Genomic DNA, 280,440 nt, shown 5'->3' with positions numbered 1-280,440 from the left:
CAGGCCAACACCACGAAAATAGACTTCATGTTCATAAGCCTTTTTTGCTCCTTTGGTTCCTTGTCCATGGGATGCAATCTGGGCAATGATACGCCTTCCAAAAGCAGGTTATTTTATAACGACGTAAGTAGGTAGTCAGAGCAACATCTTTCTATTCCAAACAGCTCAAATAATGGTTTATTATTTAATATTTGGCTAGAAAACAATTTGGTTTATATATCTTAAAGAATACTAATTTAAAATACTAAATACATTTAAAAAACCGTCGAAGCACAAGAGAGAAGCAACCAATCTATATGGGATAAAACAATTTATCAATCCTTAAATTAACCAACTAATCTATAATGGGACATAACAATTTATTAAACACTAAATGAATGGTTTTTCGCTGCTCGAAGACATCGACTTCGGTGAATAATCCTAAACATTATTGATATTTTGTTAGCGCAAACAAAATAAAAATAAGTATTCGTTTTTTAATTATGTTTTGATCAGTATAATATCAAAGCAAGTAGTTTTTCTCGGTGACACGGTCGGTTTTTAACAAACTTCTATTGAAAGGTAAAAAACCTTTTTCTCGTGAGAATCGCTAAGAAAACTCAAAACCCTTCAGTATAGACAGCTTGAGTACAGTACGACGTTCACTAGAAAGGACTGAGCGGCTAGTAAACGTTGAAGGAAAACCCCTACGAACAAGTTGATTAATTTTTCGCAAAACGACTCCCAAACACACAAAAAGGCTTGTCATAATAGTGTTTGTTTTCAGTATATCTTTATTTAGGGCGGAATCTTTTTTTGTTAATTGAAGTAAATACGTATTCAGAGCAACATCATTCTATTCCAAACAGCTCATCTAAATTATTATTATTAATTGTTTGGTTTAAACATCTTAAAAACAACCGAAAAGAAAAACTGATCAAAATTAATATTATTTATTTGAGTTTCACGAGTAGATAAAATCGCCATAAATCGTCCTTGTCTTACGAGGGTAGCTCTAAATAGTCAGTGGCTAACATTAACAAACCTGTGGCACTTGTGGAATTTAAAAGTCGAAATGAGAATTTCACTAAGAATTTTAAATAACAGTATTTGTTTGAAAACAATTTAATTGAGCAAAACTAATTTTAATTAATCCAATAAGTGTTTGTGCGTGCTAAAGTTAAATGTATCAGTTGCTAGGAACGCGCGTGTTACGAAGGGAGAATTAATTGCGCGCGCTATTTTTTTTTTTTTTTTTTTGTCTATTAAGATACGCTATATGATCTTAATTGCCTATCAAGCTACGATAGCTATCAGGCAATGTTCTTCCACTGTCTCTATTAAAGAGAGCATGTGATTCATTAGCAATCTTCCATGCCTCCAGCCATTTCCTCTGGTGCCATCGTTCTTCTTTATAAACTACAAAACTACCAAGCCAGTTAATGCTGTGGCCAGTCTTCATGGCGTGCTATGCTAGAGCTGACTTATCCGGATGGTTCAGTCTTAGAGCACGCGCACATTGTTATGTTGCGTGTTTTCTTGTAAAATTGTCACAACCGTTTGCCCTGATGAAGAGCAAGAAGCTCGAAAGCTTGGCTTGATTTATAATTAAAAAGCTGATATATCATAACTATCATTAATTTTAATTAGTTTAAAAACGTCTCATTCAAACATCTATCATTTATTTTTTTGCAAAAGGGCACAGAAGAATACTTTGTCTTACCCTACCGAATTGTGTTAGCCTTGATCGATTTAATTTAAGGTTGACTCAATGGGTTTCCCCTCGGCTCGGTACCTTTGAACTCCAAAAGTTTAGAACAGAGCAGAAAATATAGGGATTTGTAATGATAATGATTTATGAATTTATGTAGCGCCTTTTCTATATGAACATAATCAAAGGCGCTTTACATTGAGAAGTGAATGACAGATTGTTTTTATGCAATTTACAAGCATGAGAGATGGTTAGTATGAATTGTAGACGCTGAGGGTGGTCACTGCCAGGGTTTCTTTACTTCCTCAGTGGTTCTTTTACGTCCCTCCTATGTTGGTTAGTAATGATGAGTGTGGAGAGACGGGACCACCATTTAAAGTGGTCATATCCGAGCCACGTGAAAGTCTAACCATTTGTAGATATAATTACAACGGCAGCACTTTCTCCTCATTTATTTTAATAATTAAAATAAAACCTTTTGAATTATTTTGCGAATAGAAGGGATTTCGGCATAAACAGTTATTTACTGAAGTTGCCGTAATAAAAATATAATACAAACAAACAGGTTTATTCAATTTATTTTTCTTGACAATATTTATCTTGGATGAAAATATAGCTTTTTACACTTAACGATTATTCTCTGAAGGCGAAGTGAATATCGGGGAATATTTACCGAGATGCGAATTTTTTTTTTTCTAACACAAGTGATTTTAACTAACGGTGAGAGAGTTTTGTTTTTTTTTTCTATTTATTTATTTTTTGTCTTTTCAATTATTTTACTATTTTATTATTTTTTATCTTTTCAAATTTTATTTATCTCTGCAAGCGGCAAACATCGACAAACGAGCGTGCGCGAGTTATATTCACTTGTAGGCGAATACACGTAGTACGAGTATTTTTGTAGGGAGGAGATGACGCAGTTTAGAAATCATTCCTATACCACGTTTTATTTTGCTACCAATATAAGAATTATAACGTGATGCTTCTAGTTTAAATTTTCATCAAAGAAGACCCCTAGATATTTAATATTAGTTACTTGTTTGAGGAGGTTGTTGCACAACTCAACAACTTTAACTTGAAAGAAATTTTCTTTTGAGGAAGATGGAAAATAACGAAGTTTGGTTTTTCGACATTTAATTAAGAGAGTCTATTTAATTGTAACCAGCTTTGTATATGTATGAGTTCATTATTAAGGGTAAACTCAAGGACATCAAGTTTTCTGTTCGAGTAGAAAAGGTATGCATCATCAGCGAATAAGTGGAAGTTTAGTCAATACACAGCAAGAATGGAGCGTTCCTTATGGATAGCGGCAGATCGTTCCACAATATAGGCGCACATATGGAAAAAGCGCGAGATCCGTAGTTCTTAGTTCTGAACTTTGGTCTTGATAGACGTAAGTGGTCGTTAGTATTAGATCGTAGGACTCTGTTTGGCTTGAGTAGGGTGTCAGCAAATCAACCAGGTATCCAGGTGCCACTGCCATCATCTAAACGATTCTAAGCGATTATTTCTAAGAATTTTCAAACTTCATGCAGAGATAAATTGTTTTGGTTAACTATTTATGATTCAGCTAGTCGAGCAGTACCATAGTTAACAGAGAGGTTAGCGTATAAATACACGATTTTTAGCGTCATTCAAAGCGGTTCAAACTCGAATTCAATACCTACACTATCAAATGGTTGTATGCATTATTCTTCGAAATCTTCTTCGTTCTCCAAAATGCCTAATATAGCTTAAAAATCGTCTCCAACAAAAATATCTCATTCACGTCCGCCATATTTGTTTTTCTTTGTGCAGGGTCATTGTCACGTGACAGTCCATTCCAACCTCAAGCGTGAAGTTTGCCGGATTTCCTAACCGTTCCCCTCTATTAACTATGTCTGCACGAATTAACAAGTGAAGATCGGTAAGGAGAATCAGGGTTTCAAGAAACAGATTTACGATAAGCGATTGTAAACAAATTCATTCAACGTGACTCGTTATTCACGAAGTGCCAATATAGATTTTCTTATAGCCTATATTTATGTACTTATATTAACTGTTTTGGCTCTAAAGTCTACTACAAAGGAACATGAGGTACAACTAGCAACAATTATTTTAAGATTCTGTTTGATTAAGGAAGAAAAATATATAATTTGCTACACACATTCCAGGGTTTCATCTTTGTCTTTCGAAGCGTTATGATCTCCTTTAATTCTCTTCAGAACTAATGGCGATTCATTAAATGTAAAAAAGGTAAAGGATGAATTTATATAGCGCCATTTCCAGGAGCTCGATGGCGCTTTACAATATCAGTGGAGGACTTTACGGGCTGCATATTATAAGGCACTATTGGCAGATTGGGATTGGGATAGGCAGTTGAACCGGGAGACAATCCCCTACTCTTAACGAATAATTCAACAGGTTCTTTTATATCCCCCATTTTTACTGCAGGTTAGGAAGGGTTGGGAGACGGAGCCTACGGTTTTAAGTCCTTATTCAAGAAGTCTTGAAGGTCTAACCATTTGCAGATTTAATTACAAAGGCAGCACCTTCTCCTCAGTTATTTGAAGACCCTGAGTGTTGGTCCGGCCGAGGCTTGAACCACGACCTCCCGCACAACAGACCGATGCTCTTACCAACTGAGCTACAGGGTGGCGGGAAAAAATATTGACAAATTATAAGATCAAGAAATGCGGTAAAGCAATTCTGAGAGAGGTCTTGATCAAATATTAGCCTGTATTTACGTTTTAAATGAAGCATTTCAAATTTAAAGCAAATAATAAAATGTTCGTGCGATCATGCATGTTCGTGAAACCTCGTCGCCACAGCCTAATTACGTATGCCAAAATCTGCACCGGAATTGGAATTGGAGTTTGGAGTTCCAGATGAAGTTATTCGAGGACCGAACAGCATGGCATAAACGCTCTGCCCTTTTTGCAACTTATTTCCTAAGAGACTCACATACTATTAAACCTTCCCAACCAGGTAACCCGGTCTACCCTGCCACCAGGGTTTTGTTTTTATACAAGTCAATGAAGGACTGCATGATGGGAGGCTTTGCACCATCACGTGATTGAAGCCATGGCAAAAGGCACAACAATAGTCTTTTTTCCCCAGGGAAACTGAATTCTTGTAAATCAGATTAGACCAGATTCAATTGTTCCTGCCTCCTGTCATGGCTGCCATCACGTGATGGTGCAAAGCCTCTATTTCTAAATGTATTTACGTAAGCAACAAAAACGGTTTCAGTAAGGATTAAATTCTTAACTTTTATTGATCTGATATTGTTTTAAGCAAAGTAACCATAAACATCAACACAAACGCGACCAACATTATCGGTATCGTGGTAATTCAACAGATCTTCACCGTACCAAATCTTAAGGTGGGATTTGGGACCGAGGTAGTAAGGAGCGTTGAAGCTGTGTAGGAGGACGAGAGATTCGGACCTAGAGTCGAATCCTTGAACGCTGTACCACTTGCCGTTCTTATGGACGCCTTGAGTAAAGCTGTGGAAGGAGGGAAAAAATATATTCATTAGTAGCAGTAGGAGGAGGAAGAGGAAGAAAAAAAAAGAAAGAAAAAAGAATGGAATGAAGGAAGGAAGGAAAGAAGGAAGGAAGGAAGGAAGAAAGAAAGAAAGAAAGAAAGGAAGGAAGGAAGGAAGGAAAAAAGGAAGGAAGAAAGAAAGAAAGGAAGGAAGGAAGGAAGGAAGAAACAACAACTTAATGGCATCATGCAGCTTACGTTGCTCCAGTCTTAGGAAAGATGACATCATTGTGTTCATTGGTAACCAGGATGTTCAAAGGGCTGTTTTTGAGGTCTGGCCAAGCGTGACATCCCCAGTTACTAGTATGAGAACCCGCCAATTGTCCGCAGACAATGTTACCACTACGGTGAACAAGTTTTATAGCGGCGAGAAATCCATCAAGACAAGGTTGGAAGATGCCCGGTTTGTTGTTTCTGCCCTCGAAACACACAGGTATGTCGTTTAGCTTTGACCAGACGACTGAAAAGTAAACCGACACTGGGATGGTGAGTCAGGTTTTAAATTATAAACTAAGTATGTGAGCTCTTGTTTAGCAGGCAGCACATTAACTAACCAAGCCACACTTGCTCATTTAAAATAAGTGTGTGAGGTCACTGAAGATCAAACTATGTACCTCTTTCTTAGCAGGCAGCACACTAACCAACCAAGCCACACTTGCTCTTAAAACAAGTGTGTGAGGTCACTGAAGATCAAACTATGTACCTCTTTCTTAGCAGGCAGCACACTAACCAACCAAGCCACACTTGCTCCTTAAAATAAGTGTGTGAGGTCACTGAAGATCAAACTATGTACCTCTTCCTTAGCAGGCAGCACACTAACCAACCAAGCCACACTTGCTCTTAAAACAAGTGTGTGAGGTCACTGAGGATCAAACTATGGATCTCTTGTTTTGAGGCAGCACACTAACCAACCAAGCCACACTTGCTCTTAAAACAAGTGTGTGAGGTCACTGAGGATCAAACTATGGATCTCTTGCTTTGAGGCAGCACACTAACCAACCAAGCCAAACTTACTCCTTAAAACGAGTGTGTGAGGTCACTAAGGATCAAGCTATGGATCTCTTGCTTAGCAGGTAGCACACTAACCAACCAAGCCACACTTGCTCCTTAAAACGAGTGTGTGAAGTCAATGAAGATTAAACTATGCACCCAAAACTTGCTTAGCAGGCAGCACACTAACCAATCAAGCTAGTACACTTTCTCCGTAAAGAATGAAAGTGTGTGTGAAGTCAGTGAGGAACAAAAAAATTCATTAACTTACGGCATGTTCCTTGCTGATGGCAGGCAAGTGAAGACGACACCAAGCAGGCCAACACCACGAAAATAGACTTCATGTTCATAAACCTTTTTTGCTCATTTGGTTCCTTGTCCATGGGATGCAATCTGGGCAATGATACGCCTTCCAAAAGCAGGTTATTTTATAACGACGTAAGTAGGTAGTCAGAGCAACATCTTTCTATTCCAAACAGCTCAAATAATGGTTTATTATTCAATATTTGGCTAGAAAACAATATGGTTTATATATCTTAAAGAATACCAATTTAAAATACTAAATACATTTAAAAAACCGTCGAAGCACAGGAGAGAACTAATCTATGTAGGATATAACAATTTATTAATCTTTAAATTAACGGTTTTTCGCTGCTCGAAGACTCGCGTGTCGGTAAATATTCTCTTATATATAATCACCTCGCCTTCGGCGAATAACTATTAAGAGCGGATGTCCACTAATATTTTGAGCATAAACTAGTATGTCAATTTAACTTTATTTTTCATATAATGTGCTTGGATTATCCTAGATTCTAACAGTGTATTTCATTTTAAGATTTTTTAAATGTTTAGCCTATTACGGCAGAAAATCAATTTATATTTATATATTTTGTTTTTGTTTTTGTCTCCACATCCTCAGGTACGATTTTTCTGAAATTTTCAGAATCTTATCATCTAGTGCTATTGCAGCCTGTGTATAAATTTGGATAGTGGAAAGTCTTGGGCAGAAAAAAAGTTATAACGCCGCTTGAAAACTCGATCCAAAATTTGAAGCATATGAAACATCGCGCTGTAGAAACATTATTACCATTGAATGGATTGCCTTGATGTTTTCACATATCTATTTTCAAGCATTGCGGTTGAGCCTTACGAAAAATCAGCATCAAATCTTAAAAACTCATCGAATAAATGTTTTTATTATATAAACTCCAATGAAATATCTATTTTTCTCCTTTTCGAAAAATTGATATCTTCACACGTGAAAATAACATGTTATTTTCACGTGTGAAAATAACACCATTGCGATAACTATTCAAAAATACACGGAAAGAATGGCCTGAAAAAGCCAAAACATACTTCATTGATAATTATATAATAAACAGAATATTACATGGGCGCTTGGAGATACGAAATTTATCTTCTCGTGTTGAAAATCTCTCACTCGTTCGCTGCGCTCACTCGTGAGAGATCTTTTCAACACTCGAAGATAAATTTCGTATCTTCGCGCGCCCATGTAATATCCTCTATTTTTCACTATAATTGTCGTCATAAACCTCAAAAATGAGAGTTTTGCTAAAAATCACATTTTCGCTGTTTTCTTCAAAACGGCTCCAAGTTTTTTCTTTACACTTCCTACATCAATAGACCAGAGCTTTATCTAGATGGTAGTGAAATTTCTACAGCTCGTCCTATCCAAATTTTGGAGAAAACATTTTTTAAAGTGAGGTGTACCTAAAGAGCTCACCTCGAGGCTAACCCTGTGCAAATGAGTCTGTAATCAAGAAACACAGCGGTAATTTGGAATTCGAAACTGGTCTATTGCGAACAACACTTCATTTTACAGTTCCGTTCAATGACCATGAATAATAGTTCCAAAACGAGGTTGGAGTTGCCGCGCATGATAAAAAGTATAGTTTTGCTATGCGCGGAAACTCCAGCCTCGACTTACAACTATTATTCGTGGTCACTGAACGGAACTGTAAAATGGAGTATTCGTACGGGAGTGAAAAATGTTGGTAAATATTTGCTGAACCGACTCCCGTACCAATAACAATTGCGAATAAATTCGTACGGGAGTGAAAAATGTTGGTAAATATTTGCTGAACCGACTCCCGTACGAATAACAATCGCGAATAATTCGTACGGGAGTCGTCAGAAATTGTCTATTGCGTGACACTTCCCGCCGTGACACTGACATCAGACTACACGAAAAAATTCTAAATGTCGCGAAAGTAAGTTTCTCGCTGCTGAGTACAGATTCGTCAAATAAGTTTTTGAATCAAAATAACATCAGTGTCATGAATCGACTAACTGGTCTAAACAAAAATATCGTTATTAGGTTGGCAAAGAATACAGAGTTCCCAAGAAAATCGACGAATAGCCACTCGGTTATAAGTAACGTATTTTACACCAAGCGGGGTACTGAATAGTCTCCCCCCACAGCCGCTTTCAGTGTCGTCACGCAACGCTTTCTCCCCTGAGTAGCGGCTGCTTACCCGAGCACAACATTCCTTTCCTATGAATTAACCAATCACGGCTTAGTTCTCGAAATCCAGGAACCATTCGCGCCATATGGAAAACAAGATGCGTCGTTAAAGGGCCACTTGGACGAAAATCGCTCCAAAATTAAAACTCTTTCATTCGAGCTGGAACTTTGCTGAAATAATCTAGAATACAGTAAGAACCACCCACTGGAATATCTTTTTGATATTCGAAAGGAAAGGGCCAAAATTTTACGATTTATTTTCGTCCGCCATTAATTTCTTTGAATCACAGAATTCGACTCAAGAAGACTGGCACGAGTACTTATGACGTCATTTACTCAACCCAAACCAAAACATTGGTGGGTAATGTATGTGCCATGTTCGTAAAACTCGGTTTATTTGGTTTATTCAGAAAATATATAATGTTTCATTCGGTTTCCTAACTACTATATGACCAAATAATGTCTAGGCGCTGAAATTTTTCAGTTTCAATAATACTGACGATCATAATTCGAAAATTGAAATACATCTCGGCACGCCAAGAATCACAACAAAGTAGGACGCATGGACGAGATTCTAGCGGTTCCATCGCGCGAAGTGACTGAGATATTCGGGATTTATTCGAATCATTTTAAGGATAACAATTTTTCAAGGCATATTTACATACGAGGGCAAAGAGCAACCCCACAATTTGTGTCCGCGAGACATCCGACACAATGAAAGAAAAATCTACGAGCTGAGTGACAGACGCCGCTGTCGCGCGAGTAATAAATAAGAAACCTTTGACATGTTCTATTACAAAGATGATATTAGATAATCGTATGTTTGTACCTATTCAATGCATAATAAAAATAACCGTTCTGTAGTAAATCAGCTAGGAGAATTACGAGCTCACATTCTAAATTATTCGGCACGTAGATCTAAGTATATTGTCACAAATCTTTATATCACAACGCAGAATTCAAAAGGCAATCGGTTGTTTTCATAACATCAATCACTATTAGATTACATTGAAACTTCAAATTTAAGATCTTTATATCATGGACAGTACGTAGCAAATACAAATAATGAAATGAACGTAAGGAATTTTTATGAAAACCTCTTCCCAAGCATTGCTTCTTCTTCTAGTTCGGCTTCATCTCCATACATTATAACTTATGGTTCTAACTCTTCAGGATTGACAAAGCGAGCGTCCAAAGGAGTTTCCATCATATTTGAAGAGGTATCAAAGGTTTAAAAAAAGTCTGTTTAGAGATTCTTTTCACGATAACGCGTTTAAAACATCAAATAAACTTCAGGTAATCTAACAAGAAATGTATAGTCAAAACGACGCTAACATGACGGTGTTGAGTAAATGACGTCACAGCGTAAAACTGCTGTACATAATGACTCGTTGGCCGTGACACAAAGAAATTAATGGCGGACGAAAATAAATCGTAAAATTTTGGCCCTTCCCTTTCGAATATTAGAAAAATATTTCAGTGAGAGGTTCTTAATGTGTTCAAGATTACTTCAGCAAAGTTCCAGCTCGAATGAAAGAGTTTTAATTTTGGAACGATTTTCGTCCAAGTGGCCCTTTAGAGAAAGGCTTCGAGATAGCAGCTAAGAAATTTCGCATCAAACAGTTTAATGATCACCAGAAAGACGCTATACGAAAGATTTTACAAGAAAAACAAGATTTCTTTGAAAATCTGCCTACTGGATATGGGAAATCGCTCAAAGGAATAAAATATTGGCGCTCTAGAGCATAGCCCAGTAATTTCTTTCGAGACAAGCTCGAGGACTTTTTGAATAACAGGAGTTCTAAGTTCTTGGCATTTCATATAAACTGCTAACGCGACGTTAGAACTTGGCCATAAGATAACGCTTTAGCTGACGATTCGTGTTCACTTTTCACGACTTTTCTAACAGTGTGAACAAAACAAAACAAAACAACTTTTCTAACAGTGTCAAATTTGAGCTAATACTCGCAGTATACGTGAAGTAAATACCAGAACTGTGAGCGTTACCCAGAAGTTTACAATGAATACCCGTAGAAGTCAACGGTGTGACAGTGTCAGATTTAAAAGTTATCTAGTCTTTTTGCGATTTTCTTTAGCTTTACACTGCATTCGTTGTTTAAAATAAGTGATCTGCGCGGCTCATCTTCTTCGTTTATTAAAATTCAGACTTTATTTTCGAATTCAATGTCTTAAATCTTGAGTCGTCTCGTTTAACTTCCATGAGTCTAGATTACGCTTTTTAAAAAAGTTTTCCAGTTTCTTTTTGCTTCTAATATTTTGGTACGAGCTCGATAGCAAGTACAAACTCGAATTCACTATCGGCCGATAAAACAATGTCGATAGCTAAACTTATTAAAATATAAATCTTTTCTTTCTTTATGAACAAAGAAAACACTTAGTTCCGTCTCCAATAACTTTTTTTTTTGGGGCATTAAACATTTAACAAGAACGAATTCAATTTTAATTTCTCAAAGATTTCCAACTTCCACTCAAATGCGTCTTAGAATTATTTCTCTCATGAATGTTTACAAGTTGTCAAATTCGAAACAATTGGTTCTTGAAACACAATGAGACTTATCTGATTGGTTGAACACAAACAATAGGAAAGGAATGTTGTGCTCGGGTAAGCAGCCGCTACTCAGGGGAGAAAGCGTTGCGTGACGACACTGAAAGCGGCTGTGGGGGAGACTAGGTACTGAAGGACCTGAAGCATGTTCATTTATAGCTTTTAGTGCGATTTTTAAAATTTACAGCATCCATGACTATATTTACTTGATTATCTGGACAATCGATGAGGTTTTCAAGTTCAGAATCTTGCAATAGATGTCCGAATCAGACTGACAACTTGACAATTTACTATCTACCGGGCATCGTGTTACTCATCTGCTTCGTTTTCTTGATAAACTACGGCATATAATCAAGGTGTTTGAGATAAAAACTGCGATTTTCCGAAGGAAAAATGCTCAACAATCCTTTCCTTGTCCGCCATTTTGTCAGAGCGCCTGCGATAAATTCAGCATTAAACCACATTGCGCACTCTCAGTTGATATTTAAATTAGCCAATCAGCGGTTTTTTAGCCACGTCAACGTCCTATATAACCAGTGGAGGACTTTACGGGCTGCATATTAAGGCGCCATTGGCAGCTTACATGCAGCTTACGTACAGACTCCCGTACGAATAACAATCGCGAATAATTCGTACGGGAGTGAAAAATGTTGGTAAATATTTGCAGCTTACAATCATGAGTATGAATTGTTAGTACATTAGCGTTATGTCTCCAGACAGGGATAGGCTGTTGAACCGGGAGACAATCCCCTACTCTTATACGAATAATTCAACAGATTCTTTTATGTCCCCAATTTTACTGTAGGTTAGGAAAGGTTGGGAGGGTTACGAATTCGGAAAAGGTCTTTTTGATGTAGTGTCGTACGAGACTACTTTTTCAAGAGAATGTCTCTGGTGATTGAGTCATCATACATGCCTACGTAATCCACGTAATTGTCACTGACAGCGAGAAGAAATTTCTAAATGATGGTATTAAATATAATTGCGCATCTTTTGTTGAAGCTCAACACCTTACAAGTTTATTACCGTAAATATCTTCACTAAAGGTGGTGTTACACGGAACAACTTGCAACACCGATTTTTCGTGCAAGGCTATTGCGCCATTTGTGTGTCAATTTTTTTCGACATGTTACACGGGAATTAACAACTTTTCGCGCAACATTTACTTTAGTATTCAGTCCACGCGCTGCCAACTCACTCACGGCTATCTTTTTTCTTCTTTTCTTGCTTTTATCATCTTTTATCAACTACAAAAGTTTTATCATATCCGTTTCATTAGGTTTAGACAATTGTTGCACTTGCTGTACTGTTTAAACTTACTTCTTCTACAGTCGGCGCCATTTTATTGCGCGTCAAATCGGCGATGGACATGTTACACACATCGATTTGCTGAAAATTCGTTATCTTGCGTTGCAAGTTGTTGAAGCCAGATCAAAAACTTGCAACGTGCTGCAGAGTGGAATTTGCGCGAAAAATTGTCCTCGGCGCTATGTTACAAGACAACGATTTTTCGTGCTACAGTGTTGTGCAAAAAATCGGCGTTGTAAGTTGGTCCATGTATCACCACCTTAATGAGAGAGCAGAGCAGAGCAGAGCAGAGCAGAGCAGAGCAGAGCAGAGCAGAGCAGAGCAGAGCAGAGCAGAGCAGAGCAGAGCAGAGCAGAGCAGAGCAGAGCAGAGCAGAGCAGAGCAGAACAAAAGAGAAGAGAGCGCGCGGAGGAAGTCAGTCAGAGAGCATAAAAAGTAAAGAATACGAAAGCAAAGCAAAGGAACTAGCAAAAATTAATACGAATCTAATTTTGGACGAAATTAAGCGAGAATAATTGTCATTCACATCAAATGCCATACAACATTGGTTGTCACTTGTTTAATGTAAACAGCTGCTTGAAGTAGATTCTCTCAAGTCATAAGGAATTATGTATATATTGTATTAACTTAAGGCCGAAAGCTAAGCAAGAGACGTTGAATTCGATATCCATAAAAAAGACTTCATTTGACTACTATTGATAGTTTAATGGAATAAACTTAGTTTGGGCTTTGTACGTCCTGGTTATTTGGCTTATTGTCAAATATGATATACTTTATGCTCAGTTTTATGATAGAAACAAAAATGTACGTCCAAAAAGTAATTCATTTATCGATATGTCATGCCTTAAAGCAGGTGTAATGCCAAGATAATTGATGTCTAGGCGTTATAAAATGGCAAAAAAAGCTGGCATTGTACGCTACTTGTGAACCACTGAAGTCGCTATTCCTCGCTTTATAAGTATAGTTATCTTAGTGAAAATATGAAGAAAACTGTGACATTTGCTCTGCTTCTAGCTGTAGTTGTGTCATGTCTTGTGGTAGAAATCGTTGAAGGATTTCCAGATCCTTTCACACCTAATCAACCAAGACCAGGAAAAAAATCTTTTAGGAAAGAGGTAAGACTTTAAAAAATCATAAAAAGTAAGTAGCAAATATTTTCAATAGTAATACAACTAGATTCAAGTCCCAACCCCAGAGACTTTATCATGAAATGGTGTTCAACTTCAAAGCTTATTTTATGTCAAAAAGATTATTTTTGGGTCCGTAGCCTGCCCACACTGCAGATCATTAAGGCAGGACTACTGTTAGCTATGAGCTTATTTTTTAATGTATTATTGTCGTCTAGCAATTACTGTCAATGTCATTAACGTTGTCCACCGAAAAAAGACATTTACACATTTAGACATTTATAGACATTTAGACTAAAAGAAATATCACGTGTTTCCTTATGTATTCTTTGCCTCGTGTGCGTCAGCCTGAACTTTAAATGTAAAGTTCAACTCGTGAATCGAAAATCCAGAATGCCCTGACCATTTAGAGTGGATTTAAGATGGAGAATGGTATTCCAGCATTTGTTTTATGCCAGAACCATCGAGGAAACACGTGATATTTCTTTTAGTCTAAATGTGTGAATGTGTAAATGTGTAAATGTGCGAATGTCTTTTTTCGGTGGACAACGTTAATGACATGCATTGACTGTATGTTGTTGTTGAAGTGTTTATGTGATGTTTACCACTTCTTCCTTTACCATTAACACCGAATAAGTACATCAATATTGGTATCATTTAAAAGGACATGCTCTTTTAAAGCGAATAGATTATTCATAAAGTAAATATATGCTTTCATGTTAATTTTTTTAACATAAATATTTTTTTGTTATTCGTAGAGAAGAGGAGATCTTTGCAATCGAGCAGGGCTCTCATGTAAAGACGAACCAGACCAGAGAACCTGGGAAGACGACGATAAATAAGTCATCATCCAAACATCAAAACTCCCGGCTCTCCAGTGTGATAAATATTCAAAACTTGAAAATCGGAAATAAATACAGCAAATCAATTCCTAAAGTTTAAAATGTTTAAAATGATAAATAATCTCTGAAATAAAGGTCTGTTTTAGGCGACGAAACAGCCGCCATCTTGGAAATATGCAGATGACGTCCTCTAATACATCCCCACAATGCACTGCAAAACCAACTTGACGAAGTATTTTCCTCAGACTTATTTATCTTTCAGAATTTGTCTACAAGCTTTTTCAGTGTTTTAATGAAAACGTAACGTAAAACCTCTGTTAAACGACCAAATCTCAAAGTCCGAGAAAGGATTTTTCACTACAGTAATTTTGATTTTAGTGCAGTTTTCGTATGACTGTGACAAGTTCACGACACGAACACGGTCGTGACACAGCAAGGGATACGCCAGACAAATCACATTGCACGAGAAATTACTCTCCATCCAATCAAATACCCGGAACATGGCATAAACACGGCGCGGACACGGCCACGTCAAGAGCACGGCACTTTTAGACCAATCATATTGCGCGTGAAAAAAATCAGCCAATTAAAATTCTAGAAAGTATCACGGTCACGCCACGTCACGCTTACGGCACTGAGCTTTTCACAGTCATACGAAAACTGCTCTATCAAGCGCCAACTCTATTATAACTATTCGGCTACTAAAGCCGAAGTTCGAATGTTTGGCTATAAAATGATTTTAGGGGAGATTTCTTTAATAGGGTATTTTTACTTTTATTAATTATAAAAATGTTCTTTCAAAGCAATTACACTCGAATTTGAAACAGTAGTAAGTTCAGATATTAGGCAGATTAAGATTCCCGTTTTTCCTTCCCGCAAACTTCATACGTGACCACGTTTTTATCGTTTCCCTACATTTCACTTTACCTTTTGTAAACCTTCTCGACAAAGACAAGTATTCTTTTGTTTATCTACTACTTGGAGATTTTTGCGATTCCTTTTCACTAATTTTAAAGAAATTTTTAATGGTCAACCGACGTTTCACGTTTGCCGTAAACGAGAAACTTAAGCTCTCCAATAACCTGAAAAAACTAGAAGTCTTCACGGTTCGAGTGTCCCTACGCATATCGGTAAATATATTCATTCGAAAAAGTATAATTTGCACGAGTCAATCGAAGTCAAAGCCAGAATCTTTTTTCAACCGTTATTCACAGAGAGGTCTTTCTCCTTGCTTTTCTTTGATTGGCTGATGCTCGTATATTAACTTTCAATAAGCCTTTTCATAGTTTAAGAATCGATTCCACTGCGCATGCGATTTTATTCCGAATTTCTCACCTTCTTTTGTCTAAACCTTTTGTTCTTAATTAAACAAAAGGTGAGAATTCGGGATAAAATCGCATGCACATTGGAATCGATTCTTAAACTATGAAAAGGCTTATTGTGCAAATCACAAATGAGAAGCTCTTTGACTTCCGACAAATAATTTTACTCCGATATTTTGCGGTACAGATATAGTTTAAAACTCGATTTTATGAGATAACTACCACTGAATAGTTTAGTGTATAAATAATCGACTTGGTCGTGCATTTACGCCGGAAGTGTACGAGTCATTTGATGACTACTTCCGGCTTAGAAGTGAACATAGGACAAAAAATAAGACTAATAAAGATTGGAAAAGATGCTACAAATAATTTTAACCAGAACTCGCAATAGAAACAGTTGGCCGGGGACTGGGACGAGTTGGGGAGACTAAAGACGAAACACGGCCGCAAAGTATGACGCATATGGAATTCAAAAGTCCGTACCATTTTAACTTATCTCCTAGATCTATTCTTACAGTAATGTACGAAGATGCCTTGCTTGGGCTTCCTGTGGGAAAACATAAAATATCGGGAGCCAAAATCTTTGCACTATGTCTTCACAGCGCATGCACACTCTTCTACACAGACCAGTACTGATTTCACGGAGATCTCCGGCTCTAGGAAATCCTAAGAACTGAAAGCCAACTCATGTAATGAGGTGAACACAGCGCTTGCTCAGCTGACTCGACCCAGTCTCTTTCCTTCCATAAACTCTTTTCAAAAATTTAAAAGCCTAAGATATATTAATATTCATAATTTCGGTCTATTCAATATTTTATAGATCATGCGCAGATAGAAGAATTTTGTGATCGCCCTGATAAAAAATCTTCACCTTACGCATGCACAAACATTTGACACCGCTATGCCGGGAATTAGCGTATCGCAGTTGCAAACAACATATCATTAGTACCCCAGTTTCGCATTCGATGCAAACCGCTGTTTTTGAAGACCACAGACTCATTTGCACAGGTTTTGCCTCGTTTTGAAGTCAGCTATTCACAGATATCATTAAATAACCGTGTGATTTCAAAGCATTGGTATTGTTCAAGCTGTACATACTTTACATTAAAGTTGACTTTTATAAATGATTTGCTCTTAAACGAGGCTAAGCCTGTACAGACGAGTCTTCAGTAATAAAAATAAAGAGGTATTTATCTAATAAGTAAGGGGAATTTTATCCACTAACAGGCTGAATGGCTTTGGTTTTGCGCCATATATAACGTCTATAAGCATCCTGAATCACTTCAACAGCACTTGTAACTTGTCGAATGCGCCTCGCTCTCTCCATCTGTTGCTTCCGGGCACTAATAACAGTAGGGGGCACGAGACGTTGAACCATAAGTTCCCTCTTAGGCTCATTGTCATTAAGGAGCTTTTGTGGAGTGTCGGATTCCGTTCCTTTAAGAAATTCCTTTTCTGGAGCTTTTTCGGAATCCATTTGAGTTCTTTGACTTTGCAAATGTGACTCCGTTGTTTTTTCCTCGTCTTTTGCTTCTTCAGAAACAATAGGAGGCAACCTCTCCCTATCATGTGATATAGAAATGACGTCACCTTCCTGTTCTAGAGCCAGATCCCTTTTAGGACTGACAGGAGAAGTGCCTCGTGACGACTGTTGACCAACATTTCCTTTAATGTCAAGAAACTGGACACCTAGGTCATCTTGGACGGGCTGTCGAAAGTTCGAAGCGCGATACACGTCTTCGTTTGTGCGGACAATGAAGCCCTTGCTGTGATCAAGCTGATAATGAAGACTGCTTGAACCAGGTCGAGGAGATCTTTTCATTGGTCGCTTGTTCGTCACGAGGGCGGGAGAGCACGTGGCAGGGCGGCGAGTCCGTAAACACCCAGGCCCAATAACAGTTGCTCCGTCAATTCTTTGTACGGCGTCTGGATTTCCAACTGGTCTCAACAGCCGTGAGCGATCCACAGGATTCCCGTAGGCTTGATTTCCTCCAGATGGAGAAGTGCTTTGGCTGTTGCTAGGAGATACCCGGAACTGCCGACTAAACCTTCCGTTGCTAGGTAACACATAGGATTGTCGACTGGTTCTCCCGTTGCTAGGCGACGCATGGGATTGTTGACTGGTTCTCCCGTTGCTAGGCGACGCATAGGACTGCCTGTTAGAATTCATGTGTGATTTCCTGGCAGATCTTTGGGAATTTACTTGTAGTCCTCTGGGTTGCCTGTTTGATCCAGATCTAAAATTCAAAACACCAAATTTGCTTTTTCGCTTATTTTCCGTCGTTGTTGTTGCCTTTGTGCTCATGGAAGACTGGGCCCGAGCACTAGGGAGTCTTCCACGTGACCTAAAGGACGGACGTCTTTCATTCCTGGACGTGACGTCGATCACTTTGGCAGATACAGATTCATCCGATGAGTTCAAGGGGCTTGTTTCCCTCGTGTTTCTTTCGCCTCCACATGACTCAGATGGATTGGATTCTGTCTCTTTTGAAACTGTTTGTGGGCTTCCTGTGGATATGAGCCCACGATCGAGTTTTTGCCTACAGGTCAGCAGCCGAAGCCTCGTAGAATGTTCTTTAAGCTCTAACTTGCGACGTTGGTAAACTTGCGGATCAATCTGAGATCAATAGCAAAGCTAGCGCATTAAAATACCTTTAAAGGTCTTCTGTGAACTGAATGATTAATTTTCGTTAAAACTGACGTAAAAATCACCATGAAAAATAAGAGGCACGAGCCGCCCAATTCCACCCTTGAAAACTTTAATCTAATTTAAAAATAGGCAAAATTATTTCTCTTGAGGGAGGGGTAAGGGGAAACGCTTGTATTACCTCAGAACTTTGACCTTGAATCCCCGATCCATCGATATCCTGGTCAGCGGTAACACCATTAGCGGTATTGATGGCTTTAGTATCAAGAATGTTCTTCATAATATTTGACAATAATTTTTCAACTTCAGCCTGAGAAGAAAAAAACATATACTTTATGGGATACCTGTGTTTTCTTAGAGCGCATCGCAAACTCATTTGAAGAGTTAAACTTTTTACAAAAAATAGAATCTCGCATTTGTAGAATATTATTTACTTATTAACAAAATGCTTTTCTTGAAAATTTTCTTGCCCTTGCACAATCATTGGTTCCTTGGGATCACTTCTATACTGCTCAAGATACTGGTTGGTTTACCTTTGTCATATGATTTAAAATACTGGTTGGATTACCTGTGTCATATGATTTAAAATACTGGTTGGGTTACCTGTGTCATATGATTTAAAATACTAGTTGGGTTACCTGTGGCATATTATTTAAAACACTAGTTGGGTTACCTGTGTCATATGATATGAAATACTAGTTGGGTTACCTGTGTCATATGATTTAAAATATTGGTTGGGTTACCTGTGTCATATGATTTAAAATACTAGTTGGGTTACCTGTTTCCTTCTCAGTTGCTGCTCTGCAAGTCTCTCATTATCAAGTTCATCCATCGGGCAGCCCTGTTTCTCCATGATGACAACGCGTGCCTTCTGATTTGCAAGTGCTGTATTCAGTAACTTACTCTTTTGACTGAAAAAAAAGACATTCGTCATTTTTGGCACAGAGGATTTTCATTGGTTGAGAAGAAAGCCATGCAAGTATCACACTGTCTGCCAAATGGCTTTCATATGCACCCGGAGTAGTCAATCGATAAAAATCGATATCGATTTTGCCAATCGATAAATCGATACCAATCGATACCGCTGATTTGATTGCATCACTGGGAAGCCAGGCAACAACAATGCAAACCACGTTCGAATCCCGCCTTGCTAGGTGTCATATTTGAGAAGAGTTGTTCCTTGATTCTCTACTGTGCTTCAAGACTTTCCTGGAAATACCAGTAAATTGGAGAGGACCAACTTGGCCCCAGAGAGCGATTTTGGCTTTTTCAAAGTAGTGCTATTTTAGCCCAGGCTCGAGCCAAAATAGAACCATGCCATTTTGGCCCCACAGAAGCCATTTTGGTATAGGTCTATCGGTACTGTTTTTGCCCCCTCAACTAGGACAAATCAGGGGGGAAATCCATATAAGAGGCTAAAACAGTCCCAAAATCAGAGCTTAAAAAATGGCCCCTACCAGTAGTGCCAAAATAGCCCTACTTTAAGGAGGCCACTATAGGGTCAAAATGTTGGCCCCATTTTTGGGGCCAAAACAACCCTATTTTTTTTGCACTGTTAAATCCTGCTAAATCATATTGGGAGTATAAACTTTGATATCATGTATGAAGATGCATCACTCAAATCATATAAGAATATTTAACCATTCAACTATTCACTTCATATAGAATCAATATTGGAAATATTGAGTTAAGACAAGATGACACTTACATCAAGTTCTCTTTCTCGATCTCTAGCTCCAAAAGAATCAATTGTTTGTCTGTTTCCCTCAGCGTGTTAACACTACGACTTCCCTTTTCTGTGTTTTCATTTATTTTCTGTTCAGGGGAACAACTTGTGGTCTCGGTGCTGATCGTCGGAAAGAATTTTTGAGGGGGTTTGAAAGAGGGGGTATTTAGCTGGGCATCTCTGCGCTGCTTCATGACAACCTCAGTTTGGGTGACAGGAAGGGGACTGGGGATTGATTCTTCACTTGTTCCTCTATTAAGTGACAAAGAGAAGGAATGTTCTTTATTATAAAATATAAAAACATCTAAAAATAAGGAAATGCTTAAAAGAAAAATGGTTTCAACAATAGGGATCATCATCATCATCACCATTCATCATTGCCATCAATTCATCACCATCATAATTATTATCATCATCCCCACCATCATTATCACCATCATCATCACCATCATTATCACCATCATCATCACAATTCATCACCACAGTCAACATCATTACCATCATCATCATCACCATCATCATCACCATTCATCACCACCATCAACATCATCACCATCATCATTACCATCATCATCACCATCATCATTATCATCATCACCATCCATCATCACCATCATCATCACCAACACCATCATCCCCACCACCATCATTATCATCATCACCACCACCATCACCACCACCATAATCATCACTATCATTATTACACTTACCCACTATCAGTTCCTATCATTGTAGGACTACTCGGCTCTTCTTCAGTATTATCATTACTGACTGCTATTAAAGGTTCATTATAGCTCATTCCTACACCGCTGTCTTTTTCATCAGAGCTTGTGGGATCCTCAGATAGTCTTGGTGTTCTACGTACAAGCAGGTTCTTGAGGTACGCCAGGCAAGCACGAACTTTGTGAGGGCTGTCTATACCTATAGGAAGATAAATAATGAGTAGGTCGTGTTAAACAAAGAAATGATACTCAAGGGAATGACACGTGGCCTTGAGAATAAGATTCTTTGAGTTGTATCCATATTCATGTGTCTTCTCATGTGCAACTGTTAAACAAAGAAATGATACTCAAGGGAATGACACATGGTCTTGAGAATAAGATTCCTTGTTTGAGTTGTATCCATATTCATGTGTCTTCTCATGCACAACTGTTAAAGAAAGAAGTGATACTCTAGGGAACTACACATGGTCTGTAATGAGAAAATATATTCCTTTTGACACATACCACAAGCAGTTGGATCGACAATCCTTCCTTCGATATACCCATCAATGACTTGAATCAATTCTTTCTCAGTCTCTTGTTGAGGTGACTTGGCTTGGCCATTCTGCTATGGGATATGAAAATGGGCAGTATTGAGGGAAATATGGATGGATGGATGGCTGGCTGGCTGGCTGAATGGATGGGTGGGTGGGTGGGCGGACGGACAGATGGACAGACAGATGGATGGATGGATGGATGGTTGGACGGATAAAGGGATGGATAGAGGGCTGGAAATCAGTATACTTACATTTTGTCTAACATTAGCCAAGTCTTTTGCTAGTTTTGCGACTTGACTTCTCAACTTCTTGATTAAAACTGCTTCACTGATTTCCTTGTTTTGGCTGAAATATAAAACAAAATATCAAAAAATTGGTCTCTGATCTCAATTTCAGAATCAAACATGACAAAACAATGAGTAATAGGAATTTCTATAATTCACAATTCACAGTTGTCTAAATGTCCCCCACTTATAGATTTGGAAAAATTGGTACTTATTCAAGAAGACTTGAAGGTCTAACCATTTGCCGATGTAAAGACAAAGGCAGCACCTTCTCCTCAGTTATTTGAAGACCCTGAGTGTTGGTCCGGCTGATGCTTGAACCACCCACACAAGAGAGCGATGCTCTTACCAACTGAGATAACTCGGAAGCTACTCATCAGTATCTTGACAAGTGTGTTCATTTTAATTATAATAATGTTCACTATAGATAGGTGACATGTAATAAATAAATAAATAAATAAATAAATAAATAAATGAATGAATGAATGAATAAATGAATAAATGAATAAATGAATAAATGAATAAATGAATAAATGAATAAATGAATAAATGACTGATACATACACTGGGTTGTTGGTTACCCTAGCAACCCTTTGTGCAAAGCGACATGTTGAAATAGTTTCATTCAGGTCGTTGGTATCCAGAGATAGTGTTGCAATCATTGTTGTATTGCAGTTGCCTCCTGATAGCAAAGCAAAAATGAGTGTTACTAAAAAATCCATTGCGTGCTCTTTAGCTTTTGTTTTATTTGTTACAGTCAAGGCACGGGTTCAAATCCTGTTCAAGACTCAGAATTTTTTCTGAGTCTTTCAATTTGCAGCTGCATAAGTTGCTTCATATACTGCGAGGATCAGCTCAATCTGATACAGTCAAGTATTTTGTCACTGTTAGTCTAGTTCCCTACGCATTTTGTATGCCTTTATATACGCCTTTTATGTTAATCCTTAGTCAGTTGGTGTTCGCAGTCAGTCCCGTCACACACAAAATGTAAGTTCTTTGTTTTTCCTTATTTCTTGATCGATTTTGCAGTTTTTTTGTAGCTTTTATTTTTGTTATTTCACTTTGCACATATCTACTAAGCGACTTGTAGTCTTTTGCCTTACACTATGCGTATGAGTTTAGATATCATTAAGTATGGGACATGTAGTACTAACAGAGAGGTTAATATATTCATGGATGAATCAACTAGACATAATTTAAAATAAACAAATAAACAGACAGAAAATTAAGGAAAAGCAACAGACTAAACATATATATTAAACCATCAACCAAAAAATAAACAGACAGACAGACAAACAGACAGACATACAGACAGACAGAGAGACAAACAGACAGACAGACAAATAGACAGACAGACAGACAATTACATAGAGACAGACAGACAGACAGACAGAGAGACAAACAGACAGACAGACAAATAGACAGACAGACAGACAATTACATAGAGACAGACAGACAGACAGACAGAGAGACAAACAGACAGACAGACAAACAGACAGACAAACAGACAGACAGACAGACAATTACATAGAGACAGATAGACAAAAAAATGCCCAACAAAGCTTACCAAGACTGTCTTGTAGAATCATTGTCAAGAGTGAGTTTCTGTACGGAACATATGAACTGACACTGCTGAGAGAGATGCCTCTGCGCTTTACTTCAGCTATGCTGAGCGTGCTTTGTGCACTCTTTAGACCACTCCACCCTGATAAACATCAAATTCAAAATAAGGTAAGATAAACAAAGTTTGGTAGTTACAAGTTGCATGCCAAAAGTAGACCTTTCTTTTTAGCTTGCAATTGGGTGTAATGTTTTCTCATTTCAGACCACGTGTCATTCTCTAGAGTATTATTTCTTAGTTTAATGGTTGTATACGAGAAGACACATGAATATGGATACAACTCAAACAAAGAATCTTATTCTCAAGACCATGTGTCATTCCCTAGAGTATCATTTCTTTGTTTAACAACTGCACATGAGAAGACACATGAATATGGATACAACTCAAACAAGGAATCTTATTCTCAAGACCATGTGTCATTCCCTAGAGTATCATTTCTTTGTTTAACAACTGCACATACATACACAGTGTACATACAATCATGTACATGTATAAACTTTATCTTATTCTCAAGACCATGTGTCATTCCCTAGAGTATCATTTCTTTGTTTAACAACTGCACATACATACACAGTGTACATACAATCATGTATAAACTTTATTTATTCTTAAATTAACAGGGTAGCTCAATACCTTTGAGATAAATGAGACAACAATTGAATATGGAATCAATACAACTTAAAGAATCTTATTCTCATGAGAATAACATGACCAGAAATGGGAAAGCATAACTGATTAAGAAATAAATAATACTCAAGGGAATGACATGCAGTCGGAGATGGGAAAACATTACACTCCATTATTCCTTGAATGCTCCAAGGTTGATAGCATTTTTTTTAAAACGGTTACTGAAAATAGATATCGCAAAGCCTCATAGAATCGAAACGCTGACAAACATTGCAAATAAAGGCTCTGATTACATGGAAAAGAAGATTTGTCAGTCAAAAAACCATAGTTCTTCCATGAGATGGAAACAACAACAAGACTATTAAGCATCGTTGCAGCACATTAGCATGTGCGCCGGGCCTTGCTTGTCCGCATTTCAATCCCATGATGCACAATAATAATAATAATAATAATAATAATTTGTAATAATAAGGATTTATTGAAGCATATCGATCTACAGAGTAGCTCTCCATCTTCAATACTAAGAAAATAATAATTTAATATCATAGTGAAGTAAATAGAAAAAAGATAAATCTAGGTAAAGCTAAAATATATTAAGTAAAGGAATATATACTGTATTCTATATACACAAAAACATATACGCACATACATACACACACATGTCACATATGTTCATTGTGACGTCATCCATGGAAAACGTTATTACCAACCTGAAGAACCGAACGAGCTGTTAAGTCTCTCATGTTCAGGAATAAAAGCACTTTTACATCGTTTTGGTTTTAATTCTTCTCTACTCAGACTCTTTGACAGAGAGTTTTGTGTGCCTCGTACATGGAGTCTCTGCAGGGCCAAAATGACCATCTCCAGATGATGGAGTGAAAGATTAATGCGTTTGGTTTCGTAGAGTGTTTGTCCCTCGGAAGAGTTTGATAATCTTTCAGAACCAGCAAGATCAACCAGATTAAGTTTGGATCTGAAAACAAAATAATAAAGAATGAAATAAAGTTTTGTTAAAGTGTTCAGATTTTGTGGATTTTGCATGCATGACAGCCTAGGTTTGTCTCAGGGTTTTTCTGATTTGTAATTTAGCTGTGCCCTGACTTAGATCAGCCCAGAGGTTGTTTCAGGGTTCAATCTGTGAGTTAGCCGTGCCCTGACTTAGATCAGCCCAAAGGTTGTTTCAGAGTTCAATCTGTGAGTTAGCCATGCCCTGACTTAGATCAGCCCAGAGGTTGTTTCAGGGTTCAATCTGTGAGTTAACCATGCCCTGACTTAGATCTGCCCAGAGGTTGTTTCAGGGTTCCATCTGTGAGTTAGCCATGCCCTGACTTATATCAGCCCAAAGGTTGTTTCAATGTTGAAGCTGTGAGTTAGCCATAGCCTGATATATATCAGCCCATAGGCTGCTCTAGGTTAGATCTATAAGTTAGCTATATAGCCTTACTTAGATCAGCCCAAAGGTTGTTTTGAGGTTGATCTGTGAGTGAGTTAGCTATGCCCTAACTTACTAAATCAGCACAGAGGTTGTTTCAGGGTATTGATATATACATTGTAACTTACTTAACCACAACTTCTGAGCCTTGCTTTTGTCTGGTAAGAAGAACCATAAAAACAGCATGGGATCGTGAGGACCTTTCATTACTTATTGTCCAAGCCATCGTTCTGTTGCACCTTCCCTTCAGATGAAGCCGACGAGCCTCATGTTCGGAGCATACGTCATGTACAGAAAGACCATGCATTATACATGATCCACTTGTGCCATTGGTCACAAGAACCTAAAGGGAGAAAGATTGTCTAACTTCTTCCTAGCATGATATAATAGAGATCTTTAGATACAACAAAGAGTATGAGAACGAGAACAAGAACAAGTGTGAGTACGAGTTTTTAACTTTTAATGAGAGGCACTATCGTCATAGTCTTGATCGTGTACATAGATTGAAACTTTAGATTGTAAAAGATCAGAAATTGACTACAATTAAGTGTTAACCATGTGTACAGGACCAATTTAAAAGCTTGCACTCATACTCGATCTCGTACTTGTCCTCATACCTAAAGGTCTCTAATATCTACATCGTTGTGGATAACAACCGCATTACACAATGGGATTGGTTGAGGCTGGCTATCAATTCCTTTTATTGCTTATTATGGCATCCTCACCAAAAATGTCACAACAGACCATTTAGGAGTTCCAAATAACCAGTGTCTCTTGATTATAGACTCATTTACTCAGGGTTAGCCTTGAATCAGTGTCTAAATATTCACAAATACCAACGGTAAAGTAAAGACTGCACAACTTCAACATTACAAACACTTTGAAATTCCACAGACCTTCACTGGAACACATGAATATTCTATAAAATTGAGGCTAACCCTGAACTACAGAGTACATGCATTATTTTTTTCCGGTCCGGTATCCTACAACATCGTGCGTTCTGATTGGCTGTTTGAGTGGGCGGTATTTTGTAAGTATCTGCCCGCGCTCGCGGTCCGGTATCCTTTGCCGCTAAACAACAAAACAAAATGATTACAAAAACAAGTAAAAAAAATACGGGAAAATATAAATAAGTTATTTACCGTCCTATAGTCGGTCCGGATAGGGAAAAACTGTGCCCTCGGTCTTGAAAACGTATATTCAAGACCTTGGGCACAGTTGTTCCCTATCCGGACCTCCTGGCTGGTAAATTAAATGACATATATATATCCAAATGTGTACTTACTCTGGGTAAATCTTTCCTGTTGTTACTACCATACATTAATGGGCCAAGAAGATCGTATGCCATCTCGTTATACATCTCAATGAAAGATATCTGCACAGTAACACATTCATCATCCATCTTCTCTATCTCATTAAAAATCATGGCTAGAGTTTGCGGGATAAGGCCATGCCTGGAAGATCTGTCACCAAAGAAAAATATTAAATAAATATTTGTGAAGGCATCTTTGAGCTGCAAGGTAAATATTCACCATAAAGAGGCTTTGCACCATCTTGTGCCCCTCTTGTGAAATAAGAAAACACTACAGTCAAGGTAAATTTATTCAATATAAGCAGGTTGATTATGGCAAATAATGTGGGTTTTTTGCAATAGGAAAATCGAGCTCCAACAGATATCATTATGATATTAGTCTTTTTATTTAGACAATAGAAATAAGTTAAGATTGATGATATTATCAACAAAGTTAACGAAACAACAGCTTAGAAGTACTTTTTGGATAATTTTTATGCTCAATTTAATACCTACTTTAATATTTCAAAGACTAGTTGGTTCATTTATGACAATAGCTAAATTTCGTTGCCAAAAAAGTTAAAACATGAGCTTACGTGTCCAAGTTGAGATCTTCCCCTTCGATAGTGTAAGTTTTTCCAGTCCCCGTTTGTCCATAAGCGAATATCGTCCCATTATAACCTTCTAAAAACTTTCCAACCACATCTTTGGCGATCCTATCAAACACTTCACTCTGAGAGGCATCCTGATCGAAGATTTCACTGAACTTAAAACCAATTTCTACAGCATTTTTCTGGCTGTTTCGTCGTCCAAGCTTTGATGTGATAAGACGATCTCCCTCGATCTCAACGAGGCTGGATACAATTGAACATGGAGTTATTCTTCCATAAACTTTGATCGTTGCCATCAAATAAAACTCTGAGCGATCATCGTGGAACTTTACTGGAAATTTTCAAACGTTTGGAATTCGAACGATGGACACCAAAGGTTACAAAAACTCTGAACTTTCCTAAGAAAACCGTAAAAAAATAGCCCTGGATTTCACGGCCCAGGTTTTTAAGGACCCGGTGATGGTTAATTTGGTTCAAGACATGGCTATTAAGTTGTAATGACAGCAATTATTTGCTTTGTTGTCGTTCCTTTGTGTATAATTTTTCAAAACACGAGATACTTTGATTATTGACCGCAAGCTGTTTGATAGACCATGACGACGGGGACCTATATATGTGAGGGTCTCAGGTATCGTTCATAATAATGCACCCTAACCCTACCCTGCTCATTATATGAACCTTATGAAATAGTTTAATGTTAGATTAATAAATATCATTTATTATTATTTTTAGATCAATATGTGACACGCTAAGACTTCAAATTATTTGAAAACGAAACTCCCAATATATAATATTAAATTATGTAATAATTAGCTTAGTAGTAGATAAGATCGAGAGAATGAGAGAGAGAGAGAGAGAGAGAGAGAGAGAGAGAGAGAGAGAGAGAGAGAGAAAGAGAGAGAGAGAATGTGTGTGGGTGAGAGTGAGAGGACTAGTATAGCTTAGGACCTAGGATTAGAACACGACCACATCAGCTACGCTGTATATAACTTATCGTGTATAAATAAATGTTATTATTATTATTATTATTATTATTATTGTTATTATTATTATTATTATTATTGTTATTATTATTGTTATTATTATTATTATAACTATATTCGTGGGGGACTCATGTATCCTTCTTCATAATGCACCCAACACATACTCGGCTCTATTTATGAACCTTAGGAAATAGTTTGATATTAGATTGATAATTATCAATAATTAAAATAATTTTTTTGGAACAATGTATGAAACACAAGGATTTCAATTTTTTTGAAAATGTAACCCCGTCACCAGTGGCGGACCTAGGCAGTAGTGCGAAGTGGTCCTCTTCACCCGTTTTTTTTTTTTTTTTTTTTTTTTTCACCGTGTTTTTTGTTTGTAAGGTTTGAATTTTTGGATATCGAAAAAATATCTTTTGAAGATTTTAATTAAAAAGATTACAGAAGTTTTGGGTTGTGTCCTGTTGTTATATAGCTTGTTTTTGGCGTCGTACTGGTAATTTGCCATCGCCATTCCCCGACCAACTGCATGGACTACCTGTGTCGAAATGCACGCATGCGCAGTCTAGGTCTTGTCAGAAGAAGCAAAGAAGTGAATCAAAATCTGGACCCCGTTTTGAAAAATCCTGCATCTGCCACTCTATGCTTTATACATTTTCTACGTGTTTGCCCCTCTCGGAATCCCATAATTCAAGATGGCCGCCGAATCAGTAAAAACGTATGCCCAGAGGTTCAATACACTCCGGGAAAAAAGTACCGGGGATGTTCGTCGTATCTCTTAGGGGTAAAGATTCGCGATTCGCTATCTTTTAGGGTGTTAAGTGCAAATTTTTGAAAATCAGCATTTTCTGGTATCTTTTAGGGTGTTGGAAAAGGAGAGAAGCGCGCATCGATATGGCTTATCGTAGGCGCTTTTTATATAAAATTGAATATTATTTGTTGTGGTATCTCTTAGAGGTTAAAAATCATTCAGCCACGCCATTTTTTAAAGACTTCCGTTATCTCTTAGGAGTCTTTTTGAAAATTTCCGACGAGCATCCCCGATACTTTTTTCCCGGAGTCCCCCCCGGGCTTTTTGACAGTTCCGTTTTTCAGTCACCACGAACAATAGTGCCAAGTTGAGGTTAAGTTTTCGCATCGATAGTGTGACAGAGTCAAAAGACACTATTTCGGACAGTAATTATTTAGTCATAAATCTATATTTTTAATTAGGAATGCCTCGTGTACACATAGGAATGTAATTCTTTAGTTAACTGTTTGCGTGGAAAATGCGTAAGCAAGAAATAATTTCCGTACGTAATTACATTACAGTGAGTCATGCCTAGGTTTGGCGCTTGTTTACGTAAGTTCGTGTTTGGGACATCCTGTTTGCGCCTAGGGCGTGCAACATTGCATAGGATGTGTAAGGTCTTAAGAATGCAGGTTTTTCCATAAAAATAGGCCCAAACTAAGCTTAAATCAGTGTAGTAAAAGTTCTTGAAGACGTTGCACATATCAAGACAAGGAATTCTCTACGATGTAAAGAGATATCCTGTAATCTCGTTCCCGTTTTTTTTCATGTATTGTAAAGTTGTGTGAATTTTTCAATAAATTCTTTTGTCAAAACCACTTGCAATCTGATTCATAGCTGAGCGCCTTGCCGCCGGTTACATTTTTGGTGTCAGAAGTGGGATTGCAAGAAAGTTGACATTAGTAGTTACTGATTATTTACCAACGGGAACGAGACTGAAATCATGGCAGAAGAAGCTGTGGCTGCACTCACAGAGCAATTGGCTGCACTCAAGGCACAGCTGGATGGCATGCAGGCTGAAGGAGGACCCCCTGCCCAACCTGTTCCTGCACCAGTGGTAAAAGTGACAGTGCCAAGGGAGAAGAAGCTGAGGAAGTATGCTGGTGGCAGAGACGACAAAGTGCTTGAAGACTGGATAGCGGATGCACAGAGGTCTGTGGCTGCCCAGAAGTTAACTGGTCAAGAGGCGGTGGATTTCCTGTACCATAGCTTAGAAGGTGCGGCTCGAGATGAAGTTCGACTAAGGCCTGTGGATGACTGGACAGACCCGGATGGCTTCTTCAGGATTCTAAGAGACGTCTTCGGGGAGAAGCTCACCAAGACCCAGCTTCTCCAGAGGTTTTTCGCCAGAAAACAAGGTGACAGAGAGCCCATCCAGGACTTTGCCCATGCCCTGATGTCAATGGCGGAGCACATAACCAGAGTACACGTAGGAGCCCTGGAAAACAAGGACCAGAACCTCAGAGACACATTCGTTGAGAACTTGCGTGACAACCTGTTGCGCAGGGATCTCAAGCGCTATATCAGAGAACATCCCGAGAAGACCTTCAACGAGGTGAGGCAAGAGGCCTATCGTAGCTCGGAAGACACAGATAGAGGAGCACATCGCCATGCAGCGGCCAAGGAGGTGTTGGTGGAGAGCAACCAAGTAAATGCCATCCAAGAGCTTACAGCAGGACAGAAGGCCCTGGTGGAGAGGCTCATGCAGCAACAAAAATTGCTGGATGAGCAGCAGAAGCTGCTAACCCAACTTACCATGAAGTTAGCAAGCCCATCACCACCACGAAGTCCCCCACGTGGTCCGAGGAGATGTTACAACTGCCACGAGCTTGGACATCTTCGGCCGAACTGCCCAAAGCCCCTGAAAGACAAGGCACCAGCAGCACCACAGAAGGAGTCAAACTCCAGCTCTCCACGGCAGTGAGCCACGCCGTGGAGAGGAACTGTAGTGGCTCTAATTCTCTTTTTCAGAACGAAAAGTTTGTCGGGACAAGTCCCACAGTGGTGGCGAGGATTGGCGGAGTACCTGTGAAAAGCTTAGTGGATACGGGCTCCATGGTTACCCTCATCACCGAGTCGTTCTACAGGGAAAAGCTACAGCCAACCCTAGGAGACCTACACCCTGAAACAAGATTACTGCAGCTGCGAGGAGCTAACGGTTTGGACATCCCTTACATTGGATATATCGTCGCTACAGTAGAGATCGGAGGAGTGGTGGTCCCTGGGTGCGGCATCTTCATCACGAAGGACACAGCAGCCACTACAGTAATGCAGAGGAGGGTACCTGGCCTACTGGGAACCAACGTTCTTGGGCAGGTGCCCCAATACCAACAGATCCTGCAAGATGAAGAGAAGAAGAGTAAACGTAAAACTGGGTTCGTGAAAGTAGCCGGCTCAGACAAAGTCTGGGTCCCTGCTTTCACAGAATCTGATATCTTGGTCACAGGCCCATCATGGGGCACTGATGCTGTGATCGAACCCCTTGGTGTACCAGTAGAAGGAAACCTCACCGTGGCCAGTACTCTCGTGGATACTACCAAGACGTGTTACTATGTCAGAGTTGCCAACCAGACGGCAAAGGACATATGGCTAAAGCCGAAGACGCGGATTGGAATTGTGCGAGAGGGAGAGATGGTCAAGAGAGGAGAGCAGTTGGAGTTCCTGCACGAAAATAACATGGTGACAGTGTGCTGTAACCTTAGTGCTGACCCTCAGATGCCACCCCAACGGGAAGCTGTGGGCAAAGTACGTTGGCAAAGGATACAGACACCCCCTCACGGGATTACCCTGGAACATTTCCCCGGGACGGAACTTCAGAGGGAGAAAGCTCTCCAGATGTTCGAAAGAAATGAAGAGGTGTTTGCTTCATGTAAGGAGGACCTTGGCTGTACAAAGACAACATATCATCGCATCTACACAGACGATGATGTGCCTGTCACAGAGCGTTACAGAAGGATTCCTCCAAACCAATACCAGGAGGTGCAACAGCATCTACAAGACTTGCTAGAAAAAGGAGTGATATGTCCAAGTGAGAGTAACTATGCCTCCCCAATAGTGCTTGTACGAAAGAAGTCTGGAGCCTTGAGGATGTGCGTCGACTACCGGAAGCTGAACCAGAAAACCAAGCGTGATCAGTACCCCCTACCAAGGATAGAGGAATCACTGGAGGCACTGCGTGGCGCAAAGTACTTTTCCACCATAGATCTGGCATCAGCCTACAATCAAGTTGAAGTCCATCCTGATGATCAGCACAAGACTGCGTTCACAACGCCCATGGGTTTGTTTCAGTACACTCGGATGCCGTTTGGACTACAGAATGCCCCAGCGACCTTCCAAAGGTTGATGCAAGGAGTCTTCCGAGAGGACATACTTCGCACCCTGATGGTCTACCTGGACGACATCACAGTCTTCTCATCCACCATTGAAGAACATCTTGAGCGGTTGGAAACGGTATTCAGTAAGCTGAAGCATCATGGATTAAAGGTTGAACCAACCAAGTGTCAACTCTTCAGAGATCGGGTGTCCTACCTGGGGCACGTGGTCTCTGCTGACGGTGTCGAGACAGACCCTGAAAAGACAAAGGCAGTTAACGAGTGGCCAGTTCCCCAGACAGTGCGCGATGTGCGATCATTCCTTGGTTTCGCGTCATACTACAGAAGATTTGTCCCCAAGTTCGCTCAAATGGCAGGCCCGCTGCACAAGTTAGTTGCTGAGCTCGGGAGCGGAGGAAGTAACAAGACCACCCGGAAGCAGATTGGCGTACTGTGGACAGAAGAGTGCCAAAAGAGCTTCAACAAGTTAAAGAATCTACTAACCTCAGCACCAGTGCTGGCCTACCCGGACTACACCAAGCCCTTCATCCTAGAGACGGATGCGTCCAACGAAGGATTGGGAGCCGTGCTGTCCCAAGAACAGGACGGAAGAGTCAAAGTGATCGCTTATGCCAGCCGAGGCCTGAGAGGTGGAGAGCGAAACATGGAGAACTACTCATCGAGGAAGCTGGAACTACTAGCCTTGAAGTGGGCTGTATGTGAGAAGTTCAGGGAGTACCTGCTGGGATCGAAGTTTGTCGTCTACACAGACAACAACCCGCTGACATACCTACAGTCAAAGAGTAAGCTGAAAGCTGTGGAGCAGAGGTGGGCTGCAGAGTTAGCAAACTTCAACTTCACCATCAAGTATCGCCCTGGACGTCACAACCAGAATGCAGATGCTCTAAGTCGCATCAACCGAGATGAGGAACCAACCACAGTTGAAGTAAGAAGTACACTAGCCTACTCTACCAATACTACAGACCTACCAGAAGAGGTACGTCAACATTTGATGGTATCAGCAGCGTTCATAAGCAACACAGAGACAAGTGCACTGGAGGAGCAAGCAACCTCATTCCCAACCATACCTCTCACAGAGATCCAACGACTACAGCAGGAGGACCCATGTATCAGTCGTCTCCTCCACTACCGAAACCTTGGACGTCGGCCAAGTAAAAGGCAAAGCCAACAAGAGACAAGGGATACAAGGAAGTTGCTTAGTCACTGGAACAGGATTGAGGAAAGCCATGGAGTTCTCTACCGCCGTACAGGAGTCGGACAGGGAAGTGAGCTTCAGTTACTGCTACTCCCCACATCAATGAAATCACAAGTACTGAAGGGTGCGCACAATCAATGTGGACATCAAGGACAAGACAGGACAGAACAGCTCTTGAGGAAAAGATGTTGGTGGCCCGGTATGCAAGGAGATGTGAAGCAATGGATCTCAAATTGTGAAAGATGTGTCATTGCCAAAGGATCCTACCTTCCAGTCAAGACGCCGATGGGCAGCCTACTAGCTACTAGGCCATTGGAAGTGCTAGCGATGGATTTTACCTTGCTTGAGCCTGCAACAGATGGAAGAGAAAATGTCCTCGTGTTAACAGATGTGTTCACAAAGTTTACAATTGCTGTACCTACCCGTGATCAGAAAGCTACAACCGTAGTCAAGACCCTGATTAAAGAATGGTTCCTTGTGTATGGAATCCCCCAAAGAATACACTCTGACCAAGGCAAGTCATTTGAGGCAGAACTAGTCAAGGAGTTGTGTGCAGTGTATGGAATTAAGAAGTCAAGGACAACCCCCTATCATCCTCAAGGAAATGGGCAGTGCGAAAGATTCAACCGTACACTACATGAGCTTCTAAGAACTCTACCAGCAGAAAAGAAAAGAAGGTGGCCTGAACACCTGAAAGAGTTATGTTACGCCTATAATGCTACGCCACATGCAACGACTAGATACTCACCCTTCTACCTGATGTTTGGTAGAGATGCAAAGCTACCTTTGGACATTCTACTTCCTGATGATGACAGACAAGTGACAGTAGACAACCAGCAATGGATTACCAAGCACCAGACTCGTCTACGAGAAGCTTATACCACTGTGACACAAAACTTGAAGGAAGCTGCTACCGTCAGAAAGAAGATCCATGACCAGAAGGGCAGAGCACTGGCCGAACCACTACAAGTTGGAGAGCGAGTACTCCTTCGCAACCGTAAAGTCAGAGGAAGAAACAAGATTCAAGATAAATGGGACAACCAAGTGTACAAAATCGTTGAACAAAGAGACAACAATACATATGTCGTTGAAAGAGCTGATGGACATGGAGGAGATAAAGTTGTTAGTCAAGGAGAAATGCAAGTGTGTCCAAGACCAATGCTGGAGATACGAGGACGACACAAGCAAGCTGACAGGTCTAGACAAACATGTACTGCATCGCCAGAATCATCAGATGAAGAAGATGACATTGGAGGAATGACAATCGCCTTTCAACCAATGACAGAACCAGCTGAACCTGATGATGATGATGATAGTGACGATGCGTCTGAGGAAGAACTGGCTGCACCTGTACTCCGACGTTCCACAAGGACAACGGCAGGCCAACACAGCAACCTCTATAATCTTCCAAGATCCGCACTTCAGCACTGACGAGTCCACCTGCGTATCATTGTTCCTGAATTTGCTCGAGGACGAAGCAAACAAAAAGGAGGGGCAAGTGTGACAGAGTCAAAAGACACTATTTCGGACAGTAATTATTTAGTCATAAATCTATATTTTTAATTAGGAATGCCTCGTGTACACATAGGAATGTAATTCTTTAGTTAACTGTTTGCGTGGAAAATGCGTAAGCAAGAAATAATTTCCGTACGTAATTACATTACAGTGAGTCATGCCTAGGTTTGGCGCTTGTTTACGTAAGTTCGTGTTTGGGACATCCTGTTTGCGCCTAGGGCGTGCAACATTGCATAGGATGTGTAAGGTCTTAAGAATGCAGGTTTTTCCATAAAAATAGGCCCAAACTAAGCTTAAATCAGTGTAGTAAAAGTTCTTGAAGACGTTGCACATATCAAGACAAGGAATTCTCTACGATGTAAAGAGATATCCTGTAATCTCGTTCCCGTTTTTTTTCATGTATTGTAAAGTTGTGTGAATTTTTCAATAAATTCTTTTGTCAAAACCACTTGCAATCTGATTCATAGCTGAGCGCCTTGCCGCCGGTTACAATAGCAAAGCCATATAGTTTAGTGCGCAGTGTGGAACTGATATTCGTGGTCACTGAACGGTACTGCAAAAACGATCGAAGGAGTATTGGTAAACTTCAATAACAGAAGAGCGCCGAAAAAAATAGTGAAATAAATTGTCTTCCAGTTCGTGCTCCAGACAAATACTTTCAGCAATCCTGATGAATCAGGTAAGTGATACTCCAAAACCAAGTGAAGGGATACTCTTAAATCAGGTGAATGGATACTCTTAAATCAGGTGAATGGATACTCTTAAATCAGGTGAATGGATACTCTTAAATCAGGTGAATGGATACTCTTAAATCACGTGAATGGATACTCTTAAATCAGGTGAATGGATACTCTTAAATCAGGTGAATGGATACTCTTAAATCAGGTGAATGGATACTCTTAAATCAGGTTAAGGGAAACTCCTAAATCAAGTGAAGGGATACTCCTAAATCAGGTGAAGGGATACTCCTAAATCAGGTGAATGGATACTCTTAAACTCAGGTGAATGGATACTCTTAAATCAGGTGAATGGATACTCCTAAATCAGGTGAAGGGATACTCTTAAATCAGGTGAATAGATACTCTTAAATCAGGTGAATGGATACTCTAGATCTTAAATCAGGTGAATGGATACTCTTAAATCAGGTTAAGGGAAACTCCTAAATCAAGTGAAGGGATACTCCTAAATCAGGTGAATGGATACTCCTAAATCAGGTGAATGGATACTCCTAAATCAGGTGAATGGATACTCCTAAATCAGGTGAATGAATACTCCTAAATCAGGTGAATGGATACTCCTAAATCAGGTGAATGGATACTCCTAAATCAGGTGAATGGATACTCCTAAATCAGGTGAAGGGATACTCTTAAATCAGGTGAATGGGTACTCTTAAATCAGGTGAATGGATACTCTTAAATCAGGTGAATGGATACTCTTAAATCAGGTGAATGGGTACTCTTAAATCAGGTGAATGGATACTCTTAAATCAGGTGAATGGATACTCTTAAATCAGGTGAATGGATACTCTTAAATCAGGTGAATGGATACTCTTAAATCAGGTGAAGGGATACTCCTAAATCGCGAGTTTCTTTAAGTGGCACTTATAGGAAAAATTGCATGTTCATGATTATGGACTAACGCACATGTATTAAATAGCCGGCATTCTTTATTTTTCGACAATTTCTCAACCTAAAGATAAAAAACGGATTTGGATCGCTTGAAAGTTACGGGGGAAAAAAATCTAGCTAAAGAATTTTCATTAGGCATAAGTATCTGGTCACCCATCCAGGTACTAACTTCGCTCAACCGGACTTGACTTAGAGCCATTATATGAAAGCCCACGTTTTTTCCACTGGACCACGGTTCCAGGTGAATCAGCATAACAATAGCCGTGAAAACAATGCACCGAATAGACAAGACTTTTTGACATTATACTTTCAACCGATTCCGTGCGTGGCAGAGATGCAAGGGATTAGCCGATATGGTCTGGGGGCCGGCTGGTCTCTCCCCTGATGCTTCGGCTAGAACATTTTCTTGCGTAATTCGTACACCCAAGGGCAGAAGGATTTAATTGCCGTCAGGTCCGAAGTCCATACGCCGCCTCAGCTCTGCGGATGTCTCGGGGGTATGGCAAAGTAGAATGGTTTTTTTTTTTTAAATTATTATTTATGTCTAGGGGTTCGAACCCCATCGTATCCAAATAATATATTTTTAAATGCATATTATATTATCAATTTGGCAATGCCTTTTTACGGACGTATATAGGAAGAGTGAACTACCCTATATTCTCTTTTACCAATAATCAGAATGAATAGTTTATGCTGCGTTCATAATGTATAACAGAGGAGGGGGTGGAGGGTGGGGGGTGGGGGGCAGGTGAAAATTTGAAACGTCCAGAATAATTCTTAACACCCCCCTTAAAGTCATGCAAAAAAATACGATCCTCCCGAAGCAAGGCTTGTTGTTTCTTCCAACAATTGTGCATCTCCCCTATTTTTCTGATAAAAAATTGCCCATTTCCCCTTTTCCTACCAAAATTTTCTCGATCCCCCTCAATTTCACCTGACAACCCCCCCCCCCCCCCCCCTTGCCATATATTATGAACGCAGTCTTAGTAAGCCAATCTCGATCAGAAAAAAAAACGTGTATTTTCCTGCAGATTTAATTAGATGCCTTCTGGGAACGGTCTACTGAAAAGAGCTTAAATACTCCAGTTAGGTTTCAGTTCATTCTCGGTATTTTCTGTCATTTTGATTTGCAGCAACGTCCTTATGGGCTTCCATGATACATTTTTGTATTTTTATTTGCATATTTTTCTTTCGGAAATAATAGAAAAAGTCCTTGCTGGATGTAAACTATTTCACATCCACTTAAAGGTCCTTTCGCTGGGTGTGAACTCCATTAGACACGACAACTATTTCACATCCATTGAAAGGGCCTTTTCCATAGTCGTAAAGGTCCTTTCAATAAATGTGAACTCCATCAGACCATGACTATTTCACATCCACTAAAAGGAAATTTTTCATAATCAAAAAGGTCCTTTCGCTGTATGTGAACTCCATTAGACCATGACTATTTCACATCCAGTGAAAGGACCTTTTTCATTATCAAAAAGGTCCTTTCGCTGTATGTGAACTCCATTAGACCATGACTATTTCACATCCAGTGAAAGGACCTTTTTCATTATCAAAAAGGTCCCTTTCGCTGGATGTGAACTCCATTAGACTATGACTATTTCACATCCATTGAAAGGACCTTTTCATAATCGTAAAGGTCCTTTCACTGGATGTGGAATAGTCATGGTCTAATGGAGTTCACAACCATTGAAAGGACCTTTTACACTTAGTAAGGAAGGATAAATTTGCATCGACCAAAACCAAGAGTCCATAAAGTCCTTCATCTTCATGATCTCTTGCCAAAACATATAACTTTTCGATTATGAAATGGTCATGGTCTAGAGGAGTTCACATCCAGCGAAAGGACCTTTTATATTAGCAAAGGATTGAGTCGACAAAAACTGATTGACCAGTTTTTTTGATTTTTTGTTTTTTTGTTTTTTTGTTTTTTTTTTTGAGGGAGGGGCTGGCTGGGGGAGTGTTTTGCTTCATCAGCTGTTTCGTTACCAGTTTCCATCACTTTTTACTCCTACGCATGCGTAGTAAGTTATTATTACAAATTCAAGATGGCGGACGTCTTCGTGTCAAAAATGATTCTCGACTCAAACAGGAATTTTGATCAAATAATATGAACTAAACACTACAAATTTAACCAAATTGAAGCCACTCAGCCTTAAACAATATCTTCTAGATACACTATACGCAAAATTAGGTTGGTCATCGTTGAATAAGGTATTCTTTTGAGACAATGGAAAAATATACTGGTGCTATGTTTGACAAGCTGGATAAACTTAAGAGTGCTGCAATGAATGCTACAGTCACGGCTTATTGTGCTACTAAAAGTGCTGTAGGAGCTGTAGGAGCCTTGATAGGGAATCCTTTGACCAAGGACTATGAAGTTGGCAAGCATGTGGCGAGCTTTGGACCCAATTTGTGTTGGAAGATTTTCGATGGGAAAAGGAAATCTACCGGACAGGTACCGTGTAATCTTTAGCTTTTCGATTTGAAGGCCAATTAAAAAAGTAACCAAATATACTTGATAGTATTATATGAGAATATATATATTTCATAATTCAATATTTTTACCGCATTTTCTAATTTACTCTCATTTACTCTTAATCTACGATATATAACTCTCAGTGTGAGAATGCACCATCAACACAATCTCTTGAAAAAGACTTTCTAAGTTTATATTTATTCATACTATGTAATCACAGCATTGCTTCAGGGTTCCATAAAATTTGAAGGGTATTTTTTGTTTTATTTTTAACTCTAGGAAGTGTCACTCGTAGTCTTTGAGAAAAAGACTCTGGATTCCATCGATAAGCATGACCGACCAGCTGTTCTGGAGGTGATGAAGAAGGGAGCTGTGCAACTGACCAGGCTGCGTCATCCAAGAATACTTATGATACAACATCCTCTTGAGGAATCAAAGTATGGATTACTTTATGGTTATATCTATTTGGACTTGTACTCGTTAAATCTCTGGTGCATCAGAATGATAATATTGATGATTAATGTGGATGATGATGATGATGAAATTGCTGATGGTGTTATTGGGAAAGATGATGATGATGACATATAATTTTGATGTTGATGATATATGGGTGATGTTGACTGATGATGATGATGATGATGACAATGATGGTGATTGTGATGTTGGTGATGATGATGATGGGGATGATGATGATGATGGCGATGATGACAATGATGGTGATTGTAATGTTGGTGATGATGATGATGGGGATGATGATGATGATGGCGATGATGACAATGATGGTGATTGTGATGTTGGTGATGATGATGATGGCGATGATGATGATGGCGATGATGACAATGATGGTGATTATAATATTGGTGATTATGATAGTGATGGTGATGGTGGTGGTGATGAGGATAATATTGATGATGATGATGATGATGATGATAATTTCTTTGCAGGCTAATAAAACCATTTATCCTTGTTTACTATGAGTGACAACTATCAGTACACTAAGAATAATCTTATTCTAATTCTGTATTCATGACTAAAATCTAAATTCTCTTTTCTTACAGAGATTGTTTAGCATTCGCAACAGAACCAATTTTTGCGAGTTTGGCCAATGTTCTTGGACGACATGAGAATATGCCCAACCCTCCTAATCCAGATTTTGCTGTAAGTTATAACCAATCTCATGTAAAAATACTCCACCCGCAAAGGCATAAAAATGTGTTTATAATAGCCCACTTCCGAGATATGCTTTGCTTGTCATCCACAAAGGTTTCAGTATGAGGCTACGTGCTAATAAATTCAATTTATTCTTACCACCTGTCACGAATGACTGAGCATTTAGCACGTACCCTTATACTGAAACCTTTGTGCGTGACAAGGGAAGCGTATCTCGGAAGTGGGCTATTCAGGAGGCATTTGGTATAGTCAATATAAAAAACACCACTTGAGCAGTTGTTTTTTGTTACAAATCTGGATCACATCAGCACTATTCTTCTTGCACTTATACAATACACCTACTTTAATTTGTTTACAGACATTTGAAATGTATGATGTAGAAAGAGTTTATGGCTTATATCAGGTATGTCTGTCTGTCTGTCTGTCTGTCAACAATCTTCAAATTTTATCAATACTTTGAAACAACCTCTGGGCTGATCTAAGTCAGGGCATGACTAACTCACAGATCAAACCCTGAAACAACCTCTGGGCTGATCTAAGTCAGGGCATGGCTAACTCACAGATTGAACCCTGAAACAACCTCTGGGCTGATCTAAGTCAGGGCATGGCTAACTCACAGATTGAACCCTGAAACAACCTCTGGGCTGATCTAAGTCAGAGCATGGCTAACTCACAGATTGAACCCTGAAACAACCTCTGGGATGATCTAAGTCAGAGCATGGGTAACTCACAGATTGAACCCTGAAACAACCTCTGGGCTTAACTAAGTCAGAGCATGGCTAACTCACAGATTGAACCCTGAAACAACATCATGGCCAATAGCCCACTTCTGAGATATGCTTTACTTGTCTCCCTGAAGATTTCAATGTGAGGCTTTGTGCATGATCCTCAGTGATTTGTGACATGAGAAAAGAATAAATTTAATTTCAAGCATACTGTAGCCCCGTACTCAAAACTCTACAGTATGTGTGACAAGCAAAGCTACAGACTATCTTGGAAGTAGACTATTGACTAAAATCAGATCCTAGTTTTGATGCTTGCTTCTGATTGGCCAAGGCCGTCACATAATACTTTGTTTCAATTGGATCCTTCCTTATGATGTGTCAATATTGTAAAACTGGGACTGGATATTTGATATTGTGATTTCAGTAATGATAAAAGGGTAAATCTTACACCGTGAAAAGATGAAAATATGAACAATCTACTACTAATGGAGTAAAAGAGGGGGATGCTAGTCCTTCGTTGGCCTAAAAGAGGAGCTCATTTATTTTGATGATAAGTTTTTTCATTTTTTTTATCTTTTCATGGTGTACACGCAAAATTTACCCTTTTATCATTACTGTTTCATTAGAAACACTGACACAGCTTCCTGTGATATTGTGATTTCAGCTGGTAGAAGGACTCACATTTCTACACAATGATGCAAAGATACTTCAAGGATCTCTGAACCCAGAACACGTCGTCATCACCAAAAATGGACAATGGAAGATTAGCGGCCTCTTCTTTAGCTCCACCCCCACTATTATTGATGGACAGGTAATGATACTACTGTATATTATTAGAGATAAAGGCAAAGGAATGTTATTGGTTAATTAAACAATAAGATTCCTTTGGCACCTGGGCCCGGTTGTACTAAGCCTGGATAGCGCTATCAGACGGATAAATCTTATCCAGTAGATAAATTTATTATTATTTATAACAGCATCCACTTATGCACTGGATAAGATTTACATGTACTGTATTTGTCGGATAGCACTTTCCAGGCTTCGTACAACCGGGCCCAGATATTGTTGATATCAGCAAGTAGTATACCTCCTCGAAATACTTTATACTGGATGTCTGCTGCAATAAGAGGACAGACACATAAAAAACTATATAATAATAATAATAATAACAACTTTATTTAATGAGGGTGGCACTAAATAGTGTACTACACTAATAAACTTGTTGCCCTCAAACTGATGTCTATTTGTTTTTTACAATAACAAAAACGATAAAAACTTCTCTTTTTAATGATCAAAACAACCTAAAGAAAGAGCGCGAGCTCATTGACGTCAGCTTTATCTGTCTGTCCTCTTATTGATGATAAAATGTTATTATAAAAAAATAAACACATTCTACTGCATAACTAGCAACTGACAGTCAACATGACCAGTGACTTACCGGCCATTATTTTAAGCCCTGTATTGGACTAATTTTGTTTTTTTTTGTTGTAGTCGACCTACAGTGGGTGCCAATGGGAGCCACGCCTATTCCCCTACGCTCAACCAGACCTTAATTACTGTGCTCCTGAGTACATCCTCTCCAGGTCATGTGATGTGTCGAGTGATATGTATTCATTAGGAGTCTTGATATATGCGCTGTTTAATGGAGGAAAGACGCCGTACAGTTGCGATAACAATATGACAGCTTTTAAAAGAAATGTTGAATTGGTATGTTTTACATGTGCCTTGAGAGGGTTTGTATATAATTATTGTGTATTACAGAACTCCCCCATGGAGGGGGATTGATATTTCCAAGGGGTAGGGGGTGGGGGTATTGTGTAGTACCAGAAAATATCCATACCTCCCCAACGAGGATGGAATTTCCAAGGGGTGGGGAGGGTCTGAGGAGAGTATATTGTGTAGTTCCATAAAATATCCATACCTCCCTCATGGAGGGGGATTGGAATTTCCAAGGAGTGGGGAGGGTGTGAGGAAGGTACACATTGTATAGTTCTAGAAAATATCCATACCTCCCCCATGGAGGGGGATTGATATTTCAAAGGGGTGGGGAGGGTCTGAGGAAGGTACATTGTGTAGTTCCATAAAATATCCATACCTCCCTCATTGAGGGGGATTGGAATTTGCAAGGGGTGGGGAGGGTGTGAGGAAGGTACACATTGTATAGTTCTAGAAAATATCCATACCTCCCCCATGGAGGGGGATTGGAATTTCCAAGGGGTGGGGAAGGTCTGAGGAGGGTATATTGCATAGTTCCATAAAATATCCATACCTCCCCCATGGAGGGGGCTTGGAATTTCTAAGGGGTGGGGAGGGTCTGAGGAGGGTATTTTGTGTAGTACAAGAAAATATCCATAGCTCCCCCTTGGAAGGGATTGGAATTTCTAAGGGGTGGGGAGGGTCTGAGGAGGGTATATTGTATAGTTCCAGAAAATATCCATACCTCCCCCATGGAGGGGGATTGGAATTTCCAAGGGGTGGGGATGGGGCTAAATTGTGTATAATACCTATATCTCTGACTAAAAATATTTGACTACTAACAGCACTTCTTTTATTACTAGATGTCTAGAGAGAGTTTACCGGGGTTAGGTGGTATCCCCCCTGAGCTCAAAAGTCATGTCACAAGCCTTTTGAGTTTGACGTGTGCTCTAAGACCTGATGTGCATCAAATGGCAAAGGTAAAGAAAAAAACAAAATGATAACTATGTCTTATAACCCGCACAGATCCAGATTTTTTAATAGGAGGTGATCATTACAGGGTAACTCTTGCCAATGCAACAGGAAACCAAAGAAAGGCATGAAAGTCTTGTTTCTGGGCTTAATATCCCTAGCACAGGGTTCGTGCTACTTCTTAAACTCCTTGAAAACTCAATGAATTTAATTCACGTTTTCAAGGGCACTTGAAAAGCTCTGAATTTTATGATTTTAGCGAAACTCCTTGAAAACTCCTTGAATTTTTGCTTTGACCATTACTTACATGGTTCTGAAATAGATCTAGTCAGAAAGATTGGAAAATCTAAAAGTTGGACTTGTGCAACCACCGTGTAAAACCTTGACATAGTTAGCTGAACATACTCCTTGCAATTTCATTTTTGGGTCCTTGTATACTCCTTGAATAGTCCTTGAATTCTAAGTGGCTACCTCAGCACAAACCCTGCTAGCTGTTAACATAAACTGGGTTTCTAATATACATGAAGCTATGTTTCATTAATAATGCTTTTGCTCTTTTCTTGTGTAGATTTCATATTTTGAGAATGTCGCAGCCTTAACCCTCCAGTACCTGGACTCTCTCATGCAAAGAGATGACATGGCTAAAGCACAGTTCTTTAAAAGTCTCTACAAGATAATGTCAAAACTTCCAAAGGTAACAATCTATTATTATTCATTTAGATTACTGTCATACAATTGGTAATAGTAACAAGAAGAGATAACTAGCTAAAAATTAGTGTGAGCTGCGTCAGTGTTTCTAATGAAACAGAAATGATAAGAAGGTAAATTATACTCCGTGAAAAGATGACTGACATTTTGGACGCTAGTCCTTATCCTCTTTTACTCGACGACGAAGGACTAGCGTCTGAAACGTCAGTCATCTTTTCACGGAGTATAATTTACCTTCTTATCATTTCTGTTTCATTATCTTGTTTTTTCATCTTTTCACGGTGTATAATTTACCTTTTTATCATTACTGGTAATATTAACAGTTAATTTGTGTTTTATTTATCAGCGTGTTATCATACAGAGAGTATTACCCCAGCTTTGTCTTCAGTTCAGTAACCATAAACTAGTCCCTTTTGTCTTGCCGAATGTGTTGTTGATTACTGAAGACTGTACTACTGATGAGTATGTCAGGCTCATCCTCCCTGAACTGAAACCAGTATTCAAGATACAGGACCCTATACAGGTTAGTTGATGTTGATGCCGCCCTTCCCTCATGATGATGATACATGATGATTATACATGATGATGATGATACATGTTGATGATAATACATGACGATCAATAATGATGGTCATGATACATGATGATGATGATACTAATGATGATAACAGATGACGATTGATAATGATGGTCATGATACATGATGATGATGGTCATACATGATAATGATGATGATACATGATTATGATACATGATGATAATACATGATGATGATACTAATGATGATACATGATGATAATACATGATGATCAATGATGATGGTCATGATACAGTACATGATGATAATGGTAATACATGATGATATATGTTGATGATGATGATACATTATAATGATGATGGTCATGATACAGTACATGATGATGATGATGATACATGATGATGATGATGATGAAACATGATGATGATGATGATACATGATGATGATACATGATGATGATACATGATGATTGGTGATGATGGTCATGATACACGATGATGATGGTAATACATGATGATGATGGATGATACGTGATGATAATGATACATGATGTCGATGATACATGAATATGATGGTTATGATGGTTTACCCATAATGATGATGTTGATGATGATGGTGATGTTGATACATGGTGATGAAACATGATTGCAATCATAGTCAGATGATGATGGTGATGACGGTGATGATATATGAAGATGATACATTATCATGAGAATTATGATGATGATGTCACATGATGACAATAATGTTATTGGTGGTGATAATACATGTTGATGATGCCATTGATGACTACGATACATTGATAATGATAGTGATGAAATATCCTTTCTTTTTCTTACCTAACTCTCTTACATTTTTTTAACCTGAATTACTCAATATCCTTTTCCAGGTTACAATAATTTTTCTTAAAAAACTTGAACTTCTTCTGAGCAAAACACCAAGTGATTCAATCAGAGATGATGTGTTACCAATGGTCTTCAGAGCACTAGAAGCACCTTCCACTGATATTCAGGTTTGTAGAACTGTGAATATTATTATGAACACTTGAGTTTAAAATTATCTGTTGTTCTGGATTAGCCTCAACTTTATGCAGAACATTCATGTGTTCCATCGTTGAAGTTCTGCATTCTTTACTTTACCATTAGTCAGTAGCGTAGCGGGTGGGGCACAAATTTTTAAACAACTTTTTGGAAAAAAACAAAAAGCACGAACAAAACATAATTAAACCAAAACGAAAGAGGAAAATAAATTATTGCAACCTAGGAAAGTGGGTACCTTTTTTGGGTAGACAGTCATACATGTAAGTTCCAGTAACACATGAACAGAAAAAATACCTGTAGTAAAATAGAGAAAAAATGAGCAGCAAGAAATTAAGTATATTTTTAAAAGTAGTTTTTCCAAGAAAGTATTATCACAGTGGTATAGCTGGGGGCAGGGGTCGAGGGCCCACCCCCCTCCCATCATCAAGCTGTAGAAGCCTAAACTAAGTAGTTATGTGATTAAATGTGTTCTGAAAATGGGTTTTGCTACCCCCCCCCCAGGCAATGTCGAGGAATGGAACAATGTTGGAGATGAAAACAAATAAAAGAAAGAAATCTATCTTATGCATGGCCATTTGTTTCTCTTAATGTAGGAGATGGTTCTGAATATCGTACCCAACTTCGCTCCTTTGGTGGATTACACTTTAATGAAGAACTCTGTAATTCCAAGGATCAAGACTCTTTGCCTTCAGACCTCTTCTCTTGCAGTAAGAAGCATCAACACTACCCCACCCCCCAGTAAATTATGCCCCCTACCCACCCACCCACAGGATTCCCTGGCCATGCCTTCAGATCTCTTCTTTTGCTGTAAGAACCATCAACACTACCCCTTCCCTCCCCCCACTTATTTATACTCCTCCCCACCCACTGCAAGGTTCCTCTCTACCATTCCTTCAAACCTATTCTTTTGCTGTAAGTACTATCATTACAAAGCCCACCCCTCCCCCACTCAAGTATGCCCGTCCTAATGCTGATTCCTCTTGTTGTCTATTGATTATTTTTAAATGATGTAGGTCAGAGTGAACTCCTTAGTGTGTATTGGTAAAATCTTGGAACACCTGGACAAGTATGTTGTGATGGAAGACATCCTGCCGTTCTTGGCTCAGATCCCTTCAAGAGAGGCGCCTACTCTGATGGCCATGCTGGGTAATACTGACTTCAATCTATTAACAGGATTAATCATTTGATGATGATGGTGATGATGATGATGGTGATGATGGTGATGGTGATGATGATGGTGATGGTAATGATGATGGTGATGATGATGGTGATGGCGTTGATGATGATGATGATGATGACTGATGTGGTGATGATGGTGATGATGATGATGGTGATGTTGATGATGGTGGTGATGATGGTGGTGATGTTGATGATGGCAATGATGATGGTGATGATGATGGTGGTGGTGATGATGGTGGTGATGTTGATGATGGCAATGATGATGGTGATGTTGATGATGGTGGTGATGATGGTGGTGATGTTGATGATGGCAATGGTGATGATGATGGTGGTGATGATGTTGGTGGTGATGCTGATGGTAATGATGTTGATGGTGGTGATGATGCATGATCATGATAACAATGAGGAGCATTTTGATAGCCATGTTAGTGATGATGGTGGTGGTAATGATGATAATATAATAAAAATAAGGGTCGTATAAGTATATTGCCAAGCGTTAGCGTAAACAAAGATATCATATACAAAGCATACCAAAACTAATAGATTTTTATTCCATTTTCCCCCCAGGAATCTACAAACAAACGATGATTCACAAGAAACTAGGCATGGATAAAGACTACCTGGCGATGAAAGCCATTCCATTCTTATTTCCTTTATCGATCGAGCCTTCTCTTAATCTTAAGCAGGTTTGTCCAGTGCCTCTTTGCTTAATTTATTGATATCTCTATTAAAAAGACACCCTTCATCAAATGGGCAGCTAGTTGTCCTAGACATTAATGAAGAAATAGAAAACACGATCGCGTGCTGTGTACAGTTATAAAGCACGCGGGGGTTGGCAGAACACGAGAGAAGGTTAGGAGAAGCACGACGCGTAGTGATCTGATCTGCCAATCCCTAAGTGCTTTATAACTCCACACAGCACAGCAAGCAAGTTTGTTAGTTCTTTTATAAAATACAAATTACAGGAATGACGAAACTGAAAGTACGCGAGCGTGCTGTGGGTTCTCATAAAGCACGCGCTCCCAACCAATCAGAACGCGAGATTTAAAACAGTTATTTTATGATATATATATTTTTTCTTCTAGTTTTCTCAGTTTATGGATATTCTGAATGACATGGTGAAGCGAGTAGGTGTTGAGCACAAAGCTAAGTTAGAACAACTCGGTAAAATGCAAGAACAAACACAGTAAGTCATCGATAGTAGGTCGTGGATTTTCATTAAAGAAAGAAGGATAGGAAGGTTATGGAGAGGATAGTAAGAAAAGGAACTGACAAAAAGGAAAGGAAAGGGAAGGAAAGGAAAGGGAAGGGAAGGAAAGGAAAGGAAAGGAAGGAAAGGAAAGAAAAGGGAAGGAAGGAAAGGAAGGAAAGGAAAGGAAAGGAAGGAAAGGAGGATTCCTCCTTTCCTTCCAAGGCTTTCCTCGGAAGGAAGGGGCTTTCCCTTGAAACCCCCCTTCCTTCGAAAAGAAAGGAAAAAGAAAGAACAGGTCAGGTCAGGAGAGGAAAGCAAAGAAATGGAAAGGAAAGCTAAGTAAGGGAATGGAAGAAAAGGGAAGGAAAAGAAGGGAAGTGGAGGTAAAGCAAAAAAAGTACTAGTAGGGAAATGAAGGACAGGATGTTAAGAAAAGAAAACGAAAGAAAACAAACAAACAACAAAAAAAAAAAAAAAAAAAAGAAAGAAAGAAAAGAAAAGAAAAGGTTAAGGAAGGACAGAAAAAGAAATTAAAGAAAAAGGAAGCGAAGAAAAGGGAAAAGAATAAGTAGAGAACTGAAAAAATTAACAAAGTAGCGAGAATGAAAGAATGGATGCAAAGTAAATAACTTATAAAGCGAGGGATAGAATGATTCGTTGTGATAAATAAACTGAATTAAAGGAGAATAAATAATTACAAGAGTAAATGAAGTAAGAGAGCACATCTACCTGCCCTATGAAAGTTTTTTAAAAATCTATTTTTAGCTCCGCGTGCAAGCCTGAGCTATTTTTAGCATGAGCTTCCTGATTGGTCAGATTGTAGTGACGTCATGGGTAGACGTATTCTCTTGATAATTATTATTAATTATCGATTTATTGTTTTCAGATCCTCACTTAAATTTGCAGAGGAGGTCCAAGAGGCTAAAGCAATGGATGACTTGGTTTCTAAGATTGACAAAGCATTTTCTGAAAAACCAGCTTTTTCTCCAAGTAAGTTTCGTTTTTTTTTCCCCGCGGTTCCCCCTCAGACAATTGCGACTTCAAGATTTGCAAGATCTACGACGGCGACGTCAACCAGAAGTGTAAATCATTTCTCTTTGGGGTTCTGTTCATTGGAGATTTCATTCAAAACATTGTAAGTAAAGTCAACTCATCCACAGGGAAGACAGACTTTGAAAGCGCGAAACCCCAAAGTGAAGTTATTTACACTTCCAGTAGACGTTGTCATTGCAGATTTTGCAAATCTTAAAGTCCCTAAAAGAGACCTTTAGCACCACGTTCTTGCTGGGTACCGCAAACCTCAAACTGCAGTTCGACGTCGGGCGTTTTCCTTCAAACTTTCGACATTAGAGACCTTTAGCAGACGTTCTTGCTGGGTACCGCAAACCTCAAACTGCAGTTCGACGTTAGGCGTTTTCCGTCAAACTGTCGACATTTATCAAGGCCTCATAACCAAGGTGTTGCAGGAAGAGCCGCCATGTTGAATTTTATTGATTCTGAGTGTCGTCTCCTGTCAGTTGAGCTGCGCCACTGCTGTACTGCTGTACTTGCGGTATTGAATCGCAATAAGTGTTTTGGTTATTTTTGCAGTTTTATAGCTATTTTTGTCTTTAAATAGGTGAAAATGATAAAAAGCCGCCTGGAGGAACTGGAAACATCGGTAGCTCAACTGGAAATACTGAGGTATTATGAGAAATAAAAATGTGTTTGTACTCTATATTTTGTTTAAAAAAAAAGACCTTTCTTTCCTTCTTCCTTCCTTCTTTGCTTCCTTCCTTCCTTCTTTGCTTCCTTCTTGCTTCCTTCCTTCCTTCCTTGCTTGCTTGCTTCCTTCCTTGCTTCCTTGCTTCCTTACTTCCTTGCTTCCTTGCTTCCTTGCTTCCTTGCTTCCTTGCTTCCTTGCTTGCTTGCTTGCTTGCTTGCTTGCTTCCTTGCTTCCTTGCTTCCTTGCTTCCTTGCTTCCTTGCTTCCTTGCTTCCTTGCTTCCTTGCTTCCTTGCTTCCTTGCTTCCTTGCTTCCTTCCTTGCTTCCTTGCTTGCTTCCTTGCTTCCTTGCTTCCTTGCTTGCTTGCTTGCTTGCTTCCTTGTTTCCTTGCTTGCTTGCCTCCTTGCTTCCTTGCTTCCTTGCTTCCTTGCTTCCTTCCTTGCTTCCTTGCTTCCTTGCTTCCTTGCTTCCTTGCTTCCTTGCTTCCTTGCTTCCTTGCTTCCTTGCTTCCTTGCTTCCTTGCTTCCTTGCGTCCTTGCCTCCTTGCCTCCTTGCCTCCTTGCCTCCTTGCTTCCTTTGCTTCCTTGCTTCCTTCCTTGCTTCCTTGCTTCCTTGCTTCCTTGCTTCCTTGCTTCCTTGCTTCCTTGCTTCCTTGCTTCCTTGCTTGCTTGCTTGCTTGCTTGCTTGCTTGCTTGCTTCCTTGCTTCCTTGTTTCCTTGCTTCCTTGCCTCCTTGCTTCCTTGCTTCCTTGCTTCCTTGCTTCCTTGCTTCCTTGCTTCCTTCCTTCCTTCCTTGCTTCCTTGCTTCCTTGCTTCCTTGCTTCCTTGCTTGCTTGCTTGCTTGCTTGCTTGCTTCCTTGCTTCCTTGTTTCCTTGCTTCCTTGCTTCCTTGCCTCCTTGCCTCCTTGCCTCCTTGCTTCCTTGCTTCCTTGCTTCCTTGCTTCCTTGCTTCCTTGCTTCCTTGCTTCCTTGCTTCCTTGCTTCCTTCCTTGCTTCCTTGCTTCCTTGCTTCCTTGCTTCCTTGCTTCCTTGCCTCCTTGCCTCCTTGCCTCCTTGCTTCCTTGCTTCCTTGCTTCCTTGCTTCCTTGCTTCCTTGCTTCCTTCCTTGCTTCCTTGCTTCCTTGCTTCCTTGCTTCCTTGCTTCCTTGCTTCCTTGCTTCCTTGCTTGCTTCCTTCCTTGCTTGCTTCCTTCCTTGCTTACTTCCTTCCCTCCTTCTCTCCTTCCCATCCATCAATCCACCCATCCCTCCATTATTCCTTCCTTCTACATCTATTCATTTATTTCTATATTTGTTTGCAGTTCAATAAACTGTTTGGATTCTCGGATGATTCTAGTAAAAATGGATCATTAAGCGGAGACCTGCTTGATATGTTCGATCTGGACTCTTTTTCATCCCCTAAAACTCAAGTAAGTAGATATTCCCCTAATTCCCAGTCATTATTTAAGTTGGGATGGGGGGGGGGGGAGGGGAGAAAATGTTTTTGATGCAAAAATTTTTCCAGACCCCTACATAATAGCATTCATGTTTTTCGGATACCCCCCTTAAATCATTTTAAAAATCTTCCCAATCCTCCTTTTGACCTTTCAAGGCCCCCATATTCCCCCATTTTCTCCTCCAACCCCCCTCCCTTCTCCTTTCCCCCTCCTACTGGTCCCTAACAGTCAGTCTCCTCCGCAACCGTCATTAATCTTGTCCCAAATCCTCACGGGCCAGGAGGGGTGAGGATCTGGGACCAAAACAAATAATGGCTGCAAAGGGACTGGAAATAGGGAGGCATAATACATAAAAACACGTCCTTATGTACGCTGGGAAAATTATTTTCCCTGTTTGAGGAGTGTAACACTTTTAAATAGCCAGTGGCGGCTAAGAAACCTGTGGTGCTTGGTCCATGATTAAACTACAATATAGAATTTGATTTTTGCGGAGGGAGGAAAACCGGAGAACCCGGAGAAATAACCTCTATGCACAGGAAAGAATAAACTAGGAACTCGACTCACATACGACACTGAGCCCAGAGAGACTCGAACCCGGGTCGCATTTGTGAGAGGTGCTCTCAATGCTACAACACCCCTGCTTCCTGTAAAGCAGAAGAATTTAAGACTGGGAGGGGGGGGGGGGGAGTTGACAGTAATCTGCCCCTCTTAATTAATATTTTACCACTTACAGTCGCCTGCAAAATCAAGCCCATCCCACTCTGCCAAACCCCAAATAACGTCATCATCCAGTTTATCCAATCAGAGCCCTAGAACTCAAAAGTCCTCGTCAAGTCTGTCGATGTCCGGAAGTCGCTCAATGATGACATCATCGCCTACTTTAGGGGGCTCCATTGGTGGTACGCCCATGGTCGGTGCTAAAAACACCGGGTCAATGTCCGGGAGTACGGGTTCCAAACAAGTAGGATCAAGCACTTTTGGCTCAATGCCGTCGAATCTAACTGGAATGGGCTCATTATCAGGAACTAATATGGGCTCTGGAAAGCATAGTAATATGGGCCCTGGGAACTATTCCAATATGGGCTCAACGAGTCACAGCAATATGGGTCCAGGGACCTACAATAATATGAGCTCGGCGAGCTATAACAATGTGGGTCCGGGGTCCATGAGCTCTAGTTCAATGAATTCAAGAAGTATGGGAGCTCCTTCAGGTACTTGGTCTATGGCAGGAGCTGGGGGAATGGGAACTACTACGTCACAAAGTTTTGGCGCAATGTCTTCTGGGCATAGTATGTGGAATCCTTCGAGTACAACTAGTAGGACTGATCAGAACAAAAGTGCTAGTGCATTAGATTCGCTATATTCGCCTGAGATGAGTCATCTACAGAACAAGAATAAGCCCTCGTTGAGTGTTCTACAGGCCCAAAAACAAAGCTCTGTGGCACCCCAGATGAATACTGGAATGGGTAAGCATATAAATGAGAGATGGTGCACATTTTTGTTCTGCTTTACTGATTTAAACTTACCTGATAAAAGCTCATGCTTACGAACAATATGTATATGTTTATTGTGTAGGAATGATGGGAGCTCGACCGCCCTACGCCACAGCACCTATGACGTCAACAGGAATGTTTCCAATGCAATCACAAAGCATGATGGGTAACAACCCAAGACCTCCAAACCAATATCAAGCCCACTCCTCACAACCTGGAATTGGCTCCTCAAATGACTTGAAAGACATATTTGGCTAATGTATATATATATAGGTTTACAAATGACAGTCCACAAGTTGGGAATGGAGGCTTTGCATCATCACGTGATGGCAGCCATGACAGGAGGCAGGAACAATTGAATCTGGTCTAATCTGATTTACATATAAAGAATTGATATAAAAGACTCCATTGTTGTGCCTCCTGTCATGGCTGCCATCATGGATGGTGCAAAGCCTCTATAGTAGGGTAGTGGATAGCCTCGTTTCCAGGGCCCACTCTCCCCTTCTCCGGAGATTGGGCCCTGGCACTAAACGAGGTTGGGAGTGTGAAGGGTTCTTAAACCGCCACAGTTTAGCCTTATGAAGTCAACATAGTTATAGGCTAGTATAACTGATAGGCAGAAACACATATATTATCGCCACCGGGGTAGGGTGGGGTCAGTCTCCAAAAATTTAAACAGTGGGGTTGTGTGAGATAACAGGAGCTGAAGTGTCAATAGAGAAATTATATAAAATCAATGTCAGTTTATTTAATAGCATAGTAGTATTAGATAATCATTAGATTCTTATTATTTTATTACTTTAAGCAAGACTCAAACGGGATTGATCTTAATCCTACGGTCAATACAGTGAAAAAAATTGTGCAGTTACGTTTTCAGTCATTCTGATTAACAGCACGCAATCTCGTACCAAGAGCCTTATTTCTTACTGCGCATGCGCGATTCGCCATTATTTCTTACTGCGCATACTCGAAGGGCTCTGTGTACAAAATTGAATAGCACTAGAATCTTACAATAGAGGTTTTACACCACCATGTGACGGCAGCCATGTTAGATGGCAGGAACAATACAATCGTTTTACATGAGAAAGAATTCAATTCCCAAGAGCATAGGGATTTTATTGTTCTGCCATCTAACCACAGGCAGCCCAAGCTGGATTATGGCGCCGGCGCGTGATGGTGCAAAACCTCTATTTGTTTTCCTGACAAAATAGAATAAATAAAATAAATAAATAAAGGGCACGTGCCTATGGATTGTCATGGAAACACCTTGATTGACGTGCACCAAAATCTACTCCGTCGAGACGGCGATTTCGTCAGGAAACTAATTGTCATGCAAACAAACCTACTAACAGAAAATAAATAAAAATGAAACGAATGAATAACAAAATAATGATTCCGTCTTAAAACTAACTAGTTTATAAAACACTTATGTTTTGAGGTCTATAGTACGGTACAGTCAAAAAAGACCGACAATCCTCAAGAGGCACGGAAATATTGATTGGGAAAAAATGGCAAAAGAAAAAAAACTTTGCTTGCTTGTTGAGTGTATTATACTTGAGGAATATAAAACGCGCACGTATGTCTCTGTACAGTGATATAAACACGCTGGGAGCTGTAGAGCATTCCGAGAGAAGCAAGCTTAAAAACACGAGGCTTAGTCAAATTTCACATTTTTTTGAAAAGAAAACAAACATCAGGTCGCATTGTATGCACATAATGACAAACTCATAATATAGTTTGCACGGGGTCCCTGTGTTTTTCAACCTTTTGGTCTTTCTTCAGCTGGTCTTCCTTTGTCAAAAGCGAGGTTTCTAAGGTAAGTCTAAATCAAGTGGACAAAGTATTCATGCATCGCTATGATACCTCCAAGTTGTGATTCATCTTTTCCACCTTTAAAAGCTTTAAAGAGCGGGAAAATCACCAAAGTGGAATCCATTTTCATTTCCAAATGAGGTAAGCATTTTCGTTCCCAGTGCCTGCCAAATACGGATAAACAGGCGAATGACTTATTTTCAAAGACTTGCTTTTCCTTTAATACATCACTTAAAATGATTACCAGCTCAGACCTTCGTAAACTTGATGAATGACAACCAACCAAACGTCTAGACTTGAGTTTATCAATTGACATACGCATTTAAAAGTTTCACATTGTAAATTATGAATTTACAACTTTAAATTATGATTATGCAGAAAGTCAGGCTCGGATTACCTCTTTTTAAAAATGGCGGAGTCCCATCTTTTCACACTTATTCACTATGAACCAAAATAAATAAATAATAAAAAGAAATAAAAAACTTGCTTGCTGTGCTGTGTGAAGTATAAAGCACTTGGGGATTGGCAGAACACTCGAGAAGTGTCGAGAAGCACTCATGCTTGTCCTAACACTTCTCTCGTGTAGTTCCAACCCCCTCGTGCACGCACTTCACTTTGGCACTTTGACGATAAAAGCAGATCAGTTTTTTTACCAGCGTAATTAGTAGCAATTAATTCATTTCTAAAATTAACTCGTTTTAAGAAGCAGACTAAAAGCATTCCAAGAGATTTTCAAGTTTGTATAAAACTCTTTAGAGACTCTTAAGTTATTATTTTTTTTACGATATCTAACTGCGTTGCTGATTGGCCTTCCCGAGGCTGTGCGGAAACCTGGTAACCAATATTACGCGCGCTGAACCATGGGTCTGTTTTAGGAGTCACCATTTTGCCTTGTTTTTGGTGCAAAAAATTTTCCAGACCCCAACCTACCTAACAGCATTTATGTTTTTCGGGTACCCCCTCCCATCGGAAATGTGGGAATGTGCGGAAATGTGGGAATTTGAAAATGTGGTAATGGCGAATAGCCAGCAAACATTGTAACTTAAGAATACCTTTTGTAATTGGCATCCAGCTTTGCCATAAAGTTGTTCACGATTTCCATGGCTTCTGTATGTGGCATCTTTTCCGTGTTCCAATGGCCACCGCTCTTAGCGATCTTGTTTTCATCGGGGTAGACACTTGTTGCTTTGAAAAGCCCATACACCACCTGGTACTTTTCACTAATGTTCCTGTGCTGACTAATATAGCTTTTATTTCCTAAATCAACAACTGGTAAAACTTGTTTGAATTCATCATGTTCTGCGTACGTGAGATGACGTCGAAGCAAAAAAGGATTTTCTGTTGTCAAGTTCTTGCAGCTTTCAGCCTCGGGAATCAAAACATCGTAGTGAAAAATGTCAAAATTAGTATCCGAATCTTCTGTAAAATAGGGGGATAAATATTCTAGTGGTATATCAGAAAAGTTTGCATTAACAGAGTCTTTCCACTGGACAACAAGATGCTCGTCAAGACCAAATTGTACATGGATGATGTCGATGAAGTATTTCTTGCCCGCTATGAGTTCTATTTCATTGGATATTTGAGTAGAATATTTCCAGTAATCATATTTGTATGTCCAGGCGTTTTTTTTCTTTTCTCCAAATTTGGCGATAAGAACTGAATTCTCACTTTTCTCATCGGAACTGAGCCAAATCTCCGACGAATCATCCGATGAAATAGAAAACCTATACGAAGCGGTTTTCGGAGGCCGAAGAAAACCAAAGATTCTCTCCGCGTATCTTTTATTTCCGGGCCAAGAGAATTCTGTTCCATTGATGATTGTTCTTTTGTTTGGAGCTTTAGGAAAAAGTGGAACGTTACAAAGAGAATCCACGCATGAGCAGCACACTTTCAGCCACATATGTTGACTTAGTCCACGGAGTTCACTTTTCTGGCCAACATCATCTATCGTACCTTCCCATACAATACGAGTCTCAATTAAATTCAACAAGTTGTATTTTGAAATACTAACTCTAGTTTTAGAAACTGTTAACAAAAATGTGTTGTTAAAAATAATTGTTAGTAAACCGAGAAAAATAATAGACATCTTCACAAAACGTGCAGATAAAGGAAACATTTTGTAGGTGTCTGAGTTGAGTTGCTCAACAGAGATACTTCAAGTGAAAATGAGAAAGTCGTGTTGATTTGACAACCTTTTAGTTGTCAGTCAAGAGAAGCGCCAATTTTTTCAAATCTTAGTGACATTCCTAGCAACGACAACAAGGTTAACACTCTTTTAAAAATACATTCATTTTTGGTGGCAAACGTCATTCACTTTTAACTCGTTTCAGTTTCTTCAATGCTCAACTCAAAACTATAACCATTCAAAAATATTATTTTAAAATAGAAAAGTAATGAAGTTGGTTGTTTTTAAAAAAAATTTGTATGATATTTAATTATCTTTCGAGGAAGAAGATTTACTTGAAGGGCGGGAAAGCCGTTATCTAGAAATTAATTTAATTATAAATACTTAGAAACCATAATGTAGGCGTGTATATTGAGGTGATGAATGGTGCTATTTTCTAATTGTTACTATAGATTGAAAGCTTAAAACTGTCTGAGAATTCGAATTAACATATAAACTGATATAAGGAAGGAATTGGGAAAAAAAGATGATTTTCTAGTTAAAGATCGAGATGAGAGTCAAAAAACGATTGATGTATATTGAAAGTTTTTCGGTTCGTAGAACGAGGAAATTATTTCTAAAACGTTTCTTATAAAAAAATTATTAAAAAAAAGAAATGTTGAAGTATCTTTTTCAGAAGAGGAGGTGGAGGAATCGTTTTGTTAATAATCCTCTATTGTTTTATATGATTAAATAAAGAAATTAATATATTTATGACGTTTGTACTCTGTGACGTGTTCTTTAAATCACCAAAGACAAACAGATTCAAAATCTATGTTCTCATGTTACTAAAAATAGGAAGTCGGATTTTGTAGTGAAAAAACTGAAATTGTGCAACGGGATTGAATAAGATTTAGAAACATTTAGAGTATTAAAATACAAATATAACGTGATTTGAATCAAACCGAACTTTAAGAATCTGTTAGTTCAACAAGTATCTCTATCACCAATTATATATATGTATATATATATATATATATATATATATATATAGCCATTTGCAAAAATTATGGCCGTTTCAAATATAAATACAAGTATATCGAAAGTATATCAGACAGGGCGGGATATCTTTCTTGATTTTTTTTTTTTTTTTTTTTTTTTTCAGAAAGCCCTAGTGATAGACAACGTCCTAACACTTCTCTCGTGTTCTGCCAACCCCCTCCTGCTTTATAACTGCACAACGCACGCACGCAAGTTTTTAATTTCTTTAAGATTCACTTTGGCCCGATAATGACGATAACAGCAAATGAGTGTATTAATTTCTAATATTATCTCGTTTTAAGAGGACGACTAAAAGCATTCCAAGAGATTTTCAACTTTTTACTGAAAACTCTTTAATGAATCTGGAGTTGTTTTTTTTTGTTGTTGTTTTTTTTTTTTGTTTTTGTTTGTTTTGTTTTGTTTTTTTTGCTTGCATCAAGAACATTCGTTTTCCAGATTATTTTCCATTTTATATCTAACTGCGTTGCTGATTGGCCTTTCCGAGGCTGCGCAGAAACCTGGTAACGAATATTACGCGCGCTGAATCACGGGGCTGTTTTAGGGGCCGCCATTTTGTCTTTTTCGTTTTTGAAGAGAGTTTGTTTTTGAAGAGAATTGAGTTTCCTTAGCTTTTCGCCGCTTCAGCTTTTCCGGAAACCGCAAACCTCGAACTGCAATTTGACTTCACAGCTGAAAAAAGCGCGCGAAAAGACATCATTCACTTTGTAACATTTGATGTGATTGGTTTAGTTCTGACCAATCAGATTATCGCTTATATGGCCTGCTTGCAAGAACAGTTTATGAGGAATGTTTTGATTTTGTTAGCGATGTAAAATAACACAAACAACATAAAATAATTGGAATTTTATGGTTGTGAAAGTCGAGTCTCACAAGAAATGGTCAGCTTCGGGGATTATCCAGGAGATTTGAGACTCTAATCTGGAGACCGGGAGATACGGTCCAAAATCTGGAGACTCCCGGTTTATCCGGGAGAGTTGACAGCCCTGCAAGCGTCATCCGAAGTTGTTGCTGGAAAAGCTGCCATATTGAATTTCATTTTTGCTAAGTGTTTCTCCGTGTTTGCGGGTGTGTATCTGGTACTTAAGGTAAAAAAAAACTAGCTAGCTGAAAAGAATCAAGAATTTAAAATAAATTTTGAAAAATTTTGATCACCAGTACATGACAGCGGATGAAACGGAACGTTAACTACAAAGGGCCTATTATAAGAAAATCCTGTAAATTTGGCCCTGGATGCCTCGTTTTCAATCGGCCAAGCGCCATTTTGGACTCAGGTGTATTGTTTATCCAATCAAAATGCTCAGACATGTTTCCGTCAAGATCACGGTACGACACATGCGTATTGAGTTTTTCACGCTCATACAATTTTTTCCTCGATCATACAAAGGAACTCCACGTCACAGTTGCAATTTCACCTTTATTTATTTCAACTTAGACCCAAACAAAATATTACACATTAAACACCAACATATGGCTGCCATGCCTCTATTCTTGGTTAGCATGTGACATCATCACTATCATGTTGATGCACCGTTAACCAAAGATTTCTAGTTAGCTTCTCTTGTTATGTATACCAACATGGCTGCCATGCCTCTATTCTTGGTTAGCATGTGACATCATCACCATCATGTTGATGTACCGTTAACCAAAGATTTCTCGTTAGTTTCTCTTGTTATGTACGCCAACATGGCTGCCATGCCTCTATTCTTGGTTAGCATGTGACATCATCACCGCCATGTTGGTGTACCGTTAACCAAAGATTTCTCGTTAGCTTCTCTTGTTGTGTACACCAAAATGGCTGTCATGACTGCCTTTTGATTATATTCCCAGTGAAACTAATAAAAGCCAATAATGAAAACAGCTTATTAACAAGCGAACTTAGATGGCAACGCTGTTAGGAACTCTTTCGGGCAACAGATAGATGTATGGCCATTCTAGCGTTTCATTGCGAGATTTGATGGAATCTGATATCTTTTGAAGCTTCTCCTGGAAGTTGGAGATCGCCTTGAGTGCATCCTGGTCAACAAACAAACCACCCGAATAATCTCCAAGAAATTTCTGTAGAAAAAAAATCAAATTAGTAATTGGTTCCAGAAAGACTTGCGTGCAATCTTCGGACGGTCGGTCTTTCAGTTGGTCGGTCGGTCGGTTGGTCGGTCAGTTGGTTAGACGGTCTATTGGTTAGTTGGTCGACCAGATGGTCCGGCGGTCGATTGCTCGATAAATCGGTCTGTAGGTCAGTTGCTCGGTCGGTTGGTTTGGTCAGTTGGTCCGACGGTCCATCGGTCAGTCGCTTGATTAGTTAGTCAATATCGTCGGAACGACCGACCGACCGATATCAGTCGGTCGGTCGGTCCAACGGTCAGTCGGTCGGCCAGTAACTCGGTCAGTTAGTGAGAACATATTTAAGGGAGAAAGAGTTTGAAGATAGATACCTCGTCGTCTGCGAAGCGGGTCAGAGTATGTATCGTTCCAATATGCCATGCTGTCTGCCACTTGGAAGGTAAGGTACTCATGATCCTTTTCATATTTGTCTCTCCCTTTTTCGTTGGTGGAGGAAGCTGCATTGTTGGAGGCGCATTAGGAATGAAAGAATAAACTTCAAGTTGGCCAAAGTTGACAGCTGCATGCTGACATGAACAGGTAAAGACTACGCATGTCAGCACTTTAATGACGTCATCACGTGTTTCCAACCTCTGAGGAAACTGGTGATCAACATCATCTTCGACTGAGGGGAAGCCGTTGTCATGGATATCCTTGATCCATGCTTGGAGCTCTTTATCTTCGAGTACATCATTATCACTGTGATAATATACACCCATGATCTCTCGTATGAAGTCAAAAATCGTTTCCCATAATACCAAAGCATCTTCTCTGTTAAAAAATAAATAAAAACGCACTAAAAGTTGAAAACCGTTTAATGCTGTTGTGCCCTTGTTGCTTAAGGTAGCGATACACACTTGTAATTGTAGGCCGATTGCAAGATGGCTTTACCAATTTTTTTTTTTTTTTTCTCTCGCTGATAAATGTTTCCGCTAGAGAATTGTAAGTCAATTGGTGCTAATTAACTGAACAAAAGAAAGTGTGCAAGGGATTCTGGTAGTGGTAGTATTCCTTGAGACATTCGGTGTGAATGAGACGGGAAGTTTTCAAGTCGTTGATGACAGACTTCCAACAGTGCAACTGTTTAGTTTTTACATCTTTTGATGATGTCATTGTTACTATTGATGCAACGCATCAGGTTGATAAAAAGATAAAACAAAAAATTGTTAGAGTCTCACAAGGCCTAAATCTTTTACTCCGACAAAGGACTAGCGTCCGAATCGTCAGTAAGTTTTTTCATCTTTTCACGGTGTATAATTTACCCTTTTATCATTACTGTTTCATTAGAAACACCGACGCAGCTCACACTAGCTTTTAGCTAGTTATCTCTTCTTAAGGCCTAAATCAGCTTGTTGTCTCACCTGTAGAGAAAGTTTGGCAGTTTTTCTTTGTTAGTCAGTCCTCTCCTCTCAAGATCCTTTGGAACATCCAACATATCCCAAGTGAACTTCTTGTAGAATTTCTGAATGAGCTGAATATGGCCACCTCCACCGATACTCAGGGTGACATCAGAGATTCCTCCCTTGTTTATCAGATCCTTTCTGCCCAAAGTGTTTATAGCCATGACTGATCGAATGTGAGGAAACAGTAGTTTGAAGACTGGGTGGATGGAAGGAAGGTTTCGCCACGAGGAAACAGCAAAGCACTCCATGGTGAGATGTGTCCGAAGCAAGTGAGATATCATCTACATTAAAGAATATGATTAGCTCAGATCATTAATTAAGGCATGGCTCTCAGATGAAAAGATGATTAGCTATATCATAGCCAGTTTTCTACGAATCTTCCCCAAACTTGGCAAGTTAATGTCTTTTGTGAAAAGAAGGAACCTTAGGGCCTTGGTTACCATGGAAACTAAGTCACGTGACCACAAGGCCGCCATCTTGGATTTTTAAACAAGCCGTTTGTAAACGTACCGAAACATCTTTAAAAGTCATGAAAATGCAGATTACTATTCATATTTACAATGCCTATATGGATCTAATTGGATATCTTGGAAATTATTTTAACTTTAATTTTTAGAATATTTTCTATTTTTTCCAAAAAATTAAAAATATTCTAAAAATTAAACTTAATATATTTTCCAAGATATCCAATTAGATCCATATAGGTATTGCAAATATCAAAAGGAATATGGATTTTCAGGACTTTTGAAGTAGTTTCAATACGATTACAAACGATTTAAAAAAAAAATCCAAGATGGCGGTCACGTGACCTGGTTTCCATGGTAACAGATATGCGGTAATTGCTTGCCTTGAAGAATTACTACTACGAGCCAAATTTGGGAAAGATTCATAGCAAACTGTCAAAGATATGAATAAATAATAATAATAATATAAATAATATCCATCCATCCATCATCCATCCATCCATCCATCCATCCATCCATCCATCCATCCGTCCGTCCGTCCGTCCGTCCGTCCGTCCGTCCGTCCGTCCGTCCGTCCGTCCGTCCGTCCATCCATCCATCTTTTAATATTTACTCACCTGGTGAACCTGGAGATCCGCAGCTTTTGCCCACATTTTGACAAACATCCAGTCCAGTTTAGAGTCATTTGGCGTCCATATTGGATTGGTTTCACTGGTCTTAGTGTGCAGCTGTATTGCGATGGGTACAAGATCCCCTGCACTGTTCACGTACAACAAAACCAAAGGTTCTGTGACGTAACGTACCTTGTCTGTACCCTCTCCATTACGTCTAATTCCTTCTAGGATTGAATAATCAGCCAGATAAACGTGACCTGCCTTTGAAAACAGAACATGATAGAAGCATTTCATTTACGTACGAATGGGCTAGTATTGGGCTCGTGATCTGGGAATATGCTGGCTCAGAGACCCAGTGTGGGAGATGGATGCTCCTAGTAATGGGCTCCTGATCTGGGAATATGTTGGCTCACAGACCCAGTAAGGGACATGGATGCTCCTAGTAATGGGATCCTGATCTGCTTGGAATATGCTGGCTCACAGACCCGGTATGGGATATTGGATACTCCTATCACATACTTGTAATTCCTGTTCTAAGGTAAGTCCACGATCTAGCAGATTGGCCACAAGAGCATGAGTGACAGGAAAGCCTTCAGGCAGCTTGTCGCATCTTTGAATCATCATTGGATTGACTCCATTCAAGTACTGCATCCCAAAAACACGATCTTCAAGCCAAACATCATTTTCAGCATACTTAGGTCTGTCTTCAACAACCCAACCTGTAACAAAAAACCTGAAACTTGTACAAAATATCGAAATGTGAAAGGCTTACAAGATCACAAGAATTGACCAATCACTGCTCTCTAAATCACTCTGCTCATCCAATTACAACAAGTTTTAATGTATGCGCGCTATTTGCTTCGCTCTAATGAAGGTGTCTTTCTAAAACGTCCATCAGGAAAAATAAAAAAGTCTTTTGGAGTCTTTTGGTCTTTTAGTGTTGCTGCGCCCACTTTATGGGATGCTCTTCCCGCTAGCCTTCGTGATATCAAGTGCATTTAAGACTCGGGTTTTTAAATCAGCAATTATATTTCATAGATTATAAAACAATATAATGTATTGTCATTTCTGAATTTTATTGTATATACAGTCAATGTCATTAACGTTGTCCACCGAAAAAAGACATTTACACATTTAGACATTTAGACTAAAAGAAATATGACGTGTTTCATTATGTATTCTTTGCCTCGTGTGCGTCAGATTGAACTTTAAATGTAAAGTTCGACTCGTGAAACGAAAATCCAGAATGCCCGAACATTTAGTGAGGATTTAAGATGGAGAATAGTATTTCAGCATTTGTTTTATGCCAGAACCACCTTCGAGGTAACACGTGATATATCTAAATGTGTAAATGTGTAAATGTGTAAATGTGTAAATGTGTAAATGTGTAAATGTGTAAATGTGTAAATGTGTAAATGTGTAAATGTGTAAATGTGTAAATGTGTAAATGTGTAAATGTGTAAATGTGTAAATGTGTAAATGTGTAAATGTGTAAATGTGTAAATGTGTAAATGTGTAAATGTGTAAATGTGTAAATGTGTAAATGTCTTTTTTTGGTGGACAACGCTAATGACATTGAGTGTATATATATATTTGTATATTGTATATTTATTGTTGTAATGCGCTTTTGATCATTACATGTTAAAAAGCGCAATATAAATCAATAAATTATTATTATTATTATTATTATTATTATTATTATTATTATTAATGTAGCTGTATCGAAGCACCTTGATATCTTACGAGTTGTGTCTTGTATAATAGCGAGTACCTGTATACATGTCCTTGAAGTCATCCAGTTCATCCCAGTTCTCAAAAAGAGTCATCAGATAAGTAATACCAAGGTTTATCCCAGCATGAATGCGCCCTGTGTTAAAGGACTTGATTGAGGGGTCAGAAAACTGTGAGTCTTTGGGAATCTCATCGTGTTCTGCTGCGTTGATGCATCCAGGGAAATGAGAGAAAGTTTCTCTGCTCATCCAGTGATATTCTTGTTGGCGTTGTTGGGTTTGTAGTTCACGAGTGATACGCACGATTTCTGGTTGATCTTGTTGGGGTAACAAACCTGTTTGAGGTATTTAAAAAAGACGAAGATAAAATAAAGAAAGTTAGAGAAAGTTTATGAAAAAAATAAAATATAATAAAATAAAAAAGACGATAATTTGAAGCTGGTATGTAACAGGTTATAATGGTTATATTCAAAAAAAGTTACAGGTTATAATAAATATATACTCTCTCCTTTCTTTTTTTCTTTCTTCCTTCTCTCCTCCCTCCCTTTCTTCCTTCCCTTCTCTTTCTTTCTTTTTCTTTTTCTTTTTTTTTTTTAAACGCTTGTTACTTTTCTCGTTTTCTTCCGTTTCCTTTTTTTCCTTTTCTCTTTTTTTCTCGATCCCATTTTCCTTTCCATTTTATTTATGACATTTTCCATTCACGCATTACGGGCTTGGTGCAATGTTTACCCAATTCAGTCCACGTGTCATTCTCTTGAAAATAAGATTCTTGGTTTTGAGTCGTATTCATATTCATGTGTCTTCTCATGTGCAACCGTTAAACAAAGAAATGATACTCTAGGGAATGACACATGGTCTTAAAAATAAGATTTTTTGTTTGAGTTGTATCCATATTCATGTGTCTTTTCATGCGCAACCGTTAAATAAAGAAATGATACTCTAGGGAAAGACACGTGCTCTTGAGAATAAGATTCTTTGTTTGAGTTGTATTCATATTCATGTGTCTTCTCATGTGCTACCGTTAAACAAAGAAATGATACTCCAAGGAATGACACGTGCTCTTGAGAATAAGATTCTGTGTTTAAGTTGTATTCCTATTTACGTGTCTTCTTATGTACAACTGTTACAGCGCAACACGCAAACGTTTGACCACATTTAATATATTCAAGGTCTAATAATAAATTCTTAGAGAATGACACGTGGTCTGAAATGGGAAAACATTGCACCAAGAAGAATAAGGTCTCTTCATCAATTACAATAATTGCAAGAGCTCAACAACAAAATATCTATGGACCACTTCTTTCGTACCTGAGCCATTAAAAACTGTCAGATCCTTCAACACCCAACAGTAACACGGGAACTCGTAAGGTGTCTCACTTCCTTCTTTCAAAACAGTCACCTTGTTAACGAACCAATCAGGATTCTTGAAAAGTGATCCTCCCCCGTCGTTATGGATACGGATGACGTAGAGGTCACCTACATCCATGGCTTTCACTTGGTACTCTTCATAGTCACTCTCGAAATCGTCATGGAATGTCTTGTCGAGGACTATGGCGTCGGTTCGACCCTTTGATCCTAAAAAAAAACAAGAAATTCAAATCAAAATTTGCCCACTTCTGATTGGTTAAAGCAATAATCACACACCGGCAGTCGTCGCTCTTTTTTTGGAGTCACGGGTTTGATTCCTGAACTACTCGAGATGTTGTTCAAGGGTTGTTCCAGGGTTTGATCTGTGAGTTAGCTGTGCCCTGATTAAGATCAGCCCGAAAGTTGTTCTAGGGTTTGACCTGTGAGTTAGCCATGCCCTGACTTAGATCAGCCCAGATGCTGTTTCAGGGTTCAATCTGTGAGTTATTCATGCCCTAACTTAGATCAGCCCAGAGGTTGTTTCAGGGTTCAATCTGTGAGTTAGCCAAGCCCTGACTTACATTAGCCCAGAGATTGTTTCAGGGTTCAATCTTTGATTTAGCCATGCCCTGACTTAGATCAGCCCAGAGGTTGTTTCAGGGTTTGATCTGCGAGTTAACCGTGCCCTGACTTAGATCAGCCCAAACGTTGTCCTAGAGCTTGATCTGTGCTCTGGCATTTATCAGCACAGACGTTTCAGGGTAGATAAAAGTGATGTGTTTTGAAGGAGAACAAAGTTAACAAAAAGAGACAAGAAAGAAATGTTTTTAAAGATAATGATTCGATTAGTAATACCAGTCATTGTAATGGAGATGGTTGCATTTGTCCCCGCGTGCTTGACGTCACCAGTTTCCACGGTGATCAAATACGTCACCATCCCGCCTTCATTCTCATCAGGACTCGTGAGAAGCCTCATCTTCTGACTCCTTTTGTAAATTCTTTTTCTAATATAATTGATGCATGTAAAGTCATACATGGACTTAGGAGACCCTATAATGCCAAGGGATGGCGGACAATTAGCAACGTTATACTTAGTGCGTTCTACTTCGTCATCAGGGAGCATTGTTGTAATAGTGACGTCAGCCAAGTCCATCCATGGATGCGTGTCGTCATTCCATTGCTTGGCGGCACTCAGTATTTGCTGGGAGTCGCTTGGAGAGACTTCATGCAATTGGAGTTGTAATTTGTACTTAATAGGTCCTTTGGAAAGTCGTTGGATGTATTCCTCGCGAAGATAGCGTTTCGAACGTTTTTCATCGGGATACCTTTCGCGATCCCTGTAAAATGACGCTCTATAGTTACTTTGATCAAGCGAGAGGTTGTTTCAGGGTTTGATCTGTGAGTTAGCCATGCCCTGACTTGGATCAGCCCAGAGATTGTTTCAGGGTTCAATCTGTGAGTTAGCCAAGCCCTGACTTAGATCAGCCCAGAGGTTGTTTCAGGGTTCAATCTGTAAGTTAACCGTGCGCTGACTTAGATCAGCCCAGAGGTTGTTTCAGGGTTCAATCTGTAAGTTAACCGTGCGCTGACTTAGATCAGCCCAGAGGTTGTTTCAGGGTTCAATCTGTGAGTTAGTCATGCCCTGACTTAGATCAGCCCAGAGGTTGTTTCAGGGTTCAATCTGTGCGTTAGCCGTGCCCTGACTTAGATCAGCCCAGAGGTTGTTTCAGGGTTCAATCTGTGAGTTAGCCTTGCCCTGACTTAGATCAGCCCAGAGGTTGTTTCAGGGTTCAATCTGTGAGCTAGCCGTGCCCTGACTTAGATCAGCCCAGAGGTTAGTTCATGATTCTATCTGTGAGTTAGCCTTGCCCTGACATTCCAGGATTTGTTCCATAGTTAAAGATTAGATTTCAAAATTTCAAGGTGTAATGTTTCACTGGGAAATTTTTCAAACGAACATGACTAGTTAACTCACCAGACTTTTCTTTGCTCCTGCTGCGTCAGAAGGCCCGTCTCCGGGCTACCATCAGCGTTGATCATTCGATACTTGACGTATCTTGGTTTTCCATCCTTTGCTTTAAAGTAGGACGGCATTTGTGAATAGTAGACCTGATCTGTGCACGAGTCGGGGGGTCGTCGAATTCCATCGATATTGGTAAACAAACTAGGAAAAAATATTAAGCTAAGTGGGGTTCATTAATTAGCACAGTATTTTTCTATCGTGGTGAGCTAGTGATAAGATTCATTCAGCTGATCGATTGATACCAAGCAATAGAATACTCTCTGGTTGATAGCACATGACGGGCAGTGTTTGCTTGTCATTTTAGGCTGGTAATGAAATTCATGAGATTCATTCAGCTGATTGATACCAAGCAATAGAATACTCTCTGGTTGATAGCACATGACGGGCAGTGTTTGCCTGTCATCGTAGGCTGGTAGCGAGATTCATTTAGGTGATTGATACCAAGCAATAGAATACTCTCTGGTTGATAGCACATGACGGGCAGTGTTTGCCTGTCATTGTAGGCTGGTAACGAGATTCATGAGATTCATTCTGCTGATTGATACTAACTTATCCATTACTTACTGTTGAGGTGATGTAAGCAGATATCCTTTGAAGTCTCCACTGATTTTGGAATTAAGTGCATCGTAAATTGCATTCACATCCCAAAGCACTGCCGAGCGACCGGTTGACATGATGATGTCGAGAGGAGACTGGTCGTCACTGTCAGCCAATTTCAAGGCGGCTCCTCTGAAGTCGCACTTCGCATCGTCATCAAAAGATAAATTAGAATGACGAAGACGAACCGGAAATGTCTTACCAGAAGTAAAGAACTCGTGCTCTGGAAACTGAGGGCTGTTGACGATTTGTATTTTTCCAAACGCCCCAAAGCCATTGGCATGTGTGCCGCGCTTTTGCGTTTTCAATGCTGCCAAACCGAAAAGGGTCTTAATCTTAGTCACGTGAAACTGTAGTTGTGCTTGACTGAAGATTCCTGGGGCAGGTGGATCCTATGAAAAGGAATTTCAATTCACAATCTGATTGACTCCCTCTGTCCGTCTGTCCGTCTGTCCGTCTGTCCGTCTGTCCGTCTGTCCGTCTGTCCGTCTGTCCGTCTGTCCGTCTGTCCGTCTGTCCGTCTGTCCGTCTGTCCGTCTATCCGTCTGTCCGTCAGTCCGTCAGTCCGTCAGTCCGTCAGTCCGTCTGTCGGTCAGTCCGTCAGTCCGTCAGTCCGTCAGTCCGTCAGTCCGTCAGTCCGTCAGTCCGTCAGTCAGTCCGTCTGTCCGTCTGTCCGTCAGTCCGTCAGTCCGTCAGTCCGTCAGTCCGTCAGTCCGTCAGTCCGTCAGTCCGTCTGTCCGTCAGTCCGTCAGTCCGTCAGTCCGTCCGTCTGTCCGTCTGTCCGTCTGTCCGTCTGTCCGTCTGTCCGTCTGTCCGTCTGTCCGTCTGTCCGTCTGTCCGTCTGTCCGTCTGTCCGTCTGTCCGTCTGTCCGTCTGTCCGTCTGTCCGTCTGTCCGTCTGTCCGTCTGTCCTTCTTTCAATCCGTCTTTCCATTCGTCCGTCTGTCTGTCCGTCTCTCCGTAAGTGTTTTTTTTTTTTGCGTCTGTCCCTTAACGTCTACAAGCCCACTCACTCAAGATTTGACTATAACCTTATTCAACTGCTCCATTTTTGCATTAAAATCGTCTTCTCCTTTCCACTCCTTGTAGAGCTCGTATCCAAGATTCTTCCCTAGAAAGAGAAATACCTCAGCTATCATGTACTTGGCCAAGGGCGTCTTGATAAAGCCGTTGTGTATATTAGAATATTACGTGCTTCTAACAGATTTTTAAAATCGGTGGTACGACCATTTGTCCGTATTCGGTTGATCGTGGAAAAACTTACAAAAATCCGACCACTTTTAGGTAATGTTCTAGTGCCCTTGGTCAAGGAGAGCAGGGGCTTGCGTGTATCTTCAAATTCAGTGCCAATGTGCCTTTGTAGTAAAGAAATATCATTCCATCTGACTGTGTCGTTTCTAGCTCTGTTCTAGCTTTTATAAAGCGTTCTCTACCGAATACGGGATAACACTAAAATTCTAAACTTAACTCTACTTTTGATGTCAATGCGCACGTGGAAATCCTTTTGTTCGAATTAGTGTCGCTCGTATAATCCAAATTGTTGTTCTTAACTTTGTAAATTATATTGTTATATTTGCTTTACTGTTACTTTTTTCTTTTAGTGTGTATTTTAGTTAGGTTGGTCTTTACATGGGACTCTTGTCCTGTTGGCCATGCCCTCAATTAGATTTAATTATCTAGTTTTAGTAAAAATACGCAGGTGATTATAGAAAATCTCGCGCGCTAATTGGTCAAGAAACTCACACTATCACACGATAATCACATCAAGCGAAAATCCAAAATGGCGGCCAGCCGCTTTGTTGCTGTTTACGGGGAAAAAATGCCTTTTATCTTCTTTTTTTTTTTAAAGAATCACCTGTGTATTTATACTAAAACAATTAATTGCCTCAGGCTCAGTGATTATTGGGGAATATTTACCTCGCCGCTTACAGACTCGCGTCTCGGTAAATATTCCCCGATAATCACTTCGCCTTCGGCGAATAATTGTTAAATAAAGTTGATAAATAAATAAACACAAAAAAACGAATAACACAGAAAAAGGTTATCTGTGATGTGAAGTTTACTTACATTCAGATTTTTGAGCCATTTTATGGTGTCTTGAACTGCAAAAAAAGGTTTATTTCAAAGGTGATGGAGATTTTTCTCACTTATCCTCGACTTTGTAACAATGTTTGCAGACTCCTGTACGGCTTTTGAGGTTTCTTTAATAATAAAATAATAATAATAATGATAATAATAATAATAATAATAATAATAATAATAATAACTTTATTGACAATAATAATTAACTAATAATTCATTATAATATGAGACGTGATAAGAATATTGCTATAATTATAAAACAAAAAAGAAAAGATTATGAATATAAAATAACAAATCTATATAATATATACTTATTTATCTATGAAAACATATTTGTAAAATAAATTAATAGCTCAAAACACGAGTCCAGCTCTTCAAACTGATATAATACTATATTAAAACTATACATTTATAATTAAAATCTAAATATTTCTAAATTTCCGCTACATTGGCGTTAAGATTAAAGTCATTCAAGAATTCATTAATATAATAATAATAATAATAATAATATAATAATAATAATAATAATAATAATAATAATAATAATAATAATAATAATAATAGTACACCTTTTGCTGTTCATTAACCGCAAAGGAATATTCATTGAAGCGAAGAAGCATTGTCATTAGAGCGAACAGGCATACAATAAGGCGAACGGAGTCTCAATAGTGCGATGGAACGTTCATTAAGAAATTTAGCATTGAATTTGACAATCGTGAATATGTTTGCGTAAGTTCATTAACCTTTTCAAACTTTTATTAGCGTTTTGGTGCAGACAATAAACCACAACACGCATTCAATACAGTGTTTTGGACATTTATTTACGCAATACAATATAAGTATATTATGCTTTTACGATTGTACATTTTCAAAAACAAAAAAGTGAATTTATCCTTGAATGTGTTCTCTTTTTAAACATCTTTAAACATCATCGTGGTTGTACCATTTTATGCATTTCTGTGGATCTTCATAGGCCCTCAAAAGACGCTAGTCTGACTCATTTGGAAGTTGGTTTATTTGTTGAACCATTGCAATATCCAAAAAAGAGGGATTAAAAAACTCAGAACTGACTGATATTTATACCTAACGGCGCTTTGTTTGTACGAAGTCATATTCACGGCTTGTAAAAAAAATGAAAAGACAGTTAAAACCCTAAAATTCCTAGTGGAAAATATACTTATATTGTATTGCGTAAATAAATGTCCAAAACACTGTATTGAATGCGTGTTGTGGTTTATTGTCTGCACCAAAACGCTAATGAAAGTGTTATGAGAGAGAAAATTAATGTTTTTACAGACTAAGCTAGACATCAGTTTTTGATTAGTTATTGAAAATATCGATATAAGATTTCAGTAAGGCTGCCATCACGCACGTTTAGATGATGGTATGCTTTGAATTTACAAGTAAACCACTTAGCTCCTCCCATTAGCATGTACACCTATGGTTACACCCTGAATACTCTTTACCCCTTTGCTTAGTTATTTTAGCACTATTCTTTTAAATCTTATGAAATAATTATTCCTCGTAGACCTTTCCATACATTTACCATATATTCACATATTATCTTTAGTTTAAGCTATGTTTAGTTCTATGATTTTCAGTCGTATTACTCTTTAATAAGATATCACACTTAGGAATTTACTATTTCCATTAGCCAATCAAGGCACAGCGATAATATCATATTGATTGTAGAATGACACCTGTCATGAAGTTATTATAAATAGAGCTCATGTAATTAGTTTAAGTCAGAAGAGTAGAGATAGAGTATAGAAGAAGAGATAGTAGAATAAAGATCCCGTAGCTCTACCGAGAGCGGTCCATCCCATAACAAAAGTTTGAAAACGTTAATGAACTTACGCAAACATATTCACGATTGTCAAATTCAATGCTAAATTTCTTAATGAACGTTCCATCGCACTATTGAGACTCCGTTCGCCTTATTGTATGCCTGTTCGCTCTAATGACAATGCTTCTTCGCTTCAATGAAAATTCCTTTGCGGTTAATGAACAGCAAAAGGTGTAATAATAATAATAATAATAATAATAATAATAATAATAATAATAATAATAATAATAATAATAATAATAGAACATTGCAAGAACATTCAAATTAATCACATCTTAAGGACATTTCAAACATTCCAAGTATTTAAACTGCATCTTAAGAACATTAATAATTGGTTTTAAGTGATTGTATATATTATTAATCCTGTCATGCTGGTAGGTTACGAAATTACGCCCTATCTAGCTTACCTAATTAGCATTCAAACGTGTTTACTGCTGATAATAATAATAATTTGGAGAAGATGGAGAAGATGCAGAAAGCCATCATCTCTTACTCGCTCCACATAGCACGAACTTATAGAATAGAATAGAATAGAATACCTTTATTTAAACACGATAAAATTTAAAGCTATAAGCTTGTGGGGTCGTGCATAAAATAAATTAAATAAATAAAATATAATATAAGTATGAATCTGTAAAAATAGCTAATTAACTTAGATAACTTTAAATATCTTATATATAATTCTCACACACATTCACATACGCAAACTGCGCAAGCTATTAGACCCGCCAGGGGCAGAAAACACAGACAAATGCGGTGAACACCGTGTCAATAGGCATTCACCTCATCTGAACAGCACCCGCCACCCATAGCGAGTCCAACAGCCCGCGCAGTTACATTCACTCCATAATAAAATAATGTTACATATATACAAAGTCCTTTTTTCTAAAGCGAGACGTCGAGGCAGTAGAGTCAAAATTGAAATTTATAAAATAGTCCTTGGCACTGAGCTGTACTTTGATGTCCTTAAAATTTGAATGTGTTACCTTATCAATATTACAAATTATTAGATTCCATAGAACTGAGCCTCGATACACCAATGAGTCCTTTAAAAATCTGCTTTCAAACCTTGGAATTGCGAGAGTTTCATTTCCGCGTAAAGAATATTTACTATTGCGCTTTATAAAAATACTTTCTGATAAAGATTCTGGTAGACTACGATTGCTTGCTTTATGAAAGATCTTAAATATTTCTAATTTATAATCTAACTTAATTGTTGTCCATTTGTCAAATGCAAGTACATCAGATGACGCCATATCTTTGGGTAAATTGAAGATAATCCTAGCTGCCCTACAATGTAATCTCTCAATGGAATTGAAAATTTCTGAATTACAGCACGAACCCCATAAAACTAAGCCATATTTTACAGAGGGCAAAATTACTCTAAAGTAGAAGTTCCGTAAGATATCCTTAGGTAGAAATCTTGAACGTTTTAGCAGTTCTAATTTGTTGACAAAGTTCTTCTTTAGTTCCAACGCATGTGGTACCCAACTAAGCTTGTCGTCCACAGTCATACCCAGAAGACGCGTTTCTGAAACGTATCGTAAAACTGAGTTGCCCAGAAGCACAGGAGCTAACGGTCCAGTAATGGTCTTCCTGCTAATTATCATAACTTCGCTTTTTCCTGGATGTGGTGTTAAACGGTTGACCAAGCACCAGCTATAAACTTCTCGTAAGGCTTTATTGAGATGAGAGACAGCAATATCTGCAGATTCGCCGATACAGAAAATTGTTGTGTCATCTGCATACATATACGACGATCCTGAGACAACAACAGATGGTAAATCGTTAGCAAATAGTGTAAAGAGTGTTGGACCTAACACGGATCCTTGAGGAATTCCGGTAGACACTGGCAGCAGTTCAGATGTAACTCCATTCAACACAGTAAATTGCTGTCTTCCTTCTAGATAACTCTTCATCCACTCTAATAGGCCACCTTTGATGCCGAAATTATTTTCCAGTTTACGCCCCAAGATGTCGTGCGAAACGCTATCGAACGCCTTTTTGAAATCGATAAAGGCTACTGCCACGACCTTACCCGAGTCTACGGCCTTTCTCCACATCTCCGTCAAATGAACCAACAACAGTTCTGTTGAATATCCAGCACGATATGCCCATTGCCTTTCTGAGATTAGATTATTGTTCTTAAAGACATGCTGCACCAGTCTGTCGTTAACCTCATTTCCAAGATCTTACTCGGGACACTAAGTAAAGAGACGGGCCGATAGTTACCACAGTCAGTATCATCGTCCTTTTTAAAGATTGGTGTCAGCCTTGCGGTCTTCCAAGCCGTGAAAACTGTCGTGTGGTCAATGCTATATCTGTAAATGTCAACAAGTGATGGAACTATGGCGTTTCCCGCAAGTTTAGGAATCTTGGGTGAGATACCATCAGGTCCGGTTGACTTGTTAGCTTTAAGTTTACTGATCTTTTCATGGACTGTGCGGTGAGAAATTAATGTCATCGCTAATGGTGATGGTTGATGCTGCAGTACTACGTCATCATGTTGACAGTTATCTTCAGATGCTGGTAGCGTATTTACTAAGTTTTCCCCAATCGTAGCAAAATAAGAATTCATCAGCTGAGCTTTCTCCTTGTCTGTCAATACGAGAGTACCATCATCTTTTTTGAGAGGGCCAATTTTACTTTTGCAGACTGTGCGATTTGTGGCCTTATTAATTATATTCCAGTAAGCACTTGATTTTTTGACTTTATTGAACATCTGATTAAAATAGGTTGCTTTGGCTTTCCTTAAGGCTGAAGTAACTTCGTTCCGAGCCTTCCTGTACTCCTTCCACAACTCAGGAGATCTCGTAGATATAGCCGCTTTAAACAGCTTGTATCTTCGGTTGATTTTAAAACGAATGTCATTCGTTATCCACGGTGCAGACTTGCTTCTAATCTTTACCTCTTTCCAAGGAGTGTGTTCATCACAAATATTAGTAAACAGTTTCTGCCATATATATATATATATATATATATATATATATATATATATATATATATATATATATATACACTCGAACATAGCACGTACATTTAAAGCAACTATTATATAAGCTTGAACTTATATATATATATATTTGTTTGAGAAGAAAAAGTCAAGACAACATTTTTCCCGACAAGCCTGTTTCGTGAATTGCTTCACTCTTCAGGGGATTTAATGATAAGAATATTCGTTACTATCATTTATATAGAAAAAGTATACATAATTAATTAGTGGATGTAGTTTAGCTGTTGCGTAATAATGCTTTGTTTCTGTGGCGGCATGAAGATACAAGTTCGTTGCGCTTATTTAATGATGAGAGTTCCGGTCGATAAATTATTAGAAACTTTTCTTTAAGACAAAGGTTACATCTTTTGCTGGAGCTGTTGTATACCAAGCCACCGTCACAAGAAAGGACAACAACACTACCGCAACATACATAAAAAGGTTTTGGCGTCATAGCTTTTTAAGCACAGCTGGATAGATTGTAAGAACACACCTACCTCATTCAAGTATTCATATCATTCTTGTACACTAATTAGGCGTTTGCAAGACAGGTTTTATTCAGATATACATTAAGTGGACTTAAACTGGCAGTTATTGGTTAGCATTATGGCGGGCGGCATGTTCCTGACTTGCTCTCGTAAAATTATGATTTTTATGGTCATATATTTGCTTATGACCCAGCTCAAACCACATTTTCGAGCTAATAACTATCTTGGTCACATTCTTGTTGGATCTAACTTAGATGTGAGGCCGATTTACAATAGAAATTCTGGCCCAAGACATGTGTACTCGAAACTAGACAAGTTGCCTTCGTCATGCAAATTACTAAAGCTGCTCAATTTGACCGAGTCATCTCTACTGGCTTTATCGTTTATCTTATTGGCTGGTGATATAAATTCTCAACCTGGTCCTGGCAATGTTTCTGGCGTACCAACTCTTAATTTCAAAGCTAGAGGGCTTTCGGTTATTCATTTGAATGTTCGAAGCCTTCTCGGAAAGATGGATCAATTAAAATTACTGATGTGTGATTCCAAAGGCGCGGATATTATAACGTTATCTGAAACCTGGCTAAATAAAGACATAGATGACAGTGAAGTGGAGTTACCAGGATATTCTATTATTCGAAGGAATCGCAGTGAAAGAACTGGAGGTGGAGTAACTATTTATATTCGTGAGGGTTTGATATTTACTGAGAGAAAAGACCTTCTTAATAACAACGAGGCAATCTGGATACAAGTGAATCGGACTCGCTGTAAGCCTTTAATTGTTGGTTGCATTTACCGACCCCCAAGTCAACAAGTGGATAAATTTCTTGAAGATTTTAATAATTCTTTGGACGGAATTGAATCCCACTTTAACAAAATTATACTTGGCAATTTCAACATTGATTATTCAAGTAAAAAGAAAAGAAATGTAAATCAGTCAGATAGACGAAAACTCAAGGGAATAGTAGACCTTCACGATCTTAAACAAATAATTGACTCTCCAACACGCATCACTGAAAATTCTGAAAGTCAAATTGATTTAATATTCACTGACAATGCTCACAAAATTGTTGATTCTGGAGTAAAGGATTTTGGTATCAGTGATCACTCAATGGTGCATTGTGTTTTCAAAAGTGGTCTTATACAGGTTCCGCCAAAAACACTTGAATACCGAAGTTTTAAGTCATACAACAAATCATCTTTCAGACAAGATCTCAATAATGTCCCATGGCACGTTGCTCTTAATAACCCTGAAGACTTAGAAGGCTGTGTTCAAACTTGGAACAAATTATTTCTAGAAGTTGCGGAAGAGCATGCGCCAACTAAAACACGTAGAGTAAGAGGATCTCGGACTCCTTGGATGACTTCTGAAATTGCAACCTTGATGAGAAATCGCAATTACCATCTCAAAAAGGCTAAAGGTAAAAAAACTAATTCTCATTGGACAAAATATCGTGCTTTAAGAAATAAGGTCCAACGTAAAATCAAAAAGTCTAAATCGGAGTATTACTGCAATCTTATTAAAGACTCTCGAAATAATTCTAGTGATCTATGGAAATCTATCAAGGAAGTCATACCTGGAAGTAATTCACACAAACACAGTATAACCAGCTTAATATCAGATGGGATTACTCATACCAACCCTACATCAATGTCATCAATCTTCAACAAGTTTTTTGCAACTATTGGCTTAAAGCTTGCTGAGAAATTCTCAATGAGGAACACTTTGACAGCTAATGGCGTTAAACAAGCCTCCAGCATTTTTGAATTTCAAGCGATCAATTATGAGTCTGTTGTAAAAATGATAAATGAACTTAAACCTAACAAAGCAGTTGGTTTAGACAAAATAAGTTCTCGTTTGTTAAAGGATGCTGCTGATATTATTGCACCAAGTCTCACATCGTTATTTAACATCTCCATAGACACTGGCTGTTTTCCGTCTACATGGAAATTGGAAAAGGTATCTCCTCTTTTTAAAAAGGGTAGTAAGCAAGATCCTTCTAATTATAGACCGATATCGGTACTGCCCACTATTAGCAAACTTTTAGAGAAAGTCGTACACATGCAACTTTACTCTTATCTCCGTAATAATAACCTGCTTTCTCAAAAACAATTTGGCTTCAGACTAAACTCTTCTACTGTCACTGCTTCGGCTATGTTTACAGACAAAATTCTCTCATCCATGGATAAAGGAAAGCTTACTGGTGCTGTGTTTATTGACTTGACTAAGGCCTTTGACACGATAAATCATTCTATCCTACTATCTAAGTTATGCAGTCTTGGTGTTCTGAATACTTCTCCTGCTTACAACTGGTTTGAATCCTACCTATCCAATAGATGCCAAGTGACGGTCTGCAATGACACAAAATCTGGTCCAGAATTAGTCCAAATTGGTGTACCTCAGGGCTCCATTTTGGGTCCCTTACTGTTTTCGTTGTATATCAATGATTTACCAGATCACTTGGAACACTGTGACGTAACTCTTTACGCAGATGATACTGTTCTCTTCATTTCTGATAAATCTCTGCACAATATCAAGTCCTACATGAACTCAGACTTGGAAAAACTGAACAAATGGCTAAAGTTAAATCACTTGACACTTAGTACAAGTAAATCTAAGTTTATGATCATTGGTAGCAGTCAACGACTGATTAAGATAGACTCTATTACATTTAATATTGATAATACAGACCTTGATGAAGTTACTTCATTTAAGTATTTAGGTATTGTTATCAACAGTCGCTTAAATTGGCAAGATCATGTTGATCAAATGTTCTCCAAGATAAATAAGAAGCTAGGTCTACTTAAACGTATTCGTTATTGTCTACCTTTAGATGCTAGATTGCTGTATTTTAACAGCTATGTATTACCATTATTTGATTACGCAGACATTGTATGGGGTGATAGGGGCAATTCCACTCTAATGTTGCAGCTTCAAACTTTACACAACAAAGCTGCAAAAATAATTCTAGACTTACCTATGAGATCATCTTCTAATGAGGCCCTGAATAAACTGAAATGGAAAACTCTTGCAAGACGTAGGGCCGAGCATAGGGCAACTTTTCTTTATAAATGTTTAAATGATTTATTTTCACATCGTTTTAACTTAGTATTTAATAAAGACATACACAATTATAACACTAGATCTAAGAACAATATCCGTAAGAGTGCTTCTACTAGAAACTGGGGTTACTGGACATCGACAAATTTTGCCTCAAACGACTGGAATGAATTAGACTTATCAATTAGACAAAGCCCATCATTAGCTAGTTTTAAAAGAGCTTTAAGAAATTTAAATAGTTTTTAATATCGACACTAATAATTTTTAATTAATCCTATTCATATCTCATATATAATATCTATTTTTAATATTTGACTATTTGATATGCGGACACTGAATGTGTGCAACACTCTGCTCTATTGCTACTGAGCATTGTAAAGTTCAGTGGTAATATGCCTAGCTTCTGTGTTGCACACATTTAGTGTCTGCATTCTAACATTGTCATTATTTGTAAATTTACATTTTTGTTATTTTTTATATATTTATATTTTAGTCTTCATTTTTCTTTTTTGTTATATATTTATTTTAGAGGTCTCTCTTGTAAATCACCTTATGGTGACAGCGATAACCTCAATAAAGATTATTTATTATTATTATACATAGGACTCACAGAAAACGACTTCAAAACAAGATACAGAAACCACACCGCCTCATTCCGCCACGAACAACATAAAAACTCGACTGAACTCAGCAAATACATCTGGACTCTCAAGAACGGTAATATCAGGTACTCCATTTTATGGCGCGTCCTATCTTCAAGCTCCGCCTACAACAGCGAGACAAGAGTCGAGTTCGCAAAGATGAACGAAAACAGTGCTGCCGGTTGACCGTCGTTTTGTTCAGTAAAGTTTTCAGCGTCATTCTTAGTTTTCAATATTATAATATTAGCTAGTAGGTTTATGCTAAAACAATTAGACTACTCGTTCTCGTTTTCTATGAGTGAAACAGTCTATCTATTGACGCATAGAAAACTCGACCTCTTAGTCTAATTGTTAATTAATCTTTATATCTTTATCACGGATTTGGTGACTTCACTCTATAAAGTATCGTAGCTAGCTAGGTTTTTTTCTTAATCTAACCTAATTCTTACCTTGTATAACGTGTGCTGCTTCGTAAAATTATGATATAATTCGCTGGTTTCTTACAACATAAAGTATTTCGATTTGGCTCAGTGAAGAAGGTAACAAGGTATTGTATTTATGCGCAATGCCCATCAAAGTCAAGACAACTAAAGAGCTGTTAAACACTACTGTCAATCACTGACCACCATGTGCTGTCAGCCAGAAAGAATACTATTGAAAACTTGTGATTCAGCTGATGATTAACATTCCCCACAAGAGTTCTTCAATAATCTTTTAAGGCCCCGTCCACACGGCTATGCCGGATAAATTTGAATCCGAATTTTTATTCATTTCGGTTAGGCCTACCGTCCACACTAGTCCGGGCGAATCCGGAACAATTCTTCACCGAAAACGAATTTTTCGGAATACGGTCTCCAGAGTGGAACAATTTGAAAACGCCGGCTAGCCGTATTATTAGTGTGGACGAAGAACATTTCGTATCCGAAATTTTTCGAATAAGATGACGTCATGATTGTCATGGGAACATGGCGGGAAGGCTAAAAATTCACCGCGGGCTCGATTTCAGCTTCGATGCACATGTTCAATAAAGCGTTTTTGCCGCCTCTGATCGGACTAGTGTAGACGCGAAACATTTTATCCGTTTTCATGTGTGGACGAAAAATTTTTTTTCGGTGTGAAAGTTGCGGATTCAAATTTATCCGGCATAGTGTGGACAGGGCCTAAGATTGACGGGACTCTTTGTAGAACGACTCATACAACATAGAAGTCATGGTCGTTTATCGAAGTATTGTGATCATTTAATATTGGTATACTATGGTCTCGTTATTAGCCTTTTCTGAAGTTGATTATACCCATATGGAAAAGAGAGCTGTAGAAAAATAGAGGATATTAGAAAGGTGCGTGGAGATACGACAATTATCTTCGAGTGTTGAAAAGATCTTGAGAGATTTTCAACACAAGATAAATTTCGTATCCAAGCGCTCATGTAATATTCTGTTTATTATATAATTATCCATAAAATCAACTTTTTTATTTTATAAAATCAGGTTTTTATAATTTTATTATTTCATATTATGAAAAGTCTTTATTATAGTCTTTATCAATCAAATATATCAGTTTTTCGAAAAGGAAAAATATAGGTATTTTATGGATAATTACACCAACTTGCAAGAACGTTGACATACGAAAATAGAACATTAGTGATTTAGTGGGACAGGAATTATATTAAAAAACAAAAGAAGATCACTGAAGCTGAACTTTTTCTTTTCTCTTTTAATGTATTCCTTTCTCACTAAATTACTAATGTTCTATTTTCGTATGTCAACGTACTTGCAAGTAGGTGTATATGATAAAGGGAATTTGAAACACACTGTCAGTCGGACTTGATACAGCTCTACCACCATTGATTGCACAGAGACGCATCAGTACTCCTGTCAGGCCCTCACCCCACCCCCTCCCCCACCCCCTCAAGTATTTTCTACACATTCATTATATGTAATCACTTTATTGAATTTAATTCTTAATTTTTAAATTTCTTGATTGTCTATTTACATACTTACAAGAGAAATGTAATGTTTTAAGATCTTTATCGATTTCATGCTCACCGATATAATCTTTGGTCGCTATTTTTGTCAAAAACTTACGAATAGCCGTTTTCGAAATCATACACTATTAGCAAACCCAAGGCCGAAGAAAAAACTGGGCCAGGTTGGCATTGCAATGCATTATGGGGTCGTCCCACAATGCAATGCAATGCCAACTCAGCCCAGTACTTTCCTAACCTTCGGAAAGGCTAATACCGCTGTGTTCCTTGATTGCAGACTCATTTACTCACGGTTTGTCTCATTTCAGTATCAAAATACTAAAAAAATGAATACCAAAGGTAAAGTAAAGAATGCACAACATCAACAATATACAGTTTAAAATTCCACGGAATTTCACTCGAACACATGAATCTTCTGCACAAAATGGAGGCTTACTTTGAGATACAGAGAACTCGAAACTGGAGCATATTTGGCCAGAAACAAAAGGTAAGCCTTCATTTATGAGGAATATTCTTGAATTTCCCCTCCCCCCCCCAAAAAAGATTGATCAACGGTATACTTAATTGACATAATAATTTATCCGGAGTCGGACTCTCTCTGTAGTTTTGCCAAGAGAGTTAAACGACAAAGACATGGCGGCCATGTTGGTGGTATTTTACCATGGATACTAATGAAAAATATTTTGTTAAATGCCATCAATATTGCAGTGCTGACGTTACGTGCAATCGAAGAATAATACACTGGGAATACAGTAAAAACCCGCGTATAAGAACCTAAAATTTAAGAACCTGTTAGGCTAAAATTTCATTTTTAAGCACCCTTCACATAAGAACCATTTTAGGCTAAAATCCTAAAACAGGTTCTTATTTTTTAAAAAGAAAAAAAAAAAAAGAATCAATCTTTTCAAAAATATATTTATAACGCAGTCTGTACACTATAATGCTATAAACACTATAACTGTACATGGTTACTGTAAAGAACATGTTCTCATTGAATAAAAATATCCAACTTATAATGAAACTTTATTTTATTTCTTGAACAAAAGTTAAGAACCTAATTAAGAACCTAGTTAGCCTAATTTAACACTAAATACGATTTATATAAGAACCTGTTTAGGCTAACTTGAAAAAACCTAGGTTCTTATACGCGGGTTTTTACTGTAGTGTAAATCTGCTTTTCTTGATGTTTCCAAAAATTATTCACATATTCTTTACAAATTGTAGTCATAAGTCTCTGTGGCGCAATCGGTTAGCGCGTTCGGCTGTTAACCGAAAGGTTGGTGGTTCGAGCCCACCCAGGGACGTTTGTTATTATCTTTTTTTTTTTTTTTTTTCTTTTTTTTATTTTTTAGTGTCTTCTATTTTGGAATATATTTTTAATATTTCAAAAGAAAATTACAAAGTATTGGACCGACGTTTCGACGACTTCCATTACTTTTGTCACTAAGTTTCCTTTTAAAATGTTTTACAAAAGCACTACAATTTAAGTCTACTAAGTCTAAAAGCAAGACTGACGAAAACAAATTGGAAATCTGTTAACAGTTCTTGAAAACTATTGGCGTCGACCGACTGTGGATGTTCGCGGCATTAGATAAGCTAGTGATGGATAATTTGGACTCAAAGTCCTGTTACACTGCTATTTTCTCAGCAACTTGTCTCGCAATGGTTGAAAATTTGGCGTTGGAAGTTGCAACGCGATCTCAGAAAGTTGCAACATTTTTTGGCTCCTCGGAAAGAAATGAGAAATGTACGCATGCGCTCTTTGAAAATATGCTTAGAGAAAAAGATAGATCCATGCCTACAACATGACTTCCTGGACTTTCCGTAGCTGGTAATTTTCTGTTCGGCCCCAAATAACATTTACTAGCAATGAAGAAGTCTCTTAACTGATCTCATTCAAGGTACATGAATTCCCAGACCAACTTCTTATCGCAAGTCTATCCATCTTATTGTTACAGATCCATGACCACCTCCTTTCCGTTTCTGGTATCATACGTTTGTTCGGCACCATATACCATTTACTGGTGATGAAGAAGTCTTTAACTGATCTCATTCAAGGTACATGAATTCCCAGAACCAACTTCTTGTCGCAAGTCTATCCATCTTATTGTTACAGATCCATAACCCCTCCCTTTCCGTTTCTGGTATCATAAGTTTGTTCGACCCCAAATAACATTTACTAACGATGACAAAGTCTTTCATCTCCTTTGTACAAGAAGTCCATGACCAAGTTAAGTGTCTAACGATGATAAGTCATGTTCACAGATCCATAATCATAGCTGCTTGGTCATTCAGTCTTCGTATGATGTCATACTTTTGTTCAGGCCATAATAACATATTGTGGTTCATCCATGGTGGTAAAGACTTCATGTTCAATTTTTGATCCATTTTGATGCAGATTATTTTCGACGTTGAACACGATTCCGAGTAGATATCGGTGATACGTTTGATCTCGTAACGCACGCGCACTAGATCTTCCTTATTAATGTGATTTAGCTTGTCGTCTTGAACATTGGTTGCTAATGTTTGCCAGAGCTTTAAGTAGCCAGGGGAGCAAAATACGATATATTTTTTAGCCTCGAGGATTTGCTTCTCAACCCATAAGTTGAATCCCATACTGTTAAGCTCAACGGAGTCTACTTGGTCGAATATGACGCGGTAACCATGCGCGCGCAGCATGCTTGCGATGGTCGCAACCTCATTGGCGTATTTCTCGCTTTCAGGAAGATACGATCCAAAGTAGATGTCGACGTTTTTTGGTTTGGAATCTGTGAATGGAAATGTGTTAATTATGATAAATTTAATCTATACCCTAATAGCTCTGAGCGGATCTAAGTCAGGGCATGGCTAACTCACGGATCAAACCCTGAAATAACCTCTGGGTTGATCAAAGTCAGAGCATGGCTTACTCACAGAAATAGACCCGAGACCCCAGAGGAAAGAGGTGAGGGCACTCCCGCAACATCATCGTTTATTCCCGTTAACAAAATGAACAAAAAGCAAACAAATGAAAAACAATACAACATTTCTCGTGCACTTACCATTTAAGATCTTTGGAAGTCCTACAAACAAAGAAACAAAAATAATGGTTAATTATAGCATATTTTGAACAGCTATTTCTTTGAGAGAAGTGAAATTCCTTCTAATACAAATTTTTCGCCCAAATCTTTAACTTACCATCAGCGTTATTTGCAAATGGAATTGTGATGCCAACTATTAAGATAAGATCAAAAATAGTAACAACATGAGAGAGATGCATGGATAGATGGGGTGGTTCAACGGACTGTGGTGTGGATGGAAGGATGGTGGAAGGAAGGAAGGAATGGATGGAGAGGTAGATGGATGGATGGATTGATGGACGGACCGACGGATGGATGAATGGATGGATGGATGGATGGATGAATGGATGGGTGGATGGATGCGTAGATGGATGGATGGATGGACGGATGGACGGATGGAGGGAGTGAGGGAGGGAGGGATGGATGGATGGATGGATGGATGGATGGATGAATGGATGGAAGGAAGAAAAAAATAGATGATTGACGTATATATTTTAAGATCAATGACTGGAAGGATGTGATACTTACTTTCGTTATCAGGGGTTTCTGAATGTACACATTTCCTACGATACAGTAGGACGAACAGGACAGTAATGAAGGCAACTCCTGCTATGACACCTCCAGCTATTGATCCTGTTTGTAGAGTAACATCTGTTTCAAACAACCAACATCATCTTTATTACCGGGTTACCGGTGGTTTGAATTTAAGAAACAATGCAACTTTCTGGGCTTCATTGAAGAAATAGAAAAACGTGCGCGTGGTATTTGCAGTTATAAAGCACGCCGAAATTGCCACTACGTGTAGCGGGGTACTTCTCAACACTTCACAAGAGTTCTGCCAATTCCCAAGTGCTTTACAACTTCACAAAGTACAGCAAGCAAGTTTTTAAAAAATAAAATACAAATAATTGTAGCATATATTTGGGATACGAATGACGAAATAGAAATTGCACTTTCTACTTTCACAATGCACGCGCGTCCCGCCAATCAGAGCGCGAGATTAATAACAGTTATTTCATAAACGGCAATACCAAATCAAGAAATGAAAAAACGCACGAAAGGAGCGATCCTTTTTTTGAGTGAAAACTTCTTCTCGTGTAATATGGTGCAAGTTTACGATTTTTAACAACATTGTTTTGGGGCAACATGTTGCAGCTTTTTGAACACGAACTTCACATGAAACTCAAAACATCGTTGCAATCAAGTTGCGCTAAAAATTGTCCCGCGTATGACATTACCAATACAGGAAAGTTATCGACCAATAAGAGCGTGCTTCTTATCTAAGCTATATAATACAGATAACACCCAGATAAGGCATGATAAAACGAAAGATATTTGTACCCAATTTAGACCAGAGTGCACCATACTCGCTCATTTCGCTCTCTCCTTCGCTTTAGAATAAATAAAATGACTCTCAGGACTGAATTTTGCGGGTTTTTTTAATCTCAACCAAAAAATACTTACCTTTCCCATATTTCTTTGGAGGAACGGGAACAATGATGGGATTACCTATAAGACAACTACAGTAAGCCATCGATTTTTCAAAGTCAGGGCGTCGATATCTCACAGATGCCGGGGGAGGGGAGAGTGGGGATGATTTGTTGAGGTTAGTGGGTAATTTATAACCAAATGAAAGAGAGTTAGATACTTCCTCAAAAAATTCAAATTTTATCGAAACTGAAACAACCTCTGGGCTGATCTAAGTCAGGGCATGACTAGCTCACAGATCAAACCCTGAAACAACCTCTGGGCTGATCTAAGTCAGGACACGGCTAACTCACAGATTGAACCCTGCAACAACCTCTGCATGGGCTGATCTAAGTCAGGACACGGCTAACTCACAGATTGAACCCTGAAACAACCTCTGGGCTGATCTAAGTCAGGGCACGGCTAACTCACAGATTGAACCCTGAAACAACCTCTGGGTTGATCTAAGTCAGGGCATGGCTAACTCACAGATTAAACCCTGAAACAACCTCTGGGCTGATCTAAGTCAGGACACGACTAACTGACAGATTGAACCCTGAAACAACCTCTGGGCTGATCTAAGTCAGGACACGGCTAACTCACAGATTGGACCCTGAAACAACCTCTGGACTCTATTGACTTAAATAAAAATAAATAAATAAACTGATAGTGTTATATATACCCATTGGATTGAAGGTTTGTAAGTCGATAAGCGATCCATATAGACCTTGTGGAATCGTTACAACCTGTGAAAACAAGAAACTTGTCAGATTTAAGAAGAAGGAGGAGGAGGAGAAGAAGGAGAAGGAGAAGGAGAAGAAAAAGAAGAAGAAGAAGAAGAAGGAGAAGGAGAAGGAGAAGGAGAAGGAGAAGGAGAAGGAGAAGGAGAAGGAGAAGAAGAAGAAGAAGGAGAAGGAGAAGGAGAAGGAGAAGGAGAAGGAGAAGGAGAAGGAGAAGGAGAAGGAGAAGGAGAAGGAGAAGGAGAAGGAGAAGGAGAAGAAGAAGAAGAAGATTAGTTTTAAAAGAAGATAAATTAGAAGTATCTCTAAGTGAAGACGGTAAAGAGTTCCAAAGTTGAGGAGCAGCAACACAGAAAGAACGTAGACCATAGGATTTGACATTGTATTTTGCGAACTCAGACTATTCAACGGCTTGTATGTTGTGAATTTTTTTTTTTTTTTTTTCGGTGAGGTCAGCCAAAACAATCAGAATGCACTTTTTATATTTTTTGACTACTGGCAGTGAACAACTAAATTCCAACGAGCAACAAGCGACGTAGACTCTTCCACAGTCTCTCGCTCGTCCGCTCCGTCTCCACGCTTAGAGACTGTAATGGTACAATGACCGAAAACTTGGACCCGGCGTGCTTTGGGAACCAAAATACTCGTCCACAGTATCTCTCGTTTCAATATTTTTTCAAGAAGGCGGCTAAAACGAGAGAGACTGTGGACGAGCATTTTGGTTCCCAAAGCACGCCGGGTCCAAGTTTTCGGGACCCATACGTTCTTTCTGTCATTGTACCGTTACAGTCTCTAAGCGTGGAGACGGAACGGACGAGCAAGAGATTGTGGAAGAGTCTACAAGCGACGGTTTGGAGAAGGATGAGGGTCATACGCGCTTCACACATTTCCATCATCGTTCACTATTTTCCATACATTGGATCTCTGGTCAAACACAAAGCGCTCAAGCGAGGCGCCAAGGTACTTTCAAAGGATTATTCAAATTTGAACCTTGCAACCTCGATGAATGCTTTGTGTTTGACCAGTGAACCGATGTAAGGGAAATGGTTAATTCTGATGTAGGCTATCACTAGTTATAGCCGAAATGTCGTGTTCTTAAACAATCTACGAGTTTTATCCGTAATCTTAAGGCCCGTTTATACGGGCTATTTTTTCGTCGATTTGCAGCGCGATTTCCACTGCGATTCTTGTAGAAAAAATCGCCCGAAAATCGCACTGATTCGAACATGTACATCAAAATAGTGGCGATAGCGGCGACGTGAATTTATCGCCTCAAAATCGCCGTTAGTTTATGATCGCACGAGAATCGCCGCAAGAATCGCAGTGGAAATCGCCGAAAAAAATCGCCTGTGTAAACTGGCCGTTATATTTAATAATTCTATTGAAAACCAATCAGTCAAGATCAAGGTAATGAAACGTGTTCTAAAATCAGAAAACTGTGTTTGTTTGACTTACGGTAAGATAGAGTTTTTGGGGGTATTCCCAGCCAGTATTTTCTTGGATAATAGCAAAGCTTTGATTCTAAGAAGGGAAAAAAAGAAAAACAATGAAACACGAACGATAGATAAAGATACGTTTGACGCCTTTCAATGCGCTCATTTGCGCATGCGTTAGGGGAACGGAGGGGAGGTTGGGGATAATTTGATGAGATTATTGAAGGGTGTGTAATCCCTTTTCCTTTTGGCAATTTATGACAAAAAGACAAAGAAACATTTATATTTTCTTCAAAATTTTAAAATTTATCGATGCTCAGAAACAACCTCTGGGCTGATCTAAGTCAGGGCACGGCTAACTCACAGATTGAACCCTGAAACAACCTCTGGGCTGATCTAAGTCAGGGCACGGCTAACTCACAGATTGAACCCTGAAACAACCTCTGGGCTGATCTAAGTCAGGGCACGGCTAACTCACAGATAGAACCCTGAAACAACCTCTGGGCTGATCTAAGTCAGGGCATGGCTAACTCACAGATCAAACCCTGAAACAACCTCTGGGCTGCATGATCAAAGTCAGGGCACGGCTAACTCACAGATAGAACCCTGAAACAACCTCTGGGCTGATCTAAGTCAGGGCATGGCTAACTCACAGATCAAACCCTGAAACAACCTCTGGGCTGCATGATCAAAGTCAGGGCACGGCTAACTCACAGATAGAACCCTGAAACAACCTCTGGGCTGATCTAAGTCAGGGCATGGCTAACTCACAGATTGAACCCTGAAACAAGGTCTGGAATTTCTACTCAGGGGAAAAAGCGTTGCGTGACGACACTGAAAGCGGCTGTGGGGAAGACTAGTGATTTTGCGGAAGAACAAAAGATACATGTTCTCAGTTCTTACCTTGGGAACTGCCTTGCAGTGTACGAAGTTCTTATCAAAGTCTGGTAATTCGTTAGGTTTTGGTTGGCTGTTCCACAAGACCAGAAAATCAGTAACGTTATCAAGATCTGCTTTAAGATATGAATATGAAAAAAACACATATATTAATTCACCTTTTCGGCACTTGCCGTCAAGCGTCATGAAGTTCGGACAACGTTCTCGGATTCCCATACAAATAACGCAGCGCACTGATTCTAAAAATAGCTTAAAGATTCAGACAAGCATTGCATTCTGTTTAACCGCTACGAGGATTATACGAACCGATTTTATTATTTTTACTTAAAGTTACAATAATAACCCATGTAAACTAAGATCAACTGTGATCGGCTGTGAAAATAATCTGCTGAAAGTAAACTTGTCCGAATTTCGCCTTTGTCTTCATTTTTATGACGTTACGGTTGCGCTGCGCTATTCACAGACTTTAAAAAGAAAATTCAGATCGATTGATTTAGTTAGCTCTCTAAACAGCAGCAAGAAAAGCTTCAATCAAGTTAGAAAATCATATTTTGCTCGTATTTAGAAAACTAGCTAATTAAACCAAGTACATAGTTCCTAAGGGGTATACTCGTGAGGAAACCCGAGAGCAATGTCCGAACTTCTTGGTGACTGTACTGAACATAATGCAACAGTTACTGTACTACGTGATGGCTAGGTCAATTCGACACATCTCGGATGTTTGACGATCTAGGATCAGGTGGGAGTGTGAAACTAGGCAGATTAAGATTCACGTTTTTCCTTCCCGCAAACGGCAAACGTGACCACGTTTTCATCGTTTCCCTACATTTCACTTTACCTTTTGCAAACCTTCTCGACAAAGACAAGTATTCTTTTGTTTATCTACTACTTGGAGATTTTTGCGATTCCTTTGAACTATTTTTAAAGAACTTTTTAATGGTCAACTGACGTTTCACGTTTGCCGTAAACGAGAATCTTAAATTCACTGTGAAAGTGTGTACGGATGACACGTACGGGCTTGCTAATGTAATGTGAAAACGAAAGAAAATTCAAAGAATGGAGTCAATTAAGGTACGCTACTAACAGAACCTATTTTTCTTTGGTATAAGAATTAAGCGGTTGGCGAGCTAGAATATACGAATGAAAAGCGTCTGCGCATGCTCTTAGTCCGTATGCAAATTATTAATCGAAACGATTTCTGGTATCGTAAAGATATGCAAATTGGACAAAATGCCAAAATTTAGTGTCCATAGACCAAATTCAAAACTCGCACCAATGTGAGGCTTAAGTTGTGAACAAAGGGATCTGGCGTGACTCAAAGCAATCTGGCGTGATTCAAAAGTCACGAATCACGCCAGATTCCTTTGTTCACAACTTAAGCCTCACATCGGTGCGAGTTTTGAATTTGGTCTTTGTTTGAAACTTAAGGCTAATTCTTTCATATTGTCTTTATTAATACAGTATCACTAAAGTATATTCGTGAGTATTTTTTTGTATACTCAATCATTTATTTTCTCACTCAAACTCTTCTAAATTCTTAGAAAACGTGCTGAAATGCACGCATGAGCAAACGTTTTTCTCCAGTGTCGAGCTGAAATAGACCCCTTGCAGCACGTCGGAATGCAGAGGGGAAAACAATAGGTTTCCAATTCTCAGGAGATTGAATTTTTTTTGTTCTGTTCTCCAAATTGAGCTGCTGTAACATCACATCCAAGGGGTGGATCTATAGACCTTCGGACGGTATATCTGTCGTGGTGGTTACTTAGCGACGCTGTCAAAATTCACAGCGTCCAGCGTCAAATTACATTTTCGCATGCGCATAATTCATTTGTATTCGACTGCAAACCGGTTTTAAAACTGGCTATTATCAAAGGAAATGAACCTAAAATAGCGAAAGCAAGGGGAGAGAATTTTCTCGAAGAGAACAAAGAATGTTCAACTTTATTTTTCTTCACCGACCTTTAGGAGGCTCCCAAGAGACATTGAAGGAACCTTGAGCATGATCTGTAAAAGCCACGTCAATAGATTTTATATATTTTGTTTTCCTTTTGTTTTGACCTTCTCGTACGGTGTAATTACAGTAAGCTAGAATTAAAAACAACAAATAATGTTAATGAGAAAATGTGGTAACGTTTTTTCATGTCCTTTGCGTTACTTGATTTGCTGATTTTTTGAAGGTTTCGATTGGTAAAAATTGGGAAAACTATCGTTAGGCGTAATTTGCTATGAATTACTGGAGAAGAGTCCACTTCACAGTTCCCTGCGCCATCTTGAAAGTTAGCCGTGCCCTTGCTTCGAAGCGAGACGAACTGCGAGCTTGCAATGATAGAGGTATGTGAATAATTGAGCAAGATGTTAAAAAAAGCCTCACTATTCGTCTCGCTTCGATGCAAAGGCACGGCTCCCTTTCAAGATTGCACCGGGAACTGTGAAGGTAACTATTGAGCTATTCCCCAAAATTTCGTTCGTTCGTTCGTTCGTTCGTTCGTTCGTTCGTTCGTTCGTTCGTTCGTTCGTTCGTTCGTTCGGACTTTTAGGAACGAATGGAACGTCTACAAATCAACTAGTTTGTATCATTTGCATTATTGTTCATTTTATTACAGGTTTGTGTCAGTAATTAATAAAATTAATAACATGTTTATACCAGTTATTGCAAACAAGTAAACCGGTTTTTCGTTAAAGATTATTAGCATCGCAAACAACTGTAAAATGCTATTAAAATAATATTAATAAGTCATTAAGATATTAGTAAAATAATAATAATAATAAGACTGCATGAGATTAGTAAAGGTAACTATAATTAGCTGCTAATTAGCCATTCCAAGGTTGAGTAAAAGACTGGGATTGTTCTAGTGGACAAAAACGACGCCATCTTGAAAATATGTCCGTACGTCATTCCTAAGATATTTATATACTGGAAAATGAGGTGGTTTTTTGATAAAAATCTTCTGGCCGATGCTAAAAGATTTTCAGTGCTCTTCTCATGGGCTTCGTTTAGTTTAATTTGAAGAGTTTCAATAATGTGAACAGGAAAAAATGACTCTTTCAACTTGGTTTTACTTTCTTAAATTTTATGAACGCCACCTTCGTGTCAAGAACACGGTAAGACCCAGGTCAGACGTCGAACTTTTTAGTACCGCGTCGAATCTAACAGTTATTCTACGAGTGTCTCCATGGCTTGAAATATTGCATGATTGGCTCCCGTAACACTATTTCAAATTTCTTTTTTTACACATTACGCTTATGTTTCGGCTACAATTTTTGACACTATTAGCCCTGGGTCTCTAATAGTTAACGTCTTCTGTCTTCTGACCATTTCGTGCTGGATAGACGGAGTTAAAAGGTGGTAAAGTAAGGGTGAGTAACATCGCTTTATTTCAAATTTACTGATTTTGCTAACAATAGTAACCTTAAGTTCAAACAAAAAAAACATACTGATAAATCATTAAAAATATTTAATTGAATATGTTAGAATTACAAAAAAAAATTTCACTTTTAGAACCAAGTTAGTTTTAATTTAATAACTAAAGAATCCTTATTTTTAGGAGTATTTTGAGCTTAAACTCTCGAAAGCTCAAAGTTAATCTATTACTGTTAATTTCTTAAAGATTTGAGTTTTTAAGCGTTTGACTTTAGTATATTAATTGCGTACTGAACTGTTAAATTTTATGTTTAAATCAGACCGCTATCAAACGTCTGCGCATGCGTTAAATTCACTCGAGTTCTTTTTGCTGAAGATATCACTGGATACTGATGGCCAACACTCTTTTTTACTCTTGGTGCCGACCATGACAAGTTTTGAGAAAATTTAAATTTAAAGCAGTTTCGATACCGAAAATATGGTCTCGTATCTTCGTTAAGGCGGGAAAGCAGACACGCGCGTTTAATCCATGTCCAACGCATGCGCAGACGAATTAAGTCAGTGAGAATTGATAATTTTATTGAAACAATTAAAAACGACATCCCGTTGGCCACAGGGAGCCCAACCTTTTTAATGATTAACTTACTGGTTGCTTTGAATATCTTAGGAAACATATGCTTTAGAAGTGGTCTGGGCAATGGTGCAAAATTTGTCGTTTTCTTGAAAGTGTAATTGCTAAGATCCACTGTAGTGATATGAAGATTAAAATGACAATGAAATCATGAGATTTAAAGTGTTTATATAATGACATTTATCACAATAAGTATTGAACCAAATTAGCTGGCACCAGATCTCTCTCGGCCAAACCCTGATTGCTGAAATAGTCCAGTTTCGAGTTCCAAGTTACCGCTGTGTTTCTTGATTACAGACTCATATACTCAGGCTTAGCTTCGAATCAGTGTCTAATTACTCGCAAATACCAACGGTAAAGTAAAGAATGCACAACTTCAACAATACGAATACTTTGAAACTTGACGGACCTTGACTGAGACAAGCGAATATTCTTCACAAAATCGAGGCTAAGCCTGAGTAAATGAGTCTGTAATCAAGAAACACAGCGGTAATTTGGACTCGAAAAGGGTCTATTTAATGGAAAAATTCCTTAATATATTTGAAACACTCAAAATGGCGTAAGACCATATTTGTATACAAGGAATCACCCCTTGATTTGCCGACGTTATGCCAAGTGACGTCAGATCAATTTTAGCCAATCATCTTCTTCCCAATCAAGACCAGAAGACGCCATTTTGAATATTACAAGAGTTGATTAAGAATTGTCGACCCAGGCTCCCAACAGGAGAAGCGGAGAGGGATCTGAGTAACCGAGAGTTTAATTTAAAATATGAAATTTAGTAAATATATATATATTTTTAAGCAATAATAGTTAACAATATTGCTTTATCATGTTTAATGGTAGTTTAAAATGGCGCATTTTGGATAACCTTATGACGGCCATGCATTGATAGTGCAGTACAATATATATTGTTTAACATGGGTTATAGATAGCTGTTTTTTGGTAAAAAAAACAACGATGCATGCAAGAGTATTTTTCTTGTGAAAGATTCAATTGACCACTTTAGAAACGAGCAAATAATTAGGGCGAGTTTTGAATTTTAATCTTATTGGGTCATTTGAGAAAGCATCTCAAGATTACTAAGTCTGGCAAATTTGAACATGATTGGATGAAAAGAACCAGCTAGGATCAATGGCTTTCAAAAGTGTCGAAAATTTACAAAGAATGTATGGTTACAGGGGACACTTACTTGCATACCATACATTCTTTGTAATTTTTTCACACTTTTTTTAAGGCTTGTAACTCTGGTTCTTTTTAACGAAAAACATTCAAATTTCACAGACTTACTATCATAAACATGCTTTATGAGATGACAAAATTCTTTTGCTTTCTTTTGCTGAATGAGTTGAGGTTCAAAACTCGCCCCAGTCTCTTGCTCGTTTCTAAAGTGGCCAATACTTTCATGACCTTAGGTACCGTCCTTTTATAGTAATTGTGCGTCGTAATGTTAGCCTTTTCCATCACAACTTTATCTACCTTAGTACAATGCGACATGTTTATAACTATTTCGTGATTTGAAGTACGTATATATATTTTGCGATAAGTTTTATTTTGTGAGTTTTCGAAAAGTATAGATTTTTTGTCTAAAAAGTCAAAGTATAAGAAATAAGGAAGCCAAGCTTATGTAGTCTCAAACTGAAAATAACTTTTTGCGGATTTTTGTGACAAAAATTAACGTGTTAAAAAACATGATTATTCACATTGTCAGTCTTGACCTTATTCGTATTACATGGATTATCTGTTAATCCGAGACCCTGGGTAAGTGGTTTATCGCTTTAGGATCTTAGTACATGCTAATACGTATCAAGAAACGAAGTGTTTTTGGACGCAACTACAACGATATATCCACTAAGGTATAACAAAAATAACACAACACATGAAGAAGGCAAAGACGAATCGGGGGTTTAATTGTTGTCTAAGCTCGAGTATATAGCTTATGCTTCAGATTTTACATTACTCTTTATTCTTTTAAAATAGTAACCAAATCCCCCGACCTCTGAATTCCCCCTTGCAAGGATTTCAATTTTAAAAAGAAATTAAAAGAATTTTGATTGAATAGCCAGATTATTTAGAGCAAGCTGACTAGTTGACTTTTGAAGTCCACCCGGATTCAAACCTTTTTCGCCCAAGAATGCTTCAAAATACAGAATAATGTTGGGGGAGGGTGGTGGGGAGGGGAAGAGGCGGGCATGCCTTAAGACGCTTTGAACTCACACCTTTTGGCACGTTTGCTTCTGAAGTGAAAGTCCTAGCTATATTCCTTGATTTGAAACCAAAACCTAACAATTTTCTCGCCATGCAAATCCTAAGAATGCGAACCCGCTCTCACTAATATTGAGCTGCTCGTTCCGCTCGTTTTTTTAAAAAAAGGGGATAGGGTCACGTGACTTGGGTGGCTGCCATAAAGGCCACCAAAACAAAACAATAGATTCCTGAAATGTTACGTCACTGTCTCAAACGACTTCCGGGCAAAAACGAAAAACAGTTGTAATTTTAACATTATCTTAAATCTCTTAACAATGTAAAAGTTAGTTCCAAAATTCTGATCACCCAAAGTCAAAGAATAAATTTTAGCTAACGTTTTTGTCTTTATTTTAAATTGTTTACTTCATATACGGAAATACGTCACTGTAAAACTAGTTGATCAAGTTCTTGATTCTCCTTAGTAAACCAAACCTTTCAGTCAAAGTTCAAAGAGACATGCAGGCTCAAAAATGTCGAATTTTCGCTTTTATTTGACGGTTTTTTAAAGCATTAAACAGGACGTTTTGACACATTATTGGATACCTAAGTCAATAATTGCTGAAAGGGAAGTCGTAAGAGCCGTTTTCACTTGGAAAAATTAATTCCAAAAGATGTGAAAGATTTAGTACTTATTGTACTTGACCTTGTCAAAGTTCTAAATGGCAGACTGTCTTTCTTTGAATGAATGGGAAACGCAAAAGTAGTGGTGCTAAAAATACTTTTGCTGAAGGTAAGTGAGTTTATATCAATCTTAATATTAAAGTTTAAAGCTTGAAGTGTAAACATTGTCAAATATGTTAGTCAAAAGTCTCTTAAAAACTCTTAATGTGGGCAAAAGTTCTCAAATGTATTTTAGCCTTTCATACAAATCTTTATAGGTCTTTTTATCCTTGTTTCTGTTACTTAAAATCATTGATTAATGAATGTATAACAATAGATGTTTATTTATGGATTAAGGAATATATATTTTTTAGCTTTGTAAATGTAGTAACCTCTAGCTATCCCACAATGCAAAGTTGGGTAAATACACGATATAATAAATAAATAAATAAATAAATAAATAAATAAATAAGCGAACAAATAAATAAATAATAGTAATAATAAAAACAACAACAATGATTGTTGCTTTCATAGACTGCTTTAGCCTTTCCCATTTCAGTTACACATCATTCCCTTGAGTATTATTTCTCTCTTCATCACTAATGGTTAACCATATCAGACCATGTGTCATTCCCTTGAGTATTATTTCTTTCTTCATCAGTAATGTTTACCATCTCAGACCACATGTCATTCCCTTGAGTATTATTTCTTTCTTCATCAGTAATGTTTTCCCATTCTCAGACCACATGTCATTCCCTTGAGCATTATTTCTTAGTTAATTGCAGTGCATGAGAAGACACATGAATTTGGATGCAACAAAGATTCTTATAATATTCTCAAGAGAATGGCAGGTGAAAACATTACAGGCCTATTAAATTAAACTATATGAATAATGGAAATAGGTTTATCCAATTACTTTAATTTATAATCTGTAAATGATCTATCTCAATAAATCTTTTAGGATTAAAATCATCTTGTTTGAAATAATATTAAATATCTGATAAAAGTACTTACGTGAAGGATTCACAAACTTAATGCCTTTGTTGGGACTGAATCCAGGTATTTCACCTTGGTCTTTGTCATTGTTCTCTGTGACATTGTTCTGCAGAGAAAAAGTGGAAAAAAAAGTTATATACTTCTTTTATCTATTGATTTTTATCAACCTTTAGAGTAAACTATTAAGTGGTAGTACACACTAATTCATTCCCCTGATTTCATTACTCAAATGTAACACAAAAAGCAGAATAAAGAGTTATAATGTTTAAAAAGTAAAACTATTTGCTCAATCAATCATTCTTTAATGTTGAAATAACGTAATTGACCATTTTCGAATTCCAAATTACCGCTGTGTTTCTTGATTACAGACTCATTTACTCAGGCTTAGCCTCAAATCAGAGTCTAAATATTCACAAATACCAAAAGAAAATTAAAGAATGCACAACTTCAACAATACAAACACTTTGAAATTCCAAGGACCTTCACTGGAACAGTGAATATTCTGCATCGCAAAGTTAAGGCTATATCCCTGAGTAAAAATTAATAGAGAACTCACAACTGGAGTATTGAAAGTAAGGCATATGAACGAAGCCTTTTCAAGCTTACCTTTTCGTTAGCACTATTTTCATTTGTTTGGTTCCCAATTGATATCGTTGGTTTTGGTACGCTGCTTGTAGCAACAGACCTCCTCTTTCTCTTTAAGTCTAGAAAAAAGTACAAAAACCAATACAATATTAATTAATAGACCATTTATGAATTAGTCAAATACTGCTGGGGAAGCATGGGTGGCGTAGTGGTGATCAGCGTTCGCCTCTCGCCGATGCAACCCGGGTTCAAGTCCCACCAGGCCACTTGATGTTGTATGTGAGTAGAGTTGTTTGTTGGTTCGCTCCTGTGTAGTATGTGAGTAGAGTTGTTTGTTGGTTCTCTCCTATGCTTCAAGGGTTTTTCTCTGGTTCCTCCCTCCAAAAATATCAAGCCCTAAATTCCCAATCGATCTTGGAACAAGGGCCACAGGTTTGTTAGCCACTGACTATTGAAGTGCTACCATCATAAAACCAGACTCATCACAGACTCATTTATATAGGGTTAAGTTGTCGAGTTTTTCTCCCTTCTCACAACCTCAAACTATATACTATTTGAAAATCATAATGAATATTAATTTCTGGGGGTAAGAAGAGGGGGGGGGGGGGGGTATGGATAATTTCTGGAACTAGCTACCCAATCTAAAAAACAGTATCTATGATCTACAGTCTTAGGTCTAATTCTTAGTAAATCACAAAATAATGATAATCAAGCCGTATTTATAGAAAAATACCTGATTTATTGATGTTACTGCAGTCGCACTTTTTTTCTACCAAGCTGTCTTGTAAAATCTATAAATGCATTGTATAATAAATTAAGAAGGTATTGTTATTTAGCAGACCTCAAGATCACATTTCTGTAACTTATAGGAAGAGTAGAATTGTTTCTGCAATGTTATCACGTAACCCTTCTAGGGGATAGACCATTAAATAATTGAGTGGGGTGTTTGTGGGGGGGGGGGGGGGGGGGGAGGGGGGGAGGGGGGAGGGAGGGGGGTTCAGGAATTTATGTTGCACAATATTTATTCTTTTATAACAAAGCTTGAATGTAAATGTTTTTGTATTTTCTCAATATTTCTTCACTGAAAGCTAGAAGTAGCTTGGTATTATTTTCATGCCCTCTCAATTGCCCTATTTCACTATGACGTCACATCAAAACAATCTTTTGTTTAAACACAAAGGATCATGGTCGTCGGAGGGGAAAATTGTGCTAAAACCTTTATCAATCCACGATAGAATAGCCAGTAAACGCTCAGAATACTTTTTAGTACATATTAACACATATTATATCTGAAAACCAGGCCATTTTAGATTAAACTGTTTGGCTAGGAGCAAATTTTGTTGAATTTTCTATTGGATTTGGTGATTCTATCCCCCACATAAACAAGCAGTGATGTCATAGTGAAATAGGGCAATTATCTAATGATCCATCCCTAAGTAAAGACCACCAACCTTGGGGTCAAAGCAAAACAATATTTTATGGTGTTAAATTTTTTTCATTCCTTTGGCCCCCAGGTTGAGATTAGTGCAGGGAGCCAAGGTATGTATCTATTCAATTCATTTGTTTAATATTAATCTTAATAATAATAATCTTTAATTGCACTCTTACAGTGCAAATGAACCCTTTAACAATACTTTCAGTACTGATTCTACATGAAGTAAATAGTTGAATGGTAAAATATTTCTTGATTATTGAGTGATGCGTTTCTAAGTTATGAAGGTTTACACTTCCAATATGCTTTAATATACCTTACAATACAAAATAGATGATAAAGTTACAAGTTTCAACTAATAAAGAAAGTAAAAATAGTTAGAGAGAAAAAATAATTGTGAGGTGCTGGGGAGATTGTGGAACAAAAATTTTCAAAGCCAGCTCCCCATCATTCAGTTAGAAAGAAAAATATTAAATATGATCTACATCTATGTTTTTTTAGGAATCAGGACATTTAGAAGGTAAGACAGCAAGATGATAATGCTTTCACATGCTGAAAGCTGAGTTGAGTAGTTGCCAAACCAAGAGAGGTTTTAGGCTGCGTTCATAATGTATTGCTGAAGGGGGGAGGGGGGGCAGGTGAATTTGAGGGGGTATTGGGAAAATTTTGGTAGGAAAAAGGGGGGGATGGGCAAATTTTCATCAGAAATATGGGGGGGGGGGGGGGGGATGCACAATTTTTGGAAGAAGCTGCACAACTTTAAGGGGGGTGTTAAGAATTATTCTGGACATTTCAAATTTTCACCTGCCCCCCCCCCCCCTCCCTCTGCCATATAATATGAACGCAGCCTTAAGGGGTTTTCATTCATTTGATATGACAATGCTCTATGACCTCTGGAAACTTAAACCATGAAAAAATGAACAATTCCTTGGGCATCTAATGTGAATGGATTTTCAATCATCATTATTGTGCAGTTCCAGAAATCATCCATACCCACCCCACAGAGGAATTTGGAATTTCTGAAGAGTAGGGGGGTCAGAGAAAGAACAAAAATTACAGAGTTTGTATGGAAGAAAATTGGAATTTCCGGGGGTAGGGGGTGTCTTAAAAAAATTCCTCCGTGAGGGGGGTATGGATAGTTTTTGTGTATTTTAATCTAAGTGTACCAATATTAATTGATCTACTGATAATTTTAGACCAAACGGCATTTTTGTCAATATACAGCAGCCATCTTGAATTATGGGATACCAAGGGGGGAAATAGAGAAAATTTATGAAGCAGTATGTTTACGAAGTCAATAGTCCAGTTTCGAGTTTCAAATTACCACTGTGTTTCTTGATTACAGACTCATTTACTCAGGGTTAGCCTCGTATCAGTGTCTAAATATTCACAAATACCAACGGTAAAGTAAAGAAGGCACAACTTCAACAATACAAACACTTTGAAACTTGACGGACCTTGACTGGAACACATGAATATTCATAATAGTTTGTTTTATCAACCGTAAATTTAATAAATATGATCCGAGCTTTTGGCCTACTCAGCCATCGTCAGGGAAATGAAAAAACGTTACAATTGACAAAGAAAAATGCGATCAAACCATGGCATATGTGAATATGAATATATGGCACATGAATATTCTTCACAAAATCGAGGCTAAGCCTGAGTAAACGAGTCTGTAATCAAGAAACTCAGCGGTAATTTAGAACTGGAAAAGGGTCTATTAAGAAACTAAAAAAGAGTAACCATTTTAAACAACTCAAAAAATCATAAAGAAAAAGCAATTTAAGGAAAGGAATTTAACAAAGAAATGAGCCTGAAGCGAGATGACATTTTACCCCCAACTCTATACCACAATAGTTTTTTAAATTCTTTCATATTAAAATTTTTGATTCTTTAGAGAATACAGGAACAATAGTCATAATTAAAGAACAAAAGCAATGTGAAAAGGATTATGGTCTAAAGACGGGGGTAAAATATCATCTCGCTTCAGGCTTATTGTGATGATGATAATAATGATGATGATGATTATTGTTATCATCATAATCACCAGAAGATATCTATTACAACATCAGCTCGTAAAAATTTCAACAACTTTTTAATTCATAACATAGTACAAAAAGCTTTAGCCAGAAGAACATTAATATTCTTACTAAGAGATCTGATATTTCTTAATTAATGAATAGTAAGTTCGTTGCTATTAAAATTTTGTCATCTTTGTCTCATATTTCAATAGACATTTCTGACAAGTATTTGTATTCTTAAAAGGCTGTTGTTATCTCAAAGTACTGTTGCTAAGACAACAGCTTTAACTTTAAAAAATTCCTCAAAAAAAAATCGATCTCTTATTATGAAAGATTGATCTGACCTTTTTTCTTTTTCTTTTTCTTTTCTTTTTTTTCCCCTAGTAACTTCTGTTTTTATAACTTGGCTAGATTTAGTTTATAAATTTATGGAAGTTGCCACTTTATATATTTACTTTATATTCAAACACTTCGAGACATATGTTCAATATAAATATTCATATTCTTGATCAAGTATTTATTAAGGCTTTTAATTAAGTTCAAGATATATTATTTCAAAAAATAAAAAAATAAAAAATTCAACTAAATATATTTAGTTTTTTACCTGATAAGCGTTTTAGCAAAATAGATGATTAAGTTGTTTATAATATCAATATTATTATGCATATAAGAGAGACAAAATACATTATGTGTTAAATGGAGATATATCTATCATTTGAAAATACTGCCTCGGGGTGTTAAATCTAACCAATATTACTATTCAAAAGATAGAGTCAGTGTGTGACATAAGAAAACTAATGGCCATTAAAGATGTAGATTGAAGATAATTGAGGAAGTTTTTCATTAAAATATAGTTACACCCAAAAGAAAAATTACTATTTTTGTTAACTATTAAGGAAAAAAAGTAATAAAAAAAAAAAAATGAAAAGAAAAGAAAAGAAAAATATTAAGAACTGATAATAAATACTGTATGAATCAATTGAATAGTGGAAAATATATTGAAATGTCATGTTGTGTACACCCAACAGAAAAATTACTATTTTTGTTAACTATTAAGAAAGAGAAGTAAAAAAAGAAAAAGAAAAAGAAAAAAAGAAAAGAAAAATATTAAGAAAAATACTAAGAACTGATGATGAATATGAATCAATTGAATAGTGGAAAATATATTAAAATGTCATGTCATGTACACCCAACAGAAAAATTACTATTTTTGTTAACTATTAAGAAAAAGAAGTAAAAAAAGAAAAAGAAAAAGAAAAAAAGAAAAAAGAAAAGAAAAATATTAAGAAAAATACTAAGAACTGATGATGAATATGAATCAATTGAATAGTGGAAAATATATTGAAATGTCATGTCATGTACACCCAACAGAAAAATTACTATTTTTGTTAAAAAAAAAAAAGAAAGAAAAAAAGAAAAAAGAAAAGAAAAATATTAAGAAAAATACTAAGAACTGATATTAAATATGAATCAATTGAATAGTGGAAAATATATTGAGATGTCAATGGAATTCTAGACATTAATGCTAGGTGTCGTTTTCTTTTAAATACAACATTTTAAATACAATATTTAAAAAAATGGAACTTCTAGGTTAAAATATAAACCAACAGAGCTAAAAAAGGCAAATAATAATAATAATAATAATAAAAATAATGATCATAATCATAATTTTAAAACCTAAGAACTAATAAAAATAGTTAAATAATGATAAAAATATATAAAATACTATTTTATAAAAACAACATCAAAGACAAAATGCACTTATATAAAGAGGATATAACAATAATAAAATTTCTTTTTAAGCATTTGTATATTTTTTAGAAAAACATGGGTTTCCTCTTTCAAAATTAATTTAAAAATTTCAAATGATATTTTGAAAAATGATATAGCTTTCTCACGTTTTTAAAATGTTAGAATGATCAAATCTTTCAGAATCATCTTATTCCCTTATTTTAAATATCAATTTATTGAAGAAGTATTGATTTAAAAAGACATTATTTTGCCATCTTGTAAGTCAATTTTCCAAAAAAGGAGTTGTTTTTCAGACCAGGTTTCAAAATCACAAAAAAATTAATAAAAAAATATTGGCCAATATTGGGATATTTTTTTCTTTGAACTACTTATGATTGTCAAAAATTCAAATGAATAGAAGAATGTTCCTATTTTGAAATGTCAGATAAAAACTTCTTGTTTCGAGAAATATTTTTCATAATATGTTTTCATTGTCATTCATGGTTTTTAGAAAAGGAAGAGCTGAAACTCAAGCATATTATTCCCACAACACCAATAGAACTCTCACAACGCGTCAGGAAGTTGCCGTATTCTTCGTGAAGGCCTTCGCCGACAGTGAAGTGCGAAATCTGATCTAATAGAAATATTTAAGACTTTTTGAATTGAGCTTGAAGACACTAATTATTGTCCTAAATGTTCATTATTCTCTTGAAATTTTGAGGAAGAGCGTAATGAAATGAAATTTCATTTTGCTGAAATCGTTGACGTACACACGATTGCACACAATATGTCATGTAACTTTAGGTTGTAAATGCAAGATTAGTGAACCGCGGATTCAACAATAACTTGTCGAAGTAACGTTTTCAAAGTCATAGTAAAGGGTTATACAAACGTGTAAGCGATGTTCTTTTCAAGAGAACATAATTTGGAATTAATTATGTTGTAGTTATGACCGTTCTTGCTACCTCGTTGTTTGTCATTAACCGACTAAAGATTAAAACACCGAGGTATAAAGAGATCTTAATGATTATCCATTCATTCTGTTATCCTGAATTCTAAAAAAATAAATACTTTAAGGTGCTTAATGCTTTCATTTGGAACCCGAAAAGCGAATTTACGAGATCCTATCACGAGTAATTCATTAGATATGTGTTTCATTTTTGGTCGGCAAAAAAAAAAAACCAAAACCGATTTAACACAGAAACCCATCTACGTGCTGTTTTTGCCAAAAATTATATAAAGACTAAGTTTTTATATATTTGATCAGCTGTGGAAATAAACCATTATTAATAACAGTATTTTTCGTTGCCGACCCACTAAACCACGATAATTGTAGCTTTTCTTAAAATCTTACCTTGTTTAGGTCTGAATTTTTAGGACTTTCCTCTGGGAAACCATTGGAAAGATCTGAGCACAGAGACGCGCATAAGTCTGGTTCATCATTGACGTTCATGGCGGATTCAAACCCGCAAAAGGCAAGCACGATGACATAAAATCCCAAAATATTCTTCATTCTTTTGCCTTTCAATGAAAAACCATTTATAAAGTCATAAAATCTTCGTCCTATGGAGGAAATTGTTAAAGAAACGATGGATTTGGACGAGTGAATTTCTAACTTGTCGAGGCAGAGCAGAACGTGAGAGATAAAAATGTGGGTGTCTTATTACGTAGCATGCGTCATCGGACAAGCACTATACTTACATCCATCAGTATACACTAATGCTCATCTATGTACAGGAATTAGAAGTCCAATCCGATAGACAATACGGCTGTTTCGTTTCTTATTTCTGACTTAAGGTTTCCTTCACAGCTTATTGATTCTTTCTAGGTCTTTTTTGAAGGGTGTAGTACTTGCTTCAGCGTGTTTATTCCGATTGACCAAAGGTCTAAGTCACGTGTTCATAACAGAGTTCCATGCAGGGAGGCACTACCTTCACAAACTCGCCAACCTTGAAGATCAGTCCTTTGAAAGCCAATCTTTTTCTGGATCCCGAATATTTTCCATATTCTTTTCTCTGTCTTGAAGAGTTTTTTTTGGACGTAACATTTGTAAGGTGTATAAAAAATCTGTACTTGAATTGCGTGACATCAATAGTGGCTCAAAGCCAAGACATGTGGCCTAAGCGATAACAATGTATTTTAAACTCTGCAATGAGGAACCACTATCTCAGCGTCTTCTTCCTGTTGTGGAAAAGAGGGGGGGAGGGGGAGGGGGAGGGGGAGGGGGAGGGGGAGGGGGAATTAGAAGAGGAAAGGATAGGAATTTTAAAAGAAAATATTCATATCCGCATAATATAAAAATATAAATTTCGAATTTGAGGTACTCTAAAGATTGAAATTTCTCACTCAACGAAATTACTTGATTCTGATTTGACAAAAGGAGTACAATTAAATCCTAAATTGTACTTTGTAGAATCCCAATTAAGTTGCTCAATTTCCTGAGGCATTATATATAATTAAAAAAAAAAAAAAAAAAAAACCCGCAAAATCTTCTCGTACAATTCGGAATTTATAGATACGCGTAATATTTTGAAAGTTTTCAAATTGGACTTATAAGGCTCGATCCAATTTTGAAAATTTTCAAAACATCACCCGTACCTTTATATTTCAATTGATACTCGAGATCGTGCGATTTCCTATACAAAACGATCCAATAAAGGTCGGTTGTGCTATAGAATTATAAAATGCATATAGTATGAAGCTCATCCCTTGAACTAATCGATTGGAAATAAGATTTACTTTGATCAATCTATCGTGTATTTGAACCGAATGCTTCACTTTAGAGCGAGAGTTTGAAAAAGTTAAAAATTCAGGAAATAATAAATAAAAAAAACTCGGATTGTTCACGGTTCGAATATTCGCCCTCAGCAGCGAAAGGGATTCCCTACCTATAAATAGATTAGGCCGGATATGTTCGGATTAATGAAATGAAATGAAATAAAATGAAATAAAGTAAAATGAAATGAAATAAGATAAGTTAGAATAAAATGGAATAAAATGGAATAAAATGGAATAAAATATATATAAAATATATACCCTAGATTAAGAAGTATAAGATTATATTAATTATAGTGAATTTCAAAGGAATATCAAGATATTAGAAACTCGACCTAATATTATATATCCAAAAAATATATATAAGATATATAAAATATATACCCTAGATTGAGAAGTATAAGATTGTATTAATTATAGTGAATTTCAAAGGAATAAAAAAATATTAGAAACCCGACCTAATATTATATGTCCAAAAATATATAAGATATATAAAATATATACCCTAGATTAAGAAGTATAAGATTATATTAATTATAGTGAATTTCGAAGGAATAAAAAAATATTAGAAACTCGACCTAATATTATATACCCAAAAATATATAAGATCTATAAAATATATACCCTAGATTAAGAAGTATAAGATTACTATTAATTGAAGTGAATTTCAAAGGAATATCAAGATATTAGAAACCCGACCTAATATTATATATCCAAAAATATATAAGATATATAAAATATATACCCTAGATTAAGAAGTATAAGATTACTATTAATTGAAGTGAATTTCAAAGGAATATCAAGATATTAGAAACCCGACCTAATATTATATACCCAAAAATATATAAGATATATATAACAAAGTATGTAATGTGGTCTATACTGTTGAAACAGTGCTCGATGCGTAGGGATGCAGAGCAATAGATATATAGTAAAGATTGGATTAAAGACGGGACCAGCCATTATACATCAACACAAAGTCGAATCATCCGCCCAACATAATCAAACAACTACCAGACGCCATCAACCGTAGAATATCCAACATATCCTGCAACAAGACCGAATTCGACAAAGCCAAACCCATCTATGAACACGCCCTGAAATCCAGCGGATATACCAAAACCCTGACCTACAACAACCATAAACCATCTACACATTCAAAAAGAAACAGACAACGGAACATCATCTGGTACAACCCTCCATACAGCAAGAATGTACAAACCAACGTCGGAAGCATCTTCCTGAAGCTGATACACAAACACTTTCCCAAGCACCACAGATTTCACCGGATCTTCAATAAGAATAATATCAAAGTGAGCTACAGCTGCATGGAAAACATGAAAACCACCATTACCAAACACAACAAGAAAATCTTCAACACCGATACCGATCCCGCCACCACCTCTGAGAAAACATGCAACTGCCGTAAAAAAGATCAATGCCCTCTAAACAACAACTGCCTCTCCTCCAGCATCATCTACAACGCTCATGCCACAACAAACGAGGACACTACTGGGAAAAACTACATTGGCCTGACAGAAGGAACATTCAAACAACGATACACTCAGCACAAACTATCTCTGCGAAATAGAAAATACGCTAACAGCACCGAACTTTCTAAACACATCTGGGACCTTAAAGATAACAACAAAGACTACAACATAGAATGGACAATCATCACTTCAGCCAGACCATACAGCAACATTTCTAAGAGGTGTGACCTGTGCTTAACAGAAAAGCTACTTATCATCAAAACAAACAGCGACACTCTTTTAAACAAGCGATCCGAATTGATCTCCAAATGCCGACATGAAAACAAGTTCTATCTGATGAACAATAGAAATCCAGGCCTAGCTAATTAACTCCTTTCCGAACAATACTTCTTTTGTAAATAATCATTACACCTCTTGTATATAAATATCACAGTAATAGGAATATGTTTCATTAAAGTCTGTCTGATGAGTGCGTAAGTACGAAACTCGGAGTTACAGTGAACATGTCTCGTCTTTAATCCAATCTTTACTATATAAGATCTATAAAATATATACCCTAGATTAAGAAGTATAAGATTACTATTAATTGAAGTGAATTTCAAAGGAATATCAAGATATTAGAAACCCGACCTAATATTATATATCCAAAAATATATAAGATATATAAAATATATACCCTAGATTAAGAAGTATAAGATTATATTAATTATAGTGAATTTCGGAGGAATATCAAAATATTAGAAACCCGACCTAATATTATATATCCAAAAATATATAAGATATATAAAATATATACCCTAGATTAAGAAGTATAAGATTACATTAATTATAGTGAATTTCAAAGGAGTATCAAGATATTAGAAACTCGACCTAATATTATATATCCAAAAATATATAAGATATATAAAATATATACCCTAGATTAAGAAGTATAAGATTACATTAATTATAGTGAATTTCAAAGGAGTATCAAGATATTAGAAACTCGACCTAATATTATATATCCAAAAATATATAAGATATATAAAATATATATCCTAGATTAAGAAGTATAAGACTATATCAATTACAGGGAATATCAAAATATTAGAAACCAAACCTAATATTATATATCATAAAGAAAAAATATGATATCTATCCAGAAGATAAATAAGATTGCATTAATTGAAGTGTATTATTTCAAAGGAATATCGAAATATTAGAAACCAGAAGTTACTGCTTTATCTGACAGCCACATTAATTAAAGATTGATATGGAAACCAATGAAGACAGCTGTTAGCGATTGAGGAAGTAGTAGCTGGTCACATGATCGTGACAGGTCACGTCACATCAGTCTTTTTGACATAAAACGGGAAGAGTTTATACGCTTTTCCATATGTGTTGGACTTGTTTATTGACATTACAAAACGAGTTCCGGTCAAAATTTGCCGAGGTCTCTTGGTGAGCTATCAGGCTTGGGGTGAACTACGATCACTATGAGAGAAATTTTTTTCTCCCTCAAATTTTTCAAGAAAAATGAATAAACCTGATAGGGACATTATGAAATTTCCATGAATAAAATAGCCGTTGGGATAACTAAGGCTCAGGTCAAACGTTGAACTTCACATGAGCCGAACCTTATCACATCAAAGAAGACCGCCTTGTTTTCCATTGTTTCAATCAGGTATGACTCATGTCAAGTTCGACGTTTGACCTGATCCTAATAGGCCGATATTAATTTACATTTTTTCCTCATTATAATAAAAAAAATTTCAAGCTACAAGCAAACCAATTCTACAGAAAACTGCTGAAAATTTGAGACTGATATGTTCAATATTTTGGGAGTAAAATTTTTTTGAAAGCGGTATGGTTTACAAATGTATGGTCGTGTGACTTACCACACGACCATACATTTCTTTGTAATTTATAGTGTTTTCAAAAACTGGTACTAGCCAGCTGTAGTGGCCATAGAAGTATTCTCTATTTCCACATCCCCATAATGCCTTGCGTCTTTGGGGGGTAACCAATCAAAACACTGTCCCAAATTGAAAGGTTTCTTAATTGAATTTATATTATACCTGCTTTTATCAGTACAATACTGATTATCAGTTTATTCCAAGTTATTTTTGCGTGTACAGATCATCAAGAGTTTTGGTCTTACAGAAAATGTATTGACTTACGAAAAAATTTTTAATATTTACCTTAACGTCTTCAAGCTTCTATCTTTTTCTGTTTTTTACTTCTTCATTTTATTTTTGGATACCAAACAAGGTATTGTCAACACTGTCTGATCAGCCTTCAGCAAAATAAGTGGGTTTTTACCCTCTTGTTACCCCCCAAAGACGCGAAGTATTATGGGGTTGTGAAAGTAGAGAATACACCCAATAGTCCCCTTCACAGTTCTCTGCGCCATCTTGAAAGGTAGCTGTGCCTTTGCATTGAAGCGGAACAAACAGTGATCTTGCAATGATAGAGACACGCGAATAATTGTTCAAGGTGTTAAAAAAGGTCTCTATCATTGCAAGCTCACCGTTCGTCTCGCTTGGATACAAAGGCACTACTCTATACAAAAACCCCAACCCAGAACAGAACCAAAGAACCATCATGATGAGTGTCGAATATGTTGGGGGCCGAGGGGAGAAAAATTTTTTTTTTTTTAAACGTAATAATATGTTAGCGGAAGGTGGGTATTTTATAAGTAGCCTTATAAAATAACTGCTCTAAATCTCGCGTTCTGATTGGTTGGGAGCGCGTGCTTCATGAGAACACACAGCACGCGCGCGCCTTTTCAGTTTCGTCATTTCTGTATTTTGTATTTTATAAAAGAAATTTAAAAACTTGCTTGCTGTGCTGTGTGCAGTTATAAAGCACTTGGGGATTGGCAGAACACTCGAGAAGTGTCCAGAAGCACTCCGCTACGCGTCGTGCTTCTCCTAACACTTCTCTCGTGTTCTGCCAACCCCGCGTGCTTTATAAGTGCACACAGCACGCGCGCGCGTTTTCTATTTCTCTAATAAGGACATTGTTTTTAGCATGAAGTATCGATTCATTATTTAAATTAGTTTATTGATTTCTATAAAATAAGAAAATTTTTTCCATGGCTTCGCACATTTTGTTTTGTTTTAATTTGTAACTTCTATTTTACCTGCAGATCTCACGATGTCTTTCGAAGCTTGGACGAAAAAAAATAAATCGGCTTTTCTTGGAGTCACTCATTAAACAAGTAAGTCAGCCTATATTTTTTCACGCTGTTCCACCAGAAGCTCGGGGAAAATTCAACCCAACTTGTGCAACTCATTGACTTGAATTAATTAATTAGTTATCGATTTAAGTGAATAAATGAATAAATGAACCGAACGAACGATCGAACGAACGAACGAATGGATGGAACGGACGGACGGACAGACGGACGGACGGAATGACATGATGTATTTTTTGAATCAATTCTTTTGGGTATCAAAACTGCGTCATTGATGAGAGGTGTAAGCTAATCAAAAATAAAATGGGAATTAGGGTTGTTTAAATTATTTTTTCGGAATGGACGGACGGACGGATGGATGGATGGATGAATTGATGGATGAATGGATAAAGAAAAAAGAAAAAAATAATATAAATAACTAATATAAATAAATAATACAAAAAAATGATATAAATTAATTAATCGAGTAATATGAATGAATCAATCAATAAAAATGATATATCAATAAAATATATTAAGAAAGTAGATTAAATTAAAAAACTGGAAATTTCCATCCCAACGCAAACCAATTCAAACGCAACCTATACCTACTCTTCAAATTCCATTCTGTACCAACAGCGTGTCGTCGGGGTTTCCATCCTGAATGATAGAAAATCAACTAACAGCTGCAGTGAAATAGTTAAAACTTTATTTAAGAAGGATGACATGTTAAAGTTTTCACCGACAACTCTGTGGTCCTCCACAGTAAAAAAAGTCGATCGTCGAGACCTTTTTCTTAAATTGGGGAGAAAACTTTGTGCCTCACAGTATGAAGTCGTACACCGAAGCAAGCGAATTTTAGTTACACAAAATATTCATGATCATTTAAAGACTCACAAACCCCGAAAACCTAATCCAATTTCTTTTCAAATCGTCAATCAAAAGCACAGTCAAATTTTCAAGATTAAATTGCAGTATATGCAATGACTTTTTGATGAACGCACAGATGTGTCATGTTTTGATTGACTAGGAAAAATATCAACAACAAATAACTGTGCTCGTGAAAGTTATTAAAAAAACTAACTACGCTGTTCAAAGTTTATTGAATAAGACCTGTGCAAATAAAATGATGTATACATGTCAGTTCTAGTTTTTATGAAGAACTCTTGCAGGTGTCTAGTTTCTATTTATGGTTTTGAATCATTCCAAACTGAGTGAAATCACAAAAGACAAAAAATTCAGTGACTTTCAACCAAGATGGCGGCTATGAAGTCATGGTGCAAACGAAGAAAAAAGGCTTTGCACCATCACGCCATGACAGGAGGCACAACAATATATAGTTTTTCCTCTGGGAAACAGAATTCTTCGTCATGTAGTAAATCAGATTAAAACAGATTCAATTGTTCCTGCCTCCTGTCATGGGTGCCATCACGTGATGGTGCAAAGCTTGTATATAAAGGAAAGTCAACCGCATCGTTCATGATCAAAGGAGGAACGATTTCATGCGAGAAGTCGAGTCTTTTTTATTTTTCGCAATTCAAATTTCCACATAAAAGAAGGTTTTTCTTGCAAGGAAAATGGACGTAAACTCAACGACAAAACTTTGCCCATATTTAAAAATTTCTCACAATGATGACTCCAGAAATTTCGTAGTCACAGCTGACATCATCTGTGTCATCATCAACGCGTTTCTCTCAATACCTTCAATGATCCTTAACTTACTTCTGATTTTGAGCATCATTAAAACACCAAGCCTACGAAAACCATCGTTCATTTTGATTTGCTGCCTCGCTGTTACAGATTTCGGAGTTGGTCTTCTTATTCAACCGTTATTTATCGCCAGAAAAATCGCATTTCTGTATTCAAATGTTGAAGTTTATTGCTCTCTCTTGAAAGCAGGGAACGTGCTGTCTCATATCGTCTGCAGCCCGTCTTTTTTCGTCGTCACTGCTATAAGTATTGATCGTTATTTTGCGATTCGTCTTCAAACAAGATACAAGCAAGTTATCACAAATAGGAAAGTTTATAAGTTTCTCATCGGCTGCTTGATGGGGGCGTGCTTGGTAACGACGGCAAGGTTCCACGCAACGAGACCAGAACATATGGGATACGCTGCAGCACTCATGTTTATTCTTCTTGTTGTCATAGTATGCTGCTATATCAAGTCGTTAAACAAACTCAAAGCTCATCACGTACATATACATACCCTCCATACACCATCGCAACGGATTATCCAGACAATTCTTCACAAGAAAACTCTGAAGACGCTTCTCATTATTACATCCGTGCTGTTTATTTGCTATATTCCATTTGTGACTGTTGTAATTGTCATTTCAAAGTTTGGTAGGAATCGATCATTGACTATTGCTTGGGAAGGTACAGTTACTTTGGTTTATGTTTACTCGTTTTTAAATCCTGTAGTTCATTTATGTCGATGTAAGCAGATAAGACAAGCATGTGTAGCTCTAATGAGACGAAATAAGGTTGGGGTTGCAATGTTAGAGCCTAGTGTTTTGAGCTTTCAGTCAACACTGGAGAAGTACCGATGGAAAAAGAATGTGAAGAAAAGTGAAAACTGAGCAAGGAAAGTAAAAAAGTGATTATAACGAACGAACGGATGTATGAATAAATGAACGAACGGACGGACGAACGCAAGGATTAATGGAAGGAAGGAAAGAAAAAGAAAAAGGAAGAAAGGAAGGAAGGAAGGAAGGAATGAAGAAAGAAGGAAAGGAAGATGGAAGGAAGGAAGGATGGAAAGAAAGAAAAAAGGAAAGAAAGAAAGAAAGAAAGAAAGTAAAAAGAAAGAAAAAAAAAAAAAAAAAAGAAAGAAAAAAAAAAAAAAGAAAGAAAGAAAGAAAGAAAGAAATTTTCTGAATGAATATAAAAATTTACAAAAGACTACAAAAAGACAATAAACAAAACATTTATTTTATAGTTGTAATTAAGAACACGCAAGCATTCTGAGGCAATTTCGAGCAGACGTGTACTAGAGCAGTTTTTTCAATTAATTCCTTCAATTAATTTATTCTAAGTATACATAACACTCTCGGAAAGCAGTATTAGTTAATTCATTAATTAATAGAGTAGAGTTATATTATATGTTTTAATGAAGTATTATTATTATTATTATCAATATTATTATTATTATTAATATTATTATCATTATTGTTATTATGATTATAATAATAACAATAATAATAATAATAATATTATTATTATTATTATTATTAATATTATTATCACTAATTGTAAATCCTGAAGAGTTTCACTGTGTTTAAATAAAGTACCTATAGCTTCTTACATACTGCAAAAGGTATATGATTTAGGAATTGTCAAATTTATGTCGTCCACTGTCAAGTTGTTTTCACTGAAGATAGCCAACAATGCATTCATGACAGCAGGTCAATCACACGTTTAAATTGATTATGTATGAGACTATATTGAAACAAATACAATTTGATTTATTTTTCGTTGATGTAGTGTTGTTCCTTACAGCCGTGTTTCACAATAGCACGCGAGGAATCGTCGTCACCATAACGCAGGTTTTTGTGGACGTCAATCAAGGCGTTTCCATGACATTCCATAAGCACGTGCCCTTGAAAACATTGTATTTTCCGACAATGTCATGGAAACACTTTGATTGGCGTCCACGGTACCAAAATCCTACTTTGCTGCTAAGCCAAACTGTACGATTCCGCTATAGACCCCTTGCATGTGACAGCTGAATTTGGAGAACAAATCAAAGGAATTTAAATCTTATGAGAACTTGAATTCAATTTGTTGTGCAATTCAACTTTTTTTAAATTCGAGTTGTTTCGTCTACATGGATAAAATAACTAGGTTAACAATCATCATCTAACTATACAAACAGTCTAGTTTTGAGTCATTAAGGCCTAGGGCAAACGTCGAACTTTCCATGCACTGAACATAATTACATCAAAGAATGCCGCCTCATTATCACCTGATATCCATTGTTTTTAATGAGTTCGGTGCATGGAAAGTTCGACGTTTGCCCTAGGCCTTACTTGCAAGCAAAAAAAGTCGTTCGAGAAGAAACGTTTTGCTTCAGTCTTGCAGGCACATGGTTTTGACTGCCTGCTTTAAACGCCTTCTTCACCGGAGCCAGAAGTAAACGTTGAATGTTTTATATCTTTGGTGCAATGTGCAATCATCATCTAACTGTACAAAACGTTCAGTTTTGAGTTTTGCTCCAGGCTTGCAGGCACATCGTTTTGACAGCCTTCTTCACCGGAGCCAGAAGTAAACTTTGAATGTTTTATCTTTGATGCATATTCATAACACCATCCAATTGCTGATCCAGTAACATGGCCCACACCATATCCAATTCCACCTCCAGCTAAACTTCCTACAACACCGAATGTAGTCCCAATTACCGACCCAACAGTGGCACCAGCGATATGACCAGCTGCTTTGGAACCAGTAGTGACAGTGTTGATTTCAAACTGGCTTTCTGATAAGCGCTCTTGCTTCGTCTTCTTGTGATCCTGGTATACATAATAGACTGCAAAACTTGCTTCTATCACACCACCAACTCCGAATCCGATAGGAGACAAAGGACTGGATATGGCCCCCACAATTTCATCTGAGACGTTTCCAACAATTCTCAATAAAGCAGGAACGCCTTCAGAGATGCCGTATGTTTTAAGACATTCCATTGCTCCACCAACGGCTTTTACAATATCCCAGGCTCTCTTGTACCACGGCTCGACTTGCAAGCTAGTGTTCAGGCCACACTTGCACCAAGTGACGAAGTGCTCGCAGTTGTTGTTAAAGGCATGGTAGTCTCGTTCGTTTTTCCTTGACTTAGCTCGTGAAATAACATCATCGACAGAAAACCTTTGGAGCTCTTTAGGCCACTTTCTTATTTTTGCCTGTTAAAACAAACAAACCGTAAGCAATAGCAAAGAACTTTTTCAAGATCTTAGATAATCTGGTAGATCTAGGGGGTTGATATATATTCAGTTGGCTAGCACCCCCCCCCCCCCCCTCTTAAGGAAACTGATATACACACAAGTTTGTTCAAAAAATAGCGCAAGTGGCACTGCTAGTAATCGAATTTCATAGAAATTCGTTGAAGATATCCATTTATTAAAGGAGATTTTGATGTGGGGATATGATGTCGTTATATGTTTTATATTAGTTGAAATAGTATATAATACGAAGGTAAAAACTGTGGAAGCATACAAAAATAATATAAACGGAAATGGAGGTAAATCATACATTTTTTAATCATTGCTGTTGAGAATTGTAAGTAAAAAAATTTATGACCACTTCCCAACCTTAAATATTTTTATGTGGCGTCCTATTTAAACAGGATAAATTTTTAAATAAATTTTCTAGTTAGCTAAAGTTTTTTGGGGGGGGGGAGGGGGTACCCTCCTGTAATGCAATATTTTTGCCCCCTAAATCCCCCCACCTCCAATACCCGTAAAAGATGAATGGTCCCAAAATGAGTGAAAAATCGTAGCTGATCAATTTCCGTGCCATTAAGTATATCGAATTCAACCTGATAAAGAAGAATTGAAGAAGTATTTTTTTGCATGGTTTAAATTATGACTTAGTAACTATTAAGAAAGGTAATTTGGTCCTTACTCTCTTCTCCTTCACAAGAAATTCGTAAGTCAATTTTCCTTTTCGTATTGCTCCAAAAGCAACGATATTGGATGATACAACTGATTCTGAGGATGCAGAGAAGCCACAACTTGGCCCACCGTATTCGATTACGTGAATTATGTTGTCTCCATCGACCTCCGTGCACAAAAGATGGTGGTCATACAATCCACCGGACCCTCCTTGATATAAAAGATGGTCACCTTTTCTTACATTCTTATCTTCGGAGCTAACTAACTCTTCTTCAAACATCCCCTTTTTCAAATATTTGTCAAGAAATTCCTTCTGTTCTTGTAGTGATTTTTGTTCGAGTTCCTTCCATTTGGCTTCACTAAGTTCTTTTGGCCTTGGACAGTCATCGTTCTCAGCAAGAAGTGCAGTATACGGCGTAATGAATTTAGCTTCGCTCTCTCGTATTCTTGACATTGAGAGTTCGTAGATTGATTGGTCATGCAAATTCTTCAAACCGCTTGGCCGTTTACTAGTAATGTACGCTTCTAAACCTTATGATTAGTCTCTTCCGTATGTTAAAAGAACTTTCCTATCTTATCTCTCGAACTCACTCTAGTGACAGACTTTCTTCTTCTTGTGAAAACTGCGTATCATGTGGACGAGGACGCCATAGACATCATCTGGTATTGGATCATTTATAGTTCAGTCAGTATGTGTTATTTCAAAGAACCAAGCGCTTGCGATGTACTGCTACAGTGACCTAGTGACAAGAAAGGGACTTCTCGGAAATGATGGGTCTTTAAGAATCCATTACGTCATACCAAGAGAATATGATCTAGTTCATTCTCTCTTGGTCATCAGTTTGGTACTCATGTGTAGTGCCTTGCGCAAGACAAGCTCGCCGATCCAAGTGTCACTGAAGTCTGCCAGAAAATTCCTTTTCCAAAAAATCCCGAAAAATACCATACACATATCGTACCTCAGCCTCAGGTCCATTTTTTAACATCTGCTAAGAACAAGGAATGAACACATCAAATGCAAGGATGGAAGGAATACTGGGAAGGAAAGAAGGAACAAAGGAACGAATCAAGGGTGGAAGGAGTAAGAGAAGAAAAAAACTAAATTAGCTAACCAAAGATTGCACTAGCTGAGAATAAAAGGAGGAAAATAGAAAGGATGGAACGAATCTGAATCAAGGATGAAACTAATAAAGAAAAGAACAAAGGAGCGAACGAGTCACATCTATGACATCCAGCAGACAAAACATTTGAACGGTTTTCCAACAATGTAACACTGAAAATCAACTTGATTGACTTTTTTAAAATCTAATTGATAATATTTATTTCAGTCCATTGCAGTTGCTAATTTAACTGAAATAATATTTATAGCTTTAAACTAGAATTTATAACGAATTATATTCCGACTTAACACAGTCAGCCGAGCAATCACGTGAACGTGCAGAACAAGTTTCGATGTTTCCTTGGAAACGGCTCACTAAATTATTAACTATGCAGCGGGCAATAAAATGTTGTTGACCGGTAACGACAATACCGGAAGTGATTTCCCCGTTTTTCGATTACAAAATCAAAAAATTTAAAAAAATCAAACAATTGCTATGTTTTCTTTGACACTTGCTATATAACAAAACGCATTTAAGAATTGATTCTTTAAATAGTGAATATTTGATTGTGAAAATAATTCGTCATTTGAATGTCGGGTCTTTGAGATACGAAGGTTTATATTTCCAGTATGTTAATGACTATGACGTAACATAAGGGATTTGAGTTATTTTGTGGCAACTTTTAATATTGAACGCTGAACATTTTATGAAAACAAATTTGTAAGAACCTTTACGTGAGTCACGAGTAAAAGGGTGATGCTTTTAAAATACTGTATTCCAGAACGAGTGCAGTGTTGTATATTAAATGATCCCTTATGATACGTCATAGTGATTAACACATTGGGAATAAAAACCTTCGTATCTTAAAGACCCGACATTCAAATGACGAAATATTTTCACAATCAACTATCCACTATCTAAAGAATCAATTCTAAAAATATTGTGCAAAGGCTTATAAGCACTTTAACCGAAACCGCGGGAAAGTTTGTTGTGTGTTTTGTTGTCCCCCGACGGCGATGTTTTCCTCAGCTTCACCTCGTAGTGAGCAGCGACAAAAAGAGACTCTTTTAATATATTTCTTGTGTCTTTCATCCGTGTCTTAGCAAATTGAATTTTAATTTTGATCTGATATGAAGAAAATCAATACTATAATCTTCAGTCAAGAAAGGGGATCTCCCTAGTTCTTCTTGATTCATGCTATTTACCTACATTTCGCTTTAATAGTCTTTTAGTATAGCAGCAATATCGAGAAAAACTTCATAGTAGATGATAGAAAGAAGGCATTTTTGAGATTAATCACTCATAGTACGATATATGCAAGGTTTTTAGGCATTCTTGGAAAAGAAATGAGAAATTTCTTTTTTTAATTAAATAACTTTGTGTAATTTGATTCATTGGCTAAGATTCGTCTGTTCGCTTTGGATGGAGGGGGAATATTCCCAGGGGAATTTCCCTAGAACACAATTGTTTACACTTTTCAGTCTGTTTGGTTCGACATTGATGAAAACCTTACTAACTTTACCGAATCTTCATGAAGAAGATTCAGTATTTTGTAATTGCTGTTACTGATCACTGTCCTCTAAATATAAAAAATACAAAAGCCCGGAAGTCTGACCGGACGTAGTCATGGTAGACGACAAAACATTAGAATGTGCTTCGAGAGCAACTCTTTCTATTGGACAGTTTTAGTGGTTTCCCTTATTTGGTATTCGAATGACATCATAAAAAGATCCCTCAATTCCAAGAAGTCAGTTCTTTGTTTTAAGTCGCTGGCGGCCGCAGTTATACTACTGAAAATACTGTCTTAAATCACTAAGGATTCAAGATGCCTTCGCCGTACTCGTCCAAGCATGATGAATGGAAGCATAAGATGGACAAAGCCCTAAAAGAAAGCGAGCAATGCTCACCATTAACGGGCAGAAGACTCTATCCCTCGTATGACTTCGACAGCAACCGCAGTTGGGTCGAAGACAATTTGTATTCCTCGCCGGAAAATGATTTTTTGAATGGATTCTTGAAGGGCAAAACAAAGACGAATGGATGTGTGCAGCACACAACTATAAAGCCCTCGAAATTCAATGACACGGTTTTAAAGAAGCCATTTTCGGGAAATGATTTCTTGGATGGATTTGCTTCAACCCAGACAAAGAGGGATGAATTTCTTCAGCAAACAACGAAGTCCTCAAAATCCAATGACTCTTCTGGGTGTCGTAAGTTCCTTGATGAGCAAAGAAAATTGAAAAAATCCAGATCGACTGCGGGCCAGAGTCCCTCGCAAGAGTATACAAGGAAACCACCAATTGCTTCAACCCAGACAAAGAGGGATGAATTTCTTCAGCAAACAACGACGTCCTCAAAATCCAATGATTCTTCTGGATGCCGTGAGTTCCTTGATGAGCAAAGATGTCTGCGGAGAAACTCGCGATCGACTGATCAGAGTCTATCACAATTTACAAGGAAACCAATAACTGCTTCAATCAAGACACCGTCGCCATCCACTTACGATCCATGCATGAGAACCAGCACAACCACGATCCGTCCCACTAGCTATGAATGCCTAAAAATAAGCGAAGCCGAATGGCAGGAAATAGAGGAGAAATCACAACAAGAGCAGAAAATTTTTTTAGGCAAATATTTGAAAGAGGGAAAGTTTAAAGATGTGCCGGTTAGTTGCAGAGAGATGAATGTGAGACGAGGTGACCATCTTTTCTGTCAAGGAGCACTTGGTGGGCTCTATGATCACCATTTTTTGTGCACGGACGTCGATGTAGACGACCGCATTCACGTCATCGAGTACACTGGGCCAAGTGTTGGCTTCTCCGCATCCTCACGATCTGCTGCAGAATCTAATCCTCTTGCTTTTGCAACGATAAAACAAGGGACAATGACTTACGAGGAGCTAGAAAAGAAAAAGGTAATTATCAAATATCGGTTTTATTGTAAAATTATAATATAGGAACTTCCAAGAGACATGGTACATAGACCATGGAAAATTCATACTTGAATGCTTTTAGGATGAAGTCAGAAAAAAATCTTTAGGGCAGATCAAACCTTAAAATAGCCACTGGGCTGATCTAAGTCAGGGCATGGCTAATTTTAACTCACAGATAGAACCCTGAAACAACCTCTGGGCTGATCTAAGTCAGGGCATGGCTAACTCACAGATTGAACCCTGAAACAGCCTCTGGGCTGATCTAAGTCAAGGCACGGCTAACTTACAGATTGAACCCTGAAACAACCTCTGGTTTGATCTATGTCAGGGCATGGCCAACTCACAGATTGAACCCTGATACAACCTCTGGGCTGATCTAAGTCAGGGCATGGCTAACTCACAGATTGAACCCTGAAACAACCTCTGGTCTGATCTATGTAAGGGCATGGCTAACTCGCAGATCAAACCCTGAAACAACCTCTGGTCTGATCTAAGTCAAGGCACGGCTAACTTACAGACTGAAACAACCTCTGGTTTGATCTAAGTCAGGGCATGGCCAACTCACAGATTGAACCCTGATACAACCTCTGGGCTGATCTAAGTCAGGGCATGGCTAACTCACAGATTGAACCCTGAAACAACCTCTGGGCTGATCTATGTCAGGGCATGGCTAACTCGCAGATCAAACCCTGAAACAACCTCTGGTCTGATCTAAGTCAGGGCATGGCTAACTCACAAATCGAACCCTGAAACAACCTCTGGGCTGATCAAAGTCAGGGCATGGCTAACTCACAGATCAAACCCTGAAACAACCTCTGGTCTGATCTAAGTCAGGGCATGGCTAACTCACAAATCGAACCCTGAAACAACCTTAAAATTTAGAAAACATTTCAGTGGTTAAATTGTATACTCCATTGTGAAGTGGTGGGGAGCGGTAAACCCGAAACCACGTGCACTACGCCACCCATGCCAATATTGATAATAAATAATTTAAAAACAAAAAACAATAGGTTGAAGATATTTTTCAGACAGCGTGTAAAAAAATAAAATTCTTTGTTTTAGTTGCATTCATTTTCATGCTAGGGAATGATACTTGGCCAGAAATTGAAAAAGCATTTCACACGAGCTTAAAGGTTCTATTGAATTTTTACTGTTTGTTTCAGTTCTTTCATTTGTTTTAACAGGCAAAAATAAGGGAATGGCCCGAGGAACTTCAAAGATTTCCTGTCGATGACGTTATTTCAAGAGCTGAGTTAAGGTTAAGAAAAAAGGAACGTGACTACCATGCTTTTGAGAACAACTGCGAACACTTCGTCAATTGGTGCAAGTGTGGCCTGAACACCAGTCTGCAAGTTGAGCCGTGGTACAAGCCTGCCTGGGATAGTACGAAAGCCGTTGGCAGTGCCGCACTTCAAGGTCTTCAAAGATACGGCATCTCTAAGGGTGTTCCTGCTTTTCTGAAAGCCGTTGGCAACGTTTCAGATGAAATTTTGGGCGCCATATCCAGTCCTTTGTCTGCTGCCGGATATGCTGTTGGTGGTGTGATTGAAACAGGTTTTGCAGCCTGGAATATATTTAAGGACTACAAGAGGATGAAGGAAGGCCGCCTATCAAAACGCCAGTTTCAAATCAATTCTGTCGCTACTGCTTCCAAAGCAGCAGGTCATATCACCTGTGGAATTGCTGGGTCTGTTATTGGCTCTGTAGCTGGTCCTCTGGGAAGCATAGCCATGGGTGCAATTGGATATGGTGTGGGCCATGTCGTTGGATCAGCAGTTGGATTGTGCTATGAATATGCACCGACGATAAAGAAAGCATTCCAAGAGAAGGTCATTGCTCCCGTGAAGAAGGTGGTCAATACGTGTGTCAATGCAGTCAAAACTGCTGGCAGAAAGGTCTGGGAAGGAGTGAAAAGCATTTTCTCTTCTCTATTCTCTTGGTGGTAAAAACAACAAATACTGTACCTCTGGTGAGATTATATAGTGACTGTCAGCTATATAGTGAACACCATATTAGTGAGTACTCTATAAAGAACTGTCTTGCTTTAAATAATATGATTATCTTATAGTATATACACCTAATTGAAAAAACGTAGTCGGGTTCGAGAAGGTCATATCATTGAAGCTAAGACCGAAAAGGATTTTGGGTACTCCGGAATGTGTATTATATTTGCATATAGACATGTGAAAATGCACAGTAGAGTAAAGTCGGTCGACCTAGATTAACAACATGCCAAAGCCAATGATGCATAAAATGTGCACAGGAAGGGAAAACTGCAATACGCATGAAATTAGCATAATTGTTTGTCTTCCCTTTGCTCCCCTTCGGTCTTAGCTTTGATGATATAACCTTTTTTTGAACCCGACAACTTTTTTTCAATTAGGTATATAGATATATAATAATAATAATAGTAATAATAATAATAATTTAGTAATTTAGTTTAAGAAAAGAAAAATTGTATTTGGTATCTATGTAGATATATATGACGTATAGATTATCTCTTCACATATCCTACAATAAAATATATAGCTATTTAAAATAATAAAAATAAAAAGAAAGAGAGAAAAAGAAAAAGAATAACAAAATATACTATAATAAAAATATATCTACTAATGTATAACCATAAAATCTATTTAGTAAAAATTAATCCTAATAATATATGTTTAAAAAAAATAATGGCAAACATTTATATATATATATTTTAAGTAATAATAATAATAATTATGATTATGATGATGATGATGATTATTATTATTATTATTATCTGACGGGTTATTGTCGTTAAAATTAGATAACCTTATAGAAAAGTACTAATCTATTTAGAAAGCAACGTCCATTTTGATCCTATGCTGTGCTAATGAGGAGAGAGATTCTCACTTTAGCATACTAGATACAACATCAACTATAAGTGCTTGTTATCTTTATAGGATTAGAAGATGATTATAATAATAGTAATAATAATATAATAATATTTATTTATACACGATAAGTTATATACATCGTAGCTGATGTGGTCGTGTATTATTATTATTATTATTGTCATTCCCTCGAGTATTATTTCTTTCTTCATCAGTCATGTTTTCCCATCTCAGACCACATGTCATTCCCTTGAGTATTATTTCTTTCTTCATCAGTAATGTTTTCCATCTCAAACCACATAAAACAAGTTGAAAGCTATATTTGCACTTTTGCACTTTTTCTGCTTTTTTTACTAAAATGTCCAATTAGGTGCATATTTAACATACTTGCAAAAAAAAAAAGAGCCCTTTTGGCAAAAATGTAAGTTCTAACATATTTACTGCAATCCCAGCAAAATAGCTTGCAGGCGATTCTGTATAAATCTAAGATTAATTGCTGAAGGAGTCATAGGAATCAATGAGAATGATTATTTTTGAACATTTCATTTATTTCAGTTGATAGCCTGATACGATTTTACATTTATCGTACATAAATAGATGTTTATTTAAAAATTGCACAGCACAACTTTTTCAAAGGAGGAACTTTTGCACTAAAGTCCTAAAGAAGGTGTACCTATTCAAAATACAAATTAAGGATATTTTCTAACTTGTTTGCTCACAATTTCGGCATTTTGTTTGAAGTAGATACTGCTCATCTTGAGCTGATTTAAACTAACATCATACATTTTAAAGAAATACATAACTCCACATTTTAACTTGAGATTTTCCAGATTTTGAATTAAAACTTTTGACCATAATGGTTGGCATATTACTTTATATCTTAAATATATGAATGACAAATTTATGCCCATCCATACAGTAGCTATGAATCTTAGAGTGACATAAATTTATGCCCATCTATACAGTAGCTATGAATCCTAGTGTGACATAAATTTATGCCCATCCATACAGTAGCTATGAATCTTAGAGTGACATAAATTTATGCCCATCTATACAGTAGCTATGAATCTTAGAGTGACATACATTTATGCCCATCTATACAGTAGCTATGAATCCTAGTGTGACATACATTTACGTTCAATCTCAATAACGAATCCAAAAACGGTTTCAATTTATGTTCCAATAAATGAATCATAAAATGACATATATTCATGCTAAACTGTAAACTGTAACAAGCTAGGTAAAGGTCCCTCATTCACACGAGAGATTTTTGCTATGATTTACTTCAAAATCACGATAGAAATCGCGGTGAGCATACCCACACAAACTCCTCGTTCATATTAAAGCACGAAATGAATTTTTGTTCAAACAAAGCAAATATTCACTTAGAGCGACATAGAATCATGCGTGCATGAGAGCCGAAACGAATCAAATGCAACATGCATTTGCAAGGTAATATTAATTTTTGAAAATTTATGTTTAAACTTAGCATATTAACTTACGCTCAAGATAGAAAATTACTTGAAATTGATGTTCAAACATTTTTAGTAACTCAATTGTGTTGACGAGATGTAAAACTATTGTCTTTGTCGTGTCCAGATATAATTGGCTAAGAAGAACACGACTGCCATATTGAAATCCGAGAGGAGAATGGGTACTAGAAAATAAATCTGAAATTTTATAAATATTCCATGACATATAATGTTACTATGTGGTTGTGTGTAGAATCTCACTACCTGTTTCATGGGTTAAATGTAAAGGTGCTGACACACGGTGCAAAATTGCACGAAACCGGACTGTAGCACCGCGTGTCTACCCCAAACTTGTTGCATGCAACAAATCTGAAGTTGAATCACGCTCTACTCATGCAACAGTGCAATTTCATCATATGGAAATTGAAACATTTCCTGCAACATTTTGAAATTTCCAGCCAATCAGCTTGCACCAAATTTATAACTGCTGACCAAATATCTTAACATAGCAGGCTGATACAAGCGATGTTGCGTGATTTTGTTGCAATGTGTGTCACCCTGATTCAAATTTGTTGCTTGCAATGTTGCGTGCAATGTTGCACCGTGTGTCAGCACATTAAAGGCTCTACTCATTACTAATACACGATTTGGCTGTTTGGATCTTCCTGTGGGGTTTCCTGGTCTTGCGTTGAATCTTCCTCCTCATTCTTCTCCTCTTCCTCTTCTAGTTCGCTGTCCTCCACGATATCTTCGGTATCTTTGCGTGTAAGACCCTTTTGAATTAGGCGCGAATCCGAACGTGGATCGTCACTTACGTTGAGACATTTCCGCCCAAGTTCCATGCAAGCACGAACAAACGACCCTTAGTATGAGAAAAACAGACAAAATGATTAAAATAGAGTAGTGATACAAACGTCTACTTATCATAGGGTAAAATCACTTTTTTTGTAGTTACTAGTTCTTCTTTGCAACCATTTCACAAATGTTTCATTGTCTTTTGATTCCCAAAGGAACTATTTTAATGATTTTTAACTCATGGATTCTGGGAAAATAATGAGATATGGCAAAAAGCGAACGATATTCAGTCCGTGAAAGCACTGCTCCATGGATACGTAATAACTCACCAGGTGTTACGTTGAGACCATAAACCCAAGCCTCTGGGTTCGAGAAATGTCTCAACAGAAACTCGAATAATTCTCTTGGGTATTCACCCTCCATTTCTCCTTCGTGTGAGAAAACATTTGTTATCTTATCACAAGAGTCAAAGTGGAAACTTCCTGCTTTCATGGAACCACTGTCAGTCCAATGGCCAACAATAATAGACTTTAGTCTATTTGGAATCTTGCGTCCTACAGAATAAATTACATTTTCAATCAGTAAACACGTGCAATCCGGGACCGCTCAGAAGTGATAATCACATTGAACTGTTCTTACTGCATAAAACACGTTTACTAAATTTGATACTAGTAAAATTCTGAACCAATTGTTAAATTTATCGCAGGTGAAAAAAAGCTTTGTAAAGAGAAAAAAAGAAAAGAAAGTAAAAGCTCACCTTTTAGCGACACATGCTTAGTATCATTCCAGAACAGCTGCTGAAAGCCGTCTGGAATCATTTTGTTTTTCAGCACATCCTCGAGCGGCTGCTGACTTTTCCATTTATCTTCAACAAGTAGGACCACATTGTAGTGGTCCATCCTCTCAATGTTTATGCTATGAATATTTATTAGAAAAATCTTCAAATCCTCTGGAGTGAAGCCCTGCAATATTGATTAAAAAACCGAATGTCAAAACATTTGGTACGTTATAGATCCCTGCCAATATATGTGTCTGTATTTAACTTCGGGGTATGAAGGCTCCAATATCGCGAGTAAACGTATGGCTTGCAAAAGACAAAAGGAGAAAGAGGGGAAATAAGGAAAATGACAATAAATGAAAACACGTTTGAAAAAGAACATGAAAATTAAACAAAGAGATCCAAGACAATAATTCGGAAAGAGAAAAACGACAAAAAGGAACTCATAGAGGAAAAGGAAAAGACATAGAAAGAAAAGTACGAACAAAAAGAAATAAGAGATAAACGGAAAAAGGAAAGAGGGGCAAACACCAGCATTACTATCAGCCGCACACTACGTTCTACCTACCTTGGGTGCTCTGGCAATAACCAGTTCAAATCCGTTTATTATCGGAAAGGCCGATCTTACTTCTACGATCCCTGGAGCCTCGTACGTCCCTTTAGCCGCTATGGTCTCCCCATTAGAAAAAACATAGAGGCCCTCCATCTCTACGACGCTTTGACTCCTTTTTCTCCCCTCATTTTGACTTTCTCTGTAGATGACGGCTCTCTGAAAAAAGTCTTTCAATTCCTGCAAGATAAATATATATACATTAAAAATGTGTCGACAACCTGCCAGTATTTAAGGGGGATATTCCAGATTTGACTAGATAAAAATTATCAGTACACCATAGAACGTTTAAACAAAAGGAGAACATATTTCGAGCATTGTTGATCAAACTGACATTCCGATAAAGGACTAACGCCCGAGCCCCAGTATACGTGGCAAACCTCAACGATGATTTAAATTACAACTTTATTCAACTGTCTCTTAAAGAACAACTTTGAAGCACATGCATAGCTTTGAAGTGGTAATACACTATGTCCGGTGCTAATGAACCGTACACTCACCTGTGGCAAGTTTTGTGGACGGAATTTGAGATGAACAAATTGTGAAATTTGTTCTTCTCTGGTGTGCTCTGGAAATTGCGCTTTGAGGTCATCCCAGGAATCTACACCTGTGTACTTCATAAACGCTTCTATAATGTTGCGCTTGCTTTTTATGTGAGCTGCTTTGGTGGCTAACTCTTTGAGGGATAGTTCCTCATTCACCACCGCCCTCAACAAAGTCAACTTCGAGTTAAGACTTATTCCTTGCAGAGGCATCCCCAGCTGAAACAAAATTGAAACAGAAGATCATCAGAATTGCGCCAGGTACAGTTCTAACAAAGCAGCTGATTGCTGAAATAACGTTGAGTGACCAAGCTTTTCTGGATGTAGGCAACCGAAGAAGAAAAAGAAAGTAAATAATTCGTCTGAGTAAAGAAGGATATGTATGTTAACATAAACACTATTAGTCCTGAAACTTCAGAAAAATATAATAGCAAATGTAAGGTTATTTCTCATTTTCACCTCATTTATTGCCGAAAGGTTGAAGTACGTAAGAAAAAGTGTTCAGCTTCATTTATCTTTTGCCTTTGAATTGATGCCTTTAAGGTGGATTCCCGCTCCAGTTTCGAAAGAGCCGTAACGCATATTTTCAACGCTCTTTTAACCACCTTGCGTTGGCTTCGTTTTTTATAAAACATTTATATACATGATTCATTTATGTTTGTCATTTTATTCATTATATATTTACTTGGTTCTGAGTAATTTCTTGTTTTTTTCTCATTCTTCTTCGCTTCTGTTTTGTATGCTGGTCCTTAAGTTCGCCCTTGGCGTGCTTTTTGGCAATCATGACAAATAAATCCCAAACTGGCTTTTCCAAAAGAGCTGCTTGTAGGGTTGGTTCTAGCGTTGTCGGGCTCTGTGGGTAAAAAGTTTTATTAAGCAAAGACCATTATTTTGCAAATTCATATATGGATAGTTAGCTTTTACAACTGATATCAATTCGTTTTCGTTAGGGTTTTAGGCATTCAAATTCGGGAATGGTCCACATAAGCTAGCATGTTTACGAATATAGTACCTTTCCACTTTCCACGAACATCCTCTTACAAGAATCTCGCCACTCCGTTGTGGATGGGGGCGTGGGTCCATTTAATGGGAGGCGCTCCATCTGGTACCTCCAGTTACGACAGGCCTCCACCCGGTCTACCCATGTCGTCGTCCTGCTTGCCTTATTGTTGAGATTATGGCTTGCCGCCACACGTTTTATTTGCTCATCTGTCATTGTATTTCCATACAATGACACAAAAACCTGCTTCAACGATTGGCGGTGGTTTTCATTAGTCGAACACACCTAAATAAAAGCAATTTAGTTTGGTGAAAATATGTTCGAGAAGATGTTCATTCATCATAGGTGCGTGCAGGTCCTCTACTCGCAGGGTAGTAGATTATATAAACTTCTCAAATGACCAACAAAATTCATCAGAGACTAGTAAAAAATGAGTGGAGTAAAAATACATACCAGCCGTGAAAAATGAGTAAAAGACTCAAAAACACAGAGTAGTTTAGAGATGGAACATTCAATTTATAAAATAAAAATCCAAACTGTTTGGACTTTGGGCAAAAACAAAGCCTTGTACATTTTTTTAAATAATTCATGATTCATTTTCCAAATTTACGTATGATTCATTTTTAGGTTGACTTTGCTTTGAAAAATTCTAGATTTCGTCGTTTTTCAAGATTTCTGATCATGCTTCAACCAAAGAAACAACACTTATAAAAACGTTTTCAAACAACAGTTTCTTTACCTTGGCAAATGCTGCCTTCCTATGTAATCCTCCGATCACAGTTATATTGCAGCCCTTGACGAGATTTTTGTTTCTTAACACGTCGTCACGCGAAATATCTGCAACTGCCACCCATGGTTGTTGGTCGTGGGTGAAGCTTAATGGTTCAGCTTGGATGGACTGAGCCAAATACTCAACATGTTCCTCATTAAGTGGTCGGTCCAGCCATCTCTGGGGGGGATCTTTGAGACGATCAACATCCAAACGGAACATGCCTGTCAGGAGAAAAAGAAGCAATGAATAATAATAAGAAATATATTTAATTATTATACAGAAGCGTTTATTTAAGAAAAAACCACTGTTCGCAAGTTGGAGCCGAAAACAAAAGAGCTTCTGTCTATGATTACTAGAGTGCTTTTAGTCTCACTGTTGAATAGTTAGATAAATGTATCTAACTTAGATAACTATTTAGTTGACGTCACCTAAAATAGTAAAAGCGCGCCAAATAACGGTCATGCTAATCCGGGGGGTTGTTTTACCAGAGAATGAGTGAATAGACATTAATTTCTATCATCGTTTCTCCCCCTGATCTCACGAGTAGCTGTTTACTCGTAGTTTCAAATTTAGGTGACGTCACCTCGAAAATAGTAAATAACTTATCTAATTTAGTTGACGTCACCTATTCAACAGTGAGACTAAAAGAACTCTATTAGTATGTTAGATTTAGGCAGATTTGTTTACCGTGGATGCGTTTTCATTAGCACATTCCTTTGGTTGTGTTTTTATAACAATTGTATACTATACTACATATCACATTACCCCAACCACGTCATAACTCCTGTTTGGCAGATCCTTTCAAACAACTAAAATGTTTTGTCTTTTTTTTAGTGAAAACATTTCTTTTGACCTAACGATCTATCTGGCCAATGTTTGTGAACTATCAGCAAATGAAATTGTAAATTAACAAGTCATGTTTAGCGTTTATAAAAATATCCGAGTAGAAACACCGAAGCAAATGTAAAACGAGTCTAAATTATATGAATGTAGTTTTACCTATGTGGTGAGCTGAAATTTCCTGGTCCAATGTTGTGGCCCGTTTGAGCTTCTTCCCCGGGGACTGTAGATCCAGTTCCTCTTCATCAGTGTTCCTTTTCTTTATCTTGGAAGACTTTTTTGAGGTCTGTGGTAAAACCTCATTTTCGCTCTCGTCATCCTCTCCGCTCGAGTCATGTAACAGTGGCAATCTTGGGTCTGACTCTTCTATTGCTTTTTCTTTCAATGTTTTCCATCTTTTCCAGGAGTTCTCGAACTCTTGAGCTTTTATATTTGGGCTGCTCAACGGCCCATTTCCTGCTTGAAAATCGCCGATTTCAAAAATCATCGTAGTTTTTCCGGTGACAGATAACGAATTTTTCACCGTTATCTGCAACGAAAAAGATTCTTAAATGAATATAAAATCTAAAGTGTTTGGAAGAATTGGGTTCACATGCTCGTTTGAGTAGACCCCGGGAGTAGACCGGTTTCCGTACAACTTTAATGATACATATTTTCAACATACACGAGAAACTTGCAATCTGATCTTACCGAAATGTCTTTGCCATTTTTGTGTGCAGAGACAGTTAAAACTTCTTCAGTCAAGTGTTTGGCCCTTGTTTTTGCGCGTATTCCATTAACTTGGATGAACAGGAAACCATCGACATCTTTCACTGACCAGTTACCACGTGGGCCTCTTTCTTGTGAGTTATTATTTGCCATATCGAGATATAATCTAGGAAATTCACCGGATTAATAAAACATACTTTGATGTAATAGATAATTTGAATCACCATAAGTTTATACGTTGAAACTAAAGTTTCGGACTTTCAAAACACCAGCGTGAGTTTTGAGCACGGTGACTCAAATTATTAAAAATTGTTCGTACTGTGATATAGCCTGCGTAGCTGCTCATGCCGGTTCAATAACTGAAATTAGCTATAGCAATTACATGTAATTAAATATTCCACTTACTTTTCGTAAAGAAGTAATTTTTGATCGCTAATAGATGAGATTTTGAGTGAGCTTTGACAATAGTCGTGGTTAAACTTTCGCATCAAATGAGAGACTTTCAAATACAAGGCCAGTCTTGTAGTGGTATTGCTCAATTGCCAGAGCTCACAGCATGTGGTTTCCGGAATTAGTCTTAGAAAGCAATCTGATTGGTCAATTTGTCTTGGAAGACAGAAGAACCAAGCTCTTTGGTATACTGTGAATGTCATGGGCGGGTCGTTTTTTTTTTTTTTTTGACGTATCGTATTTTCCAAGGGATTTCTGGTATCCGGAAATGCTAGGTCATCATATTGATGATAATTCGTTGACTGTTGAAATTCCCGCCCAAATTGTCCAGGCTGCCATTGGTAATAGGCGAGCCAGAGCACTCACGAACGCAAATCATGGAATACAGTGATAGCGATGAAGAGGAATCATTTAGAGGTTTTACAATAAGAGATCTTCGCGAGGACATTCCCATTGCAGAAAACATTCCAATTTATACTTTAACGCCTCGACCTGCACAGAGGAACCAGCCAAAATATTTGTGGCATGCTCAACGCGATGACGAAGAGTTATCATTTGAAATTGAAATTCCCGAGCAAACTTCAGGGAACGAAGGAGAAATTTGCGAGGCGGGAGAGCTAAACGATAACCTGAATGAAAGCGATGTCGAGGGGGACTTTTCAGAGGCAATTTACGCACAAGCGAAAATGCGAATTGTTGAAGAGTGCGAAATCTCCAGCGATGATAGTGTCGAGGGAGAATTTTCGTTCAATCTGGATATTGAAGATACATCCATGGAACATGACGAAGATAACTGCTCTGACAATGATCAATATAACAAACGCCAGGAATCTTTGGTACCTCAAGAACAAGAACAGCATTGCAAGATTTCATCACGAGGTAAGCTAGCTACTTCAAATTAGATCCTTGATAAGTTTATTATTGGTTATCACCTTTAATACAGAGAGTTATTGTCACTGCTTTGAGGCGCGTTACTCGTTTTGCTGTCTCATGATTATTTCCTTATTTATTTCAAACGGCAGAAAACTTAATTTAGTTAATTTAATTTAATTTTTTAGTAGTACCATAATAACATATTGTTTTGGAAATTCGGTCTCCACTGATTGCTGCCAACATAGTTAATTATGCTGCCAATGTTATAAAAATAGACTTGGTTTTTGAAGAAATCCTGTTTTTTTGCTTTGTTACAAGCTCCCACACATTTGAAGTAGCCATATTTCAAGTCTTCGATTCGAAAACGTTTAAACTAGCAATGACGTAGAGGTTTTTAATTAAAGTTGTTTCATATTTTCGACGTCAAAAGCTCAATCATTTCTGTGTTATTTATAGCTTGTTCATATGCTTATTTTTTGCATTATTTCATTCGCAGTTAGCAAATATTTTTTTAATACATTTTCTTCATTTCTTTACAAACGAGCCAATGAACAGCGTTCGAGAAGGAACTCTGTCAGCGCCTGTCAAATTAAAGATGGAGAGGAAAAAAACAGAACAACTAAAATCCCTTACAAACTCAAACTCGGCCTTCAGCTGTCCTTAGACTGATCAAATTGCGGTGCGTTCACACTAGCGTTTTTACTAGTAATAAAATAATTGAATAACAGTAAGGATTTTTGTGGTTAAGAATACATCCCAAGAAGCCGCAGGGTACTTTGAGTATTTTGATTGTTGTCAAAGTTATCTGCCTGTCAATGTTGAAAGATTGGTTTTGTTTGTGTGATTAAACACTTTACACTAAAACCACCAAAAACTGTATCTTTGATGCTATTTTTGGTATTAAGATATTTAGTTGAAGTTATGAATTCAAAAATTATTTTTGGTGTTATAACATTTTTTATTTCTGTCTTAAAAGTTTGGCGCTAAATGTATGTTGCATCTTGTTTAATTAACTGTCACTTATGATGAAATGTGCCAGTGCATGCGGCCCCAACAACAATCATATAGATTTTCATATCCGGCTTTAAGAAACCAACATTTTTGAAAATCTTTGCCTGGCAAACAACTAGGTGCGACTGTTGAAACCATGTGTGAATTTTTTTCAAATATGCTGAACCTTAAGAATACAACCTACAAAAAACTTTAAAACTCTACGGTATTGCTTTTTTTCAAACGTTTTAAAGCCTTGAAAAGTAGAAATTTCCCAGCCTGAAATTTGAAATGATCAGGTGGCAAAAAATCATTTTTTGGGTTATGTAAAATCTATTTCATGTTTCAAAATATATCTAGAATGACGAAATTATGATTTGTTGGAATGGACAGTGTCGTTATAGCTTTAATACTAAAATCAGTGATCGGCCGCTTATCTTTGACTTGTTCATGATTTACTGGCTATTTTTTAAGGTCCGATTTCTTGCTGTTTTTTTTTTTTAGGTTTGAAGCGTTCAACTATTGTGAGCCCCGAGGAAGTGATGACCAAATACTGCTGCAAAAATAACTGCATCAAAAAATTTTCTCTGTCTCAAATCACGGAAACACGACATGCGTTTATTAGGAATTTTGGGCGTCACGCCAAGCAACGACAATATATTTTGGACTGGTTGAGCTCCAATCGGCCGAAAGAAGAAGAAGATAATTTCGTTCATTCTATATGTGGCGTCAAAGTTTGTATCAACTGTTGGCTGAATGTCTTAGGAATTACAAGGCGAAAGTTTTTTCAACTGAAAAAGCAGTTCCTTGATGAAAATCGACGAAGTGGAATTCATGGAAACACAGGGGCCTTAAGGCTGTCATTGTCCAGTGAGTTGGCACTCAATTATTTAAAATCATATTTCGAACAAATGTGCGAGCACATACCCAACGGAAATGTTATGCATCTCCCCTCAAACATAAGGAAATATGACATTTACGAGGAAATGGAGTTGATGTTGGCATCCCAGGGACAGCCTTGTTGCACCAAGACAACATTCAACAATCTTTGGACAAAGTATTTCCCAAATATTAAAATTCCAAAGGTAAACTAAAGTCTTACTATAATTACTTAATTATTTTGCATGGCATGTTAAGTTGTATTGTAAGTTTCGGGTAATTGCAGAAATTTCAATTTCAGGCACATTGTTAACGTTTTTATTATAACAAAACGAAAAGCTATCCCGTTTTTTGCTTTGTTTTATGTCATTGTATGATGTTATTTCATTTGCCTTATTCATTTATTTTGTTTGAGGTTTTATCTATTTTTTGTTCTGTTTAGTTCTTTCTTTTTTTGTGTAGTTGCATTCAGTTATATTGACTCTGCTTTGTTATATTTTTATTTTGAAGGAAAACCGATTCAGCAAGTGCGATGATTGCAGTAAGATCAAGGCCGATCTGAGAGAGACACTAGATCCCGAGAAGCAACAAACTATACTAATTAAGAGAACGGGGCACCATGAATTTGTGAGGTACAATAATTTGTTCTAGAACATCCGAGGCTTATCAGTTACCATACAGGCATGATATATTGATGAAAACACTAAACTTTAAAAGATAATAGAATAAGTTTTAGAGGAGTTGGGTCAAAAAGAAAGGGGCTAACATTGACGTTGACAGGCTAGATAGTCAGAGTGATGTTTAAACGTAAGCCTTCATCTTTCTACCCTGAGAGCAGCTGAGAGTCAACTGTGAATCAAAAGTGGTCTCCTTGTCTTTTTAACAAAATAAGTGACAATTTTAATTTTATGTTTGCAGACTAGAGAGACAACTTTACCTAAGCCGTGGGATTTTAGGACATCACCAACCAAATAAATACTTCTCCATCGCAATAGATGGAATGGATCAAAATAAAACGGAACTGCCTTTCTCCACCTTACGATACAGCCTATTGAGTACGGCTTGGAGATTGAAAGTGCACGTTGTTGGGGTGATGGTTCATGGCCGAAACCCAATTGTGTTTCTCGACCACCAACAACACGCACATGATTCTAATTTGACCGCCAACATCTTACTTCAGGTAAAAAATCGTCGTCATTGCTACCACCATTATCATTAACTTCATAACCATTATTGTCATCATCATCATCATCATCATCAACATCATCATCATCATCATCATCATCATCATCATCATCAAGTTTTGCTATGTATGAACTACGAATTTTTATTATAACGTAGGTTTTCTGGATGCACAGAGATCGATTACCTGATACGGTTTATATACAGATGGATAATACATGCCGCGAAAATAAGAACCAGTATGTTTTTGCATTGCTGGCATACTTGATTGAGCGAAAGGTGTTTAAGGAGGTAAATATTAAAACAAACCTTTGGAAGTGGTAAAAAACGCTAAACTACATAACGACATAAATGAAGGGCCGACTTGGAAAAGTGTGTATGTAACGATTAGGTGCGTGTGAATATTTCGAATTAATTTACTGGAAAAAAGAAACTAGGAAAACTTGGTTATGAAACATGCTTGATTGACTCGAAGTCAAAAATTGTCATTCAAATCCGAATCGTCATTCACGCTGTTTTCAAACTCAGCCCTTCAATTGATTTATGTGAATTAAAACTTTTTTAACTGGATTTGTCACATATACGACTTATCCTGGTGTCTTTATACAAAGAAATGTATGTGTTTAGCACAAAAACCAGGCTCCTCGTCCATGGTATGCAATTTTAACATACATTTCTTTGCAAAGAAAAATTCAAATTCCCATCCTCGTCAATTTTAATTCTACATGCACCTGCTGGAAACTTTGTACTTTCATCATTATCAGTTAGAGCAATCGGAGTATTAATTCGAAAGATACATTGCGTGTTGTATTGACAATGTTAATAATAATTTGTCAATCATTTAAAGATCTGTTAATATCAAAATTTGTATGTATCTCATCAGATAACAGTATCATTCCTACCGAAGGGTCATACGCACGTGGATGTAGACCAAATGTTTTCGCGGTTATCTGTGGCGATAGCTAGGTCTGGATGCTTGACTCCAACAGATCTAAGGCGATTGATTGGCTCATGCTATAAACAGGCACAAGGAGATGTCACCCAAGCAGGAGCAAGGCCCCAAGTTGCACAACTACAACACCTGTACGCCATTAGAGAATGGCTAAAGCCCTACAGTTGGGCAGTCCACTACCTGAGGCCCTTCCATCAATTCCGCTTCTATCTTGATGAAAGAGGAAAATGTTTAACAGACTTTAAAGCTTGGTGTCAGAGTAAGAACTAATTTGATTTTAAAAATTTATGACTGAGTCGACTTAGTCAATTCGAAGGTCAAATAGTACAGTTGTATTTTTTATTCTTAGACGAGTCCTTTACATTCTCAAATGTGTGCGGTTACAACTTGAAATTATCCTCATATTTCATTCCATAAACAGCTCCGGGAAAAAATCTCCTATTATTATTTTGAGTTTAGCTTACATTTTAACACAAATAAGTCCTAATGATTGAACTCAGCTTATTAAAGTTCCAGTGTGAGTGATCGTTCTGCTGTAAGGGCAGGTTCAGTCTTACAGTTTTCGTACAATTTCAATTTCAGGCGAATGGGATCCATTAAAGTGGCCACCATTAGAAATATTGAAGCAAGAACCAACAAGTGAACCTGAGACTATCGTTCCTAGTTATGACACTGTGGACATTGATCGCCTACGCGGGATGGTGAAAAAATGTGTTGATGGAGGGGTGTTAAATGCCGAGGAGGAGAAGGTGTGGGACGGGTTTTTGGCTGGTGAGGAAGCCCTTGCTGACTACTACCAAGACAAGGAGCAAGCTACGTACTGTGGTATGATATTCAACATTTATTGATTAAGTGGAAGATCACATTATTAAAATCGTTTCTTTTTTTTATATATAAACATAGATAAGCATCATAACAAAGAAGTGAGGTACATGCCTCCATCAGACAATGGCTGGCTACTTGATGAACTTGTTGCCAGAAAAAGACCAAGTGAAAATGAAGCGCCCGACCTCCGGGAAGTACTTCGTGAAAGTGAATCGCTCCTGAACGGAGAAGGGCTGATTCCGGTATGTAATGTGAAGCTGCGTGTACGTTCATTATTGCTAGGAGACATCGACACTATTCCACTACAGGAAGACCAATATTTCGCAGCACTAACGTTTGAAAAGAACAAAGTTTAAAAAAAAGAGAACTTGAGCATGGCGTTATTTCATCAAAAGTCTCTTGCTTCTGTGATTCATTTTATGATTTCTTCACACAGGCTTACACAGGACCCTACCGACCACCTGGACACAAACAGCGCGAAATTATCAGAGATGAAAATGTAGATGCACTTAAAGTAGGTATGCTCGTCGCCCTCGACACATATAAAGAGAGGCCACAGATAGCCGAAGTTGTGTCACTCAGCACCTCAGATACAATAGAGGTGGAGTGGTACATTGGAAGCTGGTCAACATCATGGAAGCCCCACAAAGTACGACGTGGACGAAATATGGTCATATGGAGAGAAGTTGTCCAGAAATCTTGTGTCCTCCTCTTCGACTTCGAGTTAACGCCACAAAAGAAGCTCAGGGAGGCGACCAAAAGAGAATTGAAGAGGGTATATGAGGAAAATTAGGTTGAATGAGTTAAAGGATTGAGAAAGTTTCAATCTACATTCGTAAGCTGTTTCGCACTATTCATTTGAAAACACAATTGACTTATGAACAACGGAGCACACCATTGTTTTCTACTATTGTGGTCTTTAAAATATTATATAGTTGATTCATAATGAAGAGCGTACGGACTTTGGAAATGTTTGAAAATTTTGGAGTGGCCATAAATTTATGTCCAGCAATAATTTTACGCACTTATGTCATGGTTGAAAGTTTCTCAGTGGGCATAAATTTATGTCCGGTAAAAATTCGTACGGACTTTGGAAATGGGCATAAATTTATGTCATGGTTGAAAGTTTCTCAGTGGGCATAAATTTATGTCCGGTAAAAATTTGAACGCACCAAGGACATGTTTGAAAGTTTTTTTATGGACATAAATTTATGTCCATTATATGTTTCTTTTAGATTTGTTATAAAAATAAACTTATGCCCAACAGTACCGTTTTTTATATAAGGCTTAAGCATAAATTTATGTCAAGTAATGGACATTTTTAATTTTTTGATATCACCAAACTATTGACCGTAAATGCTTTTGCACAAATCCTGTTCGACAAATATTTCAAATTAAAAAATGTCCAATAATAGGTTTTTACAGTAATAATGTATCTGGAACTCAAATGTGGCATAAACATAAGCTTTTGATTAACAGAACATCAGATTAGTTCAATTTTAATTAAATTGTAAAGATATGGGGATAGAAATAAAAAATCTCATGCACTGATAAGTCCATTTGACAGTATTTCAATTTTACGACCAATTTTTTATTTTCTTAGTCGGTGTTTTTGGAATAAACACTGAAATATGAAAACATATATTACAATAAAAACTACAAAACACTAATTTGTACATTTGTGTCTTTTTTCTTTTTGTGATGATTATATCCTTGTGTTAAGGTGAGCCGTTCCTTAATCTTTGAAAGAGTAATTGAATGGAGGCGAAAATATGTAAATGAAATATAGTTCCATATTGACCAGATGGAAAAAAACAGGTCCACAGAGAATATCAGTGTCAGTATCTAAAGTGAACAAATTATATTCATCATTATAGCAAGATTTATTAAAGATGTTCAAATCTGATTGTTTTTGTGTATATTTTGATATTAATGGCCAATGTGGAACAAATTCCACAGACCAGAGGCATAAGTGCAAAAGTGCAAATATAACTTTCAACTTGTTTCAACCCTATTTTTCTTTTCACTTTTAACCTAAATATCTCAAAATTAATCTGATTTTTATAGTTGTAATTGAGTCATATTATCCTCAAATACTTCAATTATTCGGACTTTCAAAAATTGGGGCGTTTTCATCCAAGTGCCCCTTTAAACTAAATTCCAATTGAAATTTCAGTGGACAATAGCTACTCCGCTGAATTCCATTTTTTATTATAGTTTTTATATATTTCCAATTCAATCATGAAAGAAAGACCACAAAAATAAATAAATAAAAATAAACATTTTAAATTTAATTTAGTACCTGTATTTTTTGGAGTTGTGATGAATTTTTCCTCATCATTCAATTTACTTTCAGGTGTAGTTGGTTTCTTATCTTTGCCAGGCTTTTCGTTTATTCTTTCACCTTTCATTCCTCTGTTAGCCTTTCTTTGTACAGCCAAACCATTTGACGCAGCCTCTGATGTAAGTTTCCTGACAGGAGTAGTTGACCTTTTAACTGTGTCACTTGGAGGTACCAAACCACTAGACTGTCTTTTCTTTGCTGCCATACTAGCAGAAGTATTAATACTGCTTCGACGTCTGATGGGTGTGGTTCCTTTGCTAGGTGTTCTGTCAGCTATAGGAGTCTGAGCTCTTAAAGGTGTTGACCCGGCACTAGCAGCTCTTGGTATACTCTTTGTCTGTGCTGGACTCTTTAGGCCAGTGGCTGACATACTCCTTGCTGAGCCAGCGGGAGCCCGCTGCAAAGCTTTCAAAGGCTGCAATTTGCTTGTTTTTGGGACCTCATTTGGCTTCGCAAAGGTGGGTTTCGAAAGGCCAATTTTAGTAAGCAATGGTTTTGAATTGGGTTGTGGTTTATTATTTCTAGATTGTTTGGTTGAATTTGGAGAACCTGACGATCTGGTTAAAGTAAAAGTTTCATTTAAGGCAGAAGTAGATGATGTACTTGAATTTGACGAGTTAGAACTTGTTCTTTTCCTGCGTCCTGAGCTGAAACCTGGTGCCTTTAGTCCACTTTGGGAAGGCATTGGTAGCTAAAAAAAATGAAAGAGATATATAACAGAGGCATAATTATTGTTCTTTAGTCAAAGGCAAAAAAAGTACAAAACAAACACAAACCTTTGACTGTTTTGTAGTCTCTTCTGTGAAGGAAGTATCACTTGTACTTGAACTTTTCGTGCTTGAAAAGGACCTAAAGATACACAATAGAAGTATTAGTAAATATAACTTCTTGATAGATTGAAAAGCCCTTTTAAGTACTTATCAACCTTTTCTTTTCCAGAAGTATTAGGTTGCAAAGACATCATCTTTGAAACAATACTGAATTTATTTTTCACATTTATAGAACCAAAAAGTGCTGGTTATTTTGTACTGTTACCTGGATATAGACTATGTTTGCATTTTAATGAATTATATCCAGAGTAAATCAAAGCAGAATTTAACAAGAACTTTTCAACATGGCAGCCGCAATCTTTCCTTGTCTAATTATTAGTTTGAGAAACAATACAACCCAAAGAAGTTCCCTTCCTACCTGTCAGCCTTTGAAGACGAGGAAGAAAATTTCCTTGGAGTTCCCACGCTTGATTTCTTGATATCGGACTTCTGTTGGTTTCAGTAGAGGAAGGTAAACTTCAGTTAATGTACCTATACCCACCTAACTTAATATTTTCAGTATTTATTCTAAATAAAGTGAATATTTGAATGATAAAAAATTTTCATATGATCCGAGTGATGCATATTGGAGATATCAAGGTTTATATTTCCTATATGCTAATGAGCGTGATGTCATTATAGGAATCTGAGTTTGCTTCTCATCGTTTTTAAATTGCAACACTGATTACTATGAGAAAACAAATTTGCTATTAACAGGGTTCGTGCTGAGATAACCACTTAAAATTCAAGGACTATTCAAGGAGTATGCAAGGACCCAAAAATGAATTTTCAAGGGGTATGTTCAGCTAAATATGCCAAGGTTTTACACGGTGGTTGCACATGGCTGACTTTCAGATTTTCCAATCTTTCTGACAAGACCTATTTCAAAACCATGCAAGTAATGATCAAAGCAAAAATTCAAGGTGTTTTCAAAGAGTTTCGCTAAAATCATAAAATTCAAGAGCTTTTCAAGTGCCCTTGAAAACGTGAATTAAATTCAAGGAGCTTTCAAGGAGTTTAAGGAGTAGCACGAACCCTGTATTAATTTTCTGACCCATGAGTAAGACAATGATGTTATATACAGGATAATTTGCTGCCCCAGAAAAGTTTTGTATATTTAATCATGCCGATAATGACATCACACTCATTAGCATAGAGGAAATATAAACCTTGATATCTTCAAGATGCATCAATTGAATTATAAGAAATTCTTTTACCATTCAAATATTTACTTTATGTAGAATCAATAATGAAAATATTCAGTTACATAGGTGGTATAGGCACTTTAAACCCGACTCTCGGAAATTCCCTCTGAGCAGACTGAGTCTATTTTTCTTTAGTATTATTGAGGAGGAAAGAAGAATAATAAAATGGAGAGAAAGGAGAGAGGTTCTCCTCACAGGGAACTTGAAAATAAAACAGAGACAGGTTGTACAAAAGGTGGACAGCTCTATCTGACAAAAAAATCCTTATCCAGTGGATAAGTCAATGCCGTTACCCAATATATGTACCCACTGGATAAGATTTGTCTGTTGGACAGAACTATTGACTCCTTGTACAACTAGGCCCAGATGTATAAAATACCTTATTGGCAGGAGACTGAGAATTGTCTTCCACGACCCCATATATGAGCATTTTATTGACTTTAAGTGGCTGTTCAGATCAAAAAAGTGGTATTATTACACTTTAAGCCGCCTGATAACTGTGTCAATATGTGCAGTAAAGCACAACTGCCAAGGCGCAAATTCTAATCATTTTCAAAGCAAGACCCATGGTTTTAATGTAAGATCCACAGATCAAGTTAATATGAATATTGTACATTTTATACAAAAATTAATGCATCTTTGCTTCCCAGGACTTGCTTCAATTGTGTTGACAAGCAGGCTTCAATTCCTAGATATTGATTGGCAACCCCAATGTAATGCTTGGGACCCCAATTTTAGGGCTTATAATAGTGGCTGGTCAACAGAGAATGTCATCTCTTAGGCCAATCCTCTTGAATATGGTCACACTCTGTTCAATTCAATAAAAACCATGCAATGTGGCAAGTCATCATATCTGGCTATTAAGCAGCCCTGAATGTGAGTAATTAAGTGAGTCACAGGACATATGGTTTGAAAAATCCTAGCGCAATTCCTGTAGAACAATATCAAATGAACACGAGGTTGAGTTGATGTCCAATTAGAAAGGCTCTCTCAAAATTGTGAAGGTAATTACTCATAGCTTGATTCAGCGTAACGACTCAGAATATACTAGTCTTCTCCACAGCTGATGTTAGAGATTTCACCAGAACCTTATAATTTATGGCATCAGTTGTCATTCAAAGCTATCCACAAACGAGGGAGAGCATCGTGTGATGAATCTAACAGAGGCTGCATAGGAGACTACTATAATTCTAATTAGTAATTAGTCCTTGAGTCCGAATGAACTATTGACTCATAGGCCATGAAGGCGAGAGGACTAATTTTTTTAGTCAAATCCAACTAGTAGGTCAGATATATAGATGCAAACAAGTAAGTTTTAAATTAAAGCTAAGTTTAATGTTATGGTTTTCAAAGCCAGCACGTTTCGCTACTAGTGGGATATGGCCTAGTAGCAGCTCATCCAATCATAACACAGCATCGATGATAGACCATGGTTTGGATTTGACTAATACTAAATAATGTTGGTTTTCAGGTGTTGAACTCTTTGTGTAAGAAGTGCCAGAAATATAAAACAAGTAAAAATTACTTACAGAATTTTGGTACGTAGATTTCGAATTTGTCTTGAACTTCTGCAGTTTTGATACACTATTACTACCCCTGTTTTGTGCTGAAGCAATTTGTCCTTTCTTCACAAGTTGCGGTTTTATGATAGTGTTTTTTGGAGATTCCTTGTTGATACTTGATTTTATATTTCGTTCCTTTAAAACTCGTTTTCTGACCACAAATTTATCCCCTTCATTTTCAGACATTTTTTCTGTTAATTTGGTTGAGTTTTCTAAAGTTTTAGCAGTGCCGTCTTCATTTTTTATGGTATTTTCACACTTCAATGCTCTGCGCCTTGATTCAGCCTCATCACTGATTAGTTCTGGAAAATCTGAACTAGACTTTTTGTCTTGGTCCTCCACAACAGCTTCAGAAGAACTTGTCCTGAACATAAGGGCCATAGATGTGGCTTCTTTGAAGATTTCTACGACTTGTTCGGGGTTTAATGGGCTCAATGGTTTGAAGCTTTCAACTTCGTCAATGTATTTCGATACTTTAGTTTCTGTTTTTGCAGCCACACAGCGTTCGTTGTGTCCGATCGGACCAAAGAAGATTTCATCGTCTTCTTCATCTTGATCCCTAACATAATTACAAATTTTATCGTTATATTATGCTAGCTATGTATTATTACATTTTATAAAGACTAAGATTTTAATCGATCGTCAAGATCTGTTAGGTAAAACTGTTTAGGAGCTAAAAACCGCAATCAGTTATGATCCAAGCACAACAATGTATGTACAACAATGCAAACATTCAATCTTACCTTTCTTCGTCTGGAGATAACGGTAGATCGAAGTCGAATTTCTCATCTTCGAGTAAAGGAGAATCCATCACTTACACCGAGAAATATATTTAAAAAACCTTTTGTTAGATTTTAAAAATTTATCAAGATTATTTTAGTCCCAAAATGATCAATCGAACCTCTTTCTATTTTATTCAAAGCTCGGATAACAGCACAATCAAACTGAGATCTCTAATTCCATAGGTCAAAATTAACAATTTGGAAAATATAAACAATTTCTTAGTTATCCTTTAGATTACAAGTGTCGTAATTATTAGAATGAGTGGAAAATTTACCTCAAAAAAGAGCGAACTGCCCTTGTATTTTTTGTAGAAAGTGATTAAGAAACGGATTTTGATCGCGGGAAGCATTTGAATTTGACGCACGTGACTACATTGAAACCTTATGATTGGTTAGTTTTCGTTAGGGTGCATTCTATCGCGGTTAAATGTACAACACAGGTATACCAATCAATTCTTTTAATCATTAAAATGATTGAGTTCCGTTAGTGGCAAAGCGAAACTTAATCCCCTCCCCCCCTCTCCCCAAGAAAGCCTGATACTCAGGCTACAAGCTCTGCTACTCTGGACTATAAGCGAGGATCGAAGCGACCTATTATTGGATAAGAAGTTCGTACGTGTAACTTGTATGAAGTCCGAAAGTAAGTTTCGCGTAACGTTCGTAAGCTGATGACGTAAGACGATTGATTAGTGAGTGAGCATATTCAGACCCCTCACAATAACTTGTTTCTACGCTTAGCGTATCCGCGAGTTAAAAACTGGAGTAAGACAAATACATGACCAGTATTGGATTGGAATGACTGATTTATTCTATTCAGTTGCTATAACATACAATAAATAAATATCCAAATACTATTAAATATTTCGACTCATTGAGTTTCATAGGTGGTTTCATTCAGGTGCACGGTTCGGTAAGTACAGTTAAAACATGTTTTCTAATGAGATAAACAAACATTGAGGCTGGGCTACTTGTGCGGGTGGTTGAAATTATTCTTATTCTTATTCTTATTCTTATTCTTATTCTTATTCTTATTCTTATTCTTATTCTTATTCTTATTCTTATTCTTATTCTTATTCTTATTCTTATTCTTATTCTTATTCTTATTCTTATTCTTATTACTTGCTTACAATGCCTTCCTTACAAGGCACAGCACACCGCGGTACTAAAAAAAAACCAAACAAACAAACTGAGCAGGCGCGCAAGTTTAGCCTGGGTAGCCGCTCTTGGGGAGGGGGAGGAGTGGGGCTGGGGCGAGGAGGCGGGGTAAAGGGGAAGGAAAGGAGTACGCCTACTTATCGCCTCATTAGCATATCAAATATTTCCACCAATCAGATTTCAACAGTAGCGAAACAAACTTCTGTCACTTTCACGTGTTGTAAAATTCGCGTTTGTCGGCTTGTTATATTCTTAATTATACAGCGTCTCATTAATCCCATATAGGTAACTGTCCAATTATTTTCTTAAGGTGGCTGCCTACTTTTGAACATTCGAATTGAGCCCACGATGAGCGCGCGCTCAAAAACCGCTGAAAAATCTACAATATTTTATTGAAGGACCATACACGTTTTGAGCTTCAACAGGGCAAAACCCTCAAATTTTGCACGGGACTCTGTATTTTTTAATGGCTCATTCGTAAAACTTCCAAAAATCTATGTTATATCAAAATTTTAGAAAAAGTATAAATCAGCAACACATGAAAAAATAGATTTTTGTAGGGATTTTTGTTCGCCTTAATGAAATTTTTAAGAGCACCGAAACTACAAAATATGAGAAATCAATTTATCTTAATGTCTTGTTGATATGGGATTAATTAGGCAGCTATATAATTGGGATTTCATGCTCCCCAATCAATAAATAATTTTAGACTTATACAAATCCTCTGACTGCCAAATTGTACTCGGCCTACGGCCTCATCCAATTTTTGTCAGTCCTCAGAATTTTCCTCGTCCAATTATTTCTTAATTGGACAGTATGGAGTCCTATTACATATAATGATGATGATGTGATAATAATAATAATAATAATAATAATAATAACAATAATAATAAAACGATATAAAATGTAACTTAAAATAAAAGTTAAAATAATGAAGCAGGAAAATAGAATAAATAGGGGTATATCTAATACTAGGTATTTAATGCAAATAGTTTATCATATAAACTAGAGGCTATAACTTTACAATAACTATATTTAAAACTAGCTAAGGAACTTTAGCCAGTTCTTATATCGATTGGTAATGAATTCCATTCACCCTGTACCCTGCGCCGAAATTCTTCTTTTTGATAGTCGTACATTTAAGTGAAGATGGCATAGAATAATAGAGGCATTCATAATCCGTGGAAAAAAAACAACTAATAAACGTGTATTAGTCAAATAAACACAATGGAATAAGGGTCTACTAACGTGTATTAGGCCTAGGGCGAACGTCGAACTTTCCATGCACCAAACTCATTAAAAACAATAGATATCAGGTGATAATGAGGCGGCATGCTTTGATGCAATTAAGTTCGGTGCATGGAAAGTTCAGTCTAATATCTATTTCACGGGTTTTAGTGACTTCAATCTACTTTTTTGGACGAAGTCAGTGACTTACACTTTCGTTTCCTTCTGTATTGGTCGATGCGTCTTTTTTTTTATTTATTTTTTATTAACCAAAAATCTGAGCTAGAGTTCTTAACTAGCCAGAAAAAAATCAGTATCATGACACTCTCTATGGCTCCTGCTGTGGGGTTGTTGACGGCATTTCCATTACCAACCGCTATTAGAGCTACTGTTACCAGTACCAACGTAAACGACAACCAACACACGACTAGGTGAAATATTACAAATATAGTGTTCTGCATTTTATGAACTATTTTTATCTCGAGTGGCTTGGGGCTATTCTCATTGAATTCCCTTTCATAAAGGAATAAAGCAAACAGAATGGAAAGGGCACATAAACACTCAAGTAGAAAAATGGGAATCGCCCAGAATGGCTCTGAAATGATTCCGCATATCACCCACAAAAAATGATTAACTGTTTGGAACAGACATGGGAACAGAAAGTAAGCTCCCACATAATATTTGTTAGTAATTTCAATTTTGCATATGCAGTGGTTCGAAATGCATCCAATGACAAACGACATAATACAACAAGAAACATGAATGCCGTAGTATAGATACATTGTCCCATCCGTCTTACTTTCGGAGTGAATCAACGGGATTGAACACACAATTGCTAGGAACATCAAAATAGTAAAAGGAAATGTCATTTTTAGTGCGGCACCAGAGACCCACCTTCGTGTATTGTCCGACATACTATTGTTTATACCCTGAAGAATAAGTATCCACAAAGAGAAGCTTGCACCGATTGAAGACATAAATATGAACCAGCAGAAATACCAAAACTTAGGGTATTCAGCTATATCACCCTCATGGCCAATGGTCACACAGCAAACAGTGTTGAGCCGGGGATCAGAAACTTTGGGATTCACGATGATATCTTCGAGCTATCGACAAATAAAAAATCGACATCAGTGTTTTACTAGATGTACAAGAGAAAGAAAGCTATAGAGAAAGGTTAGGCTAGGCATAAGCTGTTCCTTGCAAAGCTAGCCCTGCATGGATAATTGAATAGCGTACCAACCCTGTAGCCTCGTACGCAGACGTTGTTAGGGTCTGTCACGGAACGTTTTCCTCCCCACCTTTTTACTCCCTCGTGGGGAGTGCAATGTCACGGGTCAGGCCTTACGAACGACTGCGTAGGACGCTACAACTCCATTACTAAGCCCGCAGCAACGACAATACTTGGTATCGGACATTCATTTACACTAATAATACGCAGTAAACTGGATAGCCTAGTTATAAATCGTCCATTCTTTTCCTCTCCTTGCCCATTGAAGGAGAATTTGGCGAGCGCGAAGAGCAAGCATAATACGATCGACAAAGTAGCGAGTGGACGACTTGAGCTTCAGTGTTTCCCGTGCAAGGAATCGATTTCCGTTTCCCGCCAGATGATGTCTCCATTGGCTGTTTGATATACTTTTATTCACCGACGGAAAAACCAGCGTTAGTTCATTTGGCAAGAAGCCCACCCGGGGCCGAATGCAGAAACGAAAAGTCCTCAGTCCGGCCCGCCAGATAGACGACTTTTAGAAAGTCTACACAGAAACATGTGGGGGATTAAAGAAATTTGAATTTGAATAGGAAGAATCCAGCATCCCCTCACCTATCCCCCCCCCCCCCCCCCCCCAGACATAGAGGATATTACATGGGCGCTTGGAGATACGAAATTTATCTTCGAGTGTTGAAAAGATCTCTCACGAGTGAGCGCAGCGAACGAGTGAGAGATTTACAACACGAGAAGATAAATTTCGTATCTCCAAGCGCCCATGTAATATTCTGATTATATAATTATCCATAAAATCAACTTAACAAGCTTTTTATTATTATAAAAAGTTTTTATTTATAAACTAATAGCTTAAATAGACATGGAAACGATATTTTCACATGTGAAAATAACATGTTATTTTCACATGTGAAAATATCAGTTTTACGAAAAGGAGAAATATAGGTATTTTATGGATAATTATATGATAAATACTTTTATTCACCGACGGAAAAACCAGCGTCAGTTCATTTGGCCGGAAGCAGAAACGAAAAGTCCCCAGTCCCGCCAGATAGAGGACTTTAGAGGATAGAGGAAGTCTACACAGAAACATCTGGGGGATTAAAGAAAATTTAATTTGGATAAGAAGTTGGGGTGTTGCTAAACCCCGAAACACCGAAACACCGAAACAGTACCAAAACGAAACACCAGTGTACAAATACTTTTCAATAAAATAGTTAAAAGTCGGTAGTAGATCAATGAATCTTTTGATTTTGAGAGCAACTGACATCATTTAAGACCAGTTTACAATGTTTTAAGAATCGTATATCTGGAAAGTTTTATGTCATCACCTTGCACACATTGCGGGCGGCCACACGGGAGCAGGCTTTATATTGCTGGTGGTGATGGATATGATGCAAAAGTTACTCTGTTGGCGGTCGCTCGATCAATCCAAAGACGAAAACACGGGGAGGGATGGGACGTCCGAAATTGTCAAACCACCCGTGGATATCAAGCTATTGGATACCGCTTTTCACTACTTCTTATAGCGTGTTCATACTTTTCGTTTCTACTGTGCCGGCCGTATTTATTGCATCTTTATAAAGTTTAAAGCATATAATTTAGTGTATTATAACTATGAGCTACGCCGAAGTAACCGCTGGGTTCAAGTCCATTAAGGAAAGTACAGCTAAAGCCCGGAGTAGTCAATCGATAAAAATCGATAGAAATCACCTGATTTGTATCGATTTTTATGGGAAATCGTTTAAAATCGATAAAAAAAATTGGTGTGAGTTCGATTTTTATCGATTTAATCGATTTTTATCGATCAAGATTTGACAGCTTTAATTCGATCCAATAATGAGTACAATCATATAATCAGCTTTATTTCACGCAAAGTATTCGAAAATATCGATGATAGTGCAATGGATTTTATAACTATTAATTCACAAGTAATAATATGTAGATCAGGCAGCTAATTATCCAAGTACTTTTGCTGTCTGTTCACTGATCACTATAACAAACTCCTAGTGTGTGTCAAGCTATGGTTACGAAAGAGTAAGTCCGGTGGTGTAAATCCGTAGCCACACGACCTTCGTACGATCATCGATAGAAATTATTCAAGACATAAATCGAATAAAAATCGATATGTATATAATCAATCAATCGATAAAAATCGATACAAAAATTTAGTGTGAGTTCGATTTTTAACGATTGATAGATACAATCGATATCAATCAAATCAGCGGTATCGATTGTTATCGATTTATCGATTGGCAAAATCGATATCGATTTTTATCGATTGACTACTCCGGGGCTAAAGTCGACTACTCTGCGTTCCAGCAGAGCACCGAAGATGATGCCCTGGCAATTGCAATTGCCAGGTCATTAGAGGTAAGCAAATATCTGACAATATCTCGATCTCGCATCCTTTTTACAGTATTTTGAAGGCAAACGGTATTATGGTTATATGTTAATTGCATACAAGTAAGATCATATATATTCTCACAGGACAATGATCACGACAATACCCTCAGCGAGGACTTATTTACATGTTTCTTGGGTCCATCTGATGATGTTGTGTTAGCCCAAGAACGAAATTGACTACTCATTTTTCTTACAGCGAGGACCCTCATCAGTTTAGTTTTTTTAAAGTAATTAATCTATGGAATAGGTCACGGTCACTCTGTCACGTTGTTCTATTTAGGTCTCAGTCACGTTTTAATCACAATTATCGGATTATGACAGTACAGAGTGATGACATAAAACTTTCCAGATATACGATTCTTAAAACATTGTAAACTGGTCTTAAATGATGTCAGTTGCTCTCAAAATCAAAAGATTCATTGATCTACTACCGACTTTTAACTATTTTATTGAAAAGTATTTGTACACTGGTGTTTCGTTTTGGTACTGTTTCGGTGTTTCGGTGTTTCGGGGTTTCGGGGTTTAGCAACACCCAAGAAATTGGGGGGGGGGGGGGGGGTTTATTACAAAATTAATACTTTTGATTAGCGTTATCAGCTATCCCCCACCCCCCCCCCCCCCACCACCCAAGACATAAATAATTGATAAATGGTCCCTTAGTACAATGCAGCAACATTTTAAAAATCCCTTCATCTACCCCCCAGGGGTAGATGCTCGACATAGGCAGTCGGGGAATCGATGAATATGCAAAAATACTAAGCACGGCTACGGACCATGCATTTGCTATAGAGCGTTTTCACTCAAGTGAGAAGGCAGCCATAAACAATAGAGACTTTCTGCACAGTATTGGCATAAAAACAGAGTTCAATTCTGAAGGATAGAAAATGTATTGTTTTGGTACCTCATAATGCCCGCTGTGACGTCACGTGAAAACGCTCTATTGAGGTACATTGTGACATGATTCAGCTGCAAAAAATTGGCATTCAATAACTGCGGTATATAAAATCTTACCATGGAAACAACGTATCTCCACGTCTCGCTCTTCGTGTCGCGGTAAGGACTATCATGACAAAAGGGTGGTACAGTTATGACCAGCTCCGTCTCTCTTCTCTGGGGATATATTGTAAAGAGAGAAAATACTGACATTGCATACAGACTGATGTGTTGAACGGACACATACGAACAGGCTTTGCTCCAAGTGAACTTCAAGTTCTTCTTTTGATCATCGATCATCTTAGTTCCATTCTGGTAGATCTTTAGAAACTGTATCGTTACTCTAACGTATAAAGAAGGCAAATCGACTGAAGGAAACAAGGCTCTAGACATATTGTAATAGTTGTCTGTCATTCTAGAGTCATTGATCGGTGGCACTTTCGAACCAAGTATCTCCCTGACTTCATCAAGATACATCAAACACTTGGTTTCATTCAGCGACGGACATGTTAAAGGTTTGATCAGAATACCAGCTAAAAGAAACCCAACGAGTAGAATATCTACCATTTTGGGCATCATGGCGTCTATTGTAGTAGTTTTAGACGCTCGGTGGGATTCCTAGAAAATGCGGAAGTATAACTTGCAATTAGCATTGGGTTTCCTGTGGTTTTTAAGGGGTCACTAGATCATCATACGTTGCTATGCTACAGTAATGCCATTGGAATATTTGACTGGCGAACTGTTGTGTGTATTGTGTAGAGTCATGTGGTATACTGTACGTAAGCGCTAGCAAGATCGAAAACAAAGTTCAAACTTTTGTTTCGAGATCATATTAAATGTGGAATTTGGTCACGGGTACTCGGGATCTAATCCCACTTTTTATTTGGGGGGCGGGGGGATGGGGGGAGACGCTCTTGAACCCTAAAAAATTCTAGATTTTAAAAAAAAAAAGTGCCAAGTGAAGGCCATGCTAGCTTCCAAAAGGAATGAAATGTCTTAAGAACTAAACAGATGACCAGTATTGGATTGGAATGACTGATTTATCCTGTTCATTGTTGTTACACTTTTTTAAACAAATAGTGCCCCTACACTGAGTCCCGAGAGGAATTAATCTGGGGGACAAAACAATGGATTTTTTTTTGCATAAGAAAAGATGGCCTATTGTTTTGTCCCCCAGAACCATTCCTCTAGGAAATCAATGCAAAGGGTCTATACCCATTATTTAACTAAATACTATAAAATATTTCTTTTCTCTACTTTTGAGGTTTTTCTTTTAACGTTACAGGTGGTTGCATTCAGGCGCGCGTTTCGGCAACTACAGTATAACGTTTCTACAATGCAATAAACAAACATTGAGGCTGGGCTACTTGTGCAAGGTTGTACATTGACGTCAAATGCTATAATGTTTGGTTTGTCTGCATTGGATTCGGCGCGTGCGGGATTCGACGTCTAAACTGGACCTTAGTTATTAAATCTTTTATATACTCTTTTTGTAGTTTTTTAGAGATTTTATGCCTAGTATTTTAGAGTACCTATATGTAATGCGCAGTTGATCATATTAACATGTTAAATTGCGCAATACAAATAATAAACTATTATTATTAAAAGAATTAAATAATAATAATAATAATATTTATTGCTTATATTGCGCATTTTAACATTTGAATATAATCAAATGCGCATTACAAATTAAAAACATCATGGAATACAATGTATATCAATATGAAAGGCTCATTATATTATCCTATATGTCTAATTATTTGAAAACACTATATATCATATATTATATCATATCACATCACATTTTACATCACATCACATCCCATCCCATCCCATCCAATCATATCACCTGCACCAGTTAAGCTACGACACTAGTGATTTTAATTAGCTTGCGAGACCTTACACAACACACAGTGTGGTACTAATTCACAAAGACCACGCGCACGAGTTTAATGCTCCACCGGTAGTCGTGTACGTTTTAGTGTCGATGGCATACTTTTTTCACTAAGTCATGCCACGTCAGTATGGTCACTAGCTCTTAGGAAGACTGAAGAGGAATGTTTTCTTCCCCATTAGTTGACGTTTTTTTGTTTTTGAACCAAAAATCTAAGCTGGAGTTCTTAACTAGCCAGAGAAAGATCAGTGTCATGACACCCTCTATGGCTCCTGCTGTGGAGTTGTTGACAGCATTTCCATTACCAACCGCTATTAGAGCTACTGATATCAGTACCAACGTAAATGACAACCAACACACGAAAAGATGAAATTTTATAAATTTAGCGCTCTGTATTCTTTCGACATTTTTTAACTTGAGCGGCTGGGGGCTATCCTCAGCGAATGTCCTTTCCAAAAGGAATAAAGCAAACAGAATGGAAAGGGCACATAAACACTCAAGTAGAAAAATGGGAATCGCCCAGAATGGCTCTGAAATGATTCCGCATATCACCCACAAAAAATGATGAACCATTTGGAACAGACATGGGAACAGAAAGTAAGATCCTATCCAGTTCATGCGATTGTTACTTGTCATTTTATATTTACAGTTCCAGTAACAGTTGGAAATAAACGAAAATAAACAAAAACCTATATACGCATAAAAGTATACACCCGGCATTTTCTCAACTTTCCCACTTTTCCATGCAATCAAAAAAACCACTACTACGAACGCTATTAAACTAATAAAAAATGCCATTGTAAGTGCAGCACCAGACACCGAACGTGTATTTTTTGTATTAGCATCAATTATAGACTGAAGAAAAAAGATCCAAAGAGAGAAGCTTGCTAAGAATGAAGACACAATCATGACCCAGTAGAAACACCAAAGGTTAGGATATTCAGCTATATCACCCTCATGGCCAATGGTCACACAGCAAACAGTGTTGAGCCGAGGGTCAGAAACTTTGGGATTCACGATGATATCTTCGAGCTATCGACAAATAAAAAATCGACATCAGTGTTTTACTAGATGTACAAGAGAAAGAAAGCTATAGAGAAAGGTTAGGCTAGGCATAAGCTGTTCCTTGCAAAGCTAGCCCTGCATGGATAATTGAATAGCGTACCAACCCTGTAGCCTCGTACGCAGACGTTGTTAGGGTCTGTCACGGAACGTTTTCCTCCCCACCTTTTTACTCCCTCGTGGCGAGTGAAATGTCACAGGACAGGCCTTACGAACGACTGCGTAGGACGCTACAACTCCATTACTGAGCCCGCAGCAACGACAATACTTGGTATCGGACATTCATTTACACTAATAATAACATGTCACGCAGTAAACTGTGTAGCCTAGTTATAAATCGTCCATGATTCAGTGACCAAAATAGCCCTATTTCACTATGACGTCACTGCTTGTTTATGTGGGGTATAGAATCGTCAAATCCAATAGAAAATTCAACAAAATTTGCACCTAGCGCAACAGTTTAATCTAAAATGGCCTGGTTTTCAGATATAATATGTGTTAATATATACTAAAAAATATTCTGAGTGTTTGCTGGCTATTCTACTTCTCTTCGTGGATTGATACGGGTTTTAGAACAATTTTCGGTGAATTTGCGTTGATTTGACCCACTCCGACGACCATGATCCTTTGAGTTTAAACAATAGATTGTTTTGATGTGACGTCATCCTGAGTGAAATAGGGCAATTCCCGGAGGATAGAAAATGTATTGTTTTGGTACCCCATAATGCCCGCTGTAACGTCACGTGAAAACGCTCTATTGAGGTACATTATGACATGAATCAGCTGCAAAAAATTGGCATTCAATAACTGCGGTATATAAAATCTTACCATGGAAACAACGTATCTCCACGTCTCACTCTTCATGTCGCGGTAAGGACTATCATGACAAAAGGGTGGTACAGTTATGACCAGCTCCGTCTCTCTTCTCTGGGGATATATTGTAAGGAGAGAAAATACTGACATTGCATACAGACTGATGTGTTTAACGGACACATACGAACAGGCTTTGCTCCAAGTGAACTTCAAGTTCTTCTTTTGATCATCGATCATCTTAGTTCCATTCTGGTAGATCTTTAGAAACTGTATCGTTACTCTAACGTATAAAGAAGGCAAATCGACTGAAGGAAACAAGGCTCTAGACATATTGTAGTAGTTATCTGTCATTCTAGAGTCATTGATCGGTGGCACCTTCGAACCAAGTATCTCCCTGACTTCATCAAGATACGTCAAACACTTGGTTTCATTCAGTGACTGACATGTTAAAGGTTTGATCAGAATACCAGCTAAAAGAAAGCCAACAAGTAGAATATCTACCATTTTGGGCATCATGGCGTCTATTGTAGTAGTTTTAGACGCTCGGTGGGATTCCTAGAAAATGCGGAAGTATAACTTGCAATTAACATCGGGCTTCCTGTGGTTTTTAAGGGGTCACTAAATCATCATCCGTTGCTATGTTACATCAATTATATTGAAATATTTGACTGGCAAACTGTTATGTATACTGAGTAGAGTCATGTGATGTAGTAAGCAGGATTGCAACTAGTAATTACACACAAATAATTCATTTCATTTAAATATTTATTTTATAGAGAGGAAAAAAGGAAAATCTAACAAAAAGGTTGGAATGGCTCAGAGTTCCTTGATATCAGCATGAACTTTAGTCTCCCTTGCATCCGTTTTTAGTGTCGGTCGTCACGCAACGAGAGAGAGCGTTGCGTGACGACCGACACTAAAAACGGATGCGAGGGAGACTACATGAACTTGAACAATGGATAGTCATTAAAATAAATGGATTTGTTATTAGGAAGAATATTTTAAAGTTAAAAACATAAGGTATAGATGCACAGCATTTTCCTAATCCAGCTTAATTTCAATTTTTTCCCCTAAAAAACAAGTTTATACACTGAATTAAAATATGGAAAGAAATATGAATAAATATTTTTCTGGACTGACTAACCTCATGTTAATGTTGAAACATGAAGGCATTTTCACATGTATGAGAGGCTAGTCAGTCCAGAACAATAGTTATTGAAAATAGTCATATGTGAGCTCTGATTGGTTGAGAATGGTGCTTTATTAGTGAACAGACCACAGTTACTGACGCCATCTGCATCTGATTTTTTCTTTCTATTTAATAAAACAGCTTTTCTCTTTAAAGATGAGTGGCTATCAACACAATGTTCCTCTAGGTCCACACTTGAGCTCACTTTAAATAATTTTACTCTAACTTTTGGAAGATGAAGTCCTAGACTAAGCTACTAATTCTGCTCTCTCCTGATTGGCTCCAGTTTTTACTCTAGATAGTGATTGGTTAGCCTTGTTAAAATGGTACCAGTTTGAGTGTCCACACTGAAGTGTATGTAATGGAAAACAAAGATGCTCAGTCCTAAATGGGTGACTCGTAATCTTGAATGGGAAAATGCTGTGTTCAAGCTCGTTTATTAGAACTTGTAATATAATTGATAATAATTATATGACCCCTAATATATATCACTTCCTAAGCTAAACATAAAACAGTTCAACAGCGAGCATATTTGATTGACAGATGCCAAATACCCAACTGTCTAGAAGCAGTAGATGTTGCAAAAATGAAAAAAGATCGCCTACTGTAATCAACAATTTCAAGAGGTGTCATCATTAGAACCAGTCATATTGATTTCTTGTGGAGTCATGGTATCCAGATTACTGTTAAATTCACTGTCAATATCTTCTTCACCTTGTTCCTCTTCTTCCATAAAATAAGTGTCTAAAAGTTCATTGGCATATTGCCTGAGTGTCTGATTTGAGTTATATTCAAGTCCCTCAAGGCATGCCACACCTTCTGCCTCTTCAAAACTCTCCTTTGATTCAGGGAATATTCTTAGTGCCATTTCAGCAAACTGAAGTCCTGTGAGAACAGCATCTTGATCATGTGATTTCAGGATGTTTACAATGCCAGCCATGCCTCCACAGCTGAGGATCACCTTGAGATACTCTGAGCTGTGATATGCCACATTGCATAATGTTAATGCTGCCTGTTATCAAAATGGAAAGGAAAACGAATATTTAAACAGGGATCAAACAGATATAAATTCTGCGTCAAGCATAAACAGCTCACAGTACGTATTATTGTCATGAATCAATATATATTTTGGGGCATAGCATGATAAGGGTAAAAATAATAGCCGGTCAGCCACTGGTCATTAGGACTGGCCAAATTAGCGTTAGGTTGGTCATACTTGGATTCTGGTTCAATGCTACCAGTTGACTGTACCTTGTCTTATGACCAGTCATTATATTAAGCCCTGCATAGGTAAGTTAGTATAAGCCTTTAAAAACTGTAAGTCTTCACTATTGCATTCTACATGTGTTGGTAAATCTTAGATTGCAAACAAAGAAATGAAACTCAGGGTGAACTGGGGTGGCATGCACTCCCGGGGGGGGTATACTCCCAAATATGGACTATACGGGGATGACCCGCAGAACAGGGTATGGTTTTCAAGCTTCTTGTCATAAACAGGGTATGCAATTTCACTCAAGTTCCAAGCTCTTCTTGAGTTTCCTGTCATATTCAGGGTTTCTACTTTCGTATTGACCGAAACTGGTTATTATGGTCATTAAAAAACAATACGTGAGATGACATGATAATTGAAACAAGAACTCAGTGCAATAAATTATATCTTTTGTCATAAACAGGGTCTACAAATTTGAGTTTTTTGTCATAAACAGGGTACCCCAGAATCCCAGCGGAACACCCCTAACCAAATCCTGGCGGAGTACCCCCCCCCCAGGCATGCACTACTATGCCACTGTTTCCCACTTCTTTGCAGTTTCAGGGTTACCATGTCCAATAATATCTGGGGAGTGATGGTTGTAATATGATATTGATATAACCAGTATTACCTCTCTCTTGATATCATAAGTCTCTGAAGTTAACATGTGTACAATGACTTGTATAACACCAGGGGATGATATTATAGCCCCAGCATGTTCAGCTGGACCAGCCGTCAGGTTAGACATAACCCATAAGCTTTCTTTCCTGACATGCCGATGACTGGATTGGAAACATTTTACGAGGGTAGGAAGGAAGGTTCCATCTTGTATTATCATACTGCCATACTCATCTGGGCCACTTGCTATATTTCCTAGAAAATTTTTGACATGAATTAGATTTTAGAATCTAATTCAATTCCAAGGCTGAGTGTGATCGGCTCAAAGGGAACAACTGGCCATTTATTACAGTAGTCCAAACCCTTTTATCAAAGAGTAAAGAACATTTTTGGGGGGAATCAAGATCTCTGGTGTCTCAGGTTTGAATCCTGTAATTATCATCAAGTGAAGTCGCTTAGGTCTCTCCCTTGATTTGAGGGTTTGTTTTTCTCCAGGTTCTCTGGTTTTTCTCCATCCCCAAATCTGCAATCCACAATTTGGGAAGCACAGGCGTGTGGCATATGATGCTAATGCACCACCTCCCTCTAATGCGACCCGGGTTCAAACCCTGCCGGGCTTGGTGTCGTATGTGAGTAAAGTCTGTTGTTTCTTGGTTCTCTCCTGTGCTTCAAGGGGTTTTCCTCTGGGTTCTCCCGTTTTTTTCTCTCCTCAAAAATCAACTTCTAAATTCTAATTCAATCTATTGGCTGCCTTATCAGTTGGATTGCATCAAAACCTGTTAAAGTTAAGCCGCATCCACCCAGGAGTGGTAATGCATTAGAATCTGCAAATCCTAACCAGCTAAATTCCAATTCAATCTTTGAGTGAGCTGTGACTTTGGTCAGCCTAGAGTTCAATTCAAGGTTTCATAAAATTTTAAGGTTTTTTGACAGGATTAGTTCAGTGCATGATTTCAAGTATCACTATCAATGTGGTCTGTGTGCTATGTTTCACAGTCTGTTGTAAAAAAACAGTCATTAAATTAGAGTCCTAAAGATTATTTTCTTTCCTCACCTAAGCATCTCAGTAAAGGTGTAATAACTTGATTGTTTTCTGGGTTTTCTTGAACAACATTAAACAACAACTTAACCAGATAATCAATAATGCCCAAGGGAACAAACTGAGCCAGGTTATCTGGTTTTGACGTCAAGTATGTCAGAACCCATGCCACCTCAGCCACAAGATCAACAGAGCTTTTTCCAGGCACCAAGTGGTTGACAAGAAGTGGAGCCACACCAGCATTCATTATCTCTTCTGATGCATTATTTTGACCTCTTGCAAGGTTTGACAATGCAAATGCAGCTGATTGAACAGCAGACGGCAAGCCAGACTAAAAAAACAGTTATCAGTTAGTTATTGTTTTCATATTTGAATTACATTTACAAACCATAGATATATGCTACTTTTTATTAATGCATGCACCTTAATTCATGTAATCATTTGTTCAAGCATACAAATGCTTAAAATTTAAGTGCCTTACCTTTAATAGGTTTACCATGGGTCCTATAATACCTTGGGATCGTAACAGATCCCTGCACTCCACAGAATCTCCAGACATGTTACCCAAAGCCCATGCACACTGGTCTTGAAGTTGAACATTTTGTCCACTCAGATAAGTAATAAGATAAGGAGCAGTAGCTTTGAGAACGGTCAGTGTGTCTTCATGAGTTCCTGCGGCCATATTAGTGATACACCATGCAGACTCTAGCTGAAGGTCTATGTTGTGGCCAGTCAAATGTGTAACGACAGCTCGAAGCCCATTTTCAACGCCTAAAAACGCGCTGATCAGTGCGCTTCCTTGAGCGAACGCTTTCCGTAAGCTGCGCAAACAATGTAACGTGTTCTGGTCGTGTTTGTGTATTGCTTTTGCAAACTCGCGAACTTGTTCAACTGTGAACTCTTCTGCGTTTTCCTCGGCTTCAACTTCCTCGGCGAAGCGAATCCGTTTAGAAGTTAACAGTCTTTCACGTCTTTCTTTGCGGAGATCAGCCTCTTGTTCTCTCCTCCGTGTTCTTTGATTACCAATACTGTGAACTCCTTGCTTATAAAGATCTTTTCGGTTCATTTCGATATAAAAAATCTTGCTTCAAAAATCGTTGCTTTTTTCACTCAGCTAGGACGCCATCTTGTTTTATGCAGGATCTCCCATAATGCTTTGCGCATAACACAGGAAGCCCAAGCTAACTCATTTTGTTGTCCTTAAAAAAATTTTCTAAAAAATTCTAAACTTGATTTTCTTTTATGTGTCTGTAAATAAAATAGCAAACGGAAATATTAACGTTAGGAAATTCGTTAAAACTAACCACATTGCGCAAATGCCACTGCACATTTTATAAAAAAGTGTTGGGCACCAATTTTAAACGGCCATACGAAATATTCTCTGCTAAAAAGATAATTCAATTTCTACACCTAAATACATCCTCTTCTCGACTCTTCTTGCTAACTTTTATCAAATCTTCAAATGAAATCAAACATTTTGGAATCCTTTTTTGGGTTACCTGAGCATTAATTTAGGCCAGGCCGCAAAGCTAGTATTGCAGGCTCGACTTCTAGCAGCGGTTGAGTTCATAAACGCTCAAACGGCCCGCCATATTTGAACCAAGAAAACAAACAGAGAAAAAATACAAGTTTAAAAATTAAATATTTCTGCTTGAGTCCATTAGAATTAAAGCAAATATGACCTCCAGCTTGGTAAGTTATCATCCTAAGAATTGTATGAATGATTTTCTAATTAAGGAGTTTGAGTTTTGAAGCAAAAAAGTTGATGTAAACAACGTCGTTGATAAGATACAGAACCCGTGATGCAGAAACGGTAAAATAAGCCTTTTAGTTATGAATAAGATGTGATTCAGTGATGTTTGGTTTACAGGAGGATCCGACGCTTGAGCGCCACTTTAAGGGCCACAGAGATACTGTAACTAGTGTTGACTTTAACCCTAACATGAAACAGCTAGGTAAGTAAATCTGGCATGGTAATTACGCGCTATGATTGGTCAATTTGCGGTCCATAACTTTGCGATATGGACCAAGGCTAGATAATAGAATACCCCACCACCTATCCTAATAACATCTAGTGTAATATAACTTCTTCTACAAATAGTTACCTAGGCTAGATAATAGAATACCCCACCACCTATCCTAATAACATCTAGTGTAATATAACTTCTACAAATAGTTACCTAGGCTAGATAATAGAATACCCCACCATCTATCTTAATAACATCCAGTGTAATAACTTCTTCTACAAATAGTTATGATAACTGTAGTAGAAAGTGGTTGGGGTATTCTACTGTATAGCTCGTCTCTTCTAGTTTATTTACTAAATTAATTTTATTCCATGAAAACCCTGTTTTCCTGGTGTTTTCCCAGATTCTCTGTTTGAGTTGCACCCATATTCATGTCTTCTCGTGTACAACTGTTAAACAAAGAAATGATGACTAAGGGAATCAGACATGTGGTCTGATATTATATGAGAGAACATTGTGTCAAAGCTAAAAAGTTTCGTTGACCAGTTTTTTGTGACTGTTTTATGATTCAATCAAATGAATAGTGACAGGGTCGATGGATTCAAGTCTGATGATCTGGCACTTCAAGCATCATATGAGAGCATACAGATTTGTTGGTCATAAGGTAAATACACAAAGATGCAATTGTAGCTTAGCTTTTGTATTTTTTAAGGCTGGTTTAAACGGTACGATTTTCGGCTACAACTAACATATACAACACGCTCGCGCCATCCTAAAACTCTAGTCGTAGCGTGTAAATCAAGCCTACAACTCGCCTACGACAGACTCAAGCATGTTGTATACGATAGTTGTAGGCGAAAATCTTACCGTCTTAATCGGCCTTTAAAATCCTGACACAACAGCTTTGACCTTTTTCTCAGTCAGTACCTTTCATATTTTTGACTGGCGGCAGCAAAAAAAACAAATTTCAGCATGCAGCTCGCAGACACAGAGTTCGCATGTTTATGAAAATTGCTAAAAAACATCCTTGATTGTAACTTAGGATGCTGTTTTATCAGTGAAGTTCTCTCCATCTGGTCACTTGATTGCTTCAGCATCGAGAGACAAGACTGTCAGACTATGGGTACCAAGTGTGTAAGTATAAAAATAGGACAAAAAAGTTACTATATGAAGCCAGCTTGCCTCATGGGTTCAATCTTGTTCTATTTGCATTGTGTAGAAAGGGTCGAGAGAGCACTGTATTCAAGGTTCTCACACAGCAACTATAGGCCAAAAAACATTACTATATGAAGCATTCTCTTGCCTCATGAGTTCCATCTTGTTCTATTTGCATTGTGTAGAAAGGGTCGAGAGAGCACTGTATTCAAGGCTTTCACACAGCAACTATAGTCCAAAAAAAACATTACTATATATAAAGCATTTTTTTGCCTCATGAGTTTAATCTTGTTCTTTTTGCATTGTGTAGAAAGGGAGAAAGCACTATATTCAAGGCTCTCGCACAGCAACTATAGGCCAAAAAAAACATTACTATATATAAAGCATTTTTTTGCCTCATGAGTTTAATCTTGTTCTTTTTGCATTGTGTAGAAAGGGAGAAAGCACTGTATTCAAGGCTCTCGCACAGCAACTATAGGCCAAAAAAAACATTACTATATATAAAGCTTTTTTTTGCTTCATGAGTTCAATCTTGTTCTATTTGCATTGTGTAGAAAGGGAGAGAGCACTAGCTGTGTTCAAGGCTCACACAGCAACTATGCCAAAAAACATTACTATATGAAGCATTTTCTTGCCTCATGAGTTCAATCTTGTTCTATTTGCATTGTGTAGAAAGGGAGAGAGCACTGTGTTCAAGGCTCACACAGCAACTATAGTCCAAAAACATTACTATAAATAAAGCATTTTCTTGCCTCATGAGTTTAATCTTGTTCTTTTTGCATTGTGTAGAAAGGGAGAGAGTACTGTGTTCAAAGCTCACACAGCAACTGTACGTAGTGTAGATTTCTCAAGTGATGGACAATCATTATTGACGGCATCAGATGATAAGTCACTCAAGGTATGATAAAGTTCATGTTGGAAGAAACATAATCTTTATGTATTGTTTCATATTTTGCATATTTCAAATCATACTGTATTTCACAAAATCTACATATTATATGTCAACATCACATCACACCTTTATTAATGTTAAATGTTTTGTGGTTGTATTAACAGATTTGGACAGTCCACAGACAAAAGTTTCAATATTCCCTCAATGCACATATGAATTGGGTGCGATGTGCAAAGTAAGGACAGTTTTCCATAGCTATTGATAGTACTATCTTTTAAATATTATTTTAAACAGTGTTTCTCATTAGCACTTGCAGAATTGTGCTATTTGCAGTCATACCGACAAAATAGGGTTTTGGTAATCGTCAATCAAAGGGCATTCATGCCATTATCAGAAAAGGCAAGCCTAATTTATGGAAAGTGATGGGAACAGCTTGATTGGCATACTTGATGATGATTCAGCATGTGCTATTAAGAAGCAGTGTAACTATTATTATTATTGACTTATGTCTAGCAATTAATATGGAATCAATATTGAAATCCAATCAGGTTTTCTCCAGATGGACGGCTGATAGTTTCTGGTAGTGATGACAAGACGATCAAACTGTGGGACAGAACTAGTAAAGATTGTGTTCACACTTTTTATGACCCTGGAGGGTAAGTTCATGATTTAAAGTAGCAGTATATACTAGATTTATTTAGTCAAAATCATTGAATGCATGAATAGAGCAAAGGTTAAAGTGATCAGTCTGTAAGATCATCCCTGCCAACAGGACATTCCAACATCTTTGGCAGTATTCTATGGGGTTTATTACAGCACTTAACTCTATTTTTTGTTCTTGTTATCAGCTTTGTCAATTCAGTAGCTTTTCATCCAAGTGGGACATGTATTGCAGCAGGTGGCACTGACAATACTGTTAAAGTATGTTTATAACGTACATTCAGTACAGCCAAATACTCTGCTATTGGCACTTACTTACATGACAACGACAATTTTAAAAATATTTTATTGGCTCCTTATAAACATGTTTACATTGGATTACTGCCAATAAAAATATAAAATAATCCAATTAACTGAGATTAGTTATATTAGATTAGATCATAGATAATTTCAATTACACGAGATCACAATTTTACATTAATACCCCTTAACCCCCCCGTTACATAATAAGCCATTTTTAGCTCGGTAATCTTTTCCCATATCAGATAATGTCATTCTCTTGAAAATAAGATTGTATATATGAGTTGTATATATACTTGTGTCTTCTCATGTGCAACCATGAAACAAAGAACTAATATTCTAGACAATTGGGATAAAAAATAGACGAAAATGAAACAGAATCTGCAACTTGTTTGTGGCCACACAAAAAAATTCATATGTTTAAGAACCGGTATCTACGTACTTCAAAGTTTTTAACTGAATTATGTCCTACTCCACAGGTCTGGGATATTAGAATGAACAAATTATTACAACATTACCAAGGTAATGATCTCATGTATGATAAAAGTGAAAAGAATATGAAATAAATGGGATTCAGCTGTGGCATTCCTATAGCACTTTTCTATAGATTGTGTAGTTCCAAAAATTATCCATACCTCCCTACCCTCCAGAAATTCCAATTTTCTTCCATACAAGCTCTGTCATTTTTGTTTTCTCTGACCCTCTACTCTTCGGAAATTCCAAATTCCTCTGTGGGGTGGGTATGGATGATTTCTGGAACTACACATTGGAGTCTAAAAGTTGATTTTTACAGATGGAGTCTGGAAATCAAACCCAGGTCGCATTGCTGAGAGTCTAGTGCTCTCACTGCTATGCCACTCATGCTTTACAGTCAGAAAAGTTCAAGCTTACCCCCTAGATGCCATTAATGGTTTCAAAACTCGAATTCCGATTGGACTATCCATACTAATCCAATCAGAATTTATTATCTTGAATCCCGAGTCTTGGTATTCCCAGAAAGAATAATAAGTTTCAATATCCAAATAATAAAACCATAAATGGAATTTAGGGGGTAAGCTTGACCCATTTTGACGGCATAACATAATCATTAAAACAACTCTAGTGTAAATTAGAGTGTCTAATGAGTGTCATTTATTAGTTTACGTTTATTTTGTAAAATTAATCACCCATTTTATTTTTTCTGTGTTGTGTTTTCTGCAGCTCATACCGGTGCAGTGAATTCTGTGTCATTCCACCCTTCTGGGAATTATTTAGTTTCAGCTTCCAATGATACAACATTAAAAGTAGGCTACTTTAATTTTAATTATTTAATAAAATGACCAATTCATTCTGACATAGTGCGAAAGGAGATATGAGAGGTTAACCCTATCGAGAATATATCCTAAGATCAGGGAGGAATTTAACTGGAGAACACAGAGAAAAACCTCAAAGCACAGAAGAGAACCAAATGAATGAACATCTCTATTCACATACTACACCAAGCCCGGCAGGACTCACACCTGGGTCCCATGGGTGAGAGGTGACCCATTATACATATCCAACTAAAAGGAGTTGGAAGGCAGAATATGAAGTTTGCAGTACCAAAAGAAGATAATCAAAGCAGAAACAGGATTTTCTGTAATTGTTTTGCTTTTTTAATTTCTATTTTTGGATCAAAAGGAACAAAGCTTACAAATCTAGAAAATGTTCAAGGCAAACATGTTTTAATGATGCATTATGTGAAAAAATATTTACAGTATATACTGCTTATTGCCTATTTTTATAGGTGCTTGACCTGATGGAGGGAAGATTGTTTTACACGCTACATGGACACCAGGTAGATATTGTAAAATATATGAACATATTTTTCATAACAATATATCACCACAAATACAATCTGAAGCATCATGTTCATTTTTTCCCCCATCATTACAATTATATAATCAACACCAGCACCATCTTCTCCACTAACTCCAATCCTCACACCACTTAAACCACCACCAGGGTTCCCAGGGGTCAGGAAAAAGTCAGGGAAAAACACAGTCAGGGAAAAGTCAGGGAATTTTGTTTAAAGTTAACCATAAGTATCTGTGTGATGCTCTTACTGTTTACAATTTTCGAATAGACTGATAAATCTTTTCAAATAATGAAAAAAATATTGAAGTATTTAGTATCATTTATGGCAGACATTTTAATTATGTAGGGTATCCTGTGCAATATGATACACAGGGGCCTAGGTAAAAGTTAGGCATGTGGCCCATGCTCGCCCATGCTTGCCCATGCGGCCATATTGAAAATTCTTGATATTCAAGATGCTCAACAAGGTCAGTGAACACTGTTATTTAGTCATGGAAAAGTCAGGGAAAAGTCAGGGATATTTTATTTTCAAAATGGCTGGGAACCCTGACCACACAACCACCTTCATTACCACTACATCTCAAGCACTATCATCACCATTACTATACCACCACCATAACCACCACCACCACCATCACCACCACTATCTCGTAGGCAAACTTAGCAGAGCATTCGTAAGAAAGCCAATCCATGTTAACCACAACATATTAATACAATTCTGTGTGTAGCATGCATTTACAACCTTTTTCTTAAAGAAGTCATTAACAGCCTCACATGTGTGATTTGTGAACAGGGTCCTGCTACGAGTGTGGTGTTTTCTAGGAATGGAGAATACTTTGCATCTGGTAGCTCTGATGAACAGGTAATTCATTTTCTTGTCTTGATTGGGCTTCCTGTGGTATCTGCTCTACAGTAGTCTAGTACAGTAGTAATGATATCATGTCTTTCTCTCTCTTCAGGTCATGGTATGGAAAACTAACTTTGACAAGATTGATTATCAAGAAGGTAAGATATGGATAGCTTGACAACCAATAAACCTATCTAGGAGGAGGGAGGGATGGATAGAGGGAGGGAGGGATGGATGCATGGAGGGAGGGATGGATGCATGGAGGGAGGGATGGAGGGAGGGATGGCTTGGCGGAATGGATGATACTAATTGAGTGGTTCCATGACTGGATGGATGGATAGCTGAGATGGATGATAGTTGAATGAATGGGGCAATGGATATATGACATGATAGGTGAATGAATGCATATGTTTGATCAATGGATGGATGGATAGGTGGAATGGATGATAGGTAAATAAATGCATGGCTTGGAGGAATGAATGGTTGAGTAGGTGGCTTGGTGGAGGGTTGGATATATGTGTCTACAGATGGATGGGTAGATGGATGAAATAATGGATGGATGGAAGAAGAGTGGATGGCCTCTTCCCTGAGATAATTAATATAATTATATTATGTATTTACATTTGTTCGCAGTATTAAAGGCCCATAGGAAGAGGGCAGCACCAGGATCTCCGTGCCATACACATGACCCTCCCCCACCTAGAACACCCCCTCGGCATACTGTACCACAGGTAAGAATATGATATATTATTTATATAATTTTTTTTTTATTGATATTATTATTAGTAGTAGCATATTATTGCACTTATTAACATGTTACGTACTAGCAGTATAAAATATTTGTACCAAATAGGGTCTTATGTTTTGGTGATGACCGTTATTTAGCTGGCATTATGCTATGACTTCATATCGTATTTTATTGATACTGATATTGTTGGGTACTTTCCCAACAACCAGTGATTTTACTTTTAGATATGTAAATGAATGTGATTCTCATGATGTACTTAAATATTCAGTCAACAATACCGAATATTTTTATCATGCAGCTAATTAGTCTCATACACAGCTGCTATTAGTGTCGTCATGCAACGCTCACTCTCCTAAGTAGCTAAATGGAATATGTGCCTAGTTCATTATGGCTAGCATCTCACTGGTGAAGCTACTTAGGGGAGTAAGTGTTGCGTGACGACACTGATAGCGGCTGCTCACATCATTATACCTGCCAAATACAATAAATCATTTATCATGTGCCATCATTTATTTTATTTTATTTTTTATCATATTAATTTAGTTCTCCCATCATTTATTTTATTTTCGGTTTCATTCTTCATTCTCTTTTCAGTTAACATTTGTGGCATTTCCAATGTGACTTTTTTCCTAGTATTGTCTTCTGGCCTTCGTTTTATTGTGTAGTTCTTTTAATTTTCCTTGAGCCAGATATCTTGTCACTTACGCTTTATATTTCTATTTCAAAGATCAGTGCAGCTGCTGAGCCAAAGGATATGGGCGCCCAAGACCCAGAAGTAGTAGAAGTAGGCCCTGCTATGTTTTCCATACCAAGAGTAAGTCTTTGTGATACTATGTTAACCTCTAATACCTTGGGCGCCCTCTCCCTATCTCTCTACTATGATTGCAGTAGTCATATATTCCCTCAATTTCTATATTTTTATTTTTCTGTCTTTGTTATTTTGCAAGCGATGCAGGTACGAAATTCATTATTGTCATGTCATTGTATCTCAACCCTGCTCCACCCTACCCTGCGCGCCCCAATCTACCCCACCCCACCCGTCCATATATTTACCAAGCAAATCAATCAATAGTTTGATTCCAAGATGCCATGATGGCTGTCAAAAATATCATGGGCTGCCATGACAGCCAGGCAATTTTTGGCAAAATTGCCTCATGCTGGACAATACTTTTGACAGGGATCATCACTTCTTGAAATCAAACTGTCCTAAAACTTTTCGTTTTTTTCAATATTCAGCAACAAAGCAAGTTAGATGAGTTTACAAGTCACAATGGTCAACCCCCAGTAGGACTTGGTGGGGTAGTAAATGATCCTCCTATGACAACCCCCCTGGAGAGAAGGGATATTCCTCCCCAGTTAGCAAACACCCTGGAACATATTGTGGGACAACTTGACGTTTTAACACAGGTTAGTAACAGTACATCTATTTGGTTTGGTTTCCCATTTTATTTGCATTTGGTCCTTGAATGTTACTAGCTTTGAAGAGATTTGCAAAACTACCTGTTCATTCATCCAAACATACTGTATATCCATTCATTATCCATTCATATATCCATCCATCCATTCATGTTTCCATCCATCCATCCATGTATCCATTCATCCATTCATCCATCCATTCATGTATCCATTCATCCATTCATTCATCCATTCATCCATCCATTCATCCATCCATCCATCCATCCATCTATCCATCCATACATCCATCCATTCATCCATTCATTCATTTATTCGTGCCTTCATCCATATAACCATTTATCCATCTATCCATACATTCATCCATTCATTCGTTTATTCATTCGATCCATATATTCATTCATTAATTCATTTATATGATTCCCATTTGTTGTGAGCTGTCTTTACCTTGAACACAGTATTATTGTTAACACATTTGATTCCATTTATTTGTTTATCCATTTGTTCATATAAATATTGACCTCTCATTTCATTCCCGCTTGTTTGTAAATATTTTGGGGTATTCATCCCCACCCATCCATTCATATAATTTCCTATTTTATTCCAACTCTTTTCCAAACAATTTAGCAGTCATCCCATTCTCTTATTCATGCATTCGTCAACTCATATGATTTCCCAATTTAATCCATTTTTCCCTAAGAAATTTTAGTGGAGCCTTCATCCATCCATCCATATACAAATTATTCTCATTTTATTACCATTTTCACAGACTGTGTCTATCCTTGAGCAAAGACTTTCTATGACAGAAGATAAGTTGAGAGAATGCCTTGACAACCAGCAGAAAATCAGTCTCCAGATAAGACCAAACCAGTAAACTAATGTATCATACAATGACTAACAATGCTTTATTCCAATTATATATAGGTACGTGGTGTGTTAATGTAAATATTTTGAACTGTAGTGTGGAATACATCTCATATCAAAATTGTCTCTTCAACGACTGTCTCTTATGATATTTTTGAGTTCTGCAAAATAAACTTCCAGGGTATTGTAATTTCGGGTTAAAAAGGGGTTAAAAAATGGATATGAATATGTCTGATTGCACATCACAAAATTTCCATTCCCTCATTTATTAATATACCAATTGCCTTATACAATATATACATTATAAAAACTGGTTCATGATATGAATATGTCTGATTGCACATCACAAAATTTCCTTTCCCTCATTTATTAATATACCTATTGCCTTATACAATATATACATTATAAAAACTGGTTCATGATATGAATATGTCTGATTGCACATCACAAAATTTCCTTTCCCTCATTTATTAATATACCCATTGCCTTATACAATATATACATTATAAAATCTAGTTCATGCACAGTAAAGTACATACACTCATATGGACTGCAATTAATTTCATAGTTATTACAACTGTTATTTACATAAAAATGACTTTTTATAGACTACAATTAAGCAATAGATGCTTTTAGCTTAGGCGTGAGTTTTTCCATTTCTGGGCTCCTTCTTTGGGTACTTGACCCCAAGTTATAAAATAGAAACTCGAAGCTAAGAAAGAATACAATACGTTTGCAGTAAATGCAGAAGGACCGCATCTCTGACCCCATCTCATTCTCTTGAGAATAAAATTCTTTGTTTGAAATGAATCCATATTCATATTTCTTTTCATTTGAAATGGTTAAAGGGGACTAGCACGAAAATCTTCAGAGAAACTTAATTTGACTGAAACTTCAATGGAATAATCTTTAAGGGTCGTCATACAATCAACATGTTGAGTGTATGATGTCACAGACTCCAAAAAATAATCGTAAAAATATCATACTTTCGTCCTGAATATCAAGAAAACACTCCATGCAGTGATTATTGGATCTTTAAAGAGTATTCTTCAAGTTTCAGCTGAATCCAAGTTTGAGGCAATTTTCGCCAGTGATTATCAGAACTTTAAGGGTTATATTTCCAGTAAAGTTTCAGCTTAATTAAAATTTAGATGATTTTCATGCTATCTAGTCCACCTTCAAAATGAAGAATGATGATACTCAAGGGAATGACATGTGATTCAAAATTGGAAAAAATTTACACCTCCAAAAGAGACTATATTAAACAGCTATTTTGTTTATGACAATATTAGAGGCCAAAAACAAAATTCAAGAAAACAATTCATATCAAATATTATATTAATGTAAATAGTCAATGACCTGGTCATGATTTGATAAGGGTTCTAATTTTTTTCATATCTGTTTTGGACAAACCATTAGCAATTTTGATCTGGAATGGGAAAAAAACATACGATTCTCAACAAGGATATTTAAGTATAGTTTAATAAATGAGCAGGAGTGTTTTATCAGGTTTAGGGCTACGCCTCGTGGTTTTAGACCTGATAAGACACAATCTGTAAGTTTATTGAATGACTTCAAAAAATCATGAATAATTAATATAAAGCATTTAGGGTCCTTATAATGCTCTTGCAATGCTCTCTTACTCTTTTGGTCCTTTATAAAGATTTCAAAATCTTTATATAAACATATCCATGTTGAACTATTATCAGGTGTAAAGATCCATGCACATGATGGATTTAAAGGACCTGATAGGTCTAAATGATCATTAATTATTCATGAGTTTTTGAAGTTTACTTAATGATTTGCCAGTGTTTGGGTGCATACAAATGTGGTCTAGTCCCTCCTCATGATTTAAATGTGCTACAACATGAATTACACCATTCATTACGAAGCAGTCTCTCAAGTACCCCAACAGAATTATCTAATATTTCTAAAATATAGCATATTTTGGACCCTTGTTTCATTTGTGCCAATGTTTCATATTTGTACCAAAAAACATAATTCAGATTAACACCTTTCTTCTATCTCTTTTTTCATTTCCTTCCATTCCTCTCTCGTCCTTCCCTTCATTTTATATTTCCTGACAGTTGCAGCACAACGTGCAAAAGAATGACCATGTTTGATGTATTTTCATCTCATATGCACAGGCTTCTGTATATCAAACTGACACATTTCAATGTGAAGCTGGCTGGTCTTGCCAAACAAGGCATGTAAAAGCTCGTTTGGCAGCACAAATGTTCATAGAAGAATTCAAATACATTAAATGTGGTCATACTCTTGCATGTTGCGCTGTTACACTAGAGGTATTGAGTTTGTGTTTGTACTTACTTGACTTATCGTAAGGCTTTGAGGTGGCTTGAAACATTTGAAATGATAATAGGCTGTGGATGACGTTTGGGGGAATATGAGCACCCAGCGCAGTAACCTAATAGTGAAATAAAAACTTGATAAATGAGTACAGTGATACCTCTGTTAAAGCCGATTTACATGCTACAATTTTTCATCATAACTGTCATGTGCAATATGCTGATAACTAGAATTGCTTCATTTAATCAACCATACATCTCACACAGGCCCTATTCAAACCAGCTTCATTGAATTGGGCACCTCTGTATAAATATTGTTGTTAAATAAATAAAAAACAAATAAATAAATAAATGGCAAATAAAACTTGGAGTAAGGATGTTGTGCACGACAGTCTTGAGGAAAGTCAATTGTACCATGTAAATCAGCCTTTAATTGAATGTTACATCATACCTATTTGAGATGGGCAAGTTGCACTTTTCACAATGCTCTTTTTGACTGTGCACATGTCCATATTCTGCTTTCAATTCCGAGTCTGCATCCTAGAAAAGCAAAAATAACCATTATTTATAAACTCTTTGACTAGTTTAACATGCATGTTCTTAAAACTTTTAAAATAAGTGTGAATATGTTTCTTTGGGCCAAAAGTTTATATACAAAAAGAATGACTTTAGAAGTTTTTTGAGTAAGATATTTCAGATGATATCCATTGTCCATCATCAGTTTAATGACTCACTATAACCAGTTGCCTTCTTGTTACTGGTCCAGTGACTAATGTACAAGAATAATTCGTACCATTCTTCCATTGATTTTGTCTTGTAATTCCTATAATGAGAAAAAATAATTTTCAGAATGTTTAAAGCAGCCTTTTATAAAATAAGACATGTTTCAGTATGTAGAATAATGTTTTTATTTAGTTACTTGGATTCTTGTTTTCCTTTCATTAAGCTGTTCAGGGCTCAGTACTCTTAAAGCGACTTTATCGACAGTATTATCCAGTACCTAATTAACAATCAAAATTGTGTAAAACATCAAATTAATTAAACATTGTGACAATAATATTCATTATCATCCCAACAACCTCCAAAATATACTCTACCATTATACTACACCCTACCATCAACCTATTGACACCCTATCATCAACCTACTGACACCATACCATCAACCTACTGACACCCTACCATCAACCTACTGACACCCTACCACCAACCTACTGACACCGTACCACCAACCTACTGACACCCTACCACCAACCTACTGACACCCTACCACCAACCTACTGACACCCTACCATCAACCTACTGACACCCCACCATCAATCTACTGATACCCCTCCACCAACTTACTGACACTACCATCCACCTACTGACACCCTACCATCAACCTACTGATACCCTACCACCAACCTACTGACACCCTACCACCAACCTACTGACACCCTAACACCAACCTACTGACACCCTACCACCAACCTACTGACACCCTACCATCAACCTACTGACACCCCACCATCAATCTACTGATACCCCTCCACCAACCTACTGACACTACCATCCACCTACTGACACCCTACCATCAACCTACTGACACCCCACCATCAATCTACTGATACTATCGGCGTCCAAGATAACTACAACAATTCAATCAGTGAAACAAGCAAATAAGGCAAAAAAGGCAAAGGCAAAGAAAACTAGGGGAAAGGCAAAGACCCAGCTAATGCGGCTCAAGTCGATAGCCTAGGTAGTATCCAATACAGCTGAAATCTTCGTTGCCGTCTTCCATTATTTATTCGGAGCACATGAATTTGATTTTGAAGTTGCTGAACTCTCAAAACTCATCAACCTACTGACACCCTACTACTAACCTACTGACACCCTACCACCAACCTACTGACACCCTAACACCAACCTACTGACACCCTACCACCAACCGACACCCTACCATCAACCTACTGACACCCTACCATCAACCTACTGACACCATACCATTAACCTACTGACACCCTACCACCAACCCCTACCAACAGCCTGTCAACACTCTAGACATTCTTTAGTACCCATTTTAGAAAAGCCTTAGAAACATACCTTGACAGGAACAAGATGATCAAATGATGCTTTGGCTCTACAGCTTGGGCAATCTTGTCCCTGTCTGTCGAAAATGACATGGATATTCTAATAATCTCTCTTTTCATTTGACAAACTTAAGGAAAAATTCCGTAAGAGAGAATTATTCCAAAAATTTTTTTACTGATTGTTACGAATTCCCTCTAACAGAATTTTAATTTTTTCGTCAAAAAGAATATGATAAATATTCCAGTTTTCAAAAAATTCACCATTTGGTTCCTGAGTTATGATTTTTTAAATGAACATTTTGAAGGCATGACAAGGGTTCTGATGTTGTCAATGTCTTACGTCATTTTTTCATGTTCATTGTAATCTTTGGCTTGTGGTCTTTGGCTTTGTGGGTTTACTTGCTGTCATATTATAGCCATATTATTATTTTTTAGTTCATAATTGTGAGTATATGTGAAGGCAAAAAAGCACAGCCTCCTTAAGGTTAATGAGGGGTATTTTGAATTTAGGTTGAAACATGCACCGTACAAAAGATTAGTGAGTATGACATGTGTCCTACCGTAACCAGTCTCTAATGCATTCATAACAGAAGGTATGAGAACAAGGAAGAGCATGTGTAAGGACAAGCAGCTCTCGGCAAATACAGCACAGCAATTCCTCATTAAGGTCATCAAGGAACTCTTTGTCGTTGAATTCTATAAATTAAAAGACATTTTGGAGTAGTTCAGCATAAGATTATGACAATCCAATAGCTTTAGACCTTTATCATAATTACCTGGCTTTAACTTTTCTGTGGTGTTTTCCTTTTCAATCTACAATTTCAAAAATTCAGACTAAGTTCCTCTACACCTATAATTAGACAGAGCTTTCAGAATGTTTTAGAGTATGTAGTCATAGGTCTGAAGCTGCTTGCTGTAATCCAATATGAGGAAAATTCGGTATTTCATAGAAAAGAAAAAAGTTGCCAGCAGTTAAATTTGAAGCAATCACCAGAGCTTCTTGCAGCCAGCGACTGCCCTGCTTAATGACAGCCTTGATTACTAGTAATAAATAAATAAAATTGTCTTTGTTGTATGAAGGCAACACTTGGTAACCAGTTGCTAACAAACCTTCACAAGGGCGGATCCAGGGTTTTTTGAAGGGTGGGTCTCAGGGGTAAATTTTGTGGGCAAAGGAATCCCAGTCGCATTTTTACCACAGGAAGCCCATTTGACCTCAGGAATGACAGGGGGGCGCTACCCCCGACCCTCCCCCTGGATCCGCCCTTGCTTCAGCCCTCATTGGGTCATAATATTAAATTGGAATCTACAGGTTGATTTTTGCAGAGAGAAGAAAACTTGAAGAAAAACACTAGAAGCATATAGACTTCATAGGCTTGATTTCCAGGCGTGGTGATTTGGGTGGGCACGGCTGAAACCGAGCCTAAGGATGATGGTGAGTATGGAGATTGAACCCATGACCACAACGGTGAGAGTTGACACTCACCTTTAATAGCAGTGCACACCATTCATTTAGATTTGGTATTTATTTATTATATTGCATGATGAGGAAGCTTGCTTACCTCACTGGTTGAGGAATCAGTCTTGTGTAATTTCTTGACTGGAGAATTAATGCTGTTTGAATTGAACAGATAATATTTTAAGGCACTACTATAGTGTGCAATGATTTTTTGCGCAATTTGCCTTTAAAAAATTGTCAACAAAATAGACCCCTTGAATGGTGGCTGCAAATTCAGTTGAGTTAAAATTAAACGGAGAGAAAAACCAATACCAGCACTGGAAAGAGAAAAAGATGCTCTTTCTAGTGCTTGTATTGTTTTTTTAATGTAACTCATTTCAATTTTCGACCAACATTTTGGCAAAGGGACTATTCATGTGCAAAATAGCCGTGTACAACCTGAAACAATTTTTTGCAAGACAATTTGCAAGAGAGATGCATGGTCACATCTAACAAATCTATACAGTTGCAGTGTGATTTTTCCCCCAGAATTTCTTTTTAAGATATTATGGGGGAATGCAAATGAACCTGACACAAAAATTATGTGCCGGTAATGATTTTATCATATTTTGAAAGCACATTTTTAATACCTGTCATCATCAGAATCAAAAGGCAGTGCAGATCTTTTCTTTTTTCTCTTCACCGCCATCACATCCTTTGCATCATCACTTAATGATGATTCATTTGGACTCTGACTTGAGTTCCTCTTCTTTTGTGAAGGCATTTTAGTGAAACCACTTTTATTACAATCATCGTCATTCTTGTCAACATCATTGAAATAATAATGTATTGGAAAACTTTTTTTCTTTCTTTTCAAAACACTGCCATCACTTGTTCCTTCACCGGGTGAGGACTCATCAGCTACATCTGATATAAATTTAGAATTTTTTCTATGTTCTTTAGGATCTCTTTTTTCATTGGCTTGATTTTGTATATCTGAGTCCTTCCTTGTCTTACAAGGTTTTTTTCTATTTCTGTAAGCATCAACAACTGAGAGTTCATCTGTAGAAAAAGCATTCTCCCTTAGTTCTTTATTTTGTATTTTCTCGTCATCTTTCTTCTCTTCAATAGTGTTTCTTTGAGACCGAAAGACATAAACCAGCTCGGACTGTAGCTTTGAAATTACACTGCCCTCAGACGTCTGTACCCCAGCACCTCCGAACACAACAACATCGCCATCTTTTAGCAATGATTTCTTTCGTTTAACCGAATTGATCAGCATACCATTCATACCAGTACAGGATATGAAGTACTGGTCATCCATTCGAGTAATCTGTGCATGTAGTCTACTGATCATACGAGGTGATATTTTACTGTTCATGACGATGTCTGCGTGTTCAGCACTTCGGCCGATTCTTGTCGTTGATTTTATAAGTTCAATTCTTTCTGGCTGAAATGAGGGATTGGAATCTTCCTTATCATTCCTTTTAAGAATGAGCATACTTTTTGAATGCCTTCTTTCTGAAGATTCGTATGTATTTTTTTATCTAAAAGAGTTTGAATTCACTGACTATTATGGTAAATGAAAATCCGCCATATTTGTTTTCAAACTTGATCCACAGGTAGACCACACAAAGGGTTTTAGACTTCAAAGCAATTTGGTGAATAAAATTTATTATTTTTAGCGCATTTTCTCTATGTGCTTTTTTATTTTTTTGTTCAAAACTAATTAAAATAAGCCCTTTTGCGCGCGCCCGGGTGGGGCTCTGACTTACCACACAACCAAACATTTCCTCGTAAATCATACCGCTTTCAAAAAAATTTACTCCCAAAATATTGAACATATTACTCTCACATTTTCAGTAGCTACTAAATAAGACATTCTCTTTCGATTTCTGGAGTCGGTTTGCTTGTAGCTTGAATTGTTTTTATGCTAATGAGAAAAAAACTTAAACATCGGCCTAAAAGATACCTGTTTAATAGAGTGCTTACATTTAATCCGTGAAACAAATACTAATTTTTAGCACTAAATAGTGATAATTAAGCAATAGAAAACAAAGGATTCTGTATGAAATACTACTAATTAGTACTATTTAATGTTCACGGTTTTATTGCGTGCACTCTAGTCTAAAACAAAAAAAGTGCTTGATTTGTATTTTTACATTTACATGTAGAAAGTCTTGCCTTAAAATTAGAGGGTTCTGAGATCTCGTTTACAGCCGAACGTGAAGCACGGTTGAATGGTAAAATATTCTCCAATTTGAAGATTAAAAAATATATAATTGTCTTTGGTAAAAAGCAGGTTTACAAAAAATAAAGTATTAAAAGTGCAGAGAAACGATGACAACTTGTCATGAGTAGTGTTTGCAGTTTGCGGGAAGACAAAACGTCGATCTAAAATTCACTAATGTCAATGATAATACTAAGCGGGAAAGTTAATTAGAACACATCACAAAGCAATGGTCCTTTGTTGTTTCCTTTATTTTAGGACATATGAGTTACGGGAAAATATTCAAAATCATTCGATTATATTCGCGTTTCTAGAGTACCACAGGGATCCCATCGGAAACCACAAATACATATGCTGCAAAATAGTAGTGCAAGACGATTCCGCGTTGCATGGATTGTCGAGCGTGGTTGATCGTGGTTGGTTCAGTTTAGTAGTCTTTTTTCGCTTAATACTTCTGGTTATATTACATCTTTAATATCACAGGATATATCAAGGACAATAACATATCATGGTATATCAAAAGTTAACACATATGTGCCTTCGTTGTATTCAAAACAAACGTACACTAGCGAAAGTCGTTGGATTAATGTTTTTATGGCTGTTGATGTTCCAGCTTCTAGTACTGCTGTGGCTTCACGAGGAAAAGAAAGATCAAATCCCAATACCACGGTTTTTCACTAAAAACCTTTCTTCTAATCAGCTGGCTGCTCTAACCACTGCAAACAATGAAAAAACGAAAACCCAGAATTTTGTAGTAATTACATGTAAACGTCCTTCTAATAACACCAAGGTCTCCGATTTCAGAATTATTGACTCAGTTTCAAATCTTCCGCATGATACAAAAGCCAAGTACATCGTAATTATCCCCCACAGAACAAAGAATTCTTCATTGGGGCTAAACATCTTGGAGAAAAAAGATCAACGTAGTATGATGTTTATGGCAGAAATCCTAACCTCTCTTGAGGATTTGGACGGCGCTACTTGTGTATCTAAGGCGGTCTTGTCAGATATGGTGGAGACTTACGATATGTTTTCGAGAGAGTTACTCGGCCTTCCATGGTCGAAATATTTTTAAATTCATCTTGGTGTAATTTCGCTAGAAGGAATTGGAGTATTCAGATAAGGAACAGGGGGTCATTAAAGTATTAAATTACATTTCATCCGACAATCTTTCGTGGTATCTTCCAACTGTGTAATATCATCAATGGACCAGTCGTTTTAAGAAAGGATAAATTCTTCGAAATAGGGGGTTTAAATCCCAGTTTTGGTCGACTGACACTTTTGGATTTTTTTCTGAGGTCAAAAGGAAGACTCAAAATTGGTAAATTTGGGAATTGCATTCTGAGTGATTATTTGTTTAGCACTGACAGAGCTTCATTGCAAGAGGCTAAAGATTTCCCTGAATATTCAAGTTTTGGCAGAAGACATGGTATTCTACGAATAATCAAGGAAGATAAAATCGAATGGACAAAATGTGCAGCAAGTGGGAGGGTATGCAAAGAGAAGCCTTATGTCCCACCCAGTACCCTGCCACAGGTGGGTCAACCTCTTTGTTGCAGTGTTGTTTTGGGGAAAATGTTAAAAGATGTCACAGATGTTTTTGTGAAGTTGGGTATAAAACATAGGGTGGTGTATGGCACTCTTCTGGGTGCTATTAGAAGCAAAGCCATCATTCCATGGACCCATGATGTGGACATATCTCTTGAAAGAAAAAACACTCACAACAAAACTTTTTTTAGCATAATTCAAAAGCATCTGAGAGACAGATATTACATAGGGGAATCTATGATGGGTATGCCAAGAGTAATACCTCTAATACCAGCTCACATTAACATTGAAACTACAGCTTTTTTTGATGGAGATAATGACCTTCATGGAGATAGATTTTTCAGTCCAGCAATAAGAGACTTAGTTCAAGACCTTCTACCAGTCATTCCTAGCAGCTGGAGAACTAGGGGCTATATGGACTTCTATTCTGCTCCAGAAATATGGTGGAATGGATCAGCCATTATTGAAATTAATGGTGATTCTTACATTACATTAAAAGAGATTGATTACGAACTTCGAAACTGGTATGGTAACAATTACATGAAGCCAGCATTTGAGGGAAATTGGATGGGTCTCTCAGACAAATCTTCTGTTGTTGGATGAAATAATATGTTAGTAGACAAGTTAAATATTATCAAGTATTTTTGAATTCAATAACCAGTAGAATAAATATTCAGTTGCTTCAATGACCCTGCATTGATAATGTTTTACAAAAGGGCCTTCAGCGAGGTTTATAGGTTAGGGTTAGTTTTCCCACCAGATAATACTACAGTCAATGTGTGTAACAACAAAATATAATAAATGATAATAAATAACACAGTGATATAAATGATAATAATAATAATAAAACTTTATTGAAATAGGGTGGCTAAAATTACATTCAAGTAATTTACCTTATAATAAATAATGTTAATTATGAGTACTTAAGTATATAAAAGTTAATCAGTATAGATTCTTTCTTTCTTTTTTTCTTTTTTTTTTTTTTTTTGTTTTTGTTTCTTATCTACCATACATAAACTTAATTTTATAGCCTTAGTCTTATAGCCTGATTTAGTGGGGGTTGACTTCATATGGAGATTTCGATTTCTCCCTGTCAACGCCCGTTTCTTTGTCATCTTTTTTGCAAATAAAGTTGTTATAAATACGTATATACTGCTTGCCTATAGTAATGACCCAACCATTTAAAATCGTATAACTTTTTTATTTTTGGTGAGAATTTTCGCGCAAATACGCGTATCGGCTCGTCTCCGCTCCAACTCTGGCATTTCTCCACTACACTACTCACTGCTCACTGTGTGTCATTACTGAAAGATAAAGAACTCTAAACTATTGTCACGGTAACTTTGAAATGTTGGTATGATGAAACAGTTAATCGAGGGGACTATTAACTATGTTTGAAAGTTATAAATGTATTTCTGATCGAATGCTCTCGACGTTTTTGAAAGATGTTATCTTTTTTGCTTGGCTTCTCATCAACGTTATATATTACCACTTTTCAGCAAACGAATGACTGCTCGTTTAGTGGGACCCATTTGTCGATCCGCGAGAATGCGCAGTAATATATTGTCAGGGCTTTGGTGTTGTGCACATTTTTGAGGAGAAGGGCGATCGATATAACGGGAAACTACAAGTCGATCGTAAAACCTGATGCTGATACTGATTTTCTTCAAGTTGCTTTGTTTTAATATCAGCGAATCGATCTCTGGTTGGCATAGTAATGATAATAGCATACGTCACATCTATTCGCCGCAGGGAATATATGTAGAATTGCTGGTTTTCAATCATTCCCAAGAGAATAAAATGACAGAAGATACGGTGAACCTCCCTAAAGTCATGCAAAAAAATACGATCCCCCCTAAGCAAGGCTTGTAGCTTCTTCCAAAAATTGTGCATCCCCTCGCATTTTTCTGATAAGAATTTGCCCATCCCATCTTTTTCCTACCAAACTTTTCCCGATCCCCCCTCAATTTCACCTGCCCCCTCTGGCATAAGGGTTTACGAGTAACTGATTGAAATTTCACTATGACGTCACTGCTTTTTTATGTGGGGAAAGAATCGCCAAAGCCAATAGAAAATTCAACAAAATTTGCTCCTAGCGAAACAGTTTAATCAAAACATATATGGCCTGCTTTTCAGATATAATATGTGTTAATATGCACTAAAAAAATATTCTGAGCATTTGCTGGCTATTCTACTTCTCTTCGTGGATTGATACGGATTTTAGAACAATTTTCGGTGAATGTGCGTTCATTTGACCCCCTCCGACGACCATGATCCCTTGCGTTTAAACAATAGATTATTTTGATGTGACGTCATAGTGAAATAGGGCAATTACCCCTGAGTTTAATTTTGATCACATTTACCAACTCCCCTCTCCATCCCTCTCAAGGGGTTTATCCAAATGTAATATCGAAATTTTTCATGTCAATCAGTAATGAAAACTGTGGTTTTCCTCACAACTGGACTGCATCCAGTAGATTTTAAAATAGCTTACCACAATCATCAACGAACAGCTCTAACAGTAGCAAGGTTATATATATATAAGTAACTATTGATCGACTTATCAATGCTGTTTCCTCTAAATTGTTCGCCATGTAACGTCAAGGAAACCAGTTCGATAAACTTCCAGTCTGTTACGGAAACCAAAGCAAAAGGGAGCGGAAAATTTCCCTTGAGCAGACACGCCTATTTTCAGTCTTCTGAATGATTTACTTTCCAAGGTTAGCCAAGGTTAGCCAGGGACTTGGCAGACTGTGGTTTTTGTGAGTTGTCTTTGAAGTTATTTCCTTCCGTTCGCCTTCAGTTTCAACTTTCAACTTTTCAAGTTGGTTAGTTTAGAAATATTGCATTGTTGACTACATCAGCACTTTTGATCGTATATTGTACTGAATTTTTACAAGAGAATATTAATTGGTTTATATATATATAGTCAAGAAAACACAAGTTTTTTTACCCCAGGAACGTTGATATGAAAGCATTTCTATCTAATCATGATAGTTAACTATGATCTAAACAAGATAGAAAAAAATCCATACAAGTGTCCAAGAAGAACAAAAAACAGAACTCATCTCTGCAGCTGAAACGCCAAGTCTGCTGGGTCTAATATCCGTACGCATGCGTACACAGCTAGTTCTTAGCCAAATAAAATCACACGACTACATTTCCTTTGACTTTCGGATCACACCAGTTGAAACTTTTACCAAGTCAGAAAACAAAGAAACAAACTTTAAGTAATTTTCACTACATCAACTTGCTTGTATGTGGTTCTGGTTGGGCCGTTGAGTTTTAGGACAATATATTAAGGGGAATTTTGCTCGACTTCAGATGTTTTGAAAGATTTCAATATAAACCAAAGATGATACTTATATAACAATAAATAAAGTCCGTTATACTAAACGCGCACCGGAACCATTTTTTGCTGTGTTTGTAAACTGAACTGGTGAACATGGTACAATCGGGTACAATCAATTAAAGACTGCACGTGTAAACCAGGATGTTATGATATTTTTTTCAATAGAGAGTTGTTCAACATCAGGAATGGCTGGCTTGGCAACAGGGAAGGACTACTGATTGTGGCTAAAACCACCACACCACATGCTTCTCAAATGTAACCATTTCTAGATTCGGTGATATTTCCTCATGCATGGGCTCAGTTTCCTAGATTTTTATCTGGCTCTGCAAAGTAACTCGATTATACTCACCGCTCTGAGTTTATGTCTTAAATTGCTTTCTCGTTTCTTGCAGATTGATGTATGTAGACATGTAGACATGTAGACAAATACCACTGATCATCATTAGGGTAAAAAAACGAATGATATAACATTGTGAAAAATAAACTTAATCAAAAAAATAAACTTAATCAAAAAACAAAAAAAAAAAAACAAAAAAAAAAAAAAAAACAAAAACAAAAGAAAAAACATATGCATATACCGACATGACCGACTTCAGTCTGAAACTCCATGCTTTATAAGAGCGATTTACTTGCCGAAAAAAATAGCTAATAACTCGGAAGCATCGTTTTAAAAGATTAAAATTTAATATATATTTTAAAAGTCAGTAATACATAGAAGTATTAACACTAATTCTATTGTTTTCTTTCGTTTGACTTTTACTCACTAACTATACAACCGGTTGTTTCATGTTCTAAACTTCTATAATTGTTCTGGCTACTTTTTAAGATGATAAGTTTGTTAAGCTAGTATCATTTCTGTATTCATGCGGTATTTGTCAAGGTCATTCTTCACGCCAATGTGACATTGAAGTGATCGATTTAATGCTCTTTTCCGCAGCCTCGCCCAGTAGTATTCAGGACTTGGTATTTTGGTGCAGATGGTGGACGGAAATGCGGTAACGATCATTCTTGTGTTTCTTGAATGAACTTGTAGTTAATAGGAATTGCATAGTTATTGTTTTCGAATGAAAATTGTACAAAGTACATTGATAAAAATAGAAAGTTCATTCATCTGAACCGCGCAAAGGAAAGAAAAAACCGAATTACTGAAACTATTGTAGTTTTTTTATGCGCATTCATTGTTCCTGCCTGTTTCAGGCAAACTTATTCTACCTTTGGAAAGAGTGATGATTTGGTGTACTATCTTGACGTCAATGAGGAGAAGGAATGACTAAAATCATTCGATAAACTTACCATCTGGTCGAGATTCATGGCTTTAATGTTGGAGTCCGTACAAACTGTACCAAAAATAATGAGAATAATTCATTGATCTTTACGAACACAAATTCGTAGCGTTTACTTGTAGCCGTGATTTTCATTGGATTTCTTTTTATTTTACAAGTTTGCTGATGAGCCTCGAGTTGAGCTGCATTATTACAAAATTTTAGATTGACTTTTTTCTTCCCGCAAACGGCAAACGTGACCACGTCGTTTTTCATCGTTTTCCTGTATTTTATTTCACCTTTTTATAAACCTTCTCATGCCAAAGACAACTTTGGGGTTTTTTTTGCGATTTCTTTTCACTCATAAAGAATTTTTTACTGGTCAACTGACGTTTCACATTTGCCGTGGACCAAGCAAGTAAGAACTTCATATTCTCTTCCGTGAAAGTAAATCTAAAACTCTCTAATAGAATATCTTTCCGATACGGCAGCCATGTTTAATTCCGATGCGATAGTGCACCAACTTATAGGCTATTTAGACACCGCAGCTGTCAGGGGTTTGTCTTTTTAGCTGAACATTACTCTTTTCAATAAGAAGCAGATCTAAAAAGCAATTGAATTTGCTGGTAGTTGGAAGGATATGTGAAACACCAAGACTCTAAATTATTCGAAAACGTAAGCCCGCCAGCAGTTTATAATTCATAAATTTTCTACGTTTGGCACCCCTTGGCATCCCAAGATTCAAGATGGCGACTTCATCAGTAAAAGAGGTGTATATCAACTGAAATGGTTCATAGTTTTTGATAGGTATCACAGGGAGAGACTATACCAGATGGATGAGTTTTCAGTAGAAATTTGTCATATTTGTCGGTATCCCTCCTTCACTACCACATAACTGATGAATCTTCATTACGAACGGACAAGTGTGGTTCCAAATCGTAATTTGATTATCGTTCCTGTTTCACACATAATAGGAAGAGGGAGAGGAATGTGTGTGTACTCCGCTGGATGTAAGGGAGATTTTTAGGAAAGGATGTCATGTGCTAAGTTGTTCACACCCTCGTACTCTCGTTTGCCAGAAAATATGCACATCCTTAGCTATTCTCTAAAACAATCCAGTCATCCTGCTTCTAAATATTTTTCTTATCTCTCTCCTCCTAACAAGAGGTGACTTCCCGGAAGTAATTTTCATGTAGCTACTGGGGTTCAAGGTCCGACCCGCCAACCTGGAGACATCAAAATGCTAGAGCCCAAAGTCCCTTCTTGTTTGATTTTAATCCACCAACGCGCGACAATTAAATAAATTTTTGTTTTTCATAAGTGAACACAATGACACTTTTCAAATTATCAAAGTATCATTTGTTAGAGTTTCATACAAATTTTTTTAACAGCAAAATAATTTTAGATAAATTATTGATATTTCTAAACATGATTTCGAAGACGTAAGCTGTGAGTTTCTTATTTCTAAAGAGCGGAGGACTTCGAAGAGGGGAGTTCACTTGGATGTCATGGTCAATATATTTAAACCATCGCATGGCAGATTTTTCGTTCAGAGGCAGAATCTACTAGTGTTTAAGACCGCGTGGGTTTAAACCAAGTTCACGGTGAAAACCGAAGATGCGTGCTCGAGAGCGGCGAGGTAAAAACTGAACAATCCTTCTAGAAACATAGTCGTTTAGGAAAGGTCTCTAGCTTGAGTCGTCATAAAATTGTTGTTCAAAATTATTTGAAAAAGAATGCCGGATTTTTACTTGGGAAAAGAAACAATCCTTCTGACGAGAAAGAATAAAAACTCGCACACTCCCTCAAATAATTAATCAGCACTTTGTTTGGAAACTTGAACTTCACATTTTCTTTACTTTTCTTTACTTCTCATTTTTATTCCTCTCTTATTTCATTTTAATTTGGCAGTATGCATCGGCAGTGGTCTTTTGAAAAGTTTCTATATTCGAGAGATCAATACCGGCACTTGCAATGATGGACGTAAACTCTTAAGAATATACCACAGAGAAAAAACTGATATAGCAAATCGATTAATGAATGATTAAATAATTGAAATTACCAGTAAAATGGACTTGAATGAGTCTAGAGTTTCATTACTCCGAACGTTCATCAAAAGGTACGTGTGCCCTTTAGACGCTTAATAATTTTCTATCTTAAAGTTTTATTTATCTTTGCTTTCGGCTCATTTCCGTTAAGAAAATTGTGGTACATTCTCTAGCATGTCTTAATCAAAGACTCCCCACCCTAAGTGTCCGGTCTGTTGGCTTTAGTAGTAAGCTATTTCAAGACCACGAGATTTTACACGTTCACCTTTGCCCTCTTTCTATATCAACAAACGCGTTTGAAGTGATCGATAGCTTTGCTATTACCTTCAAAGCTAGATAAACAAACCAGAGTTATCAATTTATATTTTGCTACTGGTTTCTTTTTTTCAAGTAATTATTTTTTAACTTAATCTTTATTATTAGTAGAATAGCTTAATCAATTGACGTCACAAAAGTTCTTGTGCGTTCAACGGACTTTAGGAGTAATAAATTGAATACCTCATTAAGACACACCCAATTTCTCTTTTGTCTTTACGCTAATTACTTTTAAGAACAACAAAAAGTAAACACCTAAAACTCGGTGAATAATTCGAAAATTTTCGATCAAAAATCATAGAGTGGACAACTCATGGACCAAGCATCCCTCTGACGAATAAAGTATGAAGCTTCTATGCTAAGATCGGGTTATATTTCTTCATTTCGCAACTGGTTTATGCAAATTGTGTTATTACCTTGTCTAGGCCGGAAACTCTTTGACATTCTGTCACTCCCCCCTGTGACGGACTTGGTTGTCACGGTGATCTAAGGTATTACGCATGGTGTGTGAAAGAGTTATTTTTACATACTCTTCTCTGATTGGACATTTCCAAAATACCAATACACTATCTTGAGGGGAAATGTCAATCAAATTTACACTTAAAACAAAGCGCTTGTCGAAGCGTATCAAATGGCGAGCTGGGTCGACTAAAGAAGCTCTACGAGGACGAATACCAACACTTGAAGATTTTACCCGAGGACCAAACATGCCGTCTTTATCGCTCGTAGTGGAGAGTCCACGATCCTATCGGAGGACGCAGGCTGACAAGAAAAAGCTAATGGCTAGAGGAGCGAGTGTCTCTTGGCTCAGTGAACAGTTAAGAAATCAAAATTATATTCTGTTACTGGACTGTCGTCCCTTTGCCGAATTCGCTCGTAGCCATGTTCAAGGAGCTATCAACCTGACTATTCCTTCGCTAATGTTGAGAAGGCTCAAAAAGGGGAATAGTTTTTCTATTACTTCGTTGATAACATCGGAAGAAGGAAAGGAACAGTTTAATAAAAATCTACCTCTTGCCAGTGGGATTGTTCTGTACGATTCGTCAACCAAGGATATTTCGTCTATTGGACTCAACTCGGCTCTTGCAGTTGTCATTCGAAAACTGGCCGAAGATTGCTCTTCATCGACAGTCCGTCTTTTAGAAGGTAAGTAATTAAGTTATAAATATTTAAGTTATACTTAACTAATTTCCCTTTACATACTTTACTGGATGCGATTTCAATAGAAATACTCTTAAAATTTTAGTTTGAAATCAATTTGTACGCTGCTCATTTTCTGTTCGAGTTTGTACCAGTTACCCCACAGCGTTTTTTATCGTAATTTTTTTTCACTTCTGAAACTTAATTGCTTTAAGAAGAACTTCATTAATCATTTATACCTCATTCTACAGGTGGTTTTTCCAAATTTCAAGAAAAATGCCCAAGTTTTTGTGAGAGTGGTGAAGACTATGGTCACCCTCTGTTATCACTAACCGGTTTGACTTTACGCGAACCAAGTGATCAACAACCTCAAGCAAGAACTCTCCCGTCCAATGCTCCAACAACTCCGGACTCTAAAAAGAGAACTAAAGGCGAACTGGCTGAAATTCTACCCAAGTTGTTTCTGGGAGGAGAAAAGGACGCCTCTAACTTGGATCTGTTGAAGAAACACAAAATATCTTATGTTTTAAATGTCACCCATGACCGTCCAAATACCTTCGCACATCTCGAGAACTTCACCTACAAGACCTTACCAGTAGAGGATAATTGTAAAGCGAATCTCACTGACCTTTTTCCAGAAGCATTCTCGTTTATAGGTAGGTTTATAATGTGTAATGATACATATATAACTCTTTTATAAACAAGAGAATTCGGGCAATTGAAAATCATATTGACACTGATACAAGCGCATCCATTTTTTCCCGCCATCTCAACAAAAAGTATTCCTTTTTCCCAATCATTTTCTAGTGGTTATATTTTTTCTCTCAGCTTTTATTTTCTGTCTTATTCTTTTTTCAATTAACTCTCTTGACATATTGAGTTTCTAAATGCTATGCTTCTCTTTTGGTATGCAAGTTGGAGTTATTGAAATAGTTTAAAGTTCGGACCCGTGGCATACCAAGATTACCTAGGGCACTTAACAAACTATAATATTATCTAATCGGACCCGTAACTCATAGAATATTCAAGCTAAATTCCTCTATATTCGTTTGTTTTCTATTCAGTGTTGTTTTCGTTTTCTTGATAATTAGTCATTAGTAATGTTGGCCTTTGCGGCATGATGGTCGTTGGCACTGACTATAGCTGCGATTGTCTTTGTTTATATAATAGATCTAAAACTCTTTGTTTTTCTATTTTTCTTTCTTTAGATGAAGGAAGAGAGAAAGGCTCCGGTGTTTTGGTGCACTGTTTGGCTGGAGTCTCGCGATCTGTTACCGTTACAATCGCTTACTTAATGTCGTCACAAAATTTGACCTTGAACGAAGCGTACGATTTCGTCAAAGCAAGAAAATCAAATGTATCTCCGAACTTCAACTTCATGGGCCAACTTCTAGAATTTGAACGTTCAATCAACTCTCCGCGAACCCCAAGTTCCACAACTAGTACTTTATCACCAGCAAGTAGTCTTGATGCGGACGATATCGAACTAAACTCCAGTGACACAATATAACAGAACATTTCTGTAACCCTCCTATAATTGAAATTACATCGACGCCAAATTGAAAATTATTATATATATAGAAATAAGAATACTAGATCTATAATTTATTAGCTAGCACTATAGGAATCATTAATAATATTTCATAATATACAGTGGTTTTTGTTCACCACTGTTCAAACATAATTTTTGCTGCATATGCAGTGGCTTGTAACACAATTTTTTGTGTTAACTTTATATAATTATAGCCTTTGATCAGATTCATTCAGGCTCTTTTACCTACGAAGTTTTGTTGTCGTTCTCCTTCATATTCGGACTATTTTCCTCTCTTGTGTTCACGAACATCTTTATACCTATGTGTTTTTGATATACTTCTCCAAGAAATTGCTTCGCAACACTAAGGCATATTTTTACACCTATTCTAACGTTCTATATTTCATATTAAAGTTTACGATATCTTTACCCTCAAAATGTTGTACAATTTTATATTAATTTCATAGTATACAAATGATTATTTTTGTAAATATGTTTATAGTAATAAATTATCAATTATTATCAACAATGTGTAGAGAAAAATCACTTGTTGGGGATGATGTCTGCAGAATGTAAACAAACCACAGCACGTTTTTTGGGGTAACTCGATAAGTAAAAATGGTTTAAAAAGATCATTGGTTTTGTACTTTTAAGTTAAAACTCCCCAATTGTACTCAAAGATAAATATAGCAGCTAGTAATAGTTTTCTTTTCTTGTGTGTCTTTTTTTTCTTTCTTTTTTTTTCTTTTTTTTCTTTTTTTTAGAGTTTTGAGGAGTTCGAGGTGGGATCTGTAGGATGTGTACAAAATGTCAAGTTATAGGCTATCGTAATATGTATTTTTTTAGCAAAATAATTTTACATGTAAATCGCTTTGGACCGGAAACAAAAACAGGGAGTAAGAGCCTTTCATTCTCTAGAAATACGATCTTTAATGATATTTTCAAACTGTTCAAAAATGTAGATTATTCTTGATCACCGGTAGTGTAAGAATTCGAGAAAGCTTAAGCAGACCCCACGACATCGCGGGGTCATGGACCGTAGTTGATCTTTTCCGGTGCCACAGACATACTGGCGCCTTTCTTTCTACCTGTTGATGTTTGATTGTACCCTACTACAAAATCATTAGTCCGCGAACTGCCTAGCAACCAGCAAAGCAAGAATCTTAACAAAATGTAATAAATATCCGTGGAGAATTTAGTAAAAACACTCAAAATCAAAAACCTCGATAAAATGATTTCTTTAATAACTGCAGATAGTAATCGTTCTCCAAACTCTCTGGGAAAACCCTTTGGTAAATAAATAGTGGGTTGCTTTTTCTTTTTCTGTTTGCCCAAGTATTTATAAACAGCCAATATCTTACTAATCATTGTAACATGTTAACTGCATGATCTGTCAATATATTGGAATGATTGATATAAATATAGTTAAACTAAGGGATGTCAAATGGCTTTCAAACATCATGCGGAATTTAGTTTTAGAAGATCATGCTACATAAGCCCATCAACGAAAGTTTTTTGAGGGTAAGCATGGTTATGAGGCTGGAGGGACTAAAAATGGCCATTATCAGCCCCCCCTCCCCCCTCCCCAAGTTACTCAGTTTTAGCTACCAAAGCAATTAGCTCTTTTGTGCACTTCCAGTCTTTCCACTTGATTCGCCGTAGTCATATGATTTCCTCGTGGGCTTAAGTATACTTCAAAAATGCGTGGGTGGCTGCATTGGATGGCTGCATTGATTGTCTACTCACCTACTGTTACGCTGCCAGATGGATTCTGCATATACCTTGTTCCTCTATCAATCCCCCTGGGGGCTTATTCTTTTTCAGTGCCTTTGGACTGGAAACTTATTCTTTTCAGTCAGTTTTGGACTGGAGGGTTATTATAAGGGGGGAGGGTGGGGGCTTACGTATCAGTGGGAATCCATGATTACTTTGATTCATAATCCCGACAGGTGAAATTACTTTTCCAAGGCCTGCCGAGGGAAAAGGACCACGACCTTCCTAAGAGGTGTTGACTTATTAGATACTACTGAGTTAGGGCTTATATTTAATTTTTGGCGCCTCAGACTGTGTGATTTTAGGTGGGGGGAGGGGGGGGGGGGTGTTAAAGGTTGGAGGAAAAAAGAGAAAATACGGATACGCGGATCCACTGGAATTGTTAAACAGGAGGTCTGACTCAGTCTTAGAAGCGTTTTGCGTCTGAGTTTAGTTGTTGAATGTCCTCTAAGAGAATCGTATTCCTAAGTGAAGCCAAAAGTCTTGAAGTCAATATCTCAGCCTGAATTAATCTACCTTCGCAACCCATAGACAACGCATTCCCTGCGAATATTTGGGTTACGCCTGAGAGAAAATAACACCTTGATTGGTAAAAGTTTCAGTAAAGAAATAAATAGTTAAATAATAAATATGTATATATATTTATATGGAACATAAAAGTTTATATAATTAAAGTGGGACTGCTTTAATCATGATAAGCCACTTGATCACGACGGATATCTCATAGTACTCCTATTGGGGTGCATGTTACGTCACCGCCATGCTGGCTGGCGATTAAGCATTCGATTCCTCATACCAGCATCTCTTAGTAGATCGACCAAGATGGCGGCTGTACTGTTTATTTTGAGTCATGTGGTTGCATCTCAAGAATATTAAGCAATCGTGTCAAATAAACTGATCATATATCTCAGAAACAAATCATAAATATAATCAGAAACAAATCCATCATCCGTCATACGAAACTTTGAGGAATAACAGCTTTTCGTCACAAGCTTGGCTTTCAACTCGATTACCACAAGGGGCGGGTTAGGGCAATATTTAATGATAATAAGGAAGTAGCGTGCAGTGTTTATATTAATTCAGTAATCACGCTGATTCGCGCTCATCTCGTGTTCAGCAGAAGCTGAAACTATTCTATCGATTTTACTAGATTTAAATTTGATTATAAACAATATCTTTGGACTCTACCCAAGAAATGTTTTTCTCTTTCATTTGACAAAAAGAAAAATAGGAAATTTATTAATAGTCGCGAGGGGCGATACTGATTTTAGTGATCGGAAGTTGAAGCTGAAATTATTGCGAAAAGCTTTGAAGGTTTTACCACACGGTAAGCTCAATGCTGAGTCTCTCTCTCCGCTGTCATTTTTAATTCTTGGGCGGGGTGCAGTGGGTTTAATAGTTATATGTTTAGTGCTAAATCACATGCACTCAGCCCCATATGATGGGATAAAAATTGGTGCGGCGAGCTCTTCAGCCGTTTGAGGGCACCACTGGAAGAATGATCAAATATTGGCTTTTTATAGTTTTTTTTTTCCTTTGTTCTTTTTTCATTCTTTCTCATTTTTTCTCTTTTTATTATTCGTTCCTTCTTACCCCCTTTTTTCAATTTTCTTTATTTTTCACCCTCATAATAATTCTATCTTCCATCGCCACTTCTTTCTTAATCTCTTTGTTTTGCATTCTTGAACTTTCCGTATTTTCATATAAAAAAGAAAATCAAGTCTCAACAAGCTTTTCGTGTTTTCAGCTCTTCATCATTACGTACATCCGTTTGCGGTTCTGGTCTCTCCTACTCGTAGGCGTTTTCACTTTCATTCCATACGAGAACATAATCCAATGCTGCTGATCAAATTCAAACTTGCCATATGCATTCATAAAGTGCCATGGTAATATTTTGAAGAGATATAAATCCTAGAAACTAAAATAGCCATGCAAGATGAAAGTGCTGAGTGATACATCTAGCCGATTAAACACAAGCTCTTGATTATGAGCTAAAAAGAGCTTGAACATGATCTACAAATCTAAATTTACACTAGTAAAGACCAAGACCCTCGATCGACGTAATTGACCCAGTCGAGAGCTCTATATTTCGAATATTATAATCGCAATGCAGGCGGGTTGGGTTTTAGTAGACGTCAGAGTAAAACCCTTGTAAAACGTCACGAATTAAACATTCAAGTGCTGAGCAGAGTCTCAACTTTTGCTATCCCTTCAAGCACTCCTAAATAAGCGATTTCTGAAGTCGTATTTCGGCAGCAGGTATTTCGGCGTCTTCGATAAATTATAAATGGTGATAAAAAAAGAATTAGCTTTGTTTAAAAACGACTTCAATTATTTTGTCTTTCTCTCAAAATTCGTGACTTCAGTTCATACTAGTACTCCTAATATAAACATTCGAGAAATTTGGTCAGTAAACGGAAGGGGATCAATAATGATCAACAAGCGAACGCATTTCCGTGAACCAAAAGCACTAGAGTCACGAACAATCCAACTTTTTATTCAATGGCGATCCCTATTTCCTTGTTATTTTACCACAATTAATGTCTCTTTTGATGGAACGGAAGTTAACGTTGTAAATGTTTTGACTTATCTGAACAATATAGTTGTTGAAACTGTTCCTTGGCAGAAGAAAATTTTTTTCACACGCTTTTTCCATTTTCTTCTGGAATCTTCGCTTCTTCGCCTTGTAAACAAACCTCAAAGTATTTTCTCTTAAAAGTTTTACGTAGTATATGCTTTGTTGGTTAATAGATATGCTATTATAATGTGAATTCAGTATCATTTGTGGCTAGCTAGACAAAAACATTAAATGATCTCAGTGTTTCCACACTGGGTTCCAGAGGCTAGGTGATTACCGCCGTTTGCATTACTATATGCGGCCAAACCAGATTAAAACTGTGACGTGAAGTTTGCAATAGACTGCCTTTTAATCAAACACAATTCTACTTGGATGCACTCAAACTCATTTCAATCGCTTTCGGGATTTCCTTTCAGATATTTGACTGGGAAAAATCGATCAAAAAGTCACACTCACCGATCTAAACTGTACATGGCGTCGACGTGTTTGATTGAGGGCAGTCTATTACAAACTGACATGACCAGATTATTGTCTGGGGTGGCCGCGTAGTACTTGTGCAAACGGTGGTAATGGTCATGCATGCACGAGGATAGATTGGAGAAGAGAAGCATCACCTATTGAAGAAGTTCAAACTTAATTACGTTACCAGTTTGTTAGATTTAGATTTAAATGTTCAACAATCTATTTTTTCCTTCGTTTTCCGGCATGCAGCCGCTAACGACTCAAATATCGCATTTAACCAACCTTATCAGCAAAGTTTCCAAAACTTTCATTTTGAAAGCATTTTATATATATATATACATCGTTTGTGTATATAATGTTAGTGAAACGTTTGTGTTCACTCAGGAAGGAATGACGTCATTGTTGCACACTTGAAATATGCTTACTAAGCAATACTGTTGCGGTTTGGGAGTCACGGTTGCGAGTTTAAAGAACGGTAACTAAATAAAAAAAAGTACTAATTAATAACAAGTACTTTGACCTCTTCTTAAAGATTTAAAACGTCATTAAGTTTACTATGATCAATTTTGGTAACCTCAGCAATGATGAAAAATGGTGATAAAGCGATCAAAATGGCAAATATTTATTATGACTTTACGATCTGTATGTTGAACTCAAAGAATTTTTTAATCAAAAATAAATATGATATCTAGGTACTAAAACAATTTGCCCTTTTCACGATCGTTGATGTACACTCTGAAATGTGCGGGGGATGAACGGGTCAAGCTATCCGCATTCACAACATTCTACTATATGTAACTACTCGGGGTATGACGCATCGAAGAATATTAAAGATCAAACTAAATGAGTTTAATTTAACCAAAAATGGTTTTGCGCAATCAAGGAATCAAAGAACCAAGAGAACTGAGGACGAGATTGAATAAAGGTTACGTTATTTTGTTGATTTGGTGGGCATGCGCAGGTTTGAATGGAAACCTGATTGCATGGCTAGACACGTGTTATGGGAGACAGAGAGTACACGTGAGCCTGCATTTCTGCTACATTTTATCAGGGGCGAATCCAGGAATTTTAGAAGGGGGATGACTATTACAAAGGTTTTACCAGAAATTTGAGGAAAAGGGGGTGACTGTTACTAACGATATGCTGAGAAATTTGAGTAAAAGGGGGGTGAATTGTCACCCCTTTTACCACCCCTGGATCCACCCCTGTTCATATACCGTCAAAGTGGGAATATCTTGACAAGAAAGGCACTCTAGGACTTTTAACTCTCCTTTTCCCAACCAACTGCAACAGTACATCACAGTTTCTCAGTTCATTACACGAAAAGATAAAAACATTCGGAGGACTTGTCAAGACAATTAACTAACAAAATTTGTGAGAATATGTCGTAAATACTGTTATAATTGAATTATAATTCAAAAGCTTATGCTCTCACGTCCAAACTTGTTTGCTGAAGTTTCTTCCTGTTGGGCATCCTGTGTACACAGGTAGACCAACCAGAAAGGCTAATACTTCCCATAGTTCACTGCGCTCGTAATGGTTCTTTCTCTTCTACTGTAACCTCTGTAGATAGGAATACAGTATATTGTGTTGTGTTATCTTCGGGAATTCTCAGGTAATTTTGCCCATCTGCTAAAAATACTTTGCACAGAGATTCTTGGATAATTTATTTTTCAAGTTGGCTAATTATTTTTTCTATTCGCTGCCAGAACTTTGAGGAACGACACATTAAACCTTTAGATCGATATGGCAAAGTCGAAGAATCATACCAATCACAACCAAGGTATATAAAATCTTAAATTTATTTTGCCTTGTATTTTTATGTTTAATAAAAAAATAATTCAATTGTGTATTTATAGGCTTCAAGGCTCACCGAAATGGCATTAAGAAGCCGAAATCACAGAGATTCCCATCGTTAAAGGGAGTAAGTATGCTAGAGAAATTATTAGTTTTACTTAATCGTAAGCTCATCTGTCTAGACTTTGTATTTCAAATGTTTCTTTCACGACGTATCCCATTTAATAGAATATTGATGGTTTTAAGTGTTCAATCCCTAACTCAAGCCAGAAGTATTTCAGAACTACATCTTAAAAACTTTTCATAAGGATTTCGAAAACTCAAAAACAACATTTAATATCTTAAATCAGTTTGCGTCCATGTTGGTGCTATTTAACAAGATATTTCTCATAAGCATCCATTGTTAACAGAACCAAGATGGCCACCATATTTTTGTTTTTCACTTTCTTGGGAATGCACTTGCAAGCTGTAGATTGCCTTTCCTGTGTAAAGTTCTGAATCCTTCTGATTCATAGGATATAAGGGATCTGTTTATAGCTGAGGTTTGCATGCTGCACTTCATCACACATTACATTTCATTGCTAATTTGTGTTGTAAATTTGTGATGAATAACCTCTGAAATGGCAATTTGTACATGTATCTTCACATGTTGAGTACTTAGGCCTAGGGCAAACGTCAAACTTTCCATGCACCAAACTTAATTACAACAAAGAATGCCGCCTCATTATCACCTGATATCCATTGTTTTTAATGACATTGGTGCATGGAAAGTTCTACATTTACTCTAGGCCTACTGTAACTGATACACATCTGCCCCATCGCTTTGACATCTAACATAACACAACCTGGTTCTAGAGGCTCTTTTTAAGTTATGATTTTGAACCATAAGTGGCGAGCAAACCCACCCAATCCTCTGGTCATAGCCAATATGAGTTTCACATTCATATGAAAGTCAACTATAATTGCCATCAAACTTCAAATATAATCAACCAACGAGAGGTGTAGTAATATATTAGAATTTGACCTGAACAAACAGTCCCCCACAATTCCACTCAGGTCTTAGATTTTAGATTATAGATCTTTGAGCAACAACGTTTTAGAGTGCAAACAATTAATCCGAGGAACACTAATTACTAAATAGTACAAAATAGTGCTAATTAAGCAATAGAAAACAATGGAATTTGCATGAAATTGTGCTATTAGTATTACTTAAGTTTCATGGTTATATTGTTTGCACTCTATAAATAGGTGTATGTTATTGAAAGCAAGTGTAACAGCCTGTCTTTGTCAGGAATCTTCGCACTAAGATTTTCATTTGTTTTTCAACAGGTTGAGCCCAAATTTTTACGAAATCTTCGCTTTGCCAAGAAACACAACAAGAGAACATCATCCAAGAAATAAATGAATGTTCTATTTATACTGTCCTGTGTATTGTACAGCTGGAGATTTGAAAGACTTTCAACAACACCTTTAAATAAAATAGAAATCTCCTAAGTTATTCTTGTTGTTAAATTTCATATTTTTCTATTGCTGCAAACCTTAGTACCAGAGATCTTATCACTTGAGTTTCAAAGGTCTGTGGTCACAAAATCAATGATTGAGAAGCCTCTAGAGTACAGGGATAGAGGCTTTACATCATCACCTCTGCTGGTGCCCGTTATACAGCTTGGAATGCCTGTGGTAATAGTGTTTTCCACAGATGACGTCACAATTGTGCATCATATGATTGAAATGCCAACAAGCCAAGCCAGGCACACATGCATATATGTTGTAACAATGTTCTGTAGACTCATTGTTTCCATCTCACTGAAGAACTATAGTTTTATAACTGCTATTCTTCTTCTTTTACATTTAATTGAAGCCTTTATTTGCAATGTTTGTCTGCATTTGGAACCCAGAAGGCTTTGCGATGTCTATTTTTAGTGACCATGAAAAAATGCTATTTAATTCTTTCTCATGTAAAACTCTCATTGTATTGTTCCTGCCATGTAACATGGCTGCCATCAGGTGATGGTGCAAAGCCTCTATATCATGAAGTCCTCTGTTTTTTTTCTGGTTTGTGTTGAATCATGATGCCATACACTAAGTGTGACCAAATATTCCCTTATAACTACACTGACTGCATTCCTAAACAATTTAAATATACTTATTTCAATAAATTAGTCACCAAAAAACCTAGAAAGCTGTGATCGCTAAGAATCATGGGAAATATTTCATATTCAACAAGTAAAGCTTTTGACAGACTGCAGCAGTTGAGGATGCTCAGAGGTGAACTCGCAACTGGTAGAAGATCTCGAGTCAAAGAACAGTTATGAAGCGGTTGAAACAAGGTTACCCATAATCCTTGTCGGTCTCAGCTTTGTAGCTTTTCACGGACTAACTTTATTGAAATAAGTGCCATATGAAAAGGCTTGACATGAAATTTCAGTTTGAACGCAACGAAACGAAAAACGGTGGATCAAGCGACTTAAATCCCCAAAAATATCTAGCAAGCACTTCATCTAAGAAAAAAATATCGCGCAACCTACAAAAAAACGGGATGGCAGGAGATTCATTGATCTATGCGTGCTTTGCGCATGCGCGTATTTTTTGCAGCACGAGTTTAATCCAACTTTTTCCTTTTCAATTTTCTTTCTTTTTTCTCTTGTAACATTTTTTCAAAAGATTGCATCATAATTTGGCATGTAAATGTGAGTCGCGGAACGTTTTCAAAACGTGTCCCACAAGGAAAGGAGTGACTATGGATGTTAATTCATCAGCAACAAAATCGATTATTTAGGTCTGCTGGTCATAGCAAGGGGTTAATCATCTACGGTCTAGGGGCCGACTAACCTCTCCCTTAGGCTTCGGCCGAGCTTCCTGATCAGTCTGTAATTCCTCCCGGGATAGCGGGGTCGAAATCTCTGGTGTAGCCGTAAATGCTTTTGCGCTACCATACGAAGCTTCAGCATTCGGGTCTGGGAGTATGGTCTCCGGTTATTTTCAATCAAAAAATGAAAACTGAAAAAAGAAAAAAGCAAACACACAACTATTTCCACTGAAAAAACGATTTCACTAGCATACATGAGAAAACACCCTAAGGGGCATGCGCGATTTTTTTTAACCGCTTCTAATTTTGTTCCGTAAGAGGGTAAACCTGGTAATGTGGCAAAACTAATTATGCAGGTACTTGTAGTGTTAGATCCAGGAAAGGATGGTGCGTAAGACGGCTGAAAAATCCAGGAAAAGGTAACAGATGAGGAATGTATGACTGTGAAAAACTGATGACCGTGACCGTGATGGTGATGGTGACGGAGTTGAACGGTATCCTAGCATTTCTACTGGATATGCAATGATCAAAGAATGCCGTGTGGCGTGCTACTTTACAGTCAAATAACATATACAAAATCTGGCAGTGCATGACAAGCTAGTAACAAATTTTATCATAATGAATGACTCACCAAAACCTTTTGACAAGCTAAATGATTTAAATGCAGGAACGGCTCTTTCAAAGTTAAAAATGTTTATATGACAACTGATAAGGCCACATTTCTAATTGTCTTCATCTCGGCTCAAAAGCAATTATTGGAAAGAGTGTCGAAAGTAGTACAGACACTATCCTCTGATGCTTGACTTAATGGAAAACGTTTTAGTCGCTCTTCAATGCTAAAAACACATCCATGAGTTAAATACCTACACGCCTGCTATCGACTTCTTTTGATTTAGTTTCTACATGCGAGACATTTTGTTTGGTTAAAACACAGATTTACTTTGTTGAATATAATGAACTAACAAGACACAAATAGTTCGAGTCAAACTAACGAGCAAGCTTTAATTTTATTTTTCTATGGCCGGTTTTCAAGTGACGTCATTGCATGGTGCCGCCATGTTGTTCAGTTTGTCGTAATTACCTATAATATATAATTTATAACATATCTTCCTCAGATATTTCAGAGTTAACTGAATTATATTCCACGGGGGACTGACTTCAGCGGCTCATTTGTTTCCAGGCCCTCCCGCATTGATTTGTCGACGGACTTTACGATAAACGTTCGGAGGCACGCAGGCTAATGTAAAAGCACTTACTGAACTGATGGCTTACTTATGAATAGTTTAGAGACTAAATTAACTTTTAACGAAATTTAGAATACCAATATTCCGCGGTATGTGGGCTAACGATACCCAGAGGGGTTAGTTTAGAGGCCTTGTTTATCGATTCTTGTCGCTGCTGCGCAGACGGACTTTACGACAGAAAATTCCGGATGCAGCGCAGGATATTTTACATTGGCCAATAGTGAAAACAAAAGTGAGCATGATATAGGCTTTACACCACCACGTGATGGCAGCCATGACAGGAGACAGGAACAATAGGTTGCTATCAATAGACGTCACTTCCGGTAATAGCTCTTTTTTGATGGCTTGTAGAATCCTGGAGGTTGTTTTGATCTCTTGTTTTCTGGTTTGGTGTCGTGAAAATAGTCAAATACAATAGTTTGAGGACTTATTTTGATATGTTTTGACTTAGCATCCGCTAGTTGCCCCCCAGTTAACCGCTTGTTCGCCCCCCAGTCAACTCCAAAAAAGTCACGTGATTGATAGTAAGCAATTGAATCTGGTCTAATCTGATTTACATGAGAAAGAATTCAGTTTCACAGGGGAGAACGACTGTGCCTCCTATCATGTGTCATGGTTGCCATCACGTGATGGTGCAAAGCCTCTATACTCTATTAAATTCTGTCATTGTTTTCTTTTGTTTTACACTTTTTTTAGTAACTGTAATTTTATCGAACTAGGCGAATTATACATTTGGGTTGCTCATTTTTCAAAAACCTACAAAAAACAACAGCAACAGCAACAACGAAACACTAGTACACTACACAAAATAAAAAATGCATTAAGAGCAACAAAACAAAACAAATACAAATACAAAAAACATAAAATCAAAACAAGAAACAAACGCAAACTAAAAATAACAACTGAAAAAAAACAACAACAACGAACAAACAAGAAACAGCACTAGTGGGTGTGGGGAGGGAAATTCTAATATAGAAGAAAAGAACAGTGGATATATATATATATAATTATTATTATTATTATTATTATTATTATTATTATTATTATTATTATCTTGCTCTTTTTATTTCATTTTTATCTTAAGATCAAAATACAACGACTTGCCTTCTAACTATTTCATTCCACGCTGCGCAAGTTTACAACCGCGAGGCAGCTCTGTGTCGAATCCCACATTTCCTTGCCTGTACATGTGGCCACCATAATTATTATGATTGTGATAATATTTCAGCGTGGTATCTCAAGCACCTGTTTTCTTGCGCTTTGACCATATTCAAATCCATCGTCTATAATATTTCAACACTTATAAAAAAGACAATTACACGAAACTATAAGACAGAGAGACTTTGTTTTGTTGCTTCGGAATATACTCAAACTTCATTCGCAAAATGTATGACCATTTTGACTTAGTATATTTGTTGACCATATATATTCCAATAGTGAAGTACAATGAAGACTGATGACACCTCGTGCGACCACAAAATAATGATTGATATTTTTGAAAAGCTAGAAATTCTTTTAAAAATATTTGTATAGAATTCAAAACCATATGAAATTCCATTAAAATTGCATTGTGGAAAAACGTCCTGAAAGGTTTAATACTGTGAAAAGAATTCTAACGAGTCTGGGATTAAAAATTAGTGCTTCATTGACCATAGCTCAAAATGAGAAATAAGGCATCATCGAGATATCTTATCAAATGAAAATCGGTTGGAAATACGTAGAGTCATGTCTATCTTTAGACACTGCGAAGTTCTTTTGCTTTGGCAGACATCTGAAAACTAAAAAAAAAGACTTTATTCTCGACGTTTAATCAAATAAGTGTAATTTTCAATTTCTTCATGGTTTCGTGTAAATAATCACTATGGAAAAATAAATGAGTTTTTTGACCTTTTGTTTTATTGATTTACTTGTGACTGATTGGCGAATTTCAATGAATGTCGGCCAAGAAAAATTTAATTTACATTAAATATTCTAGTAATCGAGATCTTATGAACATTTCACATCAAACGTTAAAAATATTTACCTCAAAGGAATTTTCTATGTGGCAATGGACGAAAATCCTCTAGCCACTTACATTGGTCTTAACCAATGAAATTCCAGTATTAAATTGATTGACTGGCTTGACCGCGGTAAACTGGCTTCCCGCTAAGCATGCAAGTACAATCTTCCACTACCGACCAACCAGACAAGAAAATTCTATGATCTACTCTAATTCTAAACTCAGCCAAAAAATATTACCTGCTTCGATTAGACTTGTACGAGGTGCGTCAGAAAGCAACGTGTAGAATCTTAAAAGCTTTCGAAAACAAATATCCGGTGCTAGATATTATTTTCAACAAATATGTGGGAAAATCCTCGTAGTGGCTATTTTACATAATTCAAGCCGATTCTAAACCTAAATTTGACAAACATATCTTCAGGCCTGGCAGTATTCTTTTGTCCTCAATGAACTAATACTCAAACAGGTCTTTTATGAAGTATCGATTTTTTGGTAAAAAATGTCGTGTTTGAGTTGGACGATGTAGTCTCTACACAAATTGATAGTGTAAAAACTGGACATTCTTTAATACGAAGGAATCGCCAATTGACTCGGCTAAATTTTTGCCGGCTTCGGCGTCCATACCATAAAGATGAAATGGCGGACGATCTTGTCTATGTTGGTTGTAGCACTTTTGAAAATTCAAGAGGTAAGAAAAATACTACAATTAATTTTAGTTCAATGCATTTAAATTATTGAATTTCTTTCCGTTTTAGCTGTCATTTTTTTACGGAGGGAACCGTTTTTATTATGAGGTTTTTATATATCTTTAAGGTCGAAAGCCGAGGAATGTTCAAAAATGAAGAAGTTGATGACGGTGACCGAAAAGATTTTGAAATCTGGCAAAGCTTTTCCACAGACAGGCGAGCTAGTTCTACTCAAAAGCATCATCCAGATGTTTCGAAACGCGAACCATCGGATTTTAACAACAATGAAAAAAATGAAAACACGAAGAAAAAGAAGATAAGGCATTGGAACAGAATGAAGAGAAGCCTTTCTCGAGATCTGTACAAAAATTTAGAGGTTGAATTTGTGGATTTACCGACGAATGACCAGATAACTGAGCTGAATTCGTACGGTAAGTGTACGTCGTACTGAATGAGTACTTGAATTATATTCTATAGGAGCGATAGGGTGTAGTTTGTTGAATCTGCTAAGTGACGATGAAATATATATCCATATTACTAACACTACTATATCAAGAAAACCCACTAAAATGAAGATTTTCTTCACCATTTTTTCGAAGAAATTTAAACGCTAAAAAAAAAATTTAGCAGCGTTTTCCTGTTTTAGAGCTTTATAATCTAGTTGGAATATGCAAAGTGGCTGGAAACAGCTGACTTGAATTCAGAAGGGTCGACTACTCCACTTTATTGAAATTGCGTAGTGAACGATAATTATACCACGAATACAAAAACAATTGCAAAATTCTCGAATATTTTGCAATATCTCAAACAAAAAAATGATTTAATTTCGACAAACTAGGCAAAAAATTGTTCCGACTCGTAAACAAAATGTTTTGGTTATGATAAGCATGGCTGGAAGAAAGATAAAAAATCTAAATTGAATTATTTTTCTTGGCAGGAGAGGTATTCAAATGCGAGCAAATGTTTCCTCTTGCTCTACCGGGTATTATGGCTTTACGTCGTATCCTCCCGTCTTATTTTTTCTTATAACTTGTCTACTTAAAAAAGGGAGTCTTTCGCTAAAAATGATTTCAGTATTACTAAGGAATTTTCAATATAGTTTAATTTACTTTCAACGGCTTAGTCCTGTCTCATTAGTTAGTCGATTATTTACTCGATTATTAACCTGCGCTTTTGTTCATTCAGTCCCACGTTTGGTGACTTAAAAATCAAATCGACAATAATTTATTGCAAAGGCGCATGAAATATTTTAAAAACGACGTTGTAGAATATCTTGACCAGAACTGAAATTTATTTGCTTTAATTACCAGACCTCAAATATCTAATGAATCTAAATAATAACAGTTCAATTATCCGAGAAGACATCAAGTTATGTGGGAAATATTCTATACCACACAGATAGATTAAATCGATTCCTAATTTTTCACAAGGAAAAAGAAAACATAAAAAAATTAAAAATACATGACGATGGTCCATCGATAACCAATAGGAACGTGATGTGAAATTTAACAAAATTTTGTATATTATTGTTGAGTTTGAAAATCAAAGTATTAATTATAAAATGTGGCGGAATTTGGAAGAAGCGGAACCTCTCTTTCCATCAGTGGGATAATCGCTTACTTATATCGATTCTAATGTAAGAATGACGTCATTTATGACGTCACACACCACACATTCTGATCTCCCTTGATTATCATGAAAAGACGAAAATATGCAATTACAATCTTCTGCAAGTGATAACATGTCGAAAGGGAGTGTAATAAGCTTTTCTAACTATTACTTGTCATTCCTTCCTGTCTCGGCTTCTGTGGGTGAATTTCCACCTTTCTAGACTTTCTAGAATATATATCATGTTTCTAGATATCAAAAATGGTCACTTTGACAATGTGTTTGTTTTGGTTTTTTTAAAATTTTTTGCTGATTAAGCTCTTAGGTCCACTGATCAGTATCGAAGCACCCTATTTTATGTGTATATCAAGCAAAATTTAGCATTCCTTTATCAAATCTCGGCAAGCATTCTGCGAAGCTATTAAAAATAGGAAAACAGAGATTACACTGATTATACCCATGTAGAGCAGTTTCTAAAACCGGGAATAAATACCGTGGAATATTAGAATATCTAATATTTTAAGAACAGTGTCGTAATTACTTCTCTCAGTGACAGTTCAAGACACTGGTTTCATATGATTATAAGCACTCACATCGTAGTAAAATAGCTGCCCCTAAAGGCAAATGATATGGTAAGCTTGCTATAGTTACGCATCTACTCTCAAACCTTTTGTCAAAAAAAAAAAAAAGAAAAACTTCAAAGAAAGGCTTCAAAAACTTTAACATCAGATTCCTTAGGCTCATTTGTCAGGTCATTTGTCACTACAAATAATTGAACCGACGCCCTAGTTTTTGGTCTAGTGCACAAAAGCGTCATATTATATATTTAAGACTCTGATAATCAGAAAAGACCTGTTTCTGTTGAGACCCACGTGTTGACGTCATTGATCAAAATGCAAAGAAAAACAGTCTGAAAAAGGCTTAAAATTTTAAGGCATTTAAAAATTACCCCAAGCTAAATACGTATTTAATTTTTTGTGAAACATCTTAGAAAAACGTCTCAAGCATTATCAATAGTATTTTCCCCAAGACGGTTTCGTATTTGAAAAATTTATGTACCTTGGAGCAATCGAATTAACACAATTCTTCATAAGATTTAAATTTGTATTCCACTGTTTTATGGGGGGAAAAATATAGAATTGAAAGCTTCAAATCAAGGGACAGTCCTGGTAAATTCGATTTCCGAATTTCATTTCCTTATTGTTTTCTTTTTCATTCAATCCGCTCTTTTTTTGCTATCTATAAGCACCCAGTTCCAAAAATAGCCCCTTTTCAAGGTTCTTCAATCAACAACTTTTCTCTTTTTAGAGTCTAATGAGTACATATTCAGAAATAAACGGAAATATCGGTCTTAATTATTTGTTCGTATTTTTCAAAAAGAACACCGCGTTGTTCACAAGTTGTTTAAAGCTTTCTTCCAAGACTTTTACACAGTTATTAAAAGCTCTACTATTTATTTTTTTCTGGACAGTCAGTAGAACAAGAAAATAGCTAGCTTTTATTAGTTTTTTTCCGCGGGTCAGGGAAAATGGCAGCCATTTTGGGTAATCAGTTTACTGCATGTCGGTTTGGAAATTCCGTCGTTGGATGGTAGTATCAGTTAATTTCTAATATGTGTGTAGGATCAAGTTCATCAATACAAGAAAGCTGTTAAGTTTAAGAGAATAAATATCACGGCCATTTTTCTTTTTCTTTCCTTTCCTTTCCTTTCCTTTCCTTTCCTTTCCTTTCCTTTCCTTTCCTTTCCTTTCCTTTCCTTTCCTTTCCTTTCCTTTCCTTTCCTTTCCCTCCCCATTCCTTTTCTCTTTTCTTTTCCTATTTTAAGAATTCTCTTCCTGTTATTTGTTATTCCTTCAGCGACAAGTCATCATCTTCCTACGCCTCCATCCATACTAGTGAATAATGAATCTACACAAATAATATTGACTGTCTAGTATTTCAATTTTTATTTCACTATGTTGGCTTTTTGAACACAATCTTATCGAAAATCTCCTAAAACAACATGGATAAAACCATAAATAATTCGCTAAACATAAAGGCGAGTATCTCATGCTGATTACACTTAAAACTATATTCTTGAGAAAATTAACATTTGGGGGTTCAATGTATTGAACATCAGCCTGTAATTAAGTTATTAGACGAGCTACAATATGACAGCATGCATAAAAGCATTCATTTACTATGTCATTTTTTGAGTAGGTGAACGGATATATAAGAAGTGTGTGGCGCGCGCCATTCTATGCCTTCCAGACGTTACTCCTACGATCTCCCAAGGTTACTTCATTAACAGCCAACGCAGAACTTTACAGTAATAGTTACTCAGTCATAAAAATATATTAGATCAATAAAAAATAATGATAATTATTTCTATAATTGGTGCAATATATTTCAGCTGGAAACGTATGCCCATTGGTCAAAGCGGAAGCCATTTTAGAGCAAAACTACGCTATTCTCAAACATGCTTCTACATTATGATTGGTCACTGCGGAAGCCATTTTAGAGCCAAACTACACGATTCTCAAACATGCTTCTACATTATGATTGGTCACTGCGGAAGCCATTTTAGAGCCAAACTACACGATTCTCAAATGGCTTCTACATTATGATTGGTCACTGCGGAAGTCATTTTAGAGCCAAACTACACGATTCTCAAATGGCTTCTACATTTTAATTGGACAGCAGAAGCCATTTTACAGTCAACGTGCACTCGGCGCGTACAAATATTTTCTACCATAAACCATAAGAGATACTGCGTCTACTTTTATGCCCAATCCAATATTCATTGTGGTTAAGGGAAAACCTATTAGTGACCTTGACTCTCAAAAGAAACTCAGTATTTTTGTTTTTAGCCAAAAATTTCAACAGAGCCGTCAGCTAATCGAATCTTTTCGTTTAAACGTCGTCATTCCTGAGCATCATTGGCTGACCTCGGCTTTGCTCCGTCATCCGATTCCTATAGACTTTTCGAATAAATATATTTTGCCGTTTTTAGAACTTATGAGAATATCATATATACCGCAAAACCCCGGTTATAAACCCTGGGCTTATGCTCATTCATAAGGGTTTTTTTGATATATAGGCTTATAAGGTCTTATAACCGTGACTGCATGCTTATGACCGGGAGGGAAAAGATTTTGAAATAAAAAGGAAACGGTTCTTTCTTTCTCTTATATTCCCAGCAAATCTCTCTCAATGTTTCCTCAAGGAAATAAACATGAGAGGTCGTAGAAGGGGGTGGGTTTGTTATGACAGCTGGAAGGATATTTGCGTTAGCAGACTGGTGGATTTGTAATCGGAAGGCCCTTATAAAAAAATGTTCCTTGATAATATAGGTCCATTTTTAGGAATTTCCATAAGGCTTGAAGCAAAGCTTGTTTTTTATTCAAAAATATGCCTAAATTATCAGAACTACGCACCCACGCAAAAGCTCAGCGTGACGAATGAACCAAAATTTTCTTTATCTTAATCCTCTTAGCGTGAGTGTGCCTGTTGGGCTACGCTAGGAAAAGAAAACCTCTGGGACAAATTCAAGAATCCAAATAAACCAGACTTTCAAAACCACCGCAACTGTTGTTCGATATTTTTGTCAGTTTTAGCTGTTGTTGTTGTTGTTGTTGTTGTTGTTGTTGTTGCTGGTGCTGCTGCTGTTATTGTTATTTTCGTAAGATGTGGCAATTATGGTAGCTCAATTTGATTCCTTTCTGAAAATCAAGAGCTAGTAGAGGATTATATTTTTATTTCTTTTTATAGCTGTCAGGGAGCCCATCAAATCAACAACCAACCACAGCCACCTAATAAGCCTGATGACAGCAGTCATGTTGATAGTGGTACTAGTAATCTGTCTCCACGCCCCTTGCACATGTTTGATGCGCAAACGCCACAAGAATGACCTAGAAGTCGATCTCATTGGCTGTCCTAACCCCACTGCACGTAAAGGAAGGTGTGGAAAGTGCATATTTGATAAGGCGTCCAAGAACTACGCAAGCAGATACCGTGTCACTACCAAGAGTACTTACTCCTCATCTAGTGCTACGAAAGAGGAACTGTTTCTTTCTCCTGACTATCAAGTAAGTTCAAACAATGTGGAAATAAACTTTGATTCTTGAATAATGTAGAAATACATTCATGTAACAGCACATCGGTACAATATCAGTAGTCGTCTTTTAAGGAATGGTACACGGGAGTACTCGACTACGCCTCGTGCCACTATTGCGCTTCTTTCGTGCTTAGCAACCTCCCGCGTGCTACCAGAACTGGATATGCGCACAACTAAACATTGACCATTGATTTTATAACATCATAGCAAAACCGCAAAAAAATATTTGTTGGTCGAAAAAAATGGAAACATTTTTTCCTAACGAAATCTTCATTACATGGTGCACGCTACCCAATCACGTTAGCGTGCACCATCCATTTTCGGATGCACGCAATTTAACCAATCAGAGCGTGTTATATCGCGACTGTTTTTGACCAATCAGCGCGCGCGCACTATTCTGACTATATAATAATTGTTAATATTTAACGAATTTCCGTAGCTAATCCCCACCTCGTATAAGTTTTACACATATTCATATTCAATTATAATACCTCTCTCTTTCTAGCCACCTTGGATGACTGACAGCAGTAAAGGCCCTTCCTCTAACCTACCAAATCCCAAGAAATCCAAATCTATAGTCCAAGCAATACTCAAAAGATCAAGAGATCGGGACAAATTTCGCTATGAATTCCTTGCCACGAAGTACGGCTACGATTACCAGCAGTTCGGAAACTCGGGTAAAAGGAGTTCGGTCTACGACGAACAGGACCCGAATTGGTACAGTCCTGGTGAATTTTTGAACAACCAATCCAGCTTTCGTGGTCAGAAAAATTATGGAAGTACAGACTTCAACAAAATCAATGGTGGTAGTTATTGTCAGTGGTCACGTGACTCGCGCGGCACGCGTGACTCGGGCAAATCGATCAATCAGAGCGTCGAGGATATAATCAAATTACAGCCCAAAAGGCGTCAGGTTGTTGAGCTTAAGGACTTTCCTTTAGGTTATTCGGGAAGTTACGCAGGCGTTGAAATGAAGAGTAAAGAAAATGACTTGTTTGATCCGATCCAGGACGGTAGACACCCTTGTAAACACGCCGGCAACCCATCTGCAATGTCGGAGAGCAATCTCGATATGTACTTCTCAAGAATGGACAAGAAAAATCCCAATAGTCGTTCCGCGGAAGGCGGCGTTAAGTTTGGCCAAGGGCGGGAAAAGCCCCGTGCGACGAGCCCTAAATCTGGCCCCAAACTGGTTCAATTTTACCCTACGAGTTTTGATTACAACACTAAATTTGTTCAGAATGAAAGGAAAAGTAAGAGTATTGGTAAGGAAAAGGATTGGCTAGGGGATAGTGATTTTGATGAGGAAGTGTCGTCAGATGAGGTTTTGAGTTTCGACGAAGCGGATGAATTTCAACCAAAGCAAGACTTCCTGTACTCACCTCATATGCAAGGGTATCGACCGTGTCATCATCATAATCAATATTATCCTGGTTATTATCCTGCCTTACTCCGTTATCCCGACGTACCACGTCATATCACGCGTCCTCCGAGGGAGTACAAGACAAGAATGCGCAGAGATGTTGCGCGAAGTGAATCGGAGCTTCGAAGAGCCTCAGGGTTGTTCGGTAATCGTATGCCACATGACGGGCATTCTAGACGAGGGAATCATGTTTCTCCATCAGATACAAGCCTCGACAGAATGCAAATTGAAAACGAGTTAGCGGCAGCTGGGCTGGTGAAGCCAAGAAAGAAGAAAACCAAAGAGTATAAGATGACGGTTCGTGATAATAGACTTGAACCTCTGGCTGGGATCATGTCTCCGATGCGACCTCTTGAGAATTCTAAAAACACTAGAGCCTGGGATAATACAGCGAACGATCGGCAGGATCAAATCCTGGCACAAAATACCATGGAAAAAACAGGGCCAGACCAAAGTTATGTAGTGAAATTACCATCACTGCAGCCATCATGCAAGGAAGACCTCGACTCTAAAGTTGCGCATCCTCAACATGATATAAATATATCAATAAAAGGATCTAAAAGAGAACGAATTGAACCTAACTACGACCACAATTCTATAGAATTTGATCCTCATTATTTAAAGAATAGTTATCTCCGAGATGAACCTGTCAGGGATACAGACAGTGAAGACGCAACGGAGAATATTGCGCCATATCTGCCTTCACATTGCCGAGTTACTACTGGCAATGAAGGTAAGCCAAGGTACCGTACAAACGCTTTCCTTTTCTTACTCTTGAATGCTGTGTAATTTGTAGGCGCGCGCAACTTATTATGTTAAATTTATACCATATAGTTTCAGGTTAGTCACGTGACTTTATTGCTGTTTATGTCCCTTCCTAGCACCCACCTTGCAGAAGCCGGGTTTTTTTTTTCTATCAGTATAAGGCCGGATCCGGAACGGGACACCATTAGAGGAGTTTGGGCTTGCCGATATGGTTCAAACAGGGAGTTTGCTACTAATTTCCGAGCAGGGCAAAAGGGATTGGACAAATTTTCCAAGAATAAACAATGAAAATCGGCGTGTAGGAGAGAAAGGGAAGGGTAACTGAAAAACAACAACAACGACAACAATTAAACGGGGAGAGATGCATGAGAAACTGGTTGTGCATTGTGTTTTTTCTGTGCTAGCGTCATGACCAAAAAGGATCATGGCCAACAACAAAAGCAACAACAACAACAACGACAACAACTAAACGGGGAGAGGTGCACAAGAAACTGGTTGTGCATTGTGTTTTTTCTGTGCTAGCGTCATGACCAAAAACGATAATGGCCAGCAGTGTTTTCATTGCTGTCACAGCATATTTCACATGTTTATATTGATCTGTTTTATCCAAGGGAGCACGTTAAAATTTTGATTGTGTTGGTTTATCTTCGATTCTATCGCACATATTCTAAGATATACGTGCGCGCGCTACACTTCATGGCAGGCGTTCCTTGCTTTAGTCGGGCTAGCGAATTTACTCCGAAAACCGACGAATATTTTGCGAGGAGCGGAGCGACGTGTAAAAAAGGAAAGGTCAAAAAATTGCACTCGTCTTTCCCTTCCTTACACGATCGTAAGCCATTCGGATCGGCCGAAACCAAAACACTACAAAGAACGCCTGTCACAAGATGGATTGCGCGCGCTAGATAGATCAACCAAGAACAATGACTTTCTTTACACAAACAAAATTTTAATGTGCTCCCTTGTTTTATCTTGTTTATAGAGAGGAAGGCTTCCCCTCGTCACGCAGCACCACATTATAAGCAAAGCGAAAAGCATTGAGGATTGCCATGACAATCATACATATAAAAAGAAAGAAAAAAGAGAAGAAACTGGGCAAAAAATGTTTTTTTGGAGTTCAAGTGCGACTGAGGACACAGAAAAAGGAGCGTCACGGAAACTTTGATAAACTGAAAAAGTTTAGTTTAACTGTAACCGGGATACCTGTGTTAGGATTTTTGTTATCTGACGTGGCGGTCTCTGATTGGATAGTTGTTTCGTCATCAAAATAGAGTAAGTTCAGTTGAAAAATTTCAACCATTTTTGAAAAAAAAAAAAAATTTAAAACAATAAAGGTCAAGTTTTCTAGCAATTTTTACCAAAATAGCCCACAAAATTTAAGGTAAGGTGAGGATAATTTGTGTTAGAAGATTAATTATCTCGTTAGTGATTCTAAAATCGGTTAATTAAGCAATTAGAGGTGGTTTTAGCGTCGTTAGTATTCAGTTCAACCTAAAAACATCAAAACTCAGTTTTTCTTCGTCTTTTTGCCATCTTACGAGAAAAATTTTGAGTTTACTTAATTGAACGAACTGATAACTGATACTAAGACACCAAAATGGTAAGTGCTTGGCAGAAATAACGGAAGCTTTTACATTTTTCGTCGTTTCCAAGGAAAAAAGCTTTGAAAGTTTTATTCTTTTCTCAAACTCAAAATTCAAATTTGGGCGTCTTTTTTGGCGAACAAAAATAAAACCATGTAAAGTTTATATAATAATATTCAAATCAACCTAATTTCTTAAAAAAACACTAGCTTTTATATAGTTTTGTTGAAAACGGAGTTTGATGTTAAGTCAAAAGAAATTTCAATAGAATAGATATTTTTCCTTTCTCTCTTTAAAGCGAGAATGTATTTCCATCCATGTGGGTCAAGCAGGGGTACAGATAGGCAATGCTTGTTGGGAGCTATACTGTCTAGAGCACAACATCGGGCCAGACGGTCTACTACAGTCAAGTCGAGCTGGTGGGGATGATTCATTCAGTACCTTTTTCAACGAGACTGGTTCTGGGAACTATGTTCCAAGAGCCGTACTTGTCGACTTGGAGCCAACTGTCATAGGTAAGACTTTTTTTCCTAACCTTTGAAGGATATAGTTTTGTCTCAAAGTTTTGAATCCATGCGTATATTGTACAATATCAAACGAAAAAAAAAAAAAAAATTATAAACCGTAATTCTCTGAAAGAACAACTAAATTGCTTGTGTCTTATACTTCTTATACTTTATAATTAAAGATACGTACTCAAAAAGTTGGGAAAATCTTTCCTTTCCTCCAACCCATCCCTTATCTGATGAATATACACCTCCCACGTTTTTCTCCCGTTTATACATTTTCGAGGGGTTCACTACAAATCGCCCCTCCTCCCACAAAACACGTCCCTGGATACGAACATGTCTAGTAAGGGCTTTCATGGTGAACGATATATCTTGTGCCGGATCTCGAAACAGTTTTTTGGTCATGGGGTTCAGTTAATGTATGCATGTTATGGGGAAATCTCTTAAAACATACTTTTAGCTTGTTCTCCAAAACTACAGGATCTTTACCAAATTCTGGAAATTCATCTTGGAAGTACAACCAAACTATTCACAGACTTTAAATGAGTTCTCGGGGAATTAAAAAAAAAAACTTTAGAAGGAAATTTTTTCAAATAATGAGCAATAATGGCAAAAAGCGCCAAAAACAAGACTTTCGTTTGAATTTTGATCCCAATTTTCGTTTTGGGTTAACACTCAAAACCTTTTTCAAACAGTTAGAAACTGATGTACTATGATAAAATGCCCGTTTGAAGCGGTATTTTCAATTGTACAAAGATGTTTTGTTGCATTTGTGTTAGAATGTAGCTTTGTCAGGCTTTTTTTTTTATAGAAAATATATGGGAAATAAAGCAAATGAAGGCCTAAATCTTATTTTCGAATAACATTTTTGCTTTTGGTTAACACTTTGATTCCACTTTCATCGGTCATCTCCACTTCCAAACAAGTTAAACTTTCTGAATAACAAGACTTTAGCCTCGTACAACAGCCTTTCTTCAAGAAAATAGTTTTTGGCGCTCACTGCTTGAATACGAAAAGAATTCTCTCCTAAAAGTTCAAAGTTATTATTGGTTAGTTACCAATAAAACTGTTCCGAGACACCTTGAAATAATCGTTTAACTTTATTTTAGACGAGATACGGACTGGCATGTACCGCGACCTTTTCCACCCAGAACAACTTATTAACGGCGAGGAGGATGCAGCTAATAATTTCGCACGGGGTCACTATACTGTCGGCAAACAGATCGTCGATGTCGTACTGGACAGAGTCAGAAAGATGGTGAGCATTTTCGTTTCGTTTATGTTTTCATTTTTATTTTCAAAAGTTGACGACGTTAAATTAACGGAGATGTGACACAGATCGACTAACTCTTTTCACGTTCTCATTTCACGTTTCACGCTTAATTTCACGTCACATTTATATGTTTAGATATGTATATATTTATATGTATCCCACATTTATGTTTAATATTTTATATTTTTAATTTACGCTTTTTATAAATCTCTCTCTTCTCCTTTTCAATCCCATTTTTCATTTCATTTCATTGTGGTAATCTTAGAGAGACGGGTGGGGAAGGAACTAAGGGCCAACCCAGTGGAATTACTCTTTAACTTTCCATTAAATCTTAATTAACCCAACTATTATATAACATCTTATAAAATGATCTTTTTTCGATTTCATCTAAATCTTGACATTTCAATTTTAATCAAAATCTTTTCAACCCTTTTAGATGCTTTTGAAAAAAAGTCTTTTCTCGCTAATTCCTTTCATTAATTCTTTAACTTTCAATTAATAAGGTGCAGGGGTCCGGTCGAACCCCACCCCTAATGGGAACGGGAGTATTCCATCGTCATTATAACTCAACAATTCCCTTTCTTAGGAGGTTTGTAGCTGTTTTCATTTACATTCATCTATATGAGATGCGAGCAAATTTTTCTGACCATTTGAATGCTGCAATTATTTTCAATTTTTGCATGATTCTTTCAAAGCCCTACCATTACATCACCGCATGGAGTATTTCGTTTCCCATTGGTTTCTTCCTGTGATCCTTGCATTTTCCCTTTCTATATTAATCCTCTCACGTAATTCCACTTGGTTGGACAACACTTATTGCTTCTAAACATCTAATGTCACCACTATTGCTATCCTTTTTCTATTTTCTTTTTCTATATACATTTTCACAATAAGTAACCTTACGTTCCTCTTCTCTTTGGTTATCACAGCTTCCCTTCTCATTCTTGTCTTATCTATTATTCATCTTTCTTTCATTCTCTTTCACTTTCCTCTTTTCAGCTTTTCTTCATTACTTCGCTTAGCTATTTACATCCAAAATCTCCAAGAGGCACCTTAAAGACTTGGCTATTTCTTTTAAGATTCTTCTTAGAGTTTCTGCTTATAACTAGCCAAGCTTTACTTATCTTTCTAACTCAAGGTACTGCTCTTTTACTCATCCTTTCTTATTCCTCTTCCTCTATTGCATTTCATCATCTTTGTTATTATATTTTGTGTTTTTTGTGTGTTTGGTTTCGTGCTGCTCCGTTGGGCGGACCTTGGGCAACCTCGTCTTTACAGACGTGGTGGTTAAACTCCAAGGTCTGCCCAGGGTGCTCTTTTTTCTCTCCACAGGCAGACCAGTGTTGTGGCCTTCAAGGATTCCTTATCTTCAACTCACTTGGAGGCGGTACAGGATCTGGTTTCGAGTCGTTAGTGACTGAGAGGCTGACAGTTGACTATGGCAAGAAGTCTAAGCTGGAGTTCTCGGTGTATCCTGCTCCTAACGTGAGCACCGCTGTGGTTGAGCCTTACAACGCAGTACTTACCACTCATACTACTCTTGAACACTCGGACTGTACCTTCATGTTTGATAACGAAGCTACCTTTGATTTATGCAGACGCAATCTCGATATTGAAAGGCCCACCTATTCGAACTTAAACCGTCTTATCAGCCAAGTCGTGTCTTCTATTACGTCATCTCTTCGATTTGACGGCGCACTCAACGTTGATCTGACTGAGTTCCAAACGAATTTGGTACCATATCCCAGAATCCACTTCCCTCTGATGACCTACGCACCCATCATATCGCCAGAGAAAGCGTACCACGAACAGCTTACTGTAGGAGATATCACCAATGCTTGTTTCGAACCATCCAATCAAATGGTCAAATGCGATCCACGTCACGGTAAATACATGGCCTGTTGCTTGCTGTATCGAGGAGACGTGGTTCCCAAAGATGTGAACGCAGCTATTTCAGTCATCAAGAATAAACGATCAATAGTGTTTGTGGACTGGTGCCCTACTGGTTTTAAAGTGGGCATTAACTACCAGCCTCCAACTGTTGTTCCTGGCGGGGATTTGGCTAAAGTGCAAAGGGCAGTCTGTATGCTGACAAACACTACTGCTATTTCTGAAGCATGGGCAAGGCTGGACCACAAGTTTGACCTGATGTACAAGAAGAGGGCATTTGTTCACTGGTACGTAGGGGAAGGGATGGAGGAAGGAGAGTTCTCCGAGGCTCGCGAGGACATGGCAGCTCTTGAGAGAGACTATGTGGAGGTTGGTGAAGATTCGCTTGATGATGAAACTCCAGACGAGTATTAAGCATCTCCTCTGTTACCATAAACATCCCCATCCCTCTCCCCTACTGATAACAGCCCATTTGAAAAAACAATATGTCAAAGCGCTGGAGATGATAACTATTCATCCCGCGCCTCCATTGCAAAACGGATTGACTATTGTTGAAGAAAAATGACAGAATACCTCGTTAAAGACAATTCTCGCTCATTCCTCAGTCTTCTTGTTCTTGCTCCCCATTTTTCACGAAACATATTTGAAAATTTCATCAGTTCAGATTGCTTGTAAGTTTCTCATTCTGCTGAAATCCCTGAATACCAGTTTGCCTCAAAACAACGCACATCAGATCTATTCGGCGCATATTTTTGCCAAGTCAAACAATAAGACAATAGCCTATTGCAGGCATGTGAAGCTGATGTACATAATTCTGACAGTATAAAAAATTTATCCGGATCTGAAAACAAAAACAAAGTCATGGCAATCCTCAATCGCTAAGCTGAACTAAAGATATGTAAATATATATAAGGAGTAAAAAAGCTATTAAATGAGCTATTTTGTCGCTTGTCTTTTGCCTGTTTGTATGATGTATCTCTGGATAGTGCTACCCTCAGTACCCTTCCCTGTTATGTTTCCAACGAAAAATAGACAAAATAAATGAATAAAATAAAATAGATAAATAGATAAAATAAATGAATAATATATAAATACCATCGACTGTCTCTCGTTTTCGCACTGGATTGTGAAGATGACTTCCGCTCAGGTTGTCGAAACGTCGGTCACCACCAACAACAGTCTTTCTCAAGACTACACAAACCCGGACGATCAGATTTCACAACAAAAAGACAAAATTAAATGATAGAAGAAAAAATAAAAGGAAAAAAGGAAAAAAAAGGGAAGTAAGAAAAAAAGAAGCAACAATGCATGGGTTTACCGCGCTGCCGTGCTCTGAAATATAGCATAGGGATTTTAACTGAGCCATGCGCTCTGCAGTTTTAGTTGGGTTGTACTTCCGCGCTTTGATTGGTTGATTGGATTTCGACAATCTTTTATATATATAAATATATATCACTGAAAAACCTGTGCCTTATTTTTTGTCATTGTATCCTTTAACATAAACGCACGGCATCTTATCATTTAACTTACACCCAAGCCTGACAAAGAAAATGATAAATTTCTTGTGAGCATTGATGCTCGATATGTTTATGGGTTAGCTGTGGTTTCACCATTTACCACAGGTAAATCATGGTATACCAATGCATTTGACCAAATATTATAACCATGCAGGATATAAAACTTAGACAAGATAAAAAGCACATAATCTTTAGTCCTCTAGTTTATAGTATTTTTCTTCAAGCTCGATTTCAAAACAAAAGTGCGTAAATGCAAGAAATTTTTTTTAGTTGCTGTGGATATCGAGTAACGCCTGGTAGATTTGGTTGTTTTGGTTACCAAACGAATAGAAGCCACAGTTAATTAGCACGGTAAGCGTGGCTGACTGCTCTCTTGATGACTGAATTCTCTCTGACGCTTTCTGGGGCAATTTCTAAACGAAATAACCTAATTCTAATCAATTATAATGATGATGAGGAAATTAGTCGTCCGAATTGGCCCGAATTGGCGCTGAAAACGAGATTTGGAATCGAACTGAATTTGAAGCTCTAAAGCAACGCAAGCTTTTTACATGGAAGACACAAAGAACTTTAGCATTAGTCAATCTCGTAGTTTAAATGCGGGCAGGAAGATCATCAATCCTTTCGTCTGTGGGACTTTTAGAGATTTTCACGCTGAGCGAGACTTCTTAAAAGAGGAAATCTTTCCTAAGTTGAACTCCTTGTGTAGGGAACGCGGATTGAGCTTCCAACCTGTTGACTTAAGATGGAATTCGAAACAAGGACATGGAACAAGCGAACAGATTTTACGAGTCTGTCTCGACAATGTAGAGCGTTGTGCCCCGTATTTTATTTGTCTGTTGGGAGATCGTTATGGCGTGCACAGACCAGGTGAGAGTGAAGTCAAAAATGAAGCAACTGAACAATGGTTGGATAAAAATTTCGACACTGCAGCATTGTGTGGATACGAATGGGTACACGAAGAAGAATATAGGTAAATCACGCACAACTTTATTTAACGAAGCCAACTGGTATCTTCTCTTAATTATCTCCTTAATTATTATGTTTTCTGAAATAAATGTCTGTCCTAATTTAATCTATTGATTATAATTTAATCATCAGCTGATTTGGATATATATTATTACTTCTCAAAATTTCTTCCAAATTATTAAGCCTGAACAAGAAAATTTCACCCAGATTTCTTATTCTAGTCTGTGTAGTAGCCCAAAAGGGATGGGGAATTGGTGGTGGGATGGGTGGGTGTGTGACTGTGAGGAAGGGAACGAGGGGGAGGGGAGAGAAGGGAAAGGAGACAGAAGGTGTTATATAATGGAAAGGGAGGGATGTGATTTAAGGTGATAGATTGAAGGATATTAAAAATAGTGACGAGGAAATTTTATAACTTTCGTAAGAAAAGAAAGCGAATTACCTTTTAGAAAATGCAAAGAATGGGGTTGGAGAAGTCTCCCTTACAACCGTCTTCAGCTTAAGTCCCATTCGTTTTGCTTGAAGGTTGTGAAGGAGAATATAGTGTTGGAAATGTAAGCAATTTTATTTTTGCTGATTCATAAAGCCTACTGGCCTCCTTATTAATTAAATATACACTTTTCCAAAATTTAAGTTTTCTTACAATACTTAACAATTATTGATAAAATAACTTGGGAAGCATGGGTGGCGTAGCGGTGAGAGCACTCGCCTCTCACCAATGTGAGCCGGGTTTGAGTCCTGCTGAGCTCGGTGTTGTATGTGAGTAGAGTTGTTTGTTGGTTCTCTCCTGTGCTTCGAGGGTTTTCTGGGTTCCCTAGCTTTCCTCCCTCCGCAAAAATCAACTCCTAAATTCCAATTGGAAATACAGTGGATGAAGAGCTACTCTGTAGAAATGCCACTGCTAAATCCCATTTATTTATCTTTATTTTTTATTTATTTTTATTTTTATATTCTAAAATTACTTATATTAGATGCAGTAGCCTGACAGAGCTGGAGGTTGTTCAAGCATCATTCCGTAAGAAATATGATTATGGTTATTTTTACTTTCGAAACCCTGAACATTTGGAGGAAAAGCTGGCAGAAGTAGATGATGGTGAAAGAGAAAGATTACTTGCTGATCATCAATGTGAGAGTGAATATGCTGCAAAGAAACTAAAAGAATTGAAACAGCAAATAATTGACACAGGTAACCCAATTGAAATTCGTTTTTAGAATTACCTTATTCTTGTAAGTCCCAAAATAAATCTACACCTCTGACATTTTGACACTAAACAAGTAAGTGGAGGGAGGAAGGGGTGGGGGTTGTTAAATTAGAATATGTAGAAGACTTGTATGTATGACTGAAGAAGATCAAGACTGAATCCCAGGGGGGTACTACCACCCCCACTTGGGTAGGGGTGTGCTGCCAGGACCTCAAAACCCTGACCTTATCACAGACCTAAAATTTCGATTTTACATACCCTACCCCAGACTAAAGCTAAGAATTATACGCCCTATCCCAGACTAAACCCGGTTATTCAATAACGTTTTTATTGTTTTTATGCCGTCAGAAAGCGTAGCCTATTCACCAGACAAAAACGACCACATCATTAACCCTATCCCAGACAAAAATGATACCCTATCCCAGACAAAATGTCAAAAAATGATACCCTACCCCAGACCCAAAAGCCGAAAAACCATAGACTATAGGGCGGCACATACCCGTATAGCAAATATAGGGGAGTACCCCCCCGGGACTGAATGCATGTCGGAGGAGTGCTGAGACTGACATCATAGCTCCTAGGTACCCACAAAAGCACAGCTCTCCTCCTCCCAATTTCAGACCTACCCCTCCCCTAAGAAAGGAATCCTAATTTTCTTTTGCATCTGTACCTCTGTGTGTTTGGGTTCAGGAATACTTTTATCTGATGAAATATTAACATACAAGTGTGTTGTGTTTCTCAGATTTACCAGTGAAAACCTTCAACACATTGAAAGAACTTGGGGAGCTAGTTTTACAAGATTGGACAGCTGTGATCGACACCTTGTACCCACCTATCCCACCATCAATCTTCAGGAACACTCATTCAGAATTGTTCCATCAGTGGTCACTTCATGGGGCATTTGAAAATTCTCACCAGGAGATCTTTATCAGGTCTCCTGCCATAAGAGAAATGATGGATGTTTTGAATGTACATGCAGAAGTGGATCAGGGAATCAAGAGAAAGACTAGCATGGCACTGACGCATGTTCTGTTAAGTACGTTCATGACAAGTGTCCCTGGTGAAGACAGAGACTCACTACCACCCATCTTAGTTCTTGTGGGTAAGTCTAAACCACTTGGGGGAGGAAGAAAGGACATATGTTTTATATTTTTCATAAGGCGAGCGAAGTTAATTTTTGCATGAATAGTAAAGATATTCTGGCATCATCATTTTCGTGTAAAAATAATTAAAAATTTGATAATGGAACGGAAGACCTACTGGCGCTTCATGGAAGTGTGAAAATTAAAGCTGCCTGTTTTTTTTATAATGGATTTGAACGTGTAGAATAGTTGACACGGTTACGGAGCCACAATCATTCGACTCACGACGCTCTGGCACGGCATGTTTAAAACTTTGAGTCCTGATATGGGAAGACGTAGACTGATTCCATGAGTCTTAGTTTTCGTTCCTTTGTGGGGTTGTGGTATAGGGAGGACGTCTTACGCAACGGGTACGTTGTACAGACAAATTGCTACATTATATGGTGCAATTGTGCTATCAATAAATATTGCAATGCTTTGCAATTTCCTTGACATTTTCAACAAAGAAAGATGGCCGGAGTTGGTTACACTAGTTAAAGATGTGAGGCTCTTTCTTATTACTCAATTTTCGATTCAAATGTTCGAAGCATTGATTTGAATACGTCTTTCTTGCAGGTGAACGAGGCTGTGGTAAAAGCGCACTGGTTTGTAATTGGTTAAAACAATTCGGCTCATCAAACCCGGAAGTTGTCATTATCCCTCATCACGTGGGATGTGACGCTGCATCCTCTGAGGTCACCAACCTTATGAACCGCTGTACACACGAACTGCGTCTTCAGTACTTAAACTCAGTTGTGGATGATTCAACAGACGATAAAAATGTTACAGATTTCGGGCGCGTAACTGAAGCCTTCAAGGCTGCCATCGATCTTGGACCGAGTGTCATCGTAGTTGATGGCGCGAATGCTTTTGGCAAGTCACATGACAAACCGGCTTTTGAAGTGAAAGAACTTGATTGGCTCCCCGCCAAGTTGCCGAAGTTTTGCCGAATGATTATCACGACCATGAAGTCTGACATCACATATCGCGCAATGAAAAAACGAAGAGACACGACGTTCATTGAAGTTGCTAATCTTCTGGATTCCAAAGCACAGAGAAAACTCCTCACCGAGTATGTTGGGGCAAATTATACTAAGTTCATGGATGATCAGCATTTTGCTAAAATTTCGAGCTCCAAGCTAAGTAATTTACCGCTTTATTACGTGTCAATCGCAAACGAGCTGCGCGTACTAGGTGCGCACAAGAATGCAGAGCGACAGCTTGAAACGTACATTCATGCACCGACCATCTGTGATCTGTGGAGGCTGATCATCAGGCGTTGGACGCATGATTATGGATGGTTGCGACCAGTGGCTAGCCGAAGCCCTGTACCGGCAATCAAAACGCAGGCATCACGTGACCGCATGAACAGTGGTTGGGTGGCTGACGCCTTGAGATTGTTGTCCGTTTCGCGAAATGGAATGAAAGATAATGAAATGCTTGGAGCGCTGAAGGGAATGGGTTATGCAAATAACTTTTCTATCAGTACTGCGTATTGGAGCATGCTGCGTATTGTAGCCCAGAATGCACTGCTCGAGTTGCCCTCTGGTTTACTCGCCTTTTCACATGACGTGGTGCGCAATGCCGTCGACTTAGCTCTCCTTGGTAACCTCACCTCTCCTTCGCAAGAGCGCGTCGTTTCTCCATTCAGCGAGAACTGGGAACGACATAAGCAACAGTGTCATATAGTGTTGTCCAATTTCTTCAAAAAAGAGCCTACGAGTCTGCGCAAGGTCGATGAATTACCATGGCAACTGATGGTCTGTGGGAATCTAGATGACCTCGCCAAAGTCCTCTCCGATCCAGCAATATTCCTCTCTCTTGCGCATGACCAGAACGAAACAAGACTAAAGCTTGACTTGCACTGTTACTGGAGGGCGTTACAAAATGGAGGGCACAAACTGCACGAGATTCTGCAAGAAATGGCGTCGCAAGTTCAAGGACGACTTTCCAACGAAGAGCCCGAAAGAAAGAGGGTCGATTCTGCACATGTCTTCTCAAGTATTAACGAGGATTCCGCGCTCGAAAGAATCTCCGCAAAGACCGAAGAAGACGTGTTATCTCCAATCGAAGTTACCACAATCTTCTACCACATTGGAAGCTTCCTCAAACACTACGAAAACTACTCCTCGGCGGAAAACTATTTGTTGACAGCCTATAAGATTTGTTACCCTGTGGCGTCTGTCCATGATCTGGAGTTGATGGTTCAGATTCAACGTACTCTAGGTGATTTGTATGTCGTTATGTTTGATATGAGTAATGCGGAGGTTTGGTATACTAATGCCATGAAAACGATGGACGAGATGACTAATGTAACTGATAAGGTGAGTATATCCCAACATTGAGTTCTCTGTATACCTAATGATGTAGAAAATTAATTAAGTCGTAAAACCTTAAAAGATTGCTTTGTGTAAAAATATACGAGGGAAGAAAACGAAAAGAAATGAATTCCAAAGCGGGAAGAGGATTGCCGGAAAACGTCCGCGAAACCTTAAAGTGCCTATAGCTATATATGGCATCTAACTCAAAATTTTCAGCATTGATTCTAAATGAATTAAATAGTTGAATGGTAAAATATGTTTATATAATTTGAGTGATGCATCTTGGAGATATCATGGTTTATACTTACAATATGTTAATGTTAATCAGGCTTAGCCTCGATTTTATGTAGAATATTCACGTGTCAGTCAAGGTCCGTCAAGTTTCAGGGTGTTTGTATTGTATAAGCTGTGCATTCTTTACCATCGGTATTTGTGAATATTTAGACACTGATACGAGGCTAAGCCTGAGTAAATGAGTCTGTAATCAAGGAACACAGCGGTAATCTGGAACTCAAAAAAGGTCTTATATTGGCTTCGCTTTTGAGATTTAAGAAATTCTAAAAATGTCTAGGATTTGAAAAATATTCAGTCGGTTTCAAGTTTACATACTTGACTCAATTAATCGACTCTCTTTATCCTAGAAAAAGCGAGAAGCCACAATTGGTCGGCTTCTAAACCAATTAGCTTTCGTAAAAATGGGGAGCAGTGTTCCTATTGGTCCAGTAGATGACCGGCCAAGGTCCAGGAAACAATCAAGAGGAAGCCAGTCCAAGAGTTCGTCAGGACGCATCAGTGAGAGGGAGACGCGTGTTCATTTAACAGTAGGTCCTCTACTCAACAAGGCTTTAAAACACTTGGAGCTGGCACAGGATTTTAACGGTAAATTGAATCCAGTGTACGCGCGCAGTTACAACTATTAATTATTGTTACGCACAAGATAAACGATCATCTTTTGGGGTAGTGTATTCGTATAGGAAATTTCGTATGAGTAGGATCATCGGAAAATACGGAAAATTCGCATGGTTATCGCGAAAATAACGTGATTTTTTGCAACTTTAAATTTTGATTTTGAGTGGATGAATTTCATGAGAAAAAAGGGAAGACATTTTAGGGTACTATGTATGATTATATATGATGTATAATGACTTTGTACAGTCTCGCGCAATTGCGCAAAGAAGTAACGCAAGCTCGGAGATTAAAATCGAAATGACGTCAGAGACTTAGAGATGACGCACTAATATACATAATTATATTCTTTTGTAGGTATGTCCAATGTATACTTCAACATAGGACTATTAGCTATGAAACAGCATCAGTGGGCGGACGCTAGGAAGGCTTTACAGACTGCACTAGACATGCGGAAACAGTGGTTTGGAACCACCCATCCTACGGTGGCAGAAGTTATTGACATGATGGGAACCCTGTGTTGGAATGATATAAGTTTACAGCAAGATTTGACCGAACCGGAAAAGCTTTACCGAGAAGCATTACGCATGCGTGAAGAAACTCTTGGTTCTTCGCATCTTCTTGTTGCTAGTACACTCTTTAAACTTGGTGAGTAAGATATTCAACTCGGAGTGATGATATTATTATATTGGTAGAATTTCTAGTTGGTTCTTTCCTGTGCTTCGATGGGTTTTTCTCCGGGTTCTCCAGATTTCCTTCCTCCACAAAAATCAGCTACTAAATTTCAATTCGATCATGCATTGAATTCTCGTTAAACAAGGAAGTTTTTGTAAAAGTGATTTTATTTAGCCCGTGAAAGTTGTATAATAAAGTGACTAACGGAAACCACGTCCATCCAACATTTTTGAATGAACAACAAAGAAAACGAGGCCGAGTTAGAGTGAAGGCATTTAACCCGTGAAATAAAAAAATACTAGTCAACGTGTAATAGTCAAATAGACACAAAAGAAAACAATGGAACTGGGGTCTACTAATGTGTGCTAGTCAAATATCTATTTCACTCTAACACAGTCAATTTAAAACAAAAGAAAACAATCATAAACATAGTGTGTACTACTCAGTGATGTACTTCGCTTAATACTGGGCCATGAAGACTAAAATTATTTCAGCTGCTGCCAATGAAAAGTTTCAAAAACAAACGAAACTAATTCATATTCTCTAACGTTTTTTTCACAGGCAAACTGCTCCACACCAAAAACACCAAAGACACAACCAAAGAAGCTCGTCAACTGTTCCAACGTGCTTTAGACATCCGAACAGCAAAGTTAGGCGTATACAACAACGCTACAAAGACAATAAGAAGAGCACTAATGAACCTAGAAACTACTGATGTGGCCTTTCAGTTCGGCACGAGTCTAGCGATCAAAGAACAGCCTTTGATTCTACTGAGAGATTACAAACAGCAGCTTGTAGCAAGAAGTACTTCAAGGCTTGCAATCCAAGGCAAATAGATCAGTTATAGTGCGGTTTTCGCATGAGTGGCAAACGAGACGGAAACAGGCTACCGTAACTGCGCGTTGTTGTTATTAGATGAATTACTGAAAGTCAAGAAAGCGGCCATTTCAATGTTACGGCATGTCATGCCGTGTCCGTGCTGTAAGTCAGTACCGTGCGCTTCGACACATACAACCATTCTTATGGAAAACCATTTTCATGTTCTGGCATGGCGTACCGTATACGTGTAAGTCAGTACCGTGGGTTTCCCACTCATACGACAACCATCTTATGGAAAGCCATTTCAATTATGACATGGCGTACTGTGTAAGTGCTGTAAGTCAGCACCGTGCGTTTCCCACTCATGAAAACAGCTCTAAACATTACTAGTATTGACAAGTAACTCCAACAATTGCCAACTTTTGGCGCCAAAATTGCTAGCACTTTATTGGGTTGGAAAGTTGAAAAAGATTTAATGGTGCCAAAACACTTGTAAGAGGAATTTATGGGATGGAAGTCCCCTCCCAAAACATGGCCGCCATATTGAGTGGCAAAAAATTTATTCCACCCAAGAAATACATTCTAAATTTTACTATAAATTTTATTGATTCAACACATTCCTATTCGAATGACAATGAATGTGGACACAGTCTTGTTCTTACATCATTGATTGTTACACGAGACAAGCCAGAACTTTTACAAAAAGAGCCGAGCACAAAAGTGCGAAATATATACTTTTCTAAGAAGCAATATTTTTTATAAATAAAGTTTAATCTTCATATTGCAGTTCTAACCTAGTTTTCTTTATGCACTCGCTTTTCGTATAAAACAATTTCATTGACGTCTGCATTATTTTCAATTGAAAAATTTTCTAACAAAACTAACTGCAGCCCGCTATGGTTGGCCAGACAGTTGAAATTCCTTTGAGCAAAATAATGTCTGTCTCTCTGTCCGTCTGTCTGTCTGTTCAACACATAGAACGTATAATTGAATGGAAAACTTGCTTTGTTTAGAAATTTGTGCTTATAGTTCGTCTTTTCCTTCAGCTGGGGCTTCCTTCTTTTCTCCCTAGAAGATTAACAAAATAAAAAAAAAAATTAGACATAGTAATTGCTTGGTTGTCGTACGTTGGCAGACATATTGAAAGTGTTGGAAAATGCCGTCCATTTTGATGTTTTGCAAGGTTTTTTTCGCACTTTCACCATGTCGAATTGCACGAGCACGAAATATAATGTTTCTATACAAAAATAACACTTACATGAACGACAGTGATGCAAGGAAACACGTAAAATGCTGGGTTGTGGACTCTCAATGGTAAGTTTTACAATTTACAGCTTTTCGGAAAATTGGTATTTTTTGAAGTTTTGTAAGTAAAAGTATTAGTATTTACCTCTACTTCATCTTCACTTTTGGGTTCTTTTGTATCAACATCTTCAGCAGCTTTGTCTTCAGCTTGTCCTTCCTTGTCTTCTTTAGCGTCTTTGTCTTCGCTGTCAGCATCAACCTCTTCTTCCTTTTCTTCTTTTTCTTCTTCGTCATCATCAGCTTCAACTTTAGCATCAAGGTCGACGTTCATGCTCAGACGAAGCATGCGCTCGATACGTGCAGCAAAGTCAGCAGAGTCCTGGTGGGTGGAGAGAGAGAAGGATAGGAGTTATAGCTAAGGCCTTCAATACTGTATGTATTCTGGCTTGTAGTGTAATCTCTCAAAAGAGAATAAACACTGAACAAACAGTCAACGAACTCAATCAACAAACAGTGATTTGAGAACGAAAGATTGAATGCTGAGAGGAAAAAAGGAAAGAGAGGAAGGTGAGTGAACTGAGAAACAAAAGCAACCAAGTTGAATGTAAAGAAAGTTAGATTCCTAAGAAAATGGCAGGGATAACCAGACCGTCTGATAAAAGCAAGATAAATACTGTGCAACTTGTGTTAACCACCAAATACTAACCTTGACCAAGTATCCTGATCTAAGGGTAGCAGTCTCGAACAGAACCCTGGACAGATCCATGGCCGTCTTGTCTGTCTTGTCTGCTTCAACTCTCTTGAGGAGTTCTTTGACGAGAGGATGCCTGGGGTTAACTTCTAAGGTCTTTTTCTGGGAGGCATAATATCTACAAAATAACAAGTAAAATGATTTAGGTACTTGATAAAGAAAATAGAATCCGGGAAGCTCCCCCCACTTTTTACTTGTACATTTTTATTTTGTCTAGGAGGGAGGGGTGGGATAGGTAAAAGGGAAATACTCCAGTGTATATATTGTGGGACTGTTTTAGGGTACGAAATAGATGCCACGTTGGTCCCTAAGTCCCCAAAAAGTCCCAAATGCGCTGCGATGCCAAGGTTTTCATTAACCTTGGAATGGCTATTACTTTAAAGGGGCACTTGGATGAAAATTGGAAATGACTTGAAACTTGGTTTAACTTATCTATATGACCCCAATAGTAGCCATAAATAAAAATTATCAATTTTATTCAGCATCTAAATTGTGAGTAAATGACGTTATTTACTCAACCCTATTGTTCTTTTCGCTTTTGAGCCAAAATTTCTCATCTGCGAGTGGCTCCCAGGCTAAAATTTTCACTAGTCATGTTTACATAGTCATAATTGAGTCACATCCCAAAATACTTCAATTATTTGGACTTCCAAAAATTGGGGCATTTTCATCTAAATTCCCCTCTAACATTAGAGATAATATTGTTACATGAGTATCATTTTAACCCCAGCCAGTTCTTGTTTAAAATGTTCTTCCACTTACTGACTACTTGGATCCTCTGTCTTGGCATAAGCTTGAGCTCTCATAATTCGTTCCATGTTACCAGACCATCCATAGGAACTAGCAACCAAAGCACATGGAGAATCTTCCAATCTCTCAGAAATAGTAGCCTTCTCAATAAGGTCCTTGAGGGCATCCTCCTTCAGCCATTTCAAGAGTGGCTCATAAGTCTTCTCAAGCTCTTCCTTCTTCTTCTTCTTTTTGTCAGAATCCTCGCCAACCTTCAATCCTTCTTTCGCTACGTTTTGGAATTTCTTGCCTTCAAACTCTGGCAGACTCTGCATGCAGTATTCATCGACAGGCTCGGTGAGGTAGAGCACTTCATAACCCTTTTTAAGTAGAGCTTCAACGAAGGGAGACTTCTCAACCTGTGAAAATAAAGAATGGCACCATCAATATCTCTTCCATGAAAAGACAATGAATTTCATACAAATTTGTGGGTTTTGTGCTTATAATATTCTGTTCAGTGGTCGTGAGTGTGGAGGGTGTTCTATACACAGGGTTCGTGCTAAGGTTACCACTTAAAATTCAAGGACTTTTCAAGGAGTATACAAGAACCCAAAAATGAAATTTCCAGGAGCATGTTCAGCTAAATATGCCAAGGTTTTACACGGCAGTTGCACATGGCCGGCTTTCAGATTCTCCGGTCTTTCTGACTAGATCTATTTCAGAACTATGCAAGTAATGATCAAAGCAAAAATTCAAGGAGTTTCACTAAAATCATAAAATTCAAGAGCTTTTCAAGTGCCCTTGAAAACGTGAATTAAATTCAAGGAGTTTTCAAGGGGTTTTAAGGAGTAGCACGAACCCTGTATACATGAACATTAGCATCCCTATTATTGTGGTACAAAATAAATGTTAACACTTTTCAAAACTTCTTTTTTTGGCGAAGAATAAAACATACTTGGAATAAATGTGACTAACCTCTTTGCGTGAGTGACCTGCCATGAAGTAGATAGCTTCTTGCTTCTCCTTCATCCTTTCTACATACTCGGCAAGACTAGTCAGGTCTTTTTCAGAATTGGAGGACTGGAATCTCAGGAGCTTGGCAAGACGTGTGCGGTTGGAATGATCTTCAATCACACCCAACTTGATGTTGGTACTGTATTCCTTCCAGAACTTATCAATGTAATCCTCCTTGGAAATCTTCTTGATCATGTCAAGAGCCTTGCGGACAAGCTTCTTCTTGATAACCTTCAAGAGTTTGTGCTGTTGCAGTTGCTCACGAGATACGTTCAATGGCAGATCATCAGAGTCAACAATACCCCTGATGAAATTCAAGTATTTGGGCATCATTTCTTCAAAGTTGTCTGTGATGAAGACGCGACGGACGTACAATTTAATGGCATCCATTTTCTTTCCATATTCTGAGAACATGTTGCTTGGACTGGTCTTAGAGATGTAGAGGATGGAACGGAATGTGACTTCCCCTTCTGCTACAAAGTGGGTGTAACCGAGAGGATCTTCTGATTCCTTAAATACAATATTGTATACGAAGTAAGTTAAAAAGTTTTCCAATAATTTGGGTGCTGCTACAGCCACTACAGCCATAATTTTTGTGACAGGAAATTTCTAAAAAAAGATTCCAGTAAAGTAACTAGCAGGTCTAAACTGCAACAAACTGGTTAACATTGTGCACTCCTGCACATATGTGCTGCAACTTACAGGACAAGACTTACAGATTTTTCCTTATCTTTAGAAGGATCAGTTTTAATTTTCTGAAGATTAACATTGAAGAATGAATATTACAGATATCAACATTTGATGTAAAATTTGTAAATTTTGAGTTCCATAAGATATCAATATTGTCACAGACCAAACAAAGTTATAGACATTTTCTGTTTAAGAAAAATATATACTAAAACTAGAATGATATACCTTCTTCAGTCCATCTCAACACTCAACCCAAAAATCCAATCTTTCTTTCTTGATCAAGATATGGACAGTTTCTGAAGTTACCTTTATTTTATGACAGAACCTGAGCTTGATGCTAAATATTTTTTGCTCACCTTTGTGAATGACTTGTAGAACTCTTTGTACTCTTCAGCAGTGACATCCTTTGGCTTCCTGGTCCAGATAGGTTTGTTGGTGTTCAGCTGTTCCCAGTCCCAGATAGTCTTCTCAACCTATCAATTTATTGAAAGTTTTGTTCAGAATTATACATAACATACCTACTTCAACATATACAGGCTTAAAATTAAATTTGGCATGCAGAACATGTTAGTAGCAGACTAAAAAAGTGCACTATGTTTATTTATGTCTTGGTTTCACTCACCAAAGAGTCAACTAAATATTGGTTTGAGGAAGGAAAGGCAAGCCTCACCTTGCATCAATATATATATACAGCTTGATATGTTGACTTACTGTTTTTGTCTTTGGCTTTTTCTCCTTGTCATCACTCTCTTCCTCAACCTCAACATCATCATCCTTCTTTTCCTTATCTTCTTCCTCTTTCTTTTCTTCTTCCTCTTTCTTCTCTTCCTCTTTCTTTTCATCAGCAGCTTTGTCCTTCTTCTCATCATCTTTCTTTTCTACAGGTTCCTCCTCAATCGGTTCCTCAACAGATTCTACTTTGCTGGTCCACAGGTAGATGGGGAAGTTGATGAACTGGCTGTACTTCTTGACCAACTGACGGATGGTGTCAGGTTCTAGGTAATCTCTTGCTTCCTCCTTGAGGTGAAGGCTGTACAATTCATTAAATAATTATTAATTTCAAAGCAAATTAATGGAACTTAAGTAGCACTTCCTATATTTCTGCAACCCACACCAGGACAGAAAATGCATGACAGTAGTTTTAGATATCTTCTCTTTTTGCCTTATCTTCATTCACACATTTCTTTCTTAACGTCACGGTTCAAAATGACTGACAAGGCAAAGATTTGACCAGACAATTCCCAGTTCTGTTCAGACATTGCCTGATGTCCAGCAATTATTTTTTCTTGTTCATGCTAACCTTAGTAAAAGAGCTGGATAAGAAAGATATGTTTGTTTGATATGTATCAATACCTGATAGTTGTGCCTCGCTTGAGAGTTGGTCCACGTGGGTCTTCAGTGATAGCGAATGATGCAGCATCAGACTCCCAGATGTACTGCTTGTCATCATTATGCTTACTGGTAACAATAACACGGTCGGCAACTAAGAACGAAGAGTAGAAACCAACACCAAATTGACCAATCAAATCAGTGGCAGCTTGTTCAGAGTTGGTGGCAGCATCCTGTTAGAAAAAAAAAAAGAATTTATTTCATTGTAATAAGGAGTGGGAAGGGAGTGGTTGCCCAATTCTACACAAGAGCTAGGGGCTCAAGTTAAAGCTTTCTGAGGTGTACCCTTGACCACCTTAAAATGTCAGTGTTCAGCCCTTATAACTGGCATTTAAAGCTAAAGCTTGATCCTAAAGATCAAACCATGGACCACTAGTTCTGAAGTCGACACACACTAACTAACTGGACTACATCTGCCCAGTAGAAAATGACCCTAAAAGGTACGCATAAATTAACTGAGATGCTGATTTCAGACCCTAAAAGGTACGACCATATTTAAAATGACAACGTTTCCAACCATTGTATTCTTGTATGACATTTGATATTTTTCAAAACGAACAAAATCTGACCCTAATTACATAAAAGGTATGGAGTCAGCCGGGAGTCAGCCAGAGACCCTAAAAGGTATGCAAGGTCTGTTGAGCCCCCCTATCCACTTTTCAAGAGAGTCCCCCCCCAGGTACATCTGCTCCTCATTTTAACACTTTCTGCTTATTTACTTATTTGACATTTTGTACTTACTTGCATCTTGTTGAAGAATTCACTGGTTCCAGATTTGGCAATGGTTCCCAAGTTCTTGACAAGCTCCTCTTTGGTCATCCCAATACCAGTATCTGTGACGTGAAGGATGTTGTTTTCCTTGTCAGCTTTGATTTTGATTGACAGTTCTTCTGTCGCAGAAAGGGCTGATTTGTCAGTGAGGGAGAGAAGGCGAATCTTGTCTAAAGCATCAGATGAGTTGGAAATAAGCTCTCTTAAGAAAATCTAAGGAAAGAAAACCAAATTTTTATTTAACAAATACTTATACATGTAAGTACTATTATTTATTTCAACTGTAACTGCATCCTGAGAATGCCCTAGAGAAAGGCCACTTTGTGTACATACATGCATGTACCAAGAAATCAAGTCTGTAGGTTGAATATACAATATTTGGTCTTTACAACTGTAAAGGAAGTTAGCTTTATGGTCTTACCTCTTTGTTTCGGTAGAGAGAGTTAATAATAAGTTTCATCATACGACTAACTTCAGCCTGAAACTCATGTTTTTCAGCTTTTTCTCTAATTTCTTTCATTTGAGCAACATTTAAACCATCTAATTTGATTGCCTCTTCTTCCTTTTGTACTGTTTCATCATCTGTTTTGGATGCATCTCTGCTCTTTCCTATATCTTCATCTACTTTTGGGGCATCCTGAGGTTCTTCAGATTTCTGTTTATCTTCCTCAGCAGCACATAAGCCTGATGAAAAGAATAAATATGTTAATAGTTGAAAATAATGTATTATTAACACAACTCTAATGGTCATGTGTTTTATATTCATAAAGAGTTCTTGATGTCCTTGACTGTAAAAAGAAGTATCAGTTATTTAAATAAATTGAAGTGAAAATTGGTTGCAAGAAAAAACAAACTTTTTTCGCTATTTTGAGGTAATCTCTTTTTGATAGAAATCAAGTTTGATTGTTCTGTGCGAATTGTTAATCATATTAATACTGTAACAAAGAGAACACTTGTTCAAATATCCTTTAGACTCAAGGATGCTGGTAATCATAAGTAATATTGTAAGTAATTGAAATCAAGTTATCATGGTATCTATTACTAAATATAAAATTTAATTTAAAAAAATTAAAATTAAAAAAAAAAAAATAATGGTACTACACATTTGTTACACATCACAAGGTGTTAGAAAAGTAATGGTGCTTATTTAATTGTGTGACTCTATCAGCCAATCAGAGCTTGCCATTTGGGAATTCTATTTATAACTCAACTCTGCTACCAGCTTATGGAAGAAAAACTTCATAAAGGTTCAAAACATTCCAAATTGAAACTAGTTGACGACCTTGTTATTAATCACATTAGGTATATGCATTTTGTAATTCTTTTTATAAGTGTTTTCCCCCGGGATCTTGAGATAAGTATAAACACTTGCATGGTAAAAACAGCTGAAGTCTACAAGTACTACCAGCTTCATTGTCCATAACTAAAAGACCTCACGATCTATCTGGATTTTAAATCTCTTTGTTTTCAGTCGCTTTGCGATAAATCTCTAATTCAAAAAGCAAAAAACATCTACGTATACGATCAAGAAAGTGTTAGTGAATTTCGCGTGGGTCACAATCAATTAAGATCATAACCAATCAACTTGAGAAAACTTTTCGGTCGTATTCAATAAGCTTTAAGTTAAATAAGAACAAAAAAGAACATATGATCTTCCAATCGACATGGCTTACAAAAAGGTTAATGCACATATTCAATAGGATTGTCTTGATAAAGAAAAATAGATAAATAGATGTAAAATGTCCATTGAGGCAAAATAACTTGCTTCAACAAATAGCTTATTCGATTGCAAAACTTTTCCATTCTTTAGAAATATAGTATAGATATGCTATGCTAGGAGATCAAAATTACGAGGTAAAATTTCGATCCATTGAAGTGCTTGATTATTGTAACCAAATGTAAAAAAGGTTAGTCGAAATATTTTCAAGCTTGAAAATATGTTTATAAAAAGGCTTACAAAGAAGAAAATTCTTGCAAGCAGCTACGATGCGAAAGATGAAAAAAATACTACCGCGATCGCAATTTGGATATAAGAAAGAAAATGAATACTTACTACTAATAAATAAGAGAGCCAAAAGCCCTAAAAGATATGTTTTTCTGCCCATCGCTGTGCCAATTTTACCGGTTTGAAGCAAGACTACACTAGAACTAATTCGTAAATGGAGTTTGTTGAGGAGAAAAGAGGAAGTAAAACCTGCAAACCAACCACGTTTCTCCACGAGCTTGGAGCGTGTACCGCGCTGATTGGTCTATATTGATCACGTGATGCACGTGGAAAGATTCGATTGGTTGAATGCCCAAAACGCTCAGGAAATTCTCATACTATCGTGTAATGTTGAGAGAATTCATATCTGAGACTACTTTAAATTGGATCTAAAAATTCCTAACAAAAAATCTTAAATAATTTCTAATCGATAAAATTCACGTGAGGATCTTAACTCAAGATTATAAAAATCAAAGGGACTTTATTTTCAAAAATTATTGAATCAATATAATATTTGCAAAATAAAAGCCAGCTTCATATTGCTATCAGATGAAAATATATATTCTCCTTTTCATTTCCTGTAGTTATACCGTCTGATTTGCACGCCGGGTAAAACTAGAAAAACTCACCGGGTCATATGTAATTGTTATTGTTGCTTTTTACTCCAAATTTTTCAGGATTCCTTACGAAAGCAATCCTTCTTAAACAATTTCTAGGCTAAAAAAAATCAAACTAAACTTCTGCAATGTTCTGACCCATTTTCGTTCAATTCTGATCGTGTTTGCGAAGACGCAAAACCATTCATTCATTGTTTAGTTTTCACTAAAAGTCTGATAGAGACTTATATTAGAAGTATTTTTCCACAATGTGGACAAAAGAAAGTAATTTATTGATATATCTAGTAATACTAGCTCTGAGTTTAAATTTCTCCTGTGTTACGAGTAAGAGAGACAAGAAAGAAGAATGTAAAACTTGTAAAGAGATTGTGGAGGCCTTCTACAAGGTATAAACTTTGCCATCCATAGTATAGTTATGCCACTAATTTTTCAATTTACAGTGAATTGTTTGATTTTTAACTTTTGAAGGATTATTTACGTTTGATATTTAAACTATTATTTTTTTAATAATTATTGGTTGAATGGAGGAAAAAAACCCCAGTTTCTTACGGTATAAGAAACTTTAAAAGTTGTTGTAAATGTGAGTAAAACTATAAGTGTTAGAGAAAGTTATACAGGGTATGCACGTGAAGACAGGTGGTACTAGAAAATAGGACCTCAAAATGATCACTTTTAGGTGTCAATGCAGGGCTTAAAATAACGGCCGGGCATCAGACACGTCTGCCTAGGATTGGAACTTGTCTGTTCAAATCTTTGCCTTGCTGGTCATTTTGACCAGTAACGTTTAGCCAAAAACAAGGTATGACCAAGCTAAAACTTGTCATCATGGCCAGCGACTCACTGGCTGTTATTATAAACCCTGCAATACTATGTTGCGGCAATAAGTGCATGGTAGCGAGCCAGTTGGTGGTAGGGTACATGTATTAGTTAGTTGGTTGTCTAAGGATATTGCTGGTTTTCATTCATTCCCAGGGGATTGAAATAACAAAAGACACAGCAGCCATGTTGGATGATGTAACAAAAGAATTCATTATTATTATTAAAAAGTCTTTTTGTCAAAATCATCCAAGATGGTGGCTATAACGTCGTGTGCAAATGAAGAATAATTGGTAGATTGCAAATTGTTGGTGTTGTTGCTTGTGTGTTGGTTGGATGCTGGTATAGTGTCAGGTTTACATAGGGTAACAGTGGTCTGTTGATAGGGTTTCCTAAGTGTAATGGTAGGATTTTGGGATTCTTACTGTATGATTCAGTTAAGTTGAAGGTATAGGGTAATTAACAGGTGGTTTGTTGGTAGGTGTGGGTAAATTAAAAATTAGGTTGATAGCAGGATAGTTTTACTAGTTGGTGGAATATTGCTAAGGTACGGTTGTTGGTTAGTAGGTTGTCATGGAGATGAGGTGTTGGAATTACCGTCGGTGGTTAACATCAGGTATATAATAATACTATTTTTTTTAAATGTCCATTAACATGTTTACTGTACCTGAATATCCAGGGAATGGAGAAAACTGTGAAAGCTAATTTTGGAGGAGGAAATACAGCCTGGGAAGAAAGAAAACTAGGAAGTTATGCAACAAGGTACATGTTTGTCACTGGTATCACGAAAGTCACCAAACATGCTGATATTTATCCCATATACCATTGAAATATGTCCAGTCAGAATGCTGAAAAGCTATTGCAGTGGCATCTTCCTATCAGGCAATTCTTGAATAAATACCTAGGTATTTTCACTGGTGTGGGATAAAATAGTTTCGATTCTTTTGTTTGCATTGCATACTGTGGAATAGCACACTTGTCACTAAGGTTGTGTTTTCTTGGTTAACAAACTCACCTAAATTCTGTATTTTATAAAAATAAAAATAAAAAATTGCTTGCTGTGCTGTGTGGAGTTATAAGGCACTTGGAGATTGGCAGAACTCTTGAGGAGTGCTGAGAAGCACTCCACTACATGTCATGCTTCTACTAATAATTCTCTCATGTTCCACAAACTCCCACATGCTTTAAGACTGCACACAGCATGCATGCAAATTTTCTATTTCTTCAGTAATGCATATAAAATCTTGAGGAGCAAAAATATTATGTGATAGAAACTATCTTGGATAACTTTGTCTTCATTCTTATTTCATTCCAACCAACATAGTGTCTATGTTTTTCCCCTTTTATTCCCAAAAGTAGGAATGCACACATATTTTCAAAAATTGATAAAATTTTAACTTTTATTGTATTTCAGTGAGACAAGATTAGTTGAAATTTTGGAAGGACTCTGTGAAAGCTCTGCATCTCTTGTAAGTTTTTTTATTAATCACAATATTTTTTGTTACTGAAAAAAAAACTTTCAATTCAAGTATAGAATGCATTGAATTCCTAGAGGACAAAACAATAGGCCATCTTTTCTTGTGCAAAAAAAAAATCCATTGTATTGTCCCCCAGAACAATTCCTCGAGCGACTCAGTGCAAGGGGTCTATAGGGACAGATCTTAAACGGACTCGAAACCCAAAGTGCCGTAATTTACACTTCCGGTAGACGTCTCCGTCGCGGATTTTGTGAATCTTAAAGTCCCTATTGTCTAATTGACAACCACCCAATTTAAGTACATATGAGTACATAAAGAATAAGTATATTCATATTTTTTATATTTAGATGTTGGTCGAAGTTATGTTTATTTGATATTTTGTTTGTTCTGGATTGTCTTTTTAGTGTTTATTTGATATTTTGTTTGTTCTGGATTGTCTTTTTAGTGTCATTCATTAGTAGAGGAACACGAAGAAGCATTAGAAAAATGGTGGTTCAAGCTGTAAGTTAACATTAATTATTCTTAGTATAGAGATTTTCTCTGGTGTATAGGAGAGAGGATCAAGGATACATAACAGTGTATATATATCTCTAAGGTCTTGGGTTTGATTCCTGGACTCAGCATCACAGGTTGAACAGAGTTTTTCAGGTCTTTCCCTTAATTTGAGGGTTTTCTCTGGGTTAACCAGTCTACAAGTCTTTTGAATGACCTAACAAGTTTCTTTAATTCTATCTGTAAGTTAGCTGTGCCTTAATCAGCCAATAAGCTGTTCTAGGTTCTATAAAATTTTCAATAAACTTAAATTTGAAGAGATATTAATGGCATTCATGATATGGTTGGAAAGGGTGTGAGGGATAGTCATAAAACTTTTGACAAGGGTGGGGTAGGGAAGTTTGGAATGAGATTTCACTTTCAATAGCCCTTAAATTTGGCGTGATGTTTTCCATTTCAGACCATGTGTCATTCCCTAGAATATCATTTCTTTGTTTAATGGTTGCACATGAGACATTAACATGGATACAAGTCAAACAAAGAATCTTATTCTCAAGAGAATGACACATGGTCTGAAATGGGAAAACATCATGCCCAATGTAGAGGTTTATTGGATCAAACCTTGACCATATTCTCAACCCAATTTTTCAGCCAAAACAAAGAAAAAGATTTAAAAACCTGGTTCTGTATTAACAACATAGAAGTCTGCTGTAATAATGGTACATTTGGGCCAGATTGTAAAGAATGCCCATCAGGGAAGGACGATCCATGCCACGGCCATGGAGATTGTGATGGTGCAGGCACAAGGGGAGGAAAAGGAAGTTGTAGCTGTCATGATGGGTACGAAGGTGATGAATGTGACGAGTGCGCAGATGACTATTTTGAAGAAAAGGATGAGAACGACAAGATGAAATGCAGTAGTTGTCATGAGTCATGCTCTAAAGGATGTAGTGGTGCTACAGCGAAGGACTGTACTGAATGTAAAACAGGATGGGAGAAGACAGAAGAAGAGGGATGTAAAGGTAAAGGAAAGGAGGAATTCTTGGACAAAATATTAACTTCTTTTTGGGTTTCTCTTTTGCTCTCTGACTGACCATATGAATGAGTGGATGAAAAAGTGGATTAGCAAGTAATGAGTTTGTGGTTGAATGAAAGAATGGAGGGAAATGAAAAATGAATGAATGGATAAATAGGTGGGAGAATGGATAAATGAGTGGGTAAATAGATGGATGGAGGAGTAAGGGACTGGCCATAAAGTAAGGGAGGGGGGGAGAGTTAAATTTGATTTAAATGTGTTTTTTTTAGCTGTTCAATTTCATAGACTTTCATAGACAGCCCACCACTTTCGAGGAGTTCAAAATTATGTGACGCACCCCCTGTTCTTGTCCCCCACCGCCACCCCCTTTACTTTATCGCCAGTCCCTAAGTGAATGGATAAATGGGTGGGTTAATGGATGTATAAGTGGATAAATGAATGGATGATGATTATAAATAGAAAATTGGAGGAACGAACAGATGTATGAATAAATGTGTAGATAGATACCAGTAGATAGATAGATTTTTTGAAAACTCAAATTGACAAGAAGGGGGATTGATAAAGAGATTAATAATTAAATGATTATTTCATTATATTTTGTTAGATGTCGATGAATGCCAGGATGCTGATAAATGCAATGAAGGAGAACTCTGTGTCAATACACCAGGATCTTTCAGTTGTGATGGTAATAATTATATAGAGAATATTACACAGTGGCGCGAAGATATGAAGTTTATCTTCAAATGCTGAAAATATTTATGAGTGAGCTCAGCAAGTGAGTGAAATATTTTTCAACATGAGAAGTTGAATTTCATATCTTCAAGCCAACATGTAATTCACAAACAAAAACTTGTTGCAATGTGTGTTAAAGTGAGTGGGAAAGCATCAGTAGTGACGTCATCAATATCTTCACGTGTGAGATTATGGAAAATATGCCACTGAGGCCCCAGATGTAGTTAGTATATTGAAAAATATGAGTGTTGTATTTCTCAATAAAACACTTTTATCTGAAAGGATTTGAAGCAAATTCAGTGTCCCAGGGATTGGGGTTTGGGGAGGATGGCTAAGGGGTTAAGGCTCTGAGTCCTAATCCCTTGGGAACTCTTCAAGATCTGGTCCAAAAGTGGATGGTGACCAAGAAAGAAAGAGGGATGCATTAAAGTCTGAGAAAAATAGTGGGATAATTTGTAGTCTGAGATACAAGTGACCTCTGCTATTCCTGGCTGACTCTATATCCCTTATCCTCTTGTTAAATGGCTGTTCACTTTCCTAATCCAGTATGCTTGGTTTGTGTGTATTGCAGCTTGTCATGAGTCTTGTGATGGTGCTTGTACAAGTGCTGGCCCCAAGGGCTGCAAAGTCTGTAAGAGTGGCTACAACATTACTGAAGATGAAGGCTGTAAAGGTAATCAAAATGCTTGTGGGTTATGACTAAAAAGCCTTTGTTGTAGCTTACTTTGCAAACAGTTCCCTAACAGGATACTTTTTTGTTGTTAGTATGAACAAGGGATGCTAATGAGAAATCTTTTGTGAAATACTGTCTTCCTTTGCCTTGTACTGCTGCCAATAGCAATAGCTTTCAATCAGCTGTTAAAAGTCTCTGAATTTCCTTATCTGCTCCAAATGGTTACAGTGGTCAAACATGGACTACCATGTGCTGTCAGCTAGTAGAAACAATCCTATTCAAAAATTTTGATTAAGCTGGTGAATATTCTGCATGAGACAGTAAATGACATCAAGGGAAGAAAATGGTGGTAGTTCTCAGTACAGAAATAGTTCCTTTGACTCTTTAACACCTATGAAATCTAGACTGTCTCAGTATGTACCGTATTCACTTTGATTTTATTTTTAATCAGAAATTTCAAGGAAATCTGATTTCTTTGTATTCAATAGATATCGATGAATGTGCCGAAGATAAATCCTCATCTCTTTGTAGCAGTGGTACCTACTGTAAGAATACACCAGGATCCTATGAATGCGAAAGTAAGTACACTTGTCTATAAGAAACCCAAGATATCCCAGAATCCATAGGGCCATGTACTGTGCAAAGAAATTAAAGTACATTACGCAAGACATCCTATGATTAATAGAAACCTTATATGCTTAATAAGAAAGTCTTCTGGATGAGTTTCAATGCAGTACCCAAGCTATCCCAGCATTCATTGAGGTCTCTTTCCACTGTGGTCATGGGTTTGGTCGTGTGACTTGTCGTACTTCCCAGGAGGGCTTTTGTCCATGTTCCCCTGTTTTTCTTCCTTAATGGAAATAGACTTCTAACATTCCAATTGAATACTAAGCGTTGATAAAGATTCACTTATTTAAAGTTTATCCTGATGCTGATAAAATCTGTCTTTTGATAGGCTGTAACGAAGCATGTGAAACATGTATTGGGGAAGGAGTTGGTGCTTGTACAAAGTGTAATGTTGGTTTCAAAAGGATAGACAATGAATGCAAAGGTATGTATTTTGTTAATATTATCCTATAAAAAATTAAGCTCAGAGCCTAAAATAACAGTTTGTCATCGGAAAATGTCTGGAACTTATCTGGTCAAATGTATGCCAGTCATTTTGACCAGTAATGGTGAGTCAGAAACAAGGTATATTACGGAGCTAAAATGTATTTGGTCCATTATCATGAACGGAGACTGGAGAGAAAATAAATGATAATAATATTAATAACAACTTTATTTACAGAGGGTAAAAACACTTTACAGTTATAAACTGTTAAACTAGTGGCCCTCGAACTATATATAAATATGATAAATTACAAAAATATGAGTACTAAATAAGTTCTAAAAATATATGTACATGTGCATACATATATACCTACAGGCATATATACACACATATATACGCATATATGTATCTATGCACACCCGTACACACGACGTACATACATACATATGCACGCATACATATAATAATTAAGAAAAAATATAATAATTGAGAAAAAATATAATAATTGAGAAAAAATATGATTGAATTATTCTACTACACTGCACCATGTCCACAATAGTTTGTAACAGTTTTTAATGCAACATTGCAATCACTTTATAGGGTAGCTGACTGGCCATTTTAAGTCCAGAAGCTGCCCTATAAAGTAATTGCAACGTTGAATTAAAAAAAAAATGTCATTGCTAAAAACTGTTAGAAACTATTGTGGACATGGTGCAGTTTCTTAATATTTATTTTTTTAAACATTTAATTTTACTCCTTCAAAAATATCAGCAAATAATCATGTATCCCTTAATAACATTTTTGTCTTTAAACTTTAGATATAGATGAATGTGCTGCAGAGAAAAAACCTTGTACATTAGAAAATGAAGTTTGCAAGAACAGCATTGGTTCCTACACATGTGAATGCCGCAATGGATACGGAAGGAAAGGAGAAAAATGTGTTAAAGGAGAAAAAGGTAAAAAGAATCAGAAAAAATCTCAGGAAGAAGAGCTAGAAGAAGGACTTAAACAAGGGAAATACTTTTCTGAGTTTAATATGAAAATAGGAAGTCTTCTTTATGCTGTTTTCTTTGCGTTAGTTTTCCTTGCCATCAGGAAAAACAGTAAGATAATGTTAGTTGTATTAACTCTTATTTATGCATGTGTTATATATTACTTGCGATCACTATCGTAGGTAAGGCAAAGGTTAACTCCTGGACTACAAGGGAAGTTAAAGTTAAAACTTATAGCATGACTAGGAATACTTCTCTCCATCCCCCCCCCCCCCCTCCCCCTCCTCTCAATCTAGGACGGGTTTCTACTCCACCGGAAAAGAGAGAAAAAACACATAGCATTATTAGATATACAGATCACTCTATCAATTGATGTCACTTGCAGTAATATCTGTATTTTGACTGGAGGGTGGGTGGGGGGGGGGGGGGGGGGGGCAATTAAGTGCATGCTTTTCTATGTAAATATCTTGAGTTATGGTTAGGAAAAGGGCTATTTTATACTTTCTCAAGACGCACCTGTTAATGTTAACACTTAAATAATTTCTAGAAAAAAATCCTTAAAGTTTTAGGCGTGTCTTAAGATGGACAAGTCAGATAAAGGGCACATTTTCCCAGTAACTGTAAAACTATGGAAACAAAGTTAACAGTTAATTTTTATGGTTCTTTGGTTAAGCACAACAAAAGCAAATAAATAAACACCCAAGAAAAACTAAAAATAAAATGACCCATCTTGCTAATTATAAGTGGATTTAGTAAAAATATTAATAAATGATTATTTATCCTCTTCTCATGGCATGCTAACTGGTTCACCTTCCTGTTCATAAGGTTATATAATTGTGGTTCACATGAAGGTAGGGTGACCCTAGTGCTAGGGGCAAGCCTTTTCTTCTCCTTCCTTAGGGAGCCCTAGTTGTAGGGGTCATCATGCCTTACATTGTAAACTAGCTTTATAATAATTGCTTGTTCAGCAGCAAATGAGGGGGGACCCATTCTAGAGGCAATCTAGCGTGGCTCTTGCACATCTTGACTATCATCATCGTCGTCGTCTTCAATCTTCTCTTCATCTCTTGTTCTTTCTCTTTCTAATGCATTCAACTATATTACTATTATTATTACCACATCCAACTCTAAAAGATTTCAGTTAAAAAACATGAGTTTTCAGGAGCTTTTTTAGGTCAGATTTATTTATTTGGAAGAAAAAGAGTTATTCTCACAGAAAATTTGATCATAAAATTTCCACTTCAGATTCAAAGGTGAAAAGAGTTGAGGAAGAGTCTGATGAAGATGATGAGGAGGATGATGATGGACATGATGATGATGACGATGATGATGATGTTAAAGATAATGTAGATGATGCCAAACAAGATGACAGCACAAGCAATGAAGAAATAAAACCACCGGAAGAGCCCAGGGATGAGCTATAATGAATAATGTATTCAACAGACAATTTATCATATTACAATAACTATTTCTAAATTCATGAAGTTTATTAAATATTGTTTTAAATTAAATTCAATGATTCATAATTTTATGAATGGTGTAAAAAACCCTCAAAAATCCTACAAAAGACCTGGGAGGTACCTCCCTTATAAAATGGGTAGGGACAAGAGAAAAGGAACTAAGAGAAGGAATCTCTGGTATTCATGCTTGTAACCATCATATACACCATTTGATGCAATTTTTAGAATCACATGATGCTTGCGCTCTATGCTCTTTGCTCAAGTTTACTTTTGAAAAACACACACAAAAGGCAAACAGTTGAGAGCGTGCAAGTGCATGAAAACAAACCATCAAATGATCCTAAAAATAGCATCAAAGATTCTAAAAATAGCATCAAAGAGTGCGCATGATGGGGTGCAGGAATTCCTTCTCTAAGCTCCTTTACTCTTGGTAGGGATGATAAAAATCCTAAAAGAGAGTTTGGTTAATTAAGTCCTAAAAGATAAAGTACACACTAAAAAAACGAAAACAGCTGCAGCTTTTTCACCACTAATAAAGAGGGAGTGATTTCAACCATAAAACATATGACGAACATGCTTTTTAGCCAAAAATCACCCATTTTTAAGTAGGAATAAATATGTCTTTCAGACAAAAAAGATGTAATAAATACACGAAATCGATCAAAACAATGGGCTATAGTCCATGCATTTTGGCCAAAGATAACCCATTTTCAAGTAGGGATAAATTTCCCATCCTATCAAAAAATGTGTGAAAACATCCAAAATTGATCAAAACCATATGCTATTGTCCATGCTTTTTGCTCGAAAATGGCCAAAAATGACCTATTTTGCATCCTTCATTAATAATGCATATCTTTTCAAAAGGTGTTAAAATGGGCCAAAATCGATCAAAACCATGGGCTATAGTCCATGCTTTTTGCCCAAAAATGACCTATTTTGCATTCTTTATAAATAATGCATATTTTTTAAAAAGGTGTGAATATGGGCCAAAATTAATCAAAACCATGGGCTATAGTCCATGCTTTTTGCCCAAAAATAGCCAAAAATGATCTATTTTGCAATTTTCATAAATAATGCATATTTTTTCAAAATGTGTGAAAATGGGCCAAAATCGATCAAAACCATGGCTATAGTCCATGCTTTTTGCTTGAAAATGGCCAAAAATGACCTATTTTGCATTCTTCATCAATAATGCATATTTTTTCAAAAGGTGTGAATATGGGCCAAAATTAATCAAAACCATGGGCTATAGTCCATGCTTTTTGCCCAAAAATAGCCAAAAATGACCTATTTTGCAATTTTCATAAATAATGCATATTTTTTCAAAAGGTGTGAAAATGGGCCAAAATCGATCAAAACCATGGCTATAGTCCATGCTTTTTGCTTGAAAATGGCCAAAAATGACCTATTTTCCATTCTTCATCAATAATGCATATTTTTTGAAAAGGTGTTAAAATGGGCCAAAATCGATCAAAACCATGGGCTATAGTCCATGCTTTTTGCTCGAAAATGGCCAAAAATTACCAATTTTGCATTCTTCATAAATAATGCATATTTTTTGAAAAGGTGTTAAAATGGGCCAAAATCGATCAAAACCATGGGCTATAGTCTATGCTTTTTGATCGGAAATGGCCAAAAATAACCTATTTTGCATTCTTCATAAATAATGCATATTTTTTGAAAAGGTGTGAAAATGGGCCAAAATAGATCAAAACCATGGGCTATAGTCTATGCTTTTTGCTTGAAAATGTCCAAAAATGACCTATTTTCCATTCATAAATAATGCATAATTTTTGAAAAGGTGTTAAAATGGGCCAAAATCGATGAAAACCATGGGCTATAGTCCATGCTTTTTGCCCAAAAATGACCTATTTTGCAATCTTCATAAATGATGCATATTTTTTGAAAAGGTGTTAAAATGGGCCAAAATCGATCGAAACCATGGGCTATAGTCTATGCTTTTTGATCGGAAATGGCCAAAAATGACCTATTTTGCATTCTTCATAAATAATGCATATTTTTTGAAAAGGTGTTAAAATGGGCCAAAATCGATGAAAACCATGGGCTATAGTCCATGCTTTATGCCCAAAAATGACTTAATTTGCATATTTTATGAATATTACATATTTTTTGAAAAGGTGTTAAAATGGGCCAACATCGATAAAAACCATGGGCTATAGTCCATGCTTTTTGCTCGGAAATGGCCAAAAATGACCTATTTTGCATTCTTCATAAATAATGGATATTTTTTGAAAAGGTGTAAAAATGCGCCAACGTCGATGAAAACCATGGGCTATAGTCTATGCTTTTTGCTTGAAAATGTCCAAAAATGACCTATTTTCCATTCCTCATAAATAATGCATAATTTTTGAAAAGGTTTTAAAATGGGCCAAAATCGATGAAAACCATGGGCTATAGTCCATGCTTTTTGCCCAAAAATGACCTATTTTGCAATCTTCATAAATGATGCATATTTTTTGAAAAGGTGTTAAAATGGGCCAAAATCGATCGAAACCATGGGCTATAGTCTATGCTTTTTGATCGGAAATGGCCAAAAATGACCTATTTTGCATTCTTCATAAATAATGCATATTTTTTGAAAAGGTGTTAAAATGGGCCAAAATCGATAAAAACCATGGGCTATAGTCCATGCTTTATGCCCAAAAATGACTTAATTTGCATATTTTATGAATATTACATATTTTTTGAAAAGGTGTTAAAATGGGCCAACATCGATAAAAACCATGGGCTATAGTCCATGCTTTTTGCTCGGAAATGGACAAAAATGACCAATTTTGCATTCTTCATAAATAATGCATATTTTTTGAAAAGGTGTTAAAATATGCCAAAATCGATCAAAACCATGGGCTATAGTCTATGCTTTTTGCTTGAAAATGGCCAAAAATGACCTATTTGGCATTTCTCATAAATAATGCATATTTTTTCAAAAGGTGTGAAAATTCTCCAAAATCGATCAAAACCATGGGCTATAGTCCATGCTTTTTGCCCAAAAATGACCTATTTTGCATTCTTCAAAAATAATGCATATTTTTTAAAAAGGTGTTAAAATGGGCCAAAATCGATCAAAACCATGGGCTATAGTCCATGCTTTTTGCCCAAAAATGACCTATTTTGCATTCTTCAAAAATAATGCATATTTTTTAAAAAGGTGTTAAAATGGGCCAAAATCGATCAAAACCATGGGCTATAGTCCATGCTTTTTGCTCGAAAATGGCCAAAAATGACGTATTTTGCATTCTTCATAAATAATGCATATTTTTTGAAAAGGTGTTAAAATGGGCCAAAATCGATGAAAACCATGGGCTATAGTCTATGCTTTTTGATCGGAAATGGCCAAAAATAACCTATTTTGCATTCTTCATAAATAATGCATATTTTTTGAAAAGGTGTGAAAATGGGCCAAAATAGATCAAAACCATGGGCTATAGTCTATGCTTTTTGCTTGAAAATGTCCAAAAATGACCTATTTTCCATTCCTCATAAATAATGCATAATTTTTGAAAAGGTGTTAAAATGGGGCAAAATCGATGAAAACCATGGGCTATAGTCCATGCTTTTTGCCCAAAAATGACCTATTTTGCAATCTTCATAAATAATGCATATTTTTTGAAAAGGTGTTAAAATGGGACAAAATCGATCGAAACCATGGGCTATACTCTATGCTTTTTGATCGGAAATGGCCAAAAATGACCTATTTTGCATTCTTCATAAATAATGCATATTTTTTGAAAAGGTGTTAAAATGGGCCAAAATCGATGAAAACCATGGGCTATAGTCCATGCTTTATGCCCAAAAATGACTTAATTTGCATATTTTATGAATATTAGATATTTTTTGAAAAGGTGTTAAAATGGGCCAACATCGATAAAAACCATGGGCTATAGTCCATGCTTTTTGCTCGGAAATGGCCAAAAATGACGAATTTTGCATTCTTCATAAATAATGCATATTTTTTGAAAAGGTGTTAAAATGGGCCAAAATCGATCAAAACCATGGGCTATAGTCTATGCTTTTTGCTTGAAAATGGCCAAAAATGACCTATTTTGCATTCCTCATAAATAATGCATATTTTTTGAAAAGGTGTTAAAATGGGCCAAAATCGATCAAAACCATGGGCTATAGTCTATGCTTTTTGCTTGAAAATGGCCAAAAATGACCTATTTTGCATTCTTCAAAAATAATGCATATTTTTTAAAAAGGTGTGAAAATTCTCCAAAATCGATCAAAACCATGGGCTATAGTCCCTGCTTTTTGCCCAAAAATGACCTATTTTGCATTCTTCAAAAATAATGCATATTTTTTAAAAAGGTGTTAAAATGGGCCAAAATCGATCAAAACCATGGGCTATAGTCTCTGCTTTTTGCTCGAAAATGGACAAAAATGACCTATTTTGCAATCTTCATAAATAATGCATATTTTTTGAAAAGGTGTTAAAATGGGCCAAAATCGATAAAAACCATGGGCTATAGTCCATGCTTTATGCCTAAAAATGACTTAATTTGCATATTTTATGAATATTACATATTTTTTGAAAAGGTGTGAAAATGGGCCAAAATCGCTCAAAACCATAGGCTATAGTCTATGCTTTTTGCTCGAAAATGGCCAAAAATGACCTATTTTGCATTCTTCATAAATAATGCATATTTCTTGAAAAGGTGTTAAAATGGGCCAAAATCGATCAAAACCATGGGCTATAGTCAATGCTTTTTGCTCGAAAATGGCCAAAAAAGCAGCAGTAAGGGGGACTCGCGGAGCGCCGGCATTTGAAAAAATGACATATCGAAAAACCCCAGCCCCCCCGGGGTTTCGGAGGTAGGTTAAAGGCCCTGCAGGGGGTCTTGCGCGATCCGTCGGCAGCCGCGCGATAAGTCCTTACTGCTGCTGTGTTGGGAATCGCAAACGGAGGTTAAAATATTTGTTGGATATACGATGCATGAATGTAAAAAGTTCACCAATGATTTCTGTGCGATTTGCCTAAGATTCAAAGTTAATATACCCAAGCCCAAGGGTTTCTGGTGTTGTGGTAAAAAAATGCAAATAGAAGACGACACGTCAGCACAGTGTTACGAGTGTGGTAAGAATATTCGTAATGCCGTACCGAATGCTACCAAAGAGCAATATTACGCCAATGGAGGTCGTACGAAGACCCCATACAAAAGAATAAAATACTTCCGAGACTGGATGAGTCATATCCAAGGTCTTCGGCCGGTATATTTAGACGATGAAGTAAGGAAGAAAATCATAGACCACTTAGAAGAGCCAACCCCACAAAGTCTACGGAAAACGTTGAAAAAATTAAAGCTAGGGAAATATTACAAAGCTATTCCCTATCTTTTGTCTGAAATTACCGGTAGGCGTATTCCTCATGTCCCAGATATGCAAAGGGCTGAGTGGATGTTTTGTCGGCTGGATAAGGATATTCCTTATTACCCCGACGTAATTTACGAAATATTTTACAAAATTGACTCCAACCACCCCCTATTAGAATGGATTCCGAGAAGATGAAATGTGCAGTCGAAATCCCCCTACGTTCTTTTCAAAGCAGATGTCTACTGAGCGAGTTTTCTTTGGAGCTCCTCCTTTGCCTCCTGGTAGATCTTTTTGCGAGATTCCTCGGAAAGATCTTTCACGATGGTTTTTTTATTACCCGACTTTAGCTCCCCGTATTTCTTTTCCTCCGCGAGGATCTAAGAGAACTCCGAGTCGTCTATGCGGCGGTCCTGCAAAGCCTGAGACACCAAGTCGGCGATGGTGTTAGCCTTTGCTCTTGCTAGGGCTATGTGAGTGTCGTGCTTGGATATCTTACCGGACAATTGCTTTATAATGCCTGTCGTAACAGCGGAAACGATGCCGCAAATGGCCCCAACGCTGGCCAAAGGAACGCCAACGACTATTCCAGGCCCGGTAAGTGAGGTGGCAACGCCGGTGCCTGTTAACGCCACGGACATGGAGCCGGAAGTTATCGCGATTTTATGTAATATGCTTCGGGCTCTAGCATACTTTTTCCTGACCTCCTCATAGTGCTTCGTTTGACCCTCTAAGTAAGCGAGGATTAAATTTGCTTTATTCAAGCGGAAGTTCTCGGCGTTTAATTCTGTAGGACCTATGTCCTTAGTGGTAGTGTGATAATTGGGAACATCTGGGTACAACTGAGGTGCTGAAGGTATAACATCCATTATATACTAATGTACGACGCTTTTGGGAATAACATAGAGGAGCAGCCACATCATGACAACAGGGATTACTGGAACTGGAGAGCATTTAGGAAGATGTTTCCGCACGCGGATGCTAGTAAGTTCGAAAGGAGGCCTGATGGGATTTACTTCAACGGCTCCAGGATGTACGGCAACGAGGATTTGAAGCCTACGCTGGTTAATCAAATAGACGATCAACTGAAGCATTCGCCAATGCATAAGCCAACGCCAGCGCCAACGCATGTTGAACCCAGTTGGTCAAAGGAATTATTGCTTGGTACCAGTACTTATCCGATACCCGCAGTTTCATTTGATAAACACCCAAGCTTGGACCTAACGTTGAACATGCGGATCTCTAACAACCATTCCTTTCCGTTAAAGGTGCGAGATATCTTCAAAAACGTTCCCATTGTTCATACCACCGCTAAGGAATCTCATGAATGGTTAAGTGGTCCTAACATGCGTTATTGGCCGCAGCAACTAAACTTTGCAGTTTGGTGTGCCACTAGCGGCTGTGGTGTAAGCGCAAGCTTGATGAAGAATTCAATATTTATGTTTCATTTTCACTTCACGGTTAGAAGAATACTGCATGAAATGGGTGTTATTGCGCTGCCGGGAGATGCTGCGTTTTATCCTAGAGATAACAAATACGACGTTCCAGCCTATGACAGGCTTTGTAAGGAGTTTGGGGTTGTGGGAAAAGACTTTAGATGCACTGCCGGCGCTAACAATGGTTTGGGACATATTTGGGCTTATTGGGGGATTGGTGGACACGAGCTAAGTGATAAGGAAGTTCATGCGTTGAATCTACGATGGAACACTGGGTATCACAAAGAAACTCACGACAGTAGCACCTTCTTTGAACCAAACGCTAAGACCACTAAGGAAGTCAGAGACGGACCTTTGTTCAAAGACGAGGGTGGTAAGTATGCAGGGGCCAATCCACTGATTATCAAAATTACCAACGACGAGCAAACGAAGCAATACTTTAACTTTATACCCCCAGAAGGTAAAGGGTTAACCAAAGCCGGCCTTGCCCGTTTGAACCGCAGCATAGAAGCTTACGTGTATTCCATTTTGGGAGCTCAGGTAAATACCCGATCAAGTATAATTGGGAATACGGGCGCCGCAGAAGAGACGCGAGCCGAAGCCTTGATCTTATTCGAAAGTTCAATCTTGGAGGGCGACATTAGCAAGGGCGTACAGCGTTACCAACTAGCTATACAAAATTCTAAGGCAAGGTTGGACTATGCAGTAGCCCCGGGTTGTTGGTTAATGCCCAGTAATTTATCTATAAATACTGGTTCCGTAGTAGGATACAACAACAAACTTCAGCGAGCTACTAAGGATATGAAGTTTGGGGCGAATGACGTGAACTCTGACACTCTTAGGAACATTCCTCACTTCGTAGAGAAGCCAAAAAAGTCACACGAAACGAAGCTACCCGTAGTTAAGGAACCATCAAAGAAGGTCTTGCCTACGATACCTGAGGAATATGACCATGACTTATTAAAAGCCGGGCTAGCAGCTGCAAGCATTGGTCTGAGCTATTATATATGGCGATGAACAACCCCTACGTAGCTGGAGTAGATTGTGTCTATACGACTTACACAGGTGAGAAAAAATACACTTAGAGCTCTTGGGTTGATGTCACGGGCATGTCCGTGAATTTGAACTACTCAGGAAAGAAGTTAATCCTTTGTACTATTTGCATTGGTACGAGCAGCCATGCCAACGTGGGCTTTAGGTTCCTGGATGACAACGGCATACTGCAGCCTATGCGCGCGAAGACAAACAACAGGGAGCCTGTACATTTTTCCGTAGAACCAAATGCTAGTAGTGCTGAAAATCTATCAGTTTGGACTTTCCACATGGTAACCAATTGTCATGGGAAGGTAAAGCTGCAAATACGCGTAGATGACACCGGGAGCGTTTGCGTAAATAGCATAGAAAATCAAAGGGATGAAAGATATAACCACGCCACCATTAGCACTTTATCGGTAATGAGCCTCTAGTATATATGAACCCACACGCGAAGGAAGATTGGTTTCTTTATTATTTGAAGGAAAAGGTGTACTTACACAATGACGATTGGGTTGACACTGGATTGTGGGTGGAGGCTGGAGGTTTAGCATTGATTATATGTAATATTCACGTTAGCGTGAAGGAGGAACACGCCATTGGATTTAGAATTGTAGATGAGAATAATTATACGTTACCACCTTACAGGGAAAAAAAGAATAATAGAGATCCAGTTCATTTTTCATACGAACCCGGAGATACTCTAGATGACATAGCGTTGATAACTTTTCATATGATAGTCAATTGTCGATACGCAAAGCTTCAGATTAATACTTACGCGGAAAGCAATTTTAACATTTACATTTTGATAAATGCTGTCGCAACGCAATCCTCTGTACCGGGTAATTCTGCTTATAATCATAAACCCATTTCTACTATGACTGCCCTACCTTTAGTTCCGCATTACCAAGGCGGCGCAAATACTATCTTTACTTATCCCCAGTCGAGAACACCTCGGGCGCCCGACGACGATGATAAGCCCCCAGTAATACACAAGGATAAGATCAACCCCGCATCTTCTTCAAAAGGACCACGCCGATAGCGACGACCAAGATCCAAATGTTATTCCCCACGAACTTCAACAGTTCGCCGCCGGTCTTCAGTGTCAGGCTTAAAACGCTACCCAGCAGCCCAGGAAGACCGGCTGCCATCTTTTTTCCCAAGTCCGTCAGCCCATTGCCTAATTTCTTTACGCCCGCGCCTGTAGCCTTAAGTGTGGATAGGATAACTCCTACTACGCTTGAAATAGCAACCGCAAACGCCAGCGGAATACCATACTTCACCAGAGCTCTTTTTACCTTTTCCTTGGTGGTAAGCCCCAGCTCTTTTTCCAGCTTTTCCTTTTGAGCCCGCAATTCTGCAAGGCGTACCTCGAGGGCCTCTACTTCCTTTTGAGCTGCTTCCCTTTCTTCCTCGATACGAGTTTGGTCCTCGATTACTTCTTGCTGCCGCTCTATTTGCCCCTCCAGGTCTTCGATGGCCTGATCTCTTTGCCGGATTTGTTCCTCCTTAGTATTGATTTCAGCCATTAACCGCCGCCTTTCCACCAAAGAGCCAGCTATGGTGGTTTGTAGGTTTTCGGTATCGTCTCTAATTAAGTCTAACTCTTGCAGGGCGAGGTTAAGAGCCCTTTGAGTTTGATTTCTTTCACGTCGAATTTGGGTTCTTTGGTCTACCAACTCAGCTATTTCTTGATTTTTAAATTCGACTTCCCTCCTATGTGCGTCGGCAAGCCGTTGGTTTTGCTTCATGTATAGTAGTATAGGGAATGGGGGTTCCAGCGCAATCTCAACACGGGCAAGACCCGTGTCAAAAATCCACCTACGGAAACAACCCACTCCAAGTGTGGTTGGGGGCAACAGCGCAAATATGTTAGTCTATATATGGAGTGCGAAGAATGTAAGAGAACTTTTAAGAAAGAAGCGGATTTGAAAAAGCATTTGAAAATGAAGACGAAGTGTATGAGCAGTTATGATTGTGGATGTGGTAAGAAGTTTGAGACTAAGGTTAAATTGTTTTGGCATTGTCAGGACTGTGAGTACGACTACGACGACCTAAAAAGTGCTTGGTATTAGGTATAAAATATTTCCTATTATATAGATGGAATCCCAAAGCAACTTCAGCACGGTGTCAATACCCGGTAACGGTGAGATTGACGTTAGACAGTTTTGGCGTCAGTCAGAAAGGAAGGTTAAAAGGACTCTCCGAAAAGGTATAGAAGAATTAGGAGCCCTGAAAGCGAGCATAATGGTAGAAGTAAGTTTGTCAAAAGACGAGGTAATGACGACAGCAATGTTGCGATCAAAGTCGTTAGTGATATTAGAATCCACGAATCTGGATAGGTCACTCAGTGAAGCCTTAGAAGCAATAATGGAGTCGCTGTCTAACTACACGAAAGAAGGATCGGGTTGGACAGTAGAGGAGGTTGAAGGAATAGAGATAAGTATAGCCAGGTACGTACCCATACGAGGGGGGAGTTACGTACCGCTACCAACGTGGGTAGAAAGGAAGAAGGCTATTGTAAACGTGAAGAATGAAGACAATCGATGCTTTATGTGGGCAATCAGGTCTGCACTGTATCCAGCAGAGAAGGATCCCTGTAGGACAAGTAAGTATCCCACAGATGATTTAGAGTGGGATGGTGTGGAATTTCCCATGCAGTTGATAGACATCCCCATATTTGAGGAAATAAACGATCTAGCAATTAACGTTTACGGAGTCAGAGAGCAGACGATAGTACCGTTAGTTCTGTCAAAAAGTAAAGGAGAGCGCGTACATTTATTCTACCACGGCGGACACTACTCATGGGTTAAACACATTAGCAGACTATTCTACAGACATACTAAGCACAAAGGTAAAAAGTACTTCTGCGACTGCTGCTTGCTGTCATTTACATCCTTAAATACCCTAAAGAAACACGATGAGATCTGCCGCGGAGTCGAAGAAGTGGCGCAACGGATCCAGATGCCCACCAACAAAGAGCTTTCATACGCAGACCATCAAAAGCAGATGCAAGTGCCTTACGTGATATATGCAGACTTCGAAGCGTTGATAACTAAGGAAGAGCAGAAACGTGGCGCCACGAATAAGGTAGGATTACACGAGATCTGCTCCTTTGGTTACATAGTAGTCAGATCAGACGGTAAAGCAAACCCTCCTGTGATTTACCGAGGTAAGAACGCAGCTAATGAGTTTCTAGAAGCATTGCGAGAAGAGGAGGGGGAGATTAGAGAACAATTAAGACGTCCAAAGAAGATGGAATTTACCAAAGAGAACCAGGAGGCTTTTACCAAGGCAAAGAAATGCCACATTTGCCAACATACGCTTCTTCAGTTTGGAAGACGGGCCAAGAAAGCGTGGGACGAAGATGGAAAGTATCTAGGAGAAGCTCATTTTAAATGCGGGAAGTATGCTAAGAAAGGTGAGAAGCCGGGAAAGCCCTCCACGCACTGCATTCACTGCCACAAAGCATTTGTTGAGGATTTCTATGTGGATAAGGTTAGGGATCACTGCCACATCACGGGTAAATACAGAGGAGCGGCTCATTGGAAATGCAATATAAACTTCAAAGTAAATCCAGACATGGAGATTCCGGTGTTCTTTCACAACCTCCGCGGTTACGACTCCCATTTGCTACTACAAGGAACAGACGGCTCCGACGTCAAATGCATACCCAACAACAAAGAGCGCTACATGTCCGTAACTGTGGGTAAGCTAAAGTTCTTAGATTCGCAGCAGTTTATGGCGGACTCCTTAGCAAACCTCGTAAAGTATAACACCAACTTTCCCATTTCCAGTCAATACGGCGCGGAAAGGAAATTTAGGAGTCTACCCATACGAATACATGGACTCCTGGGATCAATTCAAAGAACCCCTACCACCCAAAGATCGCTTCTACAGCACCCTAAACGAGTCTGGTATAAAGGATGAGGAGTACCAGCATGCGTTAGACGTGTGGGAAAAGTACTCCTGTGAGAACATGGGTGACTACCACGACATCTACCTAAGGTCTGACGTAGTGCTGCTTGCAGATGTTTTCCAAAGCTTCAGAAAGATGGCTATGGAATATTACGGATTGGATCCCGCTAATTTCTACACGGCTCCTGGGCTCAGCTGGAGTGCTTTGTTAAAGAAGACAAATGCGCAGTTGGATCTCCTAACGGAATACGACATGTACCGCTTTATGGAAGACGGTATCCGCGGCGGCGTATGCGGACCCAGCCGACGTTACGCCCGCGCAAACAACCCCTTAGTAGAGCACGACCCAGAGAAACCAACCACATACATTTACTACCTGGATGCGAATAACCTTTATGGTTGGGCAATGTCACAGTACCTACCTGTGAGAGACTTCGAATGGGATCCAGTGAAGCCGATAGACTTCTACATGCAGGTAGGAAAGGAGGAAGACAAGGGTTACGTCTTAGAAGTGGATCTGGAGTACCCAGAGCGCCTGCACGACGAACACAATGAGTTCCCCTTAGCACCAGAAGCGATAGAGATACCATTTAAGCAGCTAAGTCCGCTGCAAAAGCAAATGTGCCCTGGTTACAAACCGTACAGGAAACTAACTATGAACCTGATGGATAAGAAGAAGTATGTGGTACATTACCGCAACCTGCAGTTCTACGTGCGACACGGAATGCGCGTAGAGAAGATCCACAGAGTCCTAAAATTCACGCAGAAACCCTGGATGCGCCCCTACATTGACTTTAACACGCAAAAGCGTACCGCAGCGAAAAATGACTTCGAGAAAAACCTCTTCAAACTGATGAACAACAGCGTGTTCGGAAAGACAATGGAGAACATCCGCAAGCGCGTAAGCGTAAAAATAGTCAGCACCAAAGAGGAAGCAGAAGCATACGTGTCACAGCCAGGCTTCGTTAGATACGTAAAAATGCTGAACTTCTACGTAATTCACATGAAAAGGGCAAACCTCTTACTAAACAAGCCCGTTTACACAGGCTTTACGGTGCTGGATCTATCGAAGCTGCTTATGTACGAGTTCTACTACGATAAGCTTAAGCCAAAGTACGGAGACCGCTGTCGCCTCCTGTACACAGACACCGACTCCCTAATTCTAGAAGTGCAAACGGAAGACGTTTACAAAGACTGCCTCCCCGACATAGACGAGTACGACACCAGCGGTTACCCGAAGGAGCACTTCCTTTACTCTGCGAAGAATAAGAAGGTAATTGGGAAGATGAAAGACGAAATGTTAGGAAAACCCATAGTAGAGTACGTGGGTCTGAAACCAAAGATGTACAGCGTGCTAAAGTTAGACGGCGTAGAAAAGAAAGCTAAAGGCGTAAAAAAGTACGTGGTTAAGAAGGACATTACGCATGAGTCCTACCTCAACGTATTACGAACACGCAAGGAACAGCGGCATAAGATGAACAGCCTGCGCAGCTATGGTCATCAGATACATAACGTCACGCAGGAGAAGGTGTCACTGTCTGCATTTGACGGTAAGCGATGGATGTGTGATGACGGAGTGCATACGATAGCATTCGGACATCACACGATAAGCAGTTCTTCTTTGACGAACCCACGCGTGGGACCATCATGAAGATAATACAAGATGGGCTGGCCCTTCTTAGCTATCGCACTTCGGATCTGATAAGTTTCCAAAGACCAATTAGGATCCGTAGCTCTTTTGGATCCTCCTTCTAATTCACCCGACTCATAGAGATATCGAACCGTGACATCGCCTAATCTTTTTTCCTGGGGGAAGACCGCCCTCGAACTTCTGACGAAGGACTTGTGTTCCACGTATTTCTTTTTTATGGCATCCTTGGGTTTTATTCCCGTAGCCCTGGCCGCCTCGTTGTTCAAAGCCGCGATGACCTGGGGGAGCCTCTGAGTCCATTCCCTGTTGCGTTTGGAGGGATCTTCCAGCTCTTTCCAATACTGGTACCCAAAGAGACGCTCGGCCAAGGTCTTATTGAATCTTTCGACGATGCTCTGACCCCTGTGGTACTCTGCCTCGGCTCTCCTAATCTTAGTGTCGTGGTCTTTCAGGGTCTTAGTAACCACGCCCATGAACTCTGTCCCCGCATCCACTTGCAGCAGCTTGGGCCATTTCAAGACGCGCTTATAAATCCTACCTGGGGCTTCTGCGACTTCCCCAGAATCCTTGCTGGTTATGGGTTCGGCGTCCTTGTATCTGCTTGCGATATCGACTACGGTCAAAGCGTACCTATAGGTCTTTCTTCTCACCTTGTCGTGCGGTAAGAAGAGCAAATCTGCCTGATGAACTTCATTGGGGGCATTTACGGTAAAGCTGGGCCTGGGAATGTACTTGGGCACGGGAAGATAAACCTGCCAGAGGGTTTGTTTTTTCAACCAGTTCTTAGCTGTTTCATCTGATACCCTGGCCGCGGTCGCGAGTTTCTTGATAGCTGATGCTCCTCTCCAATAGCCTTCAGGTCCATAGTAAATCCTTTTGAGTTTATCCTCTACGCGGCCCATTATATGAATTCCAGGACGAGATTGATCTTACGTCCGTTGAAATCCACCGTCTCTCCGTCCACTTTAATGGTGATGTTTATGCTTTCTACCAAATTGGATAAGTCATAGCTTAAAGAAATGGGGGTGTATTCTACCAGGTCAAATGGATTACCTTTGGGCAGAAACTTAGACATAAGAGAAGACTTTTCTCCATTGTTGTAACTATGGACCAAGTCGCAATAGACTTCGTAAGAGGATGCGACTTTCCATTTCACGGGTATGGCTGTGTCGGTAATTGTTTTGCCCGAGGCACATAATAAAGATCCCAATGAGTCAGACTTTCCAAAAGTTACTGAATAGTTTGGCATATTATGTTTGAGGGTCATTTCGTGCGGTAATCCCGTGGTGAGAGTATAACCGTGTTTTGCTAATTCCTTAGCAAGGGTGATTGGTGTGTAATGTCCATCGGGCAGCAATACGCCTTGATAATTGCCGCCGCCTTTATGCTCAGTGATCAAGGCATTGACTAAATTATACCAAGAATTGTACAAAGAGCAACTAACCAGCCGAACCTTATGGGCTTTGATGGGGGGATTCAGATAAGTGGTAAAGTTATTCTTGTCGCTTTCCAAAAAGACGATCATATATTTCAGGAAACACAGTTTCCTTCGTTAGAGCAGATACGCCAAGGCCACGCCTCCTGCCAGCCCTGCTACTCCTACAAAGACCAACTCATTGTCTTTTTGTTTCTTAGAAGGCTGATAGTAATTCTTAAACTGAGGCTTTCTTAACCCCGTTAATGCCGCGGGGTGTGCTTGCGCATAAAGTTTGAAGGCGTAGTCTGTGTTTTCGAAGTTCTTATCCGCCTGCATCTTGTCTTGGTAGTTCTTGTCCAACCAATCCCTGTAAGCTTGTCTTTTTTCATTCCAAGCTGCCACGTCTCGCTGATATTTCTCCAGCGCTAAGTCGTGTCTCTTCCTTTCGGCGGCCAAATCTCCGCTGCGATCACCTCTAACTAATCTATCCAAATATTGACCACCATAATTAGCTCCAGTGAATGCTAAGGCTGCAATAACTCCACCTGCGACCACGCTAGCCATTTATACATTAGGAATGTACTTTTCCTTCTGTAGGTAATTCTTTAGCATGATAGCCCCGCCAACGGCAGCGGTCATCTTAGCAAAATTAGCGAAGCTCTTGCTTGGGTCTTCAGTAAAGTCTTCTTTGAGCACTTTCTTACCTACCCAACCAATACCCGCAACGATGGAAGTAATGATAGCTGCCTCTTCAACAGTTTTCAACAACGCGGTTGACATTATATTACAAAGCGAGAAGGTTATTACTCCATTTCAGGGATTTTGCTTTTTCTAACCTCCACAGGTGCGCGATATGTTGGGGCCTCCCACTTTACTTCTGGCTTCGTAGCCCGCCATTGTAAGTAAAGGCTGCCTGCTGCTATAGCAATTCCTATTGCGCCGATGACGTAGCCGGGATTAATGAAGGATTCCTCTTCCTCCACCTTTTCTTCTTTCTTTGCTTTGTTCTTTTTATTCATCTCCGCGAGCTTCTTACCGGCAGCAACTCTGCCTGGAGATTTAGCCTTGGTGATTCGTTGCTCCTCTACTTGAGGGGTTTCCTCCGCCTTCGATTCAGCTTCACTCATTTATATCTAAGGACTTGAAGGAATTGATAAGTAACTTAAGACGACTTGACTAAGTACTTAAGGATGACTTAACTAGGTACTTGAGGTGGCCTGGGTAATTCCCGCGAATGACTTGACTAAGTACTTGATAAGTCACTTGCAGGTACCTCAGCAAGTGCTGCCTGGAAGACCTTTTCGACTTCTCTGTCCTTCTTTAAGTCCTTCCAAGATGTTCCTAAGGAACCTAGTACCTCCTTCAAGTCGACGTGCTGAGCTACGTGCAAAGCCGCAGAGGCGACTGCCATTAACTTACCGCACTTCAAAGACAACCACCCACAGGTTATCTTAAGTTCTTGGGCGATGACATAGTCCTCGCTTATGTCCTTCCGCAGTTGCCCCACGTCGTCTATGGGCAGTGCAAGTCCAAGCAATTTAGTCGCAAGTCGGATAGCGGAGTCTGCTACGGCGTCCGTGGTCTTACTTGCAAGGGCAGCCTCATACCTCTTATGGAACTTCTTGACTTCCTCTTCCGACAACTTGTTAACTTGCTCATGGGTAAGTTCCTTGCCTATCATTTCTTTACACTTCCCAGAAGACACAAGGATGTTGAGTTGTTCCTTAAGGTTACTTTCGTCTAACTGCGCGGGGACTTCATCTAAGAGCTGCTCAATGTCCATATATGTTAATGGAATACGGAAACCTCAAAGAGAAGATCATCTTGGAATGTTGGTGCGTTTTTAAATGCCGCATGTATTCGTGTAACTGTTCCTTGGATATCTCACCGCCGTAGTCGCTTAAGATGGTTTCCAGGTCAGACTTACTGGGTGTATAAAATACTACGAGAGAGCCTATGTTTTCCCTAAAGGGTTTAGAGACACTGGTAAGCTGCTGGGAAAGCAACCAAACGCTGATATTGTCGTGTCTGCCGCTGAAAGCGAGCTTCACTAATTCGGAGGTGCGCTTTTTTACGTCGTCCCCACAGGCAATGTCATCCAGTATGAGTAAAGTCTGTGTATCTTTAGGGAATTGCTTGTGCCAGAACTTCAAATGGCTGGATAACTCGTTAGGGTCTAAGATGTCTACGAAGAAGTCGTCATCTTTCACTCCTATACCCGTCCAGGTGCGGTTGTTCACGTAGGTGGGGCATAATAGCACGATATAGTCGAATTGACATCTAAAGGATCCTAATAGCTGCTCCACGACGAACTGAGTCTTTCCACAGCCGGTAGGTCCTACTATCAGAGCATTGCAGGGAATATGACTTGGATCCATTTATATATAATGGAATCTCTGGAAAGGACTATAACCTATATGCAAGATAAGGTAGACACTATCAAGATGCAAAGGGAAGAGATAGATCGATTAAAGGAGCAGGTGCAAGAGCTACACGAAGAAATGTGTAGTTTGAGGCGCACAGAGAGAATTGCTGCGCTATGGACGATGATTAGTTGGGCTAGGGAGTCCTTCAAAGACTTCCTGCGATACCCTCTGTGATCATATATATGGATTGCATTACGAGTGAGTTACCGGCGGATTGCTTGTTTACCGCGCAACCGACACCATGTAAGAAGAAGCAATGTAATAAGGAGTTTCCCGAAGAAGACTTCGTTGGGCATTGGTGTCCTGCGGATACTAAGGCGAAGAGAACCTTAGATAATATAAGTGAATCATGAGGTTCAAAGTAGACCTATCGATTGCAAAGAGGCTCTTAGGTAAGTCTTATTTTTTATTGTTATTTTGTTAAATGGAAGATAGATCTTAGGTCTTCTTTTTTTATTGTTATTTTGTTAAATGGATGAGGTCTATCTTCAATTTAACAAATAAGATGTATCTTGAAATTAGTATATATCTTCCATTTAACAAAATAACAATAAAAAATAAGATGTATATAATGAAGTGTATGCAATGTGATAGAACTTTTAGTAGCAAGCAGCGACTACAATACCACGTTTCCAAGAATGTCTGTCGAAAGACCAAGAGTACCATATGTAGTGATTGTAACAAGGAAATGTCTACCTTACAGGCCTTACAATATCACCGTCAGAATAGAGTCTGTCTAAAAGGCTGCTGTACTCGCTGTGACCAACCCTTCTTCGAGGAGAACTGGCATAAATATCGCTGTCGTCGTTATCATCTCGAAGACATTGTCTGTGAAGTCCATGGAGACGTAGCAGAGCGTTGTTGTCCCACAGAAACGTCCAGGACTTTGACTAAGTTAAAGCAAGAAATAGACGAGATCTTCGTTGGTTTCGACGACGTTGAAGGTGTAAGGTGGGAGAATAGGGAACATTGGGAAGGAATCTGTGAAGATTGTGGTTGTAGACGTAGCGACCAGCATATTTGGTGCTGTCTTTACAATGGTCCTAAGCCCTTAGATCATTATCTGTTGGTAAGGAAGGAGTGGAGTTTAACAAAATAACAATATATAATGTTACCTTACATTGCAGCGTTCTTAGGAGGTATGACTATTACCTTATCGGTGTATGAAATGACGGAAAAAATGAGGTCCGACGTAGCAGACCAATACTTAACCGCTCATGAGGATGACTAATCACACAATGGATTAGCCTCTACTTTACGTTCGATGTCAAACTTCCATCGACCATTGACCTTACCATAGGTACGTATGTGGGTGTATTCTTCGCCTTGCAGCACATACCTCACACAGTCGGGTGCCCAAAGACTGTATTCCTGACGGTCGCGTTCTAAGACCAACCTTAAACGGTTAATGCCTTCGAACACGACATAATTTTTTATCCTGTATGAAATTCCTTGAATTAGATCGCGCCAGTGTGTTTGTTTAAGGATCATTATACCTATGAAATATTCTTTGGTGCGTTCGTAAGGTATCTTGTGATTTGAAGGCCTTCACACACCAAGGACAAGGTATGCGAATTCCAGCAACATATTCATCTATTTCCCTACAGAGTAAGTCATAATCGTTGCTTACCATCGTTAAATATCCGTTTTCCTCATAACGACCAATGATGTCTTTTTGTTTTTCCGATAGGACACCATTACCTTTAGGTGTCTTCAACTCCAAACAGAACCCGTTGTATTCTTTATGAGCATTCAAAATCAACAGATCTGGTTGACCTGCTTGATAACCTTTCTGCCAGCATGTAATACGCTTCTTACTGGAATCTTGCAATTCTCCTAGACCTGGTGCAACCAGCATCTGCGGGTGAAACCTACGCATGTAATCTACAAGCTTTTTATGTAAATCGAACTCATTTTCTATTTTGAATATTAACTTGTTTGGACTATCGAACCGTTGTTCTAATTCATATTTACCTGTTTTCCTTAGCGTAGGGAGAACGTCACCTAACACCCATTTTCTGAACTCCTTGGCTGCGGACTTTTCAGATCCAAATATTAACTCGTAGAGACCCATTTCTGTTACGTAAACGGAATGCGGCTGTGCATTAAGGGTGTCGGTCAGATTGACACCCTTTAGGTGCCTTAAAGTTACCTTGTTTTCCTCTGAGACGTGTGCTCTAGCTGCGTCCCTAGAGTTAACGTAGCCCAACGCCACAGCCACCTCCTTTGCTTTGAAATAAAGTTTATCGCCTTGCACTATGCATTGCAGTTTGGTTTCGTTGTTTTGAAATACGCGAAGCATTATATACGTAAGGGATATTCTTTCCTTTCTTGGATGAGGGAGCGCAGCGCATCAATACGCAACGCTCTTTAGCTGATTCATTTCTACGCTCAACTGGGCGTCAGACACCACGAAGATGTATGCGTTGATCTTGTCTGAGTCGCCTGCGCTAGCGTTTAAGTCACGCTTGATTTCCAGGGTAATGCCGTCCTGGGTATTTACCAGACGCAATCCCTGCCCATGTAAATCCTCGTCGTTGGTGGTTCGCATGTCAATCCACAGTGCATACTTATTGGTAAAGAACTCACCGGGTGCAACTTGATCCCCAAACTTTCTTTTTATTTCCCTGTAGATGTCTGAGGGCTTCATTCCCTGTGAATACACCTTATTTGGAACTCCATTGATGCTAATCCCGACGTTGGTGATGCCGGGGTTATGAAAGGCTTCAGAGTCGCGCTTACCGGCTTCATAAGGCTTAATAAATACCAACATCAGCCCCGTAAGACTACGACGTGGTAAATTAATACTCTGAGTAATTACCGCGTCTGTCTTATCCAGGAAACTAAAGGTTTTGTACATTACCGCGTGGTCGTACAAGAAAGCCTTTCCAGCACTGTATTCCATGCCAGCGCTACGTGCTAGATCTTCGGAGTGTATGGTTTCATACTGCAATTCCAGGTTGGTAATGGCGTATGGATGAATACTTCCCGACAACGCAGTGCTTAACCCGCCAATGATGTTAGCCATGTTGGCTAAGGTCACTTCAAACTGCAACTCACTCAACTGTCTAGGATAATAAACCCCGTGGCTGGTAATAGCCTCAAAGTCCAATGGTATTACGTATTTAGTACCATAGGCTGTCTTGATGGTCTTTGCATCTGCCACGTCAGTTGCGTCGCCAGAATCGGTAGGTTGTGTCTTGGTGGGAGTCCTAACCTTACGTAATATTGCGCTACCGATACCCTGCTCTATTTTTTGTGTCCTTTCGAATGCAGTCAGCCACAGATCTTTGTAGGTGGTGTACAGGTCATAGTTGTTTAAGTCTAAGAGGGATTCCCCGGCGAACTTTACGCGCATCTTAGAAACAATGTTGCGACCAAGGTTGTTAACGATAATCCTTTCATCTGTGGGGCTTGACTGCACCGCTAGGTCGAACCTTAAAGCCAGGGTACCAGGAACCAATACTAGGTTATCCGTTAGGCGGGGCACGCCTACATACAGGGTTTCCCCTGGCTTAGCGCTAGAAGGCGTGAATGTAACCCGGTGAAAGGTGCGTTCTGCTTTCAGTCCACCAACCTGCTTAGGTAATATGTTGGGGTTTAACTTTGAGCTTATCATATATAATGGAAGTAGAAGGATTAGATTTCGATCCCCTTACCGAAGAAGGTCAAGTATACATTGACGATGACCAATATAATTACCTAACCGCCGACAGCGAAAGAGACGGTCTAACCACCGGCGAAAGGGTCAAAAGGAATTACGGTGTTAGCAGAGCAAGTAGCGTTATGAGGACCCTCAAGGGCATGTTTAAGACCAAAAATCCAGGCAAACCCATTCCACAGCGCTTTGAAATGACAAATCTGGGGCCTGTCCCCGAAGCCCCCAGCGCTGCATGGCTTAGTAAGGTTCAGGAACAAATGGATGAATCCATGGAAGAAACCCCGGACGACTTTGATAGGATTAAGGATGAATTCCCAAACTGGGACCCAAACAAAGTCCAAGTAATGTTTGACGCGGATAATGAATGGGGTAGGGAAGTCATAGTAGCAAGGTTAAATAGGTCTAATGCTCGTCCATATGTCATCAGGGACATAAATGGTAAATACTACGCAGATAAAAATATTCCTTCAACCCTTAGAAAGGCATTAGGAGAACCCAACTTACCCGAAAGAATGAGAGAAAATAGTGAGAATATTGACGAAGCCGTCGAAAGAGTTAAGACCCTAATGCAGCGGCAACAAAAAGGTATTGAAGCGATAAGGGAAGTAGAAGAGCTAAAGCAAGCGATGGAAGAAAGGGAAGCAGATTACATGCGGCAAAACCGAATGCTTCTCGATGCTCAAAGGAGAGAACTTGACGACAAGAATCAACGCATATTAGAACTTAGAGAACAAAGAGACATTTCTCTTCGCGAAAGAGACCGAGCCAGACACGCATTCAATCTCACCCTGCAAGACCTAGACATAAGCAAGGAAGAAGCTAAAAACTTGCATATCACCATAACCGGCTCTTTAGAGGAACGGCGGCAGTTGGTTGCCGAAATTAACACTAAGGAAGAACAAATCCGGCAAAGAGATCAGGCCATCGAAGACCTGGAGGGGCAAATAGAGCGGCAGCAGGAAATAATCAACGACCAAACTCATCCCGAAGAGGAAAGGGAGGCAGCTCAAAGGGAATTAGAAGCCCTTCAGGAAAGAGTCGCGGAATTACAAGCGCAAAAGGACAACCTGGAAAGAGAATTGGGGCTTACCACCAAGGAAAAGGTAAAAAGAGCCCTCTTGAAGTATGGGGTGCCTTTAGCATTTGCAGTCGCCGTTTCAAGCGTAGTAGGAGTTATCCTATCTACCCTTAAAGCTACAGGAGCTGGTGTGAAGAAGTTAGGCAATGGGCTGACGGACTTGGGAAAAAAGATGGCAGCCGGTCTTCCTGGGCTGCTGGGTTCGGTTGTTTCCTTGGCACTTAGGGCCGGCGGAGAACTGCTAAAGTTTGTAGGGAATAACATCTGGATCTTGGTCGTCGCTATTGGGGTGGTCCTCCTGAAGAAGATGAAGGCTTAATCTTATCCTTCTCATCGGGCGGTGCCCTGCTTTGAGGATAATGAAAGACGGTATTAGCACCGCCCTGGTAATTTGGAACCAACGGCAACACACTCATGGTAGAAATGGGCTTATGACTCCAGGCTGCATTAGCGGGCCTGCGACCTATGCGATTTATCCCAAACTTACCGTCATCAGAAGTGACTTGCAACTTAGCATATTTACAATTGACTAGCATATGAAAAGTCACTGGCGTTAGGTCTTCAGAGGACCCTGTGTGTGGCTCCATCGAAAAATGGGTAACTTTCCTGGTGTTCGTTGAAGTTCGATAAGGAAGTAGGGGCTTATTATTTTCATCGATAAGCCTAAACCCCACATTCGCATGCGTATTTGCATTAATGCTAATAGTACAAATGACCAATGCAGTGCCCCCAACCTCAACCCACAGTCCAACGTCATGCCAAGCGCCGTTGTCATATCCCTCTTCATCTAAGCGGTGGGTATAACGCGTTTCCCTCATGTATGGATTCATATATTACAGGTAACAAGTTCCCTTCTAGAGGCTCATTACCGTTAAAGTGCTGATGGTCATGTGGTTATAGACAGTATTCCTTTGATTTTCTATGCTATTTATGCAAACACTCCCGGTGTCATCTACGCGTATTTGCAACTTTACCTTCCCATGGCAATCAGCAACCATGTGAAAAGTCCAAACCGAGAGATTTTCGGTGCTGGTGTCTGGCGGCTCTACCGAGAAATGTGTAGGCTCTCTGTTGTTTGTCTTCGCGCGCATGGGCTGTAATACTCCATTGTCGTCGCAGAAACGAAATCCTACGTTTGCATCACTCGCCGTACCAATGCAAATACTGCATATTATCAACTTCTTTCCTGAGTAATTCAAATTCACGGACATGCCCGTGACATCAACCCAAGATGCTTGGGTGTATTTTTTCTCGCCTGTGTAAGTCGTATAAACGCAATCTACTCCAGTTAGGTAGGGGTTGTTCATCGCCATATATAATAGCTCAGACCAATGCTTGCAGCTGCTACGCCGGCCTTTAGTAAGTTATGGTCATATTCCTCGGGTATCGTAGGCAGGACCTTCTTTTGGGGCTTCTTCTTTGGTTCGGGTTTTTCTGCGATGTTCCTTTTTTGGCTTCTCCACGAAGTGAGGAATGTTCCTAAGAGTGTCAAAGTTCACGTCGTTCGCCCCAAACTTCATATCCTTAGTAGCCCGCTGCAGTTTGTTGTTGTATCCTACTACAGAGCCAGTATTTATAGATAAATTATTAGGCATTAACCAACAACCCGGGGCTACTGCATAGTCCAGTCGGACCTTAGAGTTTTGTATGGCTAGTTGGTAACGCTGTACGCCCTTGCTAATGTCACCCTCCAAGATTGAACTTTCAAATAAGATCAAGGCTTCGGCTCGCGTTTCTTCTGTGGCACCCGTATTTCCAATTATACTTGATCGGGTGTTTACCTGAGCCCCAAGGATAGAATACACGTAAGCTTCTATGCTGCGATTCAAACGGGCAAGGCCGGCTTTGGTTAGTCCTTTACCTTCTGGGGGTATGAAATTAAGATATTGCTTTGTTTGCTCGTCGTTGGTAATTTTGATAATCAGTGGATTGGCCCCTGCATACTTACCACCCTCGTCTTTGAACAAAGGTCCGTCTCTGACTTCCTTAGTGGTCTTAGCGTTTGGTTCAAAGAAGGTGCTACTGTCGTGAGTTTCTTTGTGATACCCAGTGTTCCATCGTAGATTCAACGCATGAACTTCCTTATCACTTAGCTCGTGTCCACCAATCCCCCAATAAGCCCAAATATGTCCCAAACCATTGTTAGCGCCGGCAGTGCATCTAAAGTCTTTTCCCACAACCCCAAACTCCTTACAAAGCCTGTCATAGGCTGGAACGTCGTATTTGTTATCTCTAGGATAAAACGCAGCATCTCCCGGCAGCGCAATAACACCCATTTCATGCAGTATTCTTCTAACCGTGAAGTGAAAATGAAACATAAATATTGAATTCTTCATCAAGCTTGCGCTTACACCACAGCCGCTAGTGGCACACCAAACTGCAAAGTTTAGTTGCTGCGGCCAATAACGCATGTTAGGACCACTTAACCATTCATGAGATTCCTTAGCGGTGGTATGAACAATGGGAACGTTTTTGAAGATATCTCGCACCTTTAACGGAAAGGAATGGTTGTTAGAGATCCGCATGTTCAACGTTAGGTCCAAGCTTGGGTGTTTATCAAATGAAACTGCGGGTATCGGATAAGTACTGGTACCAAGCAATAATTCCTTTGACCAACTGGGTTCAACATGCGTTGGCGCTGGCGTTGGCTTATGCATTGGCGAATGCTTCAGTTGATCGTCTATTTGATTAACCAGCGTAGGCTTCAAATCCTCGTTGCTGTACATCCTAGAGCCGTTATAGTAAATACCATCGGGTCTTCTTTCGAACTTACTGGGGTCTGCATGTGGAAACATCTTCCTAAATGCTCTCCAATTCCAGTAATCCCGGTTGTCGTGATGTGGCTGCCCCTCAATATCATTCCCAAAAGCGTCGTACATTAGTATATATAATGGATGTTATACCATCAGCGCCTCCACTTTATCCTGAACTTCCTAAGGAACCTAACGAATTAAACGCTGAAAACTTTCGTCTGAATAAAGCGAACTTAATCCTGGCTTACTTGGAAGGGCAGACAAAACACTATGAAAAAGTTAGAAAAAAGTACGTCAGAGCCCGGAGTACGCTACATAAGATTTCGATAACTTCAGGATCCATATCCGTTGTGTTAACGGGCTCCGGCGTTGCTACTTCGCTTACTGGGCCGGGAATAATCGTTGGAGTTCCTTTGGCCGGCGTTGGGGCAGCCTGTGGTATTATTTCGGCTGTTGCTACGGGTATTATGAAACAGTTGTCAAGCAAAATATCCAAGCATGACACGACAATAGCTCTGTCAAGGGCTAAAGTAAATACTATTACCGATCTTGTCTCAAAGGCTTTGCGTGACAGAAAGATAAACGACGTAGAATTCTCGCTTATCTTAGCCGAAGAGGAAAAGTACGAGAAATTAAAGACGGACATAAGGAATAAAAAAACAGTCGTAAAAGATCTTTCCGAGGAATCTCGCAAAAAGATCTACCAGGAGGCAAAAGAAGAGCTTCAAAGAAAGCTTGCTCAGTAAACATCTGCTTCGAAAAGAGCGTGACGGGATTCTATTTACATATCGAACGTCAGTCTAGAAAATATGCAGATTAGTTTCACAAATCTATTTCACAAATGTGAAACGTTTTCACAAATGTGAAGGAAAATTGTGAAGGTTTTGATTGGCTGAAAACATATGACGTAATCGTCCACTATCTTCTTGGAATCCATCCTAACAGGGGGTGGTTGTGGTCAATTTTGTAAAATATTTCATAGATTACGTCAGGGTAATAAGGAATATCCTTATCCAGCCGACAAAACATCCACTCGGCTTTTGTCATATCAGAAACCTCAGGAATAGACTTGCCGGTAATTTCAGACAAAAGATAGGGAATAGCTTTGTAATATTTCCCTAGTTTTAATTTTTTCAATGTCTTCCGTAGACTTTGCGGGGTTGGCTCTTCTAAGTGGTCTATGATTTTCTTCTTTACTTCGTTGTCTAAATATACCGGTCGATAACCTTGGATATGACTCATCCAGTCCCTAAAGTATTTTATTCTCTTGTATGGGGTCTTCTTACGACCTCCATTGGCGTAATATTGCTCTTTGGTAGCATTTGGTACGGCATTACGAATATTCTTACCACATTCGTAACACTGTGCTGACGTGTCATCTTCTATTTGCATTTTCTTGTCACAACAAATATACTTATTTGGTGGTGGGGTAACAAACTTGGGTTTCAAGCACTTTACACAGAAATCATAAGCAAACTCTTTACAATCTTCGCACTCCATATATAGACTAACATATTTTACATAAACACGGGATGCGGGTAATCGCGGTACGAATCGAGGGGGGTACTTTAGACGGGTAATCCTCCGGTGGTCGTTGCGCTGGAACCCCCATCCCCTATACTACTTGTATTCCTCCTCCCTTTCTTCCAGCGTTTCTCGCAGCGCTTCCACTGAGGCGCCAGAGCCTTTAGCCTCCTCCAAGTCTCTTTGTGCTTTATCCCTTTCGCGCAAAGCTTTATCCAACTGGTTCCTCATTTCTACCATTCTTTCGTTACCAAACTTCTTTTCAGCATCGACGATTAGCTGAGTTTGCTTTGCGTATTCTTTTTCCCTTTCTTTTAACGTTTCTTGCAGTTCGATAGCGCGTTTTTCTAGCGCAATCCTTTCGGTTAGGGCTTCCAACCTATCTAACATGCTTCGGGTGGCCGCTTGAAAGCCCCTTAACCTTTCCACCTTAACCTTAACTGCACCATTTTCGTCGAAGAGGGTCTGTGGTTTTGTCCAGCGGTCTTTGTCGGGAGACCTCATGTCTTTAACGCTTATGAGGACTTTGTTTCCTTTTTCCGTGAGCCTTATCTCGTCGTCGTCAAGGTGGGGATAAAGCTCATTTAGCTCTTGCGTTGCCCACTCTACGGTTTCCCGCGCGGCTGCCTCCGGCTGCTCCACGTTTCCCATTTCCAAGTACTCAGGGGCGGGTTCATTAGGCTTCTTAGTTCTCCACATGTCTCTTAAGGCGGCTTTGACGCTTTTCCATCTACTACCAAACTTATTTTCTAGGGCTGCGTCGTAAACTAGGGGGTCGGTTTCCGCGCCCTGAGTCCATGCGTCGAATTCGTCGTCATTAATGTCGACTTGACCTTCTTCGGTAAGGGGATCGAAATCCGTTCCTTCTACTTCCATTATATATGATAAGCTCAAAGTTAAATCCCAACGCATTACCTAAGCAGGTTGGCGGACTAAAGGCAGAATGCACCTTTCACCGGGTCACATTCACGCCTTCTAGCGCAAAGCCAGGAGAAACGCTGTATGTGGGCGTTCCCCGTCTAACGGATAACCTAGTATTGGTTCCTGGCACCTTGGCGTTAAGGTTCGACCTAGCGGTGCAGCCCAGCACTGCGGATGAAAGAATTATTGTTAACAACGTGGGTCGCAACATTGTTTCTAAGATGCGCGTAAAGTTCGCCGGGGAATCCTTGCTGGACTTAAATAGGTACGATCTGTACACCACGTACAAAGACTTATGGTTGACAGCCTTTGACCGCGCGCAAAGGATAGAGCAGGGAATTGGTAGTGTCATTCTACGTAAGGTCCGCACACCTACGAAAACGCAACCTACTGACAGCAGCGGAGAAACCGCAGTAGCAGACGCAAAGCGAATAAAGACCGCCTATGGTACTAAATACGTTATCCCTTTGGACTTTGAAGTGATTACGAATCACGGTGTGTATTACCCAAGACAGTTATCCGAGTTACAGTTTGAAGTAAAATTAGCAGATGCTAATAACATTATTGGTGGGCTAAGCACTGCACTTACCACGACAACCCCATACTCTAGCACTAACTTAGAGCTGCAGTACGAAACGGTATACAGCGAAGAGTTGGCCCGTAGCGCTGGCATGGAATACAGCTCCGGAAAGGCATTCCTTTACGACCACGTAGTGATGTATAAGACGTTCAGTTTCTTGGATAAGACGGATGAGGTTATCAACCAAAGCATTAACCTCCCCCGAAGAAGTCTCACGGGGTTAATGCTGGTGTTTGCTAAGCCCTATGAGGCCGGTAAGCGCGACTCCGAAGCGTTCCACAACCCCAACATTACTAACGTGGGGGTAAACATAAACGGCGTTCCAAACAAGGTTTACTCCCAGGGAATAAAACCTGAAGACGTGTACAGAGAGGCAAAGCGTAAGTTTGGCGACCAGATTAGTCCCGAGGAATTCTTTAAGGATAAGTACGCGCTGTGGATTGACATGCGCACCATTAACGACGAAGACCTACATGGTCAGGGTTTACGTCTAGTAAATACGCAGGATGGCATAACATTGGAGATCAAACGCACAAAGAACGCCAGTGCAGGAGACAGCGACAAGATAAACTGCTACATCTTCGTCGTGTCTGATGCGCAACTGAGCGTGGAAATGAACCAACTTAAAAGTGTTGCATATTAAGGTTAAAATATTTCTTAGATATACAATGCTACGCGTATTTGAAAACAACGACACCAAACTGCAATGCATAGTGCAAGGCGAAACTTTGTACTTCAAAGCAAAGGAAGTGGCTTTGGCGTTGGACTATGAGCGCCCTAGAGATGCAATTAGAGCACACGTATCTGAGAAATACCAGAAAAGATGGGTTGATCTACAAGGGGCTGCGAATCACCGCTCCTTTACTACGCAATCAAATGCCGTGTTTATATCCGAACCTGGTTTGTACGAACTGATATTTAGCTCCAAACTACCCAAAGCTGTGGAGTTTCGTGATTGGGTCTTCGAAGAAGTCCTACCCGCGCTAAGAAAAACGGGTAAATATGCAATAGACAAGCGCTTTGACAGTCCAAACAAGTTGGTATTCAAAATAGAAAATGAGTTTGACCTGCATAAAAAAGTAGTGGACTACATCCGCAGGTTTTACCCCCAAATGCTCATAGCCCCTGGTCTGGGTGAACTGCAGGATTCGGACGGCAAACGTATAAAGTGCTGGCAGAAAGGATATCAACGCGGTCAGCCCGACTTAATGATCTTGAATGCGCACACACATTACCGTGGATTCTGCATAGAGCTAAAGACCCCGAAAGGCAACGGCAGGTTATCTGAGGATCAGCAACTACTCTTACAGAGGTATGAAGAAAACGGCCATAAGGTGCTCATAAGCAGCGACTACGACGAAATCTGCAGGGAGATCACTGCGTATGCTGAACACCTACGAATTCCCTGCAGGTGGTGTTGTAAGGGCTTTAAGACCAGTGAGACTTTGGCAACACACTTAAAGATATTTCATAGAATATATGGACAAGGATAAATTTAACGAGTTAAAGTTCATACAAACGCACTGGCGCGATTTGGTGGTCGGGGAAATCTACGAGATAAAGAATTATGTGGTCTTTGAAGACTTGGACCGCCTGCGCTTGGTCTTAAAGAATAAAAAAAGAACATACACCCTTTGGGCGCCCGATAGGATAAGGTACGCCATCGAAGGGCAGGACGTTACCCATGTTATGAGTCATGGTAAGAGGGATGGCAGGTGGGTATTTGACGTGGTTAAGTATGAGCCTGAGAGTCCTCTGCATTCGTAATGTCTGCTAAAGTTCCGCTGCGCTTTAGGATCCGCGGAGCACCAATGCCCCACAAAGGATCCTTCAAGAAATACCTTGCCGCAATGAAGGCAGGTGTATTTTTTACGCGGTTTTGGGGGCGTAATGCGGTCGGCAGGTGGTTCGCACGTAATACAGTCCATATATTGAAAGGGTGATTAGGAATCCTGCCACAAAGTAGGCTAGCATATACCTTTAAAGGGGTCCTTATTTTTCTTGTTGATGATACTTAACGAACAACAAGAAAAATAAGATCAGGATTTGAGACTCTTTGCACAAACCCCATTCTAAAAGGGTCTCAGAATGTTGAGTATAAGGTTGTTATATTGTTAAGGACGTTATTTGTCGAGGCAGTTGAAGATATGTTCCTCTTCTCTGATGCAACCACAACGGTCGCACTCTTGCCTCCAATACTCCCTTTTAGTCCACGGAACGCCTTCGGCGCGTTCAAAAGAGGGGAAAGTACGGACTATCTTCTTATGGTAATCTATGCGATTCCTTAAGTAATCCTCTTTATGCGGGCAGCGACACATCAAATCCGCACATTGGTAGCAATCCACGCCTTCCAAGTCGTAGCTCCCAAAGAGAAATCGATAGTTGACTTCGTGTGTTTTCCGATGCGTCTGTAAACGTTGACGACTGCTTAGTATCTTATTACAGAAACTACACTGTCTGCTTTGTTCACAGACGCCCCTTTTCAGGTGCTCGGAGGTGTTAGGAAATTCCTTATTACAGCCCTTACAAAGCCCACAAATGCGTTTGTCTTGATGTTGTCGCATCTTTTGAACGGTGCTGAATTCTTTACCACAATCCTTACAAACTTTACTAATTGGTTTCTTTGTGCAAACGCCACGACGAACGTGGTATTGTAGTCTTTGCTTGGTGCTGAACACCTTTTTACACATTGAACAGTTCATTTATACTTAAGTGTACCTTAACCACAATATAACGTATTTTTAACTTTATTGTTAACATTCTGCAGTGTCTTTTAAAACAGGTCTACGGGAGCATACAGCTGCGTTTAAAAGACACCTAAGAATGTTAAGTATGAGGTTATTATATTGTTAAAGATATATGCATGAGTCATTTAAAAGACACCTAAGAATGTTAAAGATAAGGTTGTTAAATTGTTAAAGATATATGTGCATGTGCTGTTTAAAAGATGTCTTAGAATGTTAAAGATAAGGTTGTTAAATTGTTAAAGATATCTTATATGAGTCGTTTAAAAGACACCTAAGAATGTTAAGCGTATGGTTGTTAAATTGTTAAAGATATATGCATGAGTCATTTAAAAGACACCTAAGAATGTTAAGCGTATGGTTGTTATATTGTTAAAGACTATTATCTTTTTTTTTTAAGAAAAGAAATATCCTTATTCTTAGGTATATTTTCTTAAAAAAAGAAATAATAGTCCTTAACAATATAACAACCATACGCTTAACATTCTGAAGTGTCTTTTAAACAGCACACGCAGCATATCTTTAACAATTTAACAACCTTATACTTAACATTCTAAGGTGTCTTTTAAACAGCACACGCAGCATATCTTTAACAATTTAACAACCTTATACTTAACATTCTAAGGTGTCTTTTAAACAGCACACGCAGCATATCTTTAACAATTTAACAACCTTATACTTAACATTCTAAGGTGTCTTTTAAATGACTCATGCATATATCTTTAACAATTTAACAACCTTATAGTTAACATTCTAAGGTGTCTTTTAAATGACTCATGCATATATCTTTAACAATTTAACAACCTTATACTTAACATTCTAAGGTGTCTTTTAAACAGCACACGCATCTTTAACAATTTAACAACCTTATACTTAACATTCTAAGGTGTCTTTTAAACAGCTCTACAGCGGATATCGCATAAAGTCCTTAACGCTTTCTTTTGCCCAACCGGCCATCGTTATCAGCGCACCAAACCTTTCCGCGCGCTTCAGACCGCACATTTCATCATACAATTCCTGCACGCGCTCCCGCAGCCGATCGATCTCCTCCCTTTGCATTTCTATGGTGTCTCTTTTATCATTTGCGTCGGCGGCAATTCTTCTTACTGCATCCACTGGGTCCATCGTATATATAATGGATCCGAACCATATTCCCTGCAATGCTCTGATAGTAGGACCCACCGGCTGCGGCAAAACGCAATTCATCGTGGAGCAGCTATTAGGACCCTTTAGATACCGCTTCGACTACATCGTGCTGCTTTGCCCCACCTACGTGAATAACCGCACCTGGGAAGGCATAGGAGTGAAAGATGACGACTTCTTCGTAGATATCTTAGATCCTAATGAGTTATCCAGCCATTTGAAGTTTTGGCACAAACAATTCCCTAAAGATACTCAGACACTCCTCATACTGGACGACATTGCCTGCGGGGACGACGTAAAAAAGCGCACTTCGGAGTTGGTGAAGCTTGCCTTTAGCGGCAGACACGACAATATCAGCGTTTGGTTGCTATCGCAGCAGCTTACCAGCGTCTCTAAGCCCTTCAGGGAAAACATAGGTTCACTTGTCGTCTTCTACACGCCCAGTCGGAGTGACCTGGAAATCATCTTAAGCGACTACGGCGGTGAGATAAGCAAGGAACAGTTACACGAATACATGCGGCATTTAAAAACGCACCAACATTCCAAGATGATCTTCTCTTTGAGGTTTCCCTACACGGTTGGAATCTATGATTCCTAATGTATATGGATATTGAGCAGCTCTTAGATGAAGTCCCCACACAGTTAGATGAAAGTAACCTCAAGGAACAGCTTAACGTCCTGGTGTCTTCTGGGAAGTGTAAAGAAATGATAGGCAAGGAACTTACCCATGAGCAGGTTAATAAGTTGTCAGAAGAGGAAGTTAAGAAGTTCCATAAGAGATACGAGGCTGCCCTTGCAAGTAAGACCACGGACGCCGTAGCAGACTCCGCTATCCGATTTGCGACCAAGCTTCTCGGACTTGCACTGCCCATAGACGACGTGGAGCAACTACAGAAGGACATAAGAGATGACTATGTCATATCCCAAGAACTTAAGATAACCTGCGGGTGGTTGTCTTTGAAGTGCGGTAAGTTAATGGCAGTCGCCTCTGTGGCTTTGCACGTAGCTCAGCATGTCGACTTGAAGGAGGTACTAGGTTCCTTCGGAACATCTTGGAAGGACTTCAAGAAGGACAGAGAAGTCGAAAAGGTCTTCCAGGCAGCACTTACTGAGGTACCTGATCAAGTCGCCTCAAGTACTTACTCAAGTACTTAGTCAAGTCGTCATCAAGTACTTACTTAAGTCATTCTCAAGTACTTAGTCAAGTCGTCATCAAGTACTTAGTCAAGTCATTGTCAAGTCGTCATCAAGTTACTTGGCAAGTCCTTCAAGTCCTTAGATATAAGATGAGTGGCACCGAAGAACAACCACCCGTAGAAGATACCAAGATTACCAAGGCTAAATCTCCAGGCAGAGTTGCCGCGGGAAAGAAGCTCGCAGAGATGAACAGGAAGAACAAAGCAAAAAAGGAGGAAAAGGTAGAGGAAGAGGAATCCTTTATTAATCCTGGGTACGTCATCGGCGCGATAGGAATTGCTATAGCAGCAGGCAGCCTCTACTTACAATGGCGGGCTACGAAGCCAAAAGTAAAGTGGGAGGCCGCAACATATCGCGCATCCGTGCAGGGGCCGCCTAGAAGCAAAATACCCGTAATGGAATAACCTTCTCGCTTTGTAATATAATGTCGACCGCGTTGTTGAAAACTGTTGAAGAAGCAGCTATTATTACTTCCATCGTTGCGGGTATTGGTTGGGTAGGTAAGAAAGTGCTCAAAGAAGACTTTACTGAAGACCCAAGCAAGAGCTTCGCTAACTTTGCTAAGATGACCGCTGCCGTAGGCGGGGCTATCATGCTAAAGGATTACCTACGAAAGGAAAAGTACCTGCCTACGGCGTAATATATAATGGCTAGCGTGGTCGTAGGCGGAGTCGTCGCAGCTTTAGCATTCACTGGAGCTAATTATGGCGGTCAATATTTGGATAGATTAGTTAGAGGCGACAAAAGCGGAGACTTAGCCGCTGAGAGGAAAAGGCATGATTTAGCGCTGGAGAAATATCAGCGGGACGTGGCAGCTTGGAATGAAAAAAGACAAGCTTACAGGGATTGGTTGGACAAGAATTACCAAGACAAGATGCAGGCGGATAAGAACTTCGAAAATACAGACTACGCCTTTAAGCTCTATGCGCAAGCACACCCCGACTTTAGAATGAGAAAGCCTCAGTTTAAGGATTACTACCAACCGTCTAAAAAACAAAAAGATAGCGAGTTGGTCTTTGTTGGAATCGCAGGGCTGGCGGGAGGCGTGGCCTTGGCGTATCTAATATAATGATCGTCTTTTTGGAAAGCGACAAGAATAACTTTACCACTTATCTGAATCCTCCCATCCGCGCGGAAAGGGTTCGGTTGGTTAGTTGCTCTTTGTACAATTCTTGGTATAATTTAATTAATGGCTTTGTCGTTGTGGGTGCCAACAAACCAAAAATACCAGATTCCCATTACACCCCTATAACACTGGCTAAGGAGCTAGCAAAGCATGGATATACTCTTACCACAGGATTACCCCATGAAATGTCATTCAAGAAAAATAATGGGAGCGCTAATCTAAAGGACAGTTCATTGGTAGAACTCCTGGGCCTTACTAGTACCACGATAAATAGCGGCAATACATATGATGTGAAATGGAAAGTCGCATCCTCTTACGAAGTCTATTGCGACTTGGTCCATAGTTACAGCAATGGGGAAAAGTCTTCTCTTATGTCCAAGTTTCTACCCAAAGGTAATCCATTTGACCCAGTAGAATACACTCCCATTTCTTTGAGCTATGACTTGTCTAATTTGGTAGAAAGCATAAACATCACCATTAAAGTGGACGGAAAGACGGTTGATTTTAACGGACGCAATATCAATCTCGTCCTGGAATTCATATAATGGGCCGCGTAGAGGACAAACTCAAAAGGATTTACTATGGGCCCGAAGGCTATTGGAAAGGAGCATCAGCTATTAAGAAACTCGCGACCGCGGCCAGGGTATCAGAAGAAACGGCTAAGAACTGGCTAAGAAAACAAACCCTCTGGCAGGTTTATCTTCCCGTGCCCAAGTACATTCCCAGGCCCAGCTTCACCGTAAATACCCCCAATGAAGTTCATCAGGCGGATTTGCTTTTCTTACCGCACGACAAGGTGAGAAGAAAGACCTATAAATACGCTTTGACCGTAGTCGATATCGCAAGCAGATATAAGGACGCCGAACCCATAACCAGCAAGGATTCTGGGGAAGTCGCAGAAGCCCTAGGTAGGATTTATAAGCGCGTCTTGAAATGGCCTAAGCTGCTGCAAGTGGATGCGGGGACGGAGTTCATGGGAGTGGTTACTAAGACCCTGAAAGACCACAGCACCAAGATTAGGAGAGCCGAAGCAGAGTACCACAGGGGTCAGAGCATTGTTGAAAGATTCAATAAGACCCTGGCCGAGCGCCTCTTTGGATACCAGTATTGGAAAGAGCTGGAAGATCCCTCCAAACGCAACAGGGAATGGACTCAAAGACTCCCCCAGGTCATCGCGGCTTTGAACAACGAGGCGGCCAGGGCTACGGGAATGAAACCCAAGGATGCCATAAAAAAGAAACACGTGGAGCACAAGTCCTACGTCAGAAGTTCGAGGGCGGTCGGACTGAAGGAAAAAAAGCTCCCCCGCGACATAGTGGTCCGATACCTCTATCAGCCGGGGGAACTCGAAGGTGGCAGTAAGAGAGCCACGGATCCTAACTGGTCCCTGGAAACGTATGAGATTTCGAAGTCCGTCACCAAGGAAGGGCAACCCGTGTTGTATTACCTAAATGGCCCAAGTCGCGGATTTGTCATGGAAGAGCTGCTCATAGTCCCCAAAGACTCAGAGTAGTGCAGCACCTCGCGCCCGATTACACTCTAGGCATGTCAGTCTTACGTTGCCTCTGCAATGGCCGCGTTTGTTATTTATACGATCCACGGAGAACTGTTGATCGTCATTCGGATCAAACCTCCATAGTAGAGGTATGTTACACTTGGCACACCGTGCCCCTTTCTTATAGACGTCGTCCACGCATAGGTCGAACGTCATATTTTTTTCTTCGTCGTGCCGCTTGTAGCGAAGGAGTTTCTTGGCAATATTCTCTTTGGCTACGTCCTCTGGCGTCTTATCGTAGCGCAATTGCGGACCCCAGGCTCTTTTCAACTGTTTGGCATATTCTACGCGGCTTACGGCGGTGTAGATAAGGTTGCTCCAACACAGCCGCTGGTCTATGATCCATAAGGTTTCTTTTATGGTAAGCCCTTGCGCGCTGTGGACTGTCATGCAATAACCCAAGCGCCAGTCTGGATGGGAGGTTATTTTTTCCACCTTTTCTATTGGCACCCAGGCTTTATCGTGCGTTACTGCGTTCTCTAGTTGAACATTCGTGCCTGGTACTAAGACGTCTCTTTTTTGCATGCGAGTGTCGTGGGGTTTGAGGTACGAGATGCGTAGGGAAGCGCTCTCGGTGTATATTTAGCAAATCCTTTTGTATGCGAGACTGTGCTGCGCGTTTGCTGCTCAGCACCAGATCCTTTGGATGCCAGGCGTATAGAAAGTCTTCGTAAGACTTCGCTCGTACGCGTTTGCGCAGCGTTTTGCATTGCTCGGCATCACTAAGGCCCCTTAATTCCGCTTTCAGGTTTCTTACTTGATCCTTACTGCGGTGGTCGGCGTTAATTTTCTCCGCATGGTCTACCATTTCTTTTAGCCATTCGTGGGGCATCTCTCCGGCTATTGGAGAAGGCTGGCAGGGATCTCCGGCGAATATTACTTGACACTTTCCACGGAGGAATTCTACGAATTCTTTGAGGATTTCTAAAGGAACGGTGCAAATCTCATCCCAAAGTATCACCGGAGGTATGTCGTGGATGGCTTCAGGTACCCACTTTTGGCCATTCCAGCGAAAGAAGCTGTGGTAGGTTTGTGCGTCGTGGCCCATACCGCAGAGTTCTCTTTCCAAACGGTGCGTTGGCGTTAGCACTTTTAAGGCCGGAAAGAGTTCCAAGACGCGCGTAGTCTTACCGCTGCCTCCCGTACCGTAAAGGTAAGAGAAGCGTTGGTAGGAAATGAGGTCCTTTACGGTTGGCATGGGCCTCATTGTGGGCATTACGACGCCCCAAGTATTTTCTCCGTGATATTCTACACGTTCTCTCCATGCTTTTATCTCCTCATCTTTAACGCGCCATTGACCACTTTCTGCGAGTTCGTCGTCGGTGTAGAATTCCTTCATCTTTTCCAATACTTCGGGCTTTACGTACAAGGAATCCGTGGCTACGCGCGGGATGTCCTCTTTGTCAAACCGTAGGAGCATCGCAAGTAGGTTAATGTGCGCATAGGCTAACATGCTGGCACGCAGATGATAATACTGCGGTCGATGGTCTTGGTAGTAACACAAAGCATTCCATTTGTGTAGTTTATCATCTACAAGGTAATCCCACTTTTCCACGGATACCATTGTTCCTTCATCATGCGCGCGCTTTATAAGGAAGCTTAGCTCACCTTCGTCCGTTATTAGGCGACGCTGCATATGTTTTTCACCCTCTTTTGCGCCCTGCGTAAATTTACCTATGACCACGCGCGTTGTGGGGTTATGCTCTGGGAGCCATTGCGTAAAGGCGCTGTGACAAAGTATGGCTTCATGCGCTGTGTATTTTAAAAGTTTACGCTCTTCAAAGAACTTCAATAGGGGTATGGGTATCCATTCTTTCTCCTGCAGGTGCTTTCCGTACCACGCATAGATTATTGGATGTAAGTCTTTCGTAAATTTCCAGCTGGTCAACCGTACGAACCCCGTTGCTGGGGCGTCGTAGTGACCATCCAACGCAACACGAAAGAACTGTGAATCTGGATGTCCGTAACGGTCGTAATATTCCTTACAATCCCCTAGGCCTTTAAAACTTGCGGGGTAACAATGTTTCATATCCAGAGACACGTACTCGTCTTCGTCGTACTCCATGTTCCAAAGACCACCGTGACCGTGTTCTACACAAGCTTTAGCTATATCTTTGAACTCCTCCGGTGTGGATTTCCACCCGTTTCTCTTTTTGGCCGCTAAGAAGTCTAAGCTGCGGGAGCTAAGCACTTCGTCAGAGAAGTCTTCTCCTAAGGTCTCACAGGCGCTTTGAATGCGCCGCTGTTCAATTTCGGGTCGATACAAAGTGCCGTCTTGCGTCATAAATTGACTTCCCTCCGCGTCCATCAACCATATGGAATTCTCATGGATTAACTCTGCCAATGGAGAATTCTTATAGACCTTCGTTTCCTTCTTCCTTGGGAACCGCAGTTCGCGCCACGCATGTGCGTTATGCTGGTAGATGACTATAGGCGCACCGCGGCCCCCATATTTGTGCGTTCCGGAGTAAATAAAGCCGTCGGTGATATCTTTCACATGGATTCGCCTCTCAAGCGCCGTTTCTAACTTCTTGATGTTGTCTATCGACCCTCCGGTCCTATTAGTATCTTTTTCCCATTTCCTGATGGCTTCTCTTCTCTTTAAAGTCAGTTTACCACCACGAGAGGAATCCTCAAAGAACTCTCTAACCAGCTTTCCTACGCAGTTACCAGGATGGCGCATTGGCTTCAACTTTTTAACATCCGGCTTCTTGATCTCGTAAGCAGCATAAATAACTACGGTAACCGGGTAAGCAACCTCGTAGAACAGCATGTCTATTCCTACCAATGCTCCCGGGCGTGTGTTTTCGTTTAAGACAAACAGGTCCTTCTTACCAGACGCCCTGATAGGATTGCGCCCCTTTTCTATCATCCACTCGCCGTCTAAATACTTTATGAACGTTAGCTCCAACCGGTAGTTACCTTCGGGTATTAAGTTAATTATTCTTTCTGCTCTTTCTTCTGTCATCGTCTCGTCCGTATCGCCCTCCATAAACGTTGTGAAGGCAAAGTCCCCATCCAGGCGATCCAACACCTGAGTTCGCAGTCGGCGCAAAGTTTTGTTACGAATGCTCGTGATGGTGTCCATCTATATCTAGGGAATATCTTAACCTCCGTTTGCGATTCCCAACACAGCAGCAGTAAGGACTTATCGCGCGGCTGCCGACGGATCGCGCAAGACCCCCTGCAGGGCCTTTAACCTACCTCCGAAACCCCAGGGGGGGCTGGGGTTTTTCGATATGTCATTTTTTCAAATGCCGGCGCTCCGCGAGTCCCCCTTACTGCTGCTAAAAATGACC

At 38.2% G+C, this 280,440-nt stretch overlaps 23 protein-coding genes, 3 long non-coding RNA genes, 1 other non-coding gene and 1 pseudogene across 35 annotated transcripts in view; 14 read left to right on the top strand and 14 right to left on the bottom strand.

The window, feature by feature from the left end:
* The window catches only part of LOC116294264 (uncharacterized), a 1,648-nt gene extending 1,531 nt beyond the window's left edge, over window positions 1-117 (bottom strand). Inside the window, exon 1 of the mRNA XM_089035591.1 lies at window positions 1-117. This exon is cut by the window's left edge and continues 44 nt beyond it. Coding sequence (XP_088891717.1) covers window positions 1-68 — 68 coding nt within the window. The 5' untranslated portion in view covers window positions 69-117.
* A 4,804-nt stretch (window positions 118-4,921) lies between these two features.
* Window positions 4,922-6,635, bottom strand: LOC148908912 (uncharacterized). The gene is made up of 3 exons (XM_089035592.1): window positions 6,480-6,635; window positions 5,417-5,678; window positions 4,922-5,178 (listed from the first exon to the last, which is right to left on the bottom strand). Exons 1-3 carry the CDS (start codon window positions 6,589-6,591, stop codon window positions 4,962-4,964), a joined length of 591 nt encoding a protein of 196 aa, XP_088891718.1. The 5' UTR covers window positions 6,592-6,635; the 3' UTR covers window positions 4,922-4,961.
* A 6,841-nt stretch (window positions 6,636-13,476) lies between these two features.
* LOC148908911 (uncharacterized) lies at window positions 13,477-14,622 on the top strand. Its single transcript, XR_016120735.1, has 2 exons — window positions 13,477-13,682; window positions 14,453-14,622. It is a non-coding gene; the product is annotated as an uncharacterized LOC148908911 (long non-coding RNA).
* A 1,989-nt stretch (window positions 14,623-16,611) lies between these two features.
* Window positions 16,612-27,940, bottom strand: LOC116294265 (uncharacterized). 2 transcript variants are annotated; one of them, XM_089035379.1, is made up of 13 exons: window positions 27,341-27,940; window positions 26,739-26,916; window positions 25,582-25,796; window positions 24,732-24,994; window positions 23,341-23,478; window positions 22,338-22,455; window positions 21,741-21,834; window positions 21,458-21,560; window positions 20,942-21,152; window positions 20,214-20,483; window positions 19,284-19,416; window positions 18,687-18,815; window positions 16,612-18,475 (listed from the first exon to the last, which is right to left on the bottom strand). In XM_089035379.1, exons 1-13 carry the CDS (start codon window positions 27,649-27,651, stop codon window positions 17,072-17,074), a joined length of 3,567 nt encoding a protein of 1,188 aa, XP_088891505.1. In that variant the 5' UTR covers window positions 27,652-27,940; the 3' UTR covers window positions 16,612-17,071. The 2 variants fall into 2 exon arrangements, with proteins under 2 accessions (XP_088891505.1, XP_088891506.1); XM_089035380.1 differs by having other exon boundaries at window positions 21,458-21,557.
* A 10,923-nt stretch (window positions 27,941-38,863) lies between these two features.
* On the top strand, window positions 38,864-54,526 carry LOC116294267 (SCY1-like protein 2). Of its 2 annotated transcripts, XM_089035429.1 has the most exons (20): window positions 38,864-39,265; window positions 39,566-39,723; window positions 40,345-40,444; window positions 40,815-40,859; window positions 41,846-41,992; window positions 42,673-42,888; window positions 43,740-43,856; window positions 44,417-44,542; window positions 44,903-45,079; window positions 45,984-46,106; window positions 46,728-46,841; window positions 47,148-47,280; window positions 47,881-47,999; window positions 48,399-48,499; window positions 49,392-49,495; window positions 50,124-50,188; window positions 51,509-51,616; window positions 52,377-52,400; window positions 52,434-53,109; window positions 53,219-54,526. In XM_089035429.1, the coding sequence occupies exons 1-20, from the start codon at window positions 39,038-39,040 to the stop codon at window positions 53,392-53,394; spliced, it is 3,057 nt and encodes a 1,018-aa protein (XP_088891555.1). In that variant the 5' UTR covers window positions 38,864-39,037; the 3' UTR covers window positions 53,395-54,526. The 2 variants fall into 2 exon arrangements, with proteins under 2 accessions (XP_088891555.1, XP_088891554.1); XM_089035428.1 differs by having other exon boundaries at window positions 52,377-53,109.
* A 5,463-nt stretch (window positions 54,527-59,989) lies between these two features.
* Window positions 59,990-70,561, bottom strand: LOC116294256 (allene oxide synthase-lipoxygenase protein). The gene is made up of 12 exons (XM_031701814.2): window positions 70,459-70,561; window positions 69,423-69,502; window positions 68,360-68,784; window positions 67,748-67,936; window positions 66,628-67,109; window positions 65,734-66,000; window positions 64,467-64,760; window positions 63,215-63,414; window positions 62,699-62,956; window positions 61,576-61,898; window positions 60,547-60,985; window positions 59,990-60,169 (listed from the first exon to the last, which is right to left on the bottom strand). Exons 1-12 carry the CDS (start codon window positions 70,475-70,477, stop codon window positions 59,990-59,992), a joined length of 3,156 nt encoding a protein of 1,051 aa, XP_031557674.2. The 5' UTR covers window positions 70,478-70,561.
* Window positions 70,562-81,427: 10,866 nt separating this feature from the next.
* On the bottom strand, window positions 81,428-104,721 carry LOC116294258 (uncharacterized). 4 transcript variants are annotated; one of them, XM_089035039.1, is made up of 14 exons: window positions 104,387-104,721; window positions 104,040-104,248; window positions 98,232-98,289; window positions 97,520-97,617; window positions 96,932-97,019; window positions 91,038-91,163; window positions 89,085-89,194; window positions 88,204-88,269; window positions 86,691-86,754; window positions 86,006-86,050; window positions 85,070-85,192; window positions 84,660-84,695; window positions 84,524-84,544; window positions 81,428-84,250 (listed from the first exon to the last, which is right to left on the bottom strand). In XM_089035039.1, the coding sequence occupies exons 2-14, from the start codon at window positions 104,196-104,198 to the stop codon at window positions 83,742-83,744; spliced, it is 1,503 nt and encodes a 500-aa protein (XP_088891165.1). In that variant the 5' UTR covers window positions 104,199-104,248; window positions 104,387-104,721; the 3' UTR covers window positions 81,428-83,741. The 4 variants fall into 4 exon arrangements, with proteins under 4 accessions (XP_088891165.1, XP_088891164.1, XP_088891168.1 ...); XM_089035038.1 differs by having other exon boundaries at window positions 104,040-104,206; window positions 104,387-104,720; XM_089035042.1 differs by lacking the exon at window positions 104,387-104,721 and having other exon boundaries at window positions 85,070-85,174; window positions 104,040-104,378.
* Trnan-guu (transfer RNA asparagine (anticodon GUU)) lies at window positions 82,713-82,786 on the top strand. The gene has a single exon. It is a non-coding gene; the product is annotated as a tRNA-Asn (tRNA).
* On the top strand, window positions 98,936-110,828 carry LOC148908910 (uncharacterized). The gene is made up of 4 exons (XR_016120689.1): window positions 98,936-99,037; window positions 99,432-99,450; window positions 110,084-110,155; window positions 110,750-110,828. It is a non-coding gene; the product is annotated as an uncharacterized LOC148908910 (long non-coding RNA).
* A 2,192-nt stretch (window positions 110,829-113,020) lies between these two features.
* Window positions 113,021-117,005, bottom strand: LOC116294262 (uncharacterized). Its single transcript, XM_031701821.2, has 2 exons — window positions 115,727-117,005; window positions 113,021-115,005 (listed from the first exon to the last, which is right to left on the bottom strand). The coding sequence occupies exons 1-2, from the start codon at window positions 116,168-116,170 to the stop codon at window positions 114,289-114,291; spliced, it is 1,161 nt and encodes a 386-aa protein (XP_031557681.2). The 5' UTR covers window positions 116,171-117,005; the 3' UTR covers window positions 113,021-114,288.
* A 1,550-nt stretch (window positions 117,006-118,555) lies between these two features.
* LOC116294261 (uncharacterized) lies at window positions 118,556-124,294 on the top strand. The gene is made up of 2 exons (XM_031701820.2): window positions 118,556-119,730; window positions 120,933-124,294. The coding sequence occupies exons 1-2, from the start codon at window positions 118,642-118,644 to the stop codon at window positions 121,692-121,694; spliced, it is 1,851 nt and encodes a 616-aa protein (XP_031557680.2). The 5' UTR covers window positions 118,556-118,641; the 3' UTR covers window positions 121,695-124,294.
* A 122-nt stretch (window positions 124,295-124,416) lies between these two features.
* On the bottom strand, window positions 124,417-130,809 carry LOC148908909 (uncharacterized). The gene is made up of 10 exons (XM_089034856.1): window positions 130,106-130,809; window positions 129,575-129,944; window positions 128,543-128,796; window positions 127,816-128,088; window positions 127,489-127,656; window positions 126,762-127,022; window positions 126,220-126,441; window positions 125,631-125,835; window positions 125,203-125,427; window positions 124,417-124,940 (listed from the first exon to the last, which is right to left on the bottom strand). The coding sequence occupies exons 1-10, from the start codon at window positions 130,274-130,276 to the stop codon at window positions 124,714-124,716; spliced, it is 2,376 nt and encodes a 791-aa protein (XP_088890982.1). The 5' UTR covers window positions 130,277-130,809; the 3' UTR covers window positions 124,417-124,713.
* On the top strand, window positions 130,799-137,067 carry LOC148908908 (uncharacterized). The gene is made up of 9 exons (XM_089036002.1): window positions 130,799-131,452; window positions 132,941-133,521; window positions 133,826-133,947; window positions 134,234-134,495; window positions 134,657-134,788; window positions 135,381-135,708; window positions 136,032-136,274; window positions 136,353-136,516; window positions 136,711-137,067. Exons 1-9 carry the CDS (start codon window positions 130,951-130,953, stop codon window positions 137,065-137,067), a joined length of 2,691 nt encoding a protein of 896 aa, XP_088892128.1. The 5' UTR covers window positions 130,799-130,950.
* A 784-nt stretch (window positions 137,068-137,851) lies between these two features.
* On the bottom strand, window positions 137,852-143,312 carry LOC148908907 (uncharacterized). Its single transcript, XM_089036001.1, has 8 exons — window positions 143,252-143,312; window positions 142,938-143,007; window positions 142,162-142,753; window positions 141,012-141,080; window positions 139,807-139,877; window positions 139,395-139,467; window positions 138,577-139,309; window positions 137,852-137,898 (listed from the first exon to the last, which is right to left on the bottom strand). The coding sequence occupies exons 2-8, from the start codon at window positions 143,003-143,005 to the stop codon at window positions 137,852-137,854; spliced, it is 1,653 nt and encodes a 550-aa protein (XP_088892127.1). The 5' UTR covers window positions 143,006-143,007; window positions 143,252-143,312.
* Window positions 143,313-145,091: 1,779 nt separating this feature from the next.
* LOC116304883 (uncharacterized) lies at window positions 145,092-150,582 on the bottom strand. The gene is made up of 2 exons (XM_089035070.1): window positions 150,001-150,582; window positions 145,092-146,464 (listed from the first exon to the last, which is right to left on the bottom strand). Exons 1-2 carry the CDS (start codon window positions 150,499-150,501, stop codon window positions 145,610-145,612), a joined length of 1,356 nt encoding a protein of 451 aa, XP_088891196.1. The 5' UTR covers window positions 150,502-150,582; the 3' UTR covers window positions 145,092-145,609.
* A 361-nt stretch (window positions 150,583-150,943) lies between these two features.
* On the bottom strand, window positions 150,944-154,360 carry LOC148908906 (uncharacterized). The gene is made up of 2 exons (XM_089035069.1): window positions 153,707-154,360; window positions 150,944-152,848 (listed from the first exon to the last, which is right to left on the bottom strand). The coding sequence occupies exons 1-2, from the start codon at window positions 154,205-154,207 to the stop codon at window positions 151,961-151,963; spliced, it is 1,389 nt and encodes a 462-aa protein (XP_088891195.1). The 5' UTR covers window positions 154,208-154,360; the 3' UTR covers window positions 150,944-151,960.
* Window positions 154,361-154,992: 632 nt separating this feature from the next.
* Window positions 154,993-158,912, bottom strand: LOC116304882 (uncharacterized). Its single transcript, XM_031714668.2, has 4 exons — window positions 158,268-158,912; window positions 157,802-158,117; window positions 156,761-157,002; window positions 154,993-155,892 (listed from the first exon to the last, which is right to left on the bottom strand). The coding sequence occupies exons 1-4, from the start codon at window positions 158,850-158,852 to the stop codon at window positions 155,500-155,502; spliced, it is 1,536 nt and encodes a 511-aa protein (XP_031570528.2). The 5' UTR covers window positions 158,853-158,912; the 3' UTR covers window positions 154,993-155,499.
* Window positions 158,913-159,373: 461 nt separating this feature from the next.
* LOC116304893 (uncharacterized) lies at window positions 159,374-168,591 on the top strand. Its single transcript, XM_031714681.2, has 17 exons — window positions 159,374-159,478; window positions 159,657-159,741; window positions 160,338-160,417; window positions 160,796-160,887; window positions 161,698-161,806; window positions 161,965-162,035; window positions 162,349-162,456; window positions 162,649-162,721; window positions 163,240-163,282; window positions 163,961-164,043; window positions 164,526-164,576; window positions 165,390-165,458; window positions 165,556-165,601; window positions 166,077-166,174; window positions 166,919-167,005; window positions 167,428-167,598; window positions 168,374-168,591. Exons 1-17 carry the CDS (start codon window positions 159,464-159,466, stop codon window positions 168,476-168,478), a joined length of 1,386 nt encoding a protein of 461 aa, XP_031570541.2. The 5' UTR covers window positions 159,374-159,463; the 3' UTR covers window positions 168,479-168,591.
* Window positions 168,592-168,920: 329 nt separating this feature from the next.
* On the bottom strand, window positions 168,921-175,908 carry LOC116304892 (uncharacterized). The gene is made up of 10 exons (XM_089035470.1): window positions 174,934-175,908; window positions 174,408-174,459; window positions 173,622-173,658; window positions 173,406-173,541; window positions 172,859-172,922; window positions 171,694-171,774; window positions 171,568-171,597; window positions 171,226-171,314; window positions 170,797-170,893; window positions 168,921-169,897 (listed from the first exon to the last, which is right to left on the bottom strand). The coding sequence occupies exons 1-10, from the start codon at window positions 175,782-175,784 to the stop codon at window positions 169,832-169,834; spliced, it is 1,503 nt and encodes a 500-aa protein (XP_088891596.1). The 5' UTR covers window positions 175,785-175,908; the 3' UTR covers window positions 168,921-169,831.
* Window positions 175,909-177,665: 1,757 nt separating this feature from the next.
* On the top strand, window positions 177,666-178,924 carry LOC148908905 (uncharacterized; the record flags this gene model as incomplete). The annotated part of the gene is made up of 1 exon (XM_089036000.1): window positions 177,666-178,924. A coding segment is annotated over one exon (999 nt), but the record flags the coding sequence as incomplete, so codon positions are not given.
* A 6,736-nt stretch (window positions 178,925-185,660) lies between these two features.
* On the top strand, window positions 185,661-188,414 carry LOC116304879 (dual specificity protein phosphatase 7). The gene is made up of 3 exons (XM_031714667.2): window positions 185,661-186,184; window positions 186,430-186,834; window positions 187,387-188,414. The coding sequence occupies exons 1-3, from the start codon at window positions 185,746-185,748 to the stop codon at window positions 187,686-187,688; spliced, it is 1,146 nt and encodes a 381-aa protein (XP_031570527.1). The 5' UTR covers window positions 185,661-185,745; the 3' UTR covers window positions 187,689-188,414.
* Window positions 188,415-191,963: 3,549 nt separating this feature from the next.
* On the bottom strand, window positions 191,964-192,897 carry LOC116304880 (uncharacterized). Its single transcript, XR_004198110.2, has 2 exons — window positions 192,805-192,897; window positions 191,964-192,674 (listed from the first exon to the last, which is right to left on the bottom strand). It is a non-coding gene; the product is annotated as an uncharacterized LOC116304880 (long non-coding RNA).
* Window positions 192,898-194,031: 1,134 nt separating this feature from the next.
* LOC116304881 (large ribosomal subunit protein eL29-like) lies at window positions 194,032-195,813 on the top strand. The gene is made up of 4 exons (XM_089036035.1): window positions 194,032-194,137; window positions 194,232-194,305; window positions 194,382-194,446; window positions 195,649-195,813. The coding sequence occupies exons 2-4, from the start codon at window positions 194,269-194,271 to the stop codon at window positions 195,718-195,720; spliced, it is 174 nt and encodes a 57-aa protein (XP_088892161.1). The 5' UTR covers window positions 194,032-194,137; window positions 194,232-194,268; the 3' UTR covers window positions 195,721-195,813.
* A 4,678-nt stretch (window positions 195,814-200,491) lies between these two features.
* LOC116304884 (uncharacterized) lies at window positions 200,492-210,967 on the top strand. 2 transcript variants are annotated; one of them, XM_031714670.2, is made up of 6 exons: window positions 200,492-201,059; window positions 201,185-201,488; window positions 206,416-206,732; window positions 207,267-208,917; window positions 209,932-210,221; window positions 210,831-210,967. In XM_031714670.2, the coding sequence occupies exons 1-5, from the start codon at window positions 201,003-201,005 to the stop codon at window positions 209,988-209,990; spliced, it is 2,388 nt and encodes a 795-aa protein (XP_031570530.1). In that variant the 5' UTR covers window positions 200,492-201,002; the 3' UTR covers window positions 209,991-210,221; window positions 210,831-210,967. The 2 variants fall into 2 exon arrangements, with proteins under 2 accessions (XP_031570530.1, XP_031570532.1); XM_031714672.2 differs by having other exon boundaries at window positions 200,493-201,059; window positions 207,267-208,927.
* Window positions 210,968-212,167: 1,200 nt separating this feature from the next.
* On the top strand, window positions 212,168-215,150 carry LOC116304886 (tubulin alpha chain pseudogene; annotated as a pseudogene). Its single transcript, XR_016120847.1, has 2 exons — window positions 212,168-212,299; window positions 213,314-215,150. The product of XR_016120847.1 is annotated as a tubulin alpha chain pseudogene (transcript).
* A 909-nt stretch (window positions 215,151-216,059) lies between these two features.
* Window positions 216,060-224,517, top strand: LOC116304862 (tetratricopeptide repeat protein 41). The gene is made up of 7 exons (XM_031714649.2): window positions 216,060-216,694; window positions 217,659-217,873; window positions 218,632-218,991; window positions 219,587-221,334; window positions 221,973-222,210; window positions 222,595-222,885; window positions 223,474-224,517. Exons 1-7 carry the CDS (start codon window positions 216,273-216,275, stop codon window positions 223,746-223,748), a joined length of 3,549 nt encoding a protein of 1,182 aa, XP_031570509.1. The 5' UTR covers window positions 216,060-216,272; the 3' UTR covers window positions 223,749-224,517.
* Window positions 224,319-232,532, bottom strand: LOC116304863 (endoplasmin). The gene is made up of 11 exons (XM_031714650.2): window positions 232,374-232,532; window positions 230,742-231,004; window positions 230,291-230,533; window positions 229,514-229,722; window positions 228,872-229,190; window positions 228,517-228,633; window positions 227,432-227,980; window positions 226,490-226,875; window positions 225,683-225,845; window positions 225,122-225,355; window positions 224,319-224,799 (listed from the first exon to the last, which is right to left on the bottom strand). The coding sequence occupies exons 1-11, from the start codon at window positions 232,423-232,425 to the stop codon at window positions 224,755-224,757; spliced, it is 2,580 nt and encodes an 859-aa protein (XP_031570510.1). The 5' UTR covers window positions 232,426-232,532; the 3' UTR covers window positions 224,319-224,754.
* Window positions 232,533-232,928: 396 nt separating this feature from the next.
* Window positions 232,929-241,702, top strand: LOC116304900 (cysteine-rich with EGF-like domain protein 2). Of its 2 annotated transcripts, XM_031714690.2 has the most exons (11): window positions 232,929-233,307; window positions 234,417-234,499; window positions 235,152-235,206; window positions 235,661-235,716; window positions 236,359-236,729; window positions 237,348-237,428; window positions 238,047-238,148; window positions 238,637-238,726; window positions 239,104-239,199; window positions 240,018-240,155; window positions 241,437-241,702. In XM_031714690.2, the coding sequence occupies exons 1-11, from the start codon at window positions 233,170-233,172 to the stop codon at window positions 241,613-241,615; spliced, it is 1,389 nt and encodes a 462-aa protein (XP_031570550.1). In that variant the 5' UTR covers window positions 232,929-233,169; the 3' UTR covers window positions 241,616-241,702. The 2 variants fall into 2 exon arrangements, with proteins under 2 accessions (XP_031570550.1, XP_031570549.1); XM_031714689.2 differs by lacking the exon at window positions 241,437-241,702 and having other exon boundaries at window positions 240,018-240,572.
* The last annotated feature ends 38,738 nt before the right edge of the window (window positions 241,703-280,440 follow it).

This window comes from Actinia tenebrosa, unplaced genomic scaffold (genome assembly GCF_029948245.1).
Source record: "Actinia tenebrosa isolate PJP-AT-01 unplaced genomic scaffold, QUT_ActTen_1.0 PGA_scaffold3__52_contigs__length_22856419, whole genome shotgun sequence".
In the NCBI taxonomy this organism is placed as follows: domain Eukaryota; kingdom Metazoa; phylum Cnidaria; class Anthozoa; order Actiniaria; family Actiniidae; genus Actinia; species Actinia tenebrosa.
This window is presented reverse-complemented; position numbering and strand designations above follow the sequence as displayed.

Coding starts and splice junctions, on each gene's coding strand:
- LOC148908912 (XM_089035592.1), bottom strand. CDS start 6,591: ATGGACAAGGAACCAAATGAGCAAAAAAGGTTTATGAACATGAAGTCT. Junction 5,679..6,479: donor CCATCAGCAAGGAACATGCC/GTAAGTTAATGA, acceptor TTTACTTTTCAG/TCGTCTGGTCAAAGCTAAAC. Junction 5,179..5,416: donor TTTCCTAAGACTGGAGCAAC/GTAAGCTGCATG, acceptor CTCCTTCCACAG/CTTTACTCAAGGCGTCCATA.
- LOC116294265 (XM_089035379.1), bottom strand. CDS start 27,651: ATGGCAACGATCAAAGTTTATGGAAGAATAACTCCATGTTCAATTGTA. Junction 21,153..21,457: donor TGTCGATCCAACTGCTTGTG/GTATGTGTCAAA, acceptor ATCTTCCTATAG/GTATAGACAGCCCTCACAAA. Junction 18,816..19,283: donor AGCAACTGAGAAGGAAACAG/GTAACCCAACTA, acceptor TTTTCTTCTCAG/GCTGAAGTTGAAAAATTATT.
- LOC116294267 (XM_089035428.1), top strand. CDS start 39,038: ATGGAAAAATATACTGGTGCTATGTTTGACAAGCTGGATAAACTTAAG. Junction 46,107..46,727: donor CACCTTCCACTGATATTCAG/GTTTGTAGAACT, acceptor CTCTTAATGTAG/GAGATGGTTCTGAATATCGT. Junction 50,189..51,508: donor GCTCAACTGGAAATACTGAG/GTATTATGAGAA, acceptor ATTTGTTTGCAG/TTCAATAAACTGTTTGGATT.
- LOC116294256 (XM_031701814.2), bottom strand. Junction 66,001..66,627: donor CATCTCCATTACAATGACTG/GTATTACTAATC, acceptor GTTTTTTTTTAG/GATCAAAGGGTCGAACCGAC. Junction 62,957..63,214: donor CCTTAGAACAGGAATTACAA/GTATGTGATAGG, acceptor CTGTTTTCAAAG/GCAGGTCACGTTTATCTGGC.
- LOC116294258 (XM_089035039.1), bottom strand. CDS start 104,198: ATGAAGAATATTTTGGGATTTTATGTCATCGTGCTTGCCTTTTGCGGG. Junction 88,270..89,084: donor ACTGCAAGGCAGTTCCCAAG/GTAAGAACTGAG, acceptor TTCCCTTCTTAG/AATCAAAGCTTTGCTATTAT. Junction 84,251..84,523: donor ACTTCCAAAGATCTTAAATG/GTAAGTGCACGA, acceptor TTCCATTCACAG/ATTCCAAACCAAAAAACGTC.
- LOC116294262 (XM_031701821.2), bottom strand. CDS start 116,170: ATGTCAAGAATACGAGAGAGCGAAGCTAAATTCATTACGCCGTATACT. Junction 115,006..115,726: donor TTCTTGTGAAGGAGAAGAGA/GTAAGGACCAAA, acceptor TTGTTTTAACAG/GCAAAAATAAGAAAGTGGCC.
- LOC116294261 (XM_031701820.2), top strand. CDS start 118,642: ATGCCTTCGCCGTACTCGTCCAAGCATGATGAATGGAAGCATAAGATG. Junction 119,731..120,932: donor AGGAGCTAGAAAAGAAAAAG/GTAATTATCAAA, acceptor TTGTTTTAACAG/GCAAAAATAAGGGAATGGCC.
- LOC148908909 (XM_089034856.1), bottom strand. CDS start 130,276: ATGGCAAATAATAACTCACAAGAAAGAGGCCCACGTGGTAACTGGTCA. Junction 128,797..129,574: donor AATTTCAGCTCACCACATAG/GTAAAACTACAT, acceptor TTCTCCTGACAG/GCATGTTCCGTTTGGATGTT. Junction 128,089..128,542: donor GGAAGGCAGCATTTGCCAAG/GTAAAGAAACTG, acceptor GCTTTTATTTAG/GTGTGTTCGACTAATGAAAA.
- LOC148908908 (XM_089036002.1), top strand. CDS start 130,951: ATGGAATACAGTGATAGCGATGAAGAGGAATCATTTAGAGGTTTTACA. Junction 131,453..132,940: donor TTGCAAGATTTCATCACGAG/GTAAGCTAGCTA, acceptor TTTTTTTTTTAG/GTTTGAAGCGTTCAACTATT. Junction 134,789..135,380: donor AGCGAAAGGTGTTTAAGGAG/GTAAATATTAAA, acceptor GTATCTCATCAG/ATAACAGTATCATTCCTACC.
- LOC148908907 (XM_089036001.1), bottom strand. CDS start 143,005: ATGGATTCTCCTTTACTCGAAGATGAGAAATTCGACTTCGATCTACCG. Junction 139,878..141,011: donor CTCAGTCTCCTGCCAATAAG/GTATTTTATACA, acceptor TGAAACCAACAG/AAGTCCGATATCAAGAAATC. Junction 137,899..138,576: donor CACAACTCCAAAAAATACAG/GTACTAAATTAA, acceptor TTCATATTTCAG/TGTTTATTCCAAAAACACCG.
- LOC116304883 (XM_089035070.1), bottom strand. CDS start 150,501: ATGATGCCCAAAATGGTAGATATTCTACTCGTTGGGTTTCTTTTAGCT. Junction 146,465..150,000: donor GGAGATACGTTGTTTCCATG/GTAAGATTTTAT, acceptor ATTTGTCGATAG/CTCGAAGATATCATCGTGAA.
- LOC148908906 (XM_089035069.1), bottom strand. CDS start 154,207: ATGATGCCCAAAATGGTAGATATTCTACTTGTTGGCTTTCTTTTAGCT. Junction 152,849..153,706: donor GGAGATACGTTGTTTCCATG/GTAAGATTTTAT, acceptor ATTTGTCGATAG/CTCGAAGATATCATCGTGAA.
- LOC116304882 (XM_031714668.2), bottom strand. CDS start 158,852: ATGAACCGAAAAGATCTTTATAAGCAAGGAGTTCACAGTATTGGTAAT. Junction 158,118..158,267: donor CCATGGTAAACCTATTAAAG/GTAAGGCACTTA, acceptor CTGTTTTTTTAG/TCTGGCTTGCCGTCTGCTGT. Junction 155,893..156,760: donor CTTATGATATCAAGAGAGAG/GTAATACTGGTT, acceptor TTTTGATAACAG/GCAGCATTAACATTATGCAA.
- LOC116304893 (XM_031714681.2), top strand. Junction 163,283..163,960: donor ATTATTACAACATTACCAAG/GTAATGATCTCA, acceptor TGTTTTCTGCAG/CTCATACCGGTGCAGTGAAT. Junction 167,599..168,373: donor AACTTGACGTTTTAACACAG/GTTAGTAACAGT, acceptor CCATTTTCACAG/ACTGTGTCTATCCTTGAGCA.
- LOC116304892 (XM_089035470.1), bottom strand. CDS start 175,784: ATGCTCATTCTTAAAAGGAATGATAAGGAAGATTCCAATCCCTCATTT. Junction 173,659..174,407: donor CTGATTCCTCAACCAGTGAG/GTAAGCAAGCTT, acceptor TTGAAATTGTAG/ATTGAAAAGGAAAACACCAC. Junction 170,894..171,225: donor AACTTGCCCATCTCAAATAG/GTATGATGTAAC, acceptor TTTCACTATTAG/GTTACTGCGCTGGGTGCTCA.
- LOC116304879 (XM_031714667.2), top strand. CDS start 185,746: ATGCCGTCTTTATCGCTCGTAGTGGAGAGTCCACGATCCTATCGGAGG. Junction 186,185..186,429: donor GACAGTCCGTCTTTTAGAAG/GTAAGTAATTAA, acceptor CTCATTCTACAG/GTGGTTTTTCCAAATTTCAA. Junction 186,835..187,386: donor AGAAGCATTCTCGTTTATAG/GTAGGTTTATAA, acceptor TTCTTTCTTTAG/ATGAAGGAAGAGAGAAAGGC.
- LOC116304881 (XM_089036035.1), top strand. CDS start 194,269: ATGGCAAAGTCGAAGAATCATACCAATCACAACCAAG. Junction 194,306..194,381: donor TCATACCAATCACAACCAAG/GTATATAAAATC, acceptor GTGTATTTATAG/GCTTCAAGGCTCACCGAAAT. Junction 194,447..195,648: donor GATTCCCATCGTTAAAGGGA/GTAAGTATGCTA, acceptor GTTTTTCAACAG/GTTGAGCCCAAATTTTTACG.
- LOC116304884 (XM_031714670.2), top strand. CDS start 201,003: ATGAAATGGCGGACGATCTTGTCTATGTTGGTTGTAGCACTTTTGAAA. Junction 201,060..201,184: donor CACTTTTGAAAATTCAAGAG/GTAAGAAAAATA, acceptor TATATCTTTAAG/GTCGAAAGCCGAGGAATGTT. Junction 201,489..206,415: donor AACTGAGCTGAATTCGTACG/GTAAGTGTACGT, acceptor TTCTTTTTATAG/CTGTCAGGGAGCCCATCAAA.
- LOC116304862 (XM_031714649.2), top strand. CDS start 216,273: ATGGAAGACACAAAGAACTTTAGCATTAGTCAATCTCGTAGTTTAAAT. Junction 221,335..221,972: donor TGACTAATGTAACTGATAAG/GTGAGTATATCC, acceptor TCTTTATCCTAG/AAAAAGCGAGAAGCCACAAT. Junction 222,211..222,594: donor GCTGGCACAGGATTTTAACG/GTAAATTGAATC, acceptor ATTCTTTTGTAG/GTATGTCCAATGTATACTTC.
- LOC116304863 (XM_031714650.2), bottom strand. CDS start 232,425: ATGGGCAGAAAAACATATCTTTTAGGGCTTTTGGCTCTCTTATTTATT. Junction 230,534..230,741: donor CTCTCTACCGAAACAAAGAG/GTAAGACCATAA, acceptor TTCTTTCCTTAG/ATTTTCTTAAGAGAGCTTAT. Junction 228,634..228,871: donor AAAAGCCAAAGACAAAAACA/GTAAGTCAACAT, acceptor ATAAATTGATAG/GTTGAGAAGACTATCTGGGA.
- LOC116304900 (XM_031714689.2), top strand. CDS start 233,170: ATGTGGACAAAAGAAAGTAATTTATTGATATATCTAGTAATACTAGCT. Junction 238,149..238,636: donor TGAAGATGAAGGCTGTAAAG/GTAATCAAAATG, acceptor TGTATTCAATAG/ATATCGATGAATGTGCCGAA. Junction 239,200..240,017: donor GATAGACAATGAATGCAAAG/GTATGTATTTTG, acceptor TTTAAACTTTAG/ATATAGATGAATGTGCTGCA.